This window comes from Aquarana catesbeiana, linkage group LG04 (assembly GCF_042186555.1).
Source record: "Aquarana catesbeiana isolate 2022-GZ linkage group LG04, ASM4218655v1, whole genome shotgun sequence".
NCBI lineage: Eukaryota > Metazoa > Chordata > Amphibia > Anura > Ranidae > Aquarana > Aquarana catesbeiana.
In genome coordinates this window covers 597,631,343-597,919,700 of record NC_133327.1, presented here as the reverse complement: position 1 = coordinate 597,919,700, position 288,358 = coordinate 597,631,343, and the positions used below count along the sequence as shown (strand labels likewise).

The following is a 288,358-nucleotide window of genomic DNA, read 5'->3' as shown; positions in this document are numbered from 1 at the left end:
TTGTGGGTTTGTATCTGCTCTTCAGTGCGTGCAGCGAGTACCATTGATTTATCATTGTGTTCTTGTTCGTTCGTTACTGTTTTTCAGGTCGCTCTTCACAGGCCTTGCTGTTCTTCAGTGTGTTCTGTTACTTCGTTCTGAGCAGCCGACCGCTTTCTAGCCATGTTGCGTATATGTACTCCTCGTAGAGTTCGTGCTGTGCGGGGGCTTGGTGTTGGGGTCCTGACCTTGACACAAGTACAGTCCATGAAAAGGGTGGGGAGGAGTTCATGGACCAAGAATTGGTTGCTCCAGCGTGACCAGTTCTGTCATATGCCTTTGCTCCGTGAGATCTGTGAGAATAATCCTGATAATTTCAGGAACTTTCTCCGGATGACGGACCCCATATTTCACCGTTTGTTGGCTTTGCTGACCCCCTATATCAGCAGGCAGGATACCTGCATGAGGCAAGCCATCACTCCGGAGCAGAGGCTAGTCGCCACCCTGCAGTACTTGGCGACGGGGAGAAGCCTGCAGGACCTCAAGTTCTCGACAGGCATCTCCCCCCAGGCTCTGGGGATCATTATCCCAGAGACCTGTTCTGCCATCATCCAGGTCCTGCAGAAGGAGTATATTAAGGTAAGATTTATCCTTTAACATCACATTTTATTGTATTTAATGTTTGATAATATATTGTATTTCTTTCCTCATTCCCTAATTACCATGATTGGAATATGCTGTGAATGTCCCCTTTGTCCTCATACATGCTGGATTTTTCGGTAATTTTTTTTTGTCCTTCATACATATTTGCCTTCACTTACCTCCCCAGCATGGTCTCCTGGCCCTATATTCACCTCGTGTAGTCACTTAACAATGTATTTTGTCAGCTCCATAGTAGTGCTTTACCCCAAACACCCCCTAAAATGTTTTTAAATGTGATTTGTGTTTAAAATTCAGGCAGAGTGCCAGAGGCTTTTTTTGGGGGGTCCCCAAATCATTTGGAACGCTCCCTCCCCCCAACTGCTCAGCCAGCTGATACCAATTCTCTATCTATCCTCAATCATCTATCTGCTGACTTTGCCAAACCCATACATACTATACCCACCTCTTTTGTGGTCAGATTTATGGATGAATTCCCCAAAGCATGTAGTGCAAAGGCCTGCCTGTATACTTTCCAATAGTACTGTTTAAAGTTTTTGTATCCTATTATTATCTTGATAGGTAATAGCAGAATTTCCAAATGTGCTCAAATGTGTACAATGTTTATTTATATCTTTGTATTATGACACTTCTTACCTGTCCAGTGGGCTGCCAATAGTGTAACTAAGGAGGGGCTGGCCAAAGTAATACACATTATTTAGGCATTCATCTCTCAATGAAGTGGAGAGGGTTACCTGTCCCAGAGCTCCCCCCCCCTAAAATGTTATAAATGGCCCATGAGAGGGGGGGAGAGGGGGAATCTGATAGGTGTACCTTATACTTTGGTCTTTAAAAACTCCCTCAAATAAATGTTATCTTGATGTTGGCCAAGAATGTTTGTGTCTAATCTGCTTTCCCTGTTTATGTGCAAAATGACTAATTTTTTGTTGTTGTTTGACTCTACAGTTTCCTTCCACGCCACTGGAATGGCAAACTGTGGCCTCCCACTTTGCCCAGCGGTGGGACTTTCCTAACTGCGGAGGGGCAATTGATGGGAAACACGTCCACATCGTCCCACCACCCAACTCGGGGTCATATTATTATAATTACGAGGGGTTCAATAGTATTGTGATGTTGGCGGTGGTGTCGGCTACTTACGAGTTCCTGTATGTGGACGTGGGGAAGAATGGCCGGATGTCCGATGGTGGAGTCATCACCCAGACGGAGTTCTACAGGCATCTCCAGAATGGCAGCTTGGACTTGCCACCTCCAGAAGACAATGTGGAAGGACTCCCATTCGTCTTCGTTGCGGATGAAGCGTTTGCACTGGGGCACCATCTTATGCAGCCATTCCCGATGAGGAGCCTCACCCCGGACCAGAGGGTTTTTAATTACTGGCTGGCCAGAGCCAGAAGAGTGGTGGAGAACACGTTTGGAATCATGGCCAGCCGGTTCTGCCTATTTCTTACACCCATACACATGGCGGAGTACAAACTGAATCATATCATCCTGGCGTGCTGTGTTCTACACAACTTTTTACGGCAACATTCTGCCAACTATGCTGGCTCAGTTGGGCCTGAGGCCGGAATTCCAAATGAACCATCCCTGACAGCGCTTGAAAGTGGCCATCCTGGCTTGCCCCCCCTGAGTGCCTGTGATGTCCGGCTAAGATACCTTGAATACTTTGCGGGTAGGGGGCTATCAATATGCCAGACAATGTCTGAAACCTTTTTCAAATAATAAAAAAAATAACTACTCAAATCTTTGGTGACATTTACTGCTTGTCTTTCTTTTAGCTGACCCTGACAGAAATGTGGTGAGTCCTGAAAATGGCGTGATTGTGTAACCTTACAAAGCACTGTTGGGTGTTATTTACTAAAGGCAAAGACACTTTGCACTACAAGTGCACTTGAAACTGCACTTGTAGTGCAAAGTGGATTTGCCCTTAGGAAATAACCCCCATTGTCACAGAAAACACCAATTAGAGCACCACAAAAGTGTTGGAGCGTTGAAACAATAATCCACACATTCTTGATTAACAATCTTTTTAATACCAGCACAATCACATGTGCATTTATAAAAGGTTTTTAAAACAAACCAACATGTTTGTTGTATAACAATTTTTGGGGTCACATTAGAAAAAGTAGAAATGTCCATTTCAGATAAAACAGGCATGTTTAAAACCAACAAGAAAGACACAAATCTTGAACTTACAAAGTTCACATTTGGTAGAACTTGAAGGCAATATCAGACATGAGTATTTACAAACTGTGTTTGATATTGCGTTCAGATGGGGTGAAGTCACCCCAGGAAAAGCCAAACTTTGAAGATGCACACAAATTGCCAAATGTCAACATGTGCTAGCTGCCATCACGGGGGATCAAGGGACGTGTTTTGGGGTGCTACCCCTTCCTCATAGCTACTTTATTATTGAGGAAGGGGTTGCACCCCCAAAACGCCTACATTGATCTCCCGTGATGGCAGATAGCACATGTTGACACACTGTGTGCATTTTCAAAATGTGGCTTTTCGCAAATTTGTCAAAAAATGTTAAATTTTTAGCACACAAAAAACCAAAGGGATTTGGAGGGGTTTTAAACTCTCCCTAAAACATCAATGATGTTCTTCATTTTTTGTTGAACATCATTGATGTTTTTCAGGATGTTTTCCAAGTCCCTATTACACCCCATGATCTCCCCGATCAGGATCTGTGCACTTTCCGAGGTGAAATGCCCTGGATCCACAACATCACGATCACCTAAAAAGATAGAATCAAAAAAACACCATGTATTATAAATATGCCGGCATCCATCTCTTACCTGAGCCTGTGGTCGCAGACACTCACCGGTTGTGGTGCCAATTTAAACCACGTCTTCCTCCTCCTGCTCTGCTTGGCTTGGGTGGATTTCCCCTTCTTCCAGAGGTGGGCGGTCTGTGGTCTCCTCGGATGAGGGGTATCCTCCGAGTCTTTGATCCCCTATGAAAAAAAAATAGGTATACTTAGCACACAGATATTTGATGGCAGAAATAGGAATATGAAACATTGCTTGGAAGTGGGGTACAATTGTCTATTTTGGCAGAGTTCCAAGATGTAGAATTTTTAGTGTCCTTTGTCAAGCTTCAATACTTTACCTGTTTTGTACAAGCTTCACAGATGGAGACACCCCTATAGTATACACTGGAGCACCTGTGTGGGCCCCCTAATAAAAAGGGTGTTCTTGTGTCCCACACTAGTGCTCCAGCATCCAGATGTGTAAACAGCTACTGAGTGTCCTCTCCTTACACAGAATCTAGTTTGCATTTCATTCTAGTTACAAACCCATCTAGACAACCAAATTATTTTCAGACAAGTAGGCCATAAAAAATGTGGGCAAATGCATATAGCCAAAACAATGGTGTTTTCTAGGCCGAACGTACAATGTTTTATACGAACGAATAATGTGCCCATGAACATGAAAGTTGCCTTTTGAAACTGGATAACAGTTAAGAAAAGCACATGGAGTAGGACAGAAGTAATAAACATAAAAAGAACAGGAACACAGGACAACTACTTACTTTTTTGCAGCACTCTCCAGATCTTTCTGTACTGCTCATGCTCTCTTAATTTGAGGTCCGACCACCGCTTCCTGAGCTGATCTTTCGATCGTCGTACCCCAAAATTCTGGTGCAGACTCTTGACCACTTTCGCCATGATCTTGGCCTTTCTGACATTGGGGTTTGGGTAAGGTCCATACTTCCCGTCATAGTCGGCCCTCTTCAGGATGTCTACCATCTCCAACATCTCCTCAAAGGACATATTTGAGGCCTTAAATTGTCTCCTTCTGGATCATGACATTTCTGGCTCCGGGCTTTCCTCCTCCTTCTCCTCGTTGCTGTAATTAGCACGCACCTGCTGTGTCTCCGCCATGTGCTCTTCCCCCACTGCGCCGAACGAGAAGGGGCGGGGAATAGAATAGAAAGAACGTCAGGGGCGGGCGGAGTTACACGCATACGCAGTGTCTATAAAGCGTAACACGTGTGCGTAGTACGTACGATCTGTGAGCCGAGGAAAGAGTATCGGAGGCGCTGATCGTGATACGAAGGTAAGATCTAAACTTGGGCCTATACTGCTTCTAGATTGAGGCCTATATTGTAACAAGATTAGGAGAGTTTTGCCTGACATTAGGGTTTGTCTCGTGTTGTGTATTGCAGATAAAATGGATGGCTTCAATGACCACAACTTCCTCCCCCTGTTCATAGACAAATACAGGGAGCTGCCCTGTCTGTGGCAGGTGAAACATCCACATTATAATCATAAACAAAAGAGTCAGGCAGCGCTGGAGAAACTGCTGGAGTTGGTGAAGCCAGTGGTCCCCACAGCAACCATCCCCTATTTAAAAGCCAAAATTGGTGGCCTGAGGAGCACTTATCTTAGGGAGCGCAAGAAGGTCATGGATTCCCAGAGATCAGGAGCTGCAGCAGATGACGTTTATGTCCCCAGGCTGTGGTACTATGAGAGACTGCGATTTCTGTCAGACCAGACTGGAGTCAGAGAATCCGTCTCAACCCTTCCTTCCACTCTTCCTTCCACCCCAGCTGAGGCTTCCGATGTCCAACCTGGGACTTCCAGCCAGGAAGAAGTGGAGGAGCCCAGCTTGAGCCAGGTATAGCATTCTTCTACAGATTTCTGGTCAATAAAGAAATTATGTTTACTAGATTTTAATATTGATCACTAATTGCTGATTTAATAAAGGCGTTTACATATCAATAGACAGTAGTGGGCAAAAATAATTGGGACAAGAATGAAAAATGCTGGGCTCAGAATGATAGTCTGTTATATTTGTTAACATTGAATTTGCAACAATCATGAGATGAAAATTGTGTGTGATTGATGACTAATGTCCCTTTTTCATACACAGGAAGACCTCATCCAGGACGAGGCTCTGGAATGTGCCACACAGGAGGAGGCTGTGGAATGTGGCAGCCAGTAGGAGGCGGGGGTTAGTGGCAGCCAGGAGGAGGTGGGGCTAAGTGGCAGCCAGGAGAAGCCTGGGACCAGTAGGAGCCTGACCAAATCGCAGGTCCTTCCCCTCCGCCTTCCAAACAAAAGACCCAGGAAGGGGAGTCACGTGCAGGATTCAGCACTCAGGCTCATTCAGGAGGCTTCTGCGTCCCTCAGAGCCACACCCACTCCTGAAGAGGCCTTTGCCTGCATGGCTGCCACCAAACTGCAGGGCATGCAGGACGGTTAACACCAGCTGTGTGAGGACCTTCTTTATAAAGTCTTAACTAAGGGGGTGAGGGGCGAAATCACACCCAATACCCACCTGAGTGAGTTGGAACATCCTCCTCCTCCTCCTGCCACAATTCCACCACCAGAGGCACAGCATGGAAGGAAGCGTGGAAGGAAGACCAGAGAGTGATGACCTGGGTTCAGTCTGGTCTGGCAAAAGATGCAGTCTCTTGTATAACCACAGCCTGGGGACACAGATGTCATCTGCTGCTTTCATGATCTCTGGGACTTCTGGACCAGACTGCACTCTCTTAGATATGAACTCCTCAGGCCACCAATTTTGCTGGAAAATAATTGATGTCTGCCCAAAGGCTTCACCAATTTCTACTGTTTCTCCAGCGTTGCCTCCCTCTTTGTTTGTTTGTGAGCCCTTAATAAAGGTTTTTTGGTTTCAATTACACTCGCCTATGTGTGTTTTCCTTCAAAAAGGACAGTTTGTTTGTGAGGAGGCAGGCACATTTCTAATATACAATGTGAAATTAACAAGAGACACCAACACCAAGCAATCTCCTTGAGATTAAATAATACAAGATAATAATGGTGTTGTGGTAACTTGACACACCCAAAAATAATCTGGATGTTAAATAACTAAAAACAAAAAAAAAAAACAAGATCAGCCTTGAAAAAAATACAAACCAAAAAAAAACACATCAGGCTTGAAAAAAAAAAAAAAACAAGCACAAACAAAAATTATATATCTTTTTGGTCAGATGTGACAAATCATAATATACTGAGGGAATCACGATAAATAATAAAGAAAGAAGTTTGTGAGAAGTCTGTGTGAATATCAGCAGCAAAACTACTTCGTTCTTCCTGCATCTTAAAGAAGAAGAGAGTGCGCTGTATTAAACCATTTGTTACATTGCAGCGTGGCGAAAGTGCTCTATCCATTCCGAACGCTAATTTTACCAGACCGAGCTGTTCCGTCTTGGAATTTATTCTGAGAATACATGGAAGTTTGTGCATCAGAATTGTCCGCACACGGTCGGAATTGACGCGATCGGATTTTGTTGTCGGAAAATTTTATAGCCTGCTCTCAAACTTTGTGTGTCGGAAAATCCAATGGAAAATGTCCGATGGAGCCCACACACGGTCGGAATTTCCAACAACACGCTCCGATCGCACATTTTCCGTCGGAAAATCCGACCGTGTGTACGGGGAATTAGTGTGTCAAAGTCAACAATCAAGAGAAGACTTCACCAGAGTGAATACAGAGGGTTCACCACAAGATGTAAACCATTGGTGAGCCTCAAAAACAGGAAGGCCAGATTGGAGTTTGCCAAACAACATCTAAAAAAGCCTTCACAATTCTGGAACAACATCCTATGGACAGATGAGAGCAAGATCAACTTGAACCAGAGTGATGGTAAGAGAAGAGTGTGGAGAAGGAAAGGAACTGCTCATGATCCAAAGCATACCACCTACCATACCAAAGCATACCATACCAAAGCATACTGAAGTGTTTTGGGCAATATTATCTGCTCATATTCAGCAAAATACTTCAGAACTCACTGGACAGCGCTTCACAGTGCAAATGGACAATGACCCGAAGCATACTGCGAAAGTAACCAAAGAGTTTTTTAAGGGAAAGAAGTGGAATGTTATGCAATGGCCAAGTCAATCACCTGACCTGAATCCCGTTGAGCATGCATTTCACTTGCTGAAGACAAAACTGAAGGGAAAATGCCCCAAGAACAAGCAGGAACTGAAGACGATTGCAGTAGAGGCCTGGCAGAGCATCACCAGGGATGAAACCCAGCGTCTGGTGATGTCTATGTGTTCCAGACTTCAGACTGTAATTGACTGCAAAGGAATTGCAACCAAGTATTAAAAAATGAAAGTTTGATGGATGATTGTTAATCTGTCCCATTACTTTTGGTCCCTTAAAAAGTGGGAGGCACATAAACAAACTGTTGTAATTCCTACACCGTTCACCTAATTTGGATGTAAATACCCTCAAATTAAAGATGCAATTCTGCAGTTAAAGCACATCTTGTTCGTTTCACTTCAAATACATTGTGGTGGTGTATAGCGCCAAAAAGATTAGAATTGTGTCGATGTCCCAATATTTATGGACCTGACTGTAGCATCTGTAAACCATACTCCTACCTATTTAGGCTCCACCTTTTCCACTTAGAGCTCCGCCTCTTCCTCTCTGTACATTAGCACACACAATCACGCACCATTCACTCCATACTTACATCAATCAATCCATCCATGACATGATGATTAATAATTTAGATAACTTTAATTTAATTAAACTTATCAGTGTCCATCAGTACAGTCCCATCAGTGCAGCCTCATTAGTGCTGCCTATGTCAGTGCCCATCAGTGCCGCCTACCAGTGCCCATCAGTGCAGCCTACCAGTGCTTATCAGTGCAGCCTATCAGTGCTCATCAGTGCAGCCTACCAGTGCTCATCAGTGCAGCCAACCAGTGCCGCCTATCAGTGCTCATCAGTGCCACCTACCAGTGCTCATCAATGCAGCCTACCAGTGCTCATTAGTGCAACCTACCAGTGCTCATCAGTGCAGCCTATCAGTGCTCATCAGTGCAGCCTTCCAGTGCTCATCAGTGCAGCCTACCAGTGCTCATCAGTGCAGCCTATCAGTGCTCATCAGTGCAGCCTACCAGTGCTCATCAGTGCAGCCTACCAGTGCTCATCAGTGCAGCCTACCAGTGCTCATCAGTGCACCCTATCAGTGCTCATCAGTGCAGCCTACCAGTGCTCATCAGTGCAGCCTACCAGTGCTCATCAGTGCCACCTATCAGTGCTCATCAGTGCAGCCTATCAGTGACAGATACCAGTGCCCATCAGTGCAGCCTGCCAGTGCCGCATATCAGTGCCGCCTATCAGTGCTCATCAGTGCAGCCTATCAGTGCCGCTTACCAGTGCCCATCAGTGCAGCCTATCAGTGCCGCCTATCAGTGCCCACCAGTGCCGCCTACCAGTGCCCATCAGTGCAGCCCACCAGTGACCATCAGTGCAGCCTGCCATTGCTCATCAGTGCAGCCCATCAGTGCAGCTTAAGAGTACCACCTCATCAGTGGCAATCAGTGCAGCTTTGTCAGTTTCAAAATATTACAGCTTTCTAGTGTATATTAATTATGTTTTGATTATAGCATGGAGCACTTTGAAGTGCATGCATTTTCACTGAATGTGGATTGCACTTTGCACATGCTGGAATCTATGCAAACTTATTAGACAGTCCACATTTAGTGAAAGTTCATGGATGCCTTTAATCCATGTTGAGCACTTTATATGGACATGATGACTTACAAAAATAATCATAATTAACTTACCTGCTGTCCTGGCCACCACCTGAGGGGGTTCCTGTCATCCTCCTCTCTCTTTTCCTCCTACATTTACAGAGAGACCCCGCCCCTCGGGCCAGGGAGAAGATGGATAAGGATGTCGCACAGAGAGGCTCCACCTCTGCTACAGTCACCAGCCGTTTAATGGTGGCGTCAGTCACTCCCTCCCCCTGGCAAAGTACGCCCCATACTGCTAATGATTTTAGCAAGTGCAATGTTACAGGCCGCTGCGCCGGGGGCTATATTTGTGCGGGAGCCGGAAGGCTGTCGTGGGAGCTGGGACTTAGGAGGACAGGTCAGGGGTTTTTTTTCGTGCGGCGGCGACTGCTTTGGTGCCGCCCCACCCCCACCCCACCCCCCCACAAAGTGCAGCCCTAGGCCTAGGCCAAGATACAGCACTGAGTGACTGGGTGCATGTGCGTTAATGTGCATTATGCTGTGCATTGCATTAAGGCAGCTCATGCATTTGAATGGCTTGCCTAGTGCCACAAAGCACGCCAAAAAGATTATTATTATCTGTAACAGAGTGCACTACAACGCATGGTACTGTATTATTGTGCATTGCAATGTTGGCAAGGTGAGAAGGGGTAGTGCAACAGGACCTGAATAGACTGTAAAGCAAGAGATTTAACATGATAGCCAGGTAACTTGCATTTTCAGTATAGGCCATCAATAGTACCTTAAATGCTTTACTTATGACAGGTTACCTTTATATTGATCCAAAAAACACACAGCCTAAATTTTATTACGGGTGCAGAAGTCAGCTGCAAGCTGTGGATGTAACTTTTAGCAGGACATACAGCTGATGATTTAGAAGATCAGGATAGATAAAAATGCTATCTATGTACATACCTATCATGTACCCCTGAGCTCCCCATCCTGCATTAGCCCTGGTTCACATTGATGATACTTTGAAATCGCACTACTTCACTTGAAGTAGCGTTATTTCAAAGTAGCAAGGTTAGCACGATTTCAGGTGCTACTTGATAGACATCTGTGTGGTGTCATGCACAGATGTCTATTGAAGTTGCACCTGAAATCGGCAAAAGTTGTGCAGGAACTACTTTTGCAAATCGGTGCGATGCCGCACAATCGGTGTGGCACCGATTAGAACAGTGTCATTGCCTCCAATAGGCTGCGACTTGTCGTGCGATTTGATCTCTCAAATCGCATGACAAATCGCTCCAATGTGAACCTAGGCTTAACTGCTGAATGTAGAGTTGCAGTTAGTATTGCAGGAGTGTTGATCCCCTTGATGGACCTGGATTCATCCCCCTTGATGAGGTTAGGTAATCTAGCTGCTAGAAATTAGAATGGCAGCTGTCCACCAACAGGGGCATCCTAATGAGTCTCCAGAAAAGTCTGTGAAATATTTTAAAAAATGTTAGGAGTGATTTGATAAGTCCAGTAAGAATCTTTTAAAAATATGAAGCAAAAAATAAAGTCAACATGTTTCGGGAGCTGACGATTTCCACTTCATCAGGGCTTGTCTGCTGACAGTGAAAATAGTCCGTACTAAAGTGCACTTTGCATATAGAAAATGGATCTGTCTGAAAGACCAATTTAAAAAATCTAAATAGATAAATGAAAAGGGATCATGTAGGGAGCAGAGTTATGGTGGGGATCAAACTGACATTCCTTCATCCCTGCCAAAAATCTGCTCTCTACCCAATTCATTCTCTTCCTGCCTTTTTGGATACTTAAATCCTTCTTTCAGACAGACATTTTCTGCAAAGTGCAGTCACCGAGCCTGACTAATCTTTTTTTTTTTTTTTTGGCAAACATACATATAAATAGTAAAAAAGATTAAAAAAATAAAAGAAGTAATAATGCGTAATCTGTACCATATCATTTTGTAATATAATCTATTCATATCTGCTATTCCTAAAATCAGAAAATACTGTCTATGTGGTTATTCTGATTTTCTAAAAAAAAAACGTGTAGGGTTAACTGTTGGAAAACAATTATTACAATATTTCAATAATCCCCATATTGCAAAGTGCATAACTGTTTGAATATCCTGCAAAATTAACCTTTGTTAGTGCAGGGAGGGGGCCCGACAAGAGCATTTTTTTCTATATCCAGGTTGGGCCTTAAGTGATACTGCTTTTGTATGTTATCAATCCATGAATCATTATTACTATTCTGCAAACATGTAGGCCTATATATAACTTACGAAAAAAAAAACATTCATCTGAGCTGTGTGGCCATGTCGTGGAATTTTGGCAACATTTTTTCTGTTAACCAAGCAATATTATCTCTATGATTACTTAATTATAGTAAATTGAGGCTCGTAGGAATATAATGGTTTGTCCAAGACCACACAAGCAAAATATAAGTGTTGGTGGCTGCAGATAAACATAGTAACCACAAGCTTGATGAGAAAAACAGTTACAGAATGGCTGTGATTTTTAATATTAAGATATTCATTGCAAAATTGCATTTCAGAAATGATCTTTTTAATAAAATGGATCTCTTGCAATAAAGTGAAGTTCCCTGTTTTATTGAGAGGCAAAAAAACCCACACCTCATACAGATAAACTGTATACATTTGGAGGATTGAAGCAAACTTTATTTAAGATTATTTTGGTGTCCTGAAAAAATTCAGCTTGCTCTACTATGTCCATTCTATGTTCCTTCTGATTTTAAATTTGGAAGCTCTACCTTCATTGTATCTGCATGAGCAATGTCAGTGGTATAATAAGAAAAGCTACAGTGTCTGCATCTTTTTAGTCAAAGATGAGCCTTAAAATACTGTATAACTAAAGCCAAAACTTTTTTTTTGCATTTGGATGGAGTGGGAAATGGTTAAAATCTCATCCCTATTCTGTAGATGCTTCAAAAAGTTACAGGAAATCTCTCCAAAGTGAGGATTTTAGACAGTTGTCAACAGAACAAGTGTCCACATTGGAAGGTTTACCCTCTAGTCCTTTTCAGATGACTACTCAAAATTTTGACTTTTCCTTCACTTTTGGTCCCGGTGAGAGAGGTTTCTAGAACAAATTCAGGGGATAAATCTCCGCAGGGTTCTACCTAATCCTTTATGTTATCCAAAACGTTTGGAAAAAAAAGTTTTGGCTTTAGATAACTAAAAGAAAAAATGAAACTCCTTATGCAGGTGGTTCCTGTAATCTATCTTGTATCTCAATGTAGACTTCTGAAAAGCAGTGGGCCAATCACACAAGCAGAAACTACAATGAAACTACAACATACATAAAATCTCCAGGTTTTCCTTTGTTGTTTTCTTGTTTATTATCTGTTTTTTAGTGAATTACATTAGCAGCAGTTTGTATTTTTTTTTATGAAAAGTGAAGTCTTACTTCAAAGCCCAGCTCCAGTCATTCCAGATATCAAAATACTAACAGCTTACAGTGCATCTGAAAAGTATTCACAGCGCTTCACTTTTTCCACATTTTGTTATGTTACAGCCTTATTCCAAAATTGATTAAATTCATTATTTTCTTCAAAAGTCTACAAACATTACCCCATAATGACAACGTAAAAGAAGTTTGTCTGATAGCTTTGCAAATTTATTAAAAATGAAAATCGAAAAAATAAATCACATGTACATAAGTATTCACAGCCTTTGCTCAATACTTTGTTGAAGCACCTTTGGCACCAATTACAGCCTCAAGTCTTTTTGAGTATGATGCTACAAGCTTGGCACACCTGGGCCACTCAAGCACATTCACAGTTGTCCCGTAGCCACTCCTTTGTTATCTTGGCTGTGTACTTAGGGTCATTGTCTTGTGTAAGATGAACCTTTGTGGCAGTCTGAGGTCCAGAGCACTTTGGAGCAGGTTTTTAATCAAGGATGTTTCTGTACATTGCTGCATCCATCTTTCCCTCGATCCTGACTAGTCTAACAGTTCCTGCCACTGAAAAGCATCCCCACAGCATGATGCTGCCACCACCATGCTTCACTGTAGGGATGGTATTGGCCAGGTGATGAGCGGTGCCTGGTTTCCTCCAGACATGACTCTTGCCATTCAGGCCAAAGAGTTCAATCTTTGTTTCATCAGACCAGAGAATTTTGTTTCTCATGGTCAGAGTTTTTCAGGTGCCTTTTGGCAAACTCCAGACGGGCTGTCATGTGCCTTTTACTGAGGAGTGGCTTCTGTCTGGCCATCTACCATACAGGCCTGGTCTGGATGAGTGCTGCAGAGATGGTTGCTCTTCTTGGAATACCAAACAAATTGTTCTCTTAATTCCTCCAAGACCTCCTGCTCTCTAGTTCCCTTGTCTCCTTCTCTCATGCTCGGCTTCAGGACTTCTCCCAAGCTCCTCGCATTCTATTGAACTCCCTACCCCAATTTATGTGACTATCTCCACAATGCCCTGACACCTTTGCTGCCATACTGCTATGTGCTGGGTGTGCCTTTAAAGGGGCTGTAAACCTTCCCGTTTTTCACCTTAATGCATCCTATGCATTAAGGTGAAAAAACACCTTACAGTCAACGGCCCCTCCGAGCCCCCGTTTTACTTACCTGAGCCCCGAATCTCCGTTGGCGCGATCCCGCATTGCTTCCCCCCAGCTCTTGTTGGCTCTTCATTGGATAATTGATAGCAGCGCAGCCATTGGCTCCCGCTGCTGTCAATCACATCCAATGACGCGTCTGGTGGGGGGCGGGGCCGAGTCATACAATTGGCAGTTGTTGTAAGGTAAACCGGACTTCCACCATCAAAAGGCAAGTACAGATACCTGCTCATTCTAGCACACATTGCACCCATGCTAATATTTACGAGCAAAGGACCAACAGAATACCCGCAATGCCAGTTCATTGTGCATGAGTGTGCGCACATGCGCGCATTGGTGCGCGAGCGAGTGCGCGCGCGTGCACGCACTCCTGCACGCACTTGTGCAAGCGCTTGTGCACACACCAATTAGCACTTGGCACCCAGTGGCCTATTTAAACTGCTCTGTTACTGCAAACAAGTGCTGGATGATCTTCAGCTTTTCCCTGAACCATCAAGTCCTGATCCTGTGTTCCTGTCTGCTCGTGTATGACCCGGCTCGTCTTGGACTTCCCCTCTGCTTGCTCCTTCACCTGTTACCTGGTATCCTGACTTCGGCCTGTTTATTGGACTTGATCTGCCTGCTGACTTGGTACCGCATTGTCTCGCTGTTACCCGACCTTGGTCTGCCCTCTGGACTTCCTCTTGCATGCGGATTCAGTGCCCTGCTGCCCAGTTGTTGCTGACTACTGCTGTTCTCCTGGTTCTGCTCCTGTCCATGCTCCGGTGCCCAGCTGCTTCCTGTTCCAAGGATCTTGGCTGCCAGCTCTACCCACCTTCGGAGGGGACATCACCAGCCAGCTACTCAGCACTTGTGCCACTTCTTGCCTTTACACTTTCTGTTCCCACCTTCAGGAGTGTAGGCGGGAGGAGCAAGGGAGGCCTTCATCACATTCCAGTCTCCACCAGGTACGTGATAGCTATGGACACCGATTTTATGGCACGGGAGCGTGCCCGCAAGCTAACCCCCTTGGGAGAGTGCTTCGAGAAGGGGTTAGCTCTTGCGGGGACCCCAGAAGAGGACGATCGGGGACACTCTGTGCAAAATGAACTGCACAGTGGAGGTAACTATGACATGTTTGTTTTAAAAAAAAAAAATAATCTGTGAACCTTTACAACCTTGTGGAAGCTCTCAGAAGTTAGAGTTAGGACTATAGAAAAATGGGTACCTTGGCAGGACCTTTGGCTTACGCATGTATTTGTAAACGTGTGCAGACTAAACCCGTTTTTTTATGTATATTGTTAGAAAGGTCAATTTGGTTGGTCGCAGGCTGGTGGGTAAGTTGAGCTTTGACATTTCTTTGGTTTTGTTTGATATACGTTGCCCTTCCAGTGCAACTTGCTACAAAGACCAGTTATAGGTGGGAGCAGTGGCCACTTGTTTGTACTATCTCCTACTCTTAAAGGAGAATTACACCAAAAAATATTGGCTAAGCCCACAAGTGCTTTTTTTTTACCACTAATATTCCTTTATACTGGCTTTTGAAATTTACAAATGTATCAATTTAGAAATTGAATAAATAGTTTAGCACTGTGGAACACTTTTTGAAATATAAATAGTGCATTTTATATATGTACAACTTTATAGATCAGACCGAAATGCGGGACTAATGAGGAGAAAAGAGGGACTTTGTTCCAAATCAGGGACAGTCCCTCGAAATCAGGGACAGTTGGAATCTGTCATTTGACCCTCCCTTTTAGATTGTAAGCTTTATTGAGCAGGTCCCTCTGATTCCTCCTGTATTGATTTGACTTGTATTGTAACTGTACTACTACTGTAAACTGTTGATGTTATATAAATCCTGTATAATAATAATAGTATCAAATTGGGAGTAGCAGCTGTGTCTGTGCAGCTGCTGCTTCCTGACATGAATGGGACTGCATGCACAGGCTTGCAATGATCACACATACACCCCTGTGTGGGAAAACATGGCCCTTGCAGGGGTGTATGCTGTAGTACTTTCATATCCCGGTAACAACCATTCCTCTTACTTGTCACAGAGACAGGACATGAGGTGAAATAAAAATTTGACAGGAACATTTAGTGTGATGAGCTGCAGTGAGACTGAGTTATTCAGCCAATCGTTAGGAGTTTCAGACCAATGAGCATGCTGGAGAGAGTATATATTTGGAGGAAGTCGGGTGATTGAGGTCCTCCCATCCAGGCCACGGTCTAGTGTAGATGCGTGAGGAACAGCTGCATTGGGTGAGGCCTGGAGTCTGAGGCCTGGAGTCTGAGGCCTGGCCATGTGCTCAAGGCTCTGCCAGAGAGAGCCTGTCTGCTGCCTGGGGACATGGGAGAGGCTCTGCCAGAGAGAGAGCTTCTTGTTGTCTGGGGGTATGCGGAGAAGGATGGAGTTCTGAGATGAAGTATCAGAGGTTACTCTTCATGAGTCGGGGACTGTGAAGAATCTCTATTAATTTGCAAAAAACAGAAAATGAATATAAGCGGCGCTACTATTAGTGATATAACATAACATGTTCAAAGTGTACAGTCAGTGTACTGTGATAATGTAAATGACACTTATATATATCACTCCAACCTGTAAAAAAACATGTAAAAAAACATCAAAGGAGTCCAAAGATCAGTGATATAACACACCCCTGTGTTCAAAATATGGAACCAGTGTACTGAAATAATATAAATGGCACTTGTGTATATCACTCCAAACTATAGAGTAGATCAAAAATCCATCATATGTAAAATAAAATATAGAAATACATCCGTAGAAATGTCCATAGAAGAGAGCACCGTGAAAAAGTGTGCAAATTGCTGAAACTGTCCACCAAATCAAACGTGTCAGTGATTCATCTCCCTCTGAATGCAACACTCACCGAATGAATATGCCTCACACTCTCGTGTTTTGGCAAAAGCGCATGAAACACTGTACACTCAAGGTAGAGTGAAAAATCCACGTTCCATCCGACCCAGTGTCATTTCATTCCATATGTAAATAAAAAATGTGCACATAGTGTGATACCGTAAAACACAACATTTATTGAACTGTGTAACCTTCAATCATTGCACTCACATAGAAAACTCTTTAAATCAAGCCAAAAACAGCACAGCAATCCAAATTCTCAATACTCCTGTGTGAACTCCCAGCACCAATGTAAAGACGGTCGCGGCGGACCCAAGATCAGCGGAAACAGGCTCTCACCCCACCTGCTGAATCTCGTCTAAATCGAGCAAGGATCCTCCGCTTATGCACGAAAATGAGATGCAGCGTCTCCTCCGTCACTCTCTGCTACTGATGGATGCCGTACAGCCACGCCCCGACATGTTTCGTCATACCAGACTTAATCATGGGGACTGTGAAGAGGCTGGGAAAGCATCAAGGGGAACTCATCCAAGGAAAGCCTGCACAGTGAGTTTTTTGTTGCTATAGGAGACAGTTGTTGCTACGTAGGTACAGAATTTTGGGTGCAGGCTTAAGGCCCTTGTTCTGTATTGCTGTTTACCTGACTGTTTTGGTTTTTTTTGGAGTCCCCTGATCTATCTGCATATTGACCTGGGGTGTCCTGTGCCCTAACCTTCTCTCCCACATTTTTACCGTTGTGACCAATAAACTCAGTTTTGTTTATCCTAAAAGTGACTGGCGCCCATCTTTTCTTCAAATGTTCACACCCACCGTGCCTAAGAACCAGCACCCTGAGGTGAAATGTCAGCCCTCCCTGATGTCATGGGGGCACTACACTTATTATCCTGTGTCAGAGACAAGATAGCAGCACCCAGTAGGGAAATAGCTGGGACACTGGGGACAGACTGGAGCAGGGTTTTGTTCTCTGATTATGCACTAGTGTATTTTTTAAAGCTGAAGTTTAGGTGTGAATGCTATTGCATGGTTACATTGGTCCAGTTTGGGCACTATGCATATACCATACATGTGAGATCCCTGTAAAAGCTGTAAATCACTGTAGTAGTTGCCGCTACTACAGCGATAGCAGCAGTCTTCCAGGTCCAATGTTGAGCTGTTGCTTTTCTTCATAGTAACCACAAGAGGTCACTCACTTGGCACTGCTGCCATATACAGAATTGTATGTTTTCAATGAATACAAGACATTGATTGGAAAAATCCACTCCAATTTTCAATCAGAGACTCCTGACACAGAAAAAGTTGAGGATGGAGCTTTTCAAGAAAATATAAAGTCTTTCTTTAGGACCCCTTCATAAGTTCCTTCCAAGTTCTCTTCCCATGGAGATCCAGATTACAGCTGCAGCTCCACCTGCTGGTGGAAATAGGTAGCACAACCTGAAAATACAATTATTACCTTTTACAATCATATTTCTGGAGAAATTGAGATATGGAAATCTTTAATACAAATATGAGAAATGTACAAGCTGCAGTAACTGATGCAATAAATAAGGGTTCATTTTTGTTTTTCTAAAAATTCTCATCAGATATATGATAAAAAAAAATGTTTGTGTTTAGCTACTGTACCTTATTCAATTTTGCACTCTGTAGATCTTTTTTAACATTTGCATAGGCAGGCAGACATTCAATCTATGAGTTAAGAACATCTTACCACACTCAGCATTTTACTTGTAAGACTTTGTCAAACGTGGGGAAAGTATAGTAGGTGTAAGCATTCTGCAGATGTTCATTCAATATAAAATAAGTGTGAATAAAATGTAGAAAAGATAACATCATATTTCCTGTTGGGTAATTTAGTTCTACAGCTGTCTATCACTTTCTGACATAGTGTAAGATAACAGCTCAAGGAAATCCTGTTTTGGGTTCATATCTTCTCCATCGTTTTTTCAGAGGTCACAGCCCAAAGAAACAGGTTATTTTCAAAAGCATCATACAAGTTATTTCATTCATTGCTTTAGGTTCCCATATGTTAACCAATGGAAATGTAGATTGGAGTAAACATATTTATACTGTGCTCAACAAATGTTTCTATTAACACATTGGAGGTTATTTATCAGGCAAATCCACTTTGCACTGCAAGTGCACTTGGAAGTAAAGTCGCTGTAGATCCGAGGGAGATGTGCAAGGAAAATAAAAAACAGCATTTTAGCTTGCATATGATTGGATGATAAAATCAGCAGAGCTTCCCCTCATTTCAGATCTACCCCTTAGATTTAGAGCTAGTGCACTTGCAAGTACACTTGCAGTGCAAGGTAGATTTACCTTTCGTAACTAACCCCCATTGTTCTATCTTTCCTAATTTATTATATAGAACACATACAAATTTGTGAAGACAATCTTTTTTTTAAGTTTATTGTTGTCTGTATGTATTTGAATTAAATTATTGACACTTAGTGGGTCCCATTGTCATTGATTAAAGTGTAACTAAACCCACAACAGTAAAATCAGTCTGTATATGAAGTAAAGCATGCTTGTTCTACTCACTGTGGAACCTAAGGGGTTAATCTTGAGCATTGTGTAAAAAGGCTGTTTGATCCTGTCTTCTCTGATCCTCCCCTTCTTTTACTGTCCCTAATCCATCTGCTGATAGAACAGAGCCTTGGAGGCACTCTGCACATGCTCAGTTTGGTATGTATTGCTGAAGAGTTTTTTGTTATTTTGGGGAGGGGGGTGCATGTGATCAGCACAGTGCCAATCAGCACTGTCCAGACAGTAAGTCAGGGGTCCTGTAGCCTCATAGGACAGTCAGAGGAGAATGAAAACTCCTCCTACAAGCTTTAAACAGTGCTTTGCCAGACACTGATAGAAGTCATAAGACTTCTATATACTGCTGATGAGAAAAGGTATTTGGCAGTTAATATTTACTAAAATAATTGCATTTCCATGTTCTTTGTACTGTGGGAAACCATATATAGTGAATGTAGGGTCCTGGGTTTAGTAACACTTTCATTTTACAGGATGCATTATCAAAATGTTGTAAATACAAGATGAACAGAGATATTGAATCTTTTTATAATTATTTTTCACCCAGGATTCACACATTTTAAGAATGGGTTCACACATGTGTGAATTGAATGCGGTGAAGCGAGTGTGCCCAGCCACAATGGAGCCGGTTCAAACATGTCCGGGGGCCACAGTCCGCATTCCAAAAGGGTCCTCTGCGTCTATGGGTCTGGTTCATGTGCGAATTCAGGCAAAAATTTGGACCTGATTCGCACTTGAACTGGTGCACAGGGACGCACTGGACCCCATGCTAGGAACCATGGCTGCACATGTGTGGACTCAGCCTTAACATAAAGCGAGGATGAGGTGGAGAGAGTGACGCCACCCCACTTCTCCACCTCATCCAATCAGAGAACACTTTGTATTCACTGAAAAAAGGTGTTCTTTGAATGGTGGCACAGAGGCAGGAGAGATTCCTTTAAAGCTGGAACCTCCTCCTCCCCCTTTTAAATTAAAAACAGGTCACCTCAATACACCTTGCGTGCTGTTGCTTCTTTTTCTTCTAAATCTTGCCTTTCTTTTTTTTTTTTCAAATCTTTTTTTATTTCCTTGATAAAAAAATAAAACAAACAAAACAACACATCATACACTAAAAGTGACCTGTCCACTGAATTAAATGCACCAACATACCTCCATCCCAATTAGGTGAAAATTAAAGATAGAGGAGAAAAGCGGGACTTTGCGTGAGGCCTGTTGGCGAAGAAATAAACTGAGTTGTATATGCTGGAATATGTTATCTAAGGTGCGTCCTATGCATCATTAAATCCACAAAGGGTAAACCAGGTATAAATGGTACAAAAATATTTAATTACATAGGTCCTGAAACCAGACACAATCATGAAACAACATCATAAGCAATATTTCAGCATAAAATAGACAATACATTTGAAAGGCACAGTACAAATACTGGTAGTACAAATTTACAGTAGAGAATACAATGTACATTGGATGAATAATATGCATCAATAGTTATTAACTCAACGCGTTTCTTGGCTTATAACCAATCATCAGGAGTCCGATGCAATTTAGGCTGCATTAAAACAATAAACATGTATTAATATATGGAGAGATATATGAGAAAAAAATGCAGAAGAATTCAAATTTACTAACGTACTTACAGACAGTATCTTGGTCTATGGTAATCTAAATCCTAGAATGCAGCATTGATCCAGGTCTACAAAGTCTCCCCCGGGGTTGAGGCAGGAAGCTCCCCCCAGGAGACCGTCGGCTACAGCCACCAAATTGACCAGGGTACCCATGGGGGCCGCCAGGCAGGGACAAACAACGAGGCCACAAAACCCTGAAATGACTGTGAATGAGATACAATAAGTGTGTGAACATAGAACAACCGTGAAAATTAGATAGGGTGACAAAATAGTGAGAAACCAGGAGTGAGTGGGTATGGAATATAGACCAGAGCCAGAAGAAGACAAAGAGAAATGAGGAAGTTTGTAGGAGAATAATAGAGAGAGTATGTGCAACTAAGAGGCCAATAGACCAGAGAGGAGATGTGCAGCAAGGTTACCTGTGTAATGAGAGTGATGGGCCCGGCCAATTGCCACAAATGCATAGCGGAACCTACATGTACCTGGCCTGGGGTCGCCGTTATATGCCGCGGACCGGGGGCGTGCACCCGCCAACGTCATGTGCGGGCGTAATTACGCAACGGGGAGGGACAGACAGCCCGGGCACTAAGGCCGCCTCCCATCCCGGCAGCGCAGAAGCCCAGGAGTGGTATACCACAAGATCCCGCAAAGCGGCGACACACGGCGCCGCATGCGGGGCGTGGGGAACATGACGCCGATGCGCCAAGGTCAAGGCCCGCCCCCGTCACGTACCAGGACGGGTGACAGGTCAAGAGCTGGGCGCATCGCAACCCCGGGTTTAAGACAGAACAGACCTGGCAATTGGCCGGGCCCCTCACTCTCATTACACAGGTAACCTTGCTGCACATCTCCTCTCTGGTCTATTGGCCTCTTAGTTGCACATACTCTCTCTATTATTCTCCTACAAACTTCCTCATTTCTCTTTGTCTTCTTCTGGCTCTGGTCTATATTCCATACCCACTCACTCCTGGTTTCTCACTATTTTGTCACCCTATCTAATTTTCACGGTTGTTCTATGTTCACACACTTATTGTATCTCATTCACAGTCATTTCAGGGTTTTGTGGCCTCGTTGTTTGTCCCTGCCTGGCGGCCCCCATGGGTACCCTGGTCAATTTGGTGGCTGTAGCCGACGGTCTCCTGGGGGGAGCTTCCTGCCTCAACCCCGGGGGAGACTTTGTAGACCTGGATCAATGCTGCATTCTAGGATTTAGATTACCATAGACCAAGATACTGTCTGTAAGTACGTTAGTAAATTTGAAATTCTTCTGCATTTTTTTCTCATATATCTCTCCATATATTAATACATGTTTATTGTTTTAATGCAGCCTAAATTGCATCGGACTCCTGATGATTGGTTATAAGCCAAGAAACGCGTTGAGTTAATAACTATTGATGCATATTATTCATCCAATGTACATTGTATTCTCTACTGTAAATTTGTACTACCAGTATTTGTACTGTGCCTTTCAAATGTATTGTCTATTTTATGCTGAAATATTGCTTATGATGTTGTTTCATGATTGTGTCTGGTTTCAGGACCTATGTAATTAAATATTTTTGTACCATTTATACCTGGTTTACCCTTTGTGGATTTAATGATGCATAGGACGCACCTTAGATAACATATTCCAGCATATACAACTCAGTTTATTTCTTCGCCAACAGGCCTCACGCAAAGTCCCGCTTTTCTCCTCTATCTTTAATTTTCACCTAATTGGGATGGAGGTATGTTGGTGCATTTAATTCAGTGGACAGGTCACACCCTCACTTTTAGACAATCAACACTTGGGTGGCAAACACCCGTTTCCTGTGACCTGTATCCACCTATCAAGCCCATTTTCATGCAACTCAATTGCATTCCATTTTATATCCCATTTTCATTCCTATTTTTACATATTTTGTGTTTCTTCTTTCTTTTCTTTCTAAAGTAATCTATATTAGATAGAGACCCATGGTCCTCCCTTGTCCATTGAATATTTTCAGTGCAAGAGCTGTATACTTATTTTATATACTTTTTTACACAATATTCATTTATTGTAAGAATTGGAATCTTTTTGTTTCCAATTTTTTTTTTTTTTTTTTTTCTTTTTCTTTCCTTGTTGTTTTCCTTTAGTCAGATAATACTGATTCAATTCAGGGCTAAAGGTTTTGTTTTTCCTTTAGTCAGATAAACACTGATTTAATTCAGGGCTAAAGTGTACGTGTTTTTTTTTTTTTTCAGTCAGATAAATACTGATTTAATTCAGGGCTGAATATTTTTGTTTTTGGTTTTTGGTCTTCTTTAGTCATAATTATGCTGATTTAATTCAGGGCTAAAGTTTCCATATTTCACACCCTGTTGCACATTGATTTACTCAGTGCAAAAAGTGAGTGTGTACTTTGTTACTGTGCTTTCGCTTCCCCTTCTCAACCTTTTTGTTTTTTCCTTTTTTACCTTTTTCCGCTTTCAATTTCTTTTCATTAATCCACTATTTTTCATATTGGTTCATATACCTTTATTTTATTATTCCCTGGGTGCAGTTGATGTTATGGTCTGTTCTGTCTTAAACCCGGGGTTGCGATGCGCCCAGCTCTTGACCTGTCACCCGTCCTGGTACGTGACGGGGGCGGGCCTTGACCTTGGCGCATCGGCGTCATGTTCCCCACGCCCCGCATGCGGCGCCGTGTGTCGCCGCTTTGCGGGATCTTGTGGTATACCACTCCTGGGCTTCTGCGCTGCCGGGATGGGAGGCGGCCTTAGTGCCCGGGCTGTCTGTCCCTCCCCATTGCGTAATTACGCCCGCACATGACGTTGGCGGGTGCACGCCTCCGGTCCGCGGCATATAACGGCGACCCCAGGCCAGGTACATGTAGGTTCCGCTATGCATTTGTGGCAATTGGCCGGGCCCATCACTCTCATTACACAGGTAACCTTGCTGCACATCTCCTCTCTGGTCTATTGGCCTCTTAGTTGCACATACTCTCTCTATTATTCTCCTACAAACTTCCTCATTTCTCTTTGTCTTCTTCTGGCTCTGGTCTATATTCCATACCCACTCACTCCTGGTTTCTCACTATTTTGTCACCCTATCTAATTTTCACGGTTGTTCTATGTTCACACACTTATTGTATCTCATTCACAGTCATTTCAGGGTTTTGTGGCCTCGTTGTTTGTCCCTGCCTGGCGGCCCCCATGGGTACCCTGGTCAATTTGGTGGCTGTAGCCGACGGTCTCCTGGGGGGAGCTTCCTGCCTCAACCCCGGGGGAGACTTTGTAGACCTGGATCAATGCTGCATTCTAGGATTTAGATTACCATAGACCAAGATACTGTCTGTAAGTACTTTAGTAAATTTGAATTCTTCTGCATTTTTTTCTCATATATCTCTCCATATATTAATACATGTTTATTGTTTTAATGCAGCCTAAATTGCATCGGACTCCTGATGATTGGTTATAAGCCAAGAAACGCGTTGAGTTAATAACTATTGATGCATATTATTCATCCAATGTACATTGTATTCTCTACTGTAAATTTGTACTACCAGTATTTGTACTGTGCCTTTCAAATGTATTGTCTATTTTATGCTGAAATATTGCTTATGATGTTGTTTCATGATTGTGTCTGGTTTCAGGACCTATGTAATTAAATATTTTTGTACCATTTATACCTGGTTTACCCTTTGTGGATTTAATGATGCATAGGACGCACCTTAGATAACATATTCCAGCATATACAACTCAGTTTATTTCTTCGCCAACAGGCCTCACGCAAAGTCCCGCTTTTCTCCTCTATCTTTAATTTTCAACACATCATACACATTGTGCCAAAATATAAATACAGGTTCAAGAGCTTTGCATCCTTCAATTAAGAAAAATAAATAAATAAATAAAGGAAAAATCCCAAAAGAAAAATAATTAGCAAAATTAACAAAAACTTATTTTAACGGGGCTATAATCTAAACCATATAATTTGTCAAATTCAAAATTTATCCACATCTAATATAGCAAAAGTAAACTTTTAGTCCCCACTATTCACAGTGGCTCTGAGCATCCTGTATATAAAGACATCTATATTATAATAATCAATAACCCCCATGGGCATTAGATGCCGTATACGGCTTATCCAGACACTTTGCCCATACCTTGTCATATTTACTAGGACAACCCCTGTTGATGTAGGTATCTCTATACAGTGGGAGATTATTATTTACCAATTGTTTCCAGTATAAAAGCGCAGGAGAAGAAGATTTCTTCCAGTGTAAAGCAATGGCTTTTCCCGTACAGAATAATGTAATATTGGCAAACACTCGCTCAGATGCTGTAGGGAGAAAAGCCTCCACCAGGCCCAGCAAACATACAGACATTGAGACCAGCAAAGGAGCAGAAGTAATAGTCCAACAAGTCCACCACTTCCACCCAAAAAATAACTATGTATGGACAGGACCGGAAGATGTGTGTGAAATCCCCCTGAGCCTCTCCACACCGCCAACACTCAGAAGAGCACAAAGGATTTATCTTTTGAAGTCTGTGTGGCATGATATATGCTCTATGTACCAATTTAAATTGGATCATACGGGCTCTCAAGGATACCAGCGATCGCAGAGGGAAATCGCACACGCTCCCCCAATCTTCCATATCCAGATCCGGTATGTTTTGCATCCACCTAGCTCTAAGACCCTCTAATGACAGAAGGGAAATTAAAATAAGATGAGAATACAGTCTTGAGGTGGACCTCTCAAAACAGACCTAAGTACTGATTCTAGAGTTGATTGTATATTTATTAAACTATCATGTGGAAACTGAGAAAAGTATGGGAAAGCTGGAAATATCTAAATATCTAAATGAGAAAGTAGTTTGATATTATACTTGGTCCATGTATTCTAAATAAATGGGAATTAGGCAAATTAAAAGTTGAGGTAAGTGTAGAAGTCAACAATTTTCAACCAGTAACCACCTGAGAAAGTAGTTTGATATTATACTTGGTCATGTAATGGACTCTGGTAATTTACAGAATTGGGGAAGAGTAGGGATGAGCTTCGAGTTCGAGTTGAACTCATGTTCGACTCGAACATTGGCTGTTCGCAAGTTCGCCGAACAGCGAACAATTTGGGGTGTTCGCGGCAAATTCGAATGCCGCGGAACACCCTCTAAAAGTCTATGGGAGAAATCAAAAGTGCTAATTTTAAAGGCTAATATGCAAGTTATTGTCATAAAAAGTGTTTGGGGACCCAGGTCCTGCCACAGGGGACATGGATCAATGCAAAAAAAAGTTTTTAAAACGGCCGTTTTTTCAGGAGCAGTGATTTTAATAATGCTTAAAGTCAAACAATAAAAGTGTAATATCCCTTTAAATTTCGTACCTGGGGGGTGTCTATAGTATGCCTGTAAAGGGGCGCATGTTTCCTGTGTTTACAACAGTCTGACAGCAAAATGACATTTTGAAGGAAAAAACTCATTTAAAACTACCCGCGGCTATTGCATTGCCGACAATACACATAGAAGTTCATTGATAAAAACGGCATGGGAATTCCCCAAAGGGGAACCCCGAACCAAAATTAAAAAAAAAAAAATGACATGGGAGTCCCCCTAAATTCCATACCAGGCCCTTCAGGTCTGATATGGATATTAAGGGGAACCCCGGCCAAAATTTAAAAAAAAAATGACGTGGGGTTCCCCCTAAATTCCATACCAGACCCTTCAGGTCTGGTATGGATTTTAAGGGGAACCCCGCGCCAAAAAAAAAAAAAAACGGCGTGGGGTCCCCCCAAAAATCCATACCAGACCCTTATCCGAGCGCGCAACCTGGCAGGCCGCAGGAAAAGAGGGGGGGACGAGAGTGCGCCCCCCCCCCTGAACCGTACCAGGCCACATGCCCTCAACATTGGGAGGGTGCTTTGGGGTAGCCCCCCAAAACACCTTGTCCCCATGTTGATGAGGACAAGGGCCTCATCCCCACAACCCTGGCCGGTGGTTGTGGGGGTCTGCGGGCGGGGGGCTTATCGGAATCTGGAAGCCCCCTTTAACAAGGGGACCCCCAGATCCTGGCCCCCCCCCTGTGTGAAATGGTAAGGGGGTACTTACCCTTACCATTTCACTAAAAAACTGTCAAAAATGTTAAAAATGACAAGAGACAGTTTTTGACAATTCCTTTATTTAAATACTTCTTCTTTCTTCTATCTTCCTTCATCTTCTGGTTCTTCTGGTTCTTCTGGCTCTTCTGGTTTTTCCTCCGGCGTTCTCGTCCAGCATCTCCTCCGCGGCGTCTTCTATCTTCTTCTCCTCGGGCCGCTCCGCACCCATGGCATGGGGGGAGGCTCCCGCTCTTCTCTTCTTCTTCTTCTCTTCTCTTCTTCTTTTCTTCTCATCTTCATTTTCTTCTCCGGGCCGCTCCGCACCCATGCTGGAATGGAGGGAGGCTCCCGCTGTGTGACGGCGCTCCTCGTCTGACAGTTCTTAAATAACGGGGGGCGGGGCCACCCGGTGACCCCGCCCCCTCTGACGCACGGTGACTTGACGGGACTTCCCTGTGACAACACGGGGAATGCCACAGGGAAGTCCCGTCATGTCCCGTGCGTCAGAGGGGGGTGGGGTCACCGGGTGGCCCCGCCCCCATTATCTAAGAACTGTCAGATGAGGAGCGCCGTCACACAGCGGGAGCCTCCCTCCATGCCAGCATGGGTGCGGAGCGGCCCGGAGAAGAAAATGAAGAAGAGAAGAAGAGAAGAAGAGAAGAAAAGAAGAAGAGAAGAAGATGAAGAAGATGAAGAGAAGAGCGGGAGCCTCCCCCCCTGCCATGGGTGCGGAGCGGCCGAGGAGAAGAAGATAGAAGACACTGCGGAGGAGATGCTGGACGAGAACGCCGGAGGAAGAACCAGAAGAGCCAGAAGAACCAGAAGAACCAGAAGATGAAGGAAGATAGAAGAAAGAAGAAGTATTTAAATAAAGGAATTGTCAAAAACTGTCTCTTGTGATTTTTAACATTTTTGACAGTTTTTTAGTGAAATGGTAGGGGTACTTTTGTACCCCCTTACCATTTCACACAGGGGGGGGGCCGGGATCTGGGGGTCCCCTTGTTAAAGGGGGCTTCCAGATTCCGATAAGCCCCCCGCCCGCAGACCCCCACAACCACCGGCCAGGGTTGTGGGGATGAGGCCCTTGTCCTCATCAACATAGGGACAAGGTGTTTTGGGGGGCTACCCCAAAGCACCCTCCCAATGTTGAGGGCATGTGGCCTGGTACGGTTCAGGAGGGGGGGGCCACACTCTCGTCCCCCCCTCTTTTCCTGTGGCCTGCCAGGTTGCGTGCTCGGATAAGGGTCTGGTATGGATTTTTGGGGGGACCCCACGCCGTTTTTTTTTTTTTTGGCGTGGGGTTCCCCTTAAAATCCATACCAGACCTGAAGGGTCTGGTATGGAATTTAGGGGGAACCCCACGTCATTTTTTTTTTTAAATTTTGGCCGGGGTTCCCCTTAATATCCATACCAGACCTGAAGGACCTGGTATGGAATTTAGGGGGACTCCCACGTCATTTTTTTTTTTAAATTTTGTTTCGGGGTTCCCCTTTGGGGAATTCCCATGCCGTTTTTATCAATGAACTTCTATGTGTATTGTCGGCAATGCAATAGCCGCGGGTAGTTTTAAATGAGTTTTTTCCTTCAAAATGTCATTTTGCTGTCAGACTGTTCTAAACACAGGAAACATGCGCCCCTTTACAGGCATACTATAGACACCCCCCAGGTACGAAATTTAAAGGGATATTACACTTTTATTGTTTGACTTTAAGCATTATTAAAATCACTGCTCCTGAAAAAACGGACGTTTTTAAAACTTTTTTTTGCATTGATCCATGTCCCCTGGGGCAGGACCCAGGTCCCCAAACACTTTTTATGACAATAACTTGCATATTAGCCTTTAAAATTAGCACTTTTGATTATTCATGTTCGTGTCCCATAGACTTTAACGGTGTTCGCATGTTCGAACAAACTTTTTTCCTGTTCGCATGTTCTGGTGCGAACCGAACAGGGGGGTGTTCGGCTCATCCCTAGGGAAGAGCAGGATTAAACCATAGGGGGACATTCAGGGAAATCGCATCTTTAGGATAATGCTTGCATCTAAGGCCAGCCTCCCAAACTCGAATAGTGGTGATCAATGAGGCGGTCAACTGGTAGGGTGCCCTGCGGCACCTAAATACAAGTACTTTAAGAGCTTCTTTATGACCTACCACCGCTGCTTCCAACCAAGTAGGAGAATTAGATAAATCTGGACTCAGCCACCATATTTATATAAATCTAGAAAAGCTAAACCCCCCTGGTCACAAGGGCGCATCAGAGTGGTTAGTTTGTACCTGGGATTCTTTGATCCCCATAAGAAGGATGAAAAAAGTTGATTTAATCTGGTAAAAAAGGAGACAGGGAGCCACTGAGTGTCTAAAAGGGTATATAAATTTTGGTATAATTTTTATTTTTAAAAGATTAATACGTCCTAGCAAGGATAATGGTAAAGACTTCCACGCTTTCAACTTTGAACCAATATCTCCCAAGATCGGGGTCAGATTCATGGAAATAAATTCAGAAGCTTGGCTCCTAGGTACTTGAAATCCTCTACCCACTGCAATGGAATATCCCTCTAAGCCATGCTATGGGCCTTGATGTCTACTGGGAACAGCAAGGACTTAGTCCAATTTACCTTCAGCCCAGGGAGAGAGCCAGGGGAGTACACAGGAGCCTGGAGGCCGCAGGAGGTAGATAGGAGGGGCGTTGGGGTGGCATGTAGAGGAACCCGATCACCTACATTTTGGAGGGGATTGGTTGCTTTATATGCCACCCCCACTGCCCCTCCTCTATACGCCGCAATTGCAAACCCTTTACATACCCCCCTCTCAGTGTTGCCAACCCCCTGAAGTGAACATTACTGGCAGGATGCCAAAATTTACAAACAGCACCAATTTTTTTACTGACAAAAACCATGAAATTTACTAACAGAGCTGCATTTTTTATTGGCACTGCAAAAAAAGTACCTAAAATGACTGTTTTCAGTGCTAAACAGTGCAAATATCAATATTTAAATGATAAACATGTTGCTAGTGCTATTCGCAATGCGTTTAAGTTAAACAAAAGTCAACAACCATATTTCTCCATTTACATGGCACAGGGAGTCAGAGTCTGCATGGACATGGCCACAGGGGGTCAGAGTCTGCGTGGACATGGCACAGAGGGTCAGAGGCTGCATGGACATGGTACGGGGGGTCAGAGGCTGTGTGGACATGGTACAGGGGGTCAGAGGCTACGCTGACATGGTACGGGGGGTCAGAGGCAGCGTGGACATGGTACGGGGGGTCAGAGGCTGCGTGGACATGGTACAGGGGGTCAGAGGCTACGCTGACATGGTACGGGGGGTCAGGGGCAGCGTGGACATGGTACGGGGGGTCAGAGGCTGCGTGGACATGGTAGGGGGGTCAGAGGCTGCATGGACATGGTACGGGGGGTCAGAGGCTGATTGGACATGACAAAGGAGGTCAGAGGCTGCTTGGACATGGAACAGGGGGTCAGAGGCTGTGTGGACATGACACACGGGGTCAGAGGCTGCTTGCACATGGCACAGGGGGTCAGGGGCTGCATGGACATGGCACAGGGGGTCAAAGGCTGCGTGGACATGGCACAGGGGGTCAGAGACTGCTTGGACATGACACAGGGGGTCAGAGGCTGCGTGGACATGGAACAGGGGGTCAGAGTTTGCGTGGACATGGCACAGGGGGTCAGAGTCTGCGTGGACATGGCATAGAGGGTCAGAGGCTGCATGGACATGAAACGGGGGGGTCAGAGGTTGCGTGAACATGGTACGGGGGGGTCAGAGGCTACGCTGACATGGTAGGGGGGTCAGAGGCTGCGTGGACATGGTACGGGGGGGTCAGAGGCTGCGTGGACATGGTACGAGGGGTCAGAGGCTGCGTGGACATGGTACAGGGGGTCAGAGGCTGCGTGTGTAGTGTTCTCCTATTGAATGGTTCAGCTCTGCTCTATCTGTCCTCCCTCCTCGGCTCAGGCTGATCAGCACAATTCAAATCAGTTTCTGACTGACCTGGAGTAGAGAGTGGATGATCAGACAGGCCAGCGCAGCGGTGCTTTGCTCAGCACTCCCTCCGTTCCAGGCAGAGACAGACAGACCGACCGAGATCCTCCTCCTCCTCCACTGTGACTGACTGTGGCGAGATGCCAATGAGAACCGAGCGCCTGACATTCAAAAATGGCACCGTCCGGCGCCATCACTTCTCTGCACATACGCCCGCCCTGCCGAGCATGTACGAGATTTCCCAAGCTCGGCAGGCATTTACGGGCGGCCCGAAAACGGGCTGAAATTTACGGGCTGCCCGTAAATTCATGGACGGTTGACAACACTGCCCCCTGTTCCCTCCATCCTGGAACAAATCCTCTCCACTCCCCTAATCCTCTCCAGCACAAATTCTCTTAACCCCTCAAATCCCCCTTCCCAGCGCAACACCCGTCCATCCCACTACAAATCCCCCTTTCCCCCTCAATGTTCCAGAGTGAGCACCCAGGGCACTAGCTCCAAATCTCTTACAGGGTGCTAGGGGTCCCAGATGCTGCAATTGCCCCCTATGTGACAGGTGGCATCTCTTTGTTTGGGGGGGTAAGAGTATATGTGCTGGGGGGTGCTTTGGGAGGGGACAGGACTTGTGCTACAAGGTGTGGTGACAAATCCGATTCCCCGCCAGCACCCTGTCCTCTCCTCTCTCAAAGCACCCCCCCAGCATATGTCATCTTACCACCTACCTATCACTCATTCTGGTGTGTTTTCTTACACCCCCCCCCCAGTTACTATTGTCCCCCTCTTCTGTATACAGCAAAATACACAGACCTCAGCAGCGCGGCTCTTCCTGTACCATACTCCTCCTCCTGTCTTTGTGCAAGAGAACATCGGAGTGGGAGGAGCCGGCTTCAGCGAGGTCTGTGTGATGTGTGCAGGCATTCGGCGGGGAGACATGCCGGCAGCCACAGAGGGGACGATCGCAACGTGTGGGACATCAGCACCCTTCAAGAGATGTGGGGCGAGTGTCCCGAGTGCCCTCACTGGCGCGCCCCGTTAGTCAGGGAACCGGAGCTCAGAGCTTGCTCCCCGGAACTGGGCTCCATGAATTAGCACAGCGTCTAAACCGGGTTTTGCTGGCGCAGGGGCCCAGGGCCCCCCCACGTTGGCGGAGCGCCAGGGCCTAGACGCAACGACGACTTCTGTGACCCTGGTATTTCTGCCACTGTTAGGCATGGAAGAAGAATTTATCAACTTTAATATTTTTTCAAATGAATGGACTTAAGTTTTTGAACTGTTGGTGTTTATATAAATGAATTGAATGTACATGTATGAAATATTGGTTTTATAACGTATTCTAGGGTACTTATGTAGCGGTGTAGTTGCCACTAGTAACAAACATCCATCATATCACCCCGCTGCCAGACTCCCATATATCACTTGCAGAGACAATGAAAAGTCATTTTCTGTGTTTTGTTTTTGTTTATTGGGGGTACAACTTGATTGGGGAAAGGGGTATATGGGATGCCCATAGAATAGTTCACTTTGCCATCATATTTGTAGATTCTTATAGATTAGCACATAGTTTGAGCATGAAGGAATGATGTACATGTTTAACAGCTACAGTCTTTTCCCTGCATCACCATCCTGCAGACTATTGCTTTCAGAACTTCCTCACCCATGACAGTGTAAGGATGAGGACATCACTCTTGACCGTGTAAGGGTGATGTTCCCAGAAATCCTTTCTTCCTCCTGCACAAACTTATACTGTAGTTATTAGTGTAATGTCACATCTTCTTCTTTAAGCAAAAAGGACCCACTCTAAATAGTTCCTCATGCAGGCTCTGGTTTCTCCCTGCTACTAGGCCAGAGGCCTGCAGTACCTCTCCCCGAAGGCCTAGTAGTTTAAAAGCACATACTGAGTGGTGGACTACTGTTCCAAGCTAGCCCTGCTTGCAAATCCTGTGCCCTCCAGCCACATTGATTTGACACAACTCCCCACAGTCTCTCCTCTAATCCAGGACTCCTCATCATTGATCGTGTAATGATGAGGACTTCACTAATGACCGTGTAGAAGTGAAGTTCCCTCACAAACTTCCTAGCACATCCAGCCCTCCGCTGTGGTACACTCACCAACCTTTCTCTGCCCCGAGTCCTTGATGGAGAACTTAACTGGACCATACGTTCCGACAGTTTCACCTGCCCCTCTGTTTCAGGAGTTCCTCATCAATTACCGTGTAATGATGAGGACATCGCCAATGACTGTGTAAAGGCGAAGTTCTCCCTGGGCCTCCTTCTGCGATCGGCGCATCCCCCCCCCAGATGGGGGTGCCCTCCTGCTGTTGTCTAGTACTCCATTCTCCACTTCACCTGGCCGACAACTCCTCCCAGTGGCATGGGAGGCCCGCCTCCTGCCAATACCAGTTGGGGATTGGTCAGGGCTCCCACATGAGCTGCCTGCACTCCAGTTCTAGGCCCTGCCCCTCTTCCAGAACATTCTCCCTGGAAGCAGGGGAGGCGCCTCAGAACTAGAACACAGGTGGCCATACCCACTGCTACTCTAACCACTCCCAGCCTCCAGATCAAAACAGACATGGCCAGCTTGCAGCATAGGCCTGCCTAAATTTACCTGTGCTGACAGTCTCACTAGTAAAATCCTATGCTAGCACCTACCTATTGGTAGAGGGTGCTACATTTATACAGTATATACTGGCAGTATTATGTCCACTTTTTTAGGTATATGTATATAGGGAAATTATTACTAATTAATGTATGAATTATCAGATGTTAACATCAATAGAGGATAATAAATTACATACTCAGTTTAGTTAATCACACGCATAAACACACACTTAAATGCATACAGATACTGAGATATATACATGTGCTCAATTACATACAGTACATGTGCACACACATATATATATACACACCCAGATACATGCATACACACTCAGATATATACAATCGGATACATGCATACACACTTAGATATATACAATCGGATACATGCATACACACTCAGATATATACAATCAGATACATGCTTACACACTCATATACTGTAAATACACTAGACACAATCACAACATACTGTGAGATGAATACATACATATGTAGCCTGGTAATGGGCTGCCAGCTTGTCTCCTCCCCTCTCTGTCTTGCTGCTCCCGCACTTACACTCTGTGCAGCTCCTTCCTCTGCCCACCCACACACACTCACCGCTCCTTTCCAATACATCAGTCTGCCAGAGTGAGCAGTCCTGACAGGGCGCCAGTAGCCGAAACTAGAAGCAAAGCATTGGAAAATGCGGCCAGAAGGTTCTGTATCCCTCCACAGAGAGAAACAAGTCCCTTGTAACTAGGGCTGTTTCCATCTAGACAATAACTATGTGAAGATAGGTGAACATCTGATACATATTGTGGAAGCAAGACTCTAATTGAGCTTTTATGGGGTTGCTATAGGGGTGTTGGAAGAATTTTTGTGGGTGCCCTGGTGTCCGGGATTCAGGCAGTGAGAAACCCAGGCAGAGGATGTAAAAACCGGACTGTCCAGGTGAATCCCGGACAGGTGGCAACCCTAACTAGGACTGACATCATATAGGCAAAGCAGTAGTGAATCTCAGCAGATTCACAGGCAGAGACAGGCCAGGGTCAGCAATGAGCAGGCAGTGAGGTTAAGCAGTAGGCGGGTTTGAGGCTGAAAATACAAATGTCAGATTTGGAAAAAGAAACAAGTGCACAAGCCTAGTAAAATGTGGGGAATCTAAAGATGGAAAGGAAGCTAGATTGATAACAAAACTTGAGGCAGAAATTCAGGTTCAGGTCACAGGTCATGGGTAAACTGCAGAGACCAATTAGCACTGGCTGAGTTCATTTTATATAGCCTGGCTCCATTGTCTGTCAGCAGCCAGTGTAGTCTGCATGCATGCCTATAATCCAAGATTTACACAGTCCAAGAAGATGCATTGATATCAGACACACAATCTGCAACAGTTCTATATGCAGAATAATGTACCAGGGTCCAGCACACATACCTATTTGCCTGTGTCAACCTATGGATATGCAGGCTGGTACAGCTTTTCTAATCGTGCCATCCTCTTGATAAGGGAAGCAGATGACGGTTTTGTCAGGAGATGTATTGAGATCTTGGTCAGACGTAATAAAAACTTGTGTTCCATTTATGCATTACTTAGCCTACATGCACTCAACACAAAAAGATGAATCCAATGCTAGGACCACATCAAGTAATTTAGTTTATTATGCTTTATTATTAAAGGCAAACGATGACCCCAAAAAAATGAAGGCCCAATGGATACAAAATAGTAGATAGTAGTAGTAATAGTAGTAGATAGTATGAAAAGTTTCCACAAGCCACATTAATGCTGTGTGTTAAGTCTGGCAGAAAGATTTTTGATGCTGCTCTAGATACAGATAAACCCCAGGGCCACAGTTTTCAACCCTTTTCATAATGCAGGCAATTCTCCATGCGTACCTACTGTGGGTTCATTTACAATACTGACTTCTGCAGCTCATGTGAGGTCGATGAGAATAGTTTGTTTGCTTCCTTAGGCCAGTATCTTTTTTTTTTTTTGCTGCTATAACTTTGCATGCAGAGGAGGCTCATATTGCCAGGGGAAGGAGTAAAGCCACGTACACACGAGCGGAATGTCCGACAGAAAAAGTCAGACGGAAGCTTTTCATCATCTATTTTGATCATGTGTGTGCCTCATCGGAAATTTTTTTTTTCGAAAATTCTGACGGACCTAGAAATGGAACATGTTCTAAATATTTCCGACGGAACCAATTCCTATCGGGAAAAACGCTCATCTGTATGCTGTTCCGACGGACCAAAAACGACGCTTGTTCTGAAGCAAATACGAGACGGAAACTATTGGCTACTGACTATTGAACTTCCTTTTTCTAGTCCCGCCGTACATGCTGTACGTCACTGCGTTCTGGACGGTCGGACATTGGGTTGACCGTATGTAGGCAAGACCGCTTAAATGGAATTCCGTCGGAGAAACCTTCGGAGTTTATTCCGATGGCAAAACCGGTCGTGTGCACGCTGCATAAGACTATTTTATTTGTCTTCAGTATTATAAGCCTACATCTACTGTATATAATAACTAAAGTCTTAACAAAAAAAAAAAAGATCTTTCTTTCCATCCAGGACATCACACAACATTGCATACAGGGTTGCTAACAGAATGCATACAGAATGCAAACAGTGCTACATTACTGAGACCACACACAGGTCACCCAACTGGTAGATTAAAGCGTGTTTCAACTTTGCAGTCAAATTCGAGAAACCCCCACTATATATTGTTAGGTGTTCCCATTCACACAGCATGGTTAACTTGTTTTTAAAATGTTTTGTTGGTTGTGGTTGTTTTAGATGTGGTTAACTTGTTTTAGATGTTTCTCGGGAGAAGGTCTAGTGGATGACTGCAAGGTTTTTAGAACAATGTCAGAGTGATGTTCAGGGACATGCACCCCAACTGCATGGCTGTCAAATTGGGATTAGCGGCTGTGTTCGGGGATGCATAGATCACCCGTGCATCCCTTGCAAGCAAAGACGGCCCTTGGTACGGGTGTAGAACAATATTTCAATAGTCAGAAGAAGTGTTTTTAACTGCATGCAACATTATTTTAAACCAATTCAAGTTGCCTACATAACTCCATAACCGTATAAAACAAATAAATCATAATTTACAACAATTTGCATATCAACAGAATGATGCTTTCCCCAGCCCTGCTTTTAAGCACTTGCCAACTGCCGCACGGTGCTTTACGTCGGCAGAATGGCATGGGCAGGCAAAAGGGCGTACCTTCACATCCCTTTGACTTTGCCGTCTAGCAAGTGCGCGTGTCCGCGGGTCCCGGGAACTCGATGTTCGCCGGTGGCCCACGATTGTGGCAAGGAGAGGCAGAACGGGGAGATGCCTATGTAAACAAGGCATTTCCCTGTTCTGCCTAGCAACATGGCAGGGATCTACTGCTCCCTGTCATCAGTGTCATGTTATAGTTAGCCCATCCGCCCTACAGTTAGAACACATCCAGGGAACACCCCTTGATTGCCCCCTAGTGTTTAACCCCTTCCCTGTCATTTATACAATTAGTGGCTATTTGTAGCTCTGATCGCTGTATAAATGTCAATGGTCTCAAAATAGTGTCAAAGGTGTCTGATCTATCGGCTGAAGAAATTTGTTTTTTTATATATTTTTTGGGGATATTTACTATAGCAAAAAGTAAAAAATATTGCTTTTTTTTTTTAAATTGTTGGTCTTTTTTTTGTTTATAGTCCAAAAAATAAAAACTGCAGAGGTGATCAAATACCACCAAAAGAAAGCTCTATTTATGGGAAAAAAAGGACATCAATTTTGTTTGGGTACAACATTGCGCAATCGTCAGCTAAAGCGACGCAGTGCCCAATCGCAAAAAATGCTCTGGTCAGGAATGGGGTAAATCCTTCCGGGGCTGAAGTGGTTAAGCTGGCCATACACTGCTCGAATTTCAACTATTTCTTGGCTGTAATTTGACTTTTCAATGAACTTTTGTCTAAAAGGGGAAAATTATTGGTTGAACATTGATTGCATCCAGTTAGATGCAATCAGATGCAGTGACTGTCCAGGCATTCTGCAGCCATTGACTGCTAAATACAATATCAGGCAGGGGAGATTCATCTACACTGCTCATAATGGATGCTGGAATCTCTTAGATTCCAAGGGCTAAACAAAAGAATTTCAAGGCCTCATGCTCATGGACATTTACATGTTCCTTAATATTGAAGTGTAAAACGTCCGCCACTTTCCTGCTCCCCAAGATCCATGGCGCTACATACAGCTGCCAATACAAGTGAATGGCTGTATGTGAGCCTCTCCTCGTAAACACTAATGGCTTCTACATCAGCATTTACCCACATGTGGGCCTATGGTGTATTTACACAAGCGCAAAAGTGGTGAGTTCAGGGTAATACACCATGTGTAAAGTATTCTGTGCATGCAGGGGTAAATGGGGATATGGAATCCATCTGTGTTTACAAGTAGCTGGCTGTGTATAGCCATTCACTTGTACTGACACATGTACGGCACACCACGGCTCCCTGGGAGCAGGAAAATGCCACACATTTTATACATTAAGACTCAGCAGCGTGTAAACATCCGTGTGCATGACCTACAGGTGAATTGCTCGCTTTAGAGGAAAAAAGATAGTATGCATACATGTAAAATGTATTAATATACAGTAAATATTGCCTGGTTTGATCTTTACATGTATAGTCAGTTGTGTGATATATATATTTGCCCCTTAAGCCTAAACTGATCAGCATTCTTGTTTTCCATGGTGATTATGTATACTGATTATAATCTGATTAATGCAATTTTGACCATGTGCCTATTTTTCATATATTTCCACATATTTTAGGTTGCCCTTATTCAATCAGACACAGATGATCTATTCTAGGGGATGAATAAATGCATGAATGGAGGCTAAAGGGAGGAGGATTAGCAAGCACATGGGGGGAACAACAAACACTGGCTTTCCAAAAAAAATCAATTCCTAGTCCCATCTCGGTTCTAGCTGTAAAGGGGGGTCCAGATTTATACTGGGATTAATAGGCAGGTGCTATATGGCCTCCATCTAGTAGGTGGTGCTGTGCCACTATACAGATGGAGCTTAATCTTTGGAGGAAATTGTTCCTTGAGGGATTCCATGGTTAGCACAGAGGTTACAGCTGTCTGATTGGATGCTGCAACTTCTGATGATCTCTGGCAGCCATCTTGGTGAGGGGCTCTTTAAATTAGTGTGCCCCCACAATTCAGGCTTACCTGCAGTGAGTAGATAGGTGAAGAACAGAGATCCTGTGTGTCAGGGAGTTATCAGTGAGCAGGGGACACCACTTGCTCTCAACAGACATTCCAGTACCCAGAGTAACAAATTGGGGAATCTTTTCAGCAACATGAAGTGCCCCTATTTTATACTCCAGTTCACCAACCCTCCAGCAGAAGCTGTCCTCTGGTAAACAGATTAAGCCTGGAACACTGCCTCTCTGCAATACTGTGCCACTGTCAAGAAATATGCTGCTGCAATACTGTGCCATTGCGGAGTATTATACTGCTGCAATAATGTGCATTACTAAGTGTATATTGCAACTACGTGAACATCCTACAGGTTATTACTTGAATACCAGTGCCTACAGTTACTATCTAAAAATATCTCCTTTATCCTTATTACAGTATATTAAACAACTTCCTGGACTGTGTGTGTGATTTCTCCCAGACTGGGTGCCCAAGCCTCAGGCCCCACCTACAAATTTGTCTGGAGTACTGCATGAGTGACATTCTTTCCAGGTATATGGCAGCCACCAGGAACTCTATTTTGGGACCTAGAGGCCTGGGGAGCAGGCTACATATAAAATGTCTCCTTAATACTTTTTATTGAAAGGAGAAGTGTGGGAAATAAAAAAAACTACTAACTTATGTTACAGCAGCATCAGTCCAATGTTGCAGCTTTCCCTTGCCAGCTGTAAGACTGAGAACTGAGTGATCACATAACCACTGATTGCTCAGTTCTCCATCTCCTCTTGACACACACCACTTTCTGCTCTGCCCCTCCAGTACGCTGGCTGTGGAGGGGGTGAGAGCAGCTGGCTCAGCCTCTCAGCATAGTGCTGAGAGGCTGAGCCAGCTGCCGGTCAGGCATCTGGGTGGACCCCAAACCTTAAAGTCGGAACCATTCTAGAGCCTCGACCAGTCCTGTGACATCAGCCAACAGTGGGCTTTAGCCACTGTCAGCTGAATTTGGGTCACAGGAGCGCAGAACAAGGTGCACTGCTGTAGCCCAAAAGAGAAGTATGGCCAAAAAACCATTGGCCATAGTTCTCTTTTAAGGTATTTTGCCAAATAGAGTACTAGTTCAAGCTTTCTTACACAGCGGCCAGGGACTGGGAACAACAAGGAAGGCTTCTGCTACACATATTTGTTAGTTTCAACCTTTTCTATTCACAAAAGCAGGGTCACCTTTAACGTCAGGCAAACGGGGCACCTGCCTTGGGCCCAATTTATGTTGGGAGGGCCAAAGCATTGAGCGCACGCTACCCATGAATTGAGGTCCGGGGGCGGGGCCGGGAGCTCCACTGATGCTCTAACCCCACCCCATGCCTGTATGCTCAGGGTAGAGCAGTTGTAGTGAGAGCAGAGAGTGGAAGCCCTGCCCCCAGACCTCTGAATGTATGCAGTGAGCTCGGCTGGCCAGGTATGTCCTTACACTCATAAAATGCCTGACTGCTGAAACCCTGAGCTGTGTTATTCAACTGTAAAGCTGTGCATTGCTGAAAGTTCTCTGACCATCTCCTGTATAATGTCTGAAGTCTCTGATTGTCACCTGTAGCATGTCCGCAGTCTCTGATGGTCACCTGTAGCATGTCCACAGTCTCTGACTGTCACCTGTAGCATAACCACAGTATCTGACTGTCACCTGTAGCATGTCCGCAGTCTCTGACTGTCACCTGTAGCATGTTCGCAGTCTCTGTCACCTGTAGCTTGTCCGAAGTCTCTGATTGTCACCTGTAGCTTGTCCGCAGTCTCTGACTGTCACCTGTAGCATGTCCGCAGTCTCTGATTGTCTCCTGTTGCATGTCTGCAGTCTCTGATTGTCTCCTGTAGCATGTCCGCAGTCTCTGATTGTCACCTGTAGCATGTCCTCAGCCTCTGTTTGTCCCCTGTAGCATGTCTGCAGTCTCTGACTGTCACCTGTAGCATATCCAAAGTCTCTGATTGTCACCTGTAGCATGTCCGCAGTCTCTGACTGTCACCTGTAGCATATCCGCAGTCTCTGATTGTCACCTGTAGCATGTCCGCAGTCTCTGGTCATTCTCCTGCAGTATATTTGCAATCTCTGATGCTCTCCTGCAGTATATTTGCAGTCTCTGATCATTTCCAGTAGTATTTGTATTAATGTGCCAATTTACTTGTGGCAGGGCTGGCTCAGCCCCTCCTTCTCCGAGCTGGCTGCTCAGCTGTCGGCTAATTGCCAGCTCTCATCTTTCTCCACAGTTAACCAGCTGTTGTGGATCTGCTCGTCAGTCCCGCCTACTTAAAGATCTCCAGTTCACTTCATTCCTGCCTTTGCCTTGGTCACATCACAAGAAACCATCTCCTGCGTTCCTGTTTTAAGACTGGCTTTGCTGACATCCCTTCTGGCTCCTTATCCTGCTTGCTGTTCCTCTACTTGGATCCCTGACTTCTGGCCTGGCTGATTACCCGATCTGGTTACTGAACTCTGGCTTGGATGATTACCCGATCTGGTTACTGAACTCTGGCTTGGCTGACTACCCGATCCAGTTACTGGACTCTGGCTATGCTTTGACTACGCTTACTCTATTTACCTTTTTATTTTTATTAATAAACAAGTGTGATTTTACTGTACTTCTGTCTCGGTCTGGTTCATGGCTTCTGACAGTAGGCAAAGGCCATGAATTCAGAAGATACAGTCAATCCACTTGTTGGTAATATTTTTTCCAGATTGCATGAGCAAGATCACTGCATGGATCAGTTTGCCATGGCGTTACAAACGCTCCTGAGTCGCATGGCTCACCTGGAATCTCCCACTGTGGCTGCTCCGGTACAACCTGAGTTGCAGGCCGTCCCTGCTGCTGCGCCAGTCTCTGTGAGGTATGTCTAGTTCCGCCTCGCTTCCCCAGCGATTTGGGGGCGATTCAGTTCAATGCAGAGGGTTTCTCAACCAAGTTGAGATATACTTTGAGATGCTGCCCCAGGCATTTCCCATGGACAGAAGCAAAGTAGGGTTTGTGATATCTTTGCTTTCTGAGAGAGCCTTGGCCTGGGCTAACCCTCTATGGGAGATGCAAAAACCTGTTGTCTTGAGTTACTCTGAGTTTATGGCCTCCTTTAAAAGGGTATTTGAGGTTCCCCGCATGCTCCGCTTCTGCTGCCAAGTGCCTCATGTCCATCAAACAGAGTACGAGAATTGTTGCCGACTACGCCATTGAGTTCCGTACTCTGGCAACTCTGGAACAATGAGGCCCTCGTGGCTGGTTTTTCTCAAGGTCTCTCAGATTCCATCAAGGATGAGATAGCAGCCCAAGATACACCCACTGAGCTGGAGAGCTTGATCTCGTTTGCCATCTTCATTGACTCCAGACTCAGAGAAAGACTTTCTTTTAAGGAGCGCTTGCGGAAACCTCCTGTATGTTTGCCTCCAAGCTTTGCAGTCCCACCCATGCCTCCCTCACCTCCCATGCCTCCTGGTACCGAGTCAGTCATTGAAGATGAACCCATGCATTTGGGCTTCACGCGTCTCTCTGCGGATGAGAGAACCTTTAGGAGGAGGGAAAAGTTGTGCCTTTATTGTGGCCAGGTAGGTCACTTTCTGAAGTCTTGTCCTACCCGTCCTGGGAACACCCGAACCTTGAGGTCCTGTCATGGACAGACCTTAGGTGGTGTTGTGTCGTCCCCAGTTATCCAGAAGGATAAGCCCCTGATTTCGGTCACCCTTTATTGGGCTGAGTCATCTATCGAGATACAGGCTCTAATCGACTCTGGGGCTGCAGGCCTGTTCATTGATGCTGCCTTTGTATCAAAGCACTCGATTCCACTGCAGCTGCATGACACTCCACTTGCCATTGAGGCTCTTGACGGGAGACCTCTACAGCCTGCCCATGTGACTCATGAGACAGTCTTGTTGTCCATGGCCATAGGGGCTCTTCACCATGAGATAATCCAATTCCAAGTGATTTCCTCTCCTAAGTTTCTGCTGGTTATTGGTTACCCTTGGTTACAGAGGCACAACCCCTCTTTTGATTGGCTCCGTGCTGAGGTTCTCTCCTGGTCACCACAATGCAGTGAAACATGCTTCCGGAAGGTAGCTAAGGTCCTGTGTACCTCTTCACTCTCCTCTCTGCCAGAGGAGTACCGTGATTTTAACGATGTCTTTGACAAAAGTCAAGCCGGTAGTTTGCCTCCACACCGGCTGTATGATTGCGCAATTGACCTTCAACCTGGTGCCACTCCCCCTCGTGGCCAGGTTTACCCTTTGTCGGTCTTGGAGGATAAAGCCATGGAGGAGTATGTTTCAGACGCACTTTCTCGGGGTTTCATTAGCAAATCCTCGTCGCCTGCTGGTTTCTTCTTTGTGAAGAAGAGGAGCGTTGAACTGAGACCTTGTATTGATTATAGGGGTCTCAATCGTTTCACGATTAAGAATGCCTACCCGATCCCGTTGATTACAGTGTTATTTGACCGCCTCAAGGGAGCAACGGTTTTCACTAAGCTTGATCTGAGAGGGGCTTACAATCTCGTGAGGATTAAGGAGAGTGATGAGTGGAAAACTGCGTTTAATACCAGAACAGGCCATTATGAGTATCTCGTAATGCCTTTTGGCCTTTGTAACGCCCCGGCAGTTTTCCAGGAATTTATTAACAATGTCCTCCGAGATTTGTTGCAGTTATGTGTGGTGGTTTATCTCAATGATATTCTTATATTTTCCAAGTCCCTGGAGAGCCACCACACAGATGTCTGTCGTGTGCTTAAGAAATTAAGAGAGAGCAATATTGTAAACTGGAGAAGTGTGAGTTCCATCGGGAACAGGTTAAATTCCCGAGCTATTTCATTTCCACTGCTGGATTTTCGATGGACCCAGAGAAACTTCTGGCAGTCCTACAGTGGCCTCGACCCATGGGGTTAAGTCCTCTGCAGCGTTTCCTGAGTTTTGCCAACTATTATTGGAAGTTTATTCGTAACTTCTCCTCTCGGGTCAAGCCCCTGACCGATATGACCAGAAAGAACAGTAACCCACAGAGTTGGTTTCTGGAGTCCATTAAGGCCTTTGAAAGTCTCAAGGTTGCTTTTGTTTCTGCTCCTGTGTTGGCACATCCTGATCCTACGTTAGGTTTTATCCTTGAGGTTGATGCTTCTGAGACTGGTGTTGGCTTCTGTCTCAACATCCTACCTCTGAGAGTGCTATGCATCCTTGTGGCTACTTTTCCAAGAAATTGTTACCTGCCGAGTGCAATTACGAGATTGGTGACAGAGAGCTGTTGGCAATCATTTTAGCCCTGAAAGAATAGAGACATCTCCTTGAAGGTACCACTGTGCCGGTTCTCATTCTTACTGACCATAATAATCTCACATTCTTGTCTGAGGCTAAACGCCTCTCTCCCAGAAGGGCGCGATGGGCTCTTTTCTTGTCAAGTTTCAATTACATTGTCTCATTCTTACCCATTACTAAGAATGTAAGGGCTGACGCCTTGTCACGACAATTTTCCTCCACTTCCAAGTTGGAGTCGGTTTCGGTTCCTATGATTCCTCCTGATCGTATTCTGGCTATGGTTTGCACCAGCCTTGCTTCTCCTTTGGGTGACAAAATTCTTGCTGCTCGGGTCGATGCTCCTCCTGAGAAACCTTATGACCGCTGCTTTGTCCCAGAGTGTCTCCGTACTGCCGTGCTCCAGATTTACTATTTTCCCAAGGCAGCTGGTCACCCTGGTAAGAATCAACTCATTCGGGCCATTTCCCAATAATTGTGGTGGCCTAGTCTACGTGCTGATGTAACTGCCTTCGTAGCTGCCTGTTCCGTGTGTGCTCAGAGTAAGACTCCACAACACCTTCCAGTGGGCCTCCTACAACCCATACCCAATGGAGAGAGGCCCTGGACCCACCTGTCTATGGATTTCATCGTGGAGTTGCCCAACTCCCAAGGCAACACAGTTATCCTTATGGTGGTTGACCGGTTCTCAAAGATGTGTCATTGTATTCCACTTAAGAAGTTGCCCACTTCTAAGAAACTGGCTTCCATTTTTGCTCGGGAGGTCTTTCGCTTACATGGGCTACCCAAGGTGATTGTCTTGGACAGGGATAGTCAGTTTGTGTCCCGGGCTGTCAGGGCTGGCTCAGCTCTTCCTTCTCTGAGCTGGCCGCTCAGCTATCGGCTAATTGCCAGCTCTCCTCTCTCTCCACAGTTAACCAGCTGTTGTGGATCTGCTCGTCAGTCCCACCTACTTAAAGATCTCCAGCTCACTTCATTCCTGCCTTCGCCTTGGTCACATCACAAGAAACCATCTCCTGCGTTCCTGTTTTAAGACTGGCTTTGCTGACATCCCTTCTGGCTCCTTATCCTGCTTGCTGTTCCTCTACTTGGATCCCTGACTTCTGGCCTGGCTGATTACCCGATCTGGTTACTGAACTCTGGCTTGGCTGATTACCCGATCTGGTTACTGAACTCTGGCTTGGCTGACTACCTGATCTGGTTACTGGCTATGCTTTGACTACGCTTACTCTATTTACCTTTTTATTTTTATTAATAAACAAATGTGATTTTACTGTACTTCTGTCTCGGTCTGGCACATGGTTTCTGACAACTTGCTCAATTATTTGGGATTGCTCCACTTCTCAGTGAGTGGTAATGATGTGCATTAACCTGTAGCAACCAATCAGTGAACAGTAGTGATCTGCTGTAGTCTCTAGCAACCAATCAGTGAGTGGTAATGATGTGCTGTAACCCCTAGCAACCAACCTGTGAGTACTAATAATGTGCAGTAACCTCTAGCAACCAATCCACAAGTAGAAATTATGTGTTGTAACCTCTAGCAACCAGCCAGTGAGTGGTAAGGATAGGCTGTAACCACTGGCAACCAATTGCAATCGCTGCATGATCTGCTGCAGTAAACTGATTCTGAGTCTACCTGCTATTTTTTGTATGTCTCAGAATGGAAAGATGGCCCTGTAATGCAGCTAGTGGCAGTACAGATCATAAACTGTTGGAAGAAGGCAGCCACTGGTCTAGCACATTCATTTTTGGGGGGGGGGGGGGGGGCTGATTGTGATATAACGGCTTTTTAAGGAAGCTTTTTGTCGCTTTATTCTTTGCCTGAGAAAACCAACCATTACTAGGTGACTAGTTATTTGGCAAGTGGTCGTCTGGGGTGGGAAGGAAGGACTTTAAACATTGCATATTACTCATTCTTTTGAGTTTCTCTTCTTTCTTTCAATAAAAGAGGATGCATTTTGGATTACAAAATGTTAAAACGAATGTGAACTTCAGCAAAACTTTATTTTAATAATTAAAAATGAATAAACCATGTCCTATTTCATTCTCTACTTTGTACGATACTGAACATGAACTAGTTTCTGTCCCTAGTTGATAAAACCTAGCACAAAATCTAGTTCACATCACTGTCGTTAGTCAGAGTATACTTTAGCAGCTTTACTTGCATTAACCCCTTCCATAACTTTTCAGGTCAGAGGTATCAATAGAAAGGTCAAATCATAATCAAGTATCGCAAAAGTTAACATGAATAATCAAGAATCTTTAACGTGTCATTATACAAGAAGTGTTTTATCCCACTGATCTTCCAGATGCTGATACCAAGTCCCTTGGAACCCTTTTGGTGTTTAAAATACATTAAATATGATTAACCATTTTTTTTTTGTTTGTTTGTTTTTTTTGTTCCAACAGGCAGTTTAAAAGCCACATAAAATGTATATGATATTGATTACAAATTGGTCATTAGGTATGGGTTTTCAGCACAACTTCTGATGAATGAAAACCAAAGCCCTTTCTAAGTCCATACTGCTGGACCATAGTTATATGATGGCCACACGTGCTTCGATAAATGATCCATTTATCATTTTCCAATTGATCTCTTCTAATAGGAATAATCAATCTATAATCGACAACTCATTTGATCAATATGCCACACACGGGGAAGTGGATTTCGATAGTTAGGATATGATTATAAGTTATCAATCATCTCTGTTTCCAGCATGCACTCCAGTGGTGGCCCGTCCATAAGGGGCACCACTCCCCTAATCCATGCACCCGGCCCCTAATCTACATGCAGGGCGACAGATGCATGGATTTCAATGGGGGTTTTTTCGTTTTTTTTAAGCACATGATTAGAGCCCGAGGCTCTAATTGGCTTCAAAAGAGGGGCGAGGAGTAGCTGGAGCGAGGAGCTGCAGCCCTACCCCAGATCCTTTTCATCTGATCAAGGCCTCTGATCGCTGCCTTCTCATCCATCTCCCGCACCCCCCCCCCCAAAAAAAAAAATATTGAGCCCCAACCGCTACTGATGCACTCTCATAATCTGATTGAATAAAATACAATTGTATCCATGAACAAAGGATCTCACTATTGCTAATTGATGCAAAGTGATCAATAACGTTTCTGCCTTGGCTGGTTGACTAAAGCTAATGATAAACTACACAATCTGATTGTATGATCTACCATCAACCATGTAGTACAAGGGCCTGCCTGATTGGATACTAGTTGAGTGGATAGATTAGGTTTGTTCTTTTATCACATAGCTTTGGTATAGCTAAAAGGAGATTGTACAATCTGTTTGTATAGCGTATGGCCAGCTTAATCAAATCCAATCTAAACAGTGTAAATTGAAATTTAAGTGAAGTTATGATTATTCTATTGTTTGCAGATTTGAACATTTTGACTACACATCGACTGGATAAAAAATTGTAATATGTGTATTTACCATTAATTAAACTTGTACATATTAAACTATTGAAACCTTACTTTTAAATCAACTTTATATGAGATTTTAGTGGTTGGGTTTATGTGTACATCTCTTCCAATAAAGTGAATATAAAATGCATAATATAATATAAATTATATTATTCAGATTCAGCAGCACAAAAAAATAGTTTAGCGAACATACATGACAGGTCATTAGCATAAAAAAAAAGAAAATATAAAAGGGAAGACTGTAAACCTTGCATGTACTGGCCTTTTGGTAATAATATCCACTGGGAAACATTAGGGGGCGCTCATATGACTTAAAAAACATGGGGTTGCCAGTGAACTTTCCCTGTTTACTTGTCCAGAGCAAAGGAATTCTAGGTTGCTGTTGCAAAAGGAAGTGAAAGAGGAGCTGCATACAGATTCAGTCTACAAGTGTTGTGACAGGAATACACAGCGCAGGAGGGATAAAACAGGGCAAAGATGCCTGAAGAACAAAAGGAGAAGCAACAACTAAAGGGGCTGCGTGTTAGGGATCCTTCAGTACAGTCCAGTAAATAAAAAGGGAAAAGAAAAGATTAAAGGCCTTATTCACATTTCTGACCATGTTTCATTTCTAACCATGTTTTCATATAAAAAAAAAAAAAAAAAAAAAAAACATGTTTAGGGTGCATTAACCCCATCCACCCATCATCAAACCATCCCTGCTCCATTTACCAGAATCGGGGTACAACCTTTTGATTTTTTTTAATCAACACAGCTATGCTATCCATTCACAGCTCCTTGCCCACTTACCTGAATCACGGGGTTCTTCTCCCTGGATTGGCAGTGCCACGCACAGCCGTGTCATTTGTTCACAGAGCCATTCACAAGAATCTGTGAATAGAAAGACTACAAGTCCCATCTTCCAGCCCAGCAGAAGGACTCACAGATCTCAATGCATAAGCTCCCAACTGTCCCTGATTTCGAGGGACTGTCCCTGATTTGGAGCAATGTCCCTCTGTCCCTCTTTCCCCCTCATTTGTCCCTCATTTTGGTCTGATCTGTATAGTTGTATATTAAATGCACTTTTTATCTTTCAAAAAATATTTCCCAGTGCTAAACCTTTCATTCAAATTCTAAATTGCTGTATTTGTAAATAAATAAATTTGTAAATGTTAAAAGCCAATATAAAGGAATAGTAGTGGTAAAAAAAAGCACTTGTGGATTTGATTAACCTTTTATTTGTGAATTCTCCTTTAAGAGGGTGTGGCGGGGGCGTGTCCTATGCCTACATACGTTTGCTAGGAGGTGTCCCTCATTCCCATCTCAAAATGTTGGGAGGTATGCTCAATGGAGCACAAGTGCAGTCATGTCACCACACGTCTGGTTCATTGATTATTTCCTCCAGTAGGTCTGTATCCTAGGCTGGGAGGTAATCATCACAGAAGGGTGTGTACTACACCCACAATGCACCGATCGCAATTGCACTGCTCTGCAGGCTTCCATGTAAACATTAACTAAATGCACAATTTTTATTTTAGTAATGTAGATGAATTTATTATATTTTGGCAAAAGGTGGACTATGCCTTTATTTGACCACCAGCGGCGTACCAGTATGTCGCTGGACCGCAAGTGGTTATACTGGGATGATGCCTGCAGCTGCATCATTGTATTGTATTGTTTTTTAGAGCCGATGGTTGGCCCTCTTGTAAAAGCAATCCTAGAGGCTTAGTAGCCGCTGGATTGCTTTTACAAGCAGCGGGAGGGGACATCCCCGCCTCCCTCCTACCACCTTTTGCGGCTTTCTCGTTATCTCATGCCCCACCGGTAGTCTCAAGTGACCAGCCGACTGATCATAGAGTCAAACAGAGACCGGAACGGCTCTGTTCACCTCTATGATATAAGAAACAGGAAGGGATGAGCATTCATAACTTCTGGTTTTCCCAGATGTACACGGCACCATTTTTAAAAACGAAAAGCATTTGATCACTCGCGTTTTTGTTTTTAAATACTTAAGGGCAGAAGAGGGATCTGGGATCTAATAGACCCCAGATCTCTCCATAATGAGTACCTGTCATTGCCTACTGCTATCAGAGGGATATTTGTATTCCCTGTGATAACAATAAAAGTGATTTAAAAAAAAATGTAAAGTGACAATGTAAAAATAAAAGAAATAAATAATTCAAGATAAATTTTAAAGCACCCCTGTGCTCAAGAGCCTTTAAGGCGAACGCACACATCGGTCCCACAAGGACGCATACAGAGATCGTTCCACACTTGTGACACGTATGTCAGATCATGGGCAGAAATTCTAGCACCAGACCTTCTGTGTAAATCTAAAGTGGTAACCTGTAAAGGCTTTTACAACTTGGAAAGTAAAATGTACGTAGTTTGTCGCTGTTGCATGGACGTGCGCAGTTTTAAAACGTGACATGTTTGGTATCTTTTTACTCAACGTAACATAATCTTTTAAATTTAACCAAACAATTGGGTATTATATTGTGTTTTTGTACATCAACCACATAGTTGCCAACATTGCAAAAAAAATATGTGGGACACTTTTTTGGCTGTAGGTGGAACCTTGCAATAATTAGGGGGCGGGGCATTCGTTTGTAGGCGTGACCTAGCAAAAAATGGCAAGTGCGGCGCGCGAAGTGCGTTGCGGCGAAAAATGGGCGTGGCTTACGTGTAAAAGTGGGCGTGGCGTAAACGGGCTTGGCTCAAGAGGGTGCGGTTAGAGTCTGAGATGAATGAGGGATGGAGAGGGAAAGGGGGAGAAGGAGAGGGGGAGAGGGGGAATGACGGGACAGCAACCCCAGATCCTACACAATAGAAATATGTGTATTCTAGAAAGTTTAACAATCAGCAGATAAAGATACTCCAAACGCCAGGTGTTAACGCTTCAATCAACCTGACACCATGGTTGTTATGGTGTCAGGATGATTGAAGCGCATTATTTCTATTATTACATTGTAATATAAAATTAAATCATTCAACTCACCATAATGCCGAATCAGTGGGATCCCTGAGCGTGTCACTAGCCACGTCGCCTGCGATCAGCAGAGTCTGTCCTTGCATCAGGTGCCCCCGGCAGAGTCTGTATAGACCCCCTCAGTGCAGACCCCCTCCATCAGTGCAGACCCCCTCCATCAGTGCAGACCCCCCCCTCTATTAGTGCAGCCCCCCCTCTATTAGTGCAGCCCCCCTCTATTAGTGCAGCCCCCTCTATTAGTGCAGCCCCCCTCTATAAGTGCAGACCCCCCCTCAATGCAGCCCCCCTCTATTAGTGCAGCCCCCCTCTATAAGTGCAGACCCCCCCTCAATGCAGCCCCCTCTATAAGTGCAGACCCCCCCCTCTATAAGTGCAGACCCCCCCTCAATGCAGCCCCCCTCTATAAGTGCAGACCCCCCCTCAATGCAGCCCCCCCTCAATTAGTGCAGCCACCCCCCCTCAATGCAGCCCCCCATCTATAAGTGCAGACCCCCCCAATCAATGCAGCCCCCCTCAATTAGTGCAGCCACCCCCCCTCAATGCAGCCCCCCCCTCAATAAGTGCAGACCCCCCTCACCCCCCGCTCACCCCCCTTCAGTGCAGGTGCGGCCGGCTGGTGTTCTGCCTGCCGAGAAAGTTCCCCTCGGCAAATATGGACCCCCCTGTACTGCGCAGGCGCAGCGCTTGCGCAGTACGGGGCAGGGGAACTTAGTTTCGGCAAGACACGCCACGCCGTCGCATTGTCTTCTCCTTCAGTGGAGAGGGGAGGGGCGTGCAGCCGCTTCATTGGCTGCACGGATCGAGCCCCCTTCCTCTCTCCACTACACAAGACAGTTACTAGGGGGAAGATAGAGCGGCGGCGCCGGCCGCCATTTTGCTGGAGCCAGCTGCTCCAAAACAAAAAAAAAACATTCCCGATTTTCCTTATGGAAAATCCCGGTTCGGGACACCCTCCATCCGGGACAAGGGTCCCAAAATCGGGATTGTCCCGGGAAAATCGGGACTGTTGGCAACTATGCAACCACTTCAGCCCCAGAAGGTTTTACCCCCTTATTGACCAGCCCATTTTTTTGAGATACAGCACTGAGTTATTTTAACTGACAATTGCGCAGTCGTGTGCGACGTTGTACCCAAATAAAGTTGATGTCCTTTTTTTCCCACAAATAGAGCTTTCTTTTGGTGGTATTTGATCACCTATACGGTTTTTATTTTCTGCACTAGAAACAGAAAAAAGAAAGGCAATTTTGAAAAAAAAACAATATTTTTTACTTTCTGCTATAAAACATATCCAGTAAAAAATCTAATTTCTTCATCAATTTATGCAAAATATGTATTTTGCTGCATATTTTCGGTAAAAAAATCCCAATAAGTGTATATTGATTGGTTTGCACAAAAGTTATGGCGTCTACAAGCTATGGGATTTTTTTATGGCATTTTTATTTTTTTACTAGTAATGGTGGCGATCAGTGATTTTTAGCGGGACTGCGACATTGCAGAGGACAAATCTGACACCTGAATGACATTTTTGACACTTTTGTGGGAACCAGTGACATTTATACAGTGAGCAGTGTTAAAAATATGCATTGTTACTGTACTAATGACAGTGGCAGGGAAGGGGTTAAAAGTGGTTAACAGCATTATGCTGAGTTCCAGCACTAGCCATTTTTAAGGCCTTGCTCACACAGGCGTACCTAAAGTGGTTGTGAAGGTTGTGAAGGCTGAAGGGTTTTTACCTTAAAGTGGAGTTCCACTGCTTTGTAACTGCTGACTTTTAATAAACACACACTTACCTGTCCCATGGTCCAGCGACGCAGCCACCTAAAGCCTCGCTTCTCTCCCCCTCCTCTCTGGGGTGCCGTCATTATTACAGTGGGCACCCAGCTGTGACGGCTTGCAGCTACATAGCCGGGTGCGCACTGCGCATTCACAAGTCGCGCTACGCTCTTCTAGTGGCCGAGAAATCTTCTGGGACCTGTGACGTGTCCCAGAGGATTGCAGAGAGGGAGGGGCCTCCTAGGGGAAGAGGAGGAGTCGCCTAGGCGGCGAGATGGTTGAAGAAGGAAGTGGGACAGGAAGTACTTGTCAAAACCAGGTACCCACTCCCCCCCAAAAAAAATTACATGCCAAATGTGGCATGTGGCGAGAAGTGCTTAAAGCAGAAATTACATTTTTGGGTGGAACTCCGCTTTAATGCATTCCCTGCATAAAGGTAAAAAAAAAAAAAAAACTTCTATTGTCAGCAACGGAGGAGAGCAGAAACGGTGGACTCCAGAAAGATGAGGATTGCTCTATGCAAAAACCACAGAGATGGAAAGTATGACATGTTTGTAATTAAAAAAAAAAATCTTTACAATCACTTTAACCACTTAAGGGCAAGAAGGATTTTCCCCCTTCCCTTAATGACCAGGCCATTTTTTGCATTTCGGCACTGTGTTACTTTAACTGGCAATTGCGCGGTCGCGAGACGCTGTACCAAAAACAAAATTGACGTCCTTTTTTTTTCCCACAAATAGAGCTTTCATTTGGTAGTATTTAATCACCTCTGCAATTTTGTTTTGTTTTTTGCGCTATAAACAAACAAAGAGCGACAATTTTGAAAAAACAAAAACAAAAAAAAAAAAACAATATTTTGTACTTTTTGCTATAATAAATATCCCCCCAAAAAATTTTCAAAAACAAATTTCTTCATCAGTTTAGGTCAATATATATTCTTCTACATATTTTTGGTAAAAAAATTTGCAATAAGCGTATATTGATTGGTTTGCGCAACAGTTATAGCGTCTACAAAATAGGGGATAGATTCATGGCATTTATATTATTAATTTTTTTTTTTACTAGTAATGGCGGCGATCAGCGATTTTTAGCGGGACTGCAACACTGCGGAGGACAGATCAAACACTTTTGACACTTTTTTGGGACCATTGACATGTATATAGCAATCAGAGCTAAAACTAGCCATTGATTACTGTATAAATGCCACTGGCAGGGAAGGGGTTAACACTAGGGGGCGATTAAGGGGTTAAATGTATTCCCTCGTGTGTTCTAATTGTGGGGGGATGGGACTGCCTGGAGAAGGAGACCGATCGCTGTTCTTAATCTTTAGGAGCAGCAGATCTGTCCCCCCCCCCCGACAGAATGGAGATCTGTCTGTTGACATTGACAGATCTCCGTTCTGTCTCTGTCAGGAGCGATCACAGGTGGCTGGCGGGCATTGCGACCACCGGCCACGCACATCTGCTCCCCCCTACAGCTCTTAAAGCGACCGACGTACAGGAACGATTCGCCCAGGAGAGCCAACCTGTCACAGTATAACTGCAGCAGCTGGTCCTTAAGAGGTTTAAGCATACATGCGATTGCCTTGTTTGCTCATATGAGGATGCACAGGTGTTCTGGCGCACATTGGACAGCAGTGTGCACTCTGTGGTCTTCCACACAGCCAGAAGAAGCTATGTCCAGCACAGTTTGAGAAAATGTGGCTTTTTCCCCTCCTCCTGGCAATCCCCCTCTGGGAAATGCAGTTCAAAAGTTCTTGATTACAGTAGAGTCTTTTTCCTCTGGACTACAGTTCCCACAGTGCAGTGCTGTCTGACTCAGTCTATTGAACTCTTCCTGTTCAGTAGCTCCCTCCTCTTGCTTATGTAGCTGTTAATCAGTTCAGCACCACAGGGCAGCAGCTATAGAGAGCAGTTGCAGCCAGTGTTTCCCTCACCCTCCGTTCTTAGCAAAGCACCTAGCACGTAGCACGTAGTGTCCTGTGACTTGTTGTTAATAGTACTGCGGTACAGAATTATGAAAAGATTTACAGCAGTGATTTTATGATCGGAGATATACTGTCCAGTACAGAATGTAATAAATTTGTACCATACTTTTTTTTCATGTGATGCTGGACATGGAGTATTTAATGGTTGCATTTACCGTAATAGAACTGTATCATGATTGTGTCTTGTGATCGTGTTATAATCAGGAGGTGCTGTGTTCTTTCTCTTAAGCACACGGAAATATATGTTCAGCGCTCATGTCATTCTAGGAGAAGCTTTGTTCTGAATCTGTAAAGAATATGGTAGAACTGGAAAATGATAATGTCTAGTGGTCAAGTTATTTAATCAAATGTATTACCATAGACCTGTAGTGTAGAAAAAGAATGGTCAGGTTTTGTGGAGATTAGGTTTTTTATATTTGCAGGAGGGCAATTTTTTGATCAACTCATCTGGCCAGGACACAATGGACAGTTTTCCACTGCTGGCCTTTGCAGAACATAACAGTGCCTATGTCAGGCCATTTTGTTTTGTTGGAACAGTGGTTCCTATGTGAGGAACCAGCTAGGGAGCATTCCTACACAGAGACATAAATAGCCTCATGGATCAAACTCTAGAACATTCTGACCCAGACTGTCAATGGAGCAGAAATGGATAGAAATACAGAATTTGCCACTACTCAGGGCCGTGTTAATGCATGGGCACCCCATGATAATCTTGCATAATACACCAAGGGTAGGCAACCTGGGGCCCTCCAGCTGTTGCAGAACTACTGTTGAAGTCCCATCATGCCTCTGAGAGAAATTGTAACTGCCAGCCTTGCAATGCCTCATGGGAAATATAGTTCCACAACAGCTGGAGGGCTACTGGTTGCCTACCCTAGCTTTACACTATACTTGCCAACTGTCCTGGTTTTGCCAGGATAGTCACGCTTTTCACTAAGCTGTCCTGCGATTGCCCAGTTCTGGGCAGCATCCCGGAATCTGGGCTGCGAGAACAGCAGCAGCCAGTCACTGGGCTAAATCTACAATCGGAATGACATCTTACCCTGCTACTTGTTTAAAATGAATTTGATTGAAAGTACTAGTAAATATATGTTGAATTCTATCAATTAGTTATACTTTCATTCTTGAGAGTAGGTGGATAAATTGGGGCAGGCTAGTAGGGGCCCCAGTGCATTACTTTGCTCGGGGGCCCATGATGCTATTAAGACAGCCCTGCCACTACTGACTTGTTTTTGAAGGTGCAAGCTCCAGGGCTGTCATCCTTATCCTCGCTATACTACATACACATTTATCCATAAGGCTTGTAACGTCTGTATGCAGGAACAGACCCGCATCTTGCAATATAGTGCAGCGTCACAGCCCTAAAAATGGCACCCTGTATCCTTCTAGATTCCATATCGTTGTGTAGCACCCTCTACCAATAGGTAGGTGCTAGCATAGGATTTTTGCTAGGGAAACTGTCAGCACAGGTAAATTTAGGCAGGCAGTATAAGTTTGTGCAGGAAAGGTTTCTGGGAACATCACCCTTACACGGTCAAGGGTGATGTCCTCATCTTTACACGGTCATTGATGAGGAAGTTCTGGAAGCAATAGTCTGCAGGAGTTACGCAGAGGAGTCCCAATGGTCTGCATAGTGAAACAGGAAAAAGACTGTAGCTGTTACACATGTGCATCATTCCTTCAGACTCAAATGATGTGCTAATCTATAAAATCTCTAAATATGATGGCAAAGTGATCTATTCTATGGGCATCCCATATACCCCTTTCCCCAACTAAGTTGTACCCCCCAATAAACAAAAACAAAACACAGCAAATGACTTTTCATTGTCTCTGCAAGTGATATATGGGAGTCTGGCAGCGGGGTGATATGGTGGATGTTTGTTACTAGTGGCAAATACACCGCTACAGTTGCCTAAGGCTTTTGCATACACAGTAACATGAATGAAGTGTTGTAGGATGCTGCATTCATATGAAAGCCACAACACAGCTCCACTCCAATTGTTCCCTGCTTTCATATTGGATCTAGACTCTCAAGCACAAACTAAATGTTGCCTGAAATTTTAAATGCTAAAAAATAGTTCCTGTGAAATGTAACTAGCTTCTCCACTCCCTTTTCTCTGATGTATTACGGCTGGTGCACAATGCTACGCCAATGGATCACAAATAAGAAGACAATTGTATGTAATGTTCACAGATAGGTCAGAATGAAAGTTCATGTATGACTAAGTATGTATATTATGTATGATAATGCTTTCAAGGTTACCATTGCTCCACTATCACAGAACTGCAGTTCTGACCACAAAGTCTTCCCTGCTTTTTTTACTTAATGCTATGGTAAGTATACAAAGCTGTTCTGTCATGACATAGACCTAGGGTAAGACCCCTTTCACACAGACGGTTTTCAGGCATTTTAGCGTTAGAAATAGCGCCTGAAAACTGCCTCCTATTCATTTCAGTGTGACTTTTCAGGGGTGGGGACTTTTGGGGTGGTGCGCTTGCAGGACGTTAGGAAAAGTCCTGCAGGCAGCATCTTTGGGGCGGTTTGGGAGCGCTGTATTTAGCGCTCCCAAAACGCCCTGGCCATTGAAATCAATAAGCAGAGCCTCCAAAGGGCCGCAACACGGGCGCTGTTAACCCCTTCTTTGGGGTTAAAAGCACCCCACTAGTGGCTGAAAAGCGCCGCTTAAACAGCGCTAAAGAGCCGGTAAAACGAGTGGCGCTTTTGCACTAACGCGACTGCAGCCCCACTGTGAAAGGGGTCTAAGTGTAATAACTGGTGCTGTACTCTACAGAAAGACAGACAGCTTGTCAACTGGTGTCCTATAGGGATTGATTTACCAAGAGTGCAACATCTGGTGCAGCTGTGCATGGTAGCCAATCAGCTTCTAACTTCAGCTTGTTCAATTTTCGTTGAAAAAAAAACCTTAAAGCTGATTGGTTTCTATGCAGAACCGCACCAGATTTTGCACTCTCCAGTTTTAGTAAATCATCCTAATAGTGTCCACATTTGATCAGCTACAAGATGGATCAAAATGATTATGGATTTTATTAGACATGTGCAATTCTGTGTGAAGAATAGCTGGTTGTTAGGCAGCGGGCTGGAAAGCCGTCCGCCTGCGTCCTTAACAACCGATGATTCATCATCCTTCAACGGGCTTCCTCGTGACAGATGAATGTAAAGAAAATAATGCTGGCAATACATAAATGTTTAATAAAACGGCACGCCAACATTTTTTTAAAAAGCAGCATGGGGTCCCCCCAAAATCCATAACAGGCCCTTATGCAAGCTTGTAGCCCAGCAGGTCAGAAAGGAGGGGGGGGGGGCAGCACCAGGCCACATGCCCTCAACATGGGGGGGGTGAGTGATTTGGGGCAGGGGGGACTGCGGACTGCTTTTTGGAATCTAGAACCCCCTTTAACAAGGTGGCTCCCAGATCCCGGCCCCCCCTATGTGAATAAGTATCAGGTACATAGTACCCCTACCCATTCACCAAAAAGTGTCAAAAAGTAATAAAAACAGAGACAGTTTTTGAGAATTCCTTTATTAAACAATTAAAAAACAGTGTCCCCTGACATAAATCCATTGTCAATCATACCGCATACCCGAAAAAGAACAAAAAAAAATTGCTCCCGCCAACATGAAGGCCGTCTGCCGTCTGCAGGCTCCTCCGTTAGACAGTTCTTTTAAAGGGAAGGGCGGGCCACCTGTCGACATCACCTGGTGGCACAGCCCCCCCTTGCAACATCATGGACTGGTGCATGCGGGGTCAGTGATGTCACAAGGGGGTGGATGGGCTGCCCTCTTTTTCTTTCTTTTTTTTTTTTAATAGCCGGGCCAGCAATTGCAACCGCAAGTCAATTTAAATGTAATTTCATGCATTCTGTTTTTCTTTATAAATGCCATTTTTGCTGCAGCATGTTCTATACACAGTACAGATGTGCCACTTTACAGGCAGACTAAGGGGACAATTTTTTGTTTTTTAAATGGCGTGGGGTCCCCCCAAAATCTATAACAGACCCTTATCTGAGCATGCAACCCGGCAGGTTAAGAAAGGGGGAGGACGAGCGAGCGCCCCTGCCCCCCTCCTCCTGAACCATACCAGGTCATATGCCCTCAACATGGGGGGGTGGGTGCTTTGGGGCAGGGGGGCTCTGCGGACACTGCAGTGTCCCCTGATGTAAATCCATCGTCAATACCAAAGGGCCTGGTATGGATTGGGGGGGCCACGCCGTTTTTTTTTTAAATATTTGGCGTAAGGTTTCATCAAGAACCTAAGGAATTTTTTTGGTTGGTCAAAGAACAAGTTGCACTCATCTCAAAGGTGGATCAAAATCGGATCCTGTTCATTAAAGTCGTATGGAAGTCAGACTGAAGACGCAGGGCAAAGTCGGATTGAAAGTCGCACGACTTTCATGTCGGATCAGTGTGAACTTCAGTGTAATCACAAAAAAGAAGGGCCTTAATGGAATAAACTTCTATCTGGACCTCTTAGCAGTGGTGTGACGCTTCAGTTTCAACCCTTTTTACATCAAGAACTATCAAGGAAGCATATTCCTGAGATTTTTTTGTAGGGTAGAATTGGAACCCTATTCTACCACATTGCCTCAAATAGCCACAGCATCTGCATCTTTCTGAATTCATGAACAGTGATGCCTCTTTCACTTTTCGGCCAACGATTTTCCACCTGGCTCAGCCAATTCTTGAATTGACTTATGTCGAGCTGGGTGGTGCCGACAGGGTCAACTATGGCTCTAATTTTGTCAGATTCAGCAAGAAACATTTTTATTTCTGTCTGTGTTGCTTTCGCAGGTTTTCTCTATTCCTTTCTGGCAAAAAATGGTTAGCAGGACAGGAGGTGATGGGTAATCTCTTTAACGGTGCACTGGATAGCAGAAAGAACTGGACAGGGTTTTTGCCCAAAAAAAAAAAAAAGTTTAGGTTTTTGACGTGACAAACACTTTCAAGTGGTACTAAACCCAAAAGCAAACATTTATTTAAATACAGCTTACCAATATATAGATGTGATGGCTGCATTTGTTTTCTTTTTCTAGGCTTTCTTACTTCTATTTTCCTCTGGTGATCTGGCCAGTAAGTCTATTGGGAGTGGAAGCACTCTAATACAGGAGGTGTGTTACTGGCCAGATTACCAGATGAAAACAGAGAGAGAAAAGCCTAAAAAAAAAGAAAACTAATGCAGACACCAAATCTAATTATTTGGTAATAAACACTTTATTGCCAAAAGTATTGCGACGCCTGCCTTTACACACACATAAACTTTAATGGCATCCCAGTCTTATGCCCCGCACACACGATAGGTTTTTCCAACGGAAAATGTGTGATAGGACCCTGTTGTCGGAAATACTGACCGTGTGTGGGCTCCATCACACATTTTCCATCGGATTTTCCGACACACAAAGTTTGAGAGCAGGCTATAAAATTTTCCGACAACAAAATCCGTTGTCGGAATTTCCAATCGTGTGTACACAAATCTGACGCACAAAGTGCCACGCATGCTCAGAATAAATAAAGAGATGAAAGCTATTGGCTACTGCCCCGTTTATAGTCCCGACGTACGTGTTTTACGTCACCGCATTCAAAACGATCGGATTTTCTGACAACTTTGTGTGACCGTGTGTATGCAAGATAAGTTTGAGCCAACATCCGAGGATTTTGTTGTCGGAATGTCCGATCAATGTCCGACCGTGTGTACGGGGCATTAGTCTGTAGGTTTCAATATTGAGTTGGCCCACCCTTTGCAGCTATAATAGCTTCAACTCTTCTGGGAAGGCTTTCCGCAAGGTTTAGGAGTGTGTCTATTGCAGGCATTTCCAAAGTCCAGCCCATGGGCAAATTGCAGCCTGCATTCCGGTTTTGAACAGCCCGCCTGGTTATTTGGACGTACAGTATATATCTTTTGTGGCCCCCAACGATCTCCCAGTGTCTGGGCCAGATAAGATATATATGCTGGCTGCCTCGGAGGGGACAGGGAGGAGGCGGGACATGTGCCATACACACAGGAGAATTTCCTGTTTACACGGTAGCCTCTCTAATATAAAGTCCGTCTCCTGCGCTGCCATTGGATGACTGTTCTGTCCATCAAAGGAGGCAGGACTTTGTAATAAAGAGGCTGCCGAGAAAACAGGAGTTTTTCCTGTATGTAATCTTTTGGTACTTGTCCCACCCCCTCCCTGTCCCCTCCAAGGCTGCAGATGGATGGGTATCAGTCAGGCTGCACTGATGGCAATGGTGGGTGCTGCATTCCTGGCAATGGTGGGTGCTGCATTCCTGGAAATGGTGGGTGCTGCATTCCTGGCAATGGTGGATGCTGCATTCATGACAAAGGTGGGTGCTGCATTCACGGCAATGGTGGGTGCTGCATTCACGGCAATGGTGGGTGCTACATTCACGGCAATGGTGGGTGCTGCATTCACGGCAGTGGTGGGTTCTGAATTCACGGCAATGGTGGGTGCTGCGTTCATGGCAATGGTGGGTGCTGCGTTCATGGCAATGGTGGATGCTGCATCCATGGCAATGGTGGGTGCTGCATTCATGGCAATGGTGGGTGCTGCGTTCCTGGCAATGGTGGGTGCTGTGTTCATGGCAATGGTGGGTGCTGCATTCATGGCAATGGGTGTGCTGCATTCATGGCACTTGTGAGGCTGCAGATGGGCACTGACCCTTATTTTGCTTCACAGTTCTTTATTTAAAATTTTAGTTTTTTTCCAGAAACTTCCCTCCTAAAGTGAAGGTGCATGTCATACGCCAATAAATACGGTATATCCAAATAACATGCCCAAGCTCATCTCTTTACGCACACACAGCCACAAAGGCAAGAAGGCAAGAGCGTTGGGCAGTGTATTAGTGCTCGGACAAACACACTTAGACCGAATTTTAATGGTTCAAAAAATGTCAGGCAAAATGGTCGGCCCTAATGCATGTTCACCCCATCAAATCTGACCATCTTTGAAAAAAAATTGGACACCCCTGGTCTATGGGAATGTTTAACCATTCTTCCAGAAGCCCATTTGTGAGGTCAGGCACTGATGTTGGATGGAAGGCCTGGCTCGCAGTCTCCGCTCTAATTCACCCCAAAGGTGTCCTATCGGGTTGAGGTCAGGACTCTGTGCAGACCAGTTAAGTTCCTCCACCCCAAACTCGCTCATCCATGTCTTTATGGAACTTGCTTTGTGCACTGGAGGGGGGATTATGGTGTGGGGTTGTTTTTCAGGGGTTGGGCTTGGCCCCTTAGTTCCAGTGAAGGGAACTCTTAAGGTGTCAGCATACCAAGACATTTTGCACAATTTCATGCTCCCAACTTTTTGGGAACAGTTTGTGGATGGTCCCTTCCTGTTCCAACATGACTGCGCCCCAGTGCACAAAGCAAGGTCCATAAAGACATGGATGAGCAAGTTTGGGGTGGAGGAACTTGACTGGCCTGCACAGAGTTCTGACCTCTACCCAATAGAACACCTTTGGAATGAATTAGAGCAGAGACTGCGAGCCAGGTCTTCTCGTCCAACATCAGTGCCTGACCTCACAAATGCGATTCTGGGAGAATGGTCAAACATTTCCATAGACACACTCCTAAACCTTGTGGACAGCCTTCCCAGAAGAGTTGAAGCTGCAAGGGTGGGCCAACTCAATATTGAACCCTACTGACTCAGACTGGGATGCCATTAAAGTTCATGTGTATGTAACGGCAGGCGTCCCAATACTTTTGGCAATAGAGTGTATATAATGATTGTATAACGATATATAGCATTTTTGGTTTTGGTTCGCTTTAAAGCAACCAGCTTTAAAGCGAACCGGTATTTGCAGAAAACCTGCTTCAGTCTGTCCTGTCAGTCTGTGACCCAATTATTCCCCCATTTTTTACTGCCATCTTGTCTTATGCATAGCATAGAAAAGGTAAAGTTAAGCTGGCCATACATGGTTCAGTTTTGAACTGATTCCACCATCCACACATTGGAGGTGGATGGGGGAATCCTCTCCTCTGCGCTATTGTATTCTGATAGTGGATCACCTCCCCGCTGTCAGAATACACAGATCAGCGCTACAGCTGCTGATCAAGCTGCTTTTATTCAACAGAGCAGTTCAACAGAAGCTGATCAGTAAATTGACTTCTGTTCAACAGCAGTGGCCACACGTGGATGGAAATTTTGGTCAGTCCCTGCTAAACCAGCCAAATTTTGATCCACCTATGATCACCTTTAGGCCCCTCTTAACACTGTCGGACTGTTCAAGTCCGCCTGTCAGTTTTGTCGGCGGACCTGAACGGCGCTCCATGTTAGTCTATGGAGCGACGGATGTCAGCGGTGACATGTCCGCTGACATCCCACCCGGTCCGATCCACTAAAATCCGATGGATGGCCCTACGTTCGCATCCGTCCCTGGCAGATCGGATTGGGTGAGATCTGATGAAAAAGGACATGCTGTCCATTTTTGTCCGATCTCTCCATAGCAACCAGCGGTGCTTGACAAGCCCCTCCCCGCTCAGTGAGCAGAGAGGGACCTGTCATCCGCTGGCTCAGCGGAGATAAACGGAGAGATCTCCCGCTGAGCTGGCGGACAGAGGCGGACTCCGTGGAAGTGGATCCGCCTCGTGGGAATGAAGCATTAGGCTTCAGTTACAACCCACATGACACCTCTGCCCTTGCTGTGACAGTCACTTTTCAATGGACAATTGGCATATGTCAATGACTGGGGAATGGTTACAAATGGGGATCAGAGCTTAGCTAATGACTTTTGACAAATGTCAAAATTTACACATCAATAATAGTCCTGGATGCTGGTTTTCCTGCATGCTCATTCAACCGGTTTCTTTCGGACAGGTAGCTGTACACACACGGGCTGAATGTTGACCAGTGTCTACTGTACCAGCTGAATTCGGACGATATTCATTAGTCTGCATATGCTGCATATTTTGGGGAAAGGAGTGAAACAACTGATGGAACAGACTATGAAGTAAATGCGTGAGAAATGAAAAAGTAAATGCCATGCCCAATTGCCTGTTTTACATTATTATTTTTTTTGAGTAGCAAGGTTTGCATTAAATATATAGTTTGGGATGCACAGGAATTTCTGCTGCGTGAAGCCTTTCTTACAGATGTGGAATATAATGTCTGAAATTAAAACTGATCCTTGGAGCAGACTTTTTCAACCAGGGTGCCTGGACGCCCTGGGTTGCCTTCTGGGTTCCTCAAGGGTGCCATAGCAAAGTGCCTAAAAATAGCCTAAATGGCCCACAAATTGTGTACAAGCCAGTGGGTGGATCAAGCCTGCCTTTTTGTTACACAAAAGTCATAGGTTTTTAGGATGCAGCATTACAGCCTTGGGCACCGTGTGTACCAGCCACCGGCATCCCTATTAACCAGTGATATCATTGGTTGCAGTGGTGGCTGGTGCTCAAAATTTTGGGGGGGGCGCAAACAAACTGGAAAATTCAGAAAAATACAGGTCTCACTGTGCCATCAATTGCAGCCACTGTGCCTCTCAAATCCAGCCACTGTGCCCATCATATGCAGCCACTGTGCCCATAAAATGCAGCCATTGTGCCCATAAAATGCAGCCTCTTTGCCCATAACATGCAGCCTCTGTGCCCATAAAATGCAGCCTCTGTGTCCATCATATGCAGCCACTGTGCCCATAAAATGCAGCGATTGTGCCCATAAAATGCAGCCTCTTTGCACATAAAATGCAGCCTCTGTGTCCATCATATGCAGCCACTGTGCCCATAATATGCAGCCTCTGTGTCCATCATATGCAGCCTCTGTGCCCATCATATGCAGCCTCTGTGCCAAGCATATGCAGCCTGTCCCCATCATATGCAGCCTTTGTGCCCATCATTTGCAGCCTCTGTGTCCATAATATGCAGCCTCTGTGCCCATCATATGCAGCCTGTGCCCATCATTTGCGGCCTCTGTGCCCATTATATGCAGCCTGTGCCCATCATATGCAGCCTCTGTGCCCATAATATGCAGCCTCTGTGCCCATCATATGCAGCCTGTGCCCATCATATGCAGCCTATGTGCCCATAATATGCAGCCTCTGTGCCCATCATATGCAGCCTGTGCCCATCATATGCAGCCTGTGCCCATAATATGCAGTCTCTGTGCCCATCATATGCAGCCTCTGTGTCAAGCATATGCAGACTCAGTTAATATGCAGCCTCTGTGCCCATCATATGCAGCCTGTGCACATCATATGCAGCCTCTGTGCCCATCATATACAGTCTCTGTGCCCATCATATGCAGCCTCTGTGCCAAGCATATGCAGACTCAGTTCCCATAATATGCAGCCTCTGTGCCCATCATATGCAGCCTGTGCCCATCATATGCAGCCTCTGTGCCCATCATATACAGTCTCTGTGCCCATCATATGCAGCCTGTGCCCATCATATGCAGCCTCTGTGCCCATCATATGCAACCTCTGTGCCCATCATATGCAGCCTCTGTGCCCATCATATGCAGCTTCTGTGCCCATCATATGCAGCCACTGTGACCCCCTCGTTCGACTGCTCACCGTCTGACCGGCACTTACCCCATCCTGGTGGCGGGTCAGGCAGCGGGTGGTGGCGGCGAGCTGTGGGACATGCAGCAGGTCAGGAGACGGCTCCTGCATCCTCCATGCTTCTCTGTCCTCCCGTGCGTCTCTTCTTCCGTTGCATTAAGCGTCCATTCGGAGCGCCTGTGCCTTCAGCCAATCGGGTGACGGGTAATAGACCCGCACCTGATTGGCTGAGATGCGGTTCAGTGTTAGAAAAGCAAATATATTTTTGCTTTTCTAACACACCTGGGTGGACTGCGAGCGCAATGCTCTGCGCTTCAAGACCACATTTTTTGAAGCCTATTAGAGCCTATGGCTCTAATCAGGTGCTTCAAAAACCCACCCCCGCAGCTGTAATTCAGGCCCCGGGGTCCAAAAAGGGTCCGGACGCCTGAATAGGGGGTGGCTACAGGGGCCATGGATAGATTCATGCTATGTATGAATCTATCCATTTTACATAGAGGGGGTGGCATGACAGAGGGAGCGGTGCCCGTGCGCCATTAATGGACGCACCATCACTGATTGGTTGAGAAGGAGGATGTCAGGTTCTTGCACAGCATCCTCGTTTTCCCCTCCCTTATCCCTCTCTGTCAGCACTGGGATCATGTTAGCTGAGTGATGGAAAGAAACTGAGGGAGAAGAGAAACGCTGAATACTAGTCAGTACCAGTGTGCAAAGGTATGTTGCTTTTTAAGAATAAATCACCTCTAATGTTGGGTGTCCTATGTGTGTGGATGCTGCTGCAATGTGAATTTTAAAGGGTGCATTGACTAAAAAAAATGTTAAACACTGGAATAGGGGACACACAAACCAAATTCAAAATAATCTCAAACAGCAATGCACAGTAAGCCCAGGCCAACCACAGTGTTCTTGTCAACTGTTAAAATGATACATTATTTAATGTTATATAATATTATGTTGGGTGTCTTCAACTCACTGAATTCTCCTCTTTATTTCAGCCTTGCTTTGGGTTTCAGCACACCAAAATGTGTTGGAGCGAACTGAAGCCATAGGATAGGGGTGTCAAACTCAATTTTATCACGGGCCACATCAGCATTATGGTTGACCTCAAAGGTCCAGTTGTATCTGTAAGCAACGCTGTATCCTGGCCTAGGCCAACAAGGCCCAGGCCTAGGGCAGCAATTTGCAGGGGGGCAGCACGGAAAGAGTCCCCTCCAGCTTGCGCTACACTGTTAGTGTAGCACTAGTCTTATGGGGGGGATTGGGCTGAGAGGCAAATTAGTCTAGCGCCCCCATAAAGCGGCCGCACTGCTTCTGGTATAAGGGCGGCTGGCATTCCGCAACTGTTGGGGGGGAGGGGGGCGCTGCTTCTAATTTTGACTGTCCTCTCATCCTGGACCAAAAACCTTCCTCACGGTGCTATATATTTTCTGCTGCACCATTGGCATGGTTATATCTTCTTAGTCCTCTCCATAAAATTATCAGAAATTTGTGCTTAAAGTAGAACTACAGGCAACACTTTTTTTTTTCATTTTGGATAGAGTAAGGGAGGGTTATAACCCCTGTCAGTTTATTTTTTACCATTCCTGTCCCATTGCAGAGATTTCCCTTCACTTCCTGCCCCATAGCCAAACAGGAAGTGAGAGGAAATCTATGCAAATTAAGGGAATCCATTGCCCCCTAGGCCCTCAGAACTAGTGTCCCCACTTGAAAATTTCAGGGCGGGTCTTAAACAGCAAGGGGTGTGGCCTTGACAGGAAGAGGTGGGTCATATTTAAATGAGGGGGTGCACAAGTTTAGTCAGGCCTAGGGCAGCACAAAACCTAAATACACTACTGTCTGTAAGACTATATAAATTTATTCAGGGCTTTTATTTTCTTAAAGAGAACTCTACCACTCCCCGCTGCCGAACTACATTGAACAATGGGTGTGGCCAAATTGCAGTAACAGTGGGGGATCTTAAAGGGGCAATAAATACCAGGAGTGTGTTATGTGCGAAGTTCAGGGGTGCGCTATGTACCGAGTGCAGTGTTTTGGGGTGTGCCATGTTCAGAGTTTAGGGGTACGCTATGTATAAGAGTGCAATTTCATGGGTGCCCTATGCCCAGAGGATCTGTGACAGCAACCGTGTGGAAAGCTGTCCTTGTAAACACAGACGGGCTCTCTGTTTACAAGTGACAGTGGCGAGCAGGAAGCAAAGGGCAATATCCAGAATTGGCAGAACTCTGGTTGTATCTGTAATGCCACGTACACACGATCGGAATTCTCGTCGGAAAAAGATATGACGGCTTTTCCAACGGGATTCCGCTCAAGTTTGCCTTGCATACACACGGTCACGCAAAACTTCGCTGAACTTACGACCGTCAAGAACACGGTGACATACAACACTACGACGAGCCGAGAAAATTAAGTTCAATGCTTCCGAGCATGCGTCAAATTGTTTCCGAGCATGCGTAGGAATTTTGCGGTTCGGAATTGCCACAGACGATCGCATTTTCGGATAGGAACTTTTCCTGACCGAAAAATTGAGAGCATGCTCTCAATCTTTTGCTGGCTGGAATTCGGCCAGCAAAAGTCTGATGGAGCATACACACGGTCGCATTTTCCGACAAAAAACTCTCATCGGTCTTTTGCGGGCCGAAATTCTGATTGTGTGTACGTGGCATAAGACTATATAAATTTATCCAGGGTTTTTTTCTCAGAGAATAGGTGAAGGAACTCAACCATGCCCCGCTGCCGAACTGCATCGAATGGTGGGTATGGCCAAATTGCAGTAACAGTGGGAGGATCTTAAAGGAACAATAAATAGCAGGAGTGTGTTATGTGCAGGGTTCAGGGATGCGCTATGTACAAAGTACAGAGTTTAGGGGTGCGCTATGTATAAGCGTGAAATTTCAGGGGTGGCCTATGCACAGAGGATAGGAGGATGGCAGTGGGAGGATTTTAAATACCAGTAGTGCCTTATGAGTGGAGTTCAGGGATGTGCTATGTAAAAAGTACAAAATTTAGGGGTGTGCTATGTACAGAGTGAAATTTCAGGGGTGCCCTATAGACAAAGGATCTGTGACAACAACCGTGTGGAAAGCTGTCCTTGTGAACAGGAAGCGAAGGGCAAGAGCCAGAGGTTCTGCTGAAAAAAAGCCCTGCGTGTGAGGGCCATATGAAAAGCTGGATTCGGCCCATGGGCCTTGTGTTTGACACATGTGCCATAGGACATAAAGCAGTTTGCTTTGTTTTAACGCGGAGTCTGAGTTGGGCAATGCCCAATACACTTCTCTGAAAACAAATGATTTTTAAACATCAGGAAAATCTGAGTTCACAGCATACATCGGGTTCTCACATCTTTGCAGTTTAAAATACACTTTGCAGTTTGCAGGCCTTCTCTGTCACTCATGAAGTCTAACCAAATTACTTCAATGTTTACATTCCTTTGTCCTGACTTATTTTCATGACATTGACTACAACAAAATGGCCACTAAGCCTTCTTCTTTGAGGACAATTAAAATGATAATCTCACTAGCTGTTCTCAAAGAAGGAGACTCTGTGATTTTGTTGTAGCCCCCAGTATGAGATGGAAAGAAGCTGAAGCAGTGTGAGCATCCTGGGGGTTGCTGAGGCAGGAGAAAGTATGATGCACATGTGCACCTTTTGAACCAGGAAGCACGCTCCCTCCTGGGATGCTGGGATTGAGCGCCCAACACTTACTGTGTATTGGAAATAAGCCATTGTGCAGGAATGCACACATTAGGAGTATTTTGACCAGGCTTCATGGGTGACAGAAAAGGTCTACAAGTATGGTATTAGCAATAAACAATATTTTTACACCGGCAAAGTGCATTTTAAACTACTGGCTCAGTTTATATAAAAGGTGAACTTAGCCTTTAAGCTTAGTTGTGGGCTGACAATACATAGCTTTTTTTGTGGATTGATTGTTGTCTGCCATGTTCAGTATCTTTTGCTATATTACTCTCACTCTTGGATCTCTACAACATAAAGGTTAATCATTCTGTGGTGCAAGATAAGAACTAGGAGGGCTCTTTGAGATAACACAGGAAATCTGTGGATAACACAGGACAGTTCTGAATTCCTGACAAGACTGTAGTGTGAGCGGTTAGGGCAGCTCTCCCTATTAGCTGGTATATGACTACACCAACATGTTACTGCTCTTTCCAACAGGTTGTTAGGCCGGTTCCTGCTGCAGGGCTACCTTCATTATCAGGCAGTTAAGGAAGGTCAGAAACCAAGTCACTTAACAGGGCTCACTTCTACACAGATTTAGTGCTGTCATGAAAGAGTTACTTCAAGAGGCCATTCTTCACATCTTTAGCTCCAGGCTTCTGCCTCCGGGGTCCCACCCCAACACTGAACCCCTTCAGATGGCACGGCTCAAGGCTTATGGTACATTTCAGGAGAGGGGGAACTCATGTACCACACAGTGGTGGCATGTATATACAATGTACTGCATCACATAGAGGAGGCCTGGAAAAGAAGGGCAGCCACCATCAGAGTTTAGTTCTTCCAGTAGGTGGGTTTGCCTCCTAACTAAGTGAGTCTTTTTCATGAGAATGAGACCAGGAGCCATAATGTGAGCCCAAGGCAAATATTACATGAGGGCTTTCCCATTTAGTGTGGGGGACTCAAAAAGTGCTTTGGAATAACTAATTAAAATTGCTGTAAATGCTGTTAAGTACTTTGCACTTAGCTCGTGGGGCAGATAGGACAGTTTCCACTTTTTAAGAGACTAACTGAGCACCTGTATACAGGGCTTTTTTCTCTGAGAATAGGTGCAGGAATATCAATCCAATGAGTTACTCTACCCTTTGGCAGAATTTTTGGTGAAGGAAACTGTTACTTTTTACCCAGTCCAGTGCAGAGTCAGTCTCTACTACATGCATTAACATTGACTTGTATGGAATAATAAAACCAAAGCCCAAACTGATCTCACAAGCCCAGGTACACTATCCTTAAGATGACTGTTCCTGAAGAGGAAAGGTCCATGCCCATTATAGTAGACGTATCCTTTAATTTGCTCTCCTCAAGCACTAACTGGTCCACACAACTCTTCGCTGCCCCTGCCACCTTCTTCAATTCTTCTTCCATATCTAATGCCTTCCTTGTTTGGCCAATGGGTAGCCAGCAATGATGTAATTATTATTCATGCACATTGGAGCAACATTATTCCAGCACCTTGCCTGTTCTTGGTATCTTACACATGCTGAGAGTGTTCACTGCACTGCACATATGCTGCAAAAAGGAGAAAGCAGAAGGATTCTTTTTCTTTGCAGAGATATGTCTCTTTTACCAAAAACAACTATACATTTTTTTTTCTTCAACTTAAGTTCCACTTAAAATCTGCCTTACTCTATTGTCACAGTGATCCTCTACCGCAGACACACAATACCAGGTACTCTACTGGCAGGGAAAGGTAAGAACAGCTGCTGCCACCTGTACTGAGAGAACCATATAGGCTAACTTCCTTCTGTAAATGCTAGGTGATTGGCTACATTTTTTTTGGATAGAGTAGAGAGTAGAGAAAGTTTAAAACTGCTGCCAGTTTTTTTTTTCTGTCTGTGTACATATGGGGACATTTCTCTTCACTTCCTGTCTCAAAGACACAGCGGAAAGATAGAGGAAATCTCCTAAAGTTGGGGGGGGGGGGGACAGTGGTCCTTGAAATAGGTGTCCCCTGGAGAAATTCACCCCCTTATTAGTACTGGTGGCCATTGGTGCTGAGAAAAAATTAGGGGAAACCAACGTTTTGTGCTGTTTCCAGAATATAAAAATAAGAGGAAATCAGGGAAGAATTGCCCAAGATAAAAATAATCCTCACATGGGAAGATTTTCTTTGGATTCCCTTTGGGTCCTGACCTGGCGTCACCTGTTCTGGAAACAACAACAAGAGGAGAATTACCCTCACTTTGCCAGATATCCTCCAACTTGCTTTTCATTGCTTTGCTTGCATTTCTAGGGCAGGAAGTGAAGGGAAATTTCCCCAATGTTACACTGGCTGCAAAAAAAATTAATAAAATAACCTGGGAAGGGATTCTAACCCCTCCATACTCTATTTAAAGCTGAAAAATCCAGCATTGGACAGCTCAGACCACAGTCATGATGTACAGAGCCAATCAAAGTGGCTCTGTACCTTATATCACTGTGAACAAATCACAGTCATTACAACACAAATAATGTTTACAGACATTAAATCGATTGTGAAGGTGCTTTGCTTTTCTCTATCTATTAAAGGTTCTTGCAGTAAAAACAAGGAAGCTTAAACTTCTGTAGTGTATCAATGCTTTACTGAACAGAAAAACTGCACATAGAACTGTAGGGTACACAATACAACACAATTCAAAGCTTACAAAATATGCCTACAACATGCACAAGTCAATTTATCTCCCTAGCAAAATATAAGCATGTACAATATGTACACATTAAGTAAACCACACAGTTACTCAACTTAGGGTTCAAGATGTAGTGTTCTTCATGGTTCCTTGGTCAAAGTCCAAACTCATACCATCTTCAAAGTTCTCCACCTTCTGGCAGCCATGTCTTGCTCTTTCCCTTCCAGTATATATATATGGGGAGGCTGAACATGGAAAACTGCATAGATGGTCCATAGAATGGTATCACTGTAGTCCACGAAGATCCCTTCTGACTGGAAGCCAACTACCGGAATCACAGTATCAACGCTATGCATTTCGCCAGTAGCTTCTTCAGGGGATCCTATTGGTACTAGGGGGTACATTGTAATGAATATTATGTCCATGTACTTTATCTATATATCATCACAATTATTACATACTATCAGAAACTATTATTTAAACAATATAATCAATTCATTTTAGAGATTAGTATAAATTTTAGAAAAGAAAAAACCTTATACATGTTACTTTGAAAAAGAAAAACGTACATATATAGTATTTTTGGGATACATATCAAATTGCTAATATACATACCATGGCTAAAAGAGCATCCAAGGAACACAAGGCATCCAGTCCATAGAAAAGTGCACCATATGGGAAAAAGGGGGAGGAGAGAAAGGGTCGGCGAAAATAGGGAAAGAGGGAAGGATGGAGAAGAAGAAAGAGGAGCATAGAGCCGGCTCCCACAAGGATATACAACAGCCTACTGAGGGGCCTTGTCCATAGATGAAAGCCTGACAGAAAATTTAATTAATTTAAATAAATAATAAATAATAATAATAAAGTTAATTTGTTTAATGAATCTGATGTATCATGGGCAGTTACATGTTTAAAGTTTTTAGAGTCACTAAGAGGTTAACATTAATAAGGGGTGTAAATGATCTCATTTTATCTTTTATGTCTATTACCCAGGGTATACGGATGAAAAACATTTTAAATAGGACACATATTAAATAGGGAGTTCTGATTCGTAAGAGCACTAAATTAGGCAATTCAATTATTTAAATTGATATATGTATAAATAATTGTTATGCAAACTTGCTTGAAAGATTGTCCTAATAAGACTCAAAAATATTGAAAACTGGTAGTTATAGTGATCAAAAAATTTCAAATGGACCCCAAAAGTTGGCAGTCAGCCTGATGTATCGGGGTACATTGTCCCCAAGAATTGCATCCAGATTGCAATTGGTCCCCACTCGAAAGTCGAGTGGAGGGGTGGGTTGGGAGAACCCATACTAATAACCTTTACAATAGAAGTTAGCCAAAAAGCCAGTCCTGCTCTGTGTCATATGTCCCACAACATGCGAGGCATATGCTGGAACTGACACTGCAATCCCTATATATACTGGCTAAAATGGCTGCCATCGAGGAGGCCCCTCCCAGCATCCGCCACACAACGTGCAGCGGCGGAACATCAGGTGGGTATGTCTCCAGACACATGTGGCAATGAGGGAAGAGGGAAGCCATGTGGACACACTGTGCCAGGCCAGGACCTTTGAAATGATACCGGTATTGGTGCCGATACTAAGCATTTGCACGAGTATCAGCATGCGTGCAAATGCTCCGATACCTGAAACCAATACTTTCAGGCTCGGTTCTTTCACTTGTCAGTGGGATTCTCCCCACTGACAACTGAAATGTAAAAAAAAAAAAAAAAAAAAAAAAAAGGAGCTGGCAATAATCGGTTGTTAAGGAGCAGGGCCGCTGCATCCTTAACAACCATTGACTCATTCAGCTGTCAGTAGGGTTCCCCTGTTAACAACTAAAGCGTAAACTAAGTCCCGTCGATTGGAGCTGTCAAAAAAAAAAAGCAGCCGGGCAATGTTTATCAACAACATTGCTCAGCCGAAACAGATGCATAAACAAGAAGAAACAATGTTTCTTTTTATCTATCTATTAATAATTTAAACTTTTTTTTGTTTGCCTTGGTCGTTAAAATTTCTGATCACTGTCATTACTAGTAAAATAAAAATACTAATAAAAACGCCATAAATCTATCCCCTATTTTGAAGACGATATAACTTTTGCGCAAACAATCAATATACGCTTATTGCGATTTTTTTTTACCAAAAATATGTAGAAGAATACATATTGGCCTAAACTGAGGAAGAAATGTGTTTTTTTATTTTTGGGATATTTATTATAGCAAAAAGTTAAGAATATTGCTTTTTTTTTCAAAATTGTTGCTCTTTTTTTGTTTATAGCGCAAAAAAACGCAGAGATGATCAAATACTACCAAAAGAAAGCTCTATTTGTGGTAAAAAAAAAAGGATGTAAATTTTGTTTGGGTACAACATCGCACGACCGTGCAATTGTCAGTTAAAGTGACAGTGCCGTGTCGCAAAAAATTGCCTGGTCATTAGGGGTAAATCCTTCCAGTCCTTAAAGCGGGGGTCCACCTATCTATTGTTTTGTTTTTTTTGAGTTCATTCACAAACTTTTCTTCTCAGCATTACATACTCACATATTGTGTGTAATATGTCCGCCTGTGTCAGATTTCGTCGGAAAGAATAACTTATATTATTCACTGCAGGCGGTTTCCATCTTCATTGTGGGCATTTGAAGCCCACAAGCATTTATTTCCTGGATGTGGTGAATGCTGTGCTCCCAGCATTCGCCGCTCGTTCCCGCACATGCTCAGTGGCATCCTGGGAAGCCTGAGACTAGCTCCCAGGAGACTGTGTGGAGTCTGGGAGAGGCTAGAAACACGCCTACTCCCACGGGAGGAGAACCAGGAAGTGCAAAGAAGAATAGAAAAATAAAAGGTAATTACGGCGATTTAAATTTTTTTAAACGGCATGTCAGCATCTAGGCAAGGAAGAGAATACATACAGATATTGTTCAAAATTTGGGTGGAACCCCGCTTTAAGTCATTAATATGAGTTATAACATAACAAACTGCCCACTATATGGTGCTTTCCTTTCTATACCAAGTTCACACACACTAGAGTGGTGGGGGAAATCGCATTCAATTCGGACAGGAATCCCATCGCATTCCTGTTCAAATGGCATGCAGTTCTTTGCAGTGTGATATGTACCCATTCATTTTGTATAGACGCAAATTGTACCGCAAAGTATCGGTCCTCGGTATTGGTGAGTATTTGACCGAAAGTATCGATACTCGTACTCGCCAGTAAAAAAAACAGACGGGAGGACATGTCATTTAAAGTGCCGGAGTCACCCCTGCACAGTGGCGTAGCGTGGGTTGTCAGCACCCGGGGCAAGGCAAGTAATTTGCGCCCCCCCAACCTGCGGACTTTTAGCTATCCCTGAGTCCCTTCAAATACAATAGTACTGACCTACCTGATTCCTATACTGACCACTACACTGAGAACTACACTGTCCACTACACTACATTGTCCACTACACTGACCACTATACTATACTGACCACTATACTATACTGTCCACTATATTACACTTACCACTACACTGACCACTACACTGACCACCACACTACACTGTCCACTATACTGACCACTATACTACACTACACTGTCCACTATACTACACTGACCACTATACTACACTACACTTGACCACCATACTACACTGACCACTATACTACACTATACTGACCACCATACTACACTGTCCACCATACTACACTATACTGACCACCATACTACACTGACCACCATACTACACTATACTGACCACCATACTACACTGACCACCATACTACACTGTCCACCATACTACACTGTCCACCATACTACACTGACCACTACACTACACTGACCACTATACTACACTATACTGACCACCATACTACACTGTCCACTATACTACACTGACCGCTATACTACACTATACTGACCACCATACTACACTGTCCACTATACTACACTGACCACCATACTACACTGTCCACTATACTACACTGTCCACTATACTACACTATACTGACCACCATACTACACTGTCCGCTACACTACACTGTCCGCTACACTACACTATACTGACCACCATACTACACTGACCACTATACTACACTGTCCACTATACTACACTGACCACCATACTACACTGACCACCATACTACACTTACCACTACACTAACCACTACACTACACTGTCCACTATACTACACTATACAGACCACCACACTACACTGACCACTATACTACACTGACCACTATACTACACTGACCACTATACTACACTATACTGACCACCATACTACACTGTCCACCATACTACACTGTCCACTATACTACACTGACCACCATACTACACTGACCACTACACTGACCACTACACTAACCACTACACTACACTGTCCACTATACTACACTATACTGACCACCATACTACACTGACCACTATACTACACTATACTGACCACCATACTACACTGTCCACTATACTACACTGACCACTATACTACACTATACTGACCACCATACTACACTGTCCACTATACTACACTGACCACCATACTACACTGTCCACTATACTTCACTGACCACCATACTACACTGACCACCATACTACACTGTCCACTATACTACACTGACCACCATACTACACTGACCACCATACTACACTGACCACCATACTACACTGACCACCATACTACACTGTCCACTACACTGACCACTACACTGACCACTATACTACACTGTCCACTATACTACACTGACCACCATACTACACTGTCCACCATACTACACTGTCCACTACACTGACCACTATACTACACTACACTGACCACTACACTGACCACTATACTACACTGTCCACTATACTACACTGACCACCATACTACACTGACCACCATACTACACTGTCCACTACACTGACCACTATACTACACTACACTACACTGACCACTACACTGTCCACTATACTACACTGACCACCATACTACACTGTCCACCATATTACACTGTCCACCATACTACACTGACCACCATACTACACTGACCACCATACTACACTGACCACTATACTACACTGTCCACTATACTACACTGTCCACCATACTACACTGACCACCATACTACACTGACCACCATACTACACTGACCACCATACTAACCACTATACTACACTACACTGACCACCATACTACACTGTCCACTATACTACACTGACCACCATACTACACTGTCCACTATACTAACCACTATACTACATTACACTGTCCACCATACTACACTGTCCACCATACTACACTGACCACCATACTACACTATATTGACCACCATACTACACTGTCCACCATACTACACTGTCCACCACACTACACTGACCACTACACTACACTGACCACTATACTACACTATACTGACCACCATACTACACTGTCCACTATACTACACTATACTGACCACCATACTACACTGTCTGCTACACTAAACTGTCCGCTACACTACACTATACTGACCACCATACTACACTATACTGACCACCATACTACACTGACCACTATACTACACTGTCCACTATACTACACTGACCACCATACTACACTGACCACCATACTACACTGACCACTACAATAACCACTACACTACACTGTCCACTATACTACACTATACTGACCACCATACTACACTGACCACTATACTACACTGACCACTATACTACACTATACTGACCACCATACTACACTGTCCACTATACTACACTGACCACCATACTACACTGTCCACTATACTACACTGACCACCATACTACACTGACCACCATACTACACTGACCACTACACTAACCACTACACTACACTGTCCACTATACTACACTATACTGACCACCATACTACACTGACCACTATACTACACTATACTGACCACCATACTACACTGTCCACTATACTACACTGACCGCTATACTACACTATACTGACCACCATACTACACTGTCCACTATACTACACTGACCACCATACTACACTGTCCACTATACTACACTGACCACCATACTACACTGACCACCATACTACACTGTCCACTACACTGACCACTATACTACACTACACTGACCACTACACTGACCACTATACTACACTGTCCACTATACTACACTGACCACCATACTACACTGTCCACCATACTACACTGACCACTATACTACACTACACTGACCACTATACTACACTGTCCACTATACTACACTGACCACCATACTACACTGACCACCATACTACACTGTCCACTACATTGACCACTATACTACACTACACTGACCACTACACTGTCCACTATACTACACTGACCACCATACTACACTGTCCACCATACTACACTGTCCACCATTCTACACTGACCATCATACTACACTGACCACCATACTACACTGACCACTATACTACACTGTCCACTATACTACACTGTCCACCATACTACACTGACCACCATACTACACTGACCACCATACTAACCACTATACTACACTACACTGACCACCATACTACACTGTCCACTATACTACACTGACCACCATACTACACTGTCCACTATACTAACCACTATACTACATTACACTGTCCACCATACTACACTGTCCACCATACTACACTGACCACCATACTACACTGACAACCATACTACACTGTCCACTATACTAACCACTATACTACACTACACTGACCACCATACTACACTGTCCACTATACTACACTGACCACCATACTACACTGTCCACTATACTACACTGACCACCATACTACACTGACCACCATACTACACTGTCCACCATACTACACTGTCCACCATTCTACACTGACCATCATACTACACTGACCACCATACTACACTGACCACTATACTACACTGTCCACTATACTACACTGTCCACCATACTACACTGACCACCATACTACACTGACCACCATACTAACCACTATACTACACTACACTGACCACCATACTACACTGTCCACTATACTACACTGACCACCATACTACACTGTCCACTATACTAACCACTATACTACATTACACTGTGCACCGTACTACACTGTCCACCATACTACACTGACCACCATACTACACTGACCACCATACTACACTGACAACCATACTACACTGTCCACTATACTAACCACTATACTACACTACACTGACCACCATACTACACTGTCCACTATACTACACTGACCACCATACTACACTGTCCACTATACTACACTGACCACCATACTACACTGTCCACTATACTACACTGACCACCATACTACACTGACCACCATACTACACTGACCACTACACTATCCACTATACTACACTATACTGACCACCATACTACACTGTCCACTATACTGACCACCATACTACACTGTCCACTACACTAACCACTACACTAACCACTATACTACACTACACTGACCACCATACTACACTGTCCACTATACTACACTGACCACCATACTACACTGTCCACTATACTACACTATACTGACCACCATACTACACTGACCACTATACTAACCACTATACTACACTACACTGACCACCATACTACACTGACCACCATACTACACTGTCCACTATACTACACTGACCACCATACTACACTGTCCACTATACTACACTGACCACTATACTACACTGACCACCATACTACACTGACCACTACACTATCCACTATACTACACTATACTGACCACCATACTACACTGTCCACTATACTGACCACCATACTACACTGTCCACTACACTAACCACTACACTAACCACTATACTACACTACACTGACCACCATACTACACTGTTAACTATACTACACTGACCACCATACTACACTGACCACTATACTACACTGTCCACCATACTACACTGTCCACCATACTACACTGTCCACTACACTAACCACTACACTACACTGTCCACTATACTACACTGACCTCCATACTACACTGTCCACCATACTACACTGTCCACTACACTAACCACTACACTACACTGTCCACTATACTACACTATACTGACCACCATACTACACTGTCGACTATACTACACTGTCCACTATACTACACTGTCCACTATACTACACTGACCTCCATACTACACTGTCCATCATACTACACTGTCCACCATACTACACTGTCCACTATACTACACTGTCCACCATACTACACTGTCCACTACACTAACCACTACACTGTCCACTATACTACACTACACTGACCACCATACTACACTGTCCACCATACTACACTGTCCACTACACTAACCACTACACTACACTGACCACCATACTACACTGTCCACCATACTACACTGTCCACCATACTACACTGACCACCATACTACACTGTCCACTATACTACACTGTCCACCATACTACACTGACCACCATACTACACTGTCCACTATACTACACTGTCCACCATACTACACTGACCACTATACTACACTGTCCACTACACTACACTGTCCACTATACTACACTGACCTCCATACTACACTGTCCACTACACTACACTGTCCACTATATTACACTATACTGACCACCATACTACACTGTCCACTATACTACACTGACCACTATACTACACTATACTGACCACCATACTACACTGTCCACTATACTACACTGACCACCATACTACACTGACCACCATACTACACTGACCACTACACTAACCACTACACTACACTGTCCACTATACTACACTATACTGACCACCATACTACACTGACCACTATACTACACTATACTGACCACCATACTACACTGTCCACTATACTACGCTGACCACTATACTACACTATACTGACCACCATACTACACTGTCCACTATACTACACTGACCACCATACTACACTGTCCACTATACTACACTGACCACCATACTACACTGACCACCATACTACACTGACCACCATACTACACTGACCACTATACTACACTGACCACCATACTACACTGACCACCATACTACACTGACCACCATACTACACTGTCCACTACACTGACCACTATACTACACTACACTGACCACTATACTACACTGTCCACTATACTACACTGACCACCATACTACACTGTCCACCATACTACACTGTCCACCATACTACACTGACCACCATACTACACTGACCACCATACTACACTGTCCACTATACTACACTGTCCACTATACTACACTGTCCACCATACTACACTGACCACCATACTACACTGACCACCATACTAACCACTATACTACACTACACTGACCACCATACTACACTGTCCACTATACTACACTGACCACCATACTACACTGTCCACTATACTAACCACTATACTACATTACACTGTCCACCATACTACACTGACCACCATACTACACTGTCCACTATACTAACCACTATACTACACTACACTGACCACCATACTACACTGACCACCATACTACACTGTCCACTATACTACACTGACCTCCATACTACACTGTCCACTATACTACACTGACCACCATACTACACTGACCACTACACTATCCACTATACTACACTATACTGACCACCATACTACACTGTCCACTATACTGACCACCATACTACACTGTCCACTACACTAACCACTACACTAACCACTATACTACACTACACTGACCACCATACTACACTGTCCACTATACTACACTGTCCACCATACTACACTGTCCACTATACTACACTGTCCACTATACTACACTATACTGACCACCATACTACACTGACCACTATACTACACTACACTGACCACCATACTACACTGTCCACTATACTACACTGACCACCATACTACACTGACCACTACACTATCCACTATACTACACTATACTGACCACCATACTACACTGTCCACTATACTGACCACCATACTACACTGTCCACTACACTAACCACTATACTACACTACACTGACCACCATACTACACTGTCCACTATACTACACTGACCACCATACTACACTGTCCACTATACTACACTGTCCACTACACTAACCACTACACTACACTGACCACCATACTACACTGTCCACCATACTACACTGTCCACTATACTACACTGTCCACCATACTACACTGTCCACCATACTACACTGTCCACTATACTACACTGTCCACCTTACTACACTGTCCACCATACTACACTGACCACTATACTACACTGTCCACTACACTAACCACTACACTGTCCACTATACTACACTGACCTCCATACTACACTGTCCACCATACTACACTGTCCACTACACTAACCACTACACTACACTGTCCACTATACTACACTATACTGACCACCATACTACACTGTCCACTATACTACACTGGCCACTATACTACACTGTCCACTATACTACACTGTCCACCATACTACACTGTCCACTACACTAACCACTATACTACACTATACTGACCACCATACTACACTGTCCACTATACTACACTGTTCACTATACTACACTGTCCACTATACTACACTGTTCACTATACTACACTGTCCACTATACTACACTGTTCACTATACTACACTGACCTCCATACTACACTGTCCACCATACTACACTGTCCACCATACTACACTGTCCACTATACTACACTGACCACTATACTACACTGACCACTACACTACACTGTCCACTATACTACACTGTCCACCATACTACACTGTCCACTATACTACACTGTCCACCATACTACACTGTCCACTACACTAACCACTACACTACACTGTCCACTATACTACACTATACTGACCACCATACTACACTGTCCACTATACTACACTGACCACTATACTACACTGACCTCCATACTACACTGACCTCCATACTAAACTACACTATACTGACCACTATGCTAACCACTATACTATACTACACTAACCACTATACTGACCACTACACTGCCCCCCATAGTGACACTACACTGACCTCCATACTATACTACACTACACTGTCCTGCCTACAGTCTCTCTCGCCCCCCTCCCTCCCCCTCCCAGTAACAAGACTCTCACTCACCTTCTTATCCTGGCTGCATCGATCCGGATGAGGAGGAGAACACAGCGGCGGCTCACTTTCTTCTCTCCCCCGCGCTCTGCTTGCTGCCATGTTCAGTGTCCAGCGCCCTGTGCGGGATGCCTCACATGACCCCCATACTCCCAATCACAGGGCGCCGGACACTTAACATGGCGGCCGGAGCCCGGGGACACAAAATTAGAGATTAGGAGGAGGCAGCCAGTGACACATACTGGCGCCCCCTAAATATCGCGCCACGGCACCCCCTGCACCCCCCACGCTACGCCACTGCCCCTGCATCTGACAAAAAGAGTAAGACCCCTTTCACACTGAGGTAGTTTTCAGGCGTTTTAGCTCTAGAAATAGCACCTGAAACCTGTCTCCCATTCATTTGAATTAGTGCTTTTACACTCAGGCGGTGCGCTTGCAGGACCTTAGAAAATATCCTGCAAGCAGCATCTTTGAGGCGGGTTTGGAGCATTGAAAAAAGCGCTCCAAAAATGCCCCTGCCTATTGAAATGACTGGGCAGCGCTTCTGAAGCGCCTTAAAAGCGCTTTGAAAGCGCCGCAAAATGCCCCGCTAGCGCCCGAGAGAGCACAGTTAAAACACTGCTAAAAAACGAGTGCTTTAGTGGCACTTCAGTGTGAAGGGGGTCTTAAATGGGGGAAAATTCCATAGGAGAGTCTGTAAAGCATTTCATTCAGAATCAGTTGATCATGGTGCAATGCACAGACTCCTGTGGACTATTTCTCCAGCCTCAGGTTCGTACCTCTGTACGAACCCTCTGTTATGGGACTGGAGGAAGTAAAGAATGGACTATGAGTGCAATGACATTACCACACTTGTGCTCCAGTGAGATCCATGTGTCCCTCTGCCATAGTGGCAGATGGGACTAGTAGTTTTTTCATTCACATTCTGTGAACAGATTTTTGATTGAATGACATGGGTATGCATTGCTTGGAAAATAACCCTGTGATTCAGGCAAGTGTAGGAGCCGTTTGAGGGTTGGGGACTGTGGAATGTAACTATGTCTCATGTTACACCCGAAGTATGGTCAGAAAGGTGGACTAATCCTTTAGTGCTCATGCACATGGGTTCGAAAAACGTTTTTATTTTTTTAAATCTGCATCTAAGTCTTGCATACAGTACAAATGCATTCTATTATGCCCTGTACACACGGCTGGACATTGATCAGACATTCTGACAACAAAAGCCATGGATTTTTTCTGACGGATGTTGGCTCAAACTTGTTTTGCGTACACACTGTCGCACAAAGTTGTCGGAATTTCCGATCGACAAGAACGCGGTGACGTACACCACGTACGACAAGACTAGAAAAGGCCAGTTCAGAACCAAGCGCGGCATACACACTTGTATACACACGGTCACACAAAGTTGTCGGAAAATCCGATCGTTCTAAACGCGGTGACGTAAAACACGTACGTCGGGACTATAAACGGGGCAGTAGCCAATAGCTTTCGTCTCTTAATTTATTCTGAGCATGCGTGGCACTTTGTGCGTCGGATTTGTGTACACACGATCGGAATTTCCGACAACGGATTTTGTTGTCAGAAAATTTTATAGCGACCTCTCAAACTTTGTGTGTCGGAAAATCCGATGGAAAAAGTCTGATGGAGCCCACACACGGTCGGAATTTCCCACAACAAGCTCCGATCGCACATTTTCCGTCGGAAAATCCGACCGTGTGTACAGGGCATTAGAATTCCTTAGTTCCTAGCAACATATGGAAGCTAGGTGGTAGAAGCTGTCTGGGTCCTAGCAACAGAACACAAGGCTACAGAATCCACCAATGTCCTTGTAACTGAAGAATGCTAGGTGGTTACCTAGAAAATACCTGCATAGCAGTAACAGAAGGAGGCTGTAATGCCGTACACATGTAAAGTTACATGTGTACAGTGAGCAGAGCACTTTTTTCTTTTAATCCTGCGTTTTAGTGGCCATATTGTTATACAGCCATGTGAAAGTATCAAAATATAATATAATGAATAAAATACCACCAAAAATGAATTCTGTCTCAAAAATGATACAGAATCCAACTGGGTACAGTTGCAACAGAGTAATTGTCAGTCAAACTATCACAGCACACACGACTGGCCTGGTAGTGAGGGGGAACATATTGGCTAGTTCTGAAGCAATTAAGTTGACTGTAACTCCATTAATGCCTATGGCTCTCCTGGTGGATTTCTGCACAGGTGAAATGAACTGCTTTGCATGGAATTCCTACCTCCCCTAGTCTCTGTTTTGGTACCACTCTCACTTCCCTCCCTAACTTTGTACCCCTCTACTTTCCTTTTATCCCCTAGCTTTGTACTCCTCCCCTCCCTTACTTTTCTTTCCTAGCTTTGTACCACTCTCCCTTCCTCCTCTTGTATCCCCTCGCTATGAACCCCTTTTTCCTCCCCTAGCTTTGTAACTCTCTCCCTTCCTCTCTATGTATCTCCTAGCTCTCCCTCCCCCTTTTTCTTCCCTAGCTTTATACCCCTCTCCCCCAGCTTTGTATTCCTCTCCCTTCCTCTCCTTATATCCCCCAACATTGTATGGCTCTTGATCATCTTCTTGTATCCTATCGCTTTGTAACCCTCTCCTTCCCCCTATTTTCTTCCCTACCTTTGTACATCTCTCTCTTCCTCCTGTTGTTCCCCCTAGCTTTGCACCCCCTGTGATGGAATCCGGACACCCTGACCGGGTATCTCCACCAAGAAGCTGCTTCCCAATGCTCTCGAACATGAAATCAGATCTGGTTATAGTTACGGCAAGAACTAGGCAGGACTCATTTGGCTGCAAAACTGGAACTGTTTATTTGATCAAGAATACAGGCTTTTATACACTTGAGAAGAACATCCCCCCCCCCCCCCTCCTGGTCATATTACTCTAACATTCCGTTACACCCCCCCACCCTTTCTCCCATCCCCCTCTTTGTCTTCCCTGAGTACCCCTTACCACAACTTATATTGCCTATTTGTGTCTCCCTTTCCCGAGTACCCCTCTCCCCCTCCTTGTCTCCTCTGAGTACCCCTCTCCCCACCCCCTTGTCTCCCCTGGGTACCCCTCTCATCCTTGTCTCCCCTGAATATCCCTCTCCCCACCCCCTTGTCTCCCCTAGTACCCCTCTCCCCCTTGTCTCCCCTGAGTACCCCTTCCCCCCGTCTCCCCTATCTGAGTAACCCTTCCCCCCCGACTCCCCTATCTGAGTACCCCTCCACCACTTGTCTCCCCTGAGTACCCCCCCTTGTCTCCCCTGAGTAACCCTTTCCTCATCTCCCCTGAGTACCCCTTCCCCCCTTCTGAGTACCCCTCCCCCACTTGTCTCCCCTGAGTACCCCCTCCCCCTTGTCTCCCCTGAGTAACCCTTTCCCCCGTCTCCCCTATCTGAGTACCCCCCTTGTCCCCTCTATCTTTGTCCCCCTCTGTCTCCTCTATCTGTGTCCCTCTGTCTCCTCTATCTCTGCCCCCCTATCTGTGTCCTCCTCTCCCGTTTCCTCTGTGTCCCCTCTGTGTCCCCCTCTGTCTCCTCTATCTGTGTCCCCCTCCGTCTCCCCTATCTGTGCCCCCCTCTGTCTCCCCATTTGTCTCCCCCTCTCCCTCCCGTATCTGTCTCCTCTCTCCCCCCTTGTCTCCTCTATCTGTATCCCCCTCGTCTCCTCTATCTGTATCCCCCTCTCCCTCCTCTATCTGTATCCCCCTCTCCCCTCTGTGTCCCCCTCTCCCTCCTCTATCTGTCTCCCCCTCCCCCCTCGGTCTCCTCTATTTGTGTCCCCCTCTCCCCCTTGTTTCCTCTATCTGTATCCCCCTCTGTGTCCCCCTCTCCCTCCCCTATCTGTCTCCCCCTCCCCCCATGTCTCCTCTATCTGTATACCCCTCTCCCTCCCCTATCTGTCTCCCCCTCATTTCCTCTATCTGTATCCCCCTCTCCCTCCTCTATCTGTATCCCCCTTGTCTCCTCTATCTGTATCCCCCTCTCCCCCCTTGCCTCCTCTATCTGTATCCCCCCTCTGTGTCCACCTCTCCCTCCTCTATCTGTATCCCCCTCTCCCCTCTTGTCTCCTCTATGTGTGTCCCCCTCTCCCTTCTTGTCTTCTCTATGTGTGTCCACCTCTCCCCCCTTGTCTACTCTATCTGTGTCCCCCTCTCCCCCCTTGTCCCCTCTGTGTTCCCCTCCCCCCTCTATCTGTGCCCCCTCTCACCTCTTGTCTCCTCTATCTGTATCCTCCTCTCCCCCTTGTCTCCTCTATCTGTATCCCCCTCTCCCGTGTCCCCCTCTCCCTCCTGTCTCCCCCTCTCCCTTTAGTCTCCTCTATGTGTCCCCCTCTCCCCCCTTGTCTCCTCTATCTGTGTCCCCCTCGCCCCCCTTGTCTCCCTTATCTGTGTCCCCCTTGTCTCCTCTATCTGTATCCCCCCTCTGTGTCCCCCTCTCCCTCCTCTAGCTGTATCCCCCTCTCCCCCCTTGTCACCTCTATGTGTGTTTCCCTCTCCCCTCTGTGTCCCCCTCTCCCTTCTTGTCTCTTCTGTGTCCCCCTCTCCCCCCTTGTCTCCTCTATCTGTATCCCCCTCTCCCCCTTGTCTCCTCTGTGTCCCCTCTCCCCCCTTGTCTCCTCTGTGTCCCCCTCTCCCCCCTTGTCTCCTTTATATGTATCCCTCTCTCCCCCTTTCTCTCCTCTATCTGTATCCCCCTCTCCCCCCTTGTCTCCTCTATCTGTATCCCCCTCTCCCTCCCTGTATCTGTATCCCCATCTGTGTCCCCCTCTCCCTCCTCTATCTGTATCCCCCTCTCCCTTCTTGTCTTCTCTATGTGTGTCCACCACTCCCCCCTTGTCTACTCTATCTGTGTCCCCCTCTCCCCCCTTGTCTCCTCTGTGTTCCCCTCCCCCCTCTATCTGTGCCCCCCTCTCCCCTCTTGTCTCCTCTATCTGTATCCTCCTCTCCCCCTTGTCTCCTCTATCTGTATCCCCTTGTCTCCTCTGTGTCCCCCTCTCCCTCCTCTATCTGTCTCCCTCTCTCCCCTTAGTCTCCTCTATCTGTGTCCCCCTCGCCCCCCTTGTCTCCCTTATCTGTGTCCCCCTCGCCCCCCTTATCTGTGTTCCCCTTGTCTCCTCTATCTGTGCCCCCCTCTCCCCTCTATCTGTATCCCCCTCTCCCCCATTGTCTCCTCTATCTGTATCCCCCTCTCCCCTCTGTGTCCCCCTCTCCCTCCCCTGTCTCCCCCTCTCGTTTCCTCTATCTGTAATCCCCTCTCCCTCCTCTATCTGTATCCCCCTTGTCTCCTCTATCTATATCCCCCTCTCCCCCCTTGTCTCTATCTGTATCCCCCTTGCCTCCTCTATCTGTATCCCCCCTCTGTGTCCCCCTCTCCCTCCTCTATCTGTATCCCCCTCTCTCCCCTTGTCTCCTCTATGTGTGTCCCCCTCTCCCCTCTGTGTCCCCCTCGCCCCCCTTGTCTCCTCTGTGTCCCCCTCTCCCCCTTGCTTCCTCTGTGTCCCCCTCCCCCCTTGTCTCCTCTATCTGTTCCCCCCTTGTCTCCTCTGTGTCCCCCTCTCCCCCCTCTATCCTCTGTGTCTCCCTCTCCCCCCTTGTCTCCTCTGTGTCCCCCTCTCCACCCTTGTCTCCTCTGTGTCCCCCTCTCCCCTTGTCTCCTCTATCTGTGCCCCCCTCTCCCCCCTTGTCTCCTCTGTGTCCCCCTCTCCCCATTCTCTCCTCTATCTGTGTTCCCCTCTCCCCATTGTCTTCTCTATCTGTATCCCCCTTGTCTACTCTATCTGTATCCCCCCTCTGTGTCCCCCTCTTCCTCCTCTAGCTGTATCCCCCTCTCCCCCCTTGTCACCTCTATGTGTGTTCCCCTCTCCCCTTTGTGTCCCCCTCTCCCTTCTTGTCTCTTCTATCTGTGTCCCCCTCTCCCCCCTTGTCTCCTCTATCTGTATCCCCCTCTCCCCCTTGTCTCCTCTGTGTCCCCTCTCCCCCTTTGTCTCCTCTGTGTCCCCCTCTCCCTCCTTGTCTCCTTTATATGTATCCCTCTCTCCCCCTTTCTCTCCTCTATCTGTATCCCCCTCTCCCCCCTTGTCTCCTCTATCTGTATCCCCCTCTCCCCCCTTGTCACCTCTATCTGTATCCCCCTCTCCCTCCCTGTATCTGTATCCCCCTCTGTGTCCCCCTCTCCCTCCTCTATCTGTATCCCCCTCTCCCCCCTTGTCTCCTCTGTGTTCCCCTCCCCCCTCTTGTCTCCTCTATCTGTATCCTCCTCTCCCCCTTGTCTCCTCTATCTGTATCCCCCTCTCCCCTCTTTGTCCCCCTCTCCCTCCTCTATCTGTATCCTCCTCTCCCCCTTGTCTCCTCTATCTGTATCCCCCTCTCCCCTCTGTGTCCCCCTCTCCCTCCTCTGTCTCCCCCTCTCCCTTTAGTCTCCTCTATGTGTCCCCCTCTCCCCCCTTGTCTCCTCTATCTGTGTCCCCCTCATCTGTGTCCCCCTCGCCCCCTTGTCTCCCTTATCTGTGTCCCCCTTGTCTCCTCTATCTGTGCCCCCCTCTCCCCTCTATCTGTATCCCCCTCTCCCCCATTGTCTCCTCTATCTGTATCCCCCTCTCCCCCTTGTCTCCTCTGTGTCCCCTCTCCCCCCTTGTCTCCTTTATATGTATCCCTCTCTCCCCCTTTCTCTCCTCTATCTGTATCCCTCTCTCCCCCCTTGTCTCCTCTATCTGTATCCCCCTCTCCCCCCTTGTCTCCTCTATCTGTATCCCCCTCTCCCTCCCTGTATCTGTATCCCCCTCTGTGTCCCCCTCTCCCCCCTCTATATGTATCCCCCTCTCCCCCTTGTCCCCTCTATGTGTGTCCCCCTCTCCCCTCTGTGTCCCCCCCTCTCCCTCCCCTATCTGTATCCTCTGTGTCCCCCTTGTCTCCTGTGTCCCCCTCTCCCCCTTGTCTCCTCTATCTGTATCCCCCTCTCCCTCCCCTATCTGTATCCTCTGTGTCCCCCTCTCCCCCCTTGTCTCCTCTATCTGTACCCCCTTGTCTCCTCTGTGTCCCCCCTTGTCTCCTCTATCTGTACCCCCTTGTCTCCTCTGTGTCCCCCCTTGTCTCCTCTATCTGTGCCTCTATCTGTGTCCCCCTCTCCCCCCTTGTCTCCTCTATCTGTACCCCCTAGTCTCCTCTATCTGTGTCCCCCTCTCCCCTCTGTCCCCCCTCCTCTCTCTCTCTCTCTCTCCTCCTCTCCTCCAGAGCCCCGTGTCCTCGCAGCTGCTTGTTGCTGGGGAGTGTGACGTCATCGCTTCCGCCCCACTTCCTCTCTGTCTCTCTCCTCCTTGTCCCTGCGGCGGGTGAGCGGCGCTCTCTCTCTCCTCTCTCTCACACACATTACACAGGGAGCCCGCGGCAGGGGAGGCAGCATGGAGGAGGAATAGGAGATGGGGCTCGGACGGGGCCACCAGCAGCAGGAGAAGGCACACGGGCGGGGCGCAGTAGCCTGCCTGTAGCCCAGTCCCCGGGAAGAGAAGGAGGAGGGAGAAGGACCGGCGGGGGTCCCGATCGATGCAGCCGGGGGATACCTAGAAGTCCGAACCTTCCTCGGGAAAGATGAGCAGCTCGGAGCCCCCCGAGGCGGGAGAGAGCCGGTGATCGCTGCAAGATGAGCGAGGAAGCCCCCCCGGAGGAGTAAGTGTCCGATCCCCCCCCCGATCCGGGGCACAGGGGGGAGTGTGCGGGTCTGCAGACCGGGAATAGTGCAGTGTGAACGGGGGAGCCCGGGGGCCGCACCGGTGTGTGTATGGATGTGTATATATATGTATATATGTATGTGTGTATGGATGGATGTATATATGTATGGATGTGTATATATATATATATATATATATATATATGTGTATGGATGTGTGTATGGATGGATGGGCCCAGCACTGGGCTGTTTTGTTGGCAGAGGGTCAGCAATAAACCCCGGGGGGATTAATCATGTTGTGGGATCACCTGGCAACCTGTGGCATGGGATCTGGTGTTGTCATCGGGGATCTGGTGTTGTCATCGGGGATTATCCACTGTGATCAAAGATCCTGGGCTGCAATCAGGGATCTGGCGCTGTCATCGGGGATCTGGCGCTGTCATCGGGGATCTGGCGCTGTCATCGGGGATCTGGCGCTGTCATCGGGGATCTGGCGCTGTCATCGGAGATCTGGCGCTGTCATCGTAGATCTGGCGAGGTGATCGGGGATCCGGTGAGGTGATCGGGGATCTGGTGCTGTCATCGGGGATCAGGGATCTGGTGCTGTCCTCGGGGATCTGGTGCTGTCATCAGAGATTGACCTTACCTACTATGATCTAGTGCTGCCTTCAGAGATCTGGTGTTGTGATCTGGTGCTGCTATCAGAGATCTGGTGTTGTCATCAGGGGTCTAGTGCTGTGGTCTGGTGCCGGCGTCAGAGATCTGGTGGTGTGATCTGGTGCCGCTGTCAGAGATCTGGTTGCCATGAGGGATCTAGTGCTGTGATCTGGTGCCACCATCAGAGATCTGAAGTCATCAGGGATCTGGTGCAGGCAGTATGTTTAAATGCATTTGTGGGCAACTGCTGCAGAAATGTTCCTCTGCACAGCAGTGATTATGTTGGGGGGGATGGGGGGGATCACGATCTGATTATAGGGGAGACTTGGATCTAGACAGCCAGCCTCGGTTACAATATCTTTATTTGGAATGACATTTTAATGGGATGACGGGAGCATGCTGAAGATTGGCAACCACATGCATGATGGCTCTGCAACAACTGCAGCTGTGTAGTCAGTGTGGTTGTACATGTATTACCTATATGCTGATAAATGGGCACCTAAAGCCATCGCTGATCACAGTCTCTAAACTCATTCTGCAGTGATCTGTTGATGCAAACCGTAGCAGCGCCATACATGTTACAATTGGGACTATATAATCTTTGTGCAGTCAACTATAGATTTACCAGCGCTATGTCATAGGGGCAACTACCTAATCTAGCCAATCAATCTGCATGCAATCAAGGCTAGTAGAATGTGTGTGCTGTAGGGTGCTAGGACTTGGTCTTTCTCCTGCGGCCATTGATGGTGGCTGTATTGCACAAATGCAAGTTTCTTTAGCAACATGTTACAGATGAAATGTCTTTATTGTTCATTATTGCATTGCCTTCTGTCCATGACATAATCAACATGTTGACTGGTTCTCAGATTAGTAACAGTTTGCAGAATGGCTTCATTTATAAAGCAAACTCTAAATTGATATTTATGAATGAGTTTTATTATTGCTTAATGAGCTGATCGCTGTCATGTATTGTCAAGCTGTTGCTTCCTATGAGCGACGAGCGTGTAGACTTCTGTAAAACAGTTAACTGCTTTAACTGCTTTGCAAATTCCATTACACAGTAATGAAATACAGCGCCATGTCATTTATTATAATGTGGCTTACAGTTATCCATGTCTATTAAGATCAGCATTTGTTGACCTTTTTATCTCATGGTAAAATGTCGTACCTATTAATATGATTTGTTGACTTATCCCATTGTGCAATATAGCTCTTCTTTTTTTATTATTATTATTTTGCTGGGATGGATGATGATGTGATGAGCAGCTACTGTTTTTTTTTTGTTTTGTTATGTAACAACTGTACTATATTTTTATTAAAAAAAAATATATATATATTATATATTTATTCCAAAAAAGATTTTATATATATATATATATATATATATTTATATATATATATATATATATATATAAATATATATAAATATATATATATCTATATATATATATCTCTATATATCTATATAGATAGATAGATAGATATCTATATATATAGATATCTATCTCTATAGCCATATAGATAGAGATAGATATATAAATTATTATATGTTTTTTATTTTATTTTTTTCAAAAAGATGAAACAGTATCTGCTCAAACCTACAAAAGCAGCAAAGCAAAAAAAAAAAAAAAAAAAAAAACAACTTAAGGGAAAAGCCAACAAATTATGTTTGTATGTGTGTGTGTGTATATGTGTGTGTGTGTGTGTGTGTGTGTGTGTGTTGTATGTATATGTGTGTGTGTATATATATATATATATATATATATATATATATATATATATATATATATATATATATATATATATATATATATATATAATTTCTCATCTGAATGCCAGAACGTCACATTTTGAGCACTTCGCTACCTTCTCTGTAACCATATTCATTGTAAACAAAAGAAAAACATTATATATCTGATTAATATCTTTTACCCTTGATGTATTTGTTGCATGCTTGGGGAAGTTTAGTCTCATTGTTTCAAGCAGAAGTATGACATCCAGCGAGCGATAGCATCTTTACATTGCTGCCATTGTAATTTGTTTTCTCGCTGCCCATGCTGTCAGGAAACACTTTGCACTTTGTGTTTGGGTTACCTTTTGGTCGTCTATTCATTGCAGGAATTTTGGTTACCGTGTAATTATGAGCCTTTTCAGTAGGGTGGACTTGTTGAAGGCTGCCTGAAGGCAAATGATGTACAACCTGTTATTAGACAAGAGCTGTAATAAATTGTTTGGTTACTGTACTGAATCATTTGATTATCATTTATTACAATGATGATGGTTTTAAAATCTGCATCTTCAGAGGATGGCGGAATCACACATCTGGATTTGCTGATCTTATATCTGCCTCTCGTGTGTATTTGGGGTGTATTACGATCTTTGTGGTCTTTTGGCAAGATTGCCGTTTGCTTATCTATTGCATCCATTGAATTATGGTGGGAATATTAAAAATGTATTTTGCACAAAAATTTGGTCATAGTGTTACTGCGTGAGAATTATTGCAAGGCTGGACAAATCCTTGTTAGCTTAAAAAAAATAAATAAATAAAAGACCCCAAGGAAAAACCAGCATGGACCTGACTGGTGAGGCTTATTTTCTTATTTTCAGTGGATGAAATTGAATTGATAAACTTCTACCTTCTTTTTGAATTAAATAGATTTTTATAATTTGATTAAGGGCTAGTTCACACCAGGTGTGTTGGAATGTCCAGCACATTCCCCAATGAAGTCAGTTCACACCCCTGGCTCAGGTTGGTGTGAGCCGATAAAAAAAAGTGCCGCACGCAACACTTTTTTTTTTTTTTTTCAGTGCAGTATAGTGTGACGCAGTCCACCGCATCGCACCATGCTGCCAGCAGTAGAAACAAATGAAATGTCACTTGTAACATTTTATTAAAGTTTTAGCAAAAACACAATAAACAGTGCAGTGTGCTGGGATGAGCATTGTTGTGTGTTCAGCGCGGCTTGCTGGTGTGAACGAGCTTTTCGTTATGGGCTTGCTGTAAAATCACCAAACTTTTAGAAGATATCACAAGCTTCACTACTGCTTTCATGTATACCGTACTTCAAAAAGTTAATATTCTATACCTGATTTATATAATCCAAAAATATACAGGCCTACAGAAGGTGAGCTCTGGGAAGGCATGTGTTACTTGTTTATGCGTCTATTCATTTAAAATAGGGAGCATCTACGCAAATCGTTATCCACATAACTGTATGCGCTTGAACTAGGACACTCTTAGTAACAGACAGTAAGGAATTAAAGCAGAGCTCCAGGCAGCAATAAATATTAATATTACTATACAGGATTTATATAGCGCCAACAGTTTGCACAGCGCTGTACAACATGAGGGCAGACAGTACAGTTACAATACAATTTCAATACAGGAGGAATTCGAGGGCCCTGCTCTTTAGAGCTTACAATCTACACAAATGAATGCAGATCTGTAATCATTAAGGCACCGTTCAATTTATTTTTTAAATGCAGGCAGTGTAAGTTCCTGAATTTGACCTGGTATCAACCTCTTGCAGCCCCTGTACAACAGAGCTGGAGAGTGAGAGAAGAAGCAGCACAAGAAGCAAATCAGTTCATGTACGTGACAAGAAGCATGTTCAGATAAGGAAAATAACTCATCACTGTGCTGCTTTTCTTTTCACTGTCCAGTCATAGGCTGGGGTGATGCAGGACAACCTGGGATCAGAGAAAGTGGGTTGAATGATGTTGACCATCTGACTGAGGACATCTTGTGGCAGAAGAAAAGTACTGATGGGATAATCTCAGGGCTTTTTTCAGCCCAGGGTCCGGTGCGTTTCTATTTACTGATTAAGGTGCGATTCAGGTCCGATTTTAATTTATTTTTTTCTTCCCTGAATTTGTATCTGAACCGGACCCAAAAATGCACAGGACCCTTTTGGAAACCTCACCGCAGCCACCCTGGACATGTGTGAACTGGCTCCATTTAGAGCTGGCCACACTCACATGTTTATGCGAATCTGCACATATGTGAACCTAACCTGAAAGTGAATATTGTAGCATAATCTGGTTTTAATTTTTCCTAATGGTTTTACTTCTTTTTATCATATTTCTGGCCAGTGTTCTTCTTTAAGAAGTGTAGATAAACCTGTAAAGTTTTCTCTGTCCCCGAGTCCATTTTCAGTAAATCAACCACTGCTGTGTGCAAGAGGCCCGTGTCTGTCCCAAAATCCCAGAAGAGGTTTTGCAGTAACTGCTTATTTTTATTTTGCTAGTTATCCATAGAAACAGGAACTATTGGCTTCCAGTCACAAACCCTTATCAATATGTCCGGAAACTTGTGTGCAGTAAAGAGAATTTCTGATGCGCTCATTGCCCTTCAGTTATCACCAACAAGGTTCAACAGTCATCACCAGAGAAGCTTTAATCTGTCACATCATTGGCAACTGTCAGGCTGTGAAAGGCCATTCCAAGGTGTTGTAATACAAAGTAACCAATTGGCCTAAGAGTATTAGAACAGGCGATAGAATTCTTCTTGGTGACAGGAGTCTGGTGCTGAGAAAACTTTGCAGCTCCCCTCTAAATGAAGGGGGGGAGATGAGATCTGCACCCCTGACATCCCTACCTACATAACAACAGCCCAATGTCCCATCAGTGTATTCGCCATAGTTATTAGCTTGTTCACAATTATCAGATAGCCCTGTTCATCAGATCTACCATCTTTAACGTGTTTGGAATATCCTCCATTTATTAATAGTGTGGGGCATGTATGAAGCAAACGTGGCAAAATTAGATGCAGATTGGGTGGCTTTTCCATCTAGCAAAGTCTATGTGTGGGCAGAAAACTGAGGGCTGGTTCACACCACAAAAACGCGTTCCGGATGCATTTCTGCACGCGCATTTATGACACGTTCCGGTGCATTTTTAGATGCATTTCTGGATGCATTCCAGATGCTTTTTTTCCTGTTTTTTGTTTTATTTATTTTATCACTGTATTGGGGTCCAGCGCATTTGACCATATTTCAGTACAGTCAAGTGCAGGAAAAATGCAGCTTGTTCTAGGTTTTTTTTTTTTTGACAGCTCCAATTGCCGGACTTCTTTAACACTGGGGAGACCCACTGGCAGCTCAAAGAGCCGAGCCTGAAAGTATCGGTTTCGGGTATTGGTGCTTTTGCACGAGTACCGATACTTGTGCAAATACTCGGTATCGGTACCGATACTAGTATTGGTGCAACCCTATTTTTTTGTTGCAGAAAAAAAAAAAACGCACTGGACTGCATGCGGTGGGAACTGGCCCAGAAAGAGATTTGCACAGGTCTGAGACAATTTATCACTGGAGATGAAAGTGATGGTCACTGAAAACAAACACACAACTGAGATTTGCACTGCTTTGTAAAATGTCTGTCATTGCAGGGACACATAGGAAACAACCGATCCTATCTGCTCCATTCACACTGCAGACAAGCTGTGGTACATTGGCATGAAGGAAGTGTACATTTTGTACACTTCAAATAAAGTTTGTACACAAAAAAAGCAAGCTGAATTGTGCACCATGTCTGCTCCCTACCACAGCCGACAGCACAGACCTGCCAGAGCGGTGACTTGATTTGGCAGGTCCACGTTGTGGTGTGAATTCACCCTTATTCTGTTGCAGTGCTACTTTAAGGCTCATTCATACTGGTTTGATCCGAACGTGGATTGCTCTTTAGAGAGCATTTGACAGGCGGTGGGGTGTTGGTATATCACCTCCTCACTGCCTACTTTACCATCTTGAACCCCACACTAGTGTGGCTCCACTGCGTGCATTGAATGCAGTTGCTGGGTGCTTGCAGAGCGGTCCCAATCGCTTGAATGGGTCGCGCTCGATAGGCACAGTGCCCACTGAAAGCAACAGCGGGTATAATTGCTGCTCAAAGCATCATGGTGGTGTTGTGTGTTGCTGCCTCTCTAGCTAGTGAAAGCGGTTAAAGAGGTAGAAAACTCTGTACTACCACTTGTACCTACAGGTAAGGCTATAATAAAACTTTACTGTAAATATCTCCTAAACATGCGCGGTTTAGGAGATATTCAGAGTGCATGCAGCCGATGACATCACCGGCGCATGTGCTCTGAAGGTCCGGCATACAGTGCCGAACTTTCAGAGTCCATGCCGGAAACGGCGGCTCCTGTGCACATGCACAGGAGTGACGTCGTCGTGCCTACAGCCACTCATGTAGCCGGAGGCCACGAACCCGGAAGGAAGACCGGGGGGAAGATGTCAGCCGTCTCAATGGTGACATTGCGGCACTGGAGGGTTTCGTTCTCAGGTAAGTCTATCATAATGTGCTAGTAGTATGCAATGCATGCTAGCACATTATGACATTGCCTTTAAGGAGCAGTAAAGACTTAAACCATGAAGTTTTACTGCCCCTCAACTGCTAGTGTAAATGAGCCTTTAGAGCAGTTGAGTGAAAAATGTATGAATGAAGCTACATAATTATAATCAACTGGTCTCCTAGCTTCTGTGTAGCATTGCCTTGCTGTGTGTCAGAATTGATAAATCTCCCCCAGTTAATGTTACAATTGCTGGTTCTGCATTGTCATTTGACATTCACTTCTTAGGGGGGCTAGTTTATACTTGCAGTATAGTGGTGAAAATAAGTGGATGAGCTGTGATAAGTCCCCCCCCCCCCCCCCCCCCCCGGTTTAACGGATTGTACACATGCAATGGCTGCGATATTTTGCTTAATGGCCGCAGCAAATTTTTTGCAATCTTCAGGCAGTACCATAAGTGAATGGGGCCGCACTGCATGTGCGTGCACGGTGGTGTTGGATATCTTCATTTTATGTCTTCTCTCCACCTGCTATTGAGGGGGGGGGGGTTATATCTTTCCTGAATGTGTGGGCTGATTGCCTCATAGAAAATAAATCACGTGTTTGTCTTTTGGCCAATCTTGAGTAGCTGGAACTGTATATCAAGAATAAAAAAAAAAAAGATGCAGTACATCTGTGCGATATATGTGCATTTCCCCGTGCTTTAATCCATGTACTACAGAAAAATACCTGTTTATCTGCTTGAAATGCACTCAGCTCTTAAAGATCCCCCCTTAATACCACCTATGATATTTGCACCTGTTTTCACGCATGTGCAGTACAGTCTGCTAATGAAGCGTAAAGGATACTTTTTTGCAGCAGTTCATATGGTGCATGTGCCATTTCCTGGCCTATTGAAACTAATAGGGCACGCATGCTTTTGCACTGCTTGTAATGCGTATGGTCTGGCTCTTGGCCTATTAAAATTTTAGGGCATGTTTGTGGTTCACACTGATGTGGGTTTGAAATCGTGCGAGGTAAGCTGAACTCGCACGATTTCAAACTGGCAGTGAAGTCCGACTTCGGGGGCGATTTGACAGACCTGTGTGGGTTCATGCACAGATGTCTATTCAAATCACCCCCGAAGTCACCAGAAGTAGTACGGGAATTACTTTTGGGAATCTGTGCAGTGCCGCACCGATTCGGACGTTGCCATTGCCGGCAGTAGCAGTCGATTTGGCATGCGAAATCAAATGTCAAACCGCATGCCAAATCAGCCCAATAGGAACATGGGCTTAGCACTGTTCAAAAGACAATCATGCCTATAGGCTTCATAGAACCAAGAACCCTCGCATGTGCAGTGCAAAACAAAGTGCTCTAATAGTTTCAATACACCTAGAATTGGTGCATGCACAAGACCAGGCAAGATCTCTTATGAAGGCAGTGCTGATGTTGCCTTCCCAGGGGGCATCTGTGAGGTCCTGGCAATGTCCCAATTGTCTCTACAGACCAGAAAATGGTCAGACATAAAATGTAAGTAACATCATAATGTTTAATTTACCAAAGCACTGTAAGATGATTTGATGTCAGCATGCAGAGATGCATGCATGAGTAATTTTTGGTGAAGAGGAGGAAGTCCTATTTAAAGTGTATGTAATCCCTAATAGTGAACTGCTCCTGTTTGCTCCCTCTTGGAATGTTTAACTAGTAAGCCCCAGCAGCCTGTATTCTGTTTTCTACCTTGGGTTGCATTTGCAGATATGCTTGTGTGAAATGCTTTTCACATGAGCGTAGATATTTGGTGAACCTTGATGAGACCCTGTTGCCATACGATTCATTGCAACAACTTCCTTCCCATAGATTATTTGTGCATTAAATGTATTTTATGCATGTTATTTACTAGTAAAAGCCCCCCTCGTGTGATCATCCAAAAGCCTTAAGACTGCTGCTGAGTACCACCATTATATGGATGTGATGTCAGCAGACCAAGACCTGTCATTCAATTGACACTCTATATCAAGAGTCTCCAAACTCTCTAAGCAAAGGGCCAATTTACAGTCTGCCCCCCCCCCCCCCTAGCCTCAGTTCCTCATCATTGGTTTTAAAGGGAGGAATAGTGCCCCAATGTTGTCAATGAGAAGACTAGTGCCCCATTGATGGTGTTGGTAGGGGGAGTGGTGCTCCATCATTGGTGTCAATTGGTGGAATAATGTCCCAAGGGCCAGATAAAGGGAAGCAAAGGGCTACAATTTGAAGACTGCTGCTCTATATAATTTCCCTTTGCTCCTTCCTTGGCAGCTACATAAAAAGGTTATGTAAGGAGAATACACGGAGCTGTGCCAGCACATAGAGCAATTGCATTCCCAGAACCACCTATAGCCATAGGGGCTATGATTTTCAAGGAGATAGGGTGCTGTTCTAGGGAATTGACTAGTCAAATTTTCTAGTAGGGCCAAAAGCACATTGCAAGTGAATACAAAAAAATTATGGAATGGAAAAACATTGCAGGTAAGCATTTAAAGGGCTTGATTTTTCTGTGCTTTAAGTTTATGACAGGGTCTCTTTTTATTTTTTAAAATAAGCCTTAGGCTTCTATGGGGCTGTGTTTTGAGACCGGAGATCGGTGGGGTTTTTTGCACTTACTGAACAAATAAAACAAGTCACTTTCAGAGTACATGCACACAGCATGAAGATAAGGGCCACTAGTATTCATGATCTTGCTGGCAGAGAGATTTAGCAAAAAACTGCTTTGTATGCATTTTAGTAAAAATCACATGCATAAAGTGTAAATGGCCCTGTTGCTAGGATGCGGGTGGCTTCTCAAGGAAGCCAGCTAGCATTTTTCTGTTGCTATGACACGGGCTGTTTATCAAGGAAGTCATCTGGCATCCTCTGTTGCTAGGATGCAGACAGCTATTGCTCCCGAGCATCTTCTGTTACTAAGATGCAGGTGGCTTCTCAAGGAAGCTGCCTAACATCCTCTGTTGCTAGGGCACAGGTGGCTTTTGCTGCCTAGCATCCTCTGTTGCTAGGGTGCAGGTGGCTACTGCTGCCTAGCATCCTCTGTTGCTAGGGTGCAGGTGGCTATTGCTGCCTAGCATCCTCTGTTGCTAGGGTGCAGGTGGCTATTGCTGCCTAGCATCCTCTGTTGCTAGGGTGCAGGTGGCTATTGCTGCCTAGCATCCTCTGTTGTTAGGGTGCAGGTGGCTATTGCTGCCTAGCATCCTCTGTTGCTTGGGCGCAGGTGGCTATTGCTGCCTAGCATCCTCTGTTGCTTGGGCGCAGGTGGCATTTGCTGCCTAGCATCCTCTGTTGCTAGGACATTATTATTATACAGGATTTATATAGCGCCAACAGTTTGTGCAGCGCTTTACAACATGAGACGTACATGGCTATGGCCACCTAGTGTCCTCCATTGCTAGGATACAGGCAGCCTCTAAAGGAATCCATCTAGTGTCATTGAGTTGGTAGAATGCAGGTAGCCCTGTTTCTATTTTTTTTTTTTTTACAGATCTGACTGCAGCACAAGTCTTTATGCAGCTGTGTGCATGGGCCCATAGAAAACTATACACCTACATTCAGATCTTTTAACAAAAAAGCTTTAACTACTGATAAAAAAACCTCAGTATTTTTTGCGGCCATGTGCATGAGCCCTCGATTGTTATTTAAAGAGGACCTTCACTCAAAAGTGAAAGTGCCACGTAACTCCCTACCCTGGGAAACTGGTCACTTTTTATGACAGGTGCCGCTCCCACTTTCTTAAAGCCAGCCATACATGCCTGCTGAACTGGCTGAATTTTGATCAATGTGTGGGGCACTGGTTTGTACAGAATTTGATCGGTAGATTGGCGCCCTGTCAGACTGAAGTTCCTCTTTACCAGGTCAAAAGGAGGTTAATAAGAATAGTTGATTGTTAGGGTTTACATACACTTCAATTTGTAGAATTAGCCCTGTTGATTTCCGTAATAAATATATTTGAACTTTTATCCAAAGACCAAGTATTGTAAAAGTGCAATGTGTGCATTTTGTATCCAGAGTACAGTTATAGTCAGTTCACACCAGAATGCTGTGCGGGAAAGGCGGGTTCACCACATCGCATTAAAAACGCACTGTCTTTGCGATCTGGAAAAAATACCTTAACTTTTGGGTATTGTGCAATTATGTCACACAGCTCCGCCCCCAACGGTTTTTTTTCACACACCTCGTGACCATGTGGAGCATTTCAGGCTTTTTTAGTTAATAATTGTGGCAATGCCTGATTTACCGTATTTATTTTTTATTCGGCAGATTTACGTCTGGATTCACTATGCAGAAGTGTATGCTTTTGTTTTTTCCAAGCACAGATCGCAAATGCAGTGCACTTGCGGGCACCCAACCTCATGGTACTGCAATACCAAGGGATTTCAAAAGTAGTACACACTACTTTATATGCGATCTGGTGCTAAAAATGGCACTGCAAAGAAACGCACAGAAATGTGCACCGCGTTTCTGTATGATTCTGGGGTGAACCGGACCTTTTTTCTAGATGTTCGGAGTATACAGAGCATATTTGATATCGTTGATTGGTGTTTACATGAAATAGATGCAGTGCCTGCTATGGAGAATCTGCCTTATACTAATGCTATGTACCAATGTTACATAAAGCCTCTGATACCATTTCAGCATCTTCTTGCTAACCTGGAAGGCCTTGAATGAACATCTGGAAGTTAGTGGTCGTTCTAACTTCTCTGCGTTTTCAGCCCTTTATATGGAAATGAAGTATGCTAAACTGTATAGGAAGTGGAAACTCAAGTCCTTTTTTTTTTTTTCTCCCCCTTTTAACTGGCTGTAAGGCGCCCATATTAGAAAGGTGAATGTAATAAAATCGAAATGATAGAGCAGTATATGGTCTATATGAGGGTATGGACGTCTTGGAGCGGTAGTCGACAGCATACAGGGTGTTCCTTTGACATATTCTGGACATAGTATGAAAATGTCAGTTGAAAAAGAACTGTAAACAAATATGTATGGATGTCTACTTGTTTGGCATGATCTAACTGGTGAAAGACGATGATGTGTTATGTGCAGACACATAACTGTGGGCACTAGCATTGAACTGGTGTTTTTTTGTTTTCTCTGGCAGAAACAGAGGGTGCAAGATGTCAGAGAGAGGGTCCGCGGCCTTTGGGTCTTTTTCCTCTAACCAACCAGGGGGTCTCTCTTCGGGAGAGCTCTCCATTGAGTACTTGGAGGACCAGCCTCCAACGGGTCGTTAAGGAGTGGGGTCCACCTGGTTTCAACCTAGGTAGACCATAGAGTGGCTTGCCCCTGTCAGGGGCCTTGCACCCTGGAGGAGGTTACGGGATTGAAGTCCTTCCTCTTCGGAGGTTAGACCCTTTCTGTACCCTCCTGCAATTTTTTGTGTGTTCATGGTTCACTCTTTTTGTTCACAGGGTTTCGACAAGCATCCCACTGCGGAGCCCCCCCCCCCAAATAAAAGCATTATGTTCAGGCTAGGCTAGGGCAATGCCATAGAGAGAGACTTTCCATCCATACTCCTATAAAAAGTTGTCAGGTGTATGAGTGAGATGGAGCAATTCATATGGATGGGAATTGCAGCTTGGCCACCCACTGATAGATACAATAGTCATTTAGTGTAGGACAGTGGGGCAAGAAGCTGACACTTTGTCAAGTGACTGTGTGTATAGAGCTACTTGGCACTATACATTATTCAGCCTGGAGTGCTTGGCACACCTTAGAGACACAGGCACAGTGGCTTCTGGCTTCATCCTAGTTTTATCCAGGTGGTAAAAATCCCTCATGTTGACTGAGGTCTCATCCCGTAGTCATCTTCTACAACTAAACTTGTGCACTGCTGGGAAATTGCATGTATTGGATAATGGGGTCCTTATGTGCATGTGCACCTTTTGGGCCTCTTTCACACGGGGGTGTCTAGTCCCTGTGCATCCAGTCCTAGTGTTTTAGTGCACCACCCAACGCACTGCCTGCAGCCTCTCAAAGTCTATGGCAGGCAGATGGGATGGGCCTGAACCCTCTACGGGGTGATACTTGCACTTAGCGCCTTATGCATTCGGTGGCGTGTGCCTGGATGCAAATGGACATGCATCGCTTTTCAGAGGACAGTTGACAGGCAGTGAGGAGGCATTATGTCACAATGAACGTGGTTGCAGGTTGACTCCATTCACTTAAATGGGTTGCATTCAGCAGGCTATACCGCTTGCTGAATGTGAAAAGGGGCTAATTTTTTTCTGCACATGTGTATACCCCTGTACAGCTGCCTTTTGAAGGGGGGGCAGTAAAAACGCAGGTAACTGCCCGTTTTTTACTTTCCACCACAATCGCAAGTGTTAATAAGCACTTAGGCCTCGTTTACACTTGCATTGCTCTCTGAACCTATTTTAACTCCCTAAATGCTGGACTAATATGCTGCAGCCATGTTGTTCGTGCTTGTGAGGAGGCTGGAGTACAGCCCTATTCAATGGGTTGCAACAGGGGATATCATTTCTGCTGCAGCTGTAAAGCAAAGCATTGCAGCATGTGTACATCCCAGGCCGCTGCAGCTAAAATGGTAGTAAAAAAGTGGTTTTACAGCCCCCCCCCCCAACCGCTAATGTAAACGAGCCCTAAGAGAGAGATTCACACCTTTGTATTGGTGACAATAGTAATTATGATAGGGAAGTGAAAGGAAAGCCAAAGTCTTTGTGTCCACAGCCGAATGAGAGGTAAGGGGAAATCTTCCAATGGGGAGACCTGAGAGGGGAATTCTGCTCACTTCCTGTTGCATCTCTGGGACAGGAAGAGAAGAGACTGTCTCCCAGTGGGACACAGAAAGCAAAATATAATCTGGCATGGGTTTAATCCTTCCCTATTCTGTCCAAATCCACAAAAAATAAGTTTGGGATGTACAATTTAAGGCCCCATTTACATCTTCACGTTCCGAGACGCCATGCAGAAATGAGTGTAAAACATACATTGCACTTGCAGTGCAATCGACTGTTGACGGCACCCCCAAATGCAGCTAGGAAACGCGCGTTTTGTTGTGCGATTAAAAAAAAAAAAAAAAAAAAACCTAAAGGCTTGGGGGAGCTGCTTCTGTTAAGTGTAGGGCAGCCCATTGAAGCCCTGTGCTGTTGTGTGAAAAACTTGCCAAAAAAACGCACAGACACATGGCGCAATGCACAGGTGTGAATAGGGACTGATGCACAGAGACGCATGAGGCGGAACGGTGTAAATTGTGGGTGTTTATCTGCACCCAGGAGATGGTGCCGCAGCGTACAGCCGCCTGTAGTAATAAATGGCTGTCTGCTAGCTATATCCTTGTGTACGCAGTGCTTGCATGGGACTAAGTCCCCGGAATGTTTATAATGTACGCAAGCATGGCGTATACCTGGACGCAGCCATTCGCTGCTGTATATTGCAGCTTTCCCAGGGTGCAGAAATGCGACCGCAATTTACGCCGTACGCCCTCCTGCGTCCGTGTTTATGAGGCCTACACATCTTTTATTCAGGGTGCTTATGTATGAATTTTCTCCTGTGACACCATTGTTTGTGTATTGAACATTTTGTTCTAAACTGTGTATGCTGTAGAGACGGTGAGGAATGGCAGCCAAGCTTCGAGCCCTTCCTTCACTGTTCTGGTAAAAATACAAATGTTACCACAGAAATGTCTACATTTGTCCAGAAATGTGGGAGGAAGGGGTTAATAGGGGCGGGCAGAGCTGGCTCTCCTCAGCACAGGGAAGTGGCCGTGTGTGTTTACACTCCCCCCTCCTCCGCCATCTTTTCTCGGCTCATCGGCCTTCATTTGCATTCTGCAGCACTCATTCATAAAAAGCCGAGCCGTGTCTATGAGAGAGAGAGAAGGTGCACAGGCGCTCCCCCTCCCCGGCCTGCCATTGTCCCGGGGAGCCCGTGCACAGTGTGCGGCTGGATGTGTCTGGGTGGGGTCGGATGTTGTGTGTCCTGGGAGGAGGAGGGGGAGAGGACATGGTGCAGGCTGTGTCTGGGGAGCGCCGCTCTGTCTCCTCACTAGTTGTGAATAGGACGGGGGCCGGTCATGTGACCGCAGCCATTCATAAATCCGGCCGCCTCTTCCCAGGCTGTGCCAGTGACCGTGACAGACCGCCGGGGAGAGCCGAGCTAGAGCTGCCCGGCCTCATTGTATGCCGGGGCCTGGCGTCGTCTGCTTTTATTTCATGTATATGGAATATTGCAGCAAAGGCTGCAGTGTACTTTCTAGGCCCCATTCACACCAAGCATCGCTTGAGAGGGCGTTTTTGCTCCCTGGGCAGTCTGTTGACTCGAATGGGCCGCTCTACGTGTGTTGGAGAGACGCCAGAACCTTTCAGGTTACCTTCCCACCTGCACGTCAAATGCATTAAAAAAAAAAAAAAGAAGCTGGAAATGGGCATTCCTGCTACTCCTAGTTGGGCCTTTAAGGCTCCAGTCACACTTGTTCGACTTATCAGGCAAATTTGACATGACCGGTTGTTCCCCATCTTTAACAACGATAACCATTCATATATGCGACTTAAAAGTAGTCCATGCACTACTTTGGTCTGACTTTCGTGCAACTTAAGGGCCATAGACTTTAATGTTATCCTGAAAAGGTGCATGAAAGTTGTACGGGAATTTTATCCACTTGCTGACTGCCCCATAGCAGTTTTACTGCTACAGGGCGAACACGCTGCACAGGAGATATATATATATATATATATATATATATATATATATATATATATATATATATATATATATATATATAATTATATGATCCTGCACTTTCTGGTAACAGGCATGAGTGCACGCCGCCGGCGCTCCCGCTGTGATTCTACATCGCGGGAGCTGATCAGCTGTTCTCATGGACCCCGATGTCCGCCAGCACCCACTGATTGTTCTGTACACAGGCAGAACAGCGATCTGCCTATGTAAACAAGGCAGATCACCGTTCTGTTAGCAAAGACCCCCATACAACCCGCAGACATTTGCCGGTTCAAAAAAAGTCAGACATTCGTGTGTATGTCTGTCGCTCAGACAAACAGCTGGATTCCGTTGGACGAGAATGCCGAATCCCGATTAGCGCTCACAGCCAATGGCAGAGAGCACCGATCGGAGTGTCCTGGCAGGGAGGCCGTCCCCCAGCTCAGTAATTTAGTAATCACTGCACTAACTTCGCACAGTGAGTACAGCGGCTCTGACCGGGGACACTGATCTGTGCCTTCCTCTTGTAAAAAGCACACCTCACACAATGGTAAAACACTGGCTAGGCACACGGTTAACCCTTTGATCGCTCCTGATGTTAACCTCTTCCCAGCCAGTGTCATTAGTACAGCGACAGTGCATATTTTTATTGCACTGATCACTGTAATAATGTCCCTGGTCCCCAAAAAAGTGTCAGTTTCCAATGTGTCCGCTGCAATATCACAGCCCTGCTATAAGTCGCTGATCGCCACCATTACTAGTAGAAAAAAAAATCCATAAAAATATCCCATAGTTTGTAGACACTATCACTTTTGCGCAAACCAATCAATATACACTTATTGGGATTTTTTTTTTTTTTTAACCAAAAACATGTAGCAGAAAACCAATTGACCTAAATTGATGAAGAAATTCATTTTTTTTTTAATTCTTATATTGGATGTTTTTTAACAGACAGTAAAAAATAATTTTTTATTTTTTTTTGTTTTTAAATTGTCATCAGAGGTGATCAAATACCACCAAAAGAAAGCTCTATTTGTGGGGAAAAAAAGGACATAAATTTGTTTGTGTACAGTGTCGCATGACTGCGCAATTGTCAGTTAAAGTAACACCGTTGCCCCTTATCACTGGTCAAAGCCAAAGTCTTATCCAAGAGTTGCAGTCCAAAGACAGCGCAACATTGGAGTCATACAAATGTGAATGGCGCCTAGGACTGAACGCACATGGGAGCGGCATTTCCGCAGGGCACCACAAAGGTGCATGGTGCTTGTGCTGCGTTGGGGGCAATTCAAAAAAAAGAATTCCACATGCAATATGATGGGCCACTCAACTTATTTTTTCAGAAATATTGCACGAGATAATAAGACAATCAATCCATCAAAGTAAAATTATCTAATGTGTGGTAAATACCCGCTGAAACAAATGAGAAGAATCATTCAAGTCAACACACATTGGTTATTTATCACCTGGCATAGGCGGTCGGTATTTTAGTTATGTACAAAATAACAATGAAGGGAACTCTGCAGTTGCCAGTAAGGTAAAAGTATACAATGTATCAGTTTGGAAACGTTCTGCCCTGAGCTCAGGAATGGAAATAAATTGTAACAGCAGAAGGAGATTGTTCTGTGAATGAAAGCATGCTAGAATGTTTTCAGTTTAAAAATATTTGTGTGCATTTATTTACAGAACTGCGTGTCTTCCTCTGGTGCAGTGCTAGCATATATAATAAAAAAAAATGTGAAAATGACACCAAAAATCACACTAAATTTAGGTGATAAATATCACATAACAAAAATATTTATTACATTTGATAAATAATGCATTTTTTTTTTTTGTGTGTGTGAATGTACTGCTTTTGAGATAAATACCACAAGTTATTTTAAGGCCCGGTTCACACTGGTGCGACATTCGCTCCGACTTTGAAAGCACATGTCACATCACAAGTTGCATCCCATTAAATCCAAAGGGACTGTTTTAATAGGAGTGATTCAAGTCTCTCTGACTGAGAAAAAAGGTTCCCGCACTACTTTTGCCACAACTTGCACTGACTTCTGTTAAAGAAGTCGTGTGCAAGTTAACGCTGACTTCATGCTGGGATGTCGGCTTCAAAGTCGCAGCAGTGTGAACCGAGCCTACCTCGAAAATGTATGTAGTATTTATCATATTAAATTTAGCTGTGCCAAGAGTACCCGCCCTGCGCATTACCAGCGGCTAACTGAAAGCTCCTGATCACTGCTTGCGATCATGTGACAGCCAATCACCACACCCCACACAACAATACAGGTGTTTGCTAGTCGCGTTGGAGGTGCCATTAACAATTAATGGCACCACAGGTGCATCACACTGTTTTTACGTATTACAGAAACGCTCACAGCAATGTATGTTTCTGCACATGTTCCCAAAACACGCAGGTGTGAATAGGTCTTGGGGCCCCGGTTACACAAGAAGTAGGGGAAACTTGTGTTCCCACCTACTTTTTTTGCACTACACAAATAGGACAACCCATTCACTTAAATGGGCTTCCCTACACATGACAAACGTGACAAATAAGCTCCCACATCTTTTCAGGCGGTGAGCTTTGTGCGTTTTTTACCACCTGCTTTGGCACATTGGTCATAGGACGAGCACTACATTTTGTGCTTTCTCGTGCATTTGGCAGGCCATTGAAATTGATGGTCTATCAAAACTGGAACGCTTGCACATTCCATTGTGCACCAAGTCTTAAACCTTTTGGTATGTTTTTGCAGAAAACTGGAGCACTGAGAGGACACCTGCACAAGAACATAAAAATGGGCTTTTTTTTTCCCTAGAAAACCGCCGGTCTCCACAAGAGCACACAGGTAGCAATTTTACTCTGTGTGCGCCATTCACACTGGTACGCAGGAGGCAGATGTGGAACATTGGGGTGCAGAGATCTGCATCTGTATTTTGTCATAGCGCAGCTTTCTGTCACACCTTGTTTTTTTATGCACTGCGGCTACTTTGTAATATTTCAGAAAAGTTAACCACTTGACCTCCGTAAGGGTCCTTTCACATCAGCGGACTGCGCTTTGCTCAGCGGGGGATCGCTCTGCTGATCCCCGCTGAGCAGGTGGATGACAGGTCCATCTCTGCTCACTCTGCAGAGTGGAGACGGACAGAGTCCCTCCCCGATCTTATGCGATCCTCCAGATGGATGGAAAATGGGGTCATCATCCATCTGGATTTGGCGGACAGGGTCAGATCAGATAGCGGCGGATGTCAGCGGACATGTCACCGCTCACATCCGCCACTCCATAGGGGTGAATGGAGGGTCCGATCAGGTCTGCCTGAAGAACTGACAGGTGGACCTGATGGGACCGCCCATGTCAAAGAGCCATAATGTTTTACCCCTGTCATGATCAAGACATTTTTTGCTATTCAGCACTGTGCTACTTTAACTTGCAATTGCGCGGTCATGCAACACTATACCATAATGAAATTTATATAATTTTTCACTCAAATAGAGCTTTCTTTTGGTGGTATTTGATCACCACTTGGTTTTTTTATTTTTTGCGCTATAAATGAAAAAAAGAAAAGTTTGAAAAAAATTTAAATAATAAAATAATAATAATAAACTTTTTTTGTTTCTGAAATAAAATGTATCCAATAAATTAAACTTTCTTCATAAATTTAGGCCAAAATGTATTCTACTAAAAAAAAAATCCCGATAAGTGTATATTATAAAATTAATCTGTCCTGACAGAGCCCATCTCATTTCTTGAGATCCTTAAAATGGCAGGATAGTACAAACACCCCCAAATGACCACTTTTTGGAAAGTAGACAGTCAGGTTTTTAGTAAAGCCTGGTACAGATGGTAAGTTCAGCCCAACGGGTATTTTTACATTCTGGCTGGTAAAAGTAAGTAAAAAAAAAAAAAAATTGTAAAAAAGAAAAAAGGTCATTATTTAAATATTTTTTTTTATTTTGCACTCTTTCATCAGAGTAGTTCAGTGTCACTATAATAACACTGTACTAGTCTGGGGGGTTGATCAGGGATTCTTTTCTTTTTTTTTTCTTAACATTCATAATAGTTGTGTACACAATGTGATTCAGCAGCTGGGTAACAGGAACCGTAATCCGCTGTGCCCACCAGGGGTGTGTACGTGCTCATATTTGTACGGTGCTGAGCCTGCCGCCCACCTTCCCAGTAAAAGTACTGTGGGCGGTGTTAAGGTGGTAAAAAAAAAAAAAAAATAATAAAAGTAAACATTGCCTTGCATTGTAAAAACTTAAACAAAAATAATACTCCAATGAATTAAAACCATAAATATAGTATAGTCAGTCATGTTGGGCCTGTAACATGTAATATTGTTGCTGGGTCACTTTTTTTTTTTTTTTTTTCCTGTTCTTCAAAAAGACATGTCCATAAAATATATTTACAGATCTAAGAGTGTCCTAAAAAAATATTTATGGAAGATTTCTTAAACCGACTTTTGCTTTTGTTCCGCTCTGTTAAAGCAGGGTCCAGCGTCCTTTAACCTTTGCCATTAAACGCTATTTTACCCAAATAAGTATAAACATATGTTTTGAATTCCACATGTGGCTTACTTTGTCTTCATCTGCTTGCAGCTTTCATACTTCCTGCCTGGAAGGTCTGCCCGAAAAAGTCTGCAATTTCAATTTGAAATCTAGAGGAAAAATCTAACCGTACAAATCAAATTAAGTTTTATATTCTTAATATAGCGATAAAAAAAAAAAACCCAACAAACAGATGCAACTTCTATTCTATATCCACAAGGGAGAAACCAGAGCTGCTTTCAGCCAGTAAAATAATTGTATTCTATGTGACTCGGCCGACTTGCATTAGCGTGTTGCAAATTATTGCTTAGCTTTTGCTATTTATAGTCGGTAATATCCTTCTGTAATACTGACAGCAGCCCACTGCCCTCGCACAACTATTTTTACTGATAGTTTGGATCTTTCGTAATTATGGGTTTACAACATACAGTAACCTCAATTTCACATAGTTTTACACAATTTATTTTCTCAAATTCAGTTCTTTCCACAATTATTTTCACTTTTTGAAACGTCTCACTTTTTTTTAGCACTTTTTCATCATGCAAGGAATCTGAATCTGTTTTGGTATATTGCTCAGTAAGAGCTTGTGTAATTATATAACAACTTTTCTGAAAACTACATTGGCTGCATATCACATCCTTGAGGGAAAAAAATATCTTGAATCTTTTTATCATTTGCAAGAACTATTTTTCTGAGCTGTAGACAAAGAAAGCACTGTTTAAAAATGCGTATGCGGACTATGAAACCAATTTGCAGGCTGCTCCTATCAATTAAGCAGTCTGCCGATGCAGAAAATTAGGACGTTTTCCTTGCTGACTTGTTTTTGAAGGCACATGCTCTGGGATCGTTAACCTTAAAGAGGAACTTCACCACGCTATACAAAACGAAGTCAGCAGCTACGTTTACTGTAGTTGCTGACTTTTAAGAATACACATACTTGCCAAGCTCTTGAAGGCCAGCTCTGCCTGGGGGGGAGACTGTCCTGAAGGCTCCTTGGGGGGGGAGACTGTCCTGAAGGCTCCTTGGGGGGGGGAGACTGTCCTGAAGGCTCCTTGGGGGGGGAGACTGTCCTGAAGGCTCCTTAGGGGGGGAGACTGTCCTGAAGGCTCCTTGGGGGGGAGACTGTCCTGAAGGCTCCTTGGGGGGGAGACTGTCCTGAAGGCTCCTTGGGGGGGAGACTGTCCTGAAGGCTCCTTGGGGGGGAGACTGTCCTGAAGGCTCCTTGGGGGGGAGACTGTCCTGAAGGCTCCTTGGGGGGGAGACTGTCCTGAAGGCTCCTTGGGGGGGGAGACTGTCCTGAAGGCTCCTTGGGGGGGGAGACTGTCCTGAAGGCTCCTTGGGGGGGAGACTGTCCTGAAGGCTCCTTGGGGGGGAGACTGTCCTGAAGGCTCCTTGGGGGGGAGACTGTCCTGAAGGCTCCTTGGGGGGGAGACTGTCCTGAAGGCTCCTTGGGGGGGAGACTGTCCTGAATGCTCCTTGGGGGGGAGACTGTCCTGAAGGCTCCTTGGGGGAAGACTGTCCTGAAGGCGAGACTGTCCTGAAGTCTCCTGGGGGGGAGACTGTCCTGAAGTCTCCAGGGGGGAGAGACTGTCTTGAAGTCTCCTGCTGGGGGGGAGACGGTCTTGAAGTCTCCTGCTGGGGGGGAGACTGTCTTGAAGTCTCCTGCTGGGGGGGAGACTGTCTTGAAGTCTCCTGCTGGGGGGGAGACTGTCTTGAAGTCTCCTGCTGGGGGGGAGACTGTCTTGAAGTCTCCTGCTGGGGGGGAGACTGTCTTGAAGTCTCCTGCTGGGGGGGAGACTGTCTTGAAGTCTCCTGCTGGGGGGGAGACTGTCTTGAAGTCTCCTGCTGGGGGGGAGACTGTCTTGAAGGCTCCTGCTGGGGGGGAGACTGTCTTGAAGGCTCCTGCTGGGGGGGAGACTGTCTTGAAGGCTCCTGCTGGGGGGGAGACTGTCTTGAAGGCTCCTGCTGGGGGGGAGACTGTCTTGAAGGCTCCTGCTGGGGGGGAGACTGTCTTGAAGGCTCCTGCTGGGGGGGAGACTGTCTTGAAGGCTCCTGCTGGGGGGGAGACTGTCCTGAAGGCTCCTGGGGGGGAGACTGACCCGAAGGCTCGTTGTCTCTTAGATGACGAATGAGAGCATAGAAGCGAATATCTGCAAAAAAAGTGCTTTTGACACCTCTCCTGCTGCTTCTTGGGCATTGCCCCGCCATTCGCCAAATCACCAGACAGTGAGCAGATGTGCTTCCTGGTGCCTGCAGAATGTCATGGTGTATTTATAAGCTGGAACACCTGCTAATGCATTATTTTTGTATGTTAATTTCTAGTTTTGGATAAGATAAGGGTTAGAACATCTGTCAGATATGTATTGCTGTCATTTTTCTCTTTGACAAGCTTTCTTTTACCCTCCTGTCCTATAGTCACAAAAGGAAGTGAGAGGAAATCTCCTCAATGTGAGGGGAAATCTCACATTTGACAACTGGCCGAAGAACATGATTCCCCATTAGATTTCCCCTCACCTCTTGTTTTGTTACAGCTGTAACATATTACCTTTACCTTCACTTTGTCTCCATGACAGCTGTTGTCAGGGCACAGTGGACCCATTTACAGCAATGTATTGTACCAGTGCATGCCACGTGACGTGTAAATGTGCATTCTATTAAGGCAGCCCAATCATTTGAAAATAACTGGCAATGCATCAGAATGCATATAAACACTGACCTTCAGCATTTTGTACAACTCAGTGCACGACTATGCACAACTGCATAGTAGTGCGTTACCTTGTGCTGCAACACAGGCGCATTGCCAGGGTGCGTTTGGGTGCCTTTTAAGAATGAATGGCACTGCATCACAAGTTTTAACATTAATTTCATACCTTCCATCACCAGTGTGAATAGGTACACAGTAAATGAATAGTCAAAAAGTAGTATTATCTGCTAATTTAATAGAAACTTACAAGCTGCAGCCTTTGCTGGCTCAAATTAATAAGTGCAGTTTAAAAATATAAATACCGTATATGTTTTATGGATGCTGTTGTCCATATAATGACCTTTTTATTATTTATTACAGGCACTTATATAGCACCATCAGTTTATGCAGTGATTGACATATATATATTACAGTGTGTGTGTGTGTGTGTGTGTGTGTGTGTATATATATATATATATATATATATATATATATAAATATTCACATCAGGCCCTGTCCTCAAGGAGCTTACAATCTAAGGTCTGTCTGTAACTCGCATTCATAAATACACATACTAGGGCCAATTTAGACAGGAGCCAATTAACCTACCAGCATGTCTTTGGAGTGTGGGAGGAAACCCACGCAGGCACAGGGAGAACATGCAAACTCTGGGCAGGTAGTGCCATGGTTGGGATTCGAACCAAGGATGCTAGTGCTGCTAGGCGTACGTGCTAACCCTTTTGCATCCTCTTTGCGGGCTGTACAGGAAGTCTTGTTGGTTTAATTTTTTTTCTTTTTGCTCATAGCTGTTTGAAGGCACTTGCAACAGTCCCAGGGCTCTGCGTTTAGAGTTAGGTCAATGAAGCATCCCTGGATTCCAGATATGTATGCTTTTGGGAGTCGTTCATGATTGGTTTACAGGAATCTGGGAAATGCATACCTAATGTGATCTTTTCTGCAGCTTTTCTTCACGTGTTCCCTTTGGTGCATTTTATTTTTGTATGTCTGTGTTCTTTCTAGAATTTTTTTTCAATTCAGTGAAAAGCAGCGGATGGTAAAAAAAAAAGAGAGAGAGGAATCCCTAAGAAATGTAAAACTTTCACATTTATATTCACTCACACACTATAGTCCTAAAATGCACTTTCCAAATCTATTTTGGCAAAAAAAAGTCTACTTTAAAGCCAACAGTTTAAAGCTGATCTCCAGGTATGCAGTTTTTTGCATTGTTGCCTATGGTTCAGCTTGGACTGAACCCTTGCTTAAACTTTATTATATCTGCAGGTAATGGTACATTAGCATGATCAGTAAGTTGTAGATATAATTACACCCAGAACAGTTTTTTGTTTTTTTACTCCCCCATCTCCACACACACACACACCAACTTTACTTTCAGCAATAATTACTCATGAAATTAAACTAATATAGTGCCACTGCCTATCATGACATTCATAATATTCAAATGCATGTCCCAAACAGTTCGCTGTAACCGAAAAGCTTAAAAAAGCAGCTACCCAGACAACCATAAGAAGCAATGTTAACAACAACAAGGCAGCGCTCCAAATTAAGATTGTGTGTAACCATGTGCCAAAAATCAATAAATATTAATAAACCATGCAAAACGCTATTGAAAAAGAAACCCAGTTTATATAAGTGTCCAACTCCTGAGTTCTCACATGAAGTGATGAGGTAAGCTGACTGGAAATCACCCGGTGCTTTAACTTACTCCATGACACCACCCATGAGAGCAGAACTAGCCAAAAGTTGTGACCTCCAAATTATAGGTAGGTGACATAAGGAGATAATATAATAATCATCCAACATACGAGAAACCGCTCCATGCTCCTCTTCCTATATGCATGTATACTGTATCTATCTCCAGCAGAGATAATGCTCAATTAAACACAAGCTCAACATCCAGTTTTTATTAAAAAATGTATAGAACATTAGCCAAATCATAGAATTTCTGTGCATTGGGCATTTGTGGAAAAATTCCTCTTTACATTTGTGGGCAGTAGAAAAATGTCCCCAATTATGTTGGAAATCATAGCAAACATTTTTTTTTTTTGCATTGCTGGTCAGTTGTAGAGATGCCCTCTTACATGGGTGGTCATTGGCAGAGATGAACCCTAATATTGGTGGACAGTAGCAGAGATGAACCCTTACATTGGTGGTCAATGGTAGAGGTGCACTCTTACATTGGTGGTCAAGGGTAGAAACAAGCCTTTACATTGATGGACCGTGTCAGAGACTAATCCTTACATTGGTGGTGGCAGAAACTAACCCTTACATTGGTGTATAGTGGCAGAGATGAACCCTTAAATTGGTGGACAGTGACAGTCAACCCTTACATTGTTGGTCAGTGGTAGAGGTGCCCTCTTACATTGGTGATCAAGGATAGAGACAAACCCTTACATTGGTGGACAGTAGCAGAGACAACCCTTACATTGGTAGAGGCAGAGATGATGACCCTACATTAGTGGTCAGTGATAGAGACAAACCCTTATGTTGGTGGATAGTGACGGCAATACCTTGTTATACTGCTCCTTGCTCATTGATCAATCTCTGGAGGAGCACCAGGTTTACATTGAACCTTGGTTGAGAAAGGGTTCCACAAGTGCTTCGGAATACCCTGCTGAAGGAGTCAGTTCAAACCATTGTGCACCAGTGCATTAGCGTTGTACCTCATGCTAACACATGCTATGGCAGCCCATTCCTTTGAAAAAAAAAACTGCAAAAAAACCCCAAAAGTCAGTCAGCAAAATGCATTGAGAAGCCCATCATTGTGAAGCTAAGCATGTAATGTGCCCATTGAATAGGCTGCCCGATGCACTCTGCCTACGTCCATTGGCAGGGTGCACTGGTTTGCCATTCAGAGTGAATGGCGCTGCTTTGTACTAACGCTTGTCCAGTCACACTATTGCCTCAACAAAATAAAATGTGAGTGGACCCCTATTATTATACAGAGGTACCTAAAGCTGTAATTTATGTAGTTAATTTCAGTTTGATTTAAACTGTCCAGTTACTGTAAATGGTTTTCTAATGCTTGTATCATGCCATATAAGGTGAGCTGTGGTTGAGTCACTGTTAATATTGTGTGTATTTTCCAAGTACTTGTTCCTTGTACTGTGTAAATAAAATGAGCAGTTCAGAAAAGCAGTCTCCTGTTTCTCTCTTACTTGTTTACATGCAGGCAGAAGTAGATGGAAACAACTGCTGGACATGGAAAGGACACTTTTTTCCTTTTTTCATTGTGGACATGACCACCTTGTGTGTGAATTTAGTTTGTTAAAATGCATCCTTCATTCACCTTGATCCCACTTATATCAATAAAATTAGGAACATAGGTATATTTTAAAGTTGAACTCCCAGCACTAAGTAAAGCACTTCATTCAGAACAGCACATCCGTTCTATTCTTCCGTCTGAAATGCACACAACTTTTCAAATGCAATATATCCAATGGTGGAGAGCAATGACAGCACCATACTGCTAATTCCTCCAGTTGGGAGACTGCAAGTCATGGTGGTCCTAGGTGTTGGGAATGCTAGGTTGTACTCTGTCTCCTAGGATATGGAGTATAGAAGCTTGTCTTTCACTCAGGAGAAACATGCCTGCATAGAAGAAGAGAATGCAATGGTTAGATCCAGGGCTATAAGCATCCTTGCATGGCAGTGTAGCACTGTACTTGGCCCTGTAGTGCAAGGCTTTGCTGATAGGCAGACTTTGCTGATGTGACCCAACATTGATAATTCTCTCGGAAGACAGGACAAGCTGCGCTATTGGCCTTTACTGCTATTTCCCAGCCCTGTGTATTGAAGTGTATACATTTTTTCTATACACTGTTCAAATTTTGGCCAATTCCTGCTAGCTTGTCTGAAATTCGAGCAGTGTATGGCACATCTCTGTTTGATTTCCATAGCCAGTTGTTCTGCTGACCTTCATTGAAAGACCATGTTGGAAAATGTTTGGCCAAACAATGACTGCAACCGATTGGCTGCATTTACTGTTACGGTATTGTGACGTGTTGCTGGCTGGAAGGGTTCTTCCATTCGAGTTGTTTAGTTTGGAAGGAGGGATCTATTAGGCCCACAGGCTGAGAAACAGAAATCTATTAGGCCTCTTTCCCACCATATGTGCATCAAAAATGATGGTGAAAACCATGCAGCTTTGACGTGCATAGAATGCACGTCAAATCTGCGTGTGTTTCTTCCATCGTTTTTTGTGTGATCGAGGTCTTAGTGCTCCTGCAGTTTGGAGGCAGGGCATAGCCAGTGCCTGATTTTAGATATCAGTTTTAAAGTGGTATTAAAGCTTTGTTTTCTGTTTTAAATAGCAAACATTTTATACTTACCTGCTCTGTGCAGTGGTTTTGCACAGAGCAGCTCTGATCCTCTTCTTTTCAGGTGCCCTGCTGGTGCTCCTGGCTCCTCCACCTCTCGCAGTGCCCCCAGAGAAAGCTGCTTGGCCTGGGGGCACTGCTGCGCTTTGGAGCTGCTGCTCTGTCTGTCCATAAGATACTTTCTCCTCAATGGCTCACTGGCTGTGATTGACAGCAGTAGGAGCCAATGGGCTCTCAATGCTGTCTCAGCCAATGAAGAGGGAGAGTCCAAAAACAGCCAGTGACTATTGATGGATCGGAGGGAGCTCAGGTAAGGATTGAGGGGGCTTGGAGGGCCGCTGAATCCTAAAGGTTTTTTTCACCTTCATGCATAGAATGCTTGAAGGTAAAAAACCTTCAGCCTGTAGAACCACTTTTAATTTGCGATTTAGGAAATTAAAAATGTCACTTTTTATTATTGTTATTGTTTACTTATTTAATTAAACAGTAAAAGGACTAAAATGTGTTTCCTGGGAAGAAGTGCAGATTTAGGCTTTTTTCTGTTGATCATGTGACCAAAAGCTAAAGCTTTTTGCCATGTGATCTCCACTGAAGGGAAATATAAGAGTCTAGATCAGAGATTACTTTTGGCTTCGGCCTCATCTAGTCCGTGTAAATTCCCCTACATTGTGGAAATTACCAGCAGAGTTGAATAACGGTTCTGTTGATTATAAATAGTAATTGTATTGTAGACCAGAAATTAAAGCTGATGTCTAGGCTCTACAATATCTCCCCCCCCCTCCCCAAACCTCCCTGTATAAGATAGCAATTGCTGAGAATTTTCACTTTTCCTTACTCCTGGACTGAGAAAAAAAAAAGTTTTATCGCCGATGACCTCATGATTTAAATTCATGAAGTAGTATTGTCCGTGCTTTCCTGCCAATGGCTCAACAAAGACAGCTCTGCTCCTCAGTCCTCTGTTACATTGAGTGCGGCTTTGAAATCGTGCAACATTGAAGACATCTGTGCGGCTTGCACGTGAAATCACCAAAAGTAGTGCAGGAACTACCTTTTCAAATAGATGCTTCACCACAAAATTGCGTTGCACCAATTTGAACAGTGCTATTCCTGACAATAGGGTGCAAAGGGGTCATGTGATTTTACCTGTCAAATCACATGACAAGTCGCTTCAATGTGAACGAGGGCTCAGTGTCGCCTCCTCTGCTTGGTTTTCACTTCTGTCACACAAAGCAATTCTATAACGGGGACAATGAGGGAAAATTTTAATAGTGTAAGAGTAAAGATTTTCTTCATTCAAAAATTTCTCCTAAAATAGCAGTGGGACAGAATAAAACCCACCCTTGACGATTCCTTTAATGTGTGTCTGTTTAGAGAAGCCATTCTCAAACAGAGTTCCTCTAGGGGTGGCTAGAGGTTCCTTGAACTGTGCCTAACTGACCCTCTCATCTGTTGGTGCCTGCATTGTTCCAGGTCCAACACCACTTGAAAGCCAGAGGCCTGACTGCAAGGCTGTCATTCTGGCCACTGCTATAAAGGAGGCTTTCTTCCCACTTACCACCACCAATGTAAGGGGCATTTTCCTAATCACCCGAATAGACTAATCTTACCAGAGGTTCCCTGAGACCTGAAAATCTGTCTCCTTTCCAGTGGTAATTCTGTCTCTCAGACTTTTGCAAAGCTATCTCAATTGGTTACCCAGATTTCCAGATGCAGGGGTTGCAAATACACAGAAAACTATCACATATACTTTGCTGTACAAAAAAGCAGCCTGGTTTGTGACTAGTTGTTGCTAATCTGCATGATGCCCACCAGTCTAACTGCCGTCTTATGTCTGTGGCGGCTTTAGGGTGACATTCATCCATGTAGACAGTTCTTCTGTTTCAACCATCATTTGGATTGATATTGCTGTGTAGGCCTTCCCTAAGGGGTGATAGCGAGTGCAAACTCCCAGAATATAACAATTTACTGGTCATTACTGAGAGACTATGAACTGGCCCTATATCTGGAGATGAGGTCAACTTTTTTGGTAGTGTCCCGACAACTGAGCAGTAAAAGACATTCACTTTAGAGACTCTCTGCTATCCTGTACTTTACTTCCACATAGAAGAAGAGAAACTACACATGGGACAGCAGGCACCAGGCTAGTCTAACCAAACATGCATTGAAAAAGAAAAACACAACTAACACACTCAATGGATTGAAATTAGGCCACAACCTGGCTTATTGGTTTTCAAATAATTTTAATAATATAACTTTATTCACACCAATTAACTTAATTACCAAAATAATCAGAATTCAACCACACTTCAGCCCAGCCACTAATGCCCTGTACACACGGTCGGATTTTCCGATGGAAAATGTGTGATAGGACCTTGTTGTCGGAAATTCTGACCGTGTGTGGGCTCCATCACACATTTTCCATCGGATTTTCCGACACACAAAGTTTGAGAGCAGGATATAAAATTTTCCGACAACAAAATCCATTGTCGGAAATTCCGATCGTGTGTACACAAATCCGACGCACAAAGTGCCACGCATGCTCAGAATAAATAAAGAGATGAAAGCTATTGGCCACTGCCCCGTTTATAGTCCCGACGTACGTGTTTTACGTCACCGCGTTTAGAACGATCGGATTTTCCAACAACTTTGTGTGACCGTGTGTATGCAAGACAAGTTTGAGCCAACATCCGTAGGAAAAAATCCTAGGATTTCGTTGACGGAATGTCTGAACAAAGTCCGACCGTGTATACGGGGCATAAGACTCAAGTTGACCTAGAACTTAGCTTAACAATCTTCTTACATGTCCCCCTTGATCCACATTACCAAAGGGACCCACCAAATAAATGGGCCAGGGGGTTGAGGGGATTTTGGAGGGGAGCTCCTCACGGTGAACCCTCTCTGGTGACTGGCAGAAATCCCTTGTGACAGGCTCCTTATTCCCATCGCACACGTTCCTGGTATAAGCTCTCAATTTGGGTGCTGCAGCAACAACCAGCTGGATACTGGTTCGAGTCACAACGTAGATTTTTGCCAGCACACCAAGGATCGGCACAAAGTGGCGTCCAAATGGGTGGTTTATTGCATGATCACATGTTGCCAGCACACCAAGGATTGGCACAAAGTTGGCGTCCAAACGGGTGGTTTATTGCATGATCACATGCCTGACGAAGGGGTCCTGCATGACTCTGAAACGTTGCACCTTTCTTGTGTTGTGATCATACAATAAACCACCCATTTGGACGCCACTTTGTGCCGATCCTTGGTGTGCTGGCAAATATCTACGTTTAGGCTCCTTAAATGGGTCCCCAAGATATTCTAGAAGGTTCTGTGAGGATATGACCCTAATTGACCCCTTAACCTACCATAACCTTCCATGTCCCTAACAGACCTCTCACAATAAGCCCCATTAAAAACCATTACAATGGGACTTGTACTGCTGACGCTGCAGTCCCATGAGGCAAGGGGGGGCTAAAATGGCTACCCCCTTTTTCCCCACATTCTAGTCAGAGGAGTTGACAGTTAAAATAGCTGCACAATATGGCACAGTATGTCAGAGACTGGGAGAGACCTTAGAAGTCCTGGATTTGTATATCCCCTGTCTTGACTCATCTCCTATCCATTGGAGTGTGCTGCTGTTTCTCCTCTGCCAGCTCTTATGCAACTGAGAACAGATTATGTGCTCTCTTATAACAAAACAAAAAAAAAGAAAAGGGAAAAATAGGTATTTTTAATGGGAATTGGTTGCTTTGCAAGGTAAGGGTTTACATATACTTTAATGACCCATCATATGATGTATAATGTGTATTTTAGACATAAGGGGAAAAAAACCTGATTATGATACTACTATCACAGATCTTTATGGGTAAACTTCTTTTACTTTAGTTTAAAATACCATTAGTTACAGACATCCCTTCAATGTAGTTTTCTTTCATTCTCTTGCCTTAAGAAGGTTAAATTTAATTATACATAAACCGCTGCTTATGGGATAAGTTATGCTACTTCCAGATTGTGACCATGCAGAACGCAGGGGACTGTAAACAATTACTACATGACATGCCAGCCTGTCTGTCTGTCTGTGTGTTGTAGTAGTAGCGTGTGCATATCATTGCTGCAGGCAATCTCCTTTCTGTACCCCCCTTCATCTCATTCTACTAGTGCAATGTTCTGTTTCAACCTGATTGTTTATTATCACGGAGGAAGCATTCCAGTAGTTACCATTCACAAAATTGTTCAGCTTGAAAGTGGCAAGTTTGACAAAGAGTATTAAGTTCAATGTCACAACATGGTTTCTAGAGTTGGCCATATGAATTAGATCAAAGGATTTTCAACTGGTCATATAAGAAGAGATTACTTTTGGCTCACTCCCAGCAGAAACGTGGTTGAGCATTTTGATGTTTTTACAGGAGCAACTCCATGGACATCAGAAAATCCCATGCTTTCCTTAAAAAAATTAAAAAAAAATACCCCCATGCAGGGTATGATATGATCCGCACTTTGCCATTAAAGTGATATTAGGCCCTCGGTTTTTTTTAAGCAGTTTTAGCAGCTCATTTAGTCACTTACTGATAATGCAGTTTTTTTTATCTTTGAATTTTTGCCTATGTTTCAGGTTAAACTGAGGCCTTGACAGCTGCCTCAGGTTTCCTGTTTCAAGGTGGCTCTTTTTTCTTGTAGTGTCCTATGGAGCCACCCTTGCATGAATTGTCTCCCTACATTGTCTACATCCGGGGGCTTAAACTGGCGGCCCTCCAGCTGTTGCGAAAGTCCCATCATGCCTCTGCTTGTGGGAGTCAAGCTTGTAAATGTCAGCTTTGCAATGCCTCATGGGACTTGTAGTTTCACAACAGCTGGAGGGCCGCCAGTTTTAGACCCCTGGTCTATATCAATAGAAAAACGCAACCCTGGATAGCAAGGCATTCCCTCTTCTTCTCCACGATAACAGACTTACTGCAGACTGCTTTGTTCACTGTTAAAGTGGAACTTTACCCATAAAATTTGATTAAAAAAAAAAGATTAAAAAATTAAAAAAGGAACATACATTCCACATTAATAATTATGCTACCAAAACCAGCGTGTGCCGTAAATTGCCTCCAGCATTGTTACTGTTTCTTTTTGATGGAGGGTGCCATTTTGCTGAAGCCCAGAGCCCCTAAGCAGCAGTAAATCTTTAGGCTGTCAGCAGATCTGGCAGTCATATGGGCAGTGCTGAAGCATTGGTCACTTGACCTATGCAGATGGGGAGGATGATTCTTGATTGGCTGATTATTCCTAGCCCAGGGCAAATTGTGGCCCCAGGGCCACATTTGGCCCTTTGGCTTTCCCTATCCTGCCCTCAATGCCTCCACTGTCAGCATGTCTCCCTGAGCCTGTTTGCTTCCTGACTGAGGAAGCTGACAGGCTTAGAAAGGCACACTGACCTATGTCTGTGTGGAGAACTAGAAGAACATGAAGGAGAAGAGCCTGAGGAGATGATCGGTACAGTGGGGAGGCTTGGTTCTGGCAATGGAGCATTACCTAGGAAACCTCCTCTCCCACCACTCTGCTACCTGGCCAAGATCTCCCTGTGTTAGCACCTACATGCCGCGAACCTCAGGAGCCATGTACCTCCTCTTCACTCCAGTTCATGATCTGAAGTTCCTGCAGGACCGATCTCAGGCTCTCTTCCTGTCACAGTGCTTTCCAGAAGGCATTTGACTGGAGGTAAAGAGGTGTTATCTCACCTTCTCACTGCCTGATTTAACCCTATAATGCCTCACTACCATTCCACAATTCCGTTAATGGCACACAGTTGCGGCGCATCCCCATTGAACTCTGTGGGCATGTTTGACAAGTGGTACTGCTTGTCAAACTCTGCACCCCTATTCAAAAATGCTAGCAAAGCATCGCAATCGCAGAATATGATCAGCCCCGCCTGGCTGTTATCTTACAGTTCAGGATGGGGAACTGGGTGGAAAGTGGACAATAAAACCGCGGCTCAGCTGACAGTTTGTACCACCTGTCTGAAAGAGACCTATTTCATGAGCAGTTGTACCTATTCCCAGCATCAGGTCTTTTGTTTTCTGTATGTTTTCGTACTTGCAGACTTTCCCAGGTCCAAAATTAATATTGAGAAGAATTAAGTTAATTCCCATTCCCAGTTTCTCATGTAGCTCCTTGGAAAATGAATTGTCCACCCCTGTCCTAACCCCTTTCTTCTCTGGAGACCATGTAATCAATGCCTTGGAATAAACAATTGTTGACAAGTCTTTAGAACAACCTTTCTCAACCTCTCATCTTTGAAATAAGATCTCAGGGATCCTCTGCTAAAAAATCTATTTATCTGAATTTTACAGTAAAATAACATAAGTAAGCTGTTGAATGAAGAATATGCAATACCTAGAATATTTGACAACCAGAGCGGATTACTTTATAACACTAACTTGCTTTATATATCAATAATGATGAAAAATCATTTTCAAAGTCAGGAAAGAAACAAACTGCGAAAATTGCCCTTCACAATCATTGAAAAAGTGTCGCCTTTTATTTGAGGAGAAAATCTCCCTTCCATTGGTGGTCAGTGGAGAAAAGCCTTCTTTAATTAGTGGTCAGTGGAGTAATGCCCCCTTCCGTTGGTGGTCAATGGAGAAGGGCCCCCTTCCATTGGTGGTCAATGCAGAAGGGCCCCCTTCCATTGGTGGTCAATGCAGAAGGGCCCCCTTCCATTGGTGGTCAATGGAGAAGGGCCCCCTTCCATTGGTGGTCAATGGAGAAGGGCCCCCTTCCATTGGTGGTCAATGGAGAAGGGCCCCCTTCCATTGGTGGTCAATGGAGAAGGGCCCCCTTCCATTGGTGGTCAATGGAGAAGGGCCCCCTTCCATTGGTGGTCAATGGAGAAGGGCCCCCTTCCATTGGTGGTCAATGGAGAAGGGCCCCTTCCATTGGTGGTCAATGGAGAAGGGCCCCCTTCCATTGGCGGTCAATGGAGAAGGCCCCCCTTCCATTAGCGGTCAATGGAGAAGGCCCCCCTTCCATTAGCGGTCATTGGAGAAGGGCCCCCTTCCATTAGCGGTCAATGGAGAAGGGCCCCCTTCCATTAGCGGTCAATGGAGAAGGGCCCCCTTCCATTAGCGGTCAATGGAGAAGGGCTCCCTTCCATTAGCGGTCAATGGAGAAGGGCCCCCTTGCTCTAGTGATTGGTGTAGAAGTATAGCGAGTGTCAGTGGGAATTGTCATTGTTAGTCATCGTAGGGAAGAGACTAATCTGTTATTACTCATTGTTCATGGATCCCTTGGATTCCCCAGAACCCTGGTTAAGGACTTTTCTAGAGATTTGACACACAGTATATTCTGTAATAGATGACCTTCAGTTCCCTAAGCCATACTTCATTTTTCTAGGGAAAATTGAAATGGAAGATGTCACCATGTAATCTGCTGACTGAGATGACTGCTTCATCTCACTTAAAGGGTTTGTTAACCCATCTTTACCAGTCTATGCCAGCCCCTCTGTTAGAGGCTGGCATAGCACACTGTGTCATTAATTTTTAAAAAACGAGCGCTGTAAATACCTAATATCAGCTGTCTTCAGTCTGGTCACATCACTCGCAGTCACTTTCCAGTTCTGATACTCTGCTTCTGAGGGAGGGGCCGTGATCTCCCTCTGACGTCAGCCTGGGAGATCACATGGACGCTCGTCTCCTCCGCAGAAACAATCGTATCGTAGCTGTAAAGTGGCCGTGAGTCACATGACCGGCCTGAAGACAGCTGAAATTAGGTATTTACAGCGCTTGTTTTTTAAAACAGATGACATTGTGTGCTATGCCAGCCTCTAATAGAGAGGCTGTCAGTGACAATTTTGCGAATTTATTTTACAGGAATAGCAGCGGGGGGCAGGGCCGGGCCAGAGACAGACACAGAGGGGAATGACAGGTAGGAAGAAGGGGGGAAAAAGGAGAGCAGAGCAGGCAGAGGGGGGCACTTTGACCACGGTGATCAGGGTGGAGCAGCCCTGGTTATTGTGGTCTTTTTAGAGAGGGCATACAGGAAGTGGTAGGTTTAGGATTATTTATTTATTTATTTTTTTTTTTTTACAGTTTAGAGGGGGGCAGATTACATAGCACAAGCACTGTGCTGTGTAATCTGCTTTGAGGGACCAGAATCTAAATTATTTTATTTTTTTTGTGTGTTAACAAACTCTTTAAAGCGATATTAAAGTCTTGTGTTTTTTGTTCTAAAATAACAAATATGTTATATTTACCTGTCCTGTGCAGCAGTTTTGCACAGAGCAGCCCGGATCCTCATCTTCTCTGGTCCCACGCTGGTGCTCCTGGCCCCTCCCTCCTGCTGGGTGCGCTCACAGCAAGCAGCTTGCTGTGGAGGCCCCCAAGCAGGCGCGCTCCTAATCCACAGCTCTGTGTGTCCATTCACACACGGAGCCGCCTTTCGACCCCCACCCCCTCCGTCTCCTGATTGGCTTACTGGCTGTGATTGACAATAGCTTCTTCCTGCTGCTGCCCAAAGCAAATCGGGAGTGAAAGGCCAATGCTCTCGTAGACATCTCTGGATCGAGATGGGGCTCAGGTATGTACTAGGGGGGGCTGGGGGAGCTGCTGAACACAGAATGTTTTTTTTTACCTTCATGCAAAGAATGCATAAAGGTAAAAAAACCTTGTGCCTTTACAACCACTTTAATATGGATTGGATTAGGAATACTTTTGCCCCTTTTAATGATAGATTATTCACAATTAGATTGTAAGCTCTCATGAGCAGCGCCCTCCTAGTCCTATTGTTTTATATTCTAACTGTACTCTTTCTTTTTATAATGTAAAGTGCTGTGCAAACTGTTGGCACTATATAAATCTTGTGTAATAATAATACAGCTAACTCATTGTAGTAAACCTATATAGAGTAAGGATGTTAAAATGTGAAAGTCAAAACAAATGTTACTTGAAGGGGAACTCTGCAATATTAACTCAGAATATGCATTCATTGCAGATGTGGTGTATTTCTTTTATAGTCATCTAAGTAGATTTGAATGGACTTTGACAAAATTAAAACAAAATGGCCCCATTTTCAGAGTTTATCACTTCTGTTAGAGGTTAAAATCTGGTCTTACAGACACATTAATCAGGGGGCTACAAGAAAAATACAGGAAATGAATGTACTTAAAATGCCCAGCAATTTGAAATCCCTCCCAGGGATCATGTGTAATTATCTCATTATCAATAGATAAATCCCAACGTGAGACTTTTCTGGTCCTAGGCCTTTTTATTGTATTCATGTAATTTAGGAAAATAAAAGTTGGTTTGTGCCAGTTAAAATCTGTTGTGCTCTATTGCTTTGTATTTTATAAACCTCAACTCAACATGTTTTTATTTTAGATAGCCTGGAGTAATTTCAGAAGCTCTGTCAGGCTTTTATTACTGTCTGTGTCCACCTCTGACCCCTTTTACCAAACAGAAGTGGTTTTGTTGCTATTTTTTCCCCTTTTGGAGATTTTCCCCTTCATTTCTGTCCTGATGACCATATAGGAAGAGATGGGAAATCTTCCCAACAGGGACAAATACAAATAAAGTTTTGACCATGGATGTTTGGGGTTGGGCTTAAAGCGTTTGTTACCCTAAAAAACAAAGAAAAAAAAGGATCCTGTTCCTGTAAAGCATGAATACCAGCACCGTGCTTGTGCTGTGTAATTTGTCCTCTTCTATCATCTTAAATACCTGTCTGATCATGCCAGTTTCTGCCCTCCTCTTTGTACACTGACCACGTTTAATCATGGCTGCTGAGCCCTGACACTGTGGTCAGTTTATGTGCCTCTGTAATCTGCAGCTCTACCCTCTCTGCTCTCCTGTGTCCTCCTCCCCTCCCTGCCGGTCAGCTCCTGTGTGTGAGCCACCCCTCCCCTCTTCTTCTAGCACTGTTCTGAGCAGTGCAAAAATTACTGCACACAAGCGCTGCCAGCCCCTCTGCTAGGATAACTTGTAGTATACAGTGTATGCTGTTTTTAAAAATGGATCTTCTTAATACCTTTATTTCTTCCACCCGGCAGACGTCAGAGGGAGATCTCGGCCCCTCCCTCCATAGTACATACATCGGAGACTGGCGGTCACATGAACGCTGATCAGCGAGAAGAAATAAAGTATTTAGAAGATGAATTAAAAAAAAAAAAAACACCATACATTATATACTACAGGTTATCCTAGTAGAGGGGCTGGCAGTGATTGTGAGCACTGCCTTAACAACCCCTTTTAAGTTGAATAAACAGTGATCTGTAAAGCAATGATTTAAGCTTATTTACGTATTATCTTTTGATTTTTCAAGCAAAAAGTGCTTCTGGCTGATCTTGGAGATATGCATAATTTTAATTAAAACGGGGTCACTCACAATAAGGGACAATAAACCACAGTATATTGATAATACTTACAGTTAATTTATAACTTTGAAGTACAGCAGGTATAGCAAAATTTAAAGCCAAGTGGCTGGCCTAGGTTCACCCTTGAGTTTGAGCCTCTTCAAGTGTTTTTGAAAGTTTTTTCTTTTGTTCTTTCTTGATGCATGTTTGCACATGTGGTTTCGGACTTGAGCATTTTTGTTCTACGTTACTAGGAGAGGGAAGAAACTTATGAAAAATATGGGTTATGCACATTTTTAGGCCTAAAACACATGACTTTACCCCAAAGCCATGTGCTTTCTCAAGTGATAAGCGACGCAGTTGCACCTGCTCCCCCCATGGTTTACTTAAAGTGGATGTAAACCCAAAAAATGTTTTTTTTCTTTTTTTTTTAATATATCATACTGTAGAGTATAAGATTTGCTATCGTTTGAGCCCAGTCTTGCCACACAGAGTTAATCAATCTCTGAGCAATCCTCTTTTATTGTTCAGTGAGACAATTCTTGACAAACTGAGAAAAACTTTGTCAAATCCTCCCCCTTGCTGTGAGTGACAGGTGATTTACATCTCGTGCACTAGCCTAAGACACAGGCAGTATTTTTAAATTCCCTCCCCCACTCCTTTCTTCAGCAGCTCTGCAAGGATTGGCTGTTCCACACCTCAGTATGATTTGGCATGTGGTTACTTTCCTGTCTTTTCACTGGATGTTAGAGATCATAGCAGAAGTTCAGCAGAAATTCAGTGTTAGAAATACACAGAGAAAATGCATATTGACAAGGGGAGTGTAGAGGTGGGCGGGGAGTCTACTGACATCATGACTCCACCCACCGAGCTCCAGACAACAGACCCACCCACAGAATCTGCAGTTTTTCGGCTCTCATAACAGACAGAGGGGAGACATTTGACAGGTAAGGATACATGCAGGAGGCATGTATATCCTTATAGATAACCCCTATGGCAGTAGTTTAGAAAGGATGACATTGGGTTTACATCCACTTTAAGCAGCGAAAGAAGAGGTGTGACAGTCATTAGGAGCTGGACTTCAGAATAGACACCCAAACCCCCCCCCCCCCCCCAACCCCTTCATATGGGCGGCATTCATCGATATCTGGGGACATTTTTTTTTAAAAATGTAAATAAAAGACTTGTCAAAATTCATCTACTGTTTTTATTTACATTTTTTTTTTTTTAATTAATGAGTAGGGCTACTATGTACCCCACACTCATTTGGGGTGGGGTAGTATCTGGGGGCCCTCCTTATTATTAAAGGGGTCTTCCAAATTCTGATAAGTTACACCCCCCATAACAACTGGGCCAGGGTTGTGTGGAAGCGGCCCTTGTCCTCATCAACATGGGGGGCATGTTGAGGGCATGTGTCCTGGTATGGTTTGGTTCACAATGGGGGGGGGGGGGGGGGGGGGCGCGCGCACACCCTTTTTTGGCCTGCCAGGTTGCATGCTCTGATAGTGGTCTGGGGGCATGTTGAGCGCATGTGTCCTGGTATGGTTCACAATGGGGGGGGGGGCACACTCTTTTATTGCCTGCCAGGTTGCATGCTCTCATAATGGTCTGGCCACAACATTTTTTTTTTTTTTCAATTATTAATTTTTGGTTTGAGTTTCCCCCCCCCAAAATCCATACCAGACTGGAAGGGCCTGGTGGATTTGGGGCGGTCTACACCCCATTTATTTATTTTTTTACAGTCTGCTTTTTTCGTTTTTACATTCTGCTGTCAGTGGGGAATCTCTCTGACAGCAGATGAGTCATGGTTGTTAGGACGCCAGCAGGTGAGGGCTCCTTAACAACCAGCTAGTTTGTTAAATACCATGTGGCTAGATCAGTGTTTCTCAACTCCAGTACTCAAGGCACCCCAACAGGTCATGTCTTCAGGCTCACCATTATTTTGCACAGGTGATTTGATCAGTTTCACTGCCTTAGTAATTAACACAGCCATTTCATCTGGGGGAAATCCTGAAAACCTGACCTGTTGGGGCGCCTTGAGGACTGAAGTTGAGAAACACTGGGCTGGATGACCCCTTATTTAACAAATGTTTTTGTTAATTTTTTTTTTTTCGTTTGTGAATTTACTTTTAGACAGGTTTATGTGGTATTTACCAAGTGTTTCTTAGTTTTTGCTGTAAATACCACATAAACCTGTAGTTATTTAACCTTTTTCATACCTTATGAGATATTTGGGTTAAATGTGCCACCTGACTCATGCAATTATGAAATGACTTCAATCTCTCAAATTCTAGCCTGTAGTAGAGAACGACGCAATATTTTCTTCGGTATGACGAACAACCTTTTTTCTGTATCGGTTTACAAAAATACTATATACAAAATGAAACTTGTCTGACCACGAACTACGAGTACGTCATGTGAGACTGTCTATGGAGGGAGACATTGTAGATGCTCCATTTATATGATTAGACAGAATTAGATGCAAGTCTGTCATTGCAGGAATTCCTTGCAGTCTCAGACAGAAGTATCTATAATGTGCGTATCAGTGGAACTGCATTCCCGATTTTTCTGTTTATGGATATCATGCGGAAGAAAAACAATGGTCAGGGTTTTATTGCTGTCTTCTCCCCATTGCAGCTAAAAACCATGAATATACAGAAAGGAGCACTAAACAAAAAATGGATGAAAAAGTCATCCTAATTTTAATTGTTGGTAAATAGATCATGTAAAAACAGCCATAGTGTTTGGGGGTCAAACCACTTCCCCTTCCTTAGGGCTTTTCACCTGATAAAACCTGAATGGACGGTGACCACACAGATCTGTATAGGGACCAGAATACTGTAGTTCCCTATTGCCGCTCATCAACTATTGCAGTGTCAGTTCAGTAATATAGTCTGATTCCCGTCTCAATATAGTTTTCTTCAGGGCCAATTCAGGTTTTATGAAGAATTGAGCCCCGAGGACGAGGCAGTAAAATTTAAAAATCTTCTCTTTGCAGTGGGTAAATTCTTGGTTAGGCCTAGGGGACTGGGAATAGCAATTTTACTTACTGGATGTTTTGCGTTTAAAAAAAGTCCCTGACCCTTCCAAAAATGCAGCGGCTGAAAAAAAGCATAGATTTGAAAGCGTCCCATAGGAAACCATGGTAAAAGCACCAAAAACGCAAGCAGATATTAACCAGGCCTAAAAGTGTTCTTTTTGGCCCCCTAGAGTTAAAGGAGTTGTAAAGGCAGATTTTTTTTATCTTAATGCATTCTATGCATTAAGATAAAAAGCCTTCTGTGTGTATCAGCTTTCCCAGCATCTCCCCTAATTACTTACGTGAGCTCCAGCGATGTCCATGAATTTCTAAGTCATTCGAGACACTCCTCCTGATTGGCTGAGACAGTCAATCAGTCAGTCAGCCAATCGGGAGAGAAGGGGGCCAGGCTGGGGCTCTGTGTCTGAATGGACACACGGCGCTGTAACTCGGCTCCAGTGCCCCCATAAGAAGCTACTGGCTGTGGGGGCACTCGATAGGAGGGAGGGGCCCAGAGCACCAAAGAGGGACCCGAGAAGAGGAGGATCCAGGCTGCTCTGTGCAAAACCAACTACACAGTGCAGGTAAGTATACCATGTTTTGTAAACAGAGCCTAATACAGTAGCTATGAGCTCTAGCATTCTTATGCAACATATCTCCAGTCTATTACCATCTCCTGAATCCTGTTCCCAGTCTCCAGCAACAGCTTTTGCATGACTGCAGTCTCTTGATTGCTTTCTGTACCATTACATTAGCTCAGGGGTCTCCAAACTTTCTAAACAAAGGGACAGTTTATTGTCCCTCAGATTTGGGGGGGGAGGGGGCATTGGGAATGGAAATTTTCCTGGCATCAGTGGGAGTAAACATCACCACATTTGGTATTTATGAAGAAATAGTGCCCAATCATTGGGAGGAATAGCGCCTCGTTGTTGGTGTCAGTGAGAGAAATGGTGCCCCATTGTTGGTGGTGTGAGTTGGCAGAATAATGTCATGTATCTGTGAGGGGAATAGTGCCTCAAGGGCCGGATAAAGGCAAGCAAGGGGATAGATTCAGCCTTTGGTCCACATTTTGGAGACCACTGCATTAGCTGAAGAATATCTATGGCCCTTTGGTGATGTCAAGGGCTGGTCTTGAGGCCCCAATAATGGAGAAAGTTGGGCATTACTGACCTAAGAGCTATTAGAAGTTTGGCCAACTTTTATGTAAACCAAGTGGTTTGCATAAAAGTTACCTACTGAATGACCTTTATTTTATCCTATTGCTTTTGGCCTCTAGTACTGATTACATGCAAAATTCACAAGTTGTGTATAAAAAATGTGTTTTATTGGGCATCAAGCATATGGAGACTACCTGTGTAGTTGCTCAACTTTGAAATATCTTTTGAAATGATCCTTCACCATTATTTTCGTTCTCCAGTCAATAAATTACAAAATCCTGGCCATTTGTAGCAACGGTTTTATTTTCATTCTTTCCGTATCCTGTTTTTTGTGTTTTCTTACCACAAAAGAAAATAGAGCTTGCAAGGACCTGGTTTAGATAAAAATTTACCACAACAAAATTTAAGGGGCTTCTGGATGAGCTGCTAGCTGATGATAAAAACAGTCAGTGTTTTCGATTAAATATCCTCAAAGGATATATGTCTTTTGAAGTAAGGAAATGCACGGATGCTTTGATTATTATTACATATGGTATACAACCTTGAGACCAGATCAAGCTGCACTCCTACGAAATGCTGAAGTCCTTGTTTTCTTAGGATGCAAAATGCTGAACATAACGTGACTCTGTAATAGAGGCCTCCAGAAAGAACATGCCAAGAAACGAACATCATTTCAGTATTTTTTGTGTGATAAGTGCTGGTTTATCTGAGGAAACTGTGGTTACAGCAATGAGCAAACTAGTGACGCCAATAAATAAGAAAAGTTTTCATATATTCTGTTTCATATAAGTTATTAGAATGTATAGTTAGTGTGATATTAGTGGTAATTGGCAGTTATGATGGCGAAGCCTGGTAAAAGTACTTTAGATTAGGGCCGAAACAACTAATCGATTATGAAATTAATCAATTACTATTTTCATAATTCATAATCGGCCAGTAACATAATGGGGTTACCCCGTACAGTAGCGATTATTTGCTCTTTTTGTACTACTGTATGAAGGGCTAATTTTTTTTTTTTTTTTAACTCCATTATGTTACTAAACGTCTTAGGCCTGGTTCCCACCCATGTGTTTTTTTGGTGCTTTTTGCAGAAATGCACTACAGTTCATGTAACATTCACATATATGCTTTTTTCAGCTGCTGCTTATTTGGAAAGGGTCAGGGACCTTTTTCAATGCAAAACGGTGCTTTTTTGGTCCAATATACTTCAATGGAGAAGCTGCAGAAAAGTATGTAGTGCGTTTTTGCAGCAATTTGTGTTTTTTAATCTGCCCAACAACAAATTGGCCAAAAATAAGGCACAGAAAAAAGCAAAAACACAAATCGTCGCAAAATTACATGCACAAAAATCAACATGCAAAAAGCACTGCATAAATTGATCAAAAGCAAACTGCATAGGTGTGTACCGAGCCTTATGCTGGCCACACGGATCAATTTTCAGACGAGAATATTCATGCAAAAAATCTTTGTACATTCGCTGAAAGAATGTTTGAAATTTTCATTTACTTTTAACATTCTGTTTTAAAATGAATGTAATATCTGAACGAAAACCACATACACTGTCTGAAAATTCATTTGACCAAGAAGTTTTCTATTATTTCTAAATTTTTCCATCACTGTGGTTGAAAACAAACATCAATTTGACCCCACTAATGATTAGAAATTCGAACGAAGTTCTGACTTTTTCTTTTTTTTTAAAGGAAGAATTTGTTTTTGTATGGCCAGCATATAATATATTACAGTTCTGTTTGAAAATCTGCAAAACAGTCTTTAACTTTTTTTTTTTCTTTAAATAAAAAAAAATGATCTGAGTCTGATGATATTGACCAGGTTCAACCTCTAATAGTATATACAGTATATCTCCTCTAATAGTATATACAGTATATCACTTCTGTTTGTTATTCTCAGAGTGGATTAAAGATTTTACTCCCTAACCATATAGTTGTTTATTTATATTTACCCCTGCGTATAGAGATATTTAGGAATAAATTGCCTTTTTTAAAACTTTACATATTAACTAAATTATACACCACACTTTTTTTGTTTTAAGGTTATTAACCGATTAATCGAAACAATAATCGGCCAACTAATCGATTATGAAAATAAAGAGTAAAGAGTAACTCTACTTTTGTTAAGAAATAAAAAACCCCCTCGTGTAATCCATGTACATTGCAAGGATTTTAAAGCGGAGTTCCAGCCTGGGTGAAAAAAAATCACCCCCCCGAAAGGGGCAAAACGTGTCAGCAGAGTAGGGGAGGGTGCGAACAAGCGGAGCTCCCAATTTTGGGTAGAACTCCGCTTTAACCCCCTTTTTTTTTTTAGCAGATTCCTACCTTTTGTTGCTGTTTAGAAATAGCTGTTTGTTTCATGATGTTCTTTGCAGACTGAATCTAAGTGGGAAGATCTGCTTCCTTATAATCATCTGGTGCACTCTCAGTGTTCTGATGAAAAAAGTTGAAGAGTTGGCATTATTATAACCACTTCAGCTCCGGAAGGTTTTACACCCTTCATGACCAAGCCATTTTTTTGCAATTCAGCACTGCGCTACTTTAACTGGTAATTGTGCGATCATGCAACGCTGCACCCAAACAAAATTTATGTCATAAGTTTTCACACAAATAGATCTTTCTTTTGGGGGTCATTTTTTATTATATAGATGTACAAAGACTGATATTTAAAAAAAAAAAAAATTATTATATATATATATATATATATATATATATATATATATATATATATATATATATATATATATATATATATATATATATATATATATTTTTTTTTTTTTTTTTTTCCTGCTTAATAAAAAATGTAAAATGAATTTCTTCATAAATCTAGGCCAAAATGTATTCTGCTACATGTCTTTGGGGAAAAAAAATCCCAGTAAGTGTATATTGATTGGTTTGTGTGAAAGTTATGCACTATGGTATATATCCTGGAATTATTTATTTATTATGCTAGTAATGGCAGCGATCAGCGAGTTATAGTGTGACTGTGATAGTCCGGCGGGTAATCTTACACTAACTGACAATGGGTGGGAACTGACATCACCAGTAGCACTAACAGTGATCAGTGATAATGCTATACACTGTCACTGTACTAATGACACTACCTAGGAAGGGGTTAACATTGCGGGATAATCAAGGGGTTGAGTGTGTACCTAACAAGAGGTAATGTGTGTGATGATTTTTACTACATGGACGTCCTCCCAGAATGTTGCTCTCGCGCGCCCCCTGGGGCATACTCCCGCAAACATCCGTGACCGCTGGGTCGCATCACGGATCGCGGTAAATGACCATTTTCAAATGATGGAGTGATCACTTGTAAACAAAGCGCCGTCATATCATGATGCCGGTTCCTCCCTCCCCTCTCTGTACCGATCTGTACGGGGAGAGGGGGAGAGATAGTTTTTAGCAGCGCTGTGGGCTGGATCTGTAGTACCCACAGCTCTGCTCTGTGCCCATACTGTGCTATACTCTGCAATACTCTGCAATAATGTGCAGTTCTCTGCCAATACTCTGCAATAATGTGCAATACCCTGCAATACTTGCCAATACTCTGCAATAAATTTTAACAGAAACAAAGATTTTTTTTTTTTACAGAATTTTCAGTCTTTTTCTATTTTATAGCGCAAAAAATTTAAAAACCCAGCGGTGATTAAATACCACCAAAAGAAGGCTCTAGTTGTATGAAAAAAGGACAAAATTTCATATAGGTACAGTGTTGCATGACTGAGTAATTGTCATTCAAAATGTGAGAGCACCGAAAGCTGAAAATCGATCTGGTTAGGAAGGGGGTTTAAGTGCCAAGTGGTCAAGTGGTTAAGATGGTTGGCTTTAGAGCTGCTGTCCATCACCCAACATTTGGACAGGATAGAACAGTGTGGGTTTAAAATCTGCTGGGTGTTCAAAGTCAGAGTGCTGCTAATTTACTAATTATCTCCTAGTTCATACATTATCATCTCTCACAGGGCCAAAAAACCTTAACACGTTGATACACAATTGATTTTCACGTCTTAAATTTTCCTTCTTTGCAGTATATACAAAAATGATCCTTGAGGCCCCAGTCACACTTAAAGTGGTAGTAAACTACCATGTTTTTTTTTTTTTTTTTTAAACCTGCAAAGTAAAGTTTTATAATGTGCTAGTATGCATCACATACTAGCATATTATGTGAAACTTACCTTAAAACGAAGCCCTCCAACGCACTGTCACCGCTCTCAGGGCTTCCATATTCACCCGGTCTTCCTTCCGGGTTTGCATCCTCAGGCCGTGTCGCGGTGACGGCACTCCCACGCGCATACTATTCACGGCACTGAAGAAACAGCACGGGCATTCCGTTTCTTCAGAGTGCATGTGCCAGTGATGTCACTGGACCATTCACAAGTAAATTTCTCCTAAACAGTGCACATTTAGGAGATATTTACTGTACCTATAGGTAAGCCTCATCATAGGCATACCTTATAGGTAAATATCAACCATGGAAGTCTACTTCCATTTTAAACTGTGCATCTTAGGTTTATTTTCCTGTCTTTATAGTGTTTACAGATTTTTAATTTTTTTGCATGTTTCAGGCTATAATTATCTATTTTTAGCTAACGGAAAGCTAGTTAGTTACTAGGCAAGAAAACCTGATGAAAAATGCGTGTTGCACTCATTTTGCACGTTTTCAGGCTCTCCCATTGAAGTCTATTGGAGCCAAAGTTGCGTGACTCTCCAAAAGAAATGTATTTCCTTTTTCGAATGCTGAGTTTCAGGCAACACTACACTCAGGTCTAGACAGACACCAATGAATATAATGGAAATCCTAGGGTCGAGCATTGAAGCTCATCTGGTGTGAAACTTCAGATTACTCAGGTTTGAACGGGCCCCTAAGACCTGAATTGTTTTTAAGAACATACAAATTACAGAATTGTACAGTTTTTGTATAGTTTGAAAATAGCTTGGTATATTTGGTAAAAAAAAAAGAGCTCGATGTAATATGGTAAAAAAGAGAGCTCGGTATAATATGGCAAAAAAAAAAAGAGCTTGGTGTAATATGGTAAAAGAAATGTATTAGGGCTGTAACTAACGATTATTTTCATAATCAATTAGTTGGCTGATTTATTGTTTCGAATAATTGGATAATAACCTTAAAAAAAAGTGCGGTGTATAATTTAGATAATATGTAAAGTTTAAAAAAAAAAAAAGGCAATTTATTCTTAAATATCTCTATGCCGCGGTAATGATAAGTAAGCAGCTATACGGTTAGGGAGCAAAATCTCTAATCCACTCTGAGAAGAACAGACAGAAGTGATATACTGTATATACTATTAGAGATTAAATCTGGTAAATATCAGACTCGAAGATCAATTTTTTTATTTTTTAAAGAGAACTGTAATATATTCTGTTTGACAGACTCCCTTGTCATAGGCAGGTGATAAACGCTACCTGCGCCTGCTGTCACTTATGCTGGCCATATGTCTTTCTTCAAAAAAAATGTTTTATTTTAGCAAACATGTTATACTTGCCTGCTCTGTGTATTGGCTTTGCACAGAGCAGCCCTGATTCTCCTCTTCTGTGGTCCCCCACTGGCACTTCTGGCTCCTCCTGTCTTCAGAGCGCCCCAATAGCAAGCTGCAAAGTATAGTATAGAGCACCCCTATAGCAAGGTAAAAAAAACTTCTGCCTTTAGAGCCACTCACTTCCTGTCCAGGACTACATGTCCAATGAGGCATTGCTTCTCACAAATTCACAAGTTCTCAGGCACTTCCTGACAGGTATGGATGGTGTACTGTGCTGTATGTGTGCTGCACTCTATTTCCTGATATGTAAACAAATAATGCATTCTGTATGTAGGCCAACTAATCGGCTGACGGATTAATCGATTATGAAAATAGCTGACAACTATTTTCTCAATCGATTAGTTGTCAATTAATCGATTAGTTGTTTTGGCCCTAAAATGTATTCTAAAACAGAATACGAAAAAAAAAGTTTGTTACTGGAGCAGTTACAGTGTATCCTTACAATTTCTCCTGGATTGTTCTTATTTATTGCAGTGAATAAAAGTTAGTAAAATACTGTAGATTTTTTTTTTTTCTGTTTTTAGTCTTGACATTGACATTGAACTTACTGACAACTCATTAGTAAGAAGTCTTCCCAAAATGCACCATACACACCCAAACATGTTAAAAATAAACTTCCGGCTCTTCCTGTTTTCCTTGCTTACCTATTTCCTTTGCATTACGTATTTTGGTCAGCTTTGCAGCCTTTTGTAGACAATAAGGACACAAGAAGAACTTCCTGCACATGTTGTTCTTGAAATGTCTTCTATTGAACCTGTGGGCCTGATGTGCCGTGTCCCTGCATTGTCTGCGGTATGACCACAAGTGAGCTGTCGCTGGGATCGAACACAGCTGTAAGATACACGAGAACATAACCTTTCAAGTTATAAAAGAGTGGGCCAAAAAAAAAATCAAAAGCCCTCTACGAAGAGACTATTTACATGTTTGTATAAAAAAAAAAATGCCTGTATTTTCATACCTGAATGTCACTTAAATGGCTAAATGGTCGGAATTAATTTTTAGTTTGAGTCAATCTTGTGACCCAATCGCTTATGCCAGAGGAGATGATGTTGGGCGTACTCCGAACTCATCTCTAGCCAAACTCCAAGCTTTGCAATCTGCTCTGCTGTTTTAAAAGAGAAGTATGGAAATGTTTTTTTTTTTTTAAATCATACTTACCTAGGTGGATGCAGCATCTGTCCCCTGCCGGCTCTAAGGCTGAGAACCAAGTGATCAAACATGGCTGATTGCTCGGTTCTCAGGGCTCCCTGAACAGAGCTGATGACTGTCGGTCACCAGCTCTCTGCTCTGCCCCCTGCGGACACTGGAGCACTGGGCTGTGGAGGGGGCAGGAGCGGCTGGCTCATGTTCTTGGGCTTGCTGAGAGGCTGAGCCAGGTGCCAGTCCAGGCATGTGGGCGGTTCCCGACTATATGGTCTCGATCTTTCCTGTGACATCAGCCAACAGCAGGATTCAGCTGAAAATGGGTCATAAAAGTGCAGAACAATTTGCACTCCTATGATCCACAGGAGAAGTACAGCCAAGCAAGCTTGGCTGTACTTCTCCTATAAACCCTCATTAGACAGCAGGGCAGAGTAAGGCTGGCCATAGACGGAGCAATTTTCTTACCTGTAACCACAGGTTGAAAACACTTGATTCCCCCATCAACACAGTCAGTGTTGATGGGGGAATTGAGCATTTGTCTTTGTTGGAATCCCTCCCTCTGAGCCATTGTGTTCTCCCGCCGGTGGAAGCCATCCCCGCCAGGAGAACACCGTGATAACAGCTGCTAGCAATAAAATCCGGCCAGCTGGTTGTACCCAAGTTGATTGATCGATCAACATGGGTTCATTCAGCCTGCCCATACATTGTTCAAATCTCTGCCATGTCAGCAGGAACAATGGTCGGCTTAAGTGAACTTACTTTTCTTACTACCTTCATACACTACAACTTGGTCACCCCCCTGTCTACGATTAGACAAAGCAGAAGACCGATGAGGTCATCATTGTGCTGTCTTCTGATATAAGCATATGCACACTAAAGCCGGCCAAAGATCGTTCAATGGTTACTGGAAAGAAAATCGCTTGATTTCCCCATCAACACGGTTCGTCCCTGCCAGAAAAATATCGCTGGCAATAATCGCAAGAAACGTCAGACAGGCTGGTTGTACCCAAGTCCATTGATGGATCGTCTTGGGGTACAATCAGCCTGCCCATACGTGGTTAGAATCATCTATGGCCGACTTAAGGCCGTGTGCACACTGGACATTTTGCCACGTCTCCTAAACGCTTTTCCACCTGGCAGCAGAATTTTGGCAGAAAAAAATGCTTGATGCTTGTAAACTCGTGTAATGTGTTTAGGCACGTCAAGTGCTTGGGTGTTAAATTAATATCCTTGGCAAGGAAATGAATTATTCTTGCCAATGGAATTCATTCCCGCTGAAATGCTAGGGCTTAGGCACGTTTAGGCGCGTAATGCATTTTTTTTTTTTTTTTTTAGCCCAAACTCTGCTGCTTCTGGATGCCCTGACTGTGGGATTTTTTTATTTCTGCCCATTAAACTCCTTTAAACGCCTATGTGTGCATGGACACATGGGCTAACATGCAGGAGAGTTTAGAGGCATGAGAGGGGGAAAAAAACACCAAAGGGGCAGCAGAAAAATTGTCCCCATGTGTATGAGGCCTTAAATCGTAAACAGTAGCACTGGTTGGCTCAGCATATAGTGCTCCTACCTTTGAAGTTGAATACGGCTGAGGAGGGGATTACGAATGGCTGATGTATTCAAGTACATAACGGAAATTAATAGTGTTTTCTAAAATCTGCCTGTAGTGCAGTATTAAGCCTATTTAGCTTATTTTAGTGGGTTGGGGTGCATTTTTGCATTTTTTTTTTTTTTTTCAGGGAAAAAAAAAGCATTTTATATTTCTAAAATGCATAAGCGTTAATAGATTTTAAGTACAACATTTCCTTCTTAAGGAGATATTTACAGGTCATCACTTCAATAAGAAATCCAGAAGATGAGAGGCCTTCCAAGCAAATCATTCCTTTATGCCCCTGTGGCCAATTTTACTTTTTTTTTTTTTTTTTTTTTTTATATAGCACAGACAGGCTAAAATTATACAGGCAATTATTCCGACTTGCATACAGCTGTTTCAGACTTTTTAGTTCTCATAAAGAGTATTCATTTTTTTTAACTGGGATTTAAAAATGTGTATGACAGAATTGGACAGTTCTGGCTAAAGAATATGTTTCCCCAACATTTCATATTCGTGATATGTGTCTGTTGTAGCATTTACTTGCGTGTAAAAAGTATCCTGTTCTTTGTTTTGCTTCCTTTGTGTGAAACATCTGGTGATCCTGCAAGTTTAGCTGCTTTCCGATTTCAAATTGATCTCTCTAGGCATAGTAGCATGTCTAGAGGATAGTGGTGGGAGAGCAGTCTGCCTGTCCTCTATTGGCCAAGACTTGTGCTAATCCCCTCCCCTGTACAACTGTACAACCATTCATGGGGAAGATCAGTGCACTGCTGTTTCTCCACCCAGCTCCCAAAGCCCTTTATGCAGCTGAGAACACAGATTATGTGAACACATTATTTATATATATATATATATATATATATATATATATATATATATATATATATATATATATATATATATATATATATATATATAATATTTTTTTTTGTATACATACACATTTTCCCTTTCATTTCTATTTTCAACTGAATGGGTTGTTTTACAAGGTAACAGTTCTGATATGCTTTAAGGCTCAGTGTATCTCCTTACTTTGGTCATGCCTTAATCTAATGAGTCGGGTAGGCAGTATACCCTGGGAACTAAAAAAAAATCTTTTTCTTTTTTAAAATGCTAATTTTATGATGAAAGGAACTACACGTTCCCCGGCTCTTAAAAGTGCATGCTGACAGATTTCCACAGCAATATATCCGCTATTGCATTTCTGTAAATAAAAAGAGTATGGTAGAAGCTATTTTTTAAGTCTGTGGCCCATATGAAACAGAGCAGAGCTTATTTTAACATCAAGCCGTTATTGCTGTCATACTATATTCTTACCACTATAAACTGGAGTATGGAAAAGTGGAGTCCCCCCCCAGAGCAGCTAGATTTTTAGCATAGCTGGATGTGTTTCCAATAAAGATTAAAGTGATTGTAAAGTGAAGTAACTGGCAAAGGGCGCCCTGATCCCTGCAATAAACCATTGCGCCCAGGGCAGCCGTTCCTGCTGCCCACCCCTTGTCCTGGTCCTTTTTTTGCCAACGACACAAACAGTGAAGGAAATCTCCTCAATGGGAAAAAGGAGGCAAGCAAAAAAAAAAAAATTATGGGATTTAACCCTTCCCTACCCTTTCCAAAGCTAAAGAATATGTGTTTGCTTTAGATATATACGTAAGTGTAGAATTCGTCTTTTCAAATTAATGCAGGCAGGTTTCAATACTTTCGCCCAATTTCATACAGCCTTCAATTGAACACCTGAACAAATCAAAGAACCCTACCATTAACATCACTATTGCTTATTTTTTTTAAATGGCCAGTTTGAAAGCCCTATGTTCTCTATGGCAGTGGTTCTCAACTTTAGTCCTTAAGTACACCCAAGAGGCCATATTTTGGGAATTTCTCTTGGATAAAATAGCTGTCCAAAATACCAAGCCATTGACTGTGATTTAAGGCACCTGTGCAAGATAAAGGAAAACCTGCAAACATGGCCTGTTGTTGGTACTTGAGGACTGAGGTTGAGAACCACTGCTGTATGGTACCATTGCTTGCTACTGACCACCTGTTTTCAGTAAGAAGTGTCTCGGTCTGAGAAATTGGCTATTGAGTGGGGAGATTTTTTTACCTTTTGATGGCCTAGTCCTTTCTTCTGCTCCATAAGTACTTGTGTGGATGCTGCTGTCACTGTCTGGCTAGAATAGTGCAGGTTCAAGTGCTCAGAAGTTTTTGTATAAGGCTAAGAAAACATTTGCCTGCTTATTGTTTTTGGGACTATATTGCCAGTATTCAGCCTCTAAGCAAGAATTCAGAAGACTGCTGACCTTGCATCAAATTTCTCACCAACAGTCTCTCAAAGAAAAGCTTATTCTCCAAACTTGCACATTTGCCCCGTGGAGGATGGAGGGAAGCCAAATAAATCTGGAGTAGTCCCACCAAGGCTTCTTACCAAAGCTTTGTCTCTCTTCAGTGTGCCTAACCAGATGTCTTGCAGTCAGGGTGGACCTGCAGGCGTATGCCTGTAGGTGCCTTTGAACATATATTTTTTTACAACTTGCAGCTCTTCTTGCCTTTGTTGTACCAACTGACCGCTTTAGTTGGCCATGCGCTTCTCTTGGGACTTTCTTGGGAATGTCGCCTATAACAACTGAAAAAAAACTGCTTTGAAAAAGGTAAGTATATAGGGGGGATGCCATAAAGCTGCTGCTCTGCTTTTGTGGCATTAATTCCTCTTGGTAATGTATTGCACCAAATTCATGAAGCATTTCACTTTGGTTTTGAGAAAGTACATTTGCTATGTGAAACGCGTTAACTTCTTCCCTCCCCGTCCTGTGTATTGTGTTGCTCTTATTATTTTTAAATAAAAGCATTTTTTGGATCTTTCATTGAGAGTTCAGACATCCGAGTTTCTTGTTCATTTGGACTACTACAGCCACGACTGGGCGTGCACCCTACTCTAGAGGCTATGCCATGCCGGCTCACCTTTGAGCAGCAGGACTTTGTCTACAAGGGTTCTGAAAGTGACTTGTGCACTAAATTCTGAAATTTCTAAAATGTGTCATTTATACAGTGTCCTCTGTGATATGATCATTTTTCAGTAAAGGTTTTGGACACTTTTTGATGAGCCGTGTTGTGCTGGTGCGCATTTGACCTGTGATGTCTCCAGTTCCAGCTGGTTGTTTCTTCAGCATCTGCTACTATTAAGCCTTATTCAGGATAGTGTGCAATGGGAATATTGACTATAACGTTTACTTTTTGGGGATGATTTCCTAAAACTGGTGCACACAAAATCTGGTGCAGCTGTGCATGGTAACCAATCGGTTTCCAGCTTTTATTGTCAAAGCTTAATTGAATAAGCTGAAGTTTGAAGCTGATTGGTTGCTATGTACAGCTGCACAATATTCTTTGTGTACTAGTTTTATTAAATCCCCCTCATTGTGTCTCATTGAATTAGGGCTGAAACAATTAATCGATTAATCGACAACTAATCGATTATGAAAATAGTTGTCAACTATTTTCATAATCGATTAATCGGCCAGCCGATTATTTGGCCTGCATACAGAATGCATTATTTGTTTACATATCAGGAAATAGAGTGCAGCACACATACAGCTCGGTACACCGTCCATACATGTCAGGCAGTGCCTGAGAACTTGTGAATGTGAATGTTTGAGGAGCAATGCCATAGTTGGGCAGGAAGTGAGTGGGTCTAAAAGCAGAAGTTTTTTTTTTACCTTGCTATAGGGGCACACTACTATAATTTGCAGCTTGCTATTGGATCACTCTAAAGGCAGGAGGAGCCAAAGGCATCGGTGGGGGACCCCAGAAGAGAAGAATCGGGGCTGATGTACAAACCCATTACACAGAGCAGGTAAGTATACCATGTTTGTTTTAAAAAAAAATGACTTTAAAGACTGTGCAGGGAAGATCAGCATCTGAACCCAGAGAAGGTGGAGGCTGATAGACTGGAGGTAATAGAAGGCATTACTATTACATTTAAAGTAAACTTTTACATGGAGGCAAGCCACATTATGTGGGAGCAGGGCACATTTCAAGGAGGCAGGGCACATTACGTGGGAGCAGGGCACATTTCAAGGAGGCAGGGCACATTACGTGGGAGCAGGGCACATTACATGTGCACCAGTGTGAATGGGGTCTAAATAAAAAATGTGATCTCTGAGTCTGATGATATTTACCAGATTCAGCCTCCAATAGTATATACAGTATATCTCTTCTGTCTGTTATTCTCAGAGTGGATTAGAGATTTTGCTCCCTAATCATATAGTTGATTACTTATATTTACCACTGCATATAGATTTTGAAGAATAAATTGCCTTTTTTTTTAAACTTTACATATTAAATTATACACCACACTTTTTTAAGGTTATTATCCGATTAATCAAAACAATAATCGGCCAACTAATCGATTATGAAAATAATCGTTAGTTGCAGCCCTACATTGAATGCATCAAATGTAAAAGTGGAGCTAATTAGGACCAACTCTCTTTTGGTGTACAGCGAGAAAAACTGTCTCAGATTTTGCAAAAGTGGCGCAGCATGAGCCAAATTCAAGTACAGTGGAACCTTGGATTACGAGCATAATCCGTTCCAGGAGAATGCTTGTAATCCAAAGCACTCTCATATAACAAAGCGAGTTTCCCCATAGAAGTCAATGGAAACTAAGATAATTATTTCCACATTGACTTCTATTGTATGCAGTACCGCATGTGGCCAGAGGTGGGGGGGGGGGGGCCGGAGGTGCTTGGAAATACTCGGAGACGGCTTGGATGCACTCAGGCTCGAAAACACTTGGGAACTGAGTATTTCCGAGTGCATCCGAACAGCTCCGAGTGTCACCGGCGCCCCCGCACCTCTGGCAAAATGCTGTACTGCGTACCGCAGAGGCTTGAATCCTGCTTGTTTTGCGAGACAACACTCGCAAACCGAGTCAGGATTTAAAAAAAAAAATAGCTCGTATTGCAAAACGCTAGTTAACGGCGTTACTTGCAATCGGAGGTATTACTGTACAAGTTGTAGACAGGTATATGAATTTAGTGCATTCTTCACCACTTTTAGAATGCATGAGGCACTTTAACAAAATCTGCCTGCGCCAGTCTTTATAAATTCCAGGGATTGTGTTAAAAAAAAAAAATTGTGGGAAGGGGGGGTTGGGTTTCAGTGGCTGTGCACAAATGCACTGCTGAACTTTTACTTTAGCATAAAATACCACACATATCCAGTGAGTGGTACTGTTTGAAAGTGAATACCCAAAGCTGAAATGCCAGTTCTGGGAAAAATTACTCATTGTTTCAGTGCAATGGTATAGGAAGCCTTGTATGGCACTTGCTGTTGTTGAATTCCTAGTTCCAGGACTGTGAGGTTTACCTGTTAATTATGCCATTTTCTTTGAATCAAGCATTCTTGTGTGATTGCTATTGTCTATCTGAGACCTCTTATGCAGTTAGGCCGGTTCCACAATAAAACTACTGTGTCAGGTCTCTTCCTTCAACCCGCTCATTGGACAATGAAACAGCATCATCACTTTAGTCCAGGTAGCAGGACGGTGTACAGGAAGAGATTTTCTTGGCTTGATCGTTCCTTTGGTCTGAATACTGTCCAAAGGACAGTAAGCCTATATATGCAAGTCTTGGCTGTTTGCTTGAGCTCCATTTTACAGTGTACATGTGGCTATGACAAACTTGCCCCTTGTTGTGCAGTCGAGGCATCTGAATGTCCAGTCATACTTTATGCAGACTTGCAAATATTGTCTATCTCCAGTATTTGAAAACCCTGCCTGCTCTTCTGAGCCTTGCTGTTGACCCATTACAGTGATGGACATCCTCATTAACCTCCTGAGGTTCTGCAGGTGAAGGCAAGCAGATAAATCTAGTAGAGCCGCACGATTAATTGGTAAAAAAAAATCACAATCTTGATTCAACACCCCCAATGATCTTAATCCAGCATTTCCACAATTCATATAGCGGTGCAGAGCAGTTCCTGGCTCACAAAGAAGCTGGCAATGTTTATCAACAACACTGAAAGAGAGATAAAAAGAAACATTGTATCTTTCTGTTCATTTACAGATCAAAGGGATGAACTTGGGTCTGTAAACGAGGTCAGTTTAACCACCAAAGACTCAGCCTTTTTCTGACACTTGTTACTTACAAGTTAAAGTGGTTGTACACCCAGTACAACCACTTTTACCTACAGGTAAGCCTATATTAAGGCTTACCTGTAGTTGCTGGAAATATCTCCTAAACCTACACGGTTTAGGAGATATTTACAATAAAGCCGTGCGCCGATGTCTACTGCACATGCACACTTTAGAAAGGGTAGATCGTGATGTTTCTAAAGAGGTCGTGCCATGACTGGCGGCTCCTGCGCCTCTGGCTGGTCACAGAGCCGGAGTTCGCAGCCCCGGAAGGAAGAGGGTTAAAGATGGACGCTCGCTGCTAGTGGGGACAGCAGTGACATTGTAGGCTTTGGTTTCAGGTAAGTGACACATAGTGGGCTACTATGCGATGCATAGTAGCCCAATATGTTTTACCTTTGCAGGGAAATAAAGAGTAAGTAAAACCCATCATGGTTTACTTCCTCTTTAAAATCAGTATTGTTTGCTAGACAATAACTTGGAACCCCCAAACTTGGAGAATAAAATGATGGTCGTTGCAATATTTTATGCCACACTGGATTTGTGCAGCAGTCTTTCAATTTTTTGGAAAAAAAATGCACTTCAATGAAATTAAAAAAAAAACTAAACCGTAAAGTTAGCCTAATTTTTTTGTATAATGTTAAAGATGATGTTACGCCGAGAAATTGTGAGAGAATCGTGATCTTTATTCTAAAAATTGTGAGTCTCATTTTATCCAAAAAATAATAATGTATAAAATTAAACTTAAGTACTGTGAACTAGCTGCAACTAATAAATGCAAGACACACACATTCAAAATAACATACCAAATAATAAGCTGCGTTGTATATTGAAATCCTCTACATAAACCTTTGCAGGCTGTGTAAATATACTATTGTGCTTATATGTATTCACTATCACCAGTGATAAGTGCACAAAAAAACTGTGAAATATATATGCCAAAAAAAAAAAAATTATATAAGTGAAATAAAAATGATTTTAAATAATAAAGTCCACTCAAATAGACAAAATGAAAAGTCCACTATTATAGACAATCCTCCGAGGGGTGACTCAATGATCTTCTATGAATGGTGACATGCAATTCCAACACTGGAGGTGATAAGTATAGGGGTACAGTGCAAACAGTGCCTCCACCACGAGAATTGCTGCTGCTTACCAGCTCCCTAGATCTCTTTTTATGGAGATCTAACGTGCCTTAGGCTTTTAACCCAGCCTCGGGTGTTGCGGTGGCTGTCAGCGCTCAGAGGATTCCCCACGGTCTCAGTATGAGATGTCATCTCGTATGGCAAGCAATCGTTCATAAGCTGTAAAAAGATATAAAACTTCCATAGTGTATTACGTTTTAAAAATGTTATTGTATTAAAAAATATTGCACTTACAATTATGCAGATGGGTCAAAATCACGAGCCGGCCAGCTCTCGTAAGCTGCCCGTAACTTCCGGGTACAGCGCAGTATGTGATGATGTCAGCACACCGCTCCTCCCTACGCCGTTTCGTCACAGATGACGTCTTCCAGGGGTACCCCGTTGGTGCTTCTGGCTCCTCCCCCTGTTGAGTGCCGTATGGGGGCACTTGTGCAGGCTCGATCCCAACACACACAGCAAGGCTCGGCTCTGCCACTCACTGGTTGTAATCGGTAGCAGCAGCAACCTGGTGTTGCCTCTATGTCTAGTGAGAGTGGAGAGAGACACTGCTCTTGGACACAGATCTGGATGAAGATCAGTCTCAGTTAAGTAAGGGGGGGGGGGGTAGCTGAATACAGAAGTTTTTTTTTTTTTTTTTTTTTTACCTTAAGACCCCTTTCACACTAAGGCGCTTCACAGGCACTATAGCGCTAAAACTATTGCCTGTAAAGCGCCTCTCCTGTCACTCCAATGTGAAAGCCTGAGTACTTTCATACTGGAGTGGTGCACTGGCAGGACATCAAAAAAAGTCCTGCAAGCAAGCAGCTTCTTTGAGGCGCTTTAGGAGCGCCAGAGTGCATTTATAAGCATAGGCATTGATTCATGAATAACAGACACGTATTTTCATGCCGTGCCTAAATGACAATTGTCTAATAACTTCTTCTGTAGACGAAGGAGCACTGACTTCAGGGACTTTCAGAGAATGATGGTCTACTGTATGTTGATTGCAACATAGCAATTTTTATTTATTTTTTAACTGTTCAATTTGCTAATAAGTGACACCTTTTTTTTTTTTTTTTTTTTTTTATTTGTCTTTGGTACTATCTGTTGAGTCAAAAATAATATCCACCTGTTAGATAAAACCTTTCATGCCCATCCTTTGTTAGAGACTTCTCTGAATTTATTCCTTCAGTGTCCTGTACAGTTGCAGTGGAAATTATTCCATTACTTCGCCACCAACAACACAATAGGGACATAATACAGACAGAAGAACTATTAACATTATGCTTGTTCTTGCTTGCGGATGTAGAATAGTAGGTAGGAAGGAAGCTATAGGCTTAGACTTGTTTCATGATAGCTGCCCTAGAGTTACAAGTATTGTTCTAGGAGCTGTCGGTAACCTGTTGCTGTTGTACATCTATTTTAGAATTGTCCAGGAATTGCACTTTTTTATTTCTGCTTACTCGGAGTGGTAGAAAGTCTACATACATTTGTTTCCCTGAGCTTTTTAATCTGACACCTAAATTAGTCTTTATATAGCCCTGAAAATGAAATCCTACTTTTATTAGAAATTGGGGGGGGGCTCATTCACATGTGTTCAGTAGTCTGCACCAGTCTGTAAAATACAAGCATAATTCTGTGTTCGGGAGTCACAAGTGTTTTTGTACAGCCGTCTGTACAAATCAATGACAGCTTGTGGCTGTACGGTGGTAACCACACATGCATATGTTTACATGAATACCAGAGCGAATATTCACCCTTCGACGCAGTCGGTTTGTGTTCCTACATCCCCGGCAGCCTGTACATGTCAGTAGTAGGCTGATGCTGGCTGAATGTAATCGCACATGGAAAGATTGCCTGCTGTTAGGAACAAGTGTGTGCTCCCATTCAAACAGCTAAGGACAGTGTTGGCCTGCCATTAATTTGTACATACTTCTTGTCCGTTGCTGATCAAAAACATGGTGCCATACTTGACACCGAAATACTTATCTGTGGGGCATACAGACCACGTACCATTTTTGATAGCAGCAAACACTCCTACGCACAAGTGAGTTACCAGGTGGACTAGAGTTCGTGGTGGATAATGCCTCAGGCCTTGCTGCCCTCAGGGATAGGGGTGTCCTAACAATCAAAAGAGAAGAAAGAACAAAAGGGCGCACCAACCTTGTGCATTATCCTTGGATATAATTTTAGTAAAAATTAAGTTAAAAAGCTGCGTATCGAGGAACACTCGCGATACAAGTCATCTCCAATGACAGCAATGGTCTATGGTAACAGAGGAGATTTTAGGGACCACTGCTGTCTGACGCGTTTTGAAGGAATAACTTCTTCTGGGCTCTGAGGAAGAAGGCATTCCTTCAAAACGCGTCAGCCAGCAGTGGCCCCTAAAATCTCCTCTGTTACCATCTGTTGTCATAGACCAATTGCTGTCATCTGGAGATTATTTGTATCGCAAGTTTTCTTCCATACGTTTGTGAGTAGCTTTTTAACTGAATTTTTAATAAAATTATATCCAAGAATGTTCTTTCCTCTCTTTTATCCCACATACCATGCATGAGCCCTTATGAGGACACAAATGGAAGTTTCAACTTTTACAGAGGTTGTAACCCTCTTAAAGCTCGTTTGGCTGTACTCTCCCTGTGGATCACAAGAGTGCAGTTCTCTCTGTACTCTTGTGACCCGTTTCCAGCAGGCTGAAGCCCACTGTCGTCACAGAGCCTGTCCAGGCTGGGGCAAGATCGTAACAATAAAGTTGGGATCCACCCACAACCCTTGACCGTCACCTGGCTTAGCCTCTCAGCAAGCCGCTGAGAGCCTAAACCAGCCGCTCTCATCCCCTCCACAGCCAAACGCTCTAGTGAGCGCAGGGAGGGGGCAGAGCAGAGAGCTGGTGACTGATAGTCACCAGCTCTCTATTCACAAAGCTCTGAGAACTGAGCGATCGGCAGTCTTTTGTCGCTTGGTTCACAGTCTTAGTGCCGGTTCACACAGGGGCGGCACGACTTGCAGGTCGCCTCAGCGAGGCGACCTGCAAACGACTTCCGAGGCGACTTGCAAAACGACTTCTGTACAGAAGTCTATGTAAGTCGCCCCAAGTCGCCCCCAAAGTAGTACAGGAACCTTTTTCTAAGTCGGAGCGACTTGCGTCGCTCCTATTAGAACGGTTCCGTAGCACAGAACGGGAGGCGACTTGTCAGGCGACTAGGTCGCCTGACAAGTCGCCCCTATGTGAACCGGCACTTAGAGCTGGCGGGGGACAGATACTTCATCCACCGAGGTAAGTTTGATTTACAAAAATAAAAAACAAACTTCTCTTTTTTAACTTACGAAAAAGTCCAGAGTTGGGTTTTTAATCTTGCTGTGCTTGGGTGACTTTCACGTGCCATGAACACCATAGAATTAAATACAGTGTTAAAAAGATGACTTTTGAATACAGAATGCCAAATGTATGCTGGGAAAAATTCAGTTTTACTGTAACATTTTTGGTTTTCCCAGCTTTTCAGTGATTTACTTCTCACTGACAATGTATTTTGGGTGTTCACTAACAGCTGCATCACATGTCGTCCAACTGTCTCTCCCTTTCATTCTTCTTGTGCGAGAAGCTGATGGCTTGCTTAGAGCCCACATACTTCTTATAGCTACTTTCCATTATAAGGCCTTGTATGGCTAAAATGTGTGTGCATGCATCATATACATACACATGGTGCACACATATATATTAATCCAGTAAGTCATTCTTTAGAAGCTCAAACTTCAGTGACAGCCTGAGAGACGCAATGGCTGTACAGATCTTCAACAATGAAAATCGTACCGCTGAAAATGATACTCCCCAATGAATAAACTGGTGCAAGACAGACAGGATTGGCTTGTCAGGCTGTTGTAGACTTCAGCAGAATGGTCACTGCACACAGATACTGACTCCCCCGTTGCAAAAATGTGAATGAGATGGGTAGAAGATGGCTTCAGCTCCTGTTCTCCACCTGTAGAGAACTCCTCCGTTGCGTTCCACCCTTTTTTGGTGCACGGAACAGCTGTCATTTCTTGGACACACAAAATGGCGGGTCAGGTCTATGCACCCATGTGAATGAAGCCTATATTTATTTAACAATTTTGTATCAAATAATTGTACAACAAATTCGGAGCCATGAAGGTTCTTCCTTAGATATGACAAGCATGTGTAACCTTCCTCATAACCAAGTATTTAATCCTCACTAAACACTGGCAACAAGTATAAACCCCATACTAGTCCTTAAAGTCACCCACGTAATACAACATACCTTTTCAAATGTCCTATCAGTTTGTATTCCATCGGGAAACGACGCACAAAAAAAAAAACCTGAGATAGACTAGCACAACATAATAATAATCTATTTGGTCCTCACAAATAGATTTACAATTAGCACGGCATTTCATTCAGTGTGACCATTAAGTATCTCAGCTGAGATTCATGGTTATTGACCATGTTCCACCACGTAGGAGGTGAGGTGATAAAGAATTGTTTCTCAGAAAGAGGTAAAGTGGAAATCTTGAGTTGAGCACCGATTTCAATGTACATCCATTTAGCATGATGCCATACATACTAATTATTTATTATTTTATATTTGTCTTATTTATGTGTTCTCTTTTTAGAATAGCTTGTTGGCGCTGCAGATTGTTTCTCTTGGTTTTTGAATGTCTTCTTCAAGGACTAGTATGGGGTTGAGGACTCATGCACACAGGACGTATTTTTTTTAACTGCCTCTAAAAGCCCTTCCATTTAAGCCTATGTGTCCAACTGTCCATGCACACATAAACTGTCAGAGGCGTTTGGAAGCATAAGCGTTCAATGGCAGTAAAAAAAACAGTCAGCCTGTGCTTCCAGGAGCAGTAAAAATGAAAAATGCTTAGCCGCGTTTGACATTTTTAGGCGTTTTTACATTATAGATAGTATTTTTTTTTTTTTTTTTTAAACGCCCAAAAACGCTACAGTGGGAAAACGCACAAAAACACTCATGTGAAAACGTGGCTAAACACGAAAAAACTGGTGTTTTTAGCACTGCTGTAGCGCTGGCTTTTTTAAAACGTCCTGTGTGCATGAGCCTTAAATGTTACAGGTGATACTTGTTTCTGCTGTTTAGTAAGGCATATATTATGGGTTAAGTGGGATCTCCTATCATTCTTGAGGAAAGATCTTCATGGGTTTGTTAGGGCTCCTTTACACTAGCGGTGCCCTCTTAAAAGCGATGTTTGGTGAGTCACTTTTCAGGAGTGTTTGACGGGGGTGAGGAGTTATGTCTGTTTTAATTTCTAAAAAAAATCCCACGCCTGCAATGCATGTGATTGGGGGTGGTTGCAGGGCTGAATCTTTACCATGAACTGATACTAGTATCGGTATCGGCACTGATACCGAGCATTTGCCTGAGTACTTGTACTTGGGCAAATGCTCCCGATGCTTCACCCGATACTTGGACAGTCAGCAGTGATCGGTGCGTGGGGGAGTTACAAGCTTCTCCCCCAGCGGCTTTCAGCTGCTTTAGTGAAATTTATACAGCGGTGATCGGTGCTTGTAACTCTCCCACACACGATCACCGATGACTGTCACCGCATCCTCCTCCATGCCGTTCTGCTGTCCCCCTCCGTTATTCCTCCATGCCCCCTCCGTTCTGCTGTCCCCCTCCATTCTGCTTCTGTCCCCCTCTGTTCTGCTGTCCCCCCTCCGTTCTGCTTTTGTCCCCCCCCCCACCTTCTGCTGTCCCTCTTCATGTACTCTTCCTTTTCTGTCAGCTGACTCTGTCCATTCACATAACTGCAACATTGTAACCTCCTGTGATTAGGATGTCTCAGTTTATGAATGGAGAGGAACCGCTGTCTTCTCTCCATTCGTTTTCAGTGCAGCTGAGGCTGCAGAGAAAGGGACTAGGAAATCTCTCTACTTGGTCTCTTTCTCTGTCTCAAGGCTGAGATATCAGGGGTCTGTTAAGACCCCTGATATCTCACCAAAGCCCCCCAACAGGGCTGATTAAACAAAAAAAAAACACAAAGTATTGCAATAAATAATAAAAGAAAATATTATTGTAAAAAATAATAAAAATGTAAATAAAAAACACACAGACACCGTCCACCCCCTCCCCCCCTAAAAAAAAAAGAAAAAAAAGAAAGCATTGTTAAAAAAAAAAACACTGTCAGGTGACATTAAAAAAAAAAAAGTATCGGTAATGAGTGAGTACTTCAAAAAAGTATCGGTACTTATACTCGATCCTAAAAAAGTGGCATCGGGACAACCCTAGTCCGCAGAGAGCTTTCAAAGCATCAGAGGGATCTCACTGTTAAAAGATATCAGTCAGGAGAAGGGTACAAAAGAATTTCCAAGGCATTAGATATGCCATGGAACACAGTGAAGGCAGTCATCATCACGTGGAGAAAATATAACACAACAGTGAACTGGACGTCGCTCCAAAATTGATGAAAAGACGAGAAGAAAACTGGTCAGGGAGGCTGCTAAGAGGCCTACAGCAACATTAAAGGAGCTTCAGGAATATCTGGTAAGTACTGGCTGTGTGGTACATGTGACAACAATCTCCCGGGTTCTTCATATGTCTGGACTATGGGGTAGAGTGGCAAGACGGAAGCCTTTTCTTACGAAGAAAAACATCCAAGGCCAGCTAAATTTTGCAAAAACACATCTGAAGTCTCTCAAAAGCATGTGGGAAAATGTGTTATGGTCTGATGAAACAAAGGTTGAACTTTTTGCCCATAATTCCAAAAGATATGTTTGGCGCAAAAACAACACTGCACATCACCAAAAGAAAACCATACCCACAGTAAAGCATGGTGGTGGCAGCATCATGCTTTGGGGCTGTTTTTCTTCTCCTGGAACAAGGTAGAGGGAATTATGAACAGTTCCAAATAACAGTCAATATTGGCACAAAACCTTCAGGCTTCTGCTAGAAAGTTGAACGTGAAGAACTTCATCTTTCAGCATGACTATGACCCAAAACATACAGCCAAATCAACAAAGGAATGGCTTCACTAGAGGAAGATTAAAGTTTTGGAATGGCCCAGCCAGAGCCCAGATCTGAATCCGATTGAAAATCTGTGGGGTGATTTGAAGAGGGCTGTGCACAGGAGATGCCCTCGCAATCTGACAGATTTGGAGTGTTTTTGCAAAGAAGAGTGGGCAAATATTGCCAAGTCAATATGTGCAATGCTGATAGACTCATACCCAAAAAGTCTGAATGCTGTAATAAAATCAAAAGTTGCTTCAACAAAGTATTAGTTTTAAGAGTGTGCACACTTATGCAACCAAATTATTTTCGTTTTTTAATTTTACTTCCCTCCTCCTAAAATATTTCAGTTTGTTGTTCAACTGAGTTGTACAGTTTATAGGTCACATTAAAGGTGGAAAAAGTTTTGAAATGATTTATCTTTGTCTCATTTTTATACATCACAAAAACCTAACATTTTAACAGGGGTGTGTAGACAATGGCACCTGAAAGTGGGTGGGATATAGTAGGCAGCAAATGAACATGTACCTGAAGTTGATGTCTTTAAAGTTTAAAAAAATGGCCAAATGTAAGGATTTAAGAAACTTTGGCAAGGGCCAAATTGGAATGACTAGATGACTGGGTAAGAGCAACTCCAAAACTGCAGCCTTTGTTGGATGTTTCTGGTCTGCAGTGGTCAGGGCCTACCAAAAGAAGTGGTCCAAGGAAGGCAAACCAGTGATCCAGCAACTAGGTTATAGGCGGTGAAGGCTCATTGATGCACATGGGGAGCGAAGGTTTGCCTGTGTAGTACGTTCCAATAAAAGAGCTAATGTAGCTCAGATTACTGAAAAAGTTGATGCTGGTTCTGATGGAAAAGTTCCACAACACACGTGTGCGTTGCTGTTTTGTTGTGTATGGGACTGCGTAGAGACATACTGAACAGCGTGCCCATGCTGACCTGTGTCTACAGTCAAAAGTGCCTACAATGGGCACATGAGCATCAGAACTGGACCATGGAGCAATGGAAGTGGCCTGGTCTGGTGAAATTAGGAATGGTTTGTGGAACACAATAACACTTTCAAGGTGTAGACTTCCCTCCAGATCTCAGTCTTATGTCCTGAGTGTGGAATGTGCTGGAGTCCAATCTATGGAGGCAGGCCTCACCTCACACCTTACAGGACTTAAAGCGGCGTTCCACCCAAAAATGGAACTTCCGCTATCCCGATTCCTTCCCTCCTCTGGTGTCACATTTGGCACCTTTTGGGGGGGGGGGGGGGGGGGGTGCAGCAGATACCTGTCTAATACAGTAGTATTGCAGTATCCGCAGTGATCTACGCCATGTCCAGCCCTTCCTCCATTCCCCCTGCTGTCTTCTGGGAGACACACAGGTCCCAGAAGACAGCAGGGACCACGCAGCACGACTCACGCATGCACACTAGGGAACTAGGCTGTGAAGCTGCAAGGCTTCACTTTCTGACTCCCATACTAGCAATGCTGGTGCCTCCACCCGGAGTCGAGGGGACGTATCGGCGTCGGGTGAGGACATCACGGACACCCTGGACAGGTAAGTGTCCTTCATTTAAAAGTCAGCAGCTGCAGTATTTGTAGCTGCTGACTTTCAATTTCTTTTTTTTTTTGGCGGAACTCCGCTTTAAAGGCTCTGCTACTGATGGATTGATCACAGATATCACAACATACCTTCACAGGTCTTGTGGAGTCCATGTCTTGATGGGTACTGGTGGTGGGTTGTCACAATGTTGGCCTATCAGTGTTTCCAATACTTTAGGCTCCATTCGGACCTAAGCGTATCGATTTACTGGCGTTTTCCGGGGCGTTTTTTTTAAGCCTTTTTTTGCAGCTTTTTACAAGCTTTTTAAAGCGTTTTAGAAGTGTATTACAAGAGTTTTACAGCTTCAGGCGTTTTTTTTTTAGCCAGTAGAAAGCACTAGGGGGAGGAAAGGGAATTATGGGTGAGGGGCTGCTATTTGAGCGTTTTACGAGCGTTTTTCTGCTCAAGTCAGGCGTTTCTATTGAAGTCTATGTGGCCAAAAACGCTCGTAATCTGCCAAAAAGAATCTTGAGTACTTTTTTGAGCTTCAGGCAACACATTTCTCAGATGTGAACAGGGGCCATTGAAATGATATTTTGCGTGTTGGGTGTTTTGGAGCTTCAGCTACAAGCTGAAAAACGCTCAGGTGTGAATGGAGCCTTATGCCGCATACACACGATTGGAATTTCCGTCCGAAAAAATTGGATGGTTTTTCCGACGGAATTCTGCTCGAGCTTGCCTTGCATGCACACGGTCACACACAAGTTATCTGATCTTTCGACCGTCAAGAACGTAGTGACGTACAACACTACGACGAGCCGAGAAAATGAAGTTCAGTGCTTCCGAGCATGCGTCAAATTGTTTACGAGCATGCATGATTTTTTACGTGTCCGAATTGCATACAGACGAACGCATTTTCGGATAGGAACTTTTCCCGACCGAAAAATAGAGAACATGCTCTCAATCTTTTGCTGGCTGGAATTCCGCCAGCAAAAGACGATGGAGCATTCACACGGTCGCATTTTCCGACAAAATACTCTCATCGGAGTTTTGCTGGCGGCATTTCCGATCGTGTTTGCGGAATTAGACTTTTGTATTAACCTTCTAAAATGTCACCATCTTTCTAATTTTTTGAATCATTTGAATTTATTGATAAACTGTAACAAGCTATTTCGTGCTCACAGCAAGCAAAAACTTGAATGCTGTAGCAGCCATAAAAATACTTTGGCAATGTCTTTAGCAGATAATTGTGGTGTTTCAATCATGCCTAGTGAAATTCTAGCTTGCCTTTGTTTTCCAGTCATAGCATGACCCCCAAATAGTTTACTTCATAACTCTCTTAACTCAAGAGAATTGAGATATATAAAACATGTCTCTCTTGAAGATTTTATTTATTTTATGCATTTTGTTGCTGTAAATAGGAATTTTGAGCAAACCAGTACGATTTACACATAAAAGTTTATTTGCATTAAATACTTTTTTTTCCCACCGTGAACAGTGGCTTAGTGGTTGACTTGCAGATCTGTGGTCGATCTTTGTGAGATCTGAACCTGATGCTTTTTCTCCTCGTGTTTGCATGGATTTCCTCTGGGCACCACCAGTTTCCTGCCACAACCCAAAAACATAGCGATCGGTTTCAGTATTCTACTTGACTATATTTTCATCTAAACTGAAAACAGCCTCGGCGTAATTTCAGAAAAGAACTCCTTATCCGATAAAAATGTACTTGATTATTAGATGCCCCCAGCAGTCATACATTAATTCAAGAAATCAAGCTCATCATTTCTTAGCAGTCAGTGATGAGGGCTGACAGACAAAGCTTTGAACCCTTCTGATATGGTAGGAACAGACAGCATTATTCTGGTTTAAATAAGAAAAGAAGGCAAATATACATAACCCACAAATGGTGCCATGCACAACATTATTTAGGCCGGAAGCAGAGTTAGCACTGTAAATCTCACCATCGCATTAATACCTCTTTACTATTCATACTGAAAACAGAAACTACCCAAATAACCCTGATCAAAAGTTTACATACCCCAGTTCTTAATACCGTATATTGTCCCCTTTAACATCAATGACAGCTTGAAGTCTTTTGTGGTATTTGTGGAAGAGGCTCTTTATCTTCTCGGATGGTAAAGCTGCCCTTTCCTCTTGGCAAAAAGCCTCCAGTTCCTGTAAATTCTTGGTCTGTCTTGCATGAACTGCACGTTTGAGATCTCCCCAGAGTGGCTCAATGATATTGAGGTCAGGAGACAGCCACTCCAGAACCTTCACTTTATTCTGCTGTAGCCAATGTCAGGTTGACTTGGCCTTGTGTTTTGGATCATTGTCATGTTGGAATGTCCAAGTACATCCCATAGGCAGCTTCCTGGCTGATGAATGCACATGTTTCTCCAGTATTTTTTGATAACATACTGCATTCATCTTGCCATCAATTTTGACCACATTTCCTGTGCCTTTGTAGCTCACACATCCCCAAAACATCAATGATCCACCTTCCGTGTTTCACAGGAGGAATGGTGTACCTCCCTTCATAGGTCTTGTTGACTCCTCTCCAAATGAAGCGTTTATGTTTGTGACCAAAAAGCTCAATTTTGGTCTCATCACTCCAAATGACTTTGTGCCAGAAGGTTTGAGGCTTGTCTCTGTGCTGTTTGGCGTATTGTAAGCGGGATACTTTGTGGCATTTGCTTAGTAATGACTTTCTTCTAGCGACTCGACCATGCAGCTCATCTTTCTTCAAGTCCCTCCTTATTGTGGATCTTGAAACAGCCACAACACATGTTTTCAGAGAGTCCTGTATTTCACTTGAAGTTATTTGTGGGTTTTTCTTTGCATCCTGAACAATTTTCCTGGCAGTTGTGGCTGAAATTTTAGTTGGTCTACCTGACCGTGGTTTGGTTTCAAAAGAACCCCTCATTTTCCACTTCTTGATTAGAGTTTGATCACTGCTGATTGGCATTCTCAATTCCTTGGATATCTTTTTGTATCCCTTTTCTGTTTTATACAGTTCAACTACCTTTTCCCGCAGATCCTTTGACAATTCTTTTGCTTTCCCCATAATTCAGAATCCAGAAACGTCAGTGCAGCACTGGATGAAAGATGCAAGGGTCTGTGGGGAGTCCAGAAACACATTGACCTTTTATACACACACTAATTACAAGCAAACAGATCACAGGTAAGGATGGTTACCTTTAATAGCCATTCAAACCCCTTTGTGTCAGCTTGTGTGCATGTTATCAGGCCAAAATCACCAGGGTATGTAAACTTTTGATCAGGGTCATTTGGGTAGTTTCTGTTGTGATTATGATTTAAAAAGAGTAAACACAGTTGATTGATAATAAATGGCTTCAGCCAAACACTAACCATGAGTGAAATAAATGCTTTTGTGTTATCATTCATATTCTCTGAAAAATGGCCAAGAAATCATAAATTAAGGGTCTGTAAACTTATGAGCACAACTGTATAAGCCCTTCAGTTTATAGGCCATATAAAAAGATTATAGCGATGTTACCAGGTTGTGTAACCATAAAATGTCCATCCACAAGTGGATTACAAGCAAAATCCAGCAGGAGCTACAGAGTATAAGCCCTGGTTCACACTGACCGGGGGAATGAAATCGTGCAAGTTCAGATTTCGTTCCTACATGTCAGTCACGACTTTGGGGGCGATTTCAGAGACATCTGTGAGGGTTTCTGCACAGATGTCAATGGAAATCACACCCCGAAATCGCCAAAAGTAGTACAGAAACTACTTTTGGAAACCTGTGCAGCGCCGCAATTGCGGCGTCGCACCGATTCAGACGGTGCAATTGCTGCCAATTTGGCATGCGATTTTTCATGTTGCATAAATGTGAACCAGGGCTTAAAGAGAAGAGAGGCGCCTCCTAAGTTTAGCAATATGGTTACATTTATTGAAGGTGCAACATTTAGCAACTCACATTGTTGTTGATTAAAAGAGGCACGTCTAAGTATGCAGTAGCCGGGAAGACTACCCTGCAGTAGAGTGATCTGAAAGCGAGGCTTGAAGCGCTCGTGGAGCACAGCGTGGAGGGGATGACATCGATGGCAGTGCGGAAGACGATCTATGTGGACAGCTTTACTCCGGTTGCCTGCATACTTAGATGTGCTTCTTTTAATCATCAACCATGTGACTTGCTAAATGTCGTACCTTCATTAAATGTAACCATATTGCTACACTTAGAGGTGCCCCTCTTCTCTTTTATACTCAGTTGTGAGATGATGCTACTTGTATATCAAGACATTACTTGTTTATCAAGTCAAATTTATAAAAAAATGTTCTTGTCTTGCAAAACGCTCCAAGTTACTCTCAATCCAGGGTTTTACTGTACATGGTATAGCAAGCTGCCAGAACACAATTGCTCATTGGGGAGGTCGCTTTACCAACATTGCATAGTTTGTACAGCAAGCTCCTTCCGAGCTCCTCAGTTTTTTTTGTTTTTTTTTTTTCAGCCTGCTGGGTTGAATGAAAATAAACTGATAGTGTGTACCAGGCTTTAGGTAAGTAGTAATCAACCCTTGTGAGGAGGGGGGGTCCGTCCCAGTGCAGGGGTCATTTTTTTTTGTAATTCCTGGAGCTGGGTTTTAACTTCATGTTAATATTTTAACTTGTACACTAGGTGTCAAACTGGTTTGATTGGTGCATTCTCTGAGTGTCATGTCATTCATCTTTTGTTTATGGACTGAAGAGGATTGAGGGTGGTTGGCCTGATGAAATTGTATGCGACGATCTGTGGTGCTCATTCAACTATTTCCTGACCTTTTGGCCCACGTCCTCCTTTATTTCAAGTAGTAAACACTGTGTAAAGAAAAGGCATGAATGCCAGAGTGTCTTTCCTCTCTGTGTCTGAACATGCCAGTCCTTTCTTCTCTGACAAGAAACCTTTCTGTTTACTTAATCCTACTAGACAGGTTGTTTATCCAAGACACTGCTGCATGCACCCATGTGGTATGGCTTGCTCGTATTGTTTGGTTTGTAGCCATTTATGCTGTTGTAGGAGTTGAATGCAACAAACATGAGGCCAATAACCACTAATACAGAGCACCTGGGTGTATAGCAAGGCTACGTAAATAAGGCGAAAATCTTGATTTGTACATCGGCAACTTAATGTAGTTTAGTAGCTCTTTCATTTTCAGGCCCCTTCCACATGGGGCGGGCTTCGTTGGAGTCCACCTGCTCATCGGGGAATCTGTCTGTTGATCCCCTCTGAGCAGGCGGATGGCTGGTCCGTGTCTGCTCTGCTTATACAAAGCAGGCATAGCCGCTCTCTTCTATGGGCGGTCGGATGTAAGTGGATCGCCTATCCGTTTACACCTGACTGTCATCAGATCCACCAAACTGAGGGGGTCGGATCCTTATCCTTCTATTTTTAGCGGATAGGAACAGATATCGGTGGGTGTTAACGGACACATTGACAACTGCCGTCTTATAGAGGAGTCTGGTAGGTCCGATCCGGTCCACTAGAATAAAAGGCGCTTAAAGAAAAATTAAACCTCCGCAAAAAAAATAAACAAACAATGAGCCCTGTGTGCTTTGTCATAATGTACTAGTATGTACCGCATATTCACACATTATGGCAGACTTACCTGGCAAGCGATCCTCCCCCAGTTCTGCACTTTCAGCGTTCCCCTCTGTTACAGGGGCTTCCGTCTTCTACTGATCTTAGTTCTGGGTTTGCATTCTAGCCTCTTGATTGGCCATGCCACGATGACGTCACTCCTGCGCATGCACATCCAAGTCATATTGTCTTGCTGGGTGCTGTGTATTAACTGTATTTAACCTCAGCTACATACACCATTTTCACAGTATACAGGGCTGTGTTCTGGCAGTGGGACAGGGACTTCCCATCCGCAACAAAACAAAGTCGGGCTGAGTGCTGCTCAGCCATTCACAGGAAGCTCTGTATTCTATGAATGCAAAAACGAGAACATGGTCATGGGACTTTAAATGAGGCAAATCACGTCCAAACAGAATATTATACATGATTACAAATTTATTGCATAATAGTAAAATTCATGTTAACAATTTGATAAACATAATAAAATAATCCATAATAAGTAGTCAATGAACATAGTAAATTCATAAAAAAGTTGTTAATGTTTGTATACATAATATATAATAAAATTGGGAGCTATCCATTACTATTATTTTTCTATATACGATACTACAGCATTTTCTTATCATCTTTTAGATAATTTTTTATCTACTCCTGAGGAAGTGGAAATTAATCCACGAAACTTGTAAAGTTATATTATAGGATGTCAAGAAATTTGTGGATCGTTGTGAACTTTGCACTTATGTATTTCCATCTGCCAAAATCATGTATCTCAATATTATGTATACGAACATTAACAACTTTTTTGAATTTACTATGTTCATTATGACTACTTATTATGGATCAGCTCTTTATATCTTTTTTTTTTTTTTTTTGTGGTTATTTTATTATGTTTATCAAATTGTTAAAGCGGGGGTTCACCCACACCGCCAAAAAAAAAAAAAATATTAAAAGCCAGCAGCTACAAATACTGCAGCTGCTGACTTTTAATACATGGGCACTTACCTGTCCCAGGGTCCAGCGATGTCGGCAGGGGACGCCGAGAACCCGCTCGGTTCTCGGCAGCTGCCGCCGCCATCCTAGGTGAGGGAATCAGGAAGTGAAGCGTTGCGGCTTCACTTCCCGGTTCCCTACTGCGCATGCGCGAGTCGCGCTGCGCGTCCCAAATGGTCCCCGCTCTCTCCTGGGAGCTGTGTGTTCCCAGCAGACAGCGCGGTGGGGACGGGAAGAGGCTTAGACTCCCATGGGAGTCTATGCCGGAAGTGGGTGCAAATACCTAATAACCAGCAAAGTGCAGCGCTAATATAATGTATGAAAGTAAAAATAAATTTCACCAAATGACATGTGAGACAATCAGTGGAAAAACATAATTCAAATACAAACAATAATAAGCAACAAAAATCACAAATGTATGTGAGGAATTATTGAAAAAAGTCCAAAGATTCTTGATAAATCCACCAGAAATTTAGAAAACACCCATCCAAGAAAGGTTGTGATAAAAGGTGCCTATATATGATCCACCAAGGCGTGTGTGAATAAAGTCTGCTTACCAGACGGCGATGACTGCTATTACGGCAGTCTCGCCCAGCATAGGGATTATGGTCTCCCAAAACCAAAGGATGTAATGCAGGATCGGTGGTTCTAATAATCCATCCAAGCCGGAAATACAAGAGAGAACACTGCTCCCTGCACCCCTGGAGGGGTAATGGGCATGTAAAGATAGCCTGGGATGGTTCCTGGTAACTCTGCTTGTGGTCCGCATGTGGTATCTGTGGTCTGTAAGGCCTCAGTAGCTCACAGACCTTACAGACCACAGATACCACATGCGGACCACAAGGAGAGTTACCAGGAACTATCCCAGGCTATCTTTACATGCCCATTACCCCTCCAGGGGTGCAGGGAGCAGTGTTCTCTTTTGTATTTCCGGTTTGGATGGATTATTAGAACCACCGATCCTGCATTACATCCTTTGGTTTTGGGAGACCATAATCCCTATGCTGGGCGAGACTGCCGTAATAGCAGTCATCGCCGTCTGGTAAGCAGACTTTATTCACACACGCCTTGGTGGATCATATATAGGCACCTTTTATCACAACCTTTCTTGGATGGGTGTTTTCTAAATTTCTGGTGGATTTATCAAGAATCTTTGGACTTTTTTCAATAATTCCTCACATACATTTGTGATTTTTGTTGCTTATTATTGTTTGTATTTGAATTATGTTTTTCCACTGATTGTCTCACATGTCATTTGGTGAAATTTATTTTTACTTTCATACATTATATTAGCGCTGCACTTTGCTGGTTATTACATTTTTGTGAGTCAGATACAGGACTTTTTAGGGTGCTGGCAGCTTATTCTATTTATTTATTTTGTTAATCCAAGCGCAGCTTTTACCTGGTTTTTGGGTATCTTTTGTTATATAGGGTGCAAATACCTGTCTTAGACAGGTATCTGCACCCCCCTCCCCCCTGAAAGGTGCCAAATGTGACACCGGAGGGGGGGGAGGGTTCCTAAAAGCGGAAGTTCCATTTTTATGTGGAACTCCGTTTTAATATGAATTTTACTATTATGCAATAAATTTGTAATCATGTATACTATTCTGTTTGGAAGTGATTTGCCTCTTTTAAAGTCCCGTGACCATGTTCCCCTTTTTTGCAAATATATATTTTGGGATGGAGGCTCAGCAATCATGGTGCCACAGGCTATATCCATTTTTTTTCTCCGTATTCTATGAATGAATACAAAGCTTCCTTTGATTGGCCTGAGGCAGAGATTGTAACATCCTCTCCTTGCCTCTCAGCAGGCGTCCTTCAAACTTTTCCAAAGCTCCACGAGCTAAAGAATCTTCAGGGTCCAGTTATGTTGGATTTCTGTGTCCCCAGCTTTGCACTGTGGATTCCACCCACCAGTCGCTGCATCCCTGCAGATCTGTGGTGAGCGTGTGTGGAATCGCAGTACTCTGCAAGGGATGCAAAACATGCAACACATTGGGAAGTGTCAGATACTGGAACTTCTGTGCAGGTGGTGGAACAGATAAGTACGGTTCTTTAAAAGGGTGGTTGACAGGCAGTGCTTCATTTTGGTGTAGGGTGCCAACATCCCGAAATCTTGAATCTTGGCAGCAACTGCGCCCCGTGCACTATGTGAATTTCATAATCTGGCATGGCTTACAGTTTGCAGTCGTTCTGTTTACAATATGTTGCGGAGTAGAGTAGAAAAGCAAGTTGATTGAATCCTCCACCTCCTCGAGTCCTTTGTGAAATGGGAGTATTAAGTGTACTTCTCTTTATAGCGAGTGAACCATGAAAAACAAGGGCTAGCCTTCCATCTTTCTTATGCAAGGAGTATATTCATGATTTGTAGAGCTATTGGGATCTAAAGCAACACACATTAGCTCCTCTTAGGTTGTTTTTTGGGTAATTCTATAGCACTGTCTGAATGGGTGACCTTTCTGAACGCACCTTCAAAAATTTCATCTATTAGCAAAACCAAATAGACTTCTTTCTTCTATAACCTTTAATTTCCTGTCCTTTTTTTACATGGTGACGTTAATTTAATGAGAAAAAAATGCTAAATGTGGATATTGAGCTGTATACACATGCTGTGAAATTATGGCGGCAAACGACTGGCAAGTAGAAACGGTGATACTTGATTTTATGGAGAAATATATTGAGTGAATGTTATCTTTTTCTGCTTTGTCGTCATGGTTTAGAGGCATAAGCAAAGCGCAGGAAAAAGTCTGGTGCCGCAGCTAATAAGACGTTGGATTTTATGACCTATTCAGCTCGGGGAACCTGGATCCTGTGTAATCTCACATACTTTCAATAAATATGTATTGTTGCTTAATCATTTACATAGTGCCATCATATTCCGCAGCATTGTACAGAGAACCTTGACCTCTTCGTGTTTAGCCCTGCTAATGAAAAGTGTACTTATAAGCAGTCTCAGATAATCCGGGTTCTTTAAACCAGAAGACAACTAACAAGCATAATGATGGGCGTACTCTGAGTGATTTTATATACAATCGTATGTACAGTACATTTACTGTCTGATCAGAAATGATTGCCAGATCAATAAGATTGTTCAACGTGCCCTAGACTTAAAATGGTTGTAAAATTTTACATATATCCAGTGAAGTGACTGGCTTCCAGTAATACACAGAGATGAAACAAATCCTTCTACATAAGCTGTACCTGTTTATCTGCATCCCTCACTTCTCTACATCTGTTCAAAGTCCAGAATTTATAAAGCTTATCTGAGATGTCAGGAAAAAAAGAGTCAGAGAGCTGAAATTACACACTGCAGAGCTCAGTGTGGAGAGCTGTGAGAGCTGATTGGAGGGAGAGGACACCCCACCCCCCCACCCCCCCCGTCACTTTTTTTTCTCTTGGCGTTGGGGAAACCGTGTCAGAAGTGATTCATGCAGTGTTAATTTTATTGATGATAAAATATTTCATCAGCTGCATGTTTTTATTGAGCAAAATAAGATTCAACTTAAGCCAAATTACCAAAAATACGGCTACAATCAATTCCCATTTATTGTCAATGAACAAAAACAGAATGAAAATGCGAGGGAGAGACATTTACCCACCTGTCCTGAGTTTTCCTCGGAGCTCCGCCTGTCTGTTAAAGCCCGAGCCCCCCTGACAAGCTGTATTGGCTCCCTCTGTTTGCCTGCTGCCTGGGAGTTCCGGAACAATGCCCTACAAACCACGTGGTGAGGGTTTCCCCTCCCAACAAGGTAGCAGCGCTTAGTATTGTGTAAAATATCAGTCTCCCTAGACCAGTTCTCTGCCCTGGGCACTCCCTCACTCCTGTTTACTTCCCTGTCCAATCACAGCAGGAGCGGGCCACCGCCGGAGCGTGCCCCAGACCCACTGCACGAAATTACAATTACTTGTACGTGATTTCGCGCAGGAGGGCCGCGCTGCCGCAGTATATCTGTGTGGGGCGGTCCTTAAGTGGTTAACAACCCTATTGAATTATCTACTTTCCTACGATCAGGTTTCCTTCCGGACCAATCAAAATAACTTCGATTAAATCAGTCAAAATCGCAGTATGTGTCTTTTCGACAATCTATAGATCCAATTATATATTTCAAATTCTGTAAAGGATCGTTCAGTCAGATCATTGTGTTCGGCCACCATACTGCTTGGCTGTCTTTAAAGGGGTTGCGAACCCTCCCTGTTTAGAATGCATTGAGGTGAAAAACCTATTGTAGTGCCTCAGCCCCCCCCCCAGTTTTACTCACCTGAGCCCGTTCGTTCCCATGCCCACCCTCCCTGGCCAGTGTCTCAGCTCTTGATTGCATAGATTGATAGCAGCTCAGCCATTGGCTCCTGCTGCTGTCATTCAAATCCAATGGCAGAGGGCAGTGCCGAATCCTACTGTCTGCGTCTATGGACGCAACAGCAGGGCGCTGCTCTGACGGGTCACTTGATGCGGGGAGGAGCCAGGAGCGCCACAGAGGTACCCCAGAAGAGGAGGATCGGGGCCACTCTGTGCAAAACCAACTGCACAGAGGAGGTAAGTATGACATGTTTGTTATTTTAAAAGAAAAAAAAAAAGGAACCTTTACCCTGGGTTCACATATGTGCCATGCGGGGATCGCATCCCTCTCGCAGGCAGTTCACACTGCCTTCTGCAAACCACTGCGGGTGTCCCCAGTTTAGTTCACAGATCGCAGTGTGAACTCGCACCGAAATCCGCTCACATAGGTGAGAACACCCATGCGATCCGATTCTAGTGTGGGGGAAAAACAAGACCCTGCATTATTTTCTGTGCGAATCCAACGCGAGTTCACTCATACAACTGTATGGCTGAACTCGCATTGCTCAGAGATCACATGTGATCGGCACCTGCGGTGCGGGTGGGAATCACATGCAATCTTTGAGATCGCGCTAGTGTGAACCCAGGCTCAGTGTTCATTTAACATTACAAGTCTACATGAAAAATGTCCTGACATGTCGCAATAAAAGCCTAGAACTGCTGCACAGCCTCAAGAAGTTACAAGACTGTGTTATGTATGATCTTCTGGATCTTCTGGAAGTAGATTTTGACTCTGGATGATGCCTGAACAAAAATAGTGCCGGCTTTCAGGGGAAAGGAAAATTGAAGGCAGGGGTTGGGGGGGAGCTGTCATTTTGTGTTACATGTGTGCATACGTTAGCAAGTATGCATATGGAAATATGTCTGAGCGTAGGTCTGCTGGAACCAAGGGCCAGGACCTCCGGTGCCATTTTTTGGAGGGCAGGAGACTGAGAAGGTTTAGTTTACCATTCTACTATGCAGAGATCAGCTTTGCTTAGTCTTGCTTTATGGCTTCATTCACGCATCAGTGTACTTTACCTCTCCTCTGAAAAGCGAACTGTGGTTTTGATCACTTTCCAGAGGCAAATAAATAATGCGTATACATACTTTCCCCCATGCAATGAGTGTATAAAAATGCACACAGGTATTGCCCAAGCATGCATATTTATAAACTTAGGTTTTTGTAATAGATAGAGGAAGGGGTCTGGTGGAAATGTGCACATAGGGTGACCGGTCCAGCCAGAACTAAATGTATCTGGCCATGATGAGTTTTCTCTGACGCAGGACGTAAATACTGCAACCAATCCATTTACGTCTCTTTATAATACACTACTGTTGTGTGATTGTATTTTTTGGTTGTATGTATGTAAATGATTTGTCTAGTAACCAGTCCGAGCTTCAGAGTCTCATGTTGGCCTTTCAGGTCATACAGTTCAGTTTATGCTTTGAGCATTTCAAACTGATTTTGTCATATCAGTGTTTAAAATTTACACAATTGACTTTTTTTCAGTTGGTGTTTTATACAAAGTTATCAATTTTGTATGGATTATGTAGCCTCAACTTAAAGCGGTAGTAAACTGCTGAAAAAAAAACCCTGCAAAACAATAGCATAATGTGCTAGTATGTATTGCATGCTAGCACATTATGAAATAGCTTAGAATGAAGCCCCCGCAGCGGCGCTCAGTCTCCGCTAAGGGGGGCTGACACGTTCCCCCCGATGTTTCTTCTGGGTTGGCGGGCTCCAGCGCTGTGAGTGGCCGGAGCTGCAATGACATCACTCTCGCGCATGCGCGCGGGAGCCCTCCGTTCCGGCAAGGAGCTCTGAATTTCCAGCACAATACGCCGGAACTCCGGAGCGCATGCACTACTGATGCCAGCGGCTGCAGGCAGGGTGAATAGCTCCTAAACCTTGCAAGTTTTAGGAGATATTCATTTTACCTACAGGTAAGCCTTATCATAGGCTTACCTGTAGATAAAAATAAGAAAGCGGGCTATACAACCGCTTTAAAATATATATACACTGATCAGCCATAACATATTGAGCACCCACCATAACATCACCCAACTAATATTGAGTAAGTCCCCCTTTTGCCCCCAAAACAGCTCTGACCCGTCGAGGCATGGACACCACTAGAACATTGAAGGTATTCTGTGGTATGTGGCACAAAGGCATCCATAGCAGATCCTATAAGTCCTGTAAATTGCAAGATGGGTCCTCCATGGATTAGACTTCTCATAGTGCATCCTGGTACCATCTCCTACCAAGGTAAGCAACACACATGTGCCTGGACATCCACATGGTATGAAAGAAAATGTGATTCATCACACCAGACCACCTTCTTTCATTGCTCTGTGGTCCAGTTCTGATGCTCACATGCCCGTTGTAGGAGCTTTTGGCTGTAGACACGGGTCGACATGGGCACCCTTGTCTGTAGCTACACAGCCCCATACATAACAAACTATGATGCACTGTGTGTTCTGACACCTTTCTATCGGAACCAACATTAAAGGTATTGTAAATGCATTCTATGCATTAAGATAAAAAAAGCCTTCTGTGTGCAGCAGCCCCCCTCAGTCCTCCTAATACTTACCTGAGCCCCATCTCTGTTCAACGATGTCCATGACTGTCCCAACTGTCCAGGTCCCTCCCTCCTGATTGGCTGAGACACAGCAGCGGCGGCGCCATTGCCTCCCACTGCTGTCAATCAAAGTCAGTCAGCCAATCAGGAGGGAGAGGGGGCGGTGCCGAACTGCAGCTCTGTGTCTGAATGGACACACGGAGCTGTCACTCAGCTTGGGTGCCCCCATAGCAAGCTGCTTGCTGTGGGGGCACTCCACAGGAGGGAGGGGCTAGGAGCACAGAAGAGGGACCCGAGAAGAGGAGGATCTGGGCTGCTCTGTGCAAAACCATTACACAGAGCAGGTAAGTATAACATGTTTATTATTTTTATAGAAAAAAAAATAGACTTTACAATCCCTTTAACTTTTTTTGTATTTTGAGCTACAGTAGTTCTTCTATTGGCACGGACTATATGGACCAGCCTTCGCATGCCTCAGTGAGCTTTCATTGCCTACGACTCTCACTGGTTCACGCGTTTTCCTTCCTTTACTTTTTTTTTTTATACTGCGTTTTGACTACTACAATCTGGGAACTTCCCACAAGAGCTGCAGTTTTTGCTGTGACTCTATCATCTATTCTAGCCATTACAATTCGGCCCTTGTCAGAGTCACTCAAATCCTTACGCTTGCCCATTTTTCTACTTTTAACACATTAACCTTGCCTTACCTAACCTTGCTGTCTAATATATCCCACCCACTTTCAGGTGCCAATGTAACAGGATAATCAGTGTTGTTCACTTTACTTGTCAGTGGTTATAATGTTATGGCTGATGGATGTGAGTGTGTGTGTGTATGTATGTATGTGTATATATATATATATATATATATATATATATATATATATATATATATATATAAAATATACATTTTTTTTTTTTTTTTTGCCCTTCCTGTGTCCAAAAATATTTGATGTTTGAATTTTATTGGCTATTTTGCTTCTCCTGATCATGTTATAAGTCTGATCTAGGAAAAGAAAATGAAAGCTTTTATTGTTTTGCATATGTGATTTGTGAGCATGACACAATAAAAGTGGTCAGTCAAAGTTCAACTTAACATGGGATTTACCAAATCACGGCAGTGTCAACATTGAGTGCAGAGCTGACATCATTCACCCTTTTATTTAAAAAAAAAAAAGTTCCCATAAGATTCCATGAGCAATTTAGTAATTTCTGCATAAAAACATCCTGGCTGTGATGTCAGCAGACTCGGAGCTGTCACTCACTTTATACTGTTCCCTTTCAGTCGTCTTCAGCTGCTACAAAAGGTTATATAGGGAGGTGAGGTGGAGGAGCTAGGCCAGCACCGACAGTAATTAGACACTCCCAGAAGAGGAGGTGGCTACAACATGCAAAGAGTAAAGGGGCTGTGCTAGAGACTTGACTCTTCTGAAACAGTCAAATTTCCTAATAAATTCATAGGCACAATAAATTTTATCTATGGAAATAATGCTGCACATAGGCAATTTAAATTCTTGTTTTTTTGCGGGTTTTTTTCTGCATTTATTTTGATGGTGACAGGTTCACTGTAAGTAGGACTGTAGCTCCTATATCTGAGGCTTTATAACTAGTGAATGTGGACTTATCAAGGTATTTTTAGCATTGCTTCTCTTCATTATGTGTTCTCATTTTTTCTCTTTTGTATATGTTCTCCTCTAGTGACAACTACATAGTGCGTGTGAAGGCTGTGGTTATGAGCAGAGATGACTCCAGTGGGGGATGGTTACCACATGAAGGCGGCGGAATCAGTCGGGTTGGAGTCTCTAAAGTTTACCCGGAGGGCAGCGGAAGAAGTGACTTTCTTATACATGGAGAACGAATAAAAGATAAGCTGGTAAAGCCTTTTTTTAAATCTTTTAACCCACAGTTGTTATGCATGCTATAGTTTGCTGTTTATTTCCATTTGTATGTTGGCTAGACTTTAGGATCTTTTTTTTGGCCTTACAGTAAATGTAACACACTTTTCCAATATTGCCAGTGTTGGGTCTCACCTAGTCTACAGACCAAGACTGGTAAAAAAAGGGCACAAATAAAGAGGAACTCTACCCACGTATGGTTTCCCCTGCTGTCCAAGAGCTTGGGAGCCTGGCTGAGAATATGTAGGCCTCTGCTTTTCCATTTATTACTATACATTAGACGGGGAGATGTCCTTAAAAAAACAAAACAAAAAAAAAAAGTAACGGGATCCTTCCCATTTTACCCAGAATGTAAGGAGAAGTGGTTTAAGCTTGAACCCTTAGAGCTGGTGTCTGCTGGCCCTTTAAGGAGTTTAGAATGCCGGGAGGCGGGGCAGGGCTTATGGTCATGTGACTGCCATGATTGGCTGTCATGGCGGTCACATGGTCAGAAAGCTCTTTGGTCGCAAGCAGCGAACCAAAGCTCTCTGTTAGCCACTGGTAAGTGTGCCAGGAGCACGCAGGACGCATGCTCTCATCAAAGCTGTATTGGCGCTATTGCACACAAATATGTGGCGGCTCAGCACCAAGGCCCTGCCCCAGAGAGGCCGCATATTTGCGTGCGCTCATCGCCAATGGGTTGTATGTGTAGGGGTTTTTTTACTGTCAGGACAGCAAGGATGTGGAACTCCCTTCCTTCCACAATCGGTGGTGTGAGCAGGAAGTATTGATTGTTTTAAAAAAAAAACTTGGACCTGCATCTTTGTGAACACAATATACAGGGATATGGGAAATGATTATCGACATGAACACACCCACACAGGTTGAACTGGATGAACTAGTGTCTTTATTCAACCTTACCAACTATGTAACTAAAGTGGAACCTCGGATTACGAGCATAATCCGTTCCAGGAGTATGCTCGTAATCCAAAGTACTTGCATACCAAAGCCAGTTTTCCCATTGAAGTCAATGGAAACGAAAATAATTTGTTCCGCATTGACTTCAATGGGATGCAATACCGCATGCAGCCAGAGGTGGGGGGCGCCGGAGAGCCTCGGAAACAGCCGAAAAGGCCTGAGCACACTTCGGCGGACCTTGGCAAACCTCGGAAAGACTCCATTCACTAGCCTTTCCGAGGTTTGCCAAGGTCAGCCAAACTGTCCTTGGCATTTCCGAACCCCGGCGATCGGCGCTGTTCGGCTTCGGCACCCCCCACCTCAGGCCAAAAGCGTACTGCACACCGCTTTTGGCCTGAATCCTGCTCGTTTTACAAGACAACACTCGCAAACCGAGTTAGGAGTTTTAGAAATACAGTGCTCGTTATGTGAAACGCTCGTTAACCACGTTACTCGCAAACCGAGGTTCCACTGTATATGTAAGTATATATATATTATGTTCTCCATGCCTCCATCAATCAACATGCTAAAACATTTGATCTTATTATGGTCACTCTTTCTCAGCATGCCAAAACTGAGATTATGGATCAGGAGAAAGCAAGCTAGGCCCCCCATGATGTAATGCAAATTGTCAGTGCTTTGCTGTGTGTTATATAGAGAAGGAGGGCAAACCAGGACTTGAAGTTTGAAAGAAATAGTCCACTTTTTGCATAAATGTAATAAATGTACCCATATTAGTAAAGGAAAAAATGTTACGTTACATTTCTTCATTGAAGCCTGCAAACCATTGCAACTGCGTTCAGTGCATTGCAAGTGCAAATCTTAGGCTCCTGCATTGTTTACATCCCAGCCTGTGGTCTGTATGAAGGTATGGAACCCCCCCATTATGGGGCGGGAGGACGTAAGTGGGCTACCAGTGCAGTGTCATCATTGTACCTGTATGCCACTGATATGTGAGTCCCTCCGCTACAGTGGCAGATGGGACTTGTAGTCTTTTTATTCGCAGATCCTTAATCCAAGCATAAATGTTGGGGATTGCAGGGAGAAGCACCCAAAATTCAGTGAGAGTGGGGGTTTGGGAATGTGACCTTGTTTAAGGGTATACCCTAATGCATCATACACACTGGGAATTTAGCTCCTGTGCACAAGTTTTTGGTGCTTTTTTTTGCGGGCAATAGGCACTGGTGCATTGTCCAGCCTTTAGTCAGAGAGGCTGAAGGCTGCTGCATGTCCCTGGGCACATTCTGCCTTAAAGCGGAGCTCCGCCATTTTTTTTTTTTTTTTAAATCAGCTACAAATACTGCAGCTGCTGACTTTTAAAATGAGGACACTTACCTGTCCAGGGCGCCTGCGATGTCGGCACCCGATGTCGATCTGTCCCCCGCAGTCGATCTGTCCCCCGCAAGGCTTCACTTCCTGGTCCCCTACTGCGCATGCGCAACTCAGGCTGCGCGTTCCCACTGGTCCCTGCCGTCTTCTGGCACCTGTGTGTCTCCCAGACGACAGTGGGGGGGGGGAACGGAGAAGGCGCCAGAAGTGGCGTAGATGCCCGTGGGTGGCTCGGGTATCTATGCCCAGAAGTGGGAGCAAAATACCTGTATTAGACCCCCAAATGTGACACCGGAGGGGGGGGAGGAATCTGAAAAGCAGAAGTTCCATTTTTGGGTGGAACTCCGCTTTAAGTGTTAGTACCACTCCATACACAGTCCAGCCATGGCAGCTTTCAGCCTCCCATAGACTTTTACAGGCTGCTAGGAGCACGGCTGGACAATGCACCTTTGCCTGTTGCCTGCATAAAACGTTGGAATCTCATGCATCTCAAGCTGGAAAGCTTTGTCAAATGAAAGTGCATTTATTGCGTTTTTCACTCTCTTATTGAGTAAACTTCGTTCTGACCTCCGTCATGTTCTGTGAACTGTACAAATAATTTATCACTCTGATATACATTGTGAGAAGATGACTTTATCAAGATGGAATGATACCAAATCTGCACTGGGAAAAGTCTGTTTTGCTAAACAGAAGTGGACTTTCCCAGAAATGAAGCCTTTCCAGTGATTTACTTCTCAGTGACAGTTTAGTTGGAGGTTCACTGCAACAGCTGCATGATACTACATTGGGTGATAAAACTGTATGTTGAAAGTACTAATACTGAAAAATTGATTTGTTCCTTTGCTGTTGCTGTTTTAATATGTAAATGTTTCTGCCAAAGGGTGCCTGTTGCCTGAACACAGGGCCGCTGATAAGGCAGCACAGCCAGCGCTCCTGTATTAGGCCCGGGTCCCATCAGTTTAAAAGGGTAGCCCATGCACCTGCTGGGCAGGCTGTACTGCCTTATTGAAGAAACCGATTCTTGGTTCTAATATTTGTGCCCCCACCCCCTGCTGTCCGGACCCCCCTGTGTGCCCCCATCCCCTGCAGCCCTGCCAGCTTCCCTATTCTCCTTTCCCGCCAGCAGCTGCTGCAGGCACACAGGTAGATCGTTTTAAGGATGAGCAGGGGGCCCTGTCAGGTAGGCTTTATGGGGCCCCATGATTTCTAACAGCAGCCCTGCATGTACAAGTGCAGCTACAGACATCATCACAGTATAGTTTTTTTCATGAGGAGATCTGCTTTTATGTAAAAGCTATCCTAGTGGCTAATTAGCCGATGGATGGCTTTTACCGGCGGCGAGAGGGTTCGTGTGATCAGATGCTTTTAAAGGCAGAGGTGACATTTAGGGTCTAACAGACCCCAGATCTCTCCATAAAGGGTACCTGTCACTGCCTATTGTTGTCACAAGGGATGTTTACATTCCTTGTGACAGCAATAAAATACATTGAAAAGAAACAGTGTAAAAATAAAATAAATAATTTTTTTTTTTTTTTTTAATGCCCCCCCCATTGGTCCCGCACGCATACATAAACTGCGATCACCACACATGTGAGGTATTGCCAAGAATGTCAGAGCAATAATTCTAGCACCAGACCTCCTTTGTAATTCTAAACTGGTAACCTGTAAAGGCTTTTTTCGCCTATGGGGATTTTTAAACATCGCATTTTGTTGGCATTCCATGAGCGTGCGCAATTTTAAAGCATGACATTTTTGATATCTATTTACTCGGCGTACCACCATCTTATATATTTTACCAAAAATTGGATATTATATTGTGTTTGTGTACATTAAAATTCATGAAAGTGTATTTTTTGCATGCAAAAAAACGCTGCGCAAATATCATGTGACCTAAAACCATTTTATTATCTAGGGCCTGAGCTAATTAATAAATAAATATATATATATACAGGATTTATATAGCGCCAACAGTTTGCGCAGTGCTTTACAACATGAGGGCAGACAGTACACTTACAATACAAATCAATACAGGAGGGATCAGAGGGCCCTGCTTGTTAGAGCTTACAATATATATATATATAATATATATATGGAAGTGGTGAGGAATAAGGCAAATAAATGACCCTCGTCCCTCTTTAATGGTACCCTAGGCACAGAGGAGCATTAAATCCTTGCACTGCAGGGGAGTTCTGTCGCAAGGGGTTTTTTTTTTCCTCCCACCGAGTTCATCTTCAGTGTCCTATTTTCTGACTTGCACAGTTGTACAGGCTTCTCTCCTGTACTGAAACTTCTAACTCTGGTTACACTACACTCTGTGAGCTTCTGTGAGCTGTACGACGCTCTACTGACCCCTCCCACAAGCCCTCATTTCCCTGCATTGCATAGAGCAGCACATAGACCCAGTGGTCGGCACTGGCTGACACAAAAATCATTTGACTCCACTGGAGCAGCCTGAAAGTAGGTATGTACATCTTTTTTACACAGCAGGCTCCCTCTGTTGTCTCAGCCTATGAGGAGGGGGAGTCCTGGGATAGCCGAGGCTCTTGTGCACATCGCTGGATCGAGATGAGTATTGGGGGGGATGGGGTCACTGCTGCACACAGAAGGTCTTTTACCTTCATGCATAGAATGCATGAAGGTAAAAAAAAACCTTGAGCCTTTACAACCAACCACGTTAAGCGCGAAATTCTACTTTAATGTTGCTATGCATTACATATTAAGCGTAGTTTCCAGCATAGATCCTGGTTAAAAAATATAAGGTAATATAAGGCTGTAGCCTTTGATCAACCCTGGATAAAGAAAAATAACCAGTTAATGACTTCTCAATGCTTAGATTACTTGGAGCTGGAGGAGACTATGCAAATGCCTGTTTTTTCTTTTCCTTTTATTTCTTTTTGTTACATCTGTCAAGTCTGAACAGTGTTGGTGGTGATATATAATATCCCATCCATCGCTGGTGCATGCTCAGTGTGATCAGGTTGTACATGTTGTTAAAGGCTGCAAATCATTTTAGATGAATCTTGGTAAAGTGGGTGAGCTAATGTACTTTGTGCCAGGAGGATTATGCATGTGTCTTCGAGTGATCAGAATATTATACACACCCAAGGTGTGGGCTGTTGTTTAACCCCTAAGGCTGAGTGAATTTAGCTCAACACACACCCAACTATAATTTCCTTTATTTAGTGACCTAACCTATAACTTAAACAAGCATTTTTTCTTGCCTGTGGCGAAGGGTGTCTCCTACTCCTTTCCCTCTTTTTATTTTTGCTGCATCCTAAGCTATGAAAGTGCATGTACGTACGTATTTTTCAAAAGCTTAATTGAATCTTAAAAACAAATTGGCTTATATAAATTACAGGTAATTTTGGCTATAGTGGGGTGTGGCGTGCAGCAGAGTAGAACGCAAGCGAAAGGTGGAATCCTGTTTACCTTTTCCAAGAACTCAAGCCACTTACACCTTGCAGGCTTGCTCTGTGTTTTACACCCACGTAGCTTATCTCAAGACATCTATGTAAGGTTTTTTTTTTTTTTTAAAGGATCAGTTCACATTTTCACAAAACCCGAAAAGGTGAAAACCAACTCGCTACACCCTCTGCACACCCCAGTGCACCTACCTCCTTGGATGATTATCTTTCAATGTCCATGCTAGCTGATGTTGCAGTCCCAGCACTGGAAAGCCACGCTTTTCTGCTCCCTTCTGTTTTTCCAGGATAGCTTAGAGAGATTTTCATTGGTCATCTGTTGCTGATCAATGCCCACTCATTGCGAGCATTATAATGTCACACAGCCTCTTGGCTCCTGGCCTTATTTAGATGCTCAGACAGCTACATCGGCTGGTATGGCCAGCAGAAGGTTATCAACAAAGGCGATAAGTGCAGGGGGCACCAGGGGTATGGGGAGGGTTTAGTGAAGTAGTTTAGCTTTTCAATTTCTTGTGGAAAGGCGAACTAATCCTTAAGGCACCTTTCAGATGGAGCGGATCCGTCGAAGCTTAGCGGGGGGATCTCTCTGCTATGCAAAGCAGACACAGACACAGCCTGCTCTCTCCTATGGAGCGGCGGATGGAAACGGACTGCATGTCCATTTCCATCTAATTGTCATCCGATCCGCTGGAGAGATGGCGAACATATTGCCATGCGTTTTTTATTTTTATCGGATGCCCGGTAGGTGACAGTCTATACATGTCCGCTGACATCCGCCGCCCCATAGAGAACAATGGGTGGTCTTATCGGGTCTGCCTGAAAAACTGACAGGCAGACTCGATCGGTCTGCTGGTGTGAAAGGGGCCTTAAAGCTGATATTTGGTTAAAATTTCTTATTCATATTTATTTATTTATGGTACTTATATAGCGCCATCAATTTACACAGCGCTTTACATATACATTGTACATTCACATCAGTCCCTGCCCTCAAGGAGCTCACAATCTAAGGTCCCTAACTCACATTCAAACATACTAGGGACAATTTAGACAGGATCCAATTAACATACCAGCATGTCTTTGGAGTGTGGGAGGAAACCGGAGTACCCGGAGGAAACCCACGCGGGCACAGGGAGAACATGCAAACTCCAGGCAGGTAGTGTCGTGGTTGGGATTCGAACCAGCGACCCTTCTTACTGCTGGGCGTAAGTGCTATCCACTACACCACTGTGCTGCCCATATATCATGGGACACAGAGTTAGGCTAATATTCATTACCTACTGGGTTATACGCCATCTCTAGGTGAATGGACTCTGGTAGACAAGGTCTTAGACAGGAAGTGATCCCCTATATAACCCCTCCCATACAGGAAGTACTTCAGTTTTTTTACCAGTATCTGCAAGGTGGATGGGCACGTTTGTTTGAGCTCTCTGAGCTCCAGGTCTCTAGTCCCACAAACGGTTCTGAATCAAGGCATTGACCGATCGGATCCATTTGACACAGGCTCTATATGCTTAGATAATTGGTACCTGAGAATCGCAAAGAAGATCCTGCAAGGTTTTGCCTGTAATGTGACCTCTGGGCGCTGGACCCTGTGAAGTGGAATTCTGGACACCACAGCTCTAAGGCATTCCTGCAGGGTGCTGTACAGGTCTAAGTGAGTGGACCCTAAACATGAAAAGGGTACCCAGTCATTGAAGGTCTTCAAGTGACAGGAACCCGCCATGATGGGTGAAGATTGGGCTCTTAGTTTCTAAGCTGCCCTGCGTCTGGATGGTTAAGTGAAACCCCTTTATTTACTTATTGTGGGGTATCCCAGTGATTGTAACAATCAGTCAAGCTAACTAGAGGCTGGAGACCTGTGTGCGGTGACCATACGGGGGAGTTTTGGGCTAGCTGTGGGTGTTTACAAAGTGTACCTTTTTTGCTCAGCCTGGTTGTTTCTTTTTACCTGTATGATGGTGCACTATGGTGCGCCATTTAGCCTCTTGGTTCGCCATGGTGCACGTGCATTCACACGCGCACTGCTGTGTTCAGCAGTTTATTTGGCGGCCATGGCGCACACGGCAAGGCCACACATGCGCCGTAGCCTTTATCTTGGCGCACGTAGATTCGTGTCATACGCTAATACAGCCGCGCCAGTTCGCCGGGACTGCGCACAGGAGTGCGCATGCATGCACAGAACGTTCTGGCGCACAGCCAGCTTATTTAAGCTGTATATGCCAAGCATGCGGTGCTTCCAGAAGGCAGCTGTGGGACAGAGCAGGCTCTGAACCAGGCATTTGCAGCGGTTCATTTCTCCTTACCCGGGTCACATGAATCACCAGGTGTTGCTTGGCAGGCTAAAGGTGCTTAGCAGGATTGTTGCATAGGGGCTTGGTGAGCCCTATTAAAGGGTCTCCCTTCTGAGGTGTGTTAATGCTACACTCAGGTACTCTTTTTTTTTTTTTTTTTTTTTTTTTTTTTTTTTTTTTTTTGTGGCTTGTAAATGTCTTCAAATAAGAGGGGCGGGACTAACACTACAGGGAAGGGCACACCTATGTCGTCAGTAGTTCCTGATGAACCTAGTCGTATCCCCTGAAAGACCAGAGGCTTCTGGGCAATCTGAGCTGCTGTGCCTATCTGGTATTGTGCCTACAGTCAATGCTGCTGCTTCACCCTTTATCACCAAGGATGAACTGTCCTCGGCCCTTGCTGGGTTAGAGCACAGGATTGCTGGCATGATTGGCTCCATCCCGCAGGGTCGCAAGGAGCGTTACAGATCCCCCTCTCCGGAGCCTCCTAGTTTGGAGCAGGAATAGGTTGAGGATGGGGAAGAGCTAAAAACTCAGGATTCTGTGGAGGGCCTGGCGGATGAGTCTGCTTCTGAGCAATCTGGACAAGAAGATATTCAGTTAATGTCTGCCTCTCAGTTGCAGAGGCATTTGATCCAGACTCTTACCGAGATGGTTCGTTCTGCCTTTAAGTTGCCTCTTGCAGAGGTTACTGAGCCCCCCCTGGTCCTCTTTGGGGTCCCTGAGGCCATTTCAGGTTGCACAGGCTTTCCCCTTACACCCTCTGTTGGAACAGGTAGTGTATGCTGATTGGGAACATCCTGACTGGATTTTTGTTCCACCTAAGAGGTTTTCTCTTTAATATCCCATGGATGAAAAGTTGGTTAAGAAGTGGAGCATGCCAGCCGTAGATGAAGCAGTCTCTTCCTTAAACAAGAACTTAACTTGTCCGGTAGATAATGCACATTGCTTGAAAGACCCTGTTGACAAGAAATTGGAGTCATTATTAAAGGCTTCCTTTTTTTTGGCTAGTTCAGCTATTCAGCCAGCTGTTGCAGCAATTGGTATCTGCCAGTCCGTAAAGGATCAGGTCAGACGGCCTGACAGACCTAACCAGGAGGATGATATGGCTGAAAATAAAACAGATATTCCTTGAGCGCTGTGTTTTGCTGTTGACGTCTTAAAGGATTCAATACAGCAGGTTTCTCGTTTTGGCTCTTTTGTCTGTACATATGCGCAGACTTTTGTGGCTTAAGAACTGGTCAGCTTCCTTGTAAAAAGTTATTGGCAGGTTTCCCCTTTCATGGGGAACGTTCATTTGAACAAATATATCCAAAAGATTTCCGGAGGGAAGAGTCCTCTACTTCCTGTGAAGAAAAGCACCAGGCGTCCCTCGTTTAAAACCTCAGGGACTGCTTCCTCGGGTGTCTCAGCGCCAGGACAGTACCGCCGCCAGCAGGGTGCTAAAGCCAGGGGCAAGCTGCAAGGCCAGGGCCAGAAAAAGCCCTGGGTCCAAAACTCTTCTGAACCCAGCACCAAGCCCTCCTTTTGAGGAGACGCCCCCAGTCTATCAGGTGGAGGGAAGGCTGCTGCACTTTGCGGACACTTAGAGAACAATGGTTCAGGACTAGTGGGTAACCACAACTATATCCTGCGGGTACAAGCTAGATTTGCGGGGAGTTCCCCCTCAGAGGTTTCTAAGATCCAGCGTTCCCTTGGATCCTTACAAATACTGTACTGGTGACCCCACAATAGGGATAAAACTTTTTTTTGCAGAAGGGAGTTTAACAAGACACGTGGCCACTCATTAAAATTAGAAGAAAAGAGGTATAACCTTAAACTAAGGGTTCTTTACTGTACTGTGAGCGGCAATAATGTGGAATTCCCTTCCACAGGTGGTGGTATCAGCGGGGAGCATTGATAGTTTCAAAAATTAGATAAGCACATGAACGACTACAACATACAGGGATATACAATGTAATACTGTATAATCACACACATAGGTTGGACTTGATGGACTTGTGTCTTTTTTCAACCTCACCTACTATAAAACTTATGTAAAAAAAAAAACGTATTGTTTCAGGCACTACATCATTTAGTGCATCAAGGAGTGATTGTACAGGTTCCTGTATCCGAAAGGGGCGCAGGGTTTTACTCAAACCTATTTACAGTTCAAAAAACAAACTGGGACACAAGGCCCATTTTGGATCTAAGATCCCTGAACCAGTATCTACTAATCCAGTTCTTTCGGATGGAGTCTGTCCACTCAGTAGTAGCCTCACTCCAGATGGGAGACTTTCTAGCCTCCATCGACATAAGGGACGCGTGTTTTCTTGTACCTATCTTTCAGCCTCATCAGAGGTTCCTGCGATTTGCAGTAGAGGAACGTCATTTTCAGTTTGTGGCTCTACCCTTCGGGCTTGCCACAGCTCCCCGGGTGTTCACAAAGGTCCTAGCACCAGTACTGGGTCTCTTAAGAGCCCAAGGTATCTTGGTGCTCGGGTATCTGGACGACTTCCTGCTCAGAGGTCACTAACTACAAGCTCTAGAACAGAGCATAACCAGTGCGGTATTTGGAAAGCTTAGGTCATAAACACCGAAAAGTCAGCCTTGAGACCAGCTCAAAGTCTAAAGTATTTAGGTCTGATCCTAGATACAATCCAAGCAAGTGTATTTTCGCCACCCATAAGGATCTATGCCCTGAAGGATCAGGTGCATCAGATAAGGGGCACCAGACAACTCTCCATTCGGCTCTGTATATGTCTTCTAGGAAGGATGGTGTCCTCCTTCGAGGTAGTGCCCTATGCCCAGTTTCATTCCAGACCTATACAACAAGACATCTTGTTGGCTTGGAATAGAAGACAAGCCCTGGATTATCCAATGTTCTTATCTCCTCGGGCACGCTTAAGCCTAAACTGGTGGTTGCAGGATCAGAACCTGCAAAGGGGAAGATCCTTCCTCCCAGGTAACTTGGAGAGTACTGACCACAGATGCCAGTCTCTCAGGCTGGGGAGTGACCCTAGAGGGGCTCACGGCTCGGGGGAAATGGTCAAGGACAGAACAGATCCTGCCCATCAACATCCTGGAGTTAAGGGCAGTACGTATGGCCCTACAGTCCTGGATGGTGGATAATCACAACATCCAGTCAAAACCCAAAAAAGTCACCACATGACTTCAGTATGCCCAATCATGCTGAGGTGTGGAGCAGCCAATCTTGGGATAGCTGAAGAAGAAAGGAGGAGGGGGATCTGAAGTACACAGAATGTGTCTCTCTCAGGCTTGTGCATGAGAAATGTAAATCACCTGTCACTCAGAGCAAGGGGGAAAAACTGACTCCTATTTCTCTGTGTGTCAGTTTTTATCTCACTGAAAAAAGATAAGAGGACTGTTCAGCGCTGGATTAACTCTTCATGGCAAGATTGGGTACAGATGACATGAAATCTTAAACTGTACAAGGTGCAAGCCTTAATTAAAACATATTTTACATCCACTTTAATTGATTCTGACAGGGGAGTGGCCCTTTCTCCCCCCCTCTATTGACAAAAGTCCTTGCATTGTTTTCACAGAATGTAAAGCCTGGTGCACACAGGCAGTTTTTTTATCGTTCAACCCAGCGAAAAAAAAACTGAGGATCTCTCCACTAAACTATAGTGTTCTGACCTGGGGAATACATTTGTTTGTTTTTGTTTAGCTGACAGAAAAGCTAGGCGTGTATATCCAACTTTGGTGCATGCATGTTAACGTCGTTGCATTAATTTGAGTAGGTGCATGCTGCAGTTCCAGAAATACAGGATCATCTTTGTGCAGGCATCATCCAATTCCTGGGCTCAGATGCTGACTTAAGCTGGCCATATATGGATCTAACTTTGTCCGGTTCTGCAGGGACTGATCGGAAGGTTTGCTTTACAAACAACTAGGGTTGTCCCGATACCGATACTAGTATCGGTATCGGCACCGATACCGAGCATTTGCCCAAGTACTTGTACTCGGGCAAATGCTCCCGATGCCTCCCCCGATACCTGAACTGTCAGCTGTGATCGGCGCGTGGGGGAGTTACAAGATTCTCCCCCGGCGGCTTTCACCAGCTTTAGTGACATACAGCGGTGATCGCTCACAGCTGACTGTCACTGCATCCTCCTCCGTGCCCCCTCCTTTCCTCTGTCCCTCTCAGCTGTCCCCTCCATTCCTCTATCCTTATCTGTCCCCTCCGTTCTGCTCTTATCTGTCCCGTCCGTTCTCCCCCTCAGTTCCTCCGTCCTCCCCCTCCTCCTTCCTTTGTGTATGGATAGAGTCAGCTGACTCTGTCCATTCACATAACTGATACATTGTAATCTCCTGTGATTACGATGTGTCAGTTTATGAATGGAGAGGAGCCGCTGTCTTCTCTCCATTCATTGTCAGTGCAGCTGAGGCTGCAGAGAAAGGGACTGGGGAATCTCTATCCTCTGTCTCTTTCTCTGTCTCAAGGGGGAGATATCAGAGGTCTGTTAAGACCCCTGATATCTCACCAAAGCCCCCCAAAAGGGCTGATTAAAAAAAAAAAAAAAAAAAAAAAAACAATAAAGAATAAAAGAAATATTATTCTAAAAAATAAAAATTGTAAAAAAAAAAAAAAAATAACACACACATACAACGTTCACCCCCTCCCCCCCCCCCCCCAAAAAAAAGCAAGCACTGTTAAAAAAAAAAAAAAAATGAAAAAAAAAAACACTGTCACGTGACATTAAAAAAAAAGTATCGGTAATCGGTATCGGCGAGTACTTGAAAAAAAGTATCGGTACTTGTACTCGGTCCTAAAAAAGTGGTATCGGGACAACCCTACAAACAACTGCTACCTTGCCTGGCATGAGCAAGGACTGTCTATTTAAAGAAAGTGTAGGTGATTTTCTCACTTAGGGCCTCATTACATTTTTTAATTTGGCCTCTCACTAGGATCATGAAAGCCAATAAGGGAAGGAGGTAGGAAAGTGAAATTCATCTCCCCTTAGCTCAGGCATTAAGGCAGAAGGATGTACTTAGCTGAGAGAGTCCCTCATCCAGATGAAGGAAAAAAAATGCCCATGAAGACTTCTGTGATGTTTGACATCTTTTTGGCCTAGGCCAGAAACCAGGAAGCAACTGAAGAAATGGTTTAAAAAAAAAAAAAAAAAAAAAAAAAAGCTTAAAATAAATAAATATTATATACCTTCTTTTCTATGTACTAATGCTAGCAGCATAAAGATTAAAAATAGTCAATACTGATTGAGAGAGTTTGGTTCCGCTTTAAAAGTTAGTCGTCCCAAAAGTTATACTGTATTTAAGCTTTCTGTCACTTTTCTGTAACTAGAGTTTAAACCTCACCACACATTACAATCTGATTGTACAATCTCCTAGTAGTGCCTGATTGGGTACAAATTGACTGGATTGATTAGGTAGGTCCTTAAATCACATAGTTTTGGTAAATTTGAAATGAAAACGTATAAAGATTGTAAAGTCAGTCAAATTATTACATGCATGGTGACCATTGAACCGATTAATGCTCAGTTCACACCTATGCATTTTTTGGTGCTTTCTGCAGAAACGCACTACAGTTTTTTTTTAACATGGGTTTCTTTGGGACACGTTCACATCTATGCTTTTTTCAGCCGCTGTGTTTTTGTAAAGGGTCAGGGACTTCTTTAATCGCAAAGTGGTGCTTTTTTTGGTTCAATAGACTTCAATGGAGAAGCTGCATAAAAGCACGTAGTGTGTTTTTACCACAGTTTTGCCTCGATTTGCATTCTGCGTTTTTTAATCTGCCCAACAACAAATTTGCCCCCCCCCAAAAAAAAACATAAATGCAAAACGCAAATCGCAGGTGCTAAAAACGCACAACAAAAAGCACTGCAAAAATGACAAAACGCAACCTGCATAGGTGTAAGCCAAGCCTAACGGTTTCTATCAGCTGGTGAGTTCTCAGATCTGCACACTTGTTGCAGTTATTGCGAGCGCGTTCAAATCTCACTGCTGAGAATGGAGTGAGAATACCTTAAGTGGGGACTACAGAACTGGGAACAGGAAGTACAGACGAGCTCAGACGTGTTCGGTTTCTAGTCCAAGCCCCCAAAAAAGCTATCCCTGTACTGTGTCAATAATAAGCGGCATTCCCCACCCCAAAGGGGCAAGTATTTGTGCAACTGTGTGGTGGGGAATGCCATGGCTCCAGATAACAGGCCCTGTTCCTGGCAGTGGGCTCACTCAGGTGGGTTCAAACTAGGATTCAAACCCATCTGAGATCATCCCTTACAGAGAGATGTAATTTCAGTCTCTGAGAGATTTAGAAAACCAGCCTGTCGCAATCCAGCTTTAACTAAAGGGCCACTTTTGGGTCGACTGACCCTTTATAATATTTATGTGACAGCCGTTTATTTTCCATGTCTGAACCGCAAAACTAATAAACGAAGGATGCGCCGATACCTAGTACTTTCAGGAGTACTCATACTTGTGAAAATGCTTATGAAACTGATACTTTGCAGTGCAGTTTGTGTCCATACAAAATGAATGAGCTCAAATCGCATTGCAAAGAACCGCATACAATTGGAAATTGAATGCGGTGCAATTTGCGTCCATACAAAATGAATATGTTCAAATTGCACTGCAAAGAATCGTATGCAATTTGAACTGGAATGCAGTGCGATTCCTGTCTGAATGACATGTTGTTTCCCTGCACTGCTTCTGTGTGAACCCAGCCTGGAGTCACTTTGACAAGCCTGGGTTCACACAGGGGCGGTGGGGAAATTGTTCAAATTGCATACGATTCTTTGCAGTGCAGTTTGAACTTATTCATTTTGTATGGACGCAAATCGCACTAAAATCCTGTTCAAATCGCATACGGTTCTTTGCAGTGCGATTTGACTCCATTCATTTTGTATGGACACAAATCGCACCGCAAAGTATTGGTACTCGGTTTTGGCGACTACTTGATCGAAAGTATCGGTACTTGTACTCTCTGACAGAAAAAAACGGTATCAGTACAACCCTGTAGTAAACATAAATATGCTATCATCATCCTGTATTTCTGCTTCAATATTATGTTGAAAGTTGTAAACTAAAAGGATCTGATCATTTCCTTACATACGTGTTCTTTTTATTTCACCAACTCAGGTGTTATTGGAATGCTATTTAAAGAAGGATTTGGTGTATCAGAAGGCAACTCCAACGTTCCATCACTGGTCAGTTGATGAAAGAAGGTTTGGCCTCACCTTTCAGAGTCCTGCTGATGCACGAGCCTTCGACAGAGGAGTACGCAAAGCAATTGAAGACCTCACAGAAGGTAGTGAAACCTAAGACCCGCATTCCAACTATTCATTGCCTTGGGGTGTGGAACTTGTGTGATCCATCACATTCCTCCGTTCCTTTTTTTCATGTTGGTGATACCAGAAAAAACCCTGAAGCTGGGTAAATGTTGGCAGGCAAATGAAAGGGTTTCTCTAATTTATCCCAGGTTGTATATATATTTATGAGGGAAGGGTAAAGTCGACACAAATCTTCTAGGTAGGTGAATGAGTGGCAGGTATACCAGTGCCAAGTCATGCCTATTTTTGTTTTTTGAAGTGTGTTGTCTACCCAAAGAGTCTTTGGTCAGCACAGATGGAAGGAAAGAAAATTGCTTCTTTCTCCTATCAACACAGTCGGTGTTGATGGGGGGTTGTCTCCTACAGCACTATGGTGATCTGCTGGCGGGGGGCGCTGGGAGCCTTCTCGGCCTTCAGAACACAACGATTACTGCTAGAGGCAGACGTCAGTAATTGCATGTGGAAGAATCCGACAGGCTGCTTGTACCAAAGTACTTGGGTACAATCAGCCTGCCCGTACACGGGTCAAACCTCTGACGGTCCATGCCGAACCGGCCATATTCGACCCATGTATGGCCGGCTTTAGTTTTGATGTTTCCTGTTATACCACCATTTTTTTTTTTTTTTTATAATGTCACCTTTAGCTGGAAAGCGGATGGCATGCTGCACCCTCTAGTATTGTGCGCCCTTATGTCTCCATAGTGTGTAGAGGTTTTTTCCTCTGACAAACCTCTGGCATCTAGTTGTGATGTTCACTTCCCCCTCTGGTGTCCAGCATGATTTGAGTCTTTAATCTCTGGCATGTGATGTTTTTTTAAATAAGTATAGTATATACAATCCATGGAAAATGCATCACAAAAGTGGTACACATATACAAATGTGTAAAAAAAAAAAAAAAAAGTGAAACATTTTTCAACAAAGTGCAGTGACAAGAAGTGGAAATGAGAGTAGTGCTGAAAGTCCATCTTCAGTTCTCCTTATCTCACAGAGGCCTGTAGAGGCAAGTATATAGTACACATATACTGCATATCTCCTAGGCTGTTTAAAGCCCAACTCCAGGCAAATAAAAAATGATCCATTTGGAGAGATCATATTTACCTCATTCTCTGGTCCCTACAGCTTTTGCACCCCTGCGCTCTAGTGGTCTAGGGCCGTGATCTCCAAACTGCAGCCCGCGGGCCATATGTGGCCCTTTGCTTGCCTTTATCTGGCCCTTGGGGCACCATTCCATCCACAGACATCAATGATGGGGCACAATTGCTCCCACAGATATCAATGATGGGGCACAATTGCTCCCACAGATATCAATAATGGGGCACAATTGCTCCCACAGACATCAATGATGGGGTACAATTGCTCCCACAGACATCAATGATGGGGCACCATTGCTCTCACAGACATCAATGATGGGGCACAATTGCTCCCACAGATATCAATGATGGGGCACCATTGCTCCCACAGATATCAATGATGGGGTACCATTGCTCCCACAGACACCAATGATGGCGCACCATTGCTCCCACAGACACCAATAGTGGGGCACCACTACTCCCACAGATACCAATGATAGGGCAATATTCCTACCAATAACACCAATGATGGGGCACCATTGCTTCGACAGAAACCAATAATGGGGTGCCATTGCTCCCACAAACACCAATGATGGGGAATCATTTCTGCCATACACACACACCAATGATGGGGCATTATTATTTCCACAGATACCAATGATGGGGTAAAATTCCTCCCACAGATACCAGTGATGGGGTGCAATTGCTCCCACAAACATCAGTGATCTGGCACATTGCTCCCACAGACACCAATAATGAGGCACTATTCCTACCAATGATTGGGCACCATTACTCCCACTGACACCAATGAAGGGGTAATAATCCTCCCTTAAATACCAACAATGGGGCATTATTCCTCCCAATAGAACCAAGAATGGGGCATTGTTTACTCCCATTGATGTTGGGGCATTTTCTACTCCCACTGGCCACAGTCTGGCCCCCTAAAGCCTGAAGGACAGTAAACTGACCCTTTGTTCAGAAAGTTTGGAGACCCCTGGTCTAGGGTCCCAATGTCATCAAGACCAGAGCAGAGTTCATAGCCCTGCAATGGGGATGCCAAGGGACAGTCCACCGCCTTTCAGGACAGTAGAGGATCGGGTAAGTAAAGTGGTTTCTCCCCTCCTATAGACAAAACTAGCCATTAAGCCTTGCAGTGCACAGCCCCACTGCAAGAGATCATTTTTTTTATTTGCCTGGAGTTCTATGTAAACCCAAACAATGAATGCTTATTAGCTCCCCTTTGGTCTGTAAATATTCCAATGAAATAGCTTTATCATATCTGTTCAAATACCTGTTGTGCTTGCCAGAAATCTATTTTTTTCCTTTGTAATCTGCAATGTTATTTCAAGCAGTCTTATCGTCCTGTCCAGGTTCCCTTTGTGGACTGCAGAACTCCTCCCATCGGTTAGGGAAATGAAAATTGGAGGTATTTAGTAGTCCAAAAATACTTCCTTTTGCTAGTGTGATTACGATTCTCCATAGCTGTAGCACAATGAGTGAGCGTTTTCACCCTAGGACAGGAAGTGTGTTACTGGCGGGATCAGCAGGTGAAAAGGGGGAAAAATGAAGCATGACTGTACTTTTCAGTATATTTTTCTTCTTGAGTTTAACCACTTCAATACGGCACATAGTCAAATGACGTCCTTGACTTTGTGGGGGGATATCTGAATGATGCCTGCAGCTACAGGCATCATTCAGATATCATTCTTTCCACGGTAAGAACGATCATAGCGGTAGTTCCGCTGCCATCCAGTGCTTTCCTGGGCTCTCCCGTGCCGTCGGGGGCCCAGAGAATGAATCGGCCGGCGCCGGATGACGACGATAGAGATTTCCGGTGACCAAATAGTCACCAGTCACTGTGACCACCGGATGTAAACAAAGCCGCGATCGCGGCTGTCAGCATGAGATCGTGATTTTTTTTTTTTCTCGATCTCATGCTTTCCAGCCTGGAGGAGAGATGTGGGGTCTTATTGACCCCACATCTCTCCATAAAGAGGACCTGTCACAATAGATTCCTATTACAAGGGATGTTTACATTCCTTGTAATAGGAATAAAAGTAATCTAAAAAATAAAAATGTAAAAAAAAGTGTAAAAATAAAAAAAAATTAAGTAAAATAAAAAAAATTTTAAACGCCCCTGTCCCCGGTAGCTTGTGCTCAGAAGCGAACGCACACAGAAGTCCCGCCCACATATGTAAACACATGTGAGGTATCGACGCGTGCGTTAGAGCGTGTGCAACCATTCTAGCACTAGACCTCCTCTGTAACTTTAAACTGGTAACCTGTAAAAATGTTCAAAGCGTCGCCTATGGAGATTTTTAAGTACCGAAGTCTGGCGCCATTCCATGAGTGTGCGCAATTTTAAAGCGTGACATGTTAGGTATCTATTTACTCGGCGTAACATCATCTTTCACATTATACAAAAAAATTGGGCTAACTTTTACCATTTTGTTATTTTTTTAATTCATTAAACCTTTTTTTTTAAAAAAAAAAGGGCGTTTGAAAAATTATTGCGCAAATACCGTGCAAGATAAAAAGTTGCATTGACCGCCATTTTATTCCCTAGGGTGTCTGCTAAAAAAAAAACATATATAATGTTTGGGGGTTCTGAGTAATTTTCTAGCAAAAAAATGATGATTTTTATATGTAGGAGAGAAGTGCCAGAATAGGCCCGGTATTGAAGTGGTTAAAAAAATTGGCTCTTGGAGGGCTGCATGGGCATTTAACATTTTATTACTATTATTATGGCCTCGTTTTCATTAAAAAATTCCTGTCTTCTTTAGCTACACCTGTGATACTATATTAGCAAGTAAGGAGGTTTTATTATTTCATATTGAAATAAGGACCTGTTGACTCTATTCACATAAAAAAAATGCAGAAAAAATGGAAATGGTTAACTTGTAGCACTGCTCAAGCTTCTTGCATATCAGATTTCTGCTCTAAAGCATGTTGTCTACCTGAAAGAAAGGTAGGACTTGTTCAGCTGGAGACTGGCGGTGCGCCCAGGAAAACTTAGTTACACGTTTTTTGTTTTTTTTTTCTCTTCAATAATGTACTAAAAACATGTATTCATATCTTATCTGTTTGCTTTCACTCCAGCAATTTGCCCAAAGGGGGAAAACTTCAGAGCTTTTTAAAGTGTAACATTGTTCAGGCAGCTACTAAGAGATTCATTTTGTGTTTTCTTCCTCTTAATTCCACCTCACATTATTTTCACCATACTATTCTTTTCTGCTTCCTCGCTATTGTATTTAGCTGGTTCTGGAGTGCAGGCTATAGGTATTAGAGGCTATAGGCCATAGGCTATTAGAATCTAAAATATAAAGTGATTGTAAAGGTAATAGGTTGTTTACCTTAATGCATTGTCTGCATTAAGGTAAAAAAAAAAAAAACTTTTAACCACTTCAGCCCCGTAAGAATTTACCCCCTTCCTGACCAGGGCGTTTTTTGCGATTCGGCACTGCGTCGCTTTAATTGACAATTGCACGGTCGTGCGACACGGCTCCCAAACAAAATTGATGAACTTTTTTTTCCCACAAATAGAGCTTTCTTTTGGTGGTATTTGATCACCTCTGCTTTTTTTTTTTTTTTTTTTTTTTTTTGCGCTATAAACAAAAAAATAGCAACAATTTTGAAAAAACGCATTATTTTTTACTTTTTGCTATAATAAATATCCCCCAAAAATATTTTAAAACATTTTTTTCCCTCAGTTTAGGCCAATACGTGTTCTTCTACATATTTTTGGTAAAAAAAAAATCGCAATAAGTGTTTCTTGATTGGTTTGCACAAAAGTTATAGTGTTTACAAAATAGGGGATAGTTTTATGGCATTTTTTTTTTTTTTTTTTTTTTTACTAGTAATGGCGGCGATCAGCGATTTTTATCATGACTGCGACATTATGGCGGACACATCGGACATTTTTGACACATTTTTGGGACCATTGTCATCTATACAGCAATCAGTGCTATACAAATGCACTGATTCCTGCGTGACACTGGCAGTGAAGGGGTTAACCACTAGGGGGCTTGGGAGGGGTTAAGTGTGTCCTAGGGATGTGTTACTAACTGTGGGGGTGCCTGACTACATGTGACACTTCACTGATCTCTGCTCCCAATCACAGGGGGCAGAGATCAGTGACACTGTTACTAGGCAGAATGGGGAGATGCTTGTTTACATTAGCATCTCCCCTTTCGTCCTCTCCGTGAGGGGTTCGTGGGTATGCCTGCGAACGCCTCACGGAGAGGCGTTCGTGGGTATCCCTGCGGCGATCGAGTTAGCGGGACCAGCGATCCGACTCACGGAGCTCCTGGCCGGCGCGCACGCATGCAATGGCACGGCGGGAAATACAAGGGGACATACAGGTACGCCCATTTGCCCAGCCGTGCCATTCTGCTGACGTACATTGGCGTGCGCCGGTCGGGGAACCGGTTAAAATTATCACACCCCTGCCCCCCTAAATACTCATCTGGGACTGATCTGGACCCAATGCTGTGCAAGTCCTATGCTCCCCGCTCTCATAGGTTTGGCTAAGAGCAGTGGGAACCATTAGCTCCTGTGGCTTCCGTTCAAAACCTGTGAAGCGGAGGGTGGGGCCAAGCTAGGTTTTATGTCTGAATAGATGTGAAAAGCCCGGCTCAGGAGCGAGCACGCAGGAGTGCCCCCATAGAAAGTGACATCCTATAGTGTGCACTCAGTAGAGGTGAAAGGGGCAGGGTAGCCAGGAACGCTGGCGGTGGACCCCAGAAAAAGGAGGATCAAGGCTGCTCCATGCACCATTTATAAAAAAAAAATTTATAAAAATCAAAACAGAGGAAAAAAAGATTGAAATGTTATTTGCGTACAGTGTTGCATGACTGCACAATTGCCAGTTAAAGTAGCACAGTGGCGAATAGCAAAAAAAAAAATGGCCTGGTCATAAAGGGGGTAAAACCTTCCGGAGCTTAAGTGAAGCAGGGTCTAATGATTTGGGACCTTAATGGCGTGCAACCTGTAGATGGTTGAGATCAAAAATGTTTAATGAATAAAATTTGGTTTTATAAGAAATAGGCAAAAAAACAAAGGCAAATTGTTGAAAGAAATATGTCAATCAAGGGCTCTTCTATTATCTTTTATAATATGAGAACTATGTCTTGATAAATGTGAGAACCTATTTATTTATTTATTTATTTATTTATTTTGTAGAAGTGAATAAAAGGTTCAAAAATAGCTTGAAACCCCATACAGGATCTCAGCCTCTAGTTGATCACATTTCCAATAGCAGTAACACTCACTAAATGTTTTTTCCTGATGGCTATGCTTTCTAAAATACTTGTGTTTGAAGATGTTAATATGTCATATGTTGAGGAAACGCATGAAATGTTATAATATGTATTTATTAGGTGACTTAAAGTTCTGGTTTCTTTTTCCTTTAAGGATCCACTACGTCTTCTTCCACCATTCATAATGAGGCTGAGCTCGGGGACGATGATGTTTTTGCAGTGAGTACTAACCATTGCTTAAAGTATGCCAACAGACGGACCTTGTAATGATTCACAAGTTTGAAACTGCACATGGAAGTTTTTGACCCATATGGATAACATAGCTTAGATTTTATTTATGGAACAGTGCATTGTATCAGTATTGCAGGCCTTTCAGGTTTTTACATTTCTAAATATGAGTGGATTCGTCTATTGTTCTTCTGGAGGACATCTGATGTATAAATCTGGGCCAAGAGATCTCAAATGTTAAGAGACCCTGTACATGGCTGAGTCCCATTAAGGCCGGGTTCATGTGCGGCCACAGGTTCGTGCCTGGGGTCCAGTGCATGTGTGATCACTGGTTCAGGTGCGATTCAGGTCCGACTTTTTGCCTGAATTCGCACCTGACCTGGACCCAAACACGCACCGGACCCTTTTGCAATCCGCTCCATGGCCATCTCGGACCTGTGTGAACCGGCTCCATTGAGAGCCAGTCACACCCACCTGTCATGCGAATTGGATGTAGGAAAACCCGCATCCAATTCGCATATATGTGAACCCAGCCTAAGTCTCTGAATAGGCAAGGTGACAGGTTCCATTTAAGTGTACGTCTATGGTCTTATGTTTGCAGATTGTTCTACAGATTTGTGTTTTGACTTGACACAATACAGTTAACTTTGAAAATTGATTTGAGCATATGAAATACTCCTCCTTGCACATGCAGAATTCCATTATGGTTAATTTAAATAAATTGTGCATGTTGTCCATTTTTCCTCTCAGTTCAGTTGTCTTTTTGTGGTTTGTTAGCTCTTCTTTAAAACAAAAGTTGAAGTGTTAGCCAAAACAACCACTTGGATTACCAATGTCATAATTCTAGATCATAAATCCCAATACCTATTTGGTTGCTGTATGCAAAACCTTGGCTGATTGGCTGCATTGACAGTAGGCATTGTGTATAATGTGTACCCAATTGGTTTCATGCAGTGAGGTTCACTTTGCCACCAAAGGGGATATTTGCTCTTCAAGCCTCCATAACATGTGAAGTCTGGTTTCATATGTGAAGCAAGGGCACACTACATAGCATGGGCTGCAGCAATGTAGGAATTGCATTCATCTTTTTCACATTGATGTTCAAGCCATGGATTGTGAAAAGTCAGTTTTGAACCCCTTTTTAATGCCCTGATTTCATTGCAATAAACTCTTGGATGCTACGTATACAGAATTGTTTGCCATCCCTGAAAATTTCTCTCTTATCTGAATGATCAAAATTCTGTTACTGTGATCCTCGGACAGAAAAAATCATACTTACTGTTAGGGGTGCAACGGATCAAAAAACTCACGGTTCGGATCGTTTCTCGGATCAGGAGTCACGGTTCGGATCCACAAAAAAAAATCTCCCCCACAGTAATATCCACAATCTCCCTATTGGCAGAGTATTGGCAGAGTATTGGCGGGTATATTGGCAGGGTATGGCAGGGTATTGGCAGAGTATTGGCAGGGCATTGCAGAGTATTGGCACTGCTGCCATCTGATCTCTCCCCTCCACTGTACAGATCAGTACACAGAGGGGAGAGAGAGGAACCGGCGTCATGACATGACGCCGGTTTGTTACAAGTGATCGCTCCGTCATTGGACGTGCTAAACGGCTACCGGGTGTACCAAGATGGCCGCCGCTCCGGAGCTAGGCCAAAGCCGCGGCCTTTCCTATGGCCGAGGCCACAGAGGTGTCCCGTACGGATCAACCTCCGTGGATCGGATCAACCTCCGCGGATCAGATCACGGATCGGTGACGATCCGTTGCACCCCTACTTACTGTAATGCGCCTGTCCTAAGAAAAGTTTCATCTAGAGCAGAGTTCCTCAACCAGGGTTCCTCCAGAGGATGCTAGGGGTTCCTTGAGCAATGAGCAATTTCTGCCTCTCAGATAAGTTCCCTCTGACACCATTGCCCTTTTTAGCTATCTGTCATGGGACAGTTCTTCCCAGTGACCACAAGTGTAAGGAGCATTCTCCCCATTGACCATCGCACTAAAGTATCATGAGTTGTAGATATAGTCATTTTTGGTAGGGGTTCCCATTAGACTAGAAAGTTATTTTGAAGGGTTCCTCTGTGTTAAAAGGTTGAGAAAGGCTGATCTAGAGGTAGAACTTTCATGGTCTTAAACATTCCTTTGTTTAAGCAATTATGTATGGTACGAGAATATGTAAAAGAATACAAACAAAGATTTGAGTATAGTGTATCCAAAATTTAATTTATAAGAAGATTCTAGTATATGTTAATATATGTAGTATATCTGCTACAACCTCATGGGCTGATGTACATATAATGTATATATGAATATTCTTCTTAGGCTCGATTCACACTGGTGCGACATAGGATCCAACTTGTGAGACTCGAAGTCGGATGACATGTGAAATTCAATGTTTCCCCTATAAAAGCTGTCTTCACTGATACTACACAAGTCTGTCCAACTTTAGAAAAGTTCCTGCACTGCTCTGGTCTGACTTTTTACACTCTGTGGCAAAGTCACACCAAATCTCCAAAGTTCCACTGAAAGTCACTCAACTTTGGAGTCGGACTAGTGTGAACCGAGCCTAAAACATGCAATATACCGTACTTAGAAATTAATTTGCTTGCATTATTCTTTTTGTTGATTTTATAAACGATAGAGGGCGTCTATTTGAACTGTGCACCCCGAACTCAAATGCTAAAATTCAAGATGATGGCAAGGCTACATTTACTAAACGACATTTTATGAACTACATTTTGAAGGGCTTTTTGAACCAAATTAGCTTTGAATGCTCAGTTGAATGTTCGAATGTTAAGGCTACATTCACATGAATGGCCGGGGGCGGATAGTCTGCTGCATTCAGAGGCTGCTAAACTCCATCTTTGTATGCGGCAACACTGTGCTATGGTCGCATACAAACTGGCTGATTAGCTTCGGCCAGTGTGTGTGTGTGTGTGTGTGTGTGTGTGTGTGTAGCCAAAACTCCTCAGACACTGTCCCTATTTAGGGGTGGTTGGAGGCTCTGAGCAGGTATATGCAAAAAGCACTTAGTGCCAGCCATTGATTTCTATAGAGTACAAATATGACAGCCACCACTGACAACTCCGGATGGTCGGACAAAGAGTTTGCAGGCAGTGTTTCGTACCACTGGTGAGAATCTACTGATGCTCCACTGGCCACCTGTGTGACTATTGCCTAATCTAACTGTGTATGGTCAGAATTAGTTGTGCACATTGATTTTTATGGTGCCCCCATGTAATCATATTGTTTGTAATTCAGTGCAGAGCAGTTATGAACTACGTGTGCCACCTTAACCACTTAAGGACCTTGCCTCTTTCTGAGACTTGTTGTTTACAAGTTAAAAACAGTTTTTTTTTGCTAGAAAATTACTTAAAACCCCCAAACATTATACATTTTTTTTCCTAACACCCTAGAGAATAAAATGGCGGTCGTTGCAATACTTTCTGTCACACTGTATTTGATTTGCGCAGCGGTCTTGCAAGCGCACTTTTTTTGGAAAAAATACTTTTTTGCATTAAAAAATAAGACAAAAGTAAAGTTAGCCCAATTTTTTTTATATTGTGAAAGATAATTTTACGCCGAGTAAATTGATACCCAACATGTCACACTTCAAAATTGCGCCCGTTCGTGGAATGGCACCAAATTTTACCTTTAAAAATCTCCATAGGCGACGTTTAAAAAAATTCTACAGGTTGCATGTTTTAAGTTACAGAGGAGGTCTAGGACTAGAATTATTGCTCTCACCCTACCGATCGCGGCGATACATCACATGTGTGGTTTGAACACTGTTTTCATATGTGGGCGCTAGTCACGTATGCGTTCGCTTCTGCACGCAAGCTCGTCGGGACAGGGAGCGTTTAAAGAATTTTTTTTTTTCTTATTTATTTTACCTTTTTTTTTTTTACATTTTTACACTTTTTTTTTTTTTTTTAATTGTGTCACTTTTATTCCTATTACAAGGAATGTAAACATCCCTAACAGAAAAAAGCATGACAGGACTTCTTAAATATGAGATCTGGGATCAAAAAGACCTCAGATCTCATATTTACATTGAAATGCAATTTTAAAAAAAAAGGCCCTTTAAGAGCTATGGGCGGAAGTCACATTTTGAGGTCGCTTCCGCCCTGCAGCGAGGCCCTGCAGTATGGAGACGGGTGGGGGCCATCTTCCCCTCACTCGTCTCCATACCCAGGCAGGGGACAGACATGATCGCCGCTGCCGACGGCTCTAGTAAGCGGCGGAGGGCACCGGATCACGGCGGAAGGGGGGGGCCCTCTCCTGCCACCGATAAAAGTGATCTTGCGGCTAATCTGCCGCAGAGACAACTTTTATCCTAAACCGGACCGCCCGCTGAAGACGAGGATACCAGGGTTATGGCAGCAAGCTGCTACCATAACAACGATATCCTCCTTCAAAGTACCGTCGTAAAACGACGGTGGGCGGTCCGGAAGTGGTCAATACTCTGTAATAGCTATAAACTTTATTTGTATTTATTTCAGGTTCCTAATATAGCACCGTCAATTAACACAGTGCTTTACATATACATTATTACATTATACATTCACAACAGTCCCTGCCCTCAAGGAGCTTACAATCTAACGTGCCCAACACGCATTCGTACATTCTAGGGCCAATTTAGACAGGATCCGATTAACCTACCTGCATGTCTTTAGAGTGTGGGAGGAAACCTGAGTACCCGGTGGAAACCCACGCAGGCACAGGGAGAACATGCAAACTCCAGGCAGATGGTGTCCTGGTTGGGATTCGAACCAGCGACCATTTTTGCTGATAGGTGAAAGTACTATCCACTACACCACTGTGCTGCCCTGTAAATGTCTCCACATTCTTCTCTCTCTCTCTCCGTGTCATTCTGAATTTCTACTGCAGATCCCCACCCACTCTCTGAGCAATACAGTATCTGATTAAGTTACCGCTGACACCTGAAGGTTCATTTCTGTCTCTGCAGGACCCAATCAAATGCCAGAACACAGAACCTGCCTTTTCAGGTCCCCTCATATCATAACACAACTTTAAAATATCAAAGTCTACTGAGATAAATGGGACTTTTCAGGTATTGCACCATGGAGATGGTTAATGCTAGACTGTGATACTAGAGTGCATCCCTGTTTCATTTCTGCTCATTCCATGCCTTAATTACTTCAGTAATTAAGACATGTGAGATCTGATGCCATCTTAAAGGATAAGTTTACTGTTACAAAAAAATTATAAATGCAGTTCTTTTTTAGTGGGTAAAAAACGTTTTTTTTTTCGGGGGGGGTGGGGGGGTTTTGTTAGGGACCTGTAAAGCATTGCACCCGCGATCAGCAAATCGTGGGTGTAATGCCACGGTTCCAATATGGGCAGGAAGTTTCACTCTCACAGGAAGCTCAGTGAACTACCAAGAGCAATCAACAGCACTCTGGTAGTTCGTTAAAAATTCGAAGCCAACAGCCACAAAGGCTGTAGGGACTTGTAATTTTTCCCATTCACAGAAAACTATGAATGAAAAACGCACGGCCATGTTTTTTTTTTTTTTTTTTTTTTTTTTAGTTTGTGATCGTCTTCGTTTTGACAGCTAGCAGGAGATCTTCTCCCCACCTAGCTGTCAAAACGGGGACTCCAGGATGAGGAGGTTTGGGCGGGGGCCGATGCATATGTTACATGTTACACCCTGAATATGGGTGTAACATGGTACGAAAAGTGAACTTATACTTTAACTCAGGGCTCAAAATTTCAAGTCCTGAGCTCCTAGCCAGGCCTCAAGGGTTACTCACCACCAGTTGCCCCACCCAACCCCTTATCTGACCCGCCCCTAAGCACGCCCTCATAAATTATCTCATGAAATGACACTTAAATGTTTTATGAAGAATTAAGTTATAAAAATAAATATTAACAACTTTATCCGTGCCCACCAATGCAGCCTGTCCGTGCCCACCAATGCAGCCTGCCCGTGTCCACCAATGCAGCCTGCCCATGTCCACCAATGCAGCCTGTGTCGCCAATGCAGTCTACCTGTGCAGGTGAAGAGAGAGGAGAGCCGCTGATGATCAGAGTGCCGGGAACATAACAGCTTTCACTTCAATAGCTGTGTGTTCCCCCGCCGCGCGCCGGCAAATACAGCCCCTCCCCCTTCTCCAGGGAACTTTGATAGACCGATCCCCCGTCCCAGGATTGGACAGGTGATCTGTCTATCAAAGTTCCCGGACAAAGAGAAGGGGCTGTATGTGACGGAACACGGTGGGGAACACACAGCTATTGAAATGAAAGCTGTAGGTACTGTCTTAAACTTGCATGGTTTAAGAGATTATTCAGAGTGCATGCAGCCGATGACATCATCGGCGCATGCGCTCTGAAGGTCCAGCTTACCGCACCGGACCTTCAGAGTCCGTGCCCTAAACAGCAGCTCTCGCGCACATGCACGGGAGTGACATCATCGCGGCTCTGGCCACTCACAGCACCGGAGCCCGCAAACCCAGAAGAAACACTGGGGAAGATGTCAGCGGTGTGCGTGCGCCGCTGGAGGGCTTTGTTCTAAGGCAAGTATTTCATAATGAGCTAGTATGCGATGCCACGCCGCCCAGACTTCTAAACAATTGTCAAGCACAGCACTTTGGAGTCCATCTCTATGGCCATTTTTGGTAAATATGGCTATACCTTGGCAATACCTATATTGTTACATATATTCTGTTGTTCAAAAACAGTTTCTCTCTTATTATATTTTTTGTAGAGCTCTTGTATTCCTCTTTTTCCCCCAGAAGAAGACCTCTACCACTAATGGTCGAAACGCGTCAGAGTATCTGAGTATGACTATATATACCTATACCATACTATATGCGTTTTATGTACATTTATGTCTCTATTATTACTATGTTTATACAATGAATTGAATAACAGCTCATGTTTTAACATAACTTATACTGTATGATACTTTTTCAATAAAAAACATACTTTATTTTTCTCTTTAATTTTTTTGGCTGCAACACAAACCCCATGGGGAATATTTCTTCTTTTTACTAGCTCATTATGCCTTTGTCTTACAGGTGTTTTTTGTTTTTTTTGCCCCAGGGTTTACTGTCCACTTCTGTTTCTGCCCAGTTTGTACACACGTTGCTCATAGAAGGTGCAGGATTACCAAACGTTTTGTGTATTTTCACAGCATTAATATGGCTCACTTGGCAGCCTTAACTGCAGCTTTAGCGGTGATACATCAGGTCAGAGTAAAATCATTTTTACTCATCTGGAAGCTGGATTAAAAAAAAAAATGCTTCTGCCCTTAAGGCAGCATCACTTTCCACTCCACTGCAGTAGATGAATCATTGTACAACTAAAGCGAACATGATCTTAGTGGTCAGATCAACCAAGGTCAAGGCAATACAAGGGAGGAGCATATTATCCGCGGTGTTGAATCAGTGAGTCATCTGCTTCCCTTTTCAAAATGTAACACCCTCTCTTCCTCCGCAGGAATATCAAGTGCACTTGAAAGGTTTGTGATAGTGAGAGACAACTGGATAGCTAAGCAATAATTCATTAGGGAAGCAGCCTGCTTATGTTCTCTGCTCATTATACTGCCTTCAGACTGTAAGGCGAAGCCTGGTCATTGGGGAGGTGTGTGTTGGAGGGTCTTTTCAGGATTGCTGACCAGATCCTTTCAACAGTTGGTATTCTGTTCCCATCTGTTCTTTTGTCCCAGTTTTAAAAGACAAACAACAGCAGGCTGGGTTAAAAGGTGACTTCCTCTGCTCCAGAGTAAAGCTATCATTAGCAGCTGCTTCCCAGCTACCTGCCAGAGTGATTTATGGAACAAGATAGGGGAGGGGAAGGAGCCCAGGCCGCCTTCTTCTATGAATTAGATGGCTTTGCAGTTTCCATCCCTCTAAAGTGCGATGTGAGTCTGCGGAACTGCGTTCTGCCACTCCCAGTTTGGCGGCTTAAGTTACAAAATAAAATGTGCATAAATAGTTTTATGGTCTGCTCGTTATGACGGAATACAACTTCACACTTTCTGCCTTCAGGCTGTTTACTTTTGAAGTGTGTGTATGTATGTGATAAATATACAATATACGTATACTGTATATACTATACATCTTCATGGATAGATGTGTATGTATGGGTATATATACACTATATTGCCAAACGTATTAGGAGGCCTGCTGTTACATGCAGATGAACTTAATGGCATCCCGGTCTTAGTTCGTAGGGTTCAATTTTGAGTTGGCCCACCGTATGCACCTATAACAGCTTCGCGTTTTCTGGGAAGGCTGTCCACAAGGTTTAGGAGTGTGTCTATGGAAATATTTGACCATTCTTCCAGAAATTCATTTGTGAGGTCAGGCACTGATGTAGATGAGAAGGCCTGGCTTGCAGTGTACACTCTAATTCATCCAAAAGGTGTTCTGTCGGGTTGAGGTCAGGACTTTGTGTAGGCCATTCAAGTTCCTCCATCCTAAACTCGCTCATCCATGTCTTTATGGACCTAGCTTTCTGCACTGGTCCAAATAATTTGGTGGGGGGGGGATTATGGTGTGGGGTTGGGCTTGGCCCTTTGTTCCTGTGATGGGAACTCTTAAGGCATCGTCATACCAAGACATTTTGGACAATTTCATGCTCCCAACTTTGTGGGAACAGTTTGGGGATGGCCCCTTCCTGTTTCCACATGACTGCGCACCAGTGCACAAACCAAGGTCCATAAAGACATGGATGAGCAAGTTTGGGGTGGAGGAACTTGACTGGCCTGCACAGAGTCCTAACCTCAACCAGACTGCAAGCCAAGCCTTCTCTTCCAAATCAGTGCCTGACCTCACAAATGCGCTTCTGTAAGAATGATCAAACATTCCCATAGACATACTCCTAAACCTTGTGGACAGCCTTCCCAGAAGAGTTGAATCTGTTATAGCTGCAAAGGGTGGGCCAACTCAGTATTGAACCCTATGGACTAAGACTGGGATGCTATTAAAGTTCAAGTGCGTGTAAAGGCAGGTGTCCCAATACTTTTGATAGTGTGTGTGTGTATATATATATATATATATATATATATATATATATCCTCGAGAATGTACACACGGCACCCCATATTGACAGAAAAACACAGAATTGTTGACATTTTTGCAGATTTATTAAAAAAGAAAAACTGAAATATCACATGGTCCTAAGTATTCAGACCCTTTGCTGTGACGCTCATATATTTAACTCAGGTGCTGTCCATTTCTTCTGATCATCCTTGAGATGGTTCTACACCTTCATTTTAGTCCAGCTGTGTTTGATTAGACTGATTGGACTTGATTAGGAAAGCCACACACCTGTCTATATAAGACCTTACAGCTCACAGTGCATGTCAGAGCAAATGAGAATCATGAGGTCAAAGGAACTGCCTGAAGAGCTCAGAGACAGAATTGTGGTAAGGCACAGATCTGGCTGCACTTAAGGTTCCTAAAAGCACAGTGGCCTCCATAATCCTTAAATGGAAGACGTTTGGGATGACCAGAACCCTTCCTAGAGCTGGCCGTCCGGCCAAACTGAGCTATCGGGGGAGAAGAGCCTTGGTGAGAGAGGTAAAGAAGAACCCAAAGATCACTGTGGCTGAGCTCCTGAGATGCAGTCGAGTGATGGGAGAAAGTTGTAGAAAGTCAACCATCACTGCAGCCCTCCACCAGTCGGGGCTTTATGGCAGAGTGGCCCAACGAAAGCCTAACCTCAGTGCAAGACACATGAAAGCCCGCATGGAGTTTGCTAAAAAAACACCTGAAGGACTCCAAGATGGTGAGAAATAAGATTCTTTGGTCTGATGAGACCGAGATAGAACATTTTGGCCTTAATTCTAAACGCTATGTTGGAGAAAAGCAGGCACTGCTCATCACCTGTCCAATAGAGTCCCAACAGTAAAGCATGGTGGTGGCAGCATCATGCTGTGGGGGTGTTTTTCAGCTGCAGGGACAGGACGACTGGTTGCAATCGAGGGAAAGATGAATGTGGCCAAGTACAGGGATATCCTGGACGAAAACCTTCTCCTGAGTGCTCAGGACCTCAGACTGGGCCGAAGGTTTACCTTCCAACAAGACAATGACCCTAAGCACATGGCTAAAATAAAGGAGTGGCTTCACAACAACTCCGTGACCGTTCTTGAATGGCCCAGCCAGAGCCCTGACTTAAACCCAATTGAGCATTTCTGGAGAGACCTAAAAATGGCTGTCCATCAACGTTTACCATCCAACCTGACAGAACTGGAGAGGATCTGCAAGGAGGAATGGCAGAGGATCCCCAAATCCAGGTGTGAAAAACTTGTTGCATCTTTCTCAAAAAGACTCATGGCTGTATTAGATCAAAAGGGTGCTTCTACTAAATACTGAGCAAAGGGTCTGAATACTTAGGACCATGTGATATTTCAGTTTTTCTTTTTTAATAAATCTGCAAAAATGTCAACAATTCTGTGTTTTTCTGTCAATATGGGGTGCTGTGTGTACATTCATGAGGAAAAAAAATGAACAAATGATTTTAGCAAATGGTTGCAATATAACAAAGAGTGAAAAATTTAAGGGGGTCTGAATATTTTCCGTCCCCACTGTGTGTGTGTGTATATATATATATATTATTTATTGTTTGAAATGCGTCACCCTTCCATGTGCTTCTTGCTGTTCAGGCCATTTATAGGTTGGGGTAGTTGCCATTTGTTAGTACCAGCACTCCATCCAAGATCAGTGCTGTGGTGCTCCACGTAAAACCAATAATGTAGAAACAAGTATAGTAGGCACTCCAAGGGCCTCCACAGATGAACAAAGATAACAATATAATAGGTTTCATGCACTGACATTTTGGCACAGCTATTATAGCATCTTCTTTGTTCATTTTGCCCTTTGAGTGCCTACTATGCATATAAAGTTTTGACCACCCATCAAGGCTCAGGCTCTACTAGACCTCCGAAGGGCATGCTGTGGCATCTGGCACCAAGACATCAATAGCAGATTCTTAAAAATAGAACTACAGACAAAATGCCTTTTTTTTAAAGCGGAGTTCCACCCAAAAATGGAACTTCTGCTTTAAGTGATGATGACCCCTGACATGCCACATTTGGCATGTCATTTTTTGAGGGGGGAGCAGATACCCTCTTTTTAGAGGCACCCAGCTCCCCCTTCCTCCCAGGGCTCCGTGGCGCCAGAAGGAAGTACACCTCTCCCCCCTTTCTCCCTCCCTGCAACCTTCTGGGACATGTCACAGGTCCCAGAAGATTGCCCAGCCATTCACAGCTTGCACTTGAGCAGTGCGTACCCGGCTGTGAAGCCATAGCCAGGCTCCCACAGTTACAATGCCGGTGCTGCAGAGAGGAGGGGGAGAGGAGCGGGGCTTCGTTCGCCCCCATCGCTGGACCGTGGAACAGGTGAATGTCTGAATATTAAAAGTCAGCAGCTACACTTTTTGAAGCTGCTGACTTTTAAATGGGTGGAACTCCGCTTTAATTTTGGATTGAGCCAGGGAGGGTTATAACCCCTGGCGGATTTTTTTTTTTCACCATCTGTCTCATTGCAGAGATTTCTATTCACTTCTTTTTTACAGTAAGTGAGAGGAAATCCCTGCAATTTAAGGGAATTCCTTGGGTACCCCCAGGTCACTAGAACTAGTGTCCTCATTGGAAGATTTCCCCTCTATTACTTTTCTGGAGAAAACTAAAATGTGGGATTTTTTTTACTTTCACCTTTAGTAATAATGGTAAATAGGACAAATAGAGGAGGGTGAATCTCCTTAATGGGGTGTTCTAATCCCTCTCTCACAATCCAAAACTAAACAAAACATTTTGTCTTTAGTTCTACTTTAAGTCCTGTAAGTTGCAAGGTGGGGCCTGCCTCCATGAATCAGACTTGTTTTTCCAGAACATCCCACAGAGGCTCAATGGATTGAGATCTGCAGAATTTGGAGGCCCTCAAACACCTCAAACTCGTTGTGTTCCTCAAACCATTCTTGAATTCACCAGTCCAGACCATCTACTTTTATTGCTCATTGGTCCAGAGCTGATGCTCACATGCCCATTGTAGGTGCTTTTGGCTGTAGGCACAGGTTAGCATGGACACCCTGACCGATCTGCAGGTATGCAGTCTCATAGGCAACAAGCTTCAATGCATTCTGTGTTCTGGTGCCTTTCTACTGGCACCAGCATTTATTTTTTCACCAACGTGAGCTACAGAAGATTTCTTTTGGATGGAATTACACGGACGAGCCTTCGCTCCCAACGTTTGTCAGTGAGCCCTGGCTGCCCATGACCCTCTCACCGGTTCGCCAGTTTTCCTTCCTTGCGTCCTGGCCACTGCAGACTGGGAACATTCCACAAGAGCTGCAGTTTTGAAGTTTCTCTGACCCAGTCATCTAGCCATTACAATTTGGCATTTTTGGCCCAAAGTTGCTCAAATTCTTACACTTGCTGATTTTTTTCTACTTTCAATACATCAACTTCAGGGACATGTTCACTTGTTGCCTAATAAATCCCACCCACATTCAGATGCCATTGTAGCAAGATAGTCAATATTATTCACATTACCCATGAGTGGTCATAATGTCATGGCTGATCAGATGTAAATACGGACATACCAATTGGGGTGAGAACTGTATGGGATATGTGCTCTCTGCTCTATAATGTAAAGGTCCCAAAAAAGGCTTTTGTAAACATTCCTATGTACTATTCCGTATGGAAAGATACATTTTCATACTTGGCATTTTGGTATGGAGCTTTCTTCTCGTTTTTGCTCCACAGACAGTGAATATCTTTGGAAGCCAGCTCCTAGATTTTAAATTTATGGGGAAAAAATGCTCAAATCCTCAAAGTCTGCCATATCTCCAGCCTTGCTTCTGGATTTATGAAGATTCAGCCCTATTGTCTTTCTTTGCTGAAGCCCATGAAGCAGCTCACTGTTCTGTGTCTCCGGAGTCTTTGAAGCACAGGGCTCAATGAATAGGGCAGTGTTCCCTTATGCAAACACTGTAAAAAGTAAACTTGCAATTGGGCAGAGCAGACTTTTTTTTTCCTTTTTTTTTTTTTTCTTTTTTTTTTTTTTTTTTTTTTAAACTGGGATTTGTTCTATGTCACGCACTAGGTCTTCAGTAAAATAAGTCTCCCTAGACTTATCTTATCTGTAATGCATAACCCAGTTGTGAAATTGCTTATGCACACTACTTGTATTAGAGGCTACAAATGGATATTAAGCAGCACATTTATCAGTGTGGGAATAGATTTTGCCACAAAGTACTTAGCAAATAAAAAAAAAAAAGATGATAGCAAAAAAAAGGTCAGTTTGCATGTAAATTGGCCACATACTATGGGCCCAATGCAGTTTCAGAAGAACAAGCCCGGCGGGCCAAACTCAGTCCACCAGGCCATTTTATGTGGCCTTCGTACCTCTCCTGCAGCTATGGCACCCCCCTCATCTCTGCTCCCACCTTGTCTCCGCAGTCGGCAGCAGACAGGAGGACAGAACTCCTCTGCCAAATCCTGGGGGTTTCTGCCATCAACTTCATTTGTGTAGATGGAGAAATCTGTCTTTTTTTTTTCATTCAGACTGCTGGCTGAATGAAATCAAATGAACCATCTATGGCCACCTTACCAACATATTATGTGAAACTTATCTTAAAACAAAGCTCTCTAGCAATGCGCAGTCACTGCTGACAGGGTGTCCATCTTCACTCAGTCTTCCTTCCGGGTTCTCGGGCTCCAGTCCTTTGAACGGACAGTCAGCGATGCTTGTGGGAGTCACTGTTCAAGGCACAGGGCTCTGAAAGTATGGCACGGGTATGCTGTTCCTTCAGAGCACATGCGCCGGTGACGTCATATCGCCTAAATGATGCACGTTTAAGAGATATTTACTATACCTAAGGGTAAAAATTAACCAAGGGAGTTTACTCCCACTTTAAGGGTGGCCATAAATTGTCTAGTTTCTCCCCTAATCTGAGTGCCTTAACCAATGCCTAGGCAACGATTAGGCCAATAAAGCTACCCAAATGGACAATAAGGAGTTCTTCTGAAGATGGAAGCATTTGTTCACACAAAGGTATTTAATCTGTAAGATGTGATGGTGTACAACTATACAGGTTCCAATTGTGTCCCTCTGGTAGGTAATAGTGGTGGACTGGGCACCATTGTTACACAGGATGGCCAGATTGTTCTTCTGCCAGTCAATGGCCAATCCTCATTCTCCTTGCTTTCACAATTGGTAGGCAACATTTGCCCTTTAATATCACTGCTGTGTGTGTAATGGCATTAGAGAAGACACACCTGCTTCCATATAAATGACATATGACTTTTTAAAATATACATAGTATCTAAGTAATTGTCCTACTCCAAACACAGGTTATTTGCGGGAAAAGGATTTCCTGGAGGTGCAGGAAATTATACAGGATCAACAGTCATGCGAAGCAGGAAAGGCTGTCCTCAATTCCCATTTCTCAGCACTAGCCGGTTAGGTTGGTGGATACCGTGAAGGAGCAATGTAATGTGCTTTCAGGATTATGCTTTCCATAAGACTCCCTTCTATTTGCATAGTGTTAACAACGCATGGCTCTTTACTGACTTACAATAAAATGGTAATATAATCCAGTAATGAAAACAAAGGTAGGACGGTGTAGCTAGGTAATAATGAGGAGCTAATTGTTACATATCTTAAGAGACAGGACATCTGTCAAGTTGAAATAATACATTTTTAGTACATTCATAGAACATTTTCACTGCTGTCTTTTGGTTTTATTAAATTTTTTTAATCATACTAATTTAACACCTGGTCCTTTCTGGAGGTTGTGTCTGTTATTTAGGAAATGACAAGGAGTCTTCATAGCATGGATCCTTGGGGATATTTTACGTGTTAGCTAGATGAAGCATGCTTTGCTGCCACCCTTTCTGTGTGTGTGTGTGTGTGTATATATACAGTGGGGACAGAAAGTATTCAGACCCCCTTAAATTTTTCACTCTTTGTTATATTGCAGCCATTTGCTAAAATCATTTGAGTTCATTTTTTTCCTCATTAATGTACACACAGCACCCCATATTTACAGAAAAACACAGAATTGTTGACATTGTGACACTCATATATTTAACTCAGGTGCTGTCCATTTCTTCTGATCGTCCTTGAGATGGTTCTACACCTTCATTTGAGTCCAGCTGTGTTTGATTAGACTGATTGGACTTGATTAGGAAAGCCACACACCTGTCTATATAAAACCTTACAGCTCACAGTGCATGTCAGCAAATGAGAATCATGAGGTCAAAGGAACTGCCTAAAGAGCTCAGAGACAGAATTGTGGCAAGGCAAAGATCTGGCCAAGGTTACAAAAAAAATTCTGCTACACTTAAGGTTCCTAAGAGCACAGTGGCCTCCATAATCCTTAAATGGAAGACGTTTGGGACTACCAGAACCCATCCTAGAGCTGGCTGTCCGGCCAAACTGAGCTATCGGGGGAGAAGAGCCTTGGTGAGAGAGGTAAAGAAGAACCCAAAGATCACTGTGGCTGAGCTCCAGAGATGCAGTCGGGAGATGGGAGAAAGTTGTAGAAAGTAAACCATCAATGCAGCCCTCCACCAGTTGGCGCTTTATGGCAGAGTGGCCCGACGGAAGCCTCTCCTCAGTGTAAGACACATGAAAGCCCGCATGGTGTTTGCTAAAAAACACCTGAAGGACTCCAAGATGGTGAGAAATAAGATTCTCTGGTCTGATCAAGATAGAACTTTTTGGCCTTAATTCTAAGCAGTATGTGTGGAGAAAACCAGGCACTGCTCATCACCTGTCCAATACAGTCCCAACAGTGAAGCATGGTGGTGGCAGCATCATGCTGTGGGGGTGTTTTTCAGCTGCATGGACAGGATGACTGGTTGAAATCAAGGGAAAGATGAATGCGGCCAAGTACCAGGGATATCCTGGACGAAAACCTTCTCTAGAGTGCTCAGGACCTCAGACTGGGCCGAAGGTTTACCTTCCAACAAGACAATGACCCTAAGCACACAGCTAAAATAACGGAGGAGTGGCTTCACAACAACTCCGTGACTGCTCTTGAATGGCCCAGCCAGAGCCCTGACTTAAACCCAATTGAGCATCTCTGGAGAGACCTAAAAATGCCTGTCCACCGTTTACCATCCAACCTGATAGAACTGGAGAAGATCTACAAGGAGGAATGGCAGAGGATCCCCAAATCCAGGTGTGAAAAACTTGTTGCATCTTTCCCAAAAAGACTTGTGGCTGTATTAGATCAAAAGGGTGCTTCTACTAAATACTACTAAGTATTTAGTATTCTACTAAATACTGAGCAAAGGGTCTGAATACTTAGGACCATGTGATATTTTAGTTTTTTCTTTTTTAATAAATCTGCAAAAATGTCAACAATTTTGTGTTTTTCTGTCAATATGGGGTTCTGTGTGTACATTAATGAGAAAAAAATGAACTTGAATGATTTTAGCAAATGGCTGCAATATAACAAAGAGTGAAAAATTTAAGGGGGTCTGAATACTTCCCATCCCCCGTGTATTTATAATGTCCTCCTCTGTAGTCCAGCAGCAAAATCTCCCCACCACAGTTCCCATCTTTGATCAGTTTTGATGTTTGAGTCTTGTTCCTCCTGCCATGACAAATGTTCCCAGCGATGCATTCTCCATAACATAAAATAAAATGCAATGAGACTAAAGCACGGTACACAAGATTATCGGACGAATGCTTGTCCCTTTTTTTGGGGGGGTTTTTTCATGCTAGTTTCCATATAGAACCTGAAGAAGTTACGAAAATACTCATACAACAGAATAATAATTCGGAAGTAATGTAGTGCATTGTATTTTCGGATGAAAACTGTACTGATTAAATGAAAATCGTACGATCTGGTATCGTACAAGAAAAAACTTTTGGCGTTTGTCCCTTCGGATCATTTTAGACAAACTGCCGTGATTGGCTCTTGAAAGCTGCGTACAAACGATCGGATTATCGTACGATCGCTCCGAAAGCAGCATTTTCTGTCTGATGTTCTGATCGTGTGTACTAGGCTTTAGTCTCTATCCTCCCAGATCCATTATGTCCACAACAGATGTGCAGATCTGGGATCTTGCCACCAGACTTTCAAGGAGACCTAAAGTAAAACCAAAACTTTTCTTTTTTAGTTTTTGATAGAATGGAGAAGGGTTAAAAACCCATTCAGTTTGCTTTTTGCTGTTTGTGGTCCCCTTGGTGAGATATCTCTTTACTTTCTGTCCTGGAGATATACCAGGACAGTTGTCTCCAAAACAAGCTTCCCCTTGGAAAAAATTCCCCTCACTTGATGACTGGTATAAAATTTGGAAATTCCCATCACTTTACAGTGGTCTCCAGGACAAATAGAAAAGGTGGTGTAGGTTCTAACCTTTCCCTAATCTATCCAAAACTTAAAAAAAAAAAAAATGACTGTACATATGCTTTTAAGTTTTGGGACTCTACCAACAGCAGAATATCTTTTTTTCAGTTTATTTTTTATGTATTTTTTCCTTCAATTTTTAAGGAGCAATAATGAAAATCTCAGATATTCATGGAGACATGTGCATGCAGAGAAATATTAATCACAGGTTTATACATAGGTATAAGCCTAATTATATAGGGTATGTATGGGGCCAAGGATGCCACAAAATATAATACAAGCATCTTATAGTACACTATATTACCAAAAGTATTGGAACGCCTGCCTTTACACGCACATGAAATTTAATGGCATCCCAATCTTAGTTCGTAGGGTTCAATATTGAGTTGGCCTACCCTTGGAAGCTATAACAGCTTCAACTTTTCTGGGAAGGCTGTCCACAAGGTTTAGGAGTGTGTCTATGGGAGTGTTTGACCATTCTTCCAGAAGCGCATTTGTGAGGTTAGACACTGATTTTGGACGAGAAGGCTTGGCTTGCAGTCTCCGCTCTAATTCATCCCAAAGGTGATCCATCGGGTTGAGGTCAGGCAAGTTCCTCCACCCCAAACTCGCTCATCCATGTCTTTATAGAACTTGCTTTGTGCACTGGTCCAAATCATTTGGTGAAGGGGGATTACAGTGTGGTGTTGTTTTTCAGGGGTTGGACTTGGCCCCTTAGTTCCAGTGAAGTGATCTCTTAAAGCATCAGCATACCAAGACATTTTGGACAATTTCATGCTCCCAACTTTGTGGGAACAGTTTGGGGATGGCCCCTAAGTAACATGAGCACGCACCAGTGCACAAAGCAAGGTCTATAAAGACATGGAGGAGCGAGTTTGGGACTTGACTGGCCTCCTAACCTCAACCCGATAGAACACCTTTGGAATGAATTAGAGCAGAGACACTGCGTACCAGGTCTTCTCGTCCAAAATCATTGCCTGACCTCACAAATGCTGAAAAAATGGTAAAACATTCCCATAGACACACTTCTAAACCTTGTGGACGGCCTTCCAGAAGCGTATTTGTGAGGTCAGGCACTGATGTTGGAGGGAAGGACTGGCTTGCAGTGTGCGCTCTATTTCAACCCAAAGATGTTCTATCGGGTTGGGGTCAGGACTCTGCACAGGCCAGTCAAGTTCCTCCACCCCAAACTCATCTATATTTTTATGGACCTTGCTTTGTGCACTGGTGCGCAGTCATGTTGGAACAGAAAGCGACCATCCACAAACTGTTCCCACAAAGTTGGGAGCATGAAATTGTCTCACTATGCTGACGCCTTAAGAGTTCCCTTTACTAGAACTAAGGGGCCAAACCCAATCCCTGTAAACAACCCCACACCATAATCGCCCCTCCACCAAAAGGATTTGGATCAGTGCACAAAGCAAGGTCCACAAAGACATGGATGAGCGAGTTTGGGGTTGAGGAACTTGACTGACCTCCACAGAGTCCTGACGTCTACCGGATAGAACACCTTTGGGGTTAATTAGAGTGCAGACTGCGAGCCAGTCCTTCTCATGCAACATCAGTACCGGACCTCACAAATGCGCTTCTGGAAGAATTGTCAAACATTCCCATAGACACACTCCTAAACCTTGTGGACAGCCTTAGGACCCAGCATCTCCATTTTAAGTTACTCTTAGGAGGGGAATATTTAAACTGACAGAGCTGCCTACCATTTTCTCTTTCTTCAGATGGAATCCACATTTTCCTGCGCCCCCAGGCAGCACTTGTTATGTTAATTGTTTTGTGTTTCTCTTTACTCTCTTCCCAAACATCCTGTTTTTTGAAGCATTTATACATGCGATTCTGATCTGCTTCTTCAGCTTTCCAACAGCTGTAGCTTCATGAAAGTGTATTTTTTATGAATTGTAATAGGTGAATTAAGATTGCAATTCAAAAATATATACAAATGTGTTCCGCTACCAATCTAATACAATTCATATAGTGCATAATAATCGCAAAATGCAATAAATACATTCAAGAAAGAATTAGTGAGTGCATAAATCTAAAGCAGAAGAAACCACTGGTACACAAAGTGTTAAATAAAATGTCCAAAATTTATAATTAGTCCAGCCAAATAAAGTGATATATATAATATATATTATATATATATAATATGGCTCCATGCACACTAGTTTTTTTTTATAGGGGAGTTCTGCCTGCCCTGCTCCACCCCCCCCCAGCAAAAAAATGAAAAGTCAACAGCTACACTTACCTACTTGCCTGTCCTGGAATCCAGTGATGTCAGCACCCCAGCTGATGATTCTATTGGCTCTCGCCCTTCTATCGGCCTTGCGGCATTCACAGCCTCTTCCCTACTGCGCATGCGCAAAGCGCACTGTGCTTTTTAAATGGCCCGGCAGCAGGGGAAGGAGGAGGGGGTGCGAACTTCTGCATGATCTCGCCGCGGCGAGATCACTTGGAAGTGGGGGCAGGTACCAGCATTTGTAGGGTAAGATCCCAAAGTGAATGAATGGATAATCCCGTCCCATCCTGCAATCAACCCACTAGGCTTATGGATGGATGCATGGAAGGTAAACCACCACTAACACTCCCACTGCCTGCCGCTCAAGCTGCCATCTCACACCAGGTTGGATCGGGACACTCCTATGGTCAACCACAACCCAAATGTCACATTACAGAGGAAGGGTAATCGCTCATGGTGCAGCAATAAAAAGTATATTTATTAAATACAAGGCATCTACTCACATAAACAGAAAACCAATCAACGCATTGCAAAAACAGAATCCAACACCTCAGTGGGCATGATGATGTCACTGCTGTAGCTCCGCCCAACACAATTTGTCCAAGCATACGACGTCACTGAGACTACAGAGTTGGTAATAGTATATTTTCAATTCATGGTGTGATTTTTGTCACTTTAGCGCAAGAAGTTTTTGTTTATTAAGATTGTAATTTGCTTTAAAATGAGCAATACTGTATGAGGTTCCCATTTTCAGGACAGTAGACCAGATATTGTAGAATGTTGGGACTTTATAATGAGTCGTAGAATCTGGCAGCATTGTTGGAGTGTTAGGTGAATATTCAGAGAAACCTATCCTACCCACACCCAACAAATGTATGCCTATTTTCTCCATCAGCTCATTCCCCACAGTTATTACCTTTTGTTTAACTTGACCCTTCCTTCTAGATTGTAAGCTCTAACAAGCAGGGTCCTCTGATTCCTCCTGTATTGAATTGTATTGTAACTGTACTGTCTGCTCTCGTGTTGTAAAGCACTGCATAAACTGTTGGTGCTATATAAATCCTGTATAATAATAATAATAATGCTCTTGCTGTTGGACCTCAAATGGTAATCATGATCTCGCTTTTACATTTACTTTACTCTAGTGTCTGTGGAAGTGATTTGAAAGACCCTAATCACTTTATATTATCAAACATAACCTTTCATTGAACTCAGAAGTGCTTAGTCCTGGAGTTTAGTGTCACAGTGGGAAACCATTGAGTCCTCTTTGTCTCTAGTGTCCACCTCAGACACAAAGAAGAGGCATCAGGGGTCTGTAGACGTCTGCAGAAATAGGGTCTTTGACCACACATAAGGTGGAAAGACAATCGTATTGCTGTGCACTGAATGAAGTTTACCCCCCAAAGTCTTAAAACATGAGCTTAATGGGCTTCCAAATCACTAAATGGGTCCCCGGAGATCGATAAAGCTCTCTGAGAAGGTTCCAAGTGCACTCCTGGTTTATTACAGTATGCCTAGTTCACACCAGTGCAGGTATCAACTACAGTACAACTAGCCTGCCCATAGATGAGTCAAATCACAGCTGATGTGATTTGCAATTTCATGCATGGTAAGAGAAATTGCACTAGTGTGGACAGGGCCTTATATTGGTTCTAAAGCCTTAAGGTTTTTTACCTTCTGTCTAACAATCCCCCCCACCCTCCCTGCTTACCCCTTATACTTACCCCTTATACTTACCCCTTATACTTACCTGAGCCCATTCATGTTCCAGCACTGTGCATGAGAGCTAAGGCTCTTGCAGCTGGGCAGATTGATAGCAGCAGGTGCCATTGGCTTCCGCTTCTGTCATCCAAATGCTGTGATGGGGGTGGGGCCAAGCCACTTGGTCTGTGTCAACAGATGCAGACAGGGTGGCTTTGGGTGCGAGCCTGCACAAGTCCCCCCATGGGAAGCTGCTTTCTATGGTGTCACTCGCTGGAGATGTGGAGTCTGGTCCTGGGGGGGGGACACCAAACGGAGAGGATTGGGGCTGCTCTGCGCAAAACCATTTTTTTTTTTTTTTTTTAACTTTTAATATCACTTTTTTAATGAAATTTCATTTTGTGGCAACAAAAAAAAAAGTTGAAGGCCTTGTTCACAATGGACGACGTACACCTGTGTGAGGACCTTGTTTTCCTGCACAGGATGCATGCACATGTGTTCTGTGCATCTGCATGATTCTTACTCTAAATGGACTAAGGTTATTAGTGGTTTACCACAAGGTTCAGTGTTGGGACCCTTCGTATTTAATATCTTTATAAATGATATAGGGTCTGGGATTAAAAGTACCATCTCAGTCTTTGCAGATGACACCAAGCTATGCAGTGGAATAACGTCCTTACAGAATGTCTCCAATTTACAAGCCGACCTCAATGCAATGTCTAATTGGGCAACTAAGTGGCAAATGAGGTTTAAAGGAGAAGTCCAGCCTGAGCTTTTTGGGCTGGGCTTCTCTTAAGGGTCACAGGAGTGCAATTAGTTTTTAGCTTAGTTTAGCCATTGATTGGTATTACACCCAAAAGCCTGGAATCAAAAGATCATCAGTATAGATGATTCAAAGGGGACAATCAAGTTTGATTGTCCCCTTTGAATCATCTATACTGATGCGGCCCAACCTAAAATCAACTGTTATGTCAGGAATCTGACACAATAGGATCCAAATAACGCCAGACTTTCCTGTGGGTTCTGGATTTAATGAGTTTGGACCACTAGAACATTATACCCCTCATTTATTTTCTGGCTACTCAGGATACATTCAAGGAGGACAATATTTTTTATTGTTTTCATTGCTATAATGCTCTATTCCACTGGATTCATCTAATTGGGATACCAATATAGTGAAATACAATTGCTGTGCTATATATGATATTTTCCAAGGACTTTATTCAGTTGTCGTGTATTCAACAATGTGATATACCAATATAGCCCTAGGCAATCGTGTTATTCAGCGGTGTATTATTTCCCTTTTTATCACTAAAGCCCGGGACGATCTGTCCACCAATTGGTCAGTATCCCTGTTGGGAATCAATGACACATGTAGTATACAATCGGCCTGAATGGGACAATTATTGCTCGGTGCTCTACAATAGATAACCCACTTATAGACCATTCCGGCTTAGATATATGGGAATACATGTGTTCCATGTTTGATGTGGCTATTCCAGATTATTGCAGCCATGTCCTGTGTGTCAATTATTTTAAAGTGACAATGTTGTCTCCTTGATATATTTTTTAACTATTTTACGGTACTTTGAGGGTGGTTTTTCACTAAGTAAATTTTTGCATAATCAAAGATTATTTGGCATATGAATACCATGGTTTGGTCCTCCTTTCAACTACTTCCCCTTTCCCTGTCTGTTTCTCTACAATCTTATTGATCTAATAGCTAAGTTGTGGAAGTACCCCGTCCCAAAAAGATGAACTGGTCTCTGTTGTCTAAAATTACCAGTAGTTTGAGATCCATCTTTTATACAATTGTTTTAAGAAAGGCCTAGATTCTTTCCTAAATGTACATAATATAAATGGGTACCGACATTTATAGGTAAAGTTGATCCAGGGAAAATCCGATTGCCTTTTGGGGGATCAGGAAGGATTTTTGTCCCCTGCTGTAGCAAATTGGATCATGCTTTGCTGGGGTTTTTCGCTTTCCTCTGGATCAACTGTGGGTGAAGGATTGTGTATATGGGATTGGATTTGGATGGACTTGTGTCTCTTCTCAACCTGACTAACGGCAACTATATATAACTATGTCTACTGGAATGCAGCAGGTGCACAGACACAGCCGCTGCTCCCAGTTTGACATCCATGTAGTTGTGGGTGCGTGTCCCTGAACTCACACTGTCCGTGTTTGGGAACACACACCAACACAGATGTCAAATTGTGACTCGTGGCTGTATCTGTGCAAAGGGAATGCGATTTCCTGCGTGTAGATGGATGCACATGTGCACCCCATACGCGCAAACATGGCACTCAGAATGATTGACTTTTATGTACGCTCGTGTGGACAGGGCCAAACAGTGCTGTTCTTTGTAACAATGCACTGCACTGCCCCTCTATGATGCACAATAGCGCATGTAATACAGGACATAACACACACCTGCTGGTGTTTATGGATCGCAGTTCTACATGTGCCTGTTGGCATCATTGAAACAGATTACGGTGTTGGCAATGAATGGCTCAGGTTATTGCGTGAGATCATTTTAGATGCAGCAAGTGTGTAGCTTGGCTGTTATGGGTGCGTTTTGCTTTAACATTTAAAAGGCCAGCTTGTACCTACCATAACTTTAACTTTTATCCCTAAAGTTTGGACAGAAAATCATCCACAAACTGTGACTTCTAAAAGTATGAAAATTCATGTAGTTAATAGGTCAAATGTATGTTTTATATATCATTTTTTTTTTACATCTGATATTAGAATCTTGGGGAATTTAGAGAACAGAAAAGACTTTCTCCTCTTTTTTTTTAATCTCCCCTTTCTGTGGCGGGTCTGGATCGGTGGCAGTTCTGTATTCCTGAAGGTGACACTGTGAGCAGACTGAGCGTACAATTACCGTGGAACAGAATGGATGCTGGCGCTGTGACAAGAAGATGATTGACAACTTCCTGTTAGCACAGTGCTAAAGATTAGAAGTGCTTTTCATTGTACAATGCAGTGCTGGCCAGAGAGGGAGTGGAAGAGCTGTAGGAAGTGAAGTCTGGAATGTCGCTTTATGGGCTTATTGCATCATTGTTTCATTAGTGTGTGCACTGCAGCCTGCACACAGGCTCATCTCCCCACTTGTATGAAACCACACACTTCTCTGGGACATCTGGATGCTGGAAAATGTTCTAGCAGACTGAATTCATATTCCTGCTTCAGTTTGCTAAATATGTCATTGCAGCTGTGTCTCTGTACCCTGAAAATATGTAGCCTTTAGGGTCCATTTAGATCTATGCATAGTGCTTTTTTTTTTTTTTTTTTTTTCTATTAGGGTGCATTGTAAATCCATCAGTGTGCAGTTCCTTTTGTGTGTTGAATTTAGAATTTTGCATGGATAGGGTTAACAGTCATTGACCAAGGCTGGTTAACACCTGTTGTCAAGGCATAGAACATTGCCATTGACTTCTAAGACTATGCCATTGACTTCCTCCCAGTGCATTAAAGGACAAAACACACTTCAGCACTGAGATGAGAATAGACACAAGCTTTATTATGGCAAACCACACATGCTTTTCAGCTCGTTGGAATGAATGCATTAAAATGCAACAGTGTAAGCGGGCCCTTAAGACATTTAGGCTTGGGTCAGACTGATGCGATGTGGGAAACTCACAGAAATCGCTGCATTTCCTGCATCGCACCTCATAGCAAATGCACTGTGTTCATGCGATCTGCTGCGTGTGTCAATTAAAAGTTAATAACACCCCAAAAGTAGGTCGCAGAACGCTGTGAGTTTGCTAGAAAGAGATCCCATGGGTACGTATACCCATGCAATCCGATTCCAGTGCGGCAAAAAAAAAGGTACCTGCACCTTTTTCATGTGGATGCAAAGCGATTTGAGTCGTACAAAATGATGGGCTCAAATTGCACCGCACAGAATCACGTGATTTGCATAAGTGTGAACCCAGGCTAAGGGGTTGATTGAGTGCTAGTTCACACAAGATGGAGTTCTGTGCACTTTTTTTTCTGCACTAAAAATGCATGCACAGTGTTTTCCATGTATTCCAATGGCTCTAGTTCACACCATGCAGTCAGTTTCCGGTGAAGAAACTGACCGTAAACTGACTGCATGGTGTGAACTAGGGCCATTGGAATACATGGAAAACACTGTGCATGCATTTTGTGCAGAAAAAAGCGCACAGAACTGCATCTGATGTGAACTGGCCCTAAAAATGCATGCAGTGTTTTCCATGCATTCTAATGGTTTTAGTTCACACCAGTGCAAGGCCTGTAGGTACAAAATTGCACTCTTTTAAGAGATATTCACACTGCATGCAACCGTTGACGTCACCGGTGCATGCGTTCTGAAGGGGCAGCATACCTGGGCTATCCCTTCAGAGCTCTGTGCCGTGGCTTAGCCAATCAGACAACCGGAGCACATGAACCCGAAAGCAAGGAGGGTTTCGTTCTAAGGTAAGATCTTTTTTTTTTTTTTTTTTTTTTATTAAAGTGGATGTAAACCCAATGTCATCTTTTCTAAACTACTGCCATAGGGGTTATCTATAAGGATATACATGCCTCCTGCATGTATCTTTACCTGTCAAATGTCTCCTCTCTGTCTGTTATGAGACCCGAAAAACTGCAGATTCTGTGGGTGGGTCTGTTGTCTGGAGCTCAGTGGGTGGAGTCGTGATGTCAGTAGACTCCCCGCCCACCTCTATACTTCCCTTGTCAATATGCATTTTCTCCTGTGTATTTATTACACTGAACTTCTGCTATAATCACTAACATCCAGTGAAAAGACAGGAAAGTAACCACATGACTTCAGCATGCCAAATCATGCTGAGGTGTAGAACAGCCAATCCTTGCAGAGCTGCTGAAGAAAGGAGTGGGGAAGGGAATTAAAAAATAATGCATGTCTTAGGCTAGTGCATGAGATGTAAATCACCTGTCACTCACAGCAAGGGGGAGGATTTGACAAAGTTTTTCTCAGTTTGTCAAGTTTTATCTCACTGAACAATAAAAGAGGATTGCTCAGAGATGGATTAACTCTTTGTGACAAGACTGGGCTCAAATGATAGGAAATCTTCTACTCTACATTATGACATAAAAAATTGTTTTTGGGGTTTACATCCACTTTATGGGCTGCAGTTTACTACCACTTTATTAAGCTTTGACCAAAAAAAAGGAAGCTGATTGGTTTCTATGCACAGCTGCACCAGATTTTCCACTCTCCAGTTTTAGTAAAGCAACCCCTCGGTCTGACTTCTAATATGTAGAATTCGGTGTGATTTCCAGAATCACCCCTCACCCATGTGTTTTTCATTTACATAAAATGGATATGCATCAAAATTCATGCATTTAAGGCTAGGTTCACCCTTAGAAGAAAAAAAAAAGCACAACATTTGTAGATAAAGAATGTGCTTTTTTTTTTTTTTTTTTTTTTTTTTTAAGGAGCCTGCAAAGCATTGCACCCATATTCAGGGAATCTTGGGCAGGGTCAGGCTCCTGCAGACTCTTCCTCCAGCTCTGCCCGTACCTATGTACAGACTGTTAGTTGGAGAGCTGGAGGAAGATTTAATTGACTACAAGTGTAAGATTACTACACTCGTAGTCTATTGAGAACTACAAGAACATCTGCTGCAGTGACTGTCTTGTAGTTGTAGATGCCTGTGAATAAATGATGTGTGGCTATGCAGGTGGATACAAGTGTATCCCGAGCAGGGTGGATTTGATTTAAATCACTAGTAAAAAGGCTCGATTTAAAGTGGAGTTCCACCCAAAAATGGAACTTCCACTTTTTGGATTCCCCCCCCCCTCCCCTCCGGTGTCACATTTGGCACCTTTCAGGGGGGAGGAGGGAGCAGATATTTGTCTAATACAGGTATTTGCTCCCACTTCCTGGCATAGCTCACCGCGGCGCTTGCAGTGACCTATGCCACTTCCGGCGCCTACCCCGTCCTCCCCTGCTGTATTCTGTGAGACACAGAACACAGCAGGGACCTGAGATGACACGCGACTCGCGCATGCGCAGTAGGGAACCAGGAAGTGAAGCCGCAGGGCTTCACTACCTTATTCCCTTACCGAGGATGGCGGCAGCAGCAGCCGAGAGCTGAAGGATGGATCGGCTTCGGCTGCTGACATCGCGGGCTCCCTGGACAGGTAAGTGTCCATATATTAAAAGTCAGCAGCTGCAGTATTTGTAGCTGCTGGCTTTTAATATTTTTGTTTAACGGACCTCCGCTTTAAATCATAGTTTTTAAAGAGCAGCTGTCATCTCTGTCCCACAACGGCTCCTCCTCTGACCCGCTGTTGACTCACCGACAGTCCCATTCACTTTAATGGGATGGCTGATGATGCGGCAGTGACACAACAAGGTGAGGGATGTGGCAGCAGCAGATGAGTGGACGCCCACTAACAGGCGCTGCCATGATTGATCTGAAATGACAGGTGCTCTTTAAATCTAAGGACTCATTCTTGCTGGTAGTTAGAAGCTTTAATACTTGCAAACAAAATGAAAGTTTCCTATTCGTTCGTAAAACAGCGATATCAGAACTGATTCAATCATACAGTTTGTAGTGTACATAGATTTGCAAAACAATGGGATAAAGGAATATTCTTGAACTTTGGTTTATCTCATGGTTACTGTGAAATTGTGTGAATGCATCAATGCAGTGCATATTATCTCAGCTTGCATAGCTTGGATTCATTGAACGAGTTTACCAAAAATGTAAATATTGCAGAATATACAGCCTCATGCTGCATAACTAAGCTCCATTTCATGCTGAATAAATTTAATCTTTAGGTAGATTTGTACTCCAAAGGCATTTTATTAAAATAAATTTGAAAAAAATTGATTTAAATAAAAAAAAATCTGATTAAAAAAAAAAATTATTGATTTATATCCACCCTGATTCCAAGTAAACACTCGTAATGCACATCATGATGCATTTAGAGATTCATGACACACATTGAAGCATATCTCAACACCTCGAGGCTTTGAGGTGGGGGGCGCAAGGCCCCCCTGCCTTAAAGCACCCCCACCCCCGTGTTGAGGGCATGCGGCCTGGTACGGTTCAGGAGGGGGGTAGCTCGTCCCCACCCCCTTTCCTGATCTGCCGGCTGTATGCTCAGATAAGGGTCTGGTATTGATTTTTGGTGTGGGGGTTCCCCTTAAAATACACACCAGACTGAAGGACCTGGTGTGGTCTTGGAGGGGGAACCCATGCTGTTTTTTTAAAATTTGGCATGGTGTTCCCCTTTAAGCTCATCAGAGCACAAATCGCATGCCAATATCAGATCAGTTAAGATGGCGATCCGACTTTGATCCGACTTCAGTGATATTCAGTGGGCTGAAGTAGGGTCAAAATCGGACCAAAGTAGTACAAGGAGCATTTTCAAAGTCGGACCTACTTGTTTCGGACCAGTTAAGACGGCTCTCATAGGGAAACATTGATTTTTACACGTCATGAGCTCCCAATTTCGGATCGTTTGTTGTACCAGTGTGAACCCGGCCTTAGGCTACATTTGCACTGTTCCATATGTGTTTTAGTGTGTATGATTATGCACACATGTAGGTGTGAATGAGCCCAGAGAGGAGAAGACTTGATGCTTCCAACAGGGGATGTAAATAACACAGCTGAATCTGCTGAATCTGACTTTAGGGTCAGTTCATACCATAGAAACGCAAATGCGTTACAGATGCTTTTCTGCATGCGCTTTTTTTTTTTTACATGTTTTTACATGTTCCAGTGCGCTTTTTGATGCAGTCCAGTGCATTTTTTCCCCCTCTTTTTTTTTTTTTTTTAACCTTAAGTAAGGACATGCGTGTTCCAGTGCTTTTTTTTTGGTGCATTTAGTTGCATTCCATTGTGTTTTTATTGTGTTTTACAGCGGCCCAGTGCAATGCAGCATGTTCTACTTTTTTTTCTGGAAATGCAAGCACTGGTGTGAACTATACCATTGAAAACCATATAACCTAATATCTATATGTTTTTGATGCAGAACAAAAACGCACTGGACTGCATGTGGTGTAAACTGGCACTTATATGTGTGTGTATAGTGTGCCTGTCTCTCGCTCGTTCATTTACACACATGTTGGATTTGTTTCAGCACCAATAATGGGCATGTGTGGGAACATGCATGTGAATGTGCAGCTCAGTGTGCACATCTCTGTGTAGTTCAACAGTGCTGTTATCATTGTCCTATTAACAGCTGTGGTCACCGAGGACTGAATTTTTCAGGAGGATTCTAGCAACAGAGCTGCTCCGTCTCATATCAGCCTTAGTGGTGACCACTTGACAAAGTACTTTTGGATTCCCATTGCTTTGCAGGTCTGTCGTGTCATTAATGCATGTCTACACCTACACTATCTCACAAAAGTGAGTACACCCCTCACATTTTTGTACATATTTTATTATATCTTTTCATGTGACAACACTAAAGAAATAACACTTTGCTACAATGTAAAGTAGTGAGTGTACAGCTTGTATAACAGTGTAAATTTGCTGTCCCCTCAAAATAACTCAACACACAGCCATTAATGTCTAAACCAAAGTGTCAATATTTTGTGTGGCCACCATTATTTTCCAGCACTGCCTTAACCCTCTTGGGCATGGAGTTCACCAGAGCTTCACAGGTTGCCACTGGAGTCCTCTTCCACTCCTCCATGATGACATCACAGAGCTGGTGGATGTTAGAGACCTTGCGCTCCTCCACCTTCCGTTTGAGGATGCCCCACAGATGCTCAATAGGGTTTTGGTCTGGAGACATGCTTGGCCAGTCCATCACCTTTACCCTCAGCTTCTTTAGCAAGGCAGTGGTCGTCTTGGAGGTGTGTTTGGGGTCGTTATCATATTGGAATACTGCCCTCCACCCCAGTCTTCGAAGGAAGGGGATCATGCTCTGCTTCAGTATGTCACAGTACATGTTGGCATTCATGGTTCCCTCAATAAACTGTAGCTCCCCAGTGGCGGCAGTACTCATATAACCCCAGACCATGACACTCCCACCACCATGCTTGACTGTAGGCACACTTGTTTTTGTACGCCTCACCTGGTCGCCACCACACACGCTTCACACCATCTGAACCAAATAAGTTTATCTTGATCTCACCAGACCACAGTACATGGTTCCAGTATGTCCTTAGTCTGCTTGTCTTCAGCAAACTGTTTGCGGGCTTTCTTGTGCATCATCTTTAGAAGAGGCTTCCTTCTGGGATGATAGCCATTCAGACCAGTTTGATGCAATGTATGGCGTATGGTCTAAGCACTGACAGGCTGACCTCCCACCCCTTCAACCTCTCCTGCAATGCTGGCAGTACTCCTTCATCTATTTACCAAAGACAACCTCTGGATATGACGCTGAGCATGTGCGCTCAACTCCTTTGGTCAACCATGGCGAGGCCTGTTCTGAGTGGAACCTGTCCTGTTAAACTGCTGTATGGCCTTCACCACCGTGCTGCAGCTCAGTTACGTTTATGTAGAGCAACAATTCTTTTTTTCAGATCCTCAAAGAGTTCTTTGCCATGAGGTGCCATGTTGAACTTCCAGTGACCAGTATGAGAGAGTGAGAGCGAGAGCACCAAATTTAACATACCTGCTCCCCATTCACACCTGAGACCTTGTAACACTAATGAGTCACATGACACCGGAGAGGGAAAATGGATAATTGGGCCCAATTTGGACATTTTCACTTAGGGGTGTACTCACTTTTGTTGCCATCGGTTTCGATATTAATGGCTGTGTGATGAGTTATTTTGAGGGGACAGCAAATTTACACTGTTATACAAGCTGTACACTCACTACTTTACATTGTAGCAAAGTGTCATTTCTTCAGTGTTGTCACATGGAAAGATATAATAAAACATTTACAAAAATGTGAGGGGTGTACTCACTTTTGTGAGATACTGTATCGGAGTATACACATATCTTTATTTACAGTCTTAGAGAGAAGTGGTGTAGTACTGCACATACATTATTTCTACTTATAGAAATGTGCCAAGACCCTATGGAGACAATCTATCATTAGATGTAAAAATAGAGATATCCCATCCTCGGGTTACTCCATATGATTGTACAAAAAAGGGCTATAATTAAATGGTCAAATCAAATATCTACGCTGCACTTACAAAAACTAAATAAGTTATATACAAAGTGCAAATGCTACACAAAGTGAATCAATATACTGAAAAATCATACAGTGGTATACTCAATAACTACCCACTATAAAAAGTGACAATAGTGCAATAAAAATTTAATTAAATTTAAATTAAATTATATATATTTAATAATTACAATTAAAAAAACTATATAAAATAAAACATATATATATTGCTTGTGATAAATGTGCATAAAAATCCGGAATAAGTGAATACGTTTATATAAAGTGATAACGTGCATCCACGTGACAAGTAAATATATAAATAATGAAAAATATCCACGGGATCATATTTATTTAATGGTTCACTAATAGGTAGAAACTCAAATCAAAGTGCTTCTGTGTGTTTGTGCACTATCCAATTATGCCAATACTGCCAGGAAGGAACTTCATACCATCCCGATACCGATCCGGTATTCCCATACATTTCCGCTTGATGTAGAGTGGCGCACTTACGCGCCTGATTGATGTGAGTACCCTGTGTTTTTGGAAGCGCAGCGTAGATATTTTATTATTTCTGCATGCTTTATGAGACGTGTTTAATGCTTACAGCTGTTCCACAGTGTGATTTATGATTTTTTTAGTTAGTGGAGGCTCATAGGACGTTTTATACATTATAATTAAATGGTGGAAGAGGAAAATACCCCTATAGATAGCGAGCAATCCTCACCTTATACAAAGGGGTGTGGGCGATAATCGTTGTTTGCGATAGTCCATACTTGTAGTCAGCTAAGGGATAAGTTCTAAGCAAAGTCAGTGGCTATTGAAAGGCTTGGCTGACCTTCCTGGAGCCTTGCATGCCATAGCTCTTATTTCCAGCCTGATTTCATCTCTAAGCTGACAAACTTTTCTCCTCCACCAACCACAGAGCCCTACATCAGTCCGTATTCACAAGTCCAGGCACGCCCCCCAAAATATTCCTTACAAATCCAGCAAGTTTCCCTGCCTAGTTTGTGGCGTCTTTAGGGGTATAAACATAAAAAATAGAATAAAACTGCTCTGTGCATGGGCTCAAAATGAAAGAAAATTAAAATGGCCCCCCTCCCCTTAGTTTTATGGAGCAGAGATAGTTTTTCTTGAAATGTGCGAAAGACTGTGTATTTCTGTATTTCACCTAAGGCCTCATGCACAGTGTTTAGTCCCTGTGTACGAGATCCCAGGCGTTTTTCATGCAAGCGGAAGGCAAATGCGCACTGTCCAGCCTTGTTTCCGGCAGCCTCTAAAACTCTGAGAGGCTAAAAGCTGATGCGACTGAATGGTGCACCAAATGCTACTAACGTTTCAGACATTATGCGCCCAGAGATGAATGGGCATTTGTCCCTGGGAGCACACTGCCCTATACTGAACACACTTGGAAGATGCCAAAACTCGCCGCCACCTTGAATCAAAGTGCATGCTGCAGAATGTTGTACTGTATTAAGTTGGTCATAAATGGATTGAAATTCGTTAAATCTACTTCTGTCAAAAGGAGAATGATGGAAAAAAAAAATTTTAATCAGCAACTGTGGCCGATGATCAGTTTATTCTGATATTGGAGGAGTCATGCAGTCAGAACACAATGCCTCAGGGGGTAGGATGCCTCCATCCACCTCACTTATGTGGACAGGGAGTTTGTTTTTTTCCCAATCGAATTTGTTGATTAAAAAAAAAAACAGTCATCTATGGCCAGATTAAAGAGTAACTCCATTTTTGTTGAGAAAAAACATTCTCTTCTGTACATTGCAAGGATTTTAACAAACTTTGTTGCAGGTTCCTACATTTTTGCTTTTATGAAAAAAGAGCTGTTTGTCTGTGTCCATGTGCAGAGTGAATCTGTATGGGAGTGGCTTTATAATTCTCAATCAGCTGCTACACCTGCAGGGCTCTAATGAGGAAAGTGACAGGGTCTGCATCCCTTTAGACATGATTTCCCTTTGTGAGTATCTCACCATAAATTCTATTTTTGTTGCAGGGAATGCTCAAAATCTGATTGTAGCTTAGTGCAGAATCAGTGAGCCAAACACACAAGCAGGAAATTACATATATGGGGGGCGTTCTGTTCATCTGAACGTGTACAGAACACCTCCAGGCTACCATATTGCATTTTACAGGAAATTTCAGAGCTGCAGATTTGAAAGGGAAAGGTAATTTTTTTAATTAACATTCAATTACAATATGAATTGAGTCGCAGTTGTATACGCTATATCAGGGCTCAAAATTTCAAGTCCTGAGCTACTAGCCAGGCCTTAAGGGTTACTCGCCACCAGTTGCCCCACCCATTCCCTACCCTGGCTCGCCCCTAATTCTGCCCCTAAACACGCCCTCATAAATTATCTCATGAAATGACACTTATATTTTTTTATGTGGTTACAAAAATAAGTAACAACAACTTTATCAGTGCAGCCTCACCAGTGCTCATCAGCACTGCTTCATCAGTGCCCATCAATGCAGGCTCACCTGTACCCATCAGTGCAGCCTCGTCACTGCCCAGCATTGCTGCCTGACCTGTGCCCAGCATTGCTGCCTGACCTGTGCCCAGCATTGCTGCCTGACCTGTGCCCAGCATTGCTGCCTGACCTGTACCCAGCATTGCTGCCTGACCTTTGCCCACCATTGCGGCCTGACCTTTGCCCACCATTGCAGCGTGACCTGTGCCCACCATTGCAGCGTGAACTGCATGTTTTCCAAAAGTAGCCCCTGAACTATTTTTGGGCGACATGCGTCCCGCGATGGCAGCATGTTTTATCGCACGACAACCATGGCAGGCCCGCACCGCGATTTGAGGTGTCATTCAAATGAATGGCATTTTTAATAGAATTCCCATGTTTTGTCATACACACCTCGGCGCTGTCAAATCGTGGGCAGATCACCGGCAAATCTGCCGTGGTTCAAAATGCTGTAGTGTGAATGCAGCCTTATAATAACTCTGTTGTGAAAAATGTTTTATGTTAGCCATATGTAATACATGTTACAAGGGCGGTGTCCAAAAATAAGGCAATGTTTTTTTGTGTTTTTTTTTTTTAAATTATGTTTTTGTTTGTTTTAGGATTTTAGATACATGGTTTTTCTTTATCCCTGTTAGTCATTTTCTCTCGTCAGCATGGTTTGTAAGAAAGTGTAGGGAAAAAATGATAAATTCAGGCATGTAGAATAAAATATAAATTAAAATAATTACTGCGCCACCAAATAAATGAAATGTGAAAGCTGCTAACACTGCCTTTAGACAAATTGTGTGTATATAAATAAAATTAAAGTGCAGCACTGTAAATGTGCAAAGAAGAGCAAGTAAAGTGTCAGTGCAACACTATAGGTATATCAAATGTATAAGGATGATGAGATACACCTGTATAAACAAAAAACATACGTGTATATATAAAAATAAGGTGCAAATGTGCCGAGAAAAATCTCGTTGGCACATGGACGTTGAGATTTTTCTCGTAGGCACATTTTCACTTCATTATGTATATATACACGTATGGTTTTTATTTATACAGGTGCATTGACACTTTACTTGCTCTTTTTTGCACATTCACAGTGCTGCAGTTTAATTTTATGTAGAATAAAATGTAATTTACTGAAGGGCATCATTACAAGAAGAAGCCTTATAAAGCATGTAGAAATGGAATTTCTTTTGTGATGGAATTTTTAGGGGCTTTGCACAGTTCAAAAGAAAGAAAAGTTAGTGGACCATTTTGAATTATTGGATCCTAAAATATAGTCATACATTTAAGTCACATCTAAAGGCATAAACAATCAGTTGTATCCTTTTATATCTTTATTGAATGCGGAAAAATTAAAAAAAAAAGTTTCTAAATGCTTGTTCAGTGAATATAAGGAATATTAGACCATTCCTCCCTACAAAACATTTTTAGTCCATTGATATATCTGGGAATCCTTTGCATAGCTGTTTTCAGGACATGACAAAGCATCTCAGTTTGGTTGAATATAAATTTTCTTCTGTTCATGTCGTTCTGTTTTTCTGGATTTACCCCTGTGGTTCAAGTCAATGGCTTGTTGCATCAGCCAACTTCTGTTACGCTTCAGCTGAACGATTGCTGTCCTGACATCTCCTGTGAAATGTCTTATTTGTTTCCTCTCCATGCATAGTGTTGTTTGCTTCCCAAAGAGTTCCTGTCTCGTTCGTCAACAGCACATTGTCCCAGATATTACATCCAGGTGGTCTTTTGCAAACTGGAGACGTGCAGCAATAACTTTTGCAGACTCATTGTTTCCTCAGTGATGTCTTTCCAGGACTTTCCTTGTTTGGAAAAAACACTGACCAAACACAGAACAAGCTGATCTGCAAAAGTGACAGTGGCAAGACTTTGGATAAACTATAATACCACCAGGTGTGCTTACAACAGTCCACCATGATTAAAATTTTCTCCGGAAAATAGAAAATTTACTGTAATGTAAAGCCAAAACCTTTTCTAAAATATATACTATTTTTTTTTTTTTTTAAGAAGTCTCATGAGCAATATAAAATTAAATTCTGGTCCATAGATTCATCTATAAATACCTGAACATTGAAAGGTTATGTGGTATATTCTTTGTTTTTATCTTCAGTTAAAGCCCAACAGCTTCTCCCTTATCGGAAGCCCAATTTGTGGGCATTCCTATTGCTACTGATTGTCCCCTGCATGTGTTCCCCCAGGACATGAGCACTGACATGCCCCCCTCGTCCTGCATTTTCATTGTTATTGTGGTGCTCAGACCCAGGTTACTAACTTCCACCCTCTCTGCTGTGACACCTCCTCACCCTATGTTGTTATGTTGTTGGTTTTAGCTCTTAATTATTTGTCTCCTTCAGAACAGTGGGGTCAGACAGCGGTGGGAGGAGGTTCAGTTGAACAAGCTAGCTCTAGATCTACAACATATATATAAAAATTGGACAAAGTGCTACCTGGCTTTAGGTGCACTTTAAGCCCTTGGCATTGATTTTGTTTCCTTCAACTCCTGTCATTTCTACTTTTGTTAGACAGCTAGAAAAAAATAAATGAATGGAGTACTAACATTGTATGTGTTAACTGTCTATGATTATCTAAATGCAATTTTTATCTTTTGAAGAGACAGCTACCATGCCTACTCAGGGCTAGCCCACCTCCAACCCACCTATCTTTACCCAAACAACTGTTGAATGCAAGTGGGCTTGGTGATGGGCTTTCAAAAATAGGGAAAGTGACAATATTTATGTAGAATAACTTTATCAATAATACTTGTATAACAACTGATCACGTTTTTGCAAAAATCCAGGTACTTCTGTTAGATTCACAGATGTCTTAATGCAACAATATTTGAAAATTACCGGAAGACCTCAGTGCAATTTTCACAGAAGCCAATCACATTGGTTGCTGTGAAACCGATGGTTGAATCATGTTGGTCAGGCAATAATACAGAGGTTTTTTTTGTTTTGTTTTTTATAATTGTACGCTTTCATACATTAAAGGCCTTTGTGCTCAGTACACCAAAGAGATCTGTTTTACAATATGCAAGTCCTGTTGTAGCCTTATAAAAATATCTCTCGTTCTACTTGGCATTGTTCAGTTAAACTATTTCCTCCAATTTAAAATTGTTGCACCGGGTGTATTTTAAGCATTTCAGTTGCATCAGCTGTTGGGTACTATTTTAAGGTCTGCCTCAAGTGAAAATACAGGGTGGTGATCTCAACGGTCTATAAGTGACTACTGGCAGACCTTAAAATACCAGCTCTGCTTACAGTGTGGGAAATGCCTTGGATGAATAGCTCTCAGAATCCACCGCAGCTTTGTTTTCATATAGTTCTGAAGGACGTCCCAGTCTCCAGCAAAGTGACGGGCTGTAAAAAAAAAACAATCATTATAGTTGTGTAACATCTGGAGTTTTCAGTGTTGGTTTTAAAATCTTTATAGTGACCCCAGCAAATAAAGTTAGCCGGTTACAGACAGACAAGTGCCTATAGATCTTTGTCTCCTTGCTCTCCAGGAATTCCCAAAGAGGAGACACAACACACAGTATGCTAATACCATCAGGTTAGTTAGCGTTCTTGTCCACCTTCCCAGTAACACATGCTTTACTTTCATTCATCTATTTGTTCCCCATTTTAGGAAGAAAGCAAAATATTTCAGGGTATGGAGGGGCATGTCAAAAAACTTGCCACCGCCTTCATTTATAGCTGGCTATCGCAGTAAGCGGCTTTGGAGGGCTACAAACAGATGCAAACAAAGCCTGGGGAATGCCCAGGAAAAAAACAAAGCCTACTTTCCACCAGCTTGCAGACAACCAAATTGACCTGTCTAACAGTACGCGTTTTAACCTGTTAGACAGGTCAATTTGGTTGTCTGGAAGCTGGTGGTAAGTAGGCTTTGTTTTTTTCCTGGGCATTCCCCAGGCTTTGTTTGCATCTATGGAGGGGCATGTGACTCCCCCTCCTTCCTCTCATACAAAAGCACTCACACTTGGTGATTGTCCCAATGGAGTGTGGAAACAGTACTCAGCTATGTGTAAGCTCCAAGTAGAACTATTGAGAGATTACAAAGGCTGTTGTTTCTTGCTGAAAGAAGTGACAGGAGTGAAAGGATGGCAGATATGTTCTGCTGGGCAGAGCAGAATTAGGGATCATAAACATGGGCATTTGGAGTCATATAGCAAAAAATATGGCCATATTTCTGGGGCTGGAAGCTACAGGTGTCACGTATGGCTCCCATTGCTGTTTCTGCCAATGTGGCAAGAGAAAGCCAGAACAGCTGAGGCTCCTGTATGCATCGCTGGATCGAGAGGGGGCTCAGGTAAATATAAGGGGTTAGGGGAGCTGCACCCAGAAGGTTTTTCACCTTCATGCGTAAAAAACCTTCAGCCTTTACAGGCACTTATATGTTTAAAAGCAGGGCATCCGTGGAGACTAAATGAGTGTTTCAGAAGTTCTCAAGGGATACTTTACCTTCTTCAATAATGACATTTGTGGTGTTCTAAAAATTGAGTTCAGATTTTTTTTTTTTTGTGATAGTTTAGGTTCTGTTTTATTCCTGTAAAGCAGAGGTGCTTAGTTCCCTACCCTCATGTCCTTTGTTAATACAAAGTAGGCATGTTCTGTATTCAGTGTCCGAGGACTCCTCGGAGCTAATTACAGAGTCCTGAAATTATAAACAGGAAGCATTTCCCCACTTTAAAAAGTACACAAAGTGAGGCATGGCATGTGTGAATAGATGACATGAACATATCCCCAACTTGTTTTGACAGTACCATTCTGTATTATTTTATTCTGGCCTAGGAATTCTTCCAGTGAAAACTATTTATTGGCTCATCCAGGTTATTTTAGATAATACTATTCCTTGTTTACCAGGACCACAGCTATCTTTGTATGCAGTGAGGAGGAAGGGGGTGGGGGGGACGTTTCCTGGTCTCTGCTGGTGGCCTCGACCTCAGATGTTCCAATAAATGATTGTGCGTCTTGATGAAGGAGAGCAATGTGGGCTGTGATTCATGTTTCACAAACCACAAATGTGTGCCCAGGCTCTCCCTGCTTTGTGTTAAAGGCTGGAATGTCGACATATTCTTGATGGCTTCTATCTTGAAGCTCATTAGAGCTAATTTTCAGATTGCAGAAATGCCTCTGTACTTAAAACGGGGGTCAAGTGTGAGGGGGGATTACCGATCATAGTTAGGCCACTTTGCTGTTATTTGAGGAGTAGCCTTCAGCCTCCTGTTAGATGGTCCTTAATGACTACTTCAAAGAATGTAAATAGTAGTTTACAGACTGCAGTCTAGATCTCCTACCTCCTTTATCATATTTGCTGAATTAAATGACAGAGATTCCTTGTTTCTTTTTAAAGGGATTAAAGGGATATATTTTGAGAAGTGGAATATACCTCTCAATATGGAGCCTTTTTTGGATTTTTGTGCTTTTTTTTTTTTTTTTTTTAATAATAATACCAACCACAGATCCTTTGTAATGGGGAACATATGCAGACCTTTAAGCGGGCCATACATAGGTCAAATTCCAAACGAATTGTGTTCGGAAAATCATAATTTTGAATTTTAGTTCGGATTTTGCACCAGTAGTGAGCCACAGCAATAGCTGATTTTTGTGCGGCCATCAAATTTGAGTGGTCGGGCATATTGGAAATTCATTAAAAATGGAACAAATTTTTAATCAATGATGAGAGAATCTTGTGAGAAATCTAATTGAAAAAGAATTGTGTATGAGCTGTGACCTGGAAAGAAGAGAAAATTTCTGGCCACAAAATGTCTTTTCTGTGGTAACATGAGGTGAAATTGAAGGCTCGGTTGGTCACATTTCGAACTCAATGGTGGCAGTATCAAATTACAAAACACACTAAATTTCGGATTTTCGAAAGAACGTTTGTTCGGAATTCGACCCATGTATGGCCTGCATTATTATATGATCATCTTTTTAAACTGAGATATTTCCCTGTACAAAAAAGTGGCAACTACCCCAATCACTGACAACAGCAAGGTGCACATGGAAGGGCACCTTAGGCTCCTATTATGGAGGCTCTAGAAATTCAGTTAGGACCACAGTATATGCAGAGCTCCGTTGATGTGTGCACTGAGGTTTACGCATATATTTGTAAATGTGTGCAAACAAAACCCTTTGTTTTTAACGTAAACTATTCAGGTAATTTTGGTTGTTTTGCAGGCTGGCTGGTAAGTGTGCTGGGAAATCTTTTGTTTGTGATGATGTGATAAAACTCTATCAAGGCTTTAAAACTAAAGTACTGAATAATTCAAATGGAATGCTGGTTTCTGCTGGAAAAAGGATTGAACACTTCTGACTTTGTCAAGTGCCCACATACATTATAAGACAGTACATATGCACTGAAATATTTTACCCCTGTACAACACTTTTTTGTTTTAACGGGTGAATTTACGGAAGTCTGTTAACTCAAAATTTCCAGCCTGACAAGTAGGAATTTCCCCTGTATTGTATTACTCTCAAGGCCATTAGCAGTGAACAGTACCACTAAAAAGTAAATCATAGCATGTACACCCTATAATCGTAGCCCTCATTTACTACTTTTGCTCTAATAACCGGATTATAAACAGTGAATACTTTGATTAGGTCAACCATTGTAATAACTGTGACTTTAAGACTTCAAAGCAACCTAGCAATTACGAAAGACACCTGGCTATTATTGCTGTTGACCTTTTGAACATCTTTGGCCAAAACATCAAAGTGTCTTCTAGGTCTAATTTGCTCAAATAACTGCATGAAATAGTTCCAGTATAAGTTTGTGTCACTGTGATAAAAATGCTCTTTGTCTCCCTTTCAGACTGGCACAGATAGCTCTTCGAACTCCTCACAGAAGAGGGAAGCACCAGTGAGGACAATCTCGTCACCACTGACAAGCGGACGCTGTAGATACAGTACCCTCAGCCACATTGATCCTTATTCCTTGGAACACTATAATCCAGAACAAGTACGTAGCTTTATTCCATAATTTACTTTTATTGTATCTTATTTTTTGCTGAGCGTGGATTGTATAAATCTGTATACCAAATTTTCAATCTCAAGCTAATTGTGACAATACCATTGCACCAAACATTTTTTGAGCTTACTCTTCTAGTGTCTGCAAAAGGGCATGTTTCCTACTTCCTAGATTGAACTGGCCCTTCTATTTATCCAGTTACTTAAAGGAGAAGTACAGCCAAAGCCCATTTGGCTGTACTTCTCCAGTGGATCAGAGAGTCAGAGTTTGGTCCAGGCTCGGGTGTCATCACGGCCATAGAGTCAGGATCCGTACAGATCCCTGGACCGGCACCTGGCTCAGCCTCCCAGTGAGCCGATGAGAGCCTGAGCTAGCTGCTCCCGCCCCCTCCACAGCCCAGTGCTCCAGTTAGCGGGGGGGGGGGGGCAGAGCAGAGAGCTGCTGTTAAAAAGTAACCCAGTTGTTGACCCTCCTAAAGACTCCTGGGATGTATGACATAATTTGCCTAGGCACGAAAACAGGAAGTAACTGAAGAATTAAAAAAAAAAAAAAAGCCTAAAACAAGTAAATATGATCTAGTTACTTATGTATTTACTATTGCTTGCAGCATGAGGATTAAAAATAATCAATGTTGAATAGAAGAGTGAAGTTCCACTTTAAAAAATATGTAAACCCGACATTTCATTTTCCTGGTGTGTGTCTGCTGTTCTGTTCTTTTTGTATCACTTTCTTTGTGTGTAATCCCTGGTGTTCCTGCTAGTCCCTCTGCTTACCTATTAAAAACTGACCACACTAAGCAGGAGAGCACACCGTGGGCAGTTCTCTAGCTACACTGGAAACTCAGCCCGCATTCCTCTAATGATCAGACTTGTGCTGAAATACCCCCCTCCCCCCACTCGCACAGCCTTACAATGGGAAGCTGTGTACTCCTCCCCTCCACCTAGCTCTTATGCAGCTGAGAACAGAGGGAATGTGATCACATATAAAAACAGGGGAAAAAGATATTTATAATGTTGTGGGGTTTTTTTTTTATATCTATACACAAATGTTTTGCATTACATTTCTATTTTAAACAGAATGGGTTGTTTTAAAAGGTGATCGTTTTAAATCACTGTGACCACTTGCCGACTGCCTTCCACATATAAACTGCGGCGAGGCGGCTTGGCTGTGCAAACCGACTTACCTGTACGTCGGTCTGTGCATGTGGTACTGCCTGCGCGCTTGTGCGCCAGCTCACCCATAGGTCTGGCAGACTCGATGTCCGCTGGCAACCCGCGATCGCAGTGAAGAGGAGAGAACTGGGATCTGCCTATGTAAACAAGGCGGATCCCCGTTCTGACAGGGGAGGAGAGAGCGATCAGCTGTTCCTAGTGATCAGGAACAGCGATCTCTCTCTAATCTGTCAGTCCGCCCCTACTGACAGAAACATCTCTCTAGGAAACCCTTACCCCCTTGATCGCCCCCTAGTGTTAACCCCTTCCCTGCCAGTGCCATTTATACAGTGATCACTGCATATTTATAGCACTGATCGCTGTATTGGTGTCACTGGTCACCAAAAAGTGTCACTTATTGTCAGATTTGTCCGCTGCAATGTCGCAGTACCGCTAAAAATAGCTGATCCCCGCTACTACTAGTAAAAACAATTAAAAAAGTCCCTAAATCTTTCCCCTATTTTGTTGACGCTATAACTTTTGCGCAAACCAATCAATATACGCTTATTGCGATTTTTTTTTTTTTTTTTTAACCAAAAATATGTAGCAGAATACATATTGGCCTAAACTGATGAATAAATTTGTTTTTTTATATATTTTTTGGATATGTGTTATAGCAGAAAATAAAAAATATATATATATATTTTTTTTTCAAAATTGTCAATCTTATTTTGTTTATAGCGCAAAAAATAATAACCGCAGAGGTGATCAAATGCCACCAGAAGAAAGCTCTATTTGTGGGGAAAAAAAGGACATTAGTTGTGTTGGTACAACGTCGCAAGACCGCGCAATTGTCAGTTAAAGCGACACAGTGCCATATCGCATAAAATGGCCTGGTCATTAAGGGATTAAATACTTACGGGCTAAAGTAGTTAATAACATATATTTGGTAAAATATTAGGTGGACAGCACTTGTCACGTTATAAAGGTTGTAGTGCAGCAAATGTCATGTTCAGTTTGTCATAGCACTTCATTCGTCAATGTCTGAAGTGAGACTTGTTTTGCCCCTCTATCTTGTTTTGAGGTTGGGTCTGAATTGGTCGCTGAATGGCAACATTGACATCTATTTTAAAAACTGTGACAAATTAGGAAATCTGTTGTGTACACATTTGTGGATCATGCCCTATTTGGTTTTTCTCATAGCAAGGCTAGCACAATGGACAAATCTTCTACCTGTGAGAGTAAGTAGTAATGTGAAGGTTACAGTGAGCTGGGTGAAGTCATAAAGGTTTTCCTCAGATCAACCAGCTGTGGTTTCAATCTTTAGTGCACACAAAATAAATAATCTGGAAATTGATTGCTGTGAGTAGTGTGCCTTCCTCATCCCTTTTTTCCTCACCAGCTCTTTGGCCTTCATGCGTTGGCCCTCCATCCAACATTCTTCTCTACCATAACCCATAACTCTTCCTAACCCATAACTCCAGTCCTACCAGAATTGTGGCCATACACAGAGCTCTTATACAATATTTGGGCTGCATATAGATTCAACAGTGGAGCAGTACTTTGCTCCTGTGAATTTACATTCACCTCTTGCTCTTGTGACAACGCAAATTTTTTTTCCCTTACATTTGGGCACTTTAAAATATAGTGTAAAAGAAATTTTTCCTCAAAAAACGGGACTTTGGAGGACCACGAACACTCAAAAGAGATTATTTAGTAAAAAGTACACATTTTATTACACATAATAGACATTATATCAAAATATCACAAGGGGGCTAAAACACATAACACATGAAATGAAAATTTGTAACAATGGAAGAAACCCAGACCAACTGTAAGACAGACAGATGAAATACCAACGCGTTTCGACATATGTAGGAAGGGTCTTCTTCAGAGAAGGGAAGGAGAGGGTTAAAAAGCTTCCAGAGAGCTACGAACAATCTCATGTGTTAAATGCTGTTTGATACTGGAGATCAATTGCTCAAGGCAATAAAGGAGAAGGAAAGTGTCCACAAGGGAAAACAACAGAGTGTCATGTCAATTGACACAGCAGAATGCACTCTGGAGGTAACAACACATCCACGCTGGTGAAAGATAGTGCTTTATGTTTTGGGGTCCTTTGCCCTACATATATATTTTTGTAAGTGCTCCATCTTCCCCTGATCCTTCTCATGTATGGGACCTTTTGCGAACATCTTCCCTTTTTGCTGCTATATTGCACCGTCATATTGTGGCTTTCTTTATTCTTGATCAAAAGTGGTTCTTAAAATCAGCATTGATAGGCTAATATCGTGGCTTGGGATGACATACTGATGGCGAAGGAATCTTTGGCCATCCCTTCTATCTGTACACCAACTTACCCCTTTATATCCTTGTGTCTCCTTCCCTCCCCCCCCTCTTTGCCCTTTATCCTCCCCTCTGGGCGATAATTTGGTATATGACGGGGTCTGCTGCAATTGACGTGACACTCTGTTTTGTTGTCTTGAGCAATTGATCTCCAGTATCAAACAGCATTTAACACATGAGATTGTTCGTAGCTCTCTGGAAGCTTTTCAACCCTCTCCTTCTCTTCCCTGAAGAAGACCCTTACTACATGTGTCGAAACGCGTTGGATTTAATCTGTCTGTCTGACAGTTGGTTTGGGTTTCTTCCATTGTTACATATTCTCATTTCATGTGCATTCCAATGTTATCATGTGTTTTAGCCCCCTTTTCATATAATGTCTATTATGTGTAATAAAATCTTTACTTTTTACTAAATAATCTCTTTTAAGTGTTCATGGTCCTCCAAAGTCCCGTTTTTTGAGGAAAAATGTATTTTACGTGTTATATAAGGGATGTGGTCCTGAACCTCTTTTTCCCATCCAATTAGTCTAAACCATTTTTCTGTCCTTTAAAATATTTATTTATTTATTTCAGGTACTTATATAGCGCCATCAATTTACACAGAGCTTTACATATACATTGTACATTCACATCAGTCCCTACCCTCAAGGAGCTTACAATCTAAGGTCCCTAACTCACATACATACATACATACATACATACATACATACTAGGGACAATTTAGACAGGATCCAATTAACCTACCAGCATGTCTTTGGAGTGTGGAAGGAAATAATATAGTGGATACAGATTGGATGTACCCTATGTGTCAGTTGCCTTTGTTCATTCATTCTGACATTAAAGAGGTTCTAAAGGCAGAAGATTTTTTTATTTTAATGCTTTCTGTGCATTAAGAAAACACCTTCCGTGTGCAACAGCCCCCCTAATACTTACCTGAGCCCCATCTCGATCCAGCGATGTTACACAAGAGACTCTGCTGTCCAGGACTCTCCCTCCTAATTGACTAAGACACAGCAGGCACCATTGGTTTCCGCTGCTGTCAATGAAAGTCAGTGAGCCAATGAGGAGAGAGGGGACGGGCCGAGCCGCAGCTCCATGTCTGAATGGACACACAGAGCAGTGACTCAGCTTGGGTGCCCCCATAGCAAGCTGCTTGCTGTGGGGGAAGGAGGGAGGGGCCAGGAGCGCCAACGAGGGAGACGAGAAGAGGAGGATCTGGGCTGCTCTGTGCAAAATCACTGCCCAGAGTAGGTAAGTATAACATGTTTGTTATTTCAAACAAAAAAAAAACAAGACTTTAATATCAGTACAGCAGGAGGGCTCACTGTATAAAATCCAGTTGCCAGTAATATGGTGTTCTAGCAACCAACGCCAGTTACACAAGTCTCCGTACAGAAGGCTGGCATGAGTCTGTTGAAATTAGGTTCATTCTGGCTGTAGAATATTACAGTAAACTCAACTTTTTTTTTTTTACTTTACACCTTAGCAAACAATGTTTCCTAGATGACATTAACAGTTAACCTAAAGCTTTTTCTCATCTCTGAAAGTTGATGTTTATTAAGTAAAAACTGACTTCATTGTGCAATGTCTTTGTTTCAGTCATTACCTAGACCTCCTCGGCATGTCAGCTTTCCAGATGACGATGACGAAATTGTGCGCATCAACCCAAGGGAAAGAAACTGGCTCACTGGTTACGAGGACTACCGCCAGGCACCGATGCGCAAATACCCAGAAACTGATAACACAGACTCTTATGTGCGATTTGCCAAAAGTGAAACCTCAAAGCATGATTACAACTATCCATACGTAGATCACACGAACTTTGGCATGTGCAAGGACCTCAAGGGTCCTGTGATAAACACACAGCCCAGCCGTTGCAAATCAAGAAGGAAAGATGGCGAGAGGTCCAGATGTGTGTATTGCAGGGACATGTTCAACCATGATGAGAATGGTCGGGGACAGTGCCAGGATGCCCCGGATTCAGTCCGAAGCTGCATACGACGGATCAGCTGCATGGGGTTTGCAGACTGCGTTCTTTACCACTGCATGTCTGATTCAGAAGGAGACTACACAGACGCTTGTTCTTGTGACACCAGCGATGAAAAGTTTTGCCTCCGGTGGATGCTGCTCATCCCTTTGTCAATCATTGCTCCTGGCATGTGCTGTTACCTCCCACTACGAGCTTGCTACAACTGTGGTGTCATGTGTGGATGCTGTGGGGGCAAACACAAAGCAGTGGGGTGACTGCGTGCAAGTCTGGGACTTAGTTTTGCAATTTTTTCAACGGTTTGCTGGGAAGCGTTTGTGGACAAAACACTCCCAACAGGTCAGCCGGCATGTTTCCAAACTTGAAAAGCCGGCCACAGCAGCCTCGGCAGAGGCTCCTAGCAAACTCCTCTTATGTTCAGAATAAGGAAATACTAAACTAATAGAAAGAAGGCTTTAAAAAAGAATGAGCGAAGTAGTGATGGAAAGTGGAGATGCTGAATCTGTCGATCTGTTTTGGCAGTCTAATGTCACCTGTAAATAGGTTGTTTTTTTGTTTTTGCTCTTCCAGTAGTGTGATATTCAGACTCCATCTTTGAAAGGATGTGAGTCTGCAGGGCCCTGGAAGAAAAGGCATTCATGTAGATCTAATGAGTATTTTAACCTGCAATCAGGTATTCTATGCTTATCTTCTATAACATGGGTAACAAGAGTACCATCATGCAGTATTTCTCTATTATGCCAAAACCAGCTTATTTATGTGTATGTAGTATTTGACGTCCATTACCATTTCTTTTTATCCCCCCTCTTTCTTTGTGTGAGTTCTATTACTTCGCTCTTTTCTTGTCCCTTTCTGTTCTGTTGACTAAATTGACTTCCAAACTTTTCTTAATTTATACAGGATTCATTATGATATTCTAGCAGTCAGTACACTCCTTGGTTGTGTAATGGCCTTTGCACAAAACTTTTATTTATAGTGGCTGTCATTTTGGTTGGTTTAGGCATTCCTACCAAATGGCACTAGTTCCCTTTAAATATTGCAGTAATATAAAGTTTAGATTCCGTTGTATGTCTGTATTCCCTATAATTACAGGAACTTTAGAGTGGTGGTGTTTTGTCCTTACTGATAATTTGTATTCTTTGGAAAAGGGAATTTAATATTCATTAAGTGTTCTAGACTAAATAATCTTAATTTATTTTCCACCATAACCAAGAATTTTCCCCTGTCCGTGCTTCGTTGATTTTTTTTTATTTGATAAACACTAATGAGCTTTTTCAGTAAGACAAAATGATTTGTACAATAACTCATAGCAACCCATCAGAATTTATCTCTAGCTGATCTGATTTTAGTCAATTGAAAGTCAATTTGTTCAGGTGGGTTACTGCACATTTCCATGGCATCTTGCACTTCTTAACTGAAATTGCCGGTGTTCTGTCAGAATCGGCGACCCGTCAGATTAGGTAACAGAAGTGACGTTCCGTCAGCTGAGCATGCGTTTCAGCACTACCAGGTTTGCTCATCTGACAGAACACCTGCAGTCAGAAGAAGGGAGCAGACATCTTAGTATACCCAGCTACGTCTTGAATTTTACAGTAATTTTAGTAATAAAGTGAGTGTATATAAATAAATATAGTATTATCTGTGATGCTGTTTGGTTGTTTAATTTTGAAAGCTTGAGCAGTGTGGAGTGTACCAACATGGCCTCCGCCACCTTCCTACTGCTGGCGTCCAGCTTTTTTCAAAATGGAACATCAAAACAGCATCACAGATGTCAATATTCTATATTTATTTATATGCGCTCACTTTATTGCTCAAATTACTCTGAAATTCAAGACGTAGCTGGGTGTAGTAAGCTGTCCGCTGCCACCTTCTTCTGACTGCAGGTGTTCTGTCAGATGAGCAAACCTGGTAGTGCTGAAACGCATGCGCAGCTGACGGAACGTCACTTCCGTTACCTAATCTGACGTAACACCTGCAAAGTTTGAAACAGTTTTTGTAAAGTTCTAGAGTTCTAAAACGCTTTGTTGGGGGCAGCAGTTGTGTTTAATAATTATTGAATATATTAAAAATAAATATATATAGAAATATATTGTTCTTATGTTAAAGAAGACTTTGATGACGTAGGGAAAAAAAGGAACAATGATATTACTGCAATGGTTTTCGGACGGTTGTAGTTATTTGGTAAACATGTAATGGTAAGTGATTTGCGCATGTAAGGTAAAATATTCAAAATTTGGCTTCCCTGTAGAGTAAATTTTGGTTCCAATATTTCAATTTTTTTTTATTTTTTTGCAGAGAGGCCTTGATTAAAGAAAAAAGAAAAAAAAAAATCTGGTCCTCATTAGAGTAAGGCCCTCATTAAACTTAGTTATCTGCTACCACAGTGGCTGGTGACCCTTTACCCTTCTCTTTAGAGTTCTGCTGCTTCTAGTTACCCAACTCTGGCACACCCTGTAGCTGCTGAAGTGCTTTGGCATAGGTCAAAATCATGCGGCATCCTATGCTGTGGCCAAATAAACATGAAAGCCATAGGCCAGGCTAAGGACAGCCATTTGCCACCGTCACAAACTCTGCAGTGTTTAGAGTACCACCTGTGATATGGAATATTTCCATGTTTACCCCCATTGTTTGGCTACAGATGTGCATTCTCTTCATCAATAGCAAGTGCTCTGCCCCCCAGAGAGCTTTTATCATTTTTGGATGTTACGTACAAAATGGCCATTGAAGCCCCAGAAAAAAAAATATATGTAATGCCTCAAGTGCCTGCCACCGACAGCCATCATTGGAGTGAGCGTATGACGATCCTGATTTTTAATTACCACCCACAATAAATTTTAAAGAACTAATGATATAGGTTCTGCATTTTGAGAAGCAATGATCTAAGCTTAGAATATTTCAGCTCTGACTGAATTATATTTTATATATGCTGATCATAATGTTCCATTATACTACAACAACATAGAATAGAAAAGTGGGAGACAGCTGATCAGAAAAGATTCTCTGTAAGTACACTTGCACAGAATAGTAGTCATTTGCGCTATTGGTATTAAATCAATAACCTTTGCTAAATCAATTTTTTTGGTACTGTACAAATACACATATAGATCTAAGATGGCCATCACAAGATCCAGCAAACCTTTTTTATTTTTTATTTAATCCAGTGACCAACAGATGCCTGCTGGTGGACAATCTTCAGGAGAAATTATAATAAAATACTTTAAAAAAGAAAAAAAATGGCCTCTTATTTTTACAGATATTAGTCAACACTAGGGGTTTTTTTTATAAGCACCCCTTTTAAGCAAAACATTCATGCTCAGCTGAGCCTTGTGTTGGCCTAAAAAACATCCACTAAGCATCTGATTTCCATGTGTGGAGGTTATTTGTAATGTATCTTCTTCACAAAGCCTGACTTAACCAAAGTAAATAAAATAAAGGTATGGGGTTGAGACACAGATGTCAAAGTAGACACAGTTGTGGTGAATTATATTTTCTTGCTATTCTTGATCCAGTCCATTTGTACCACCTAATAGCTACGTGGCTAGACATGTCACACTCCCACTTGTTTGTAGTTAGGAGTTAACGTGTCTGATCAGCATAGCCAGCAGTTGTATTGGATATCCATTCATTTCTGAGTTTTGACCCTCAATTTTTTATTGTTTCCACAGGTGTGTGCAAGTTTAACCGGTTCAATACAGAGCATTTTCACCCCCTTCTTTCCCAGGCCAATTTTTAGTTTTCAGCGCTGTCGCACTTTAAACGACAATTGCGCGGTCGTGCGACGTTGTACCCAAAAAACGAATTTTTTCCTCAGTTTCGGCCGATACGTATTCTTCTACATATTTTTGGTAAAAAAAAATCGCAATAAGCGTATATTGATTGGTTTGCGCAAAAGTTATAGTGTCTACAAAATACGGGATAGATTTATGGCATTTAAAAAATATATATATTTATTTATTTTTTTTACTGGCAATAGCGGCGGTCGCAATTTTTTTTCGTGACTGTGACATTATGGCGGACACATCGGACACTTCTGACACATTTTTGGGACCATTCACATTTATACAGCGATCAATGCTATAAATTTGCATTGATTACTGTGTAAATGTGACAGGCAGTGAAGGGGTTAACCACTAGGGGGACACAAGGGGTTAAATATGTTTCCTAGGGAATGATTCTAACTGTAGGGGGCGGGGACGTACAAGGGGAGGAGACCGATCAGTGTTCCGCTGTACTGGGAACATAGATCAGTCTCCTCTCAACTGACAGGACGTGGATCTGTGTGTTTACACACACAGATCCACGGTCCGGCCCGGTTAACGGGCAATCGCGGGTGCCCGGCGGACATCGCGGCCGCCGGGCACACGCACCGGGTCCCGAGCAACGCGGCGGGGGCGCGCGCGCGCCCCCTAGGCGGCTGGGTAGCCCAGGCCGTCATATGACGTCCACCCAGGATGGGAGATCCCATCTGTGGACGTCATTTGACAATAGCCGGTTAAGCACTTATGTCCCTGCCAAACCCTTTAACTTCCCATGTACCTAGAATTACTTATTCAGCCATATTGGCCCAACCTGAATCATCCTGGTTAGCACTTGAATCACTATACAAACTGAAGCTAGTACACCTAAAAATTACTAGTGCCTACTTTTTTTTTGCCTTTTCCACAGATGGCAGAAGCCTGTTTCAGGGCTTCTTTAAAAAAAAATAGGGACCCCGTGACTGGTTCAGTTGTCTCCTGAATATTGATAGCTAGTCTGCCTGTGCACATTATCAGGTAGCTTGTCTTATTTCCAGGTCTTTGGACATTTGAATAGATCATTGGTTCTCAAACAGTGGTACCCTAAAGGTTAGTCATGATGGTTTTAGAAGATACTTTTGCTTATTATAATAAATACATTGTAACAGTTTAACGGTTTATCAAATAAGTTTTTGTTCATGAAAAATTGCTTAGCAAGCAGTAATACACAATTACTGGGTTCTGGCAATAAATGTTCTCCAGTCCTGGGGTACTTTGGTTTAGGTGACCCAAATTAGAGGGTATTCAATATTTCTTGCCTTTTGTAAAGGAGTGTATGTAAAAATGCTTTAAAATTCAGTAGTAGATTGCATTCAAAAAATTAAAAAAAACTGAAGTTTTGATTCCTTTGAAAAAAATTCACCATAGCCAAGAATCAGATGGGGGGAGCTTTGGTGATCCACTCAGAAATAAGAGTACAATTTTTCCTGATCCTGAAAAATCCATCAAAGTTTAGAGAAAATATTAAGACAACAGAATCCCTTATCTTCTTTTCCTTAAGATTTAATATTGTTCTCTTCAACATAAGTTTTTGCATTTATTTTGTCATGGTGACACCAACGTTTGTTGCTCTTCACTCATCGCGATAGTGACTCTCCCATGTGTACAATATATTTCTTTAAAATAATACATAAGTAATGTGTGATTTGTTTGTGAAACTAAGGATGACTGTGCTAGGCCTCAATTGAAATGTCTCAAATGTTCCCCTCTGTTTCTCCTACTAGTTACCATAATTCTGTCTTTCATTTTTTAGTTCAATTTAGAAACACAATTGGAAGGTTATGCTGGTTGCTATGGGCACTCAGACAATGGTGTGTGCAATGCTTAGTAAAGCAAGCCATAGATTATGCAATTTGAAAAAAATTTCCACAGGTTGAAGGGAAGAAAATTGCTTGATTCCCCTATCAACACAGGCAGTATTGATGTGGGAATTCCCCCCGCTGTGCTATTGTATTCTGACAGTGGGAGGTCTGCCCGCCATCAGAATACAATGATCATTGCTGACGACTACAGCCGCCGGTCATGATTGCAGAAGAAAAACCTGACAGGCTGGTTGTACTGAAGTCAGTCGATGGATTGACTTCAGTAGAACCAGCCTGCCCATAGATAGATCAAAATTCATCCAGTTCCTGCTGAAACAGCCAAATTTCGATCCGTCTATGGCCAACATAGGTCCCAAATCTTCAACAGAACTACTGATAACAAAATGCATGGTGGCAGAAGTTTAGTTGACCGTCACTATATATTTCTCTTGTTTTGGGAAACTGCAGTGTTTTAGCAAGACCCATAAAAGGAAGTACTCACAGTAAGATTTTCCAACCACCCCATTCGCCAGAACGGGGAACACACAAGAAAGCAATATTTTGCTTTTCCGGATCCTTGTCCACCTCCAGATATTTGAATAATTTGCATTCTCGTTTTAGGATGACCATGTTGTCTAGGTTCTATGTACATCATACTGCTGTAATGTATCTGAACTTTTAGGATCAGAAAAATGTTTGCAGTTTTGCCTTGCATAGATAAAACATAAGTTTGTGTTTAAGAGTTTAATTCTATTGTGGTCTCCATTTTTTTTCTTTGAGCTGTATAAATAGAAGGAAAGGGTAAACTTAAGTATTTTTTTTAACTAAACATTTTACAAGAGTAGCCAAATAATTTTTGTATCTGTAAAATAAAAAATAAATATAATTATATATATCTTGAAACAGCTCTAGATTACTAGCATAGTACAATCTAAATATTATGAGGCAGCTGGGGACTGGCTTATGAAAGTTGCCATTTCTGTTCCTGCCATAATGTCTCTTTGCAGTAAATGGCCAGCAGGTGTGTGCCTTTTCCCCACCCTCTGATTGCACATTGACATTAGTCTTAAAGCGGTTGTATACCCGCACATTGAAAAAAAAAAAAAAAACCCTGTAAGGCAAAGGCATAATGAGCTAGGTATACTCACCTTACAACGAGGTCCCCGTATCGCATCCCGGTCCACACCAAGGGAGCTGACATTTTGCCCTCTGCGTTTCTTCCAGGTTCGCCGCTCTGGCTCTGTGAGTGGCCAGAGCCGCGATGACGTCAGTATTCCTTTCGACAAAATCTGGCAGCTTCTGCCGGGCTTTCACAACGCATGCGCCACTGACGTCAGCGGCTGCATGCAAAGCGAATATCTCTTAAACCGTACAGGTTTAGGAGATATTCATTTTACCTACAGGTAAGCCTTATTATAGGCTTACCTGTAGGTAAAAAATAAAAAAAAAAGAGTATACAACCGCTTTAAAGTTTTTTTTTGTTTTTTTATGCCAAGAACCTTTGATTTTCATTGATTACCCACCTAAAAGTAACTATATAATATAATATTTTCTTATAGATCATAAATTCATTTTTGGCTGTAATGCTGGACCCCTAGCAGGGAATGTGTTCTTTGTGGTTTGTACACACTACAGTCATATTGTGTGGTTGGCAAGCAATGACCGCATTTGTCTATATTTTGTGCTGCACCCTTTCATTATGAATGAAAACCACGTGATATTTTTATACGCTTGTGGCCCAAACAGGGGCCAGTTTTCCAGCATTTAACAAAATTTGACATGTCACCAGTGATGCCAATATTATGTAACTTCCATAAGTAAGCACCAGAAGGTATCTGAACAAACAAGTCAAACGAAAATATAAGAATTCTAAAGCCGGGCGCAGTTTGTACACCCACATCGACTTAAAGTGGAAGATAAGGCTATAAGGATAGGTATTCTTAAAAAGGCTGCCTCTTCCTCCTACCTATTCTGCATAGCCTGTATTAAAAAGATTTGTGTAAATACCTCTTTTTAATCCACTCCTGTGCAGTCGCATGATCTAGAAGCTCCGGCTCCCCTGTGTCACAGAGCAGCAGCTGCAGGGGAGAGGAGGGTGCACCAACAATGGGGGGGCAATGGGATCTGGCAGGTGACGTCATGGCTCCAGGAATTCAGAGCCAGTGAGCCAGTGTTGAATGCTCCCTTACACAGGGGGGGCCTTAGCTGATGGATTACGTGACCACAGCGGAGAGGATTAACCATATTTACACAGATCTGTTTTATACAGGCTATGCAGCATAGGGAGGAGGCAGAATTTTAAGAAAACTGGTCATTAGCTTTTACTCTGCTTACTGCTGTGAACAGAACTGATGGAATAATATCAAAATACTTATTTTAAAAAAAACAGTTTATGGTGTCCCTTTGCCTCTAATTGCCATACCACACATGCAATTCTTTTTTTAAATGTTATGGGTGTGACCGCTCCCAACCCTCTTCTTCTTCTTCTTTTTTTTTTTTTTTTTTTAACATACTCTTTATTGCCCTGAAAACCACCTTTACCAGCATAGGTAAAATTGCCTTCATGGTGTAACTACAGTTTGAAATGCCTGGGTACCAATGATGTTTTCAGGTTCCATATAAAGTTTAGACATTCTTCAATCCTACAGCTGCGGTCACTGCATGACAAGCTTACTACATGATAACCACTATAGTAAAAACAGTGCGTACATTTACCCCTAAAGTGGAACTCCAGTCGCTTTGGAAATAACGTGGAAGACTTCGAACCTATCTATCAGCTTTTTATTACTGTCTTGTGTCACCAGGACAGGAAATGAGGATGACGCAATAAAAACCCTGACAGTTTTTTCGAAACTTTCCCCTTGTATCGAAAGAAAACTTTTAAAAAGTAGGCTGGAGTTTTACTTTAAACATTTCATCCAAGTTTGTGTATTCTCAGCTGCTTCTACAACATTCCTTATGCTCTGCTAATGCAGCATCCGCTTGCTTCAAGTTTTAACACTTACACTTCTGACGTGATAAGCTTTGTAATTCAGACTTTGAGGAAAAGTGTTTTTTCCCAGTTCTGTGATCTTGAGTCACTAAATACATTTAGAGTCTAGCTCAAGAATGTCCCCAGTAGCTGTAGCAATGGCCATTTTTACTGATTTGTCTAACTTTCTTTTTTTTTTTTTTTGTACAATTTGAAGCTCACTTTTTTTTCTATGAAACAAAAGTGTGGCCATATAAATCACTTGGTGCCTGTGAATAATGCACCAAAAAACAACACCTGTATGTGAGCGTGCTAAGGGGGGGATTGTTTTGGGGCATTGTCACACGAGCAAACGTGTGACAACTGCATAGACAAAGTTTGTATGGTACAACTTTTTGAATGTTAAGAACATTTCATACTTCAGATTACTATTCTATTACTTAAAGCTGAATTATAGGAATTCTCCTTTGTAAAAAAATGAAGGCACACTATGAGTTAAGTCCAAGGAGGAGGTGCATGAAACCTCCTGTGCTTAGCGCTATTATTTATATCTGACAGCTTTATAGTACTCCCAATAGATGGCTATTGCTGTAGTTTCGGGAGCCCGATGCTGATCCTGTGCTTGAACAGGCGTGTCGCTGCAGCTGCTATGCCTGCCCCTCCCCTCCACCTGCCCATTCACAGAAGCCTTGGTATTATAGGAACACGTTCACAAAATACCAAGGCTTCTGTGAATGGGCAGCAGGGGGAAGGGGCAGGTATAGCTGTTCTATGTGCTTCTCTCCTCTCAGATCCTGGAGTGTGTCCTAGGCAGAGCAATAAACCTGTTCAATGTAAATAATAGGGATAATCATGCAGCTCTATGGACTTAACTACTAGTGTGCTTTCACGTTTTTTTAAAGTGGCTGAATTCCTAGAATTCAGCTTTAATCACTAAAACAACAACACTAATTCCATTTATTTTGCACCCATTCCTAAATAATTTACTAGCATCCCTACCCGTGTTTATATCCATGTATGTATAAAGGGACGTGTGTTGATACTGCAGCACTTACAGGGACATGTTTACCGAGTGGTGGGCAGCCTGTGGTTCTGCAGTCATTTTTATGTTTCCCGCGATGCTAAGCTAGTCTCTGAATATTTGTTCTTGGTTCAAATTGACAACTTCAGCATTATTAAATCATGAAATCCTTCTTCCTCCCTATCAGGTCAGTGTATTTCAATCATTTGGAAGGTATTCATCTTTTAGAAGATCCGTACTTGTAGAAAAGGCAGCTCGGCTATGGTTGTACAAATGATGTAGAATTCTAAATCACAACATAGCTTATCAGCGCCTAGATGATTGTACACAAAGCCCCATTCTCTAAGTTTGTTTTACAAAAGCTGGGTTTTAATGATCCCATCATACAGCCTTTTATTACAGGTCTAATCTATCATCAATTTCTTTGTACGTAGGATAATGGTAATTTCTATGGTTAGATGTGGAAAAACAGATTGAAAAAAATCTGGTTGTATAGAAATGGTGTCTGCTACTGTATAGCAGTGGTCTCCAAACTTCAGCCTAGGGCCAGATGTGTCCCTTTCCTTACCTTTATCTGGCCCTTGCGGCAATATTCCACCAACTGACACCAATGATGGGGCACTATTCCCCCAATTTACACTCTCAAAGGGGCACTATTTCTCCTTTTAAAACAAATGATGGGGCACTGGTGCCAGAACATTTTCTACACCTACTAGCCACAGTCCAGCCCCCTTAAGCCTGAAAGACAGTAAATTGTCCTTTTGCTTAAAAGGTTTGGAGATCCCTGCTGTATAGCATTATTTTGACAACACGAGTTGCCCTTCACTAGGTCAATAAGCTTGGGACAGGCATTGAGCATCCAGTTCTTTCTCAAATAGATAATTAAGTCTATGTGAGAAAACCTGATAGATGCCTATGCATTCATTTTCAGTTCTTATGGTCTATAACTATATTTTAGTGGGTTTTCAGTCAAAACTTCCCTGCACCTTTTGACTGGGTTCCTCATGTAGTGTGCCACAGGGGTCCCCCTCCAATAGCAAGTCCCTATGCTGATATCATTTACTTTACTTACAGAGCAGATTTCAAAGGGTTCTTTTGAGGAGGAACCTTCCTTGATGTCTATGTAGGTGTATTTTTTGGGGCTTCACCATTTAGCAATTTACTATCCTGGAACATGTGTATCTCAAGTGTTGGGGCACCCAATATGCACATGCTTATTCCAGCTCGGTGAAACAAGGACCCTGTAGGAAATGCCTTTAAAACCAAGTCAGCAGTAGCACCTCCTTTAGCTAAGAAGTTCTCTTTAAGATTGACTATGTAACAGATTAAATGTCATAATTGTGGACATCAAGTGCAGTGTTTCATGTTGTTTATGCCAACACTTGTCTTTGTGTAAGATAGTCTGGGCATAAATTCTAGAATCTTGCCTAGAAAACCATCTCTTGCACCTAAAACTGCTTTTGGAATTACAACAAACCTGGGGCCAAAATAATATCTCCCAAATGTTTGAACATCTTGACATTTTGTCCACTGTAATTTGAATATGGTTAAGGTTTTCTGGTTTACTCTAAAAAAAAAAAAAAAAAAAAAAAAAAAAAAAAATGTTGAGTTTTCATTATGTAATTGTTGCATTTGAATAAACTTGGTTTTATTAAAAGGACAAGTATATGGTGTGTAGACTCTTTAACATACATTTCAATCAATCCACACTGCTCTTAAACATTTTATTTTTTTATATCTGTGGTAAGGGATTAACCAGTTTTGTACATGATTTGTATCTTGAACATAAATGTTTTGTTTTATGTTTATTTTACTTTCAGCTATTGCTCACATTAACAAAAGAAAGTGCCTAAACAGTATATTCATTATGTATCTGTATACTAATAAGTAAAACCTGTTGTAGTAATTTTTTATAAGCATTTTTACCTCCGTGTAAAAAAACAAACCTATACATACAAGTGTAATGATGTACATTTTTAGTTAACTTTTTTAATTGTTTCTAATATGTATGATCAACGTAGTTATTGCTTTACCATGTAAATATAAATACATAATATGAGAAATGTTTTGTCTTAAGTTACTTTTTATTGACAAATCTCAAAAGTTTGGTGACTATTAAGTTTATGTACAAATGTATAGTAATTTTAGGTGCCTCTTTTATTGGCAACGTGTATTGAAGTTGCAATAAAGTGTAAGCACTCCAACATAAAATGTTCTCGTAATTTCCCTTGCATGCAACTGCTAAAAATTGAGTTGTTGAATTTTAATTTTTTAAGCAGGAAAAACGAACCATGCTCACAGTTACAGTATTATAACTGCAGCAAAGTGTTAAGTGCAAAATAATAACTCTTCAGACCTAAAGGGATTCTTTCACTATCCACTTCATCATTGGCTGTATACTGGGGCAGTTTGAAGGCCTAATAAAGCCTATTAGTAGCTTGTTTGGTGACAATCAGCACTATCTTTAAAGCATAACTAAACCCAAGAACAAAAATGTAATATATTGCAGCTAAAGTAGTCCATGTTGCGACTGTATTAGATTGCATTGTTCGCTAACATTTTCATCAAGTACAGAAAACACCTGTTAATCTTGGCACAAATGCATTATCCTTGTCACTTTCTGTTAGATGAACTGGAAGCAAAAACAATCTTTTTTTTAAATTAGATTTTATTAGATATTTTTCAAGGCTTACACACATAGCACATTATTATTATTATTATACAGGATTTATATAGCGCCGACAGTTTACGCAGCGCTTTACAACATTAGGGCAGTACAAGTACAATACAATTCAATACAGGAGGAATCAGAGGGCCCTGCTCGTTTGAGCTTACAATCTAGGAGGGAGGGTCAAGTGATACAAAAGGGTAATAGCTGCGGGGGATGAGCTAATGGGGAAAATAGTGCAGTTGTTAGATGGAGGCAGGATAGGCTTCTCTGAAGAGGAAAGTTTTCAGGGATCGCCTAAAAGTGGATAAAGTTGGAGACAGTCTGACAGATTGGGGTAGGGAATTCCAGAGGATGGGCGAGGCTCGGGAGAAGTCCTGGAGGCGGATATGGGAGGAGGTGATGAGGGAGCTAGAGAGCAGGAGGTCTTGGGAGGAACGGAGATGGCGATTAGGTTGGTATTTTGAGACTAGGTTAGTGATGTAGCTGGGGGCAGAGTTGTGGATGGCTTTGTAACTTATTGTTAGTATTTTGAATTTAATTCGTTGGGTGAGTGGTAGCCAATGGAGGGATTGGCAGAGAGGGGTAGCAGACACTGAGTGGTTTGTAAGGTGGATGAGTCTGGCAGCAGCATTCATGATGGACTGAAGGGGGGATAGTCTGTTTAAAGGTAAGCCAATGAGGAGTGAGTTGCAGTAGTCAAGGCGAGAGATAACCAGGGAGTGAATCAGGAGCTTTGTGGTTTCATTGGTTAGAAAGGGACGAAGTTTAGAGATGTTGCGGAGGTTGAGGCGGCAAGCTTTGGAAAGTGATTGGATGTGGGGCTGAAAGGAGAGTTCAGAATCCAGGATAACACCTAGTACCCTGACATGTGGGGACGGGTGGATGGTTTTGCCATTGCTCTTGACAGAGAAGTCGGGGGAAGAGGAACGTGGGGGAGGAAATATAAGCTCGGTTTTGGACAAGTTGAGTTTGAGGAAGTGGTGTGACATCCATACAGATATGTCGGTTAGTAAGTTAGTGATGCGTGAGGAGACTGATGGAGTGAGTTGAGGGGTGGAGAGATAGATTTGTGTGTCATCAGCATAGAAATGATATTGAAAGCCGTGAGAAGCTATCACCTGACCCAGGGAAGAGGTGTAGATTGAAAATAAAAGAGGTCCAAGAACAGAACCTTGGGGGACCCCGACAGAGAAGGGAAGAGGAGTGGAGGAAGTAGAATTGTAAGTGACACTGAAGGTGCGTTGGGATAGGTAGGATGAGAGCCACTGAAGAGCACAGTCACGGAGACCGAGGGAGTAAAGTTTTTTGAGGAGGAGGGGGTGGTCAACCGTGTCAAAGGCAGCTGAAAGATCCAGAAGTAGGAGTACAGAATAGTGTCCGTTGGTTTTTGCAGTTAGTAGGTCATTTGTGAGTTTTAAAAGAGCAGTTTCTATGGAGTGTTGAGGGCGAAATCCAGATTGAAGGGGATCAAGGTTGTTTTTAATGAGGTGGTCACTCAGTTGGTTGTAAACCAGGCGTTCAAGGAGTTTAGAGGAAAAGGGGAGCAAGGAGATTGGGCGTAGGTTGTTAAGATTGGTAGGGTCCAAGGACGGCTTTTTGAGTATGAGGATGACCAGTGCATGTTTTAGAGCATCGGGGAAGATGCCAGAGGTGAGGGAGAGATTGAAGATGTGGGTTAGAGAGTGTAGGATGGGGTCAGAGGGTGACCGTAGCATTTGAGAGGGAATAGGGTCCAGGGGACAGGTGGTTAGGTGGGCGATAGAAAGGAGTTTAGCAACTTCATCTGTAGTAGTAGATTTGAATAGGGGGAGTGTCAGTTGTATCTGTTGACATGGGGTCTTAGCTGGGGGAGATACCTGTAGAATAGAGATTTCACCACGGATTGTATCAATCTTGTTTTTGAAGTGATTAGCGATTTCCTGGGCAGTGAGTAAGTCAGTGGGTGGAGGCGGTGGAGGACAAAGTAGAGAGTTGAAGGTAGAGAAGAGTTTACGGGGATTGGATGAGAAAGTGTTAATAAGAGTTGTAAAATAGGTTTGCTTGGCAGTGTGGAGGAAAGAATAGTATATTTGGAGGGCAGATTTGTATTGGTTGAAGTCTTTGAGAGACTTAGTCTTGTGCCACAGACGCTCAAGAGCGCGACTACGTTTTTTGAGAATTTTAGTGTCATCTGTTTGCCAGGGTTGTAGGGGTCGAGGCCTGATTCTGCGTGTAGTGAGGGGAGCGAGCTTATCCAGGGTGGAGGACAGAGATTTATTGTAGATGGACATGGCTTGGTTGGGGCAGGACATGGGAGAGATTTTGTCATAGAGGTGGTCAGTAGCAGAATAGAGGAGACAGGAGTTGAAGTTGCGAAAGTTTCTACGGGTGATGGTTAGGCGATTGGAGGGAAAGGTGGTGGAAGACAGGGGGAGAGAGAAACTAATAAGGTGGTGGTCCGAGAGAGGAAAAGGATTGTTTGAGAAGTTGCATGGAGTGCATAGGTAGGAGAATACAAGGTCAAGGGTGTTGCCATCAGAGTGAGTAGAAGCCTGTACCCATTGCTTCAGGTCAAATGAAGAGGTTAGACTAAGAAGTTTAGAAGTAGCGGGAGTGTTTGTATTAGCAGGGATGTTGAAATCACCGAGAAGGATTGTGGGAATATCCGAAGAGAGAAAGTAGGGTAGCCAGGCAGAAAACTCATCAAGGAAAGTCGATAATGGTCCAGGGGGCCGGTAGATCACAGCAATTCTTAGGGAAGTAGGAGAGAATAGACGTATACAGTGGGCTTCGAATGATGAGAGGGAAAAAGAGGGAGGAGGGTGAATAACCTGGAAGGTGCTCTGGGGGGATAGGAGGAATCCCACTCCACCTCCCTTGCGTCCATTAGGCCTAGGGGAGTGAGTCCAGTGAAGGCCACCCTGGGAGAGGGAAGCAGGAGAAGGGGTGTCATATTCGTGGAGCCAGGTTTCGGTGAGAGCAAGTAGATTAAAGGAATTAGTGACAAAGAGGTCATGAACAGCAGTGAGTTTGTTGCAGACAGAGCGGGCGTTCCAGAGGGCACAGGAGAGAGGGAGGCTGGTGTTGGGAAGAAGAGGAAAGGAGACTAAATTGTGTAGAGTGCGACTACTGCCAGAGGGTGTAGGGTGATGGTGATGGGTGTGTTGGGCACAGTTAAATAAGGGAGGCCCAGGGTTTGGGGAAATATCTCCAGCGATTAGGAGAAGCAGAAGAGTGAGGGAGGTAATATGAGAATATGATTTGTATGAGGGGACATGCTTTAGTATCCTGGGGGGTATGTTAGCAAGTGGGCTTAGAGTTAGAAAGAGGTGATGAGTGCAGTAGTAGGGGGAGGGGAGAAGTGAGGGTGATATGTACAGATTGTGTGGTGGAGCAGAGGGATGTAGAAAAGAGAGCTTGAGGAGAGAGGCTGCAATTGTGAAGAGGAGGAGAGGTAAAGAGAGCATGTTTCAGAGAAGGTGAGATAATATGAAAATGAGATCACCTGCAATCTGCTATGGTTAGCTTTGTGCAAATCGCTGAAGTGCAAGAGCAGAAGTGTCACTTATTTTCAGAACCCCACTTCTTTGGAAGAACCCCCTGTACGTGCTCCCCCGTAAAGAAGGCCTTGTTATATACTGTGTTGGGTGTGGATGGAATCTGGCAATTAATCAATTAGGAGGGGATATTAGGAACACAGCAAGCAGGGCATAACTTTCACACCACAATCAAACTGCAAGGGGACTAAAAGGCCAAAATTGTAAAGATAAGGAAACCCATAATTTAGGTAAGACTTAATGGCTAAATAACTGAAATAATGTGAGCATGGCTACAGATGGAGTTGAGACAGCGGTGACAAACAGATTTACCAAAAATGTATATAAGCGGCCAGTCAATTTTCAGTTTGCAGGACATGGGAATATAAACGCAGATTACCAAAAATGTATATAAGCGGTCAGTCAATTTTCAGTTTGCAGGACATGGGAATATAAACGCAGATTACCAAAAATGTATATAAGCGGTCAGTCAATTTTCAGTTTGCAGGACATGGGAATATAAACGCAGATTACCAAAAATGTATATAAGCGGTCAGTCAATTTTCAGTTTGCAGGACATGGGAATATAAACGCAGATTACCTGTGAAGAGAGAAGAAAATGTTCAGATGAATGCTGCAAGAGCAGAAGTGTCACTTATTTTCAGAACCCCACTTCTTTGGAAGAATCCCCTGTATGTGCAGCCCCCTGTCATAGCAAAATAACAGCAGGGGAGATCGCTGCACTAACATCACATCGTTAGTACAGCAGCTCCAACCGGTGGTCAGTGGTGTCACCCACCTTCACAGGAAGACCATTAGGCTACTTGAGGGTGTGCTGCTTACCTTCTAAGATTCCCACTAACAAAAACAGTTAAAGTCCCTTCTTAAATCCCAATTTGAGTTGATTGGTTTGGCCCTCCAACCCATGCTAGCAATAACCTTAATTTTCAAACCGTGTCAGATTAGGTAGATTCCCTCAAGATGGATTTGTCCATCGCTAGGTAGGCTTAGGCCCCATCTCTCAAAGTGACTGAGACAAATGTCTTGACCCTTGTGCTTTTTAATTGTGATGTTTTGGTAAAAACATCTTCTATTGTGAAACTATTGCCCATAAAAATGCGAAGGGCACCCTGGTTGTGAGGCTGGGAAACTGATGATACATCCAAGGATTATCTGACTCAATTAACCCTGATGGGTTTTACTTCCTCTCTTGCTCGCTGCAAAGCCTGCAAATGAAAAACATACTGCATACTAGCCCATTATGTGCCACTTACCTGCAAAAGAATCCAGCGATGTCCCCTGTGTAGGCAGCGTCCATCTTCTGGCCCCTCTTCCTTCCGGGCCTCAGACTCCGGTTCTGTGATCCGCCGGAGCCGTGTGACGTCACTCCCGCGCATGCACACGGGAGCCACGATTAACGGCACTGGCTAGGGAAGAAACGACACTTAGTTTCGTTTCTTCCCTGCGCATGCGCCGTTGGAATTTTCGGCGGACTACAACTGAAATATCTCCTAAACTGCGCACGTTTAGGAGATATTTCCACTACCTATAGGTAAGCCTTATTCTAGGCTTACCTATAGGTAGAAGTCCAAAAAGTGGGTTTACAACCACTTTAATACTATAAAACCTTGTAATGCACACTGCCTGCACACCACTGCAATACATTGGTGTGACCCGGCTACACAGGAGGCAAGGCATTTCGCCTTGCCTCGCACTGCAATATCTGCCTAACACATCTATTGTGAGTGGACCCTAAAGGATTTACAACAACATTGGTGGGCAAAGCCTGCATAAGAGATTTCTACTTTTTGTTTAACTTCAGAAAATTCTAGGTTGAGAGATTGCAAACATTGTCATCCACTGATAATGGATAATGAATGCTTTAGTCATTCAATTATTTAGGTTTGAAAACTTACATTTGGAAATTTCTCAAATTAGAGGACATTTAAGACTGAAGCTAGTAATTCTATTCACCAATATTCATCCCATACTACTGAGGGAATCATTCACTTCCCGCTCAGCCTATAGCAGAATGACGGCCGGGCGGTGGTTCTGTTATCCTGACTGGGCGTCATATGATGTCCAGCAGGATAACATGCCGGCGCACAATGCGGCAATCGTTGGTGCTGTGTGTCACTCTGATAGAGGCTCCTTACCATGTGACCAGCTGTGACCAATCACCGCTGATCACAGCGTTAACCGGCTTTCCTCGGTTTGTGCTGACAGGAAGAGCCGATTGGCAGCTCTCCCTGTCAGAGCAGGGGGTCTGTGCTGATTATCAGCACATTGATTATCAGAGCAGCCCCCATGAGAGGTGCCCATCAGCTGCCAGTCTCTGCCCCATCAGTAAAGCCTGTCAGTGCCCATAAATGTGCCAATCGGTGCCCCATCAGTAATGCCTGTCAGTGTCCTTCAGCTGCCAATCAATAATGCCTGTCAGTAGCTCCCCATCAGTGCTGCATATCAGTGTAGCCTATCGGTGCCCATCAGTTCTATATATCAGTGCCTCCTCATCACTACCGCCTCATCAGAGCCCATTAGTGCAACCTCATCAGTGCCCGTCCGTGAAGGAGAAAACAAAATTTTATAACAAACGAAGAAAAACTTTTCTTTTCAAAAATGTCGGCACTTTTTAGTTTATTTAGCAAAAAATAAAAACTGCAGAGGTGATCAAATACCACCAAAAGAAAGCTCCATTTGTGGGAAGAAAATTGTAAAAACTTAGTTTGGGTACAGTGTTGTATGACCGCGCAATTGTCATTCAAAGTGCGACAGCACTGAAAATTGTCCTGGGCAATAAGGAGGAAAAGTGCCCTGTATTGAAGTGGTTAAAGGAAATCTACTGTCACAGCATACATTTTCTTTTTGTAACATCAGCATTGTAATAATGATACACACAATAGTTATTGACAATCCAATATAAGCTTACTTGAAAAATGTCCTTCTGTTGTGCCTGTCTTATGGCCTTCTCTTTCCACAACTTCCTGGATTCCCTGCAAGCTTTGCAGTTTCTCCTCTGCTGTTTACTTTCAGTTTCAAAGGACTACATATCCCATGGTATCTTGTTGCCTGCAAGCGGTGATTACTGTACTGACTCCGCCTCCTGAAACTACTCCTTTCAGCACCTCTGTAGCTCAAAAGACAGTGAAATGTGTGACCCAGCAGTGCCTACTTACAGGGCATAGTGAATGTGTGTCACTGAATTCAAGGAAGTAAATGTGTGGGGGATCTTCACAAAGTAAGTTTACAAACCTCAAGATCATGCAGAGAAATTGCAACAGGCTAGAAATATTTAAAATACAATTATTTTTTTCATTTTGACCATAGATACACTTTAGGACAAAGCATAGATAAAATGGCACCTTTCATGGTTACCTGGGTTTGGCTTGAGATTCTATTTCTACATATTTTACACTTATTTTACATATTGTACACTTTACTGGTACATTTTATGGCTAAGTGTAGATGGCTTTATCAGCATGAAGTAAAGCAGAAGTAAACCGCCAGACTAAAATCAACTTTTGGGGACCCCAGTTATGGGTTGGAGACATAATGTGCAAGTATTCCATCTTCTACTGGTCATCTGGGTTAATAAGCTTCGACTTTTTGTCAACTCTTATGTTTCTGTCACTTTAAAAAAGTTTGTTTAGACCAAGCTGGCCTAAACAGACTGTTACCTTCACTAACATATGTGGTTCCTGTCAGTGCTGTATAAACTGTATGTGGCATTAGCTACTTACAATATACAGAGTTGTGTTTCAGTAGCAGGAGTGAGACTTTGCATCCCACTCCCTTGACAAAATTGAGTCAGGCTGCTCAGCCATTCAGAGGAAACTATGTTTTCTGAATGATTACAAGACCTCCTCTGATTGGCTGAGGTGGAAAGGCGGGCAGATGGTGTTAAAATCTGCACCTCAACCAATCACAGGAAGCCTACTCATTCAGAAATTACAAAGCTTCCTCTGAACGGCTGAGCAGCACTCAACCCAACTCGGTTTAGTTCTGGGAAAAGGACGGGAAGTCTCCTTCCCACTGCCGAAACACAGCTTTTTATACTAGATGTAGCTGATGCTACATAGTGCTTATTCAGCACTGACAGGAAGCGCATCTGTTAGCTTTAAAGCCCACCTTTCTTGCCACTACATATACTGTATATGTTACGTGGTCAGAAAGAGGTTAATACGGCACTATGTAAACAAAAGAAATAATTATGAAACCTTTCCCTGGTATCTGTACAAAAAATTGGCAGTCCTTGGTCAAGGAACTTTTTGCATGTTTTGACAAAATGATGAGTAATATATGGCAAACTCCAGTTCATTTATAGTTCTTGCCAAAAGGCAAGGCTCACATTCTAACATCTAATAATGTAGTGAATGATGTCAGCCTGCAGCCAAAATCAGACAACAAACCAACCACTGCTCCTCAAATAAGCTGTTTACATGGCAGTAAACACAGTATTCCTGTTGCCGTCTTGTAATTGCATACTCCTAAAACCACTGTTCTGATCCAAACTTAACTGGCGGTTTCTATTTCCTTTTCGGATGGTCAAGTGTGAGGAGCAGCTGTCTGAGCATACTTTTATCCAGCCCATATATAGATCTGGACTGTTTTGGGTCTTGCTTAGCACATGACTGTAATATTTATACATTTTAAAAGGATTCTGCAAGACATTACTGAGCTAGATAGAACCATCTTGCTATATTTACAATGGTACAGATAACTACCAATGTAATAAAAGAAGGTCAGGGAACCTCACTTGTACAATGCTTCATTTGGCTCAGTCTTTATTTCATGCTGCTTGGATCATTGATACTAATCACCTTCTTCTACCTTGTAGACCTGTGAGGATCTGGTAGAGATATTCACATTTCCCCCATAATCATCCTTATTTATACCTACAAGCATGAAATTGGAAAGTACAGATATCAAAACAGAATACACCCCCATATCTAGACCTGAAACTGAATGAATTTAGTATGCGTTGAGTCCCATAGCTAATCCATAGCAACAACTTGGCAGAATAATGCGAGTGAGCATACATTTGTGCTACAGGACTGTACATTTACATTTTTTTATTTATGCAACACCAGCAATTTACACAGAACATTACATGGTGTATATTCACATCAGTCTCTGTCCCCAAGGAGTTTACAGTCTAAGGTCCCAATCTCACATGCATGCATACATCCACTAGGGTGACCAAACCTCCCCAGTTTCCAGGGATGGTCAGTGATTTTAGGGGTCCGTCTCAGATTTCGTCCCAGGCAAAATAATCTGTTCTTGGTTTCCTTCCAGCCTAGGTGACTGCAGGGTAATCCATCTTAGCAACATTTCTTTGATTTGGCCTGAAGCAGGAGGAGAAAAGGGAGGGGTGTATCTGCTCCTGGCTGTGTCCGGGGTTATTGATGAAGCCATGTGCCTACAGTGCATCCGGAAAGTATTCACAGCGCTTCACTTTTTCCACACTGTTATGTTACAGCCTTATTCCAAAATTGATTAAATTCATTATTTTCCTTAAAATTCTACAAACAATACCCGTAATGACAACGTGAAAGAAGTTTGAAATCTTTGCAAAATTTTTAAAAATAAAAAACGAAAAAAATCACATGTACATAAGTATTCACGGCCTTTGCTCAATACTTTGTTGAAGTATCTTTGTCACCAATTACAGCCTCGAGTCTGAGTATGATACTAAAAGCTTGGCACACCTATTTTTGGGCAGTTTCTCCCATTCTTCTTTGCAGGACCTCTCAAGCTCCATTAGGTTGGATGGGGAGCGTCAGTGCACAGCCATTTTCAGATCTCTCCAGAGATGTTCAATCAGGTTCAAGATTGGGTTCTGGCTGAACCACTCAAGGACATTCAAGAGTTGTCCCATAGCCACTCCTTTGTTATCTTGGCTGTGGGCTTAGGGTCATTGTTCTGTTGGAAGATGAACCTTCGCCCCAGTCTGAGGTCCAGAGCGCTTTGGAGCAGGTTTTCATCAAGGATGTCTCTGTACATTGTTACATTTGTCTTTCCCTTGTTCCTAACTCGCCCCCTAGTTTCTGCTGCTGAAAAACATTCCCACAGCATGTTGCTGCCACCACGCTTCACTGTAGGGATGCTATTGGCCAGGTGATGAGTGGTGCCTGGTTTCCTCCAGACATGACGCTTGCCATTCAGGCCAAAGCATTCAATCTTTGCTTCATCAGACCAGAGAATTTTGTTTCTCATGGTCTGAGAGTCCTTCAAGTGCCTTTTGACAAACTCCAGGTGGGCTGTCATGTGACTTTTACTGTGGAGTGGCTTCCATCTGGCCACTCTACCATGCAGGCCTGATTGGTGGAGTGCTGCAGAGATGGTTGTTCTTCTGGAAGGTTCTCCTCTCTCCACAGAGAAATGCCGGAGCTCTGACTAAAGCCCTTCTCTCCCGATCGCTCGGTTTGGCCAGGTGGCCCGCTCTGGGAAGAGTCCTGGTGGTTCCAAACTTCTTCCATTTACGGATGATGGAGGCCACTGTGTTCATTGGGACCTTCAAAACTGCATGCATTTTTCTGTGCCCTCCCCCAGATCTGTGCCTCGATACAATGCTGTCTCGGAGGTCTACATACAATCCCTTGAATGTCATGGCTTGGTTTGTGCTCTGACATGCACTGTTAACTGCAGGACCTTGTATAGACAGGTGTGTGCCTTTCCAAATCATGTTGTCAGGGACATGGCCATTGCAGGACTGGCAATGTTGGCCAAATCCAACATGGCCATCCACAGAGAGTCCAGGTGCGTGCGGGAGCGCGCACCACGGATCGGCGCATGCGAAATACAACGCGTGCGCGGGGGCGCGCAAGTGGTGTGACAGATGCTGGCGCCAACTGCCCTATTTAAACCAGCCACTAAAGACAGAACATTGCTGGTTTATCTGAGCTTTTCTGTGTTCCTTGTGATTCTGTATCCTGATCTGTGGACTACCCGTTACCGACCCGGCTTGCCTTGACCTTGCTCCCTGATATCCCGGCTTGACCTCTGACTTGCATCTGGACTTTGCTTCTGTTCCTGTCTCCTGTGTATGACTTTGGCTTACCCCTGTTTATGCTTCTGGACTGATTTACCCTGTATGACCTCTGGCCTGGCTCCTGATTTCTCCCCTTACCAACCACCGCAAGTACAGCTATTACTACCAGCCTTCTACAGCCATTCCTCGGTGACCAGCTCATCTGACTACAAGCAAGCACCTGGCAAACTGTACTTCTTCGAGCACCGCGCTCCCTGTTCCCAACTCCAGGGGCAAGCTGCACTTAGCTGCAAGGGGAGCCCTCTTACCATCTCGGGCTCTATACCCGCAACTGACAGTATAATCCAGCCATGTTGGAGACCGACAGAGGTGCTTCCCCTATAGAGGCTGTGTGTCAGCAGGTTACCGCATTAAGCCAAGTGGTAGAGAGGCTACAAGACAGCTACGTCCAGCTGGAGGGTCGTCTGCAACATTTGTCCCTGGCTCCTGCTTCTCCTGATCTGGGACCCTCTTCTGCCAGTGCTTCTTCTGCTACACCTCAGGAGCGCACCACTTCCACCCATACAGTGCTGATCCCACCTCACGAACCACGAGTGCCGACCCCTGAATCGTTCTCGGGGGTCCAAAGAAAATTTAGGGCCTTTAAGAATGCCTGTCTGCTATACCTGGCTCTTCAACCAAGAACTTTCTCCATAGAAAATATAAATTCATCATATCCTTACTCTCCGATGAACCCCAGGTCTGGGCCCACGGCCTGTTGGAACATAAGAGTCCCATCATTGACTCTGTTGATGCTTTCTTCGCGGCCATGGCCCAGCTATACGATGACCCCCAACGTATGGCCATGGCCGACAACGCCCTGCACACCTTGCAGCAGGGGCAGCACCCCACAGAAGATTACACAGTGGACTTCTGCACATGGGCTGTAGATGCATGCTGGAATGAAGCTGCCCTAAAGTACCAATACCGGCTGGGTTTGTCTGAATCCCTCAAGGATGAATTAGCCCGAATAGCAACCCCAGCTACCTTGGAGGGCCTCATCCAGTTGACCATACAGCTGGACAGACGCTTGCGAGAACGTTGTTCCGAGAGATCCCAGACCTTCAAACCAACCTGGATGTTACCTAAAGTCTGCTTCCTTGCAGCACCCGGTCCTTCCAGCCTTCCCTCATCCGAAGTTAAGCCCATGCAGATCGGCTTGGTCTATTCAGCCCTTTCTCCAGAAGAAAAGCTCAGTCGCCATCAAGCGAATCTCTGTCTCTACTACGGAGGGAATGGACATTTCCTATGGAATTGCCCCATCAGGCCGAATAAGCCATCCTATCAACCTCCAATGTACTGTCAAGTGTCAGGATTCTCCTCATCTCACCTTGTTCTCCCTGTTTCTCTACTGGTGGCGGAAGAGGAGATCAGGCTCTCAGCCATCATTACACAGTGGACTTCTGCACATGGGCTGCAGATGCATGCTGGAATGAAGCTGCCCTAAAGTACCAATACCGGCTGGGTTTGTCTGAATCCCTCAAGGATGAATTAGCCAGAATAGCAACCCCAGCTACCTTGGAGGGCCTCATCCAGTTGACCATACAGCTGGACAGACGCTTGCGAGAACGTGGTTCCGAGAGATCCCAGACCTTCAAACCAACCTGGATGTTACCTAAAGTCTCCTTCCTTGCAGCACCCGGTCCTTTCAGCCTTCCCTCATCTGAAGTTAAGCCCATGCAGATCGGCTTGGTCCATTCAGCCCTTTTTCCAGAAGAAAAGCTCAGTCGCCATCAAGCGAATCTCTGTCTCTACTGCGGAGGGAATGGACATTTCCTATGGAATTGCCCCATCAGGCCGAATAAGCCATCCTATCAACCTCCAATGTACTGTCAAGTGTCAGGATTCTCCTCATCTCACCTTGTTCTCCCTGTTTCTCTACTGGTGGCGGAAGAGGAGATCAGGCTCTCAGCCATCATTGACTCAGGGGCCTGTAGCTGCTTCCTAGACTTAACCGATGGCTCCCTGCCCAGTTCTGGACTGGTTACTCATGAAACACTGCCAATCCCCACGATGACCAATTCCAGCCATAAAGAATTGATACGTTTTGATGTACTGTGCTCCCCCATGTTTACGGTCATCCTGGGAGTTCCCTGGTTATGAGCACACAATCCCCATATCGACTGGCTAAAGAATGAAGTCCTGTTCTCATCTACATATTGCCAGCAGCATTGCCTTGCCCTTATTTCTAGAGACTGTACTAGCTGTTTGACCCTACAACCTGTCTCCAGTGCCAGTCAACATATTCCACCTGCTTACCAAGACTTTCTGGACCTTTTTGACAAAAAAGGAGCTGACGCCCTTCCATCTTTTGTCTTACTAAACTGCTCCCGGGTTCTGAAATTGCATTTGGTTGTAATTTCCCCCTATCAGAAACTGAACTTGAGACTTTACGACAATATATTGACTAAAACCTGGAAAAGGGGTTTATCCGTCCTTCTTCATCTCCTGCAGGTGCTGGCATTTTTTTTTGGGGGTATAAATCATTAAGACCTTGTGTAGATTACAGCAAGCTGAATAAAATTACTATCAAGAATCGCTACCCACTCCCTTATATCCTAGCGCTCTTCCAAGGATTCCATTCTGCTCAAGCCTTTTCTGAACTGGACTAAGGGAGTTGCCATGTACCCCCAAAAAGTGAAATCGATCCTGGAATGGCCTGCCCCTTCAGACAAAAAGGGTGTTCAAAGATTTGTCGGTTTTTCAAACTTTTACAGAAGATTTATCAAGAACTTCTCGGCCATTATCGCACCCATTACCCAACTAACCCGTCTGCATTTCAGATTTCAGTGGTCCTCAAAGGCTCAGGCAGGCTTTGATAAACTCAAGGTTGTATTTGTTTTGGCACCACTTCTTCAACATCTTGACCCTGCTTTGCCCTATGTTCTGGAAGTTGACGCCTCAGAAGTGGCTACAGGGGCTGTCCTGTCCCAACGACAGGGCCCTAAATCACTGCTACATCCCGTAGCTTTTTCTTCACGGAAAATTACCCAACCAGAAAAGAACTATGATGTCGGAGACCGGGAGCTTTTGGCCATTAAAACAGCTTTGGAGGAGTGGAGATACTTGCTTGAAAGTGCGGAACATCCCATTATGATCTTCGCAGACCACAAGAGTCTAGAATATTTGAGGACTGCCAGACATCTGAAACCGCGGTGGGCATTGTTCTTTTATAGGTTCAATTTCCTTATTACTTACCCCCCCTGGATCCAAGAATGGAAAAGCCAATGCTCTTTCTTGGATGACCCCCCGGAAGAAACCACTCCTGGCACAATCCTGTCTACGCAAAATTGTTTGTTAATTCAACCAGACCTAAGGGCATCTATTGAGCAAGCCTCTCTCCAATGAACAGAGACAGAAATCTCAGCCTTAAGAAATCACGAAGAGTTCTTGTGGCACCAGGACAAAATTTTTGTCCCTTAGGAAGTTAGATTGCAAACCCTGAAGAAGTTTCACGATCACCAACTTGCCGGGCATTTCTGGGTTCGGAAGACAATTAACCTCGTCCAGCGATACCTGTGGTGGCCTTTCCTAAAATCGTATTGCAGGAAATACGTGAACTCATGTTTGACATGCCAGCGCAACAAGGGTTCCAATACCAAGTCTTGGGGTTTGTTAAGGCCAGTCCCAGAGCAACTCTGTAAAAATACTTCTATGGACTTTATAGTTGATCTTCCTCCATCAGAGAATTTCATGACCATCTTGGTGGTAGTGGACCAACTATCAAAAATGGCTCACTTCCTGCCCATGCTTGGTACACCTTCCGCTATGGACACAGCGAAAAATTTTATCAAAGAAATAGTCAGATTACACGGACTACCTGATAGCATCGTCTCTGATAGAGGGGTACAATTCACCTCTGGATTTTGGAGGAATCTTTGCAAGATCCTTATCATCCTCAGAGTAACGGCCAGATGGAAAGGACAAATCAGACCCTGGAGCAATATCTGCAGTGCTTCTGCTCATTTTCCCAAGATGACTGGGCCTCCTTGCTGCCTTGCGCTGAGTTCGCATACAACAACTCCATACACACGGCCACCAATCAGTCACCCTTGTGGACTAACTACGGTTTTCACCCTTCATTCCTACCCAACACCATTCCTGAATCTCCAGTACCAGCCATTTAAGACAGGATGTTTCTTTCAAACAAATTACCAAGTCCTCCAAGAAACCATGCGGAAGGCTCAAGAAGTCATCAAGAGGCAATATGACAAGAGAAAGAGAGGGAACCCCATCTATAAGGTGGGAGGCAAGGTATGGCTGTCTCTATTAGCCTTGAACTCTCTTGTCCTTCCAGAAAGCTTGGACCAAAGTTTGTGGGGCCATTTGAGATTAAAAGAGAAGTGAACCCCGTGACTTTTGAACTTGATTTGCCAGTTTCCTACAAGATCCACCCGGTGTTCCACGTCTCCTTATTGAAACCAGCTGTGCCAAGCCAATTCCCAGGAAGAGAAGAGTTGCCGCCTCCACCAGTCACTATAGATAATAACACGGAATATGAAGTGGAAGCCATCCTAGACTGCCAGAAGAGAAGTAGGCAAACTCAATTACTTGTTAAATGGAGGGGGTATTCTTCAGAGGAAAATTCCTGGGAACCTGTAGGAAACATACATGACTGTAGACTGTTACAGAACTTCTGCAACAGGAATCCAGAGAGATGGGCTCGTTTTGGCATCCGGAGGCTGCCCCTTGGGGGATGGCACTGTCAGGGACATGGGCGTCGCCGGACTGGCAATAGCGCCCAAATCCAACATGGGTTCCACAGAGAGTCCAGGTGCGTTCGGGACCGCGTGCTGCTGATCAGTGCACGCGCATGTGCAATACAATGCGTACACGGGGGGCGCGCAAGTAGCGTGACAGACTCTGGCGCCAACTGCCCTATTTAAACCAGCCACTAAAGATAGAACATTGCTGGATTATCTCAGCTTCTCTGTGTTCCTTGTAATTCTGTAACCTGATCTGTGGACTACCTGTTACCGACCTGGCTTGCCTTGACCTTGCTCCCTGATATCTTACCTCTGGCTTGCATCTGGACTTTGCTTCTGTTCCTATGTCCTGTTTATGCCTTTGGCTTGCCCCTGTTTATGCTTCTGGACTGATTTACCCTGTATGACCTCTGGCCTGGCTCCTGGTTTCTCCCCTTACCAAGCACTGCAAGTACAGCTATTACTACCAGCCTGCTACAGTCATCTCTCGGTGACCAGCTCATCTGACTACAAGCAAGCACCTGGCAAACGTGCTTCTTTGAGCACCAAGCTTCCTGTTCCCAACTCCAGGGGTGTTCTGTGCTTAGCCGCAAGGGGAGCCCTCTTAGCATCTCGGTCTCCATGCCCACACCTGACACTTGTTCAATCAACTGCATTTACCACAGGTGGACTGCATTCAAGTTGTAGAAACATCTCAAGGCTGATCAGTGTAAAACATGATCTCAATTTTGAGTATTATGGCAAGGGCTGTGAATAGTTATGTACATGTGATTTTTTCATTTTTATTTTTAATAAATTTGCAAATATTTCAAACTTCTTTCACATTGTCATTATGGGGTATTGTTTGTAGAATTTTGAGGAAAATAATGAATTTAATCCATTTTGGAATAAAGCTGTAACATAAAAGATGTGGAAAAAGTGAAGAGCTGTGAATACTTTCCAGATGCACTGTATATTACATGGTCTTCCAAGTGTGTTGCTATGGCTATTTTGGTGATGTTTTTTTATAGCAAAAATATGTTGAATAACATTTAAGTTACAAGTGTTGTATTTGGAAGCTAGGCCTCTCCTATTGAAATGCTAATTAACCTGTTGGACTGATTCATAAATCTCAGGACAGGAAATGATACTACAGGAAGTAGGGGGAGGGGAAAGAGGACTTTGGACAGCCATGTGCTGAGAAGACAAATGGAACTAGAAGCTTTGCAGGACTCTGTGAAGCAAGAAGCAGTCTGCAAAGAGATCCTGGAAGATTACATCATAAAGAAAGACTGAAAATAGAAATGTTACATGGGGATGATGCTAAATCTACAACCCAAGTTAAAGTGAAAGTCCATGATAAAACTAAAATCCCTGTACCGGGAACTTTTAGGGTATCCCTCTTGCATACATTATCCATGCTAATTTGCTAAAATGGATAGCTTGTGGATGTGTACGTTGTAGGCATATTTTGTAATATCTGTCAGTCTTGTACTGTATTCCTATAATTGTAATAGGTTGTATGCACAGAATTTTGTTTAGTAAAAGCCCATTAATACACTACAGAGGTTTATTTGCTTCCTAGGGTTTACAGCAGGAGGTAAGGATGTGGATCATTTGCCATCGTGCCCTTGCTGTGTGATGTGATCTGCAATGCACACCTAGGCCTGCACTCTTGACCCAGAGCAAAGTAGGCTCAGGTGTGATTAAACCATGCCCCTATAAGCCCCTCCTACTGTTAGCATGATTTGGCCACACTCAACATTTGGTGTGACACACTTTGCATGTCCCAATTATCTCACTCCCTGCTTTGCACCTGCCCCACCCCAAATAAAACCGTGTGTGATCAGTATGGTGTCCCCAGATATAATTTTGAAAATCTGGTCACCTTAACATACACATGCTAGGGCCAGTTTAGACTGGAGCCAATTAATCTACCAGCATCTCTTTGGAGTATAGGAGGAAACCCATGCAAGCACAGGTAGAACACACAAACTCCATATGTCATGGTTGGGATGTATAGGGCAGCAGGGTTAGAGGGACAGCACAGAACCTCAGACTTTAGAAGCTGAAATTGTTTTTGTGTTTCACTCTTCTAGCCACCTCTGCACATTTTTGCTAAATTCAGCTGTGTAGGAAGTGCATCAGAAACATGAAACCATCTCTCCTTTCTCTTAGTTATTGGTCTGTAGAGTGAAAAAGTAGCTGCAAGTTCAAAGCTAAATCAGCTTACAGTGACTTCAACAACATTGTGCTATCCACAATCTTTGTGGAACTCGGTGTCTGTGGAGAAATAACCTTGAGACTGCAGTGACCATCCATCCAGGATATACCCAAAAAGGAGGAAAAAGACACATCGGCGGTGTACATTTGTTGATGCACGACTAGACCCATCTGGGGTCTTCCTTTGAGGTGAGAGGCTAGCACACACAGGGTGTGGATTGGAAAAGGATTTCTACAAGTTATTATACTATCTGCTTTTGGACTTTTTCCTTTCTTTGCTGCACTTACTCCTATAGAGACTATTGCTTAGCATTTGAAGTTACATTAGTCATCTCTGTAAATTTTATATATAGCGTTTTGATATCACTATTACTGCATTATTTTTGCACATTGAGAAGTGAGATTGATATAAGCACTTTAATATTAGCACTTTAAACTGTAAGATTGGTCTAGAGATACCCAGGGACAGTATTAGCACTTTATTACTAGCAATCCTTATTTAGTATTTTTGTAGAGGTATTTAGTGCTGCTTCACCAAAAATCACATATACCTTTGGTGCTGGCAACACTTCAGAAGTCAGCTGCTTTATATTTATTTGTTGCACCTGGGCACTTTACTACTTATATTGTTTGCACGTTTAGTGGCGCATTAGTACTTCATGTTTAATCTTTTTGGACCACCTTATTATGTACCTCTATCCATCGTTATATGTTCAGCTGTGCAAACAGTACATGTAAGTTGGCAACCTCCCCAAAAAAGTAGCTGTGAATATAACGCAAACAGCCTCCACCTATTGTACATTTTAGCATGAACTCAAAGGAGAAGTTCAGCCTGAGTTCGTTTGGCTAAGCTTCTCCTATGGGTCACATGAGTGCAATTTGTTTTGCACTCCTGTGATCCAGTTTCAGCAGAGAGCGGGCTGAAGTCCGCTCTCTGCTGACATCACAGAAATCAGTCCAGGCACCGCGTCATCCCGACAATGGGAGTCTGGATCCGCCAGGTACCTGGACTGATACCCATGTCAGCCTCTCAGCGAGCCGCTGAGACGCCCGCTCCTCCCCCTCCATAGCATGTGTATGTGTGTGTGTGTGTGTGTGTGTGTGTGGGGGGGTGCTGAGAAATTTGCCTGAAAGGTGCATTGGCCACGCAGCCAAAGAACTGTAGTTGCAGAAAGTATAAGTTCCACCTTCTGTGCTGGGTGATGATGGGTACTACCAGAGAGAATAATGGTGCAGACAGGGACTCCCATTGTTCTCTGTGGTATTTCCCCATTATCAACCAGTGCAGGGGGACGTACTGAGAGTTTTGCAAGAAAGGTGCATCGGCCACACAGCCAAAAAACTAAAATTGCAGAAAGTGTAAGTTCCATCTCCTGTGCTGGGTGATGATGGGGAACTACCAGAGAGAAGAATGGTGCAGACAGGGACTTCCATTGTTCTCTATGGTATTTCCCCATTATCAACCAGTGCATGTGCAGGGGACATGCTGAGAATTTTACAAGAAAGGTGCATCGGCCACACAGCCAAAAAAATAGACTTGCAGAAAGTATAAGTCCCACCTTCTGTGCATTCATACATTACAAAATATGTAATACAATTATTTATTGCACATCATCCAGTACGCTATAAGTAGCTGTCCTAGACAAACCTTTTTGAGGAGAGGATAGCATCAGCTTGAGCAGCTGCAAACTTTTATTGTTATTTACTTTGACTAATATTTACTGTGTTTGCTGCAGTATACATAACTGGAGACCACACTGAGTGGTTCAAGGCCAAGCCAGAATGCTGACCATTATTACAGTACAGGGGCAGCATCATGTCTATTTATATAATCTCAAAACTATATGTATCATGAGATCACATAGATACAATATGGGTGATTGCCAAGTGGTTACAAAAACCTGTGGTTTAAACAAATGCCTTTTTACGGTTTCTAATAGCAAGGATACGCTGTTAATATTTACATAAACTGAACTCCTAAATCCGCCAGAAATCATTCCTCCCATTTCTTGTTTTGGCTATGGGACAGGAAATGAAAGGAAATCTCCAAAAATAGACCACAGATGGCAAAAAAATGACAGGGGTACTAACCCTCCCTTATGGTATCCAAAATGAAGAAAAAAAGTTTTGCCCATAGTTCTACTTTAGCACCTATGAAGCCTTCATCACACCTAGGATGGGATTATGTCATTAGAAAAAGGGTGGGTCCACAATTTTCACACTTCCAAGCCTGTTCTTGGACAAAAACATCTGCATTTCCGTGGTTATTGGATTTAGGTGTTAGTGCCACTTGTGTTGATATCAGGGCCGGATTTTCCATAAGGCCACCGAGGCCAGGCCTCGGGGCGGCAGTGGTGCAGGGGTGGCGCCGCTCCTGCGACGACTTCGCGGCCGCCCCCCCCCTTTCGGGCTGCTCGTTAAAGATGATTAAGGGCACCGGTGCCCTTAGAAAAGATGGCCGCGAGCCGCCCACTACTGCGCATGCGCAGTTCTGAAGCGGCCGGGCTCGGGAAAACTCGTATGCGCTCAGCCGGGCGGCGCATGCACAGTAGCGTGATTTCGCCGCCCGGCGCCATTTTTTAAAAGATTAAGAAGTAATGTCAGCGGTGCGGCGGCGGGGGGAGAGAGATGACATCTCTCATTGCCAGCACCGCTGTTCCGCCCTCCTTCATCTGGTGGCAGACAGGCAGCATGGCAAGTGACATCCCCATCTGGTGGCAGCATGGCAAGTGACATCCCCATCTGGTGGCAGCGTGGCAAGTGACATCCCCATCTGGTGGCAGCTTGCCAAGTGACATCAACATCTGGTGGCAGCGTGGCAAGTGACATCAACATCTGGTGGCAGCGTGGCAAGTGACGTCTCCATCTGGTGGCAGCATGGCAAGTGACATCCCCATCTGGTGGCAGCGTGGCAAGTGACATCCCCATCTGGTGGCAGCGTGGCAAGTGACATCAACATCTGGTGGCAGCGTGGCAAGTGACATCAACATCTGGTGGCAGCGTGGCAAGTGACGTCTCCATATGGTGGCAGCATGGCAAGTGACATCCCCATCTGGTGGCAGCGTGGCAAGTGACATCCTCATCTGGTGGCAGCGTGGCAAGTGACATCCCCATCTGGTGGCAGCGTGGCAAGTGATATCAACATCTGGTGGCAGCGTGGCAAGTGACATCAACATCTGGTGGCAGTGTGGCAAGTGACGTCTCCATCTGGTGGCAGCATGGCAAGTGACATCCTCATCTGGTGGCAGCGTGGCAAGTGACATCCCCATCTGGTGGCAGCATGGCAAGTGACATCCCCATCTGGTGGCAGCCAGGCAGTGTGGCAAGTGACATCTCCATCTGGTGGCAGCGTGGCAAGTGACATCTCCAACTGGTGGCAGCCAGGCAATGTGGCAAGTGACATCTCCATCTGGTGGCAGCATGGCAAGTGACATCCCCATCTGGTGGCAGGCAGAGTGGCAAGTGACATCTCCATCTGGTGGCAGCGTGGCAAGTGACATCTCCATCTGGTGGCAGCGTGGCAAGTGACATCCCCATCTGGTGGCAGCGTGGCAAGTGACATCCCCATCTGGTGGCAGCCAGGCAGTGTGGCAGGTGACATCTCCATCTGGTGGCAGCATGGCAAGTGACATCTCCATCTGGTGGCAGCGTGGCAAGTGACATCTCCATCTGGTGGCAGCCAGGCAGTGTGGCAAGTGACTTCTCCATCTGGTGGCAGCCAGGCAGTGTGGCAAGTGACATCTCCATCTGGTGGCAGCCAGGCAGTGTGGCAAGTGACATCTCCATCTGGTGGCAGGCATAGTGTCAAGTGACAAGCGATGGTGGTAAGTGACACACTCAGGGCTCCCAATGATTCTGCATTATGGTGCGTTGAACTATTTCATTTTATATTACAATGTAATGATAGAAATAATGTGTTTCAATCATCCTGACACCATAACAACCATGGTGCCGGGGATGATTGAGGCACTAACACCAGCAATTGCCCTGAAAAATTGCCCGCGAAAAATTGTTACCCCGCGCGCTTACCCTGAAGTACAATTAAAGCCAGTTGTTTTCAGTGTTCTCGTGTGTGGAGATATGTTTTTAATTGACCTATTGTAGCAGTCATCGATAAAGGACGAGAATGGTGGTGTGTGTGTGTGTGGGGGGGGGGGGCGGCATTGAAGGACCCGGCCTTGGGGCGGCAAAGGGAGTAAATCCGGGCCTGGTTGATATACAGTACACTGATCAGCCATAACTTTATGGCCACCTTCCTGATATTGAGTAGGTCCCCCTTTTGCCACCAAAACAGCCCTGACCCGACAAGGCATGGACTCCACTAGACCTCTGAAGGTATGCTGTGGTATCTGGCATCAAGCTGTCAGTAGCAGATTCCTTAACCACCGCCCGCCCCCTATCAGTGCCTCTTATCAGTGTTGCATATTAGTGTCTCCTCATCAGTGCAGCCTATCAGCGAAGGAGAAACACGTAAAAAAATTACAAAATTACAAAGTTTTATAACAGAAACTAAGAAAAACTTTTTTTTTAGGTTTTTTTTTTTTTTTTTTAGCAAAAAATAAAAAAAACAGTGCTATAATTAAATACCACCAAAAGAAAGCTCTATCTTTCAGCGCTGAAAGCTGAAAATTGGCCTGGGAAGGAAGGGCGTAAAAGTGCCCGGTAGGCAAGTGGTTAAAGCGAAGTTCCACCCACCCCTCCAAAAATGAAAAGTCAGCAGCTACACATACTATAGCTGCTGACTTTTAATAATAGAGCACTTACCTGTCCTGGAGTCCAGTGATGTCGGCACCAAAGCTGATGTTTCCATCAGCTGTTGGGTGCTGCCGGCGCCATTGCCGGTAAGGAAACCCTGCTTTCGGCCGGGTCCTTACTGCGCATGCGCGAAACGCGCTGCGCACCCTTACTGGCCCTTGCAGCAGGGGAAGGAGGAGGGAGGTAGAGGAAGCTGGACTTCTGGCGTACCTCGCTGCGGCGTGGTCCGACAGAAGTGGGGACAGGGTACCTGTCAAAAACAGGTACCCCCCCTGGAAAGGGAAGGAAGCAGATCAGCGGAAGTTCCACTTTTGGGTGGAACTCCGCTTTAAAGCAGTATTAACCCCAAACCAAAAATGTTATATATTGCAGCTTGCCAATAATTAGATGTGGTAGCTGCATTTGTTTTCTTTGTTATGCTCCTTTCCTTCTGTCTTTACCTGGTGATCTGATTGAGTATGCCATCCATTCAGAGATCGTGGCTCCAGTGTGCATGTGCGGGAGTGATGTCATCACGGCTCGGCCAATCAAACAGCCAGAGCCCACGAACCAAGAAAGAAGACCGGGTGAAGAATGAAGCCCTGTTAGCGGTGACAGTGTGCCACTGGCAGGCTTCGTTTTTAAGTAAATCTTTCATAATGTGCTAGCATGCAATGCATACTAGCACATTAGGGTTTTTTTTTTCAGACTATACTACCACTTGGTATAACATTGTTTAGGTAGGTGGTATGTGTCAAAGTAACATCCACATGAATGGTAGGACCCAAGGTTTGCCAGCAGAACATTGCCCAAAGCATTACACTGCCTCTGCCGGCTTGCCCTCTACCCATACTGCATCCTGGTGACATCTCTTCCTTGGGTAAGTGATGCACACGCACCCGGCCGACGACATGATGTAAAAAGAAAACATGATTCATCAGACCAGGCCACCTTCTTCCATTGTTTTGTAGTCCAGTTCTGATGCTCACATCATTGTAGGCACTTTTTGCTGTGGACACGAGTCAGCATGGGCACCCTGAACGATCTGTGGCTACGCAGTCGCATACACAACAAATTGTGATGAACATTTTTTTCTACTTTCAACACATCAACTTCAGGGACAACATGTTTACTTGCTGCCTAATATAACCTACTGACTTTCAGATGTCATTGTAATGAGATCAATGTTATTCACTTAACATGTCAGTGGTCATAATGTTATGGCTGATAGGTGTAAATGCTGAAGTATGTTCCCGACACTCATTAGAACTGAATAAGTGGTTTGGATAAACTTTAAAACGTCTTAAACGTTACAGAAAAAAATCCAGTTGAATGTGGCTTACTACTAGACATACATGGTCACCAACAAAAATGCACAAACTGTTCAGAGACAACAGTGAGGACCCAGCTGTATTGCAACGGCAAGCATAGTGGCAGTTTGCAAACTACTATATACAGGAATGTGTTACCAACAGTTAATGAGGGTGACTGTGTGCTGCCCCAGGGTGTCTTTCCACCCTAGGCCACAGCTTTTGTTGGCTATGCAGAAATATAGTATGCCCCACTCAGAGATTGGCATCATATTTTAAGTGACCTTTTGGACAGAATTTGTAAAGTGCGCTTACATGTGCACTAACTTTTCAAGATTATTCTGTGTCATGCTGCGCCTGTGAGCCAAATATCATCATTTATAACAGTGGTATAGTTATACCTCTAACTAAGCTACCAATAGTCATGACATGGGGACAATCTCATTTCTTTATCGTACATCACGGGGCACAGAGCCATAGTATTAACTATATGGGTATATAGACACCTTCAGGTGATGGACACTGGCACACCCAATACAGGAAGTTCACTCCCTATATAACCCCTCATCCTACCAGGAGTACCTCAGTTTTTTTGCCAGTGTCTAAGGTGTTGGTCACGAGTGAAGATGTGCTCTGAAGAGCTCCGCTGGAGGGATCCTTGCTGGATTTAAACAGCCAGTAACAAAAAATCCATCTCATCTATCATCTATCCATTTAATTCATGTGCTTCCATTATGGAGACGCTTATAAATTCAGTAGCGTTTTTACTGCAAGCATACACAGGGTGCCGTGAAGTGGGCTTGCAGCTTATGCATGCGTTAGCACGCATTTGCAAACGAAACCCCTGTTTTTAACACAGACTGTTGGGACAGGTTAATTTGGTCAGTTGGCAGACTGGTTGGTGAGTTGAGCTATGGAATGTTCTGTTTTTGTCTTTCATGGATTTAAACAGCCTCCACAGACGGGATCCATCAAAAGTGCCACTGAGGCCAAAGTGGATGGTACCCTGGCCTCGTATAGGAAGAATGAGGTTTTGCCTGTAACGCCTCTCTTTGCAGGGCTGGACCCCGGGACCCAGGGCTTTGGTCATGCTCACATTACCTAAAGTTTTTCCTGGCGGGGTGCTATACAAGTCCAAGAGAGTGGAAACCCGATAAAAAGGGGACCCGGTCCTTGAAGGTTTGCTAACACAGCCTGTCGTGATGGGTGAAGTTTGGATCTATCTGTCATCAGCAGTATCCTGCGGCGAGGATAAGGTAAGGGAAGAAGCCTAGGAACTGTAAAAAGTCCACCTATGATTTTTTCTTCCTTGGGAAAAATGTTGTCATGCCTTAATTCTCCACTAGATGGAGTAAATGCACGTACCTTAATTTGTTGTCTTCATTTCAGCTCAGTGTCAGTCTGTGTGTGGATTAAGCAGCAGCTTGCACAGCGGGGATTCCTCATTGAGGTAAGAGATCTGCCATCCGCTTTTCTCCCCCCTGGAGGGAACAGAAGGGTTAGGGAATTCAACAGTTGTTGCTGCACCCCTTGTATATCTCCCCCCCCCCCCGCGCGGAGGGTGCGGAGGTCCCTTTTTTTGCTCTAAAGAGTTACCCCCTGCTTGGCATCATGTTGGGCTCTGCCTCTCCTCCCCCCCCTCGTGATGGGACTGCAAGTCCCGAAGGCGTGGGGCACGTAAGGGCTGCAGATGGGCATTCCCAATCGAGGAAAGGACATTTTTTCCCACCGCTAGGCTGAACTTTTATTAGCGGCATTATATTGTCAGACTATTTGTTCAGCGATTAGTGCATTTAAATATTACCTCTACTTTGTGCTTAGGACTATGCCTGCTAAAAAGCACACCAAAAAAAACTCAAAAAAGGACCACAAATTTCACCTCCAGGCGCTGGGAACTCCAGTCATGCCTCCACACTGTCATCTTCTCCTGAAATACCAGAAGTGGCAAGCCAGGGTGAGTCATTGGAACCAATTGGTGGTTCAGCTGCTTCTCATATCTCAGCCCCTTTATACGTGACTGAATATGCCTTTTCCTCCGCCCTGTGGGGGCTAGAGGGAAGATTGGCGGCTTTAATCGCATCCTCCATCCAAAGGGAAAGGAACAGTGGGTAGAGGTTGAGGTGTTACCCTCAGGCAATCAGGAGGAAAGACAAACCGATTACTCCTCTGCGGAGGAAACAACGGTGGATGAACCCTTTTCAGCCTCGCAATCTGAGAAATTGCTGGTACAGTCTCTTACGAAAATGGTTCGTTCCACTTTCAAGCTACCCCTGACAGAGTCAGCTGAAAGTTCAGTTTCTTCTTTGGATTCCTTAAAACCTTCACAGTCCATTCCACTACAGCCAGAACTACTCTCACAGGGGCCGATATTCCATCCTACCTTATACACTCTAAATTTAACGGCTTGGTTATTGAAACCCACATTCTAAAGAAACGTGGGCTTTCCGGGTCAGTTATCTCTACCTTAGTTAATGCAAGGAAGCCAGCTTCCAGAAACATTTATTATAGAGTCTGGAGGGCTTATTGGCACCCTCAGAAGTACAACATAGGCAGAATTCTTGCCTTTCTACAATTAGGGGTAGAGATGAAGCTGGCCTTGAGTACTATTAAGGGCCAAGTCTCATCTTTATCGGTCTTATTTCAAAGACTGCTTGCTTCGCATTCTTTGGTCTGGGTATTTATGCAAGGGGTGATGCGGCTTAATCCGCCAGTCAGATCTCCTTTGAACCCTTGGGACTTGAACTTAGTTTTGTCAGTGTTACAAAAACAGCAATTTGAACCAATACAGCATATTCCCTTAGTCCTTCTGACAAGGAAGTTAGTGTTCTTGGTTGCTATATCCTCAGCAAGGAGGGTTTCAGAATTGGCTGCTCTTTCTTGTAAAGAGCCATATTTGATTATTCACGAGGACAGGGTCGTATTGCGCCCTCGTCCAAGTTTTCTGCCTAAAGTGGTCTCAGGTTTTCACCTGAACCAAGATATTGTCCTGCCATTGTTTTTTTTTTTTTTTTCCAAAACCATGTTCTAGGGAAGAGAAGTCACTACATTGTCTTGATGTGGTGAGAGCGGTCAAAGTCTATTTAAAGACGACTGCTCAGATCCGGAAGACTGATGACTTTTGTGTTGTCAGAAGTTCCTAGGAAAGGACAGGCAGCATCAAAATCCACTGTTGCTAAGTTATAATTCAGGCTTATGGTTTACAAAGGTAAGATTCCACCTTTTCAAGTCACAGTGCACTCCACCAGAGCAGTTAGTGCTTCTTGGGCAGTGCATCACCAGGCCTCCATGGCTCAGATCTGTAAGGCTGCAACTTGGTCTTCAGTGCATACATTCACCAGGTTTTATCAGGTGGATGTAAGAAGGCATGAGGATATCGCCTTTGGGCCCATTGTGCTGCAGACAGCAGTATAGGTCCTCAAGTCTGAGGGTGCCCTAATGCCCTGTACATACGACAGGTTTTGCTGTCGGAATAAACTCTGAAGGTTTTTACGAAAGAGTTCCGACGGAATTCCGCTCAAGCTGTCTTGCATACACACGGTCACACCAAATTTCGACTGTCCAGAACGCGGTGACGTACAACGCGTACGACGGGACTAGAAAACGGAAGTTCAATAGCCAGTAGCCAATAGCTTCCATCTCGTACTTGCTTCAGAGCATGCATCATTTTTGGTGTGTCGGAACAGCATACAGACGAGCGGTTTTTCCGATAGTAATTTGTTCCGTCGGAAAAATATAGAACATGTTCTCTATCTAAGTCCGTCTGAATTTTTGACAGAAAAAGTCCCATGGGGCATACACACGGTCGGAATATACGATGAAAAGCTCCCATCGGACTCTTTCTGTTGGAAAATTCTGCATTGCTTTGGGACGTCCCATATAGTTAATACTATGGCTTTGTGTCCCGTGATGTAGGATAAAGAAAATAGGATTTTTATAACAGTTTACCTGTAAAATCATTTTCTTGGAGTACATCATGGGACACAGAGGTCCCTCCCCTCTTTTGGGATTTGTGTATATTGCTTTGCTACAAAACCGAGGTACTCCTGGTAGGAGGAGGGGTTATATAGGGAGTGAACTTCCTGTATAGGGTGTGCCTGTGTCCATCACCTGAAGGTGCCTATATAACCATATAGTTAATACTATGGCTCTGTGTCCCATGATGTACTCCAAGAAAAGGATTTTACAGGTAAGCTGTTATAAAAATCCTATTATCCAGTAGTCACCCATCTATATGGGGCAAGCCCAGATCTTTCCAGGTAGAACATTTATGAGGATGTCGTTTGGATTCGTTATAATAATAACTTATGATAAAAAAAAAAGCAAACATAACTTATGATATAAGAATACTTTAGAAGAATAATTTAATTTAGTTAAATTCGTTGAATCTGTTTTCAGAATTTGTTTAGTTTCATTTAGTTTATTAGTTTTTGAATTCGGTTTTTCCGAACTCGGTCGAATTGAATTAAATTCAAGCAAATTCGGAAAATTTGAATCAAATTCAAATTTATTTTATTTGAATGTTGGAAGATAGTTATATTCTTTTTATTCTATTGTTTATTCTATTTTTTTCTATTCTACTCTATTCTATTGTTTTCTATTCTAATCTTTTATTTTCTATATTATTATTTTCTATTCTACTCTGTTTGAATATATTCTATTTGAAATTAGAATTTTGAAAGACGGTTATATTCTTTCTATTTCATTCTATTGTATTGTTTTTCTATTCTTTTATTTTCTATTCTATTCTTTTCTAGTCTAATTTATTCTTTTCCATTCTATTTTTTTATTTTCTATTCTATTTTATTTGATTATTTTATTTTCTATTCTATTTTATTCTGTTCTGTTTTATTCTATTCTTTTCCAAATTCGAACTTTGGAAGGCTGCTATATTCTAATCTATTACATTTATTAAATTTGTTTCTATTCTATTACTTCGCTTATTGTCTATTCTTTTTTATTCTATTCTTTTATTTTCTATTCTATTCAATTCTCTTTTACTCTGTTCTTTTCTATTCTATTATTTTCTGTTCTTTTCAATTACAGTATCTCACAAAAGTGAGTACACCCCTCACATTTATGTAAATATTTTATTATATCTTTTCATGTGACAACACTGATCAAATGACATTTTGCTACAATGTAAAGTAGTGAGTCTACAGCTTGTATAACAGTGTAAATTTGCTGTCCCCTCAAAATAACTCAACACACAGCCACTAATGTCTAAACTGCTAGCAACTAAAGTGAAAATGGCCCAAAGTGTCAATATTTTCTGTGGCCACCAATATTTTCCAGCACTGCCTTAACCCTCTTGGGCATGGAGTTCACCAGAGCTTCACAGGTTGCCACTGGAGTCCTCTTCCACTCCTCCATGACGCCATCACGGAGCTGGTGGATGTTAGAGACCTTGCGCTTCTCTACCTTGTGTTTGAGGATGCCCCACAGATGCTCAATAGGGTTAGACATGCTTGGCCAGTCAGTCCATCCCCTTTACCCTCAGTTTCTTTAGCAAGGCAGTGGTCATCTTGGAGGTGTGTTTGGGGTCGTTATCATGTTGGAATACTGCCCTGTGGCCCAGTCTCCGAAGGGAGGGGATCATGCTCTGCTTCAGTATTTCACAGTACATGTTGGCATTCATGGTTCCCTCACTGAACTGTAGCTCCCCAATGCCGGCAGCACTCATGCAGCCCCAGACCATGACACTCCCACCACCATGCTTGACTGTAGGCAAGACACACTTGTCTTTGTGCGAGAGCGGCCGGGGGATCCTAGTAGACAATGATCGGGGCCACACTGTGCAAAACAAACTTCACAGTCGAGGTAAGTATGACATGTTTTTTATTTTTAAAAAAAACTAGGGTTTACAATCACTTTAATGGCTGTGCGTTCAATTATTTTGAGAGGACAGCTGTTATACAAGCTGTACACTGACTACTTTACATTGTAGCAAAGTGACATTTCTTCAGTATTGTCACGTGAAAAGATATAATAAAATATGTACAAAAATGTGAGGGATGTACTCACTTTTGTGAGATACTGCATATGTTTATATATATTTTTTTCCTTTATTACAGACAGAAAAGAGTACAAAAATAATTTGCTGCTTAAATAAACTTGTCTGGATGTGAATGAAGGTCATTGTAGAGGGTCCAGAATTGCCCCTTGGTCTCTCCTTCCATCAGTAGTGGATGAACCCAGTAACGACGCCTCCTATAAGTACGTCATCTCAATATGGCAATGGCCAGCACCAGAATTATGCCGAGAAGAGCAAACATTCTTACACACTACGAAGACGAAAGGAAATACAAGAATGCCTAGCCCAAAAACGTATAGAAAATTGCACTGCAAAAATGCGGCGCTAAAGTGTGCTTCAAAGGCGTGTCAAACTCACTTCAAATGCATGTAAACATGCAGTCAAAAAACATACAGTTATGTGCAGTTCCTGGTGTGAACGGAATCTTAGCCACCCCTTTCTGTTACCTCTCAGCTCTCTAGTGCTTTCATTTATATTTCACTTGTCACACTTCTGACCCGTGAAATGTCTTTATTGCAGTTATAGCAGGTACAGCATATCAGGGTTCAAGGCTCTCATTGTTGTTTACACAAATGATTGTTAGGGGTGAATGTGTGATCACTCTGCTTCATCTCAAATGTATTTTCTTAAAGCGGAACTTTACCCTAAAGAGGAAGTTTTGCTTACTGCCCTCCTCTTCTATTTTTGGCACTTTTTTTTGGCCATCCACCCGAAGTTCTTCCCCCACAACCTTCTGGGACACATCACAGGTCCCAGAAGACTGTGGGACCATCCACAGCACACGCAGAAGCCACAAGGAGTCACAGCCGGATGCCCACAGTAAACATGCCGGCACATGCAGGACCCGAAGACCTGGTTTGGGTGAGGACAGCGCTGGATCCCTGATCAAGTGAGAGTCCTTTTATTAAAAGCCAGCAGCTACAGTATTTGTAGCTGCTAACTTTTATAAAAAATTCAAACAGGGCGGAGAACCGCTTTGCGCAGCATGAAGATTTAGGGCCAGTTCACAACAGATGCAGTTCCGCTCAGTTCTGTGCGCTTTTTTCTGCACTAAAAATGCATGCACAATGTTTTCAATGTATTCCAATGGATCTAGTTCACACCATGCAGTCAGTTTCCAGTCAGTTTCTGCACCGGAAACTGACGGGAAACTGACTGCATGGTATGAACTAGAGCCATTGGAATACATTGAAAACTTTGTGCATGCATTTTGTGCAGAAAAAAGCGAACGGAACTGCGTCTGGTGTAAACTAGCACTTAGTGGTGAAGCACTGGGAAGACTTTTGGTGTCGCTACATGATCCCCTCTGTGGCTTAGCCACAGTGACCACCATCCTCCAATGCTCCTCCTCTCAATCCAGTACAGGGCTCTGCTTTTCTTATAGTAAATCACAGTGCTTTTCTGCTACAGTGCTGAAGAAATATGCTCTGCAAAACATTATTGTCTGGTAGTCCTGTGAGCATTGAAAAAGTGATCCTCTGGTTAAAGTACAACTGATCAGTCAGTTTATCATTATTGGCTTCTCTGTGGGGGTTTATTTACTTCTTTTACGGGAATTAGGCTGTTTATGGGTTGTCAGTTTTAAATCTGTGAAGGAGTTGCTTGGTGTTGTGTTTTATCATTTGTAAAGGAAATTTATAAAGTGAAGATCCTCCCTTTTATAGTTCCTGCTTTTGATTATTTAGGTTATCATCTCTAGCTGTGATCCCTGAAGAATCTAATTAATTTAATCCATCATATGTCTGTTCCTAAGCCCACATTCACATCGGGCTGTTTTGACATGCAATTTGACACGTCAAATCTCCGCATATTGCTGGCAATGGCACCGTCCGAATCGGTGCAACGCCATCTTTGCAGTGCCGATTCCCAAAAGCAGTTCCTGCACTACTTTTGGTGACTTTGGGGGCAATTTGAATAGACATATGTGCAGGAACCCGCACAGATGTCTGTCAAATCACCCCCCGAAGTCAGACTGAAATGCTGGTTTGAAATTGTGCGAGTTCGATTTCAAACTGGCCCGCACGATTTCAAACTGGTCCTCAGTGTTAACGTGGGCTAAGGGTTCTTGTTCTTTATTGATCTAATTGATAATAGCCTATTCTCATTGATATACCTACATTTACAATATATCAAGACTAGGGATGAGCTTCGTGTTCAAGTCGAACCCATGTTCGACTCGAACATCGGCTGTTCGATCGTTCGCCGAATTGCGAACGATATGGGCCGTTCGCGCCAAATTCGTGTGGCGCGTCACGGCCCATAATTCACTGCGGCATTGCAGTGCATTGCTTGCTGATGATTGGCCAAGCATGCACTATGACCCGCATGCTTGGCCAATCACAGCGCCGCCTTAACAGAGAGCCATAATTGGCCAAAGCCAAGGAGGCTTTGGCCAATTATGGCTCAGGGGATTTAGTACACGCCCCACACTATATAAGGCCGCCTGCACGGCGGCCCTGTGCAGTGTGTTCCGGTGTGCTTAGAGAGAGAGAGAGGCAGTGTCATTTCATTTGAGTTAGATTAGATTTGAGCTAGATTAGGCAGGACAGTCAGTCAGTTAGCTGCACTTAAAGTGTATTGTGTATATATATGCATCCCAGGTGTTGCATATATATATATATATATATATATATATATATATACACTGTATTCAGTTTAGCTAGATCCGTTCCTGTTATCTTCTAGACTATTTACATTTAGTGCAGTGCGTCCTGCTCACAGTGTTCAGCTAGATCCGTTCCTGTTATATTCCTACTGACAGGCAGGCTTGTCTTGTTACAGTATTTTGAAGAAAATTACTGGTGTTCTTTTGATCCTATTAGTACCACAGTCAGGCAGCTAGACTATTTACATTTAGTGCAGTGCGTCCTGCTCACAGTGTTCAGCTAGATCCGTTCCTGTTATCTTCTTACTGACAGGCAGGCTTGTCTTGTTACAGTATTTTAAAGAAAATTACTGGTGTTCTTTTGATCCTATTAGTACCACAGTCAGGCAGCTAGACTATTTACAGTTAGTGCAGTGCGTCCTGCCCACAGTGTTCTGCTAAACCTACAAGTAAGTGGGGTGCGTCCTTCTCACAGTGTTCAGCTAAACCTACAAGTTAGTGGGGTGCGTCCACCTCACAGTGTTCAGCTAAACCTACAAGCTAGTGGGGTGCGTCCTGCTCACAGTGTTCAGCTAGATCCGTTTCTGTTATCTTCTTACTAACAGGCAGGCTTGTCTTGTTACAGTAAATACAGCTACCTGAAGAAAATTGCTGGTGTTCTTTTGATCCTATTAGTACCACAGTCAGGCAGCTAGACTATTTACAGTTAGTGCAGTGCGTCCTGCTCAAAGTGTTCTGCTAAACCTACAAGTTAGTGGGGTGCGTCCTGCTCACAGTGTTCAGCTAAACCTACAAGTTAGTGGGGTGCGTCCACCTCACAGTGTTCAGCTAAACCTACAAGCTAGTGCGGTGCGTCCTGCTCACAGTGTTCAGCTAGATCCGTTTCTGTTATCTTTTTACTGACAGGCAGGCTTGTCTTGTTACAGTAAATACAGCTACCTGAAGAAAATTGCTGGTGTTCTTTTGATCCTATTAGTACCACAGTCAGGCAGCTAGACTATTTACAGTTAGTGCAGTGCTTCCTGCTCACAGTGTTCTGCTAAACCTACAAGTTAGTGGGGTGCGTCCTGCTCACAGTGTTCAGCTAAACCTACAAGTTAGTGGGGTGCGTCCACCTCACAGTGTTCAGCTAAACCTACAAGCTAGTGGGGTGCGTCCTGCTCACAGTGTTCAGCTAGATCCGTTCCTGTTATCTTCTTACTGACAGGCAGGCTTGTCTTGTTACAGTAAATACAGCTACCTGAAGAAAATTGCTGGTGTTCTTTTGATCCTATTAGTACCACAGTCAGGCAGCTAGACTATTTACAGTTAGTGCAGTGCGTCCTGCTCACAGTGTTCTGCTAAACCTACAAGTTAGTGGGGTGCGTCCTGCTCACAGTGTTCAGCTAAACCTACAAGTTAGTGGGGTGCGTCCACCTCACAGTGTTCAGCTAAACCTACAAGCTAGTGGGGTGCGTCCTGCTCACAGTGTTCAGCTAGATCCGTTCCTGTTATCTTCTTACTGACAGGCAGGCTTGTCTTGTTACAGTAAATACAGCTACCTGAAGAAAATTGCTGGTGTTCTTTTGATCCTATTAGTACCACAGTCAGGCAGCTAGACTATTTACAGTTAGTGCAGTGCGTCCTGCTCACAGTGTTCTGCTAAACCTACAAGTTAGTGGGGTGCGTCCTGCTCACAGTGTTCAGCTAAACCTACAAGTTAGTGGGGTGCGTCCACCTCACAGTGTTCAGCTAAACCTACAAGCTAGTGGGGTGCGTCCTGCTCACAGTGTTCAGCTAGATCCGTTCCTGTTATCTTCTTACTGACAGGCAGGCTTGTCTTGTTACAGTATTTTAAAGAAAATTGCTGGTGTTCTTTTGATCCTATTAGTACCACAGTCAGGCAGCTAGACTATTTACAGTTAGTGCTGTGCGTCCTGCTCACAGTGTTCTGCTAAACCTACAAGTTAGTGGGGTGCGCCCTGCTCACAGTGTTCAGCTAAACCTACAAGTTAGTGGGGTGCGTCCACCTCACAGTGTTCAGCTAAAGCTACCTGTAGAAGGTTGGTGGTGTTCTCATACTACAGGCAGGCAGTTGATTTTGCTAGCTGCAGTATCAGTACATATATATATATATATATATATATATATATATATATATATATATCCCAGCTTAGTGCAGCTACAGGCCATTAGTATGTCTGGAAGGCCAAGAAGGAGAGGCAGACAGTCACAAGCCAATAAGAGAGGGCAAGCAGGCTCTGTGTCTAGTGCTGGTCGTGGAGACGGTGCATCCTCATCAGCACGTGGCCATGGGACACGCTTGGCCTTTTTTTCGGCAGCTGGCCATGTTGAGCCGCAACATGCGGAAGACTTGGTCGAGTGGATGACCAAGCCGTCCTCATCCTCCTCATCCTCTCTCACCCATGCCCAGGGTACTTTGTCTGGCAAAGCAGCGGCCTCTTCCCTTGGCTCAATGTCATCAGTGACTCCTTCCCTAGCCCCACCATGTCCTCCTGAGGAGTCCCTCGAACTGTTTGACCACAGTGTTGGGTACATGCTCCAGGAGGATGCCCAGCGTTTGGAAGGCTCTGATGATGATACTGAGCTCGATGAAGGCAGTAACACGAGCACGGACAGAGGGGGTGCCCAAGAAGGACAGCAATCTGGCAGTCATGCTCCCCCTGCTGCAGCATACTGCCAGGTTTGCTCCAGTGATGAGGAGGGAGGGGATGATGAGGTCACTGACTCAACGTGGGTGCCTGATAGGAGAGAGGAGGAGGAAGAGGAGGAGGAGGAGGAGGAAGATTGTGTCAGTATGGAGGTGGAGCCTGGCACTCAGCATCAGCAGCAGTCTTTAAGGGATCAGTCCCAAGAAACACATGGACTTGTACGTGGCTGGGAGGAGGTGGCTGCGGACCATGTCGTCCTTAGTGACCCAGAAGACTCCGGACCGAATGCCTCAGCAAACCTACGCTGCATGGCCTCCCTGATCCTGCAAAGCCTGCGTAAGGATCCTCGTATTCGTGGTATCAAGGAGAAGGACCAATACTGGCTGGCAACCCTCCTTGATCCACGTTACAAGGGTAAGGTTGCGGACCTTATCTTGCCATCGCAGAGGGAGCAGAGGATGAAACATCTTCGGGAAGGCCTTGCAGAAAGGTCTGTGCAACGCGTTCCCAGAGACTGGGGGGTTACAAACTCCTGTTTCTGGACAACGTGTTGCTGAGGCTTCGGTCAGTCAAAGAAGGAGCGGTGGAGAAGGTGGCCGTCTGACCGATGCGTTCAGACAATTTTTTGGTCCGCAGCCCCAAGGTATGATCGGTTCCAGCAACCATCGCCAGCGTCTGTTTTACATGGTGCAGGAATACCTAGGGGCAAGATCAGACTTGGACACCTTTCCCACCGAACATCCTCTGGGTTACTGGGTCTTGAGGATGGATCACTGGCCAGAGCTTGCACAGTATGCAATTGAGCTACTGGCCTGTCCTGCATCCAGCGTTCTTTCGGAACGCACATTCAGTGCTGCTGGAGGCGTGGTAACCGATCACAGGGTGCGTCTGTCCACTGACTCGGTCGATCCACTGACCTTCATAAAAATGAATGAGTCTTGGATCACCACCAGCTACCAAGCACCTGATGCTGATGTAACCGAATATTTTTTTTTGAAATCTCAGATCCCTTCAAAGACTGCCTATGCTGATGCTGAGTGACTATCCCTGAGTAATTATCCTCTTCCTCCTCAATCATCACGCTGATAGCTTGTAAGAACATTTTTGGTTCTGGGTGCCACCACCAGTGCCTAAGGCACAATTTTTCAGCCCCTGTTTAACAGGGGCGTGTAATTACGATTTTTGATGTAATACTTTGCAGCAGGGCTGTTTCCTGCATTCCAACTAGAGTGTCTGTGAGGGGTTGCAGTGTTGTGGCACCAGCACCAGTGCCTAAGGCCCAATTTTTCAGCCCTTGTTTAACAGGGGCGTGTAATTACAATTTTTGATGCAATACTTTGCAGCAGGGCTCGTTCCTGCATTCCAACTAGAGTGTCTGTGAGGGGTTGCAGTGTTGTGGCACCAGCACCAGTGCCTAAGGCCTAATTTTTCAGCTCCTGTTCAACAGGGGCATGTAATTACAATTCTTGATCTAATATTTCACAGCAGAGCCCTGTGAGGGCTTACAGTGTTGTGGCCACAGCAACACCTAAGGCCCAAATTTCTGCTGAGTATATAGGGCAGGACCCTACTTTCAAACAACTAACTTACAAACGACTCCTACTTGCAAACGGAAAGAGATAACAGGAAGTGAAATCTACCCCTAGGAAGGGAAATTCTCTCCTGTAAGAGTTAATATGGGAAAAACATTTCTCCTTTCCACTGATGCTTTCCAATCCATTGGGACAAAAAGTGAGGTGAAATCTTCTGAAGAGGAGGAAAGACAGCAAAACAAATGTCACAGGGGTGATAACCCTTCCCTATGTTTTCCAAAAAGCTTAAAAAAGATTTTTTGGCTGGAGCTAAACACGTTAAAAATGTACCCGTTCAAAATTACAGAGAGATTCTACTTAACAACAAACCTACAGCCTGTATACTGCTGTTCAGAGTATATAGGGCCTGGTGGCCCCACACCTTTCCTTATTTTAATTTGGGTGCGGGGTTCCCCTTAATATCCATACAAGACCCAAAGGGCCTGGTAATGGACTGGGGGGTACCCATGCCGTTTGTCTCACTGATTTTCATCCATATTGCCAGGACCCGACATTACATTAAACCCGCAAGCAGTTTTAAATGAGATTTTTTCCTTTAAAAAAGAAATTTGGTGCAGGGACTGTTCTAAACACGGGAAACACGCGTCACTTTACAGGCATACTATAGACACCCCTCAGGTACGATATTTAAAGAAATATTTCACTTTTTTTTTTTTTACTTTAAGCATCATTAAAATCACTGCTCCCGAAAAAACGGCCGTTTTTAAAAGTTTTTTTTGCATTGATACATGTCCCCTGGGGTAGGACCCGGGTCCCCAAACCCTTTTTAGGACAATACCATGCAAATTAGCCTTTAAAATGAGCACTTTTGATTTCGAACGTTCGAGTCCCATAGACGTCAATGGGGTTCTAACGTTCGTGCGAACTTTCGGTCCGTTCGCAGGTTCTGGTGCGAACCGAACCGGGGGGGTGTTCGGCTCATCCCTAATCAAGACCTTTTTGTGATTAGATCAGCTCAGAGCCCATGTTAGTCAAATCTGCCATCAAATCTACTTTTTGTCCATTCT

General features: G+C 43.6%; 1 protein-coding gene across 1 annotated transcript; it reads left to right on the top strand.

Annotated features, from left to right (window-relative positions):
- Positions 1-89,088: 89,088 nt before the first annotated feature.
- On the top strand, positions 89,089-250,515 carry SPRED2 (sprouty related EVH1 domain containing 2). Its single transcript, XM_073628210.1, has 6 exons — positions 89,089-89,484; positions 170,394-170,568; positions 185,670-185,838; positions 192,343-192,407; positions 233,078-233,224; positions 238,329-250,515. The coding sequence occupies exons 1-6, from the start codon at positions 89,459-89,461 to the stop codon at positions 238,971-238,973; spliced, it is 1,227 nt and encodes a 408-aa protein (XP_073484311.1). The 5' UTR covers positions 89,089-89,458; the 3' UTR covers positions 238,974-250,515.
- The last annotated feature ends 37,843 nt before the right edge of the window (positions 250,516-288,358 follow it).

Excerpts from the sequence above, each read along its gene's own strand:
- SPRED2 (XM_073628210.1), top strand. The coding sequence starts at position 89,459 with ATGAGCGAGGAAGCCCCCCCGGAGGA. Across the intron at positions 170,569-185,669 it reads AACGAATAAAAGATAAGCTG|GTGTTATTGGAATGCTATTT; the intron begins GTAAAGCCTTTT and ends TCACCAACTCAG. Across the intron at positions 185,839-192,342 it reads AATTGAAGACCTCACAGAAG|GATCCACTACGTCTTCTTCC; the intron begins GTAGTGAAACCT and ends TTTTCCTTTAAG.